Genomic DNA, 287,092 nt, shown 5'->3' on the forward strand with positions numbered 1-287,092 from the left:
ACGTTGAGAGAAAACACAGAGGGCCAGCTCACGGAACAAACGTGGAGTGTAGGTGGGCAATCTACGATGCAAATGCTGCTTGGGATCAGGGCTACAAGTAACCCAAAGCTCAGCTGCAGTAGTTGTTGGAAAGCTGATGCTTCTGCAAAGTGACGCGGTGTCCAGGGGTTCGGGTTGCACGGTCGCCACGAGGGATACGGGCCTCAGACTTGCTGTGGGCACTGATCGACTTCTAAGACCACGGAAACCCACCTCCTGTGTTGCAAAATTCTTTGGAGTCCGGTGGGAGCTTCGGAGATGCACACCGGTCAAATGCGTCTTTGGTGCCTGCCTTTCAGGGGAGTAACTCATTTACTCCAAGGCAGATTCTTCAGTCATCTAGTTCAATGTAGATTGTCGAAGTTCCAGGAGTCACGGGCGCCTTAACCCGGCGTTCGGTTCATCCCGCAGTGCCAGTTTGGCTTACCAAAAGGATGGAGGCTTCCCGGACACGACGGAACCCCATCCCGGGCCTTTGGTGGGCCTTTGGTGGGCCGGCAGGCTGTAGGACGGGGTCCAGGGCTAACGCACCCGACCATGGACCTACCCGGGGCTCACGGAGGCGAAGGAGAAGCCTCCCCGGGTCCACGGGACCCCATCCTGCCACGCAACAGGACCGAGGACGGAGCCCGTGGTGGGGAGGCCGCCCTCCCCAGGGCTCCTGGGAGCCCCTGAACCCAGCCAATCAGGAGTGGCCCGTGGGACCCTACCCGGGGCAGCCTGCCATGCGGCAGGCCCGGAGACGGACCCAGGGCTGGGGTGGCATCCTGGCCCGGTCAGCTGCCGGCTGAGGACTGCTAGGCCGAGAGGGGTCCCACAGTACCCTGTCCCTAGTAATCCGGAGGAAGGCTACCCCTCTTTCTGGGAACCCGTGCGCACCGAGAGACTCAGGATACCCAGGGCCCGGACGTGCCCAACCTCCTGGAGCCCTGGCTGGTATTAGGGAGGCGAATGAGCCCCCATCGGTACTTCCAGGGCGGCCCGGCTATCTGGTCGCCCCATTAGAAAGCATGGCATGCGACCAGATGGGTGCCCTTTCGATCCCCGGCATCGGGACCGAAAGGGCGCCCATCTGCCCGTCCCGAGCCTTCGCCGTATGGCTCCCGCCTGCCAATGCAGGGCTCGGGGGATGCGCTTCCCATGGGCTGGGAGACCCCGGCTGGGCCTCAGGCATGGGGAGGTCCGCAGGTGCTCTCGGGCCCCGGACGCCCAGGGGAGGGCTGCCCGGCACCGATGGAGCCCGTCCCGGGTACTTTGCCATGGCGCGGGCCGGTGAACTGCCAGCCCGGGAGGGGTGTCCCGGCATACCCTGCCCCTAGTAATCCGGAGGAAGGCTACCACTTTTTCTGGGAACCCGTGCGCACCACCGAGAGACTCAGGGGGCCCTAGGCCCGGATGTGCCCGACCTCCTGGAGACCTGGCTGGGATCAGGGAGGTGAATGAGCCCCCATCGGGACTTTCAGGGCGGCCCAGCCATCTGGTCGCCCCATTGGAAAGCATGGCGTGCGACCAGATGGCTGAGGTGAAAGGTGCGACCAGATGGCTGGGACCAAAAGGACTCCCATCTGCCCGCCCCGAGCTTCACGGTAGGGCTCCCGCCAGCCCACGCAGGGCTCAGGGCTCTGCATCCCGGGGGGCTTGGGGACCCTGGCTGGGCCTCAGGCACGGGGGAGGACTGCCCGGTACCCATGAAGCCCGTCCCGGGCACTTTGCCACGCTGTGGGCCGGAGGAGGGAGCCCCCAGACGGAGGAGAGGTGTTGTCCAAGCATAGCCCATCTGGTCACCGGCAAAGAACCGGCAGCCCAGAAGGGGTGTTCCGGCATAGCCTGCCCCTAGTAATCCAGAGGAAAGCTACCACCCTTTCTGGTAACCCGTGCGCACCAAGTGATGGAGGGGGCTCTAGGCGCGGAGGCGCCCGACCTCCTGGAGCCCTGGCTGGGATCGGAGAGGCAAATGAGCCCCCATTGGGACTTCCAGGGCAGCACGGCCATCTGGTCGCCCCATTGGAAAGCATTGCGTGCGACCAGATGGCCGAGGAGAAAAGTGCGACCAGATGGCTGGGACCGAAAGGACGCCCATCTGCCCACCTCGAGCCGAGCCATAGCGGTAGGGCTCCCACCTGCCCTTGCAGGGTTTCAGGGCTCTGCACCAGGAACCCTTGTCCCGGGCAGATGGACACTTGGCAGGCCGCAGGATGGGGGCTCCCACACCCCAGACCCTGACCGAAACCCAAGCCCCGGGGCCGGTCCCTGCTTCTTAACCCAGCCAGGCTGGGGAGATCGGGGAGCCTGCCCAGGCAGGAGGGACCACTGTCCCGGGCACATGGACACTCAGGACGAGCGCTCATTTTCCACACATTTTTTCCATAATTCCGCGTAGTGGCGTTATGCCAATTCCGCCCAGCCATAGTGTGAACTTCAGCTAACAAAGAGGGCAGGCAGGTGATCATGAACGCACTTAAACCAGCTAATTATAAACCATTACCAACCAAATTTAGCAGAGACTGAGAGAGATTATACCCACTTCAGGGGGGCACTGACACACACTTTGCGAGGCTAACATTGGCAACAACAACTACCACGGCAAGCGCACCAGCATCCCGCAGGCCTGCGCAGTCTTCTCAAACACTGTCTCAGTGGTGTGCTGCGCTCCACAGCGGCTGATAGCCGCAGTCCATGTGCGGGGGTTGGGACCAGGTCCGTCCGGTCATGGGGCTCAACATTAATTTTAAATGTATTACCTCGATCCCACAGATGTGCGAGCTGCACAGCTCTGCCATTGCCGCAGCCAGCCCACCCTCCCTCCCACAGAATACCAGACACCCACTAGCGCCGCCGTGGGAGGCAGAACACCTCCGCCTATTAGTGGCTGTGCTGTATCAGGAATCCTTATATTGCTACAAAATAGTTAGCAGCTCTGCTCTCACAGCCCGCCATAAGCCTACCACTCCACAAGATATAAGTTTCAATTGGGAATTAAAAAGCAGCGCCGCGGCTAAGAGACAGCCAAGGCACAGACGCAATGCCTATAATAATGCATGACTCTACATTTTAGTGCGGTGATGCGGACCACCACACTGAAATGTGTTAGTCTAACTCCTGATGCATGGTGTGACGGGGGAGGCCTGGTCGTTCCCCTGCTTAAGCCTTGCATGCCCTGGGTGCTCTTACAATGAAACACACGCAAACCGGTATTTTCTGCCAGCAAAGACCCTGTGTGATCTTACGCTCATTTATTTATCTCCTCGAGCCGAGCCCTGCCCGGGGAGTGGTGCAGATAGCAAGAAAGTGTTATAGAAACTGGGTGGCTCTCCACATCCCTTCTATTCTTTAGTGAGATCAGCCCATGCCTCTACTGCCCTGGATGTAGGAGGCATACAAAGTCTCTGAGTCTCTGGCAGGGACCGGGTTTCTCCAGAGACCATACTTCTGGCTCGGGAGTCGGTACAAGGCCCACTCTGAAGGGCTTTCTGGGCCGGGATCCTCTCTTGGAGCTTGGCCACTCTGCGAGTCATCGTTGGTGCCTCTGGACACCGTGCTCTGGGAACGACATCTGCCGCTCCAGGAAGGGGAGAGGATCTCCGCACCAGCATGTTCCTCTCCGCACTCCAACTCCGCTTCCCTTTGATCGTTCGGGGCAGGTTTGCCACCTTCTTAAACCATGACACATTCCTGGTGACCATTCAAGGGCTGCGTTGCGTGGAGATCATAGTGCCATTGGCTGCAACGATTCTACACACCTCTGGTTCGTGTGGTGTTTGGAACTTCTATCCAGGATACCTGTCCTAAACGACGATGTAGTCACCCACTTGTAGCGAGGAAGTTTGGGCTCTCTGGGTCAGGCTTGGCTGCCTGTTAGTGGCTTCCCTCCTGGCCTGTGTGGCCTCACAGTTGAACTCTGCAGGCTGCCAGATGGCACTGGTGGGGATATGGTCCCTTGTAGGCTTCTGAATCAGTAAATGAGCCATGGCACAGTTGGTGGTGCTATGCGGTGTTTGGCGGTACGTGTATAGGAACTGGTGCAGACAGCTCTCGGCTTCCTTACCTCATTCTACTCCTAGTCAGAGGTCCTGGTTGAAGGTCCGCATGAAATGCTCCACTTGTCCTTTAGCCTGGGGTCACTGCAGCATGATTTTCCTATGCCTGGTGGCGATAGCAGCAAAGGAACTCCTGGAATATGCGGCCTTAAAACGGGGACCCGTTGTCTGACTTTATCTCCTTTGGCAGGACAAGCATTGGAAAGGTCTTCTCCAGCACAGATTTCAATAGGAAATGCTGTGGACGATACCACATCCACAACTGGGAATTTTGAGTGTGAGTCCATCACTATAACGTCCTCCAGCAATAGGGGGAACTCCCAAAGTCAATGCGTATCTTTGTCCATGGTTCTAGGCTTGGTTCTTCAGTGAGGACTGGCGCAGGCAGCTGCTCCCCACCCTTGATAGCACAAGAATGGCATTGCCGCACGGTCTCATCAACTAGGTTATTCATCCCTGGGAACCACATCTTGCCTTGGAGCCAGGTCTTGGTCTTCGCCGACTATGTGGGCAAGGTTGACTGTGTGTATCCAGAGTTCTCACCATCAGCTGGCCATGGAGCAGTATTCCCTGCAGCCTTTCATTGGGCTTGTGACGGACCCTCCATAGCGGCAGCTTTGCGAGCTGGTTATCTGTGGTCAGTGACTGGGACCCGTCAAGGAAATGTTGCCATTTCCTTTGTGCTGGAGCTTTTTTGACCCTTGTAAGGTTCTAGCCTTGTTGGTGGCCTCCCTGAGTTCTTTCACCATCAGTGCCATCGGGCAGGTTCTCTGATGAACTCCACGAAGTGCTCTTCTTCCTGGCCCAGCCGCAAGCCTACCGTCTGCAAAGGATGGTGAGACAGATAATCAGCCAGGTTGTTGGCTCCGGGTCGGTAGGCAATGTCGAACCTGTACGCTTGCATGTGAACCACCCATCGCTCTATCCTGGGAGGACCTAGGAGTGTGGTCCCAGCGAATAGAGAGATGAGCGGTGTGTGGTCGGTCACCACCCTGAACTCGTGGCTATAGAGGTTGGGGTGGAAGTGTTGACAGGCCCACTTGATGGCTAGTGCCTCTCTCTCGATCTGGGTATACCTATTTTTTTGTATCTGAGACTGCCCTGCTGGCATAGGCTATGGGCAACCAGTCTTTGTGTTTTCCTGCATTAGCACAGATCCTCAGCTAGCAGGGCTGGCGTCAATGATCAGCTCCGTCTTCTTTCGAGGGTGGAAGTAGGCATTGATAGTTTTATCCATGAGGACCTCTTTGATTGCCTTGAAGGTCTTGGTGGCTTGCGGGCTCCAGTCCCACAACACTCCAGTGTGTGTGAGCTCTCAGTGGCTCGGGCATAGAGGCCAGGATAGGTATAAAACATCCACAATAGGTGGCCATCCTAGGAAAATGGAGGACTTCCGTCAGGTTCCTGGGAGTATGCGTGATTTGGATTGCTATGGCCTTTTTCAGATTTTCATGGAGGCCCTTCCAGGAGAATATGTACCCGAAGAACTCCATCCACTCCTGGTATAACAAACACTTAGCTTTGTTCAGGGTGAGGCCACTGTCAGATAAGCGGTGTAGTGTGTCATGAGGACACACATTGTGTTCTTCCAGGCTCCCCGAAAATATTGAGATGCGTACCTGAGATTAAGTACTCCCATCAAGCCTGGACAGTGTCGCCTTGATGGTGTTTTGGAAGACCTCCTCCACTGAGGAAACGCAGACACTCAGTCTCTTGTGCCACCTCAGTCCCATGTGCATGGAGTAGGTCATAATGTACCTATTCTCGGGGCCAGCTCCAGTGGGTGGTATCTGGAATTTATGTCAATCTTGGAGAACCACTTGGCCCCGAAGAGATCAGCCACGATGTTATCCATTGTGGGCGTGATGTGTCGCTCTCTCTTGACAGCCTGATTCAGGAGGCACATGTCGACACAGAGTCAGATCGCTCCTGGTTGCTTGGGCTTCGGCGCGATGACCAGATGCAACACCCACGAGGTACTGCCAGTGACCATTTTGATTACCCCGATGACCCCTAGGTCTATAGTGCCTATAGCTTTTGTTCCACTTGGGGCTCTCTGTGTCGCAAGGCAGTTGGCTTGATGGGTGTGTCGATGTGAAGTTTGAACTGCTTGTGTTTTAGCTTTCCCAATCCTTTAAATAGTTGTGGGAATTCAGCCAGGATGGAGTCCCCATGGGAGACATGGATCTAGATCGCTAAGAATACCAACTCCAGATCTTCAACAGTGTGGCAGAAAACGTAAGTGCCTTTCCAGCCCTCAGTGACATGGAACTTGACCCAGGTTGTGTGCTTCTCACCGGTCACATCCACTTCGATCACTCCCCTCAACGGCAGGGGTTCTGTTCTCGCAAACTTATAGATCTTCCATTTTATGGGGGCGAGGGGAGGGACTGGTATGAAGAGTTGAACTGCTCTGAGTCCCTCACATTTACTGACGCCCCCATGTCTTTGAAAGGCTATCACTGTCATGTTCACGACCTTGACGGTGCACATGGGGGGGTCACCGCCTGCGGTCAGCGCGCCCTGCAAGCGACACCACAAACACATCCTCCTCAACCACATTAAAGTTTGACCTGTGCGCACTGGTGCACTCCGGACCTGGTGCATTATCCAGCGACAGATATTTGAGAGCTGCTGGTGTTGCCAGTGACTTTCTGAAAGTGGAGCTCGACCTCCCACTGTGGCACCCTTGGCAAAGTGATTTGGTTTACCACATCTGGAGCAGGTCTTGCCTTTAGTGAAGCATACGCCCGGTGTCAAGTATTCTAGCACGCAGTTTCCGCAGGGCCCACTGGAGGGCGGTTGCAGTGGCGGACATGTCTGGCCTGGGCGTTTTTCTGAAAGGACACATCATGGACGAGTGTTAGGTGAGGGCCGCTTCCATTTCTTCTGCCCTTGAGTTCGATAGTTCATGGGACTGAGCCAGTATGAGAATGTCATGCAGGATATGCCTTGTCTTAGGATCAGCCGGGACACCCTTGGATGACCTAGTCCGGATCTCCTCCTGTTGATCTTGGAAGGTGCGCATGCTCGCCAGCTTCCTCAGCCTCACATAGAACACATCCACGGATTTGGTGTCAGACTGCTTGGATTGGTGCGGCTTGAAACATCTGAAATCTGGGTTAATCTGTGGATCAAAGTGTTTATTGAGGGCCCTTACAGCTGCGTCGAAATCGTCATCTTCGCCAGTGTCAGGCAGCGTTTTGAACAGTTCGTACAGCTTGGTGCCTCCATAGTGCATGAGCAGAGACCTATAGACAGTGCCATCTGTTTCTTTGGTGCCTCAGAAATAGTGGTTGAGGCGTCCAATCTATGACCGCTAATGTGGGGCGGCAGTCGCAGGGTCTGAAAGCTCGCTGAATGACAGGTGTGGTGTCACTGCCGCATGCCTGTGGTGTTGCGGGTCTTCTGTGGCATCCCTTGGAGGAGCCATCGCTCCTGCTTGCTGCTGAATGCTCATTGTGTGTGTGGCCTGTTACTAGATCCACAGGTCACAGTAGGAAGGTGAAAGAAAATTACGTGGCATTACCGCATTGGATGAGTCCGTTTCTGAAGTCCCCACGGTGCTTCTATATGTGAGGCCCCTCTTTAAGTCCTGAGAATGTATTTGTCTTTATTTCGCCTCCTTCCTAATTTTGTTATGTATATTTTCCCTTTTCTTATCTTTTAGATAGAATGGGCTGTCCGCTGTAACCGAGAGTGCTCCGATTGAGTCCATGTGCCCCAGCAGAGTGTCCAACATCTGCCCCGGTGGTTTGTGGCTGTGTGCAACCACATAATAGAGCTCTTCGATGAGGATATCCCCTGCAGGCCTCCCAATGCTTAGCGCACCTCAGCAGGGAGCAGGAGGTAGATACGCATATAGGGCCCCGCCAGGGCTGTTCTTCTGCTGATGGGGGTCTCATGGCAGCAGCCGCCAGCAGCGGACAGGCGAAAAGCACGGCAGTCGGGCGGCAGGCGGGCCGGCAGTCGGGCTCACCAACGGGCACCTACCACCGTAGATAGAGAGTTACCGAATGCACCGGGCTGGGCAGATGCAGCAGCGCGGGACACAGGACCACGATGGTGGCACTCGGGAATTCTATGTGAGGACCGGAGGCTCCGATTATGCTTCTCATTTTCTTTACTGAAAATCTCAGCAGCCAATCAGAAAAGTAAAAACACAAATATGAACTACAATACCCATAAACCTAGAGGGTATCACATGACTACCATAGAGTAGACCCCTATATATGGAGCACAAGAGAATACTACATCCTCTTTCTTTGCTGCTCTGCAGCCAGTTAAGTGCATTAGTTATTACTCTTATACCATTGCTGTTATTGAACTTTGCATTGCTTGCCTGTCTCTTTACAGTGCTTTACGCGCTTTACTACTTTGCATGCTGTAACGCGCTTGCGCTGTTCGCGCGTCTATTGGCTGTTTGCTTTTGCTCTTCCTCGTGGTTGGGGCGCTTCTGTTCTTGTCCGGCTTCCTACACTTCCGGTATTTCTCCATTTCAGTTTCCGCTTCGTTTTAGGTGGGAGCGCTTGGTGCCTCCTTCGCCGGGCGCTCTGCGCCTGTGTGTATTAGTTTGTGGAGCGGGAGACGAGGGTGAGGACGCGTGTCGTTCCGACGCGTAGTCCTCTTTTGGCTTTCACTTCCTGGTCGTTCCGCGCATGTGCGGCGGCCATTTTAAGTGTTTATCTCCCGATTTTTGCAGTTTTTCGGTTTGAGGGAGCGCGGGAGCAGCGCTATACAGCTCGAAATTTCCCACCAGTGACTGCCACCCTCTCCAGACGCTCAAGGGCATTTAATATTACCTTGGGCTGTAAACTCTTGCATAGGCTTTGCCTAGAGTGGTTTATTTAGGCAAGCCCTCCCTCCACATTTGAATATATATATTTCCACAACAGTGAAGTTGTGTTGCTGGCTTGCCAGGGGTTTTTGCCACTTCCCCTTTCTGATATCACTGTCACTACACAGAGTTTTCTTGTGGTTTTTTTTCCGCAGACAGTGCATATTTGCTCCTCCTTTATTCCTTTGGTGGGTTTATCGGTCACTTTACTGTGCCATTATGTCTGACTATTATGAAGAGGAGGATCACTTTGAGGAGGGCCCTTCAGGGTCCTTTGAGCATGAGCTAGTGGAAGCTCTTGATGTGGGAGTCCAGCACTCCGTGAATAAGGTTATGGTCAGGGCTATTGAACCCTTAAAACGGCATTTATGTACTTATGCAAGGCAACAAGGCTGGTTTTCTGAGTCTTCTTCTCGTTCCTCCTCTGGAGGCATACGTTAAAAAAACCCTAATTTTTCAGATTTTGCAAATTTGGCCTAATCCTTCCATACAGACCACTCTTATGGCACCTCTTCCAGGGATACTCCTTCTAGCTCACCTATCAGGGATGATGGCAATTCCTCCCCTGAAACGGTGTCGGAGCCGGAGGTTTCTCCTCCACCAGCTAAGAAGCTCCGCAAGGAACGTTTTGTTGATGCACCCTCCCATCCTACCTTACTTAATTTTGAACCCACCGCCATTGTCCACCCTAATTCCTCTTCTTGGCTTCCCTCTACAGAGGTTGCAGAGTATGTCCAATCACATCTGCGTCAAGCCTTTGATAAAGATGTTAGAGCGCGATTGCGTTCTGAATGTCCCAGACCAGATTTGGCGGATAAAGTTGCGGACAATCCTGAAGTGGATCCGTCCATGCTAACCTACTTAAAGAAATATACAAAGGACCCTAAAAAGGGTATAGATCGGGCATGGCAGTCCTTTCAGGACAAACTCCTGGATTTGACAGGTCCCCTAACAAAAATTTGGGATTTAGGATACAAATCAAAAGCCTCAGGCCAAATCATTAATCCGGATGATCTCATTGGATGGGCTCAACGCGCCAAATGTCAATTGGGCAACGCAAATTGCACCATGTCCTCTGAGCATCGCCGTTCCATCCTTTTAAAACTTGACCCCAAATTGGAGGAGTTGTCTACTTCAGAGTCAGGCCCCTTAGCGCAGGGCCTTCTCTTTGAACAGCCTTTTCTAAAGGAGCTCACAAAATTTGTCGCTGCTTTCAGTGGCCTTGACAAGGCGCAAGGTTCTTTGAAACGGGCCTTCCGCCCGGTTTTTGGCCGGTCCGGACGACATCGGGGCGGTCATTCAGCCGCGGTTATCAGCAAGGTGCCCAGCGAGGATATTCTTCCCATCGAGGAAAATTTCAGGACTCCAATTCCTCAGCCTCTTTTTACCCCACCCGGGGGTTCCGCAACAACAACAGAAAGGGACGCTATGGAGGCAACCAAGGAGGTCACCGTGATGCCGCACCTTCAGGTGAGCCTGATTCCTTTGTCAGAGGTTCAGTTGGGGGGCCGCATCCAGTTTTTTCTCGCCAATTGGCGAGGAAACTCGCAGGATGCTTGGATCCTGGATACAGTACTAGGTTACAAGATAGAATTCTTTCGGACCCCCTCTCAAACTCTTCCCCCTCGCCCCATGCTTTTTTCCCATCAAGACCAACTGTTCATTTCCAGCGAGATCGAGTCTCTTCTTCAGAAAAGAGCCATAATGCAGACTTCTCGTCACCCTCGCGGTTTTGTCAGCAACGTCTTCCTAGTTCAGAAGAAGGGGGATGGATCATGGCTTGTTTTAAATCTCAGGGAGTTCAATGGATGGGTTGTATATCGTCACTTCAAGATGGAGGGGATCCATCTTCTTCGCGATCTTCTGCAGGAAGGGGACTGGATGGTCCGCCTCGATCTGAAAGATGCTTATCTGTCGGTGCCCATTTACAAACCACATCGCCGTTTTCTACAGTTCCAATGGCAGGGAGGCTGGTACGAGTACCAAGTCCTTCCTTTCGGCCTCTCGTCAGCACCTTGGTGCTTCACGAAACTTCTGAGGCCTGTAGTCGAAGTTCTGCGAGCCTGGGGCGTCCGGCTCATAATTTATCTGGACGACATCCTCATAATGGGTCAGTGTCCTCGCCTTGTCTCACAGCATCTTGCTTGGACCATAGATCTGTTACAGAATCTGGGTTTCTTGATCATCCCTCAGAAGTCTGCGTTGATTCCTTCTCAGTCTCACGAGTTTCTAGGTTTTCTTGTCAACTCCTTCACTTGTCAACTCCTCTTGCCGCATCAGAAGATCAGATCCATCAAGAGAGAGTTGAGGTTGATTTTGAGCAAGCACACTTGTTAAATGGTAGCGGCAGTTTCAGTCGATAACCTTTCAAGTATTTGCCCGGCGGTAATCGCCTCTTATACCACTCGATAATTTACCAATGAAAGAGGCAGGCGCCGGAGACTGGAAGGCAGGAAACAAAGTTTTATTCCGTCGGAGCAGAACACATCAGATCAGACAGCAAGGTATCGTCACGAGGTGCTCTAACTGCATCTCTGAGACCTAGTCTCTTATACACTGGTTTATTGCTTTATTACACATAGTACATTCTTGAGATTCCCTTGATGCATGGGGGAATATCCCCTGAAGCCCCGGTTCAGATCCGATCCCACACATAGATACAGTAGAAGTTCCCACCCCACCCACAGTAGGAGATGGCTATTGCGCAGCAGGGTATTCCGCCAATTCCTGGGGGTGTGTGTGACCGGTCGGGTCTCAGGGGGTAGGGGCTTTGATCTACTGTAATCCCTTTGATGTGGGGTGTTTCCCTTACAGTAGGGGCAATAAACTGCATCCGCAGGGCTAGGTGATGGCCTGGGACCAGTTCAGACAATGGTGCGCAGAGGAAGGGGGTTATCAAAGGAGAGGCATGACCATGTATGGGATGTCGGTCGGAAGTGGTTCCGTAGCAGGGTCGCGCAGAAAGAGAGGGTTTATGGCCTGTATGAGAGAGCGGGGGTGGCCAGCGCGCGGGGGATGCTCGCAGCGCCAAGGGGACCGCGCTGGCGATTGACAATGAGTGGGGAGAGAGTGGGGTGCCTAAAATGGCGGCCGTGCATTCGTTGTGCGTGGCGCTGGGGAGAGGCAAGATGGCGCAGATAATGTTCAGTTTGCAAGCTAAATTTCCACAGTCCTCCCTTTTAACATATCTCGCCAGCTTGTCCGGCCAATATTCACCTTTGTTAGCCTTTCAGTTACAGTATCGTCAATGTCCGTCATACATTTAAAGATACAGAGTCTTTAGGGTAGGCAGGAGTAATCTGACACATTTGTACATTGTCTCATACAGTTTGATAAAGTAGGCGAGGAGGAAGTACATTCAAAGTTGCAGTATAGTCGTGTACATGGCTGGTGTTGTATGAATGTTACTATACAAAGTTACATTTTCTTAACTTCTCAGTGTACAGTCGGAAGTGATTGATGCAACATCATGAAAACTTGATAAGAAGATAGTTAATATAATAAGGTGGTTGGGAGAGGATTTTCAACTTTGACATGGGTTCTTCTTTCCAGTGTCCTTTTTTATAAAGAGCTATCACTGGTAAGCTCTCATTGTTGTTCTTCTTTCGTTGGCACTGTTGAGCACCGGCGGTGGAGCTAAGGTCCAGCTCAAATCCGATTTCTCACGTGGCAGGGTGTGACCACTCACTGTTCTCTGATCACAGTCCTGTTCCTTAACACAGTTCACCACAGGTACTTTGAGACAGGGTGCCTGCCTTTTGTTCTTCGGTAGTAGGTCAAAGTCATAGTCCAAATGAAAGAGGAAGAGAGAATGGGGTGGCGTGGGATCAGATCAAAAATGCGGACCAAGGAGAGCAGAATCTTTCAGCACTGGGCCCATCAATCGGGCCCGACGGGTTGAGACTTCAGGCACGCTGGTCAGTGAGCAGGGGCCTCGATGTAGCCCTTCGCGCTTATCGTTCTGATAATGGTGTCTCGTCTCACACCCTTTTTGCTTCGTCGCTTCCCCCTTGGTCGATGTCATAGATGCTTTATGATCCGCAGCCAGGCTGTGCGTCACGTCCGACCCCTCTCTTCCGATGGCTGCAGGTTATCTTTGAATGGGTTATAAGAAACGAAAGTCTTAGAGATTTTGGCAGGGAAGACATTTACATACTTCATTCTCTCTCCCAACCACCGAGTAGTTGCGGAAATGCTCTTATCTGTTACTATATGATTGGTGTCTATTAACTCTGATGTTAATATGCGTGTTACTAATCTATTAATTACTGCTGTGGTGCAGGGTTCTGTGGGTGTCCCTGTCCATCGTCTGGCCTTCTAGGTGTCAGTTTCTGCGCCCTATAATCGTTGCAGGAAGCCGGACATCTGTCACTTTCTGATCTATTAAAAATTCGAACCGGCTTCTCCGGTAGAGACTCATTCATCTCAATACAAGGTTTGGTAATACCCGTAAGTGCGAGGTGCTACGGTCATGCGTTCACGAGTATCCTTTTCATAAGCTAAGCATTATTTTTGCTGGGGACAGTAGGTGACCCTTTATCAGTTTAGGCGATGGATTTATTAGAAAACAGGGCCATCAGCTGTTTCGTTCGGAATACTCTGAGACGGCTAGTATAGGGCTGGAGTTATCTTTGGGAGAACAGGGTGCTTTAGACATTCTATTTCGGGCTAATTGGTCAGGGGTAATTCTGGGTGGTGGAGATGGTATCCTTTAAGAACAAAAACCACTGACATATAGTCCCCGTGTTGAGGGTCAGATTGGGAGACATCAGTCGTCTTACCTGTCCTTTCCTTCTCAGCCGATTAGGCTTAACGTTTGCAAAAAGGAGAGGTAGTAACGTGGTAAAGTATGGTTGTTTTTGTTTCTGTCAATTTGTTCGAACACCACTGTGTTCAGGCCAATTATACACTTACCGAAGAGGTATGTGTCGTTAATTTATTCAAAAAGAGAGAGAGAGCAAGGAAGAGCCCTTTTTGAGAGGGAGGGGGAGAGAGAGAGAGAGAGAGAGAGAGAGAGAGAGAGAGAGAGACGTGTGCATCAAGTAGGCTATTTGGCATACATACGACACAAAACGAGAGAGAGAGAGAGACATGGGTAAGATAATAGGCCACTTGGTGCACACACAACATGGAGTAGCATGGGTCTGTTCCATGTAAGAAAACACAAGCGGGGAAAAGACATAAATTCGGTGATCACGTGAACACAAATGCCGGGTAGGGTGTGACAGTACATGCATCAAGACGGAGACTCAGGGCTGCGTTGAGCATGGGGACCTCTCCTTTCCTGTCCTCTATTCCTATGCATGCTGCGTACCTTTAGTATTTTGTAGTTTATCTTATGGGTTGTCTGACCCTTTATTCTCCTCCCTTTGATCGGTGGACGAGCACTTCAATCATACAGTGACGCTCTCTTCAAGTGACCCAAACATGAAATGCATACACATTCATGTCGTATAATCGTAGTACGCACGCACAATCATATCATACAGTTTTTCATGTTCCCAATGGTGGTCTGTAATTTTACGCACTATCTCACAACGTTTGTCTATGTTTTCCCTGATATTGAACTCGGTGCGGTCCATGTCCACTCCACTCTTCAGTCGGAACTTCGTTGTGACCTATAGAGGGGAAAAAGAGGGGAGGGGAGGTGCAGTATTCAAAATACCCCAGCGCGCGCAGACACGAAAGGTTCTACCTACCATGTACCAGGCTAGCCGCAGGGGTGGGTAATACCACGGACCTATTATTCTTTAGTTCGAGGCAAAGATGCTCTAGTTCATTCATCTCCTAAATTCGGGTTCCCTGGTCGTACATGTATTTCTCAATTGGTCGCGTATTATGGTGCAAGATACCATACCTTGCGTGTGGCATATACCTTAAGTTATAGTTGATCACTGATTTGACAATTCTTGGAAAGGGACAGGTGTGATGGGTACAAATTCCGTTTAAACAAAAAGATTTTTAGGCAAATTGTGTCTGTATTATCTGTATGCTTTCGCTTAGGAGTAACAATCATTTATTCAAAAGAAAAACCTTCAACAACCTAGATGATTAGTCATGACACTGATGTCGTAATTCCTTTTTAAGAAGCCCTTTATTTAAAACAATGTCAGTATGGAAATACGGGCCTACAGCCGCCATAGACCGGCCACGGCGTGAGAGGCATCGAGCAACGTGAACCACACTATATCAGCATAAGACTGCCCCCCCCCCCATCATGTGTGAAAGCATTGTATATATATATATATATTTCTTTTTAGCACAAATGTCACGTGACTGGAACGCCACAAGGAGTGGTAGGCCTTTCCTTCGTCGGCGCCATTTTGGGGCGGGGTCGGGCCAGTGTACAGTCTAAGTCTTTCCATGAATTAGCTGTTGAACCAGAATTCCTTTCGGTAGTTCGAGAACTTTCGTTAGCGTCAACTTTGCGTCAGCATGGCGTCACTGCAACCTTGTAGCAATGCCATGGTTCGTTCTTAGGGCGGGGCAGCAGGCGGGTTCTTCCGCCGACGCTTTACTTTCTCACTGCACCAAGCGGAGGCAAGGTGGCTGCCGCCCGGGGGCAAAAGAGCAATGGCGGTGGTTTTGTCCTTACCGGAAGTCCGCAGGAGTCGAATGTCAAATGACTCCAACCAATTCTGCAAGGCTGAGGGGAGCGTTCTGTCAAGGGTGGGGCCCATGCCCTAGCAAACAAGCTTTTGAGTCCAGAATTGTCTCACGGTGGGCCAGGCCTGGAACCGGAGGGGTCAACCGCCGGAGTTCAAGGGCAGCAGTAGCAGCAGCTCTTCGGTACGGCTATCGGAGAGGGGCCAACAGCAGCTACAGCGGCAGTTCAGATGGTATTGCCACCGGAGTGGTTCCAGTAGCAGGGACAACAGCAGTTCGGATGGTATCACCACCGGAGTGGGCCCCTGCTTACTTGGCTGCGGGGGCCCACTCCCCGCGTCGGGTGCTAGCGGCAGTCCTGGTGAACCCTGTGCTTGGGTGGTTGCCTGGCGGCCGCGTGCAGGGGTGCCGGCTCAGCCGAACGGCGAATGAAGTGGCAGGGCGCAACTCAGCTGGCTGACGTGTGAAAGATGCGGTTGGGGTGCCCTCATCTGCTGGCGAGCCTCCACCTGGGGAGGTGGGGGAGGCCCGTCCGCGTCGCCTCCCCCCGCCAGGGCATCAGCCCTCATTAAAGAAAGAAGAAGAGAAAACGGAAAGGCCCGCACAGCGTGGCGGGCTCCGCCTTGGGGCTGCCAGAACCTCGGCGCTTCGTATAGCCTCCGGCCTATTCGCACAGTCGCTCGCCACTGATGTCAAGGGATTTTTGCATGGCTTTTATAGCCCAAAGTCAACAAAAAGGACCGCCCAAAAACAGGCCAATGTTGCAACTTCGAGGAAGGAGAGGCGAGGATGGTGTCACGTGGACGTGAATGCTTTGGGATGCAGGTCGCAGCAGACTGTCATGTAAATAGTTGTTCAAAACATGTTTTAACCTGTTCATCTTGTCGGAATGTTGGTTTACTTATAAGTTATTAAAAATGTTTGACCATACTATTTTGTTGGAGCGTTGTACGTATCAGCGATCTAGTTAGCGTATTCGGAAAATGGCGTTGTTCGATTGCACGTGATCCTAATCAAGTGTGGTGACGTTGATGGTGGGTATCAACAAACTTCCGGTTGTGTCTATTGGGGTCCCTATTTTTGTTCAGTTCCAAAAGGACCGGGCACTGGGATTTCCAGTGTCCGAACCCTCTACAGAACGCACATTGATTCCCATCTAAGTCTCTCCGTCCGTTGTAGGGTGTAGGTGTATGGTCTCTAGGGGGTAGCTTTCTAGGGGCGGTTGGTTGGTAATTCTCTTTTGGGGGTTCCCTTCCTATGGTCACCCCTTGCAACTGTGCTATCATCACCCTCTCCTTTAATTCCTTTTTCTTCTTCTCTGACGCCCTATCGTTCTCGTTCTTCTGGTTTTCGTAGTATTGGGCCATCTGGAGAATTGCTGCGGGTTTGGAGGCTGCCCAACTACTCTCGCTGGTCTGTAGTTTCTGGGAAACTTCTGGCGACAGACCCTTTACATAATTCTGGACAAAAAGGTGATGTCCGGTTGCGGTGGTCATGTCTTGGCCACTGTAATCGGAGAACACAGTCTCGAATCGGGAGAAGTATTCAGACACATCCTCCTGGGGTTTCTGGCGGCAAGCCGTCACTATCGACCAGTCTACCTTTCTTTCTGGGATTAGAGTCTTCAGCTTTTGTACAATCTTGTCTGGGAGCTCTAAGATGGCTTTCGGGGGTTTCTGTCCTGGTTCTCGCTGTTTATCTATGGTATCGAGTTGTACCCAGGTATATCCGAACGGCTCAGCGTGGTCAACTTTCCGGATTTGTTTCCACACATCAGCCGGCAGGCATAGCCCAAAGAACAAGTCGATATCTGCTAACGTCATTATCGTTGAGCCTAAGGCTGTACCCAATTCAGTGTAGAAGGCAGTCGGGTTCTTTCTCAAGTCGGGTAGAGTCTTTCTAAAGGTCAAAATATCTTGCCGGTCCCACGGCTGGTAGACCCAGTTATATACAACCCTTCCCTTCGCATCTTGGTGGTTGATGTCGTCGTGTGTTCCCTGACCTCGTGGGGGGACCCAGTAGGGGGCAGCTTCTTTAATGGGCATCATGGCATCGGCCCTTCCTCCCTGGGGCTTAGTTGCTATGGGGGTTTCTGTTTTGGTGGTCTGTCCATGTTCTTTAAGGTGTCGGTAGACCTCGAGTGTACGAGTGAAGAGGTTCACTACATCGCCCTCTCTTTCTTCCCCAATGTCTACCTTCCTATATAGGGCCGCTAAGCCTTCGGGACCTTTATCGTGGTACCTATCCTCATATGCATTCAGGGCGTGATAACAGAGCCGTACGACGAAGTGTCGTCTGCGGCTGTCGGCATACGAGTTATACACGTCTGTTATATACTCCTCACTTTCTTTTCGCTCCACCAGCGTCCCTACTATCTTGTCAATTCCTGCTCGTTCATCCTTAGTTAATCGATTCATTCTGGTGGACTCTTTCTTTCCTATCTCATGGTCGTCTAGCGTTGTAGTCGACGTTGGGTTCAGTACAAGAGGCTCAGCCGGCGCGGAGGCCGTGAGGGCCGAGGCCCCTGTACTGCCTTCGCTCGTGTTTGGGGGTTGTGGGTGTTGCACTACTGATTGGGAGGGTGCATACGGAGGGGGCATGTAAATGATCGGGGGACCTAACAGTAATTCGTCATTCGTTCGCTGCTTGGAGGACAACTCAGGGTAGAGCAAAGAAGGGGTCCTAACAGCGTACTGGCCTGAGGTTTCGGGCTCCTGTCTTAATTTAGTTTCCCTTCTCTCCTTTATGTCTTCTTCTAACTTTCTAGCGGCAAGGTGAGCTGCCTTTCGTAATTCCTTTTCTGCTTTTACTTCTTCCCTCTTTTTCCGTTGCGTTGCTTCTTTGCGCCACATGCCGATACTGTCAAGCATAGTAGGCGTCGTCTTATTGCTACGCAGAGCTATTTCTAGCGCTTCTATCTTATGGTCGTCGAAGGATCCCATCAGTGGCCACTGACTTTCGGGGTCCTTCTTGGTATATTTATGCCACAGCTTGCTATAAGCTACGGCGACTAGTCCATATTTAGTGAACATGTCCTTATTAGGGGTGCCTTCCAGTGGAGCCGGGTGGTTCACCTCTAATAAGCGGTCCGGGCAGAACCAACTACCAATCAGTGGGGAGAAGATAGGCATGACGGGTTTCAACGGGGACAAAAGTCAGCACTACCTATCTTTTCACTGCTTGCAAAGACTAGACAGAATATCTCTATTCTTCGTTATTTGTAAGCAGAGAATACCTCCAAAGAACCAATATCGAACAACTAGTGTTCGGACAATCAATCAATCAATCAATGGGGAGATAAAGATAGGCACGACGGGTTTCAACGGGGACAAAAGTCTGCGTTACCTACCCTTCACTATTTGCAAAGACTAGACAGAATATTCCTATTCTACGTTATTTGCAAACAGAGAATATCTCAAAAAGCACTATTCTTCAAAACAATCAATGTTCGGACAATCAATCAATGGGGAGATAAAGATAGGCACGACGGGTTTCAACGGGGACAAAAGTCTGCGTTACCTACCCTTCACTATCTGCAAAGGGAGAGAGAGAGTATTTCTACTCCTCCCCGTTTGTAGACAGCGAATATCTCAAAAAGAACAATCAATGAGCAATACTAGTATTTCCAAAGCTTCAAACAATCAATCAATTATTTCTCAATTTGTCATGTATCACGACCTTACCCGGACCGCGTGGACAGTTTCTCGTCTTCCGCCTCCAGCGCCCGATCGTCCTCTACTCTCCGTATTTGCCGCGGCACTCCTGATGGTTCCCAGTCAGGACCGTAGATCACTCGAGAGAGGTCTGCTCGGAACCAGTGAAGTTCGGATGATCGGCTGCCAGACGAGGGTCTATTGGGCAGGAGCTCTCCCGATCGTTGCAGTCGTTCACTCTGTCGTCGGGACCTCTCCCACTGGATCCACGTGTCGCTGATGGGCCCCACGTTGGGCGCCAATTGTTAAATGGTAGCGGCAGTTTCAGTCGATAACCTTTCAAGTATTTGCCCGGCGGTAATCGCCTCTTATACCACTCGATAATTTACCAATGAAAGAGGCAGGCGCCGGAGACTGGAAGGCAGGAAACAAAGTTTTATTCCGTCGGAGCAGAACACATCAGATCAGACAGTAAGGTATCGTCACGAGGTGCTCTAACTGCATCTCTGAGACCTAGTCTCTTATACACTGGTTTATTGCTTTATTACACATAGTACATTCTTGAGATTCCCTTGATGCATGGGGGAATATCCCCTGAAGCCCCGGTTCAGATCCGATCCCACACATAGATACAGTAGAAGTTCCCACCCCACCCACAGTAGGAGATGGCTATTGCGCAGCAGGGTATTCCGCCAATTCCTGGGGGTGTGTGTGACCGGTCGGGTCTCAGGGGGTAGGGGCTTTGATCTACTGTAATCCCTTTGATGTGGGGTGTTTCCCTTACAGTAGGGGCAATAAACTGCATCCGCAGGGCTAGGTGATGGCCTGGGACCAGTTCAGACAATGGGGCGCAGAGGAAGGGGGTTATCAAAGGAGAGGCATGACCATGTATGGGATGTCGGTCGGAAGTGGTTCCGTAGCAGGGTCGCGCAGAAAGAGAGGGTTTATGGCCTGTATGAGAGAGCGGGGGTGGCCAGCGCGCGGGGGATGCTCGCAGCGCCAAGGGGACCGCGCTGGCGATTGACAATGAGTGGGGAGAGAGTGGGGTGCCTAAAATGGCGGCCGTGCATTCGTTGTGCGTGGCGCTGGGGAGAGGCAAGATGGCGCAGATAATGTTCAGTTTGCAAGCTAAATTTCCACACACTGTGTCCTTGAGGTCTGTAGCCCGGGTCGTTGGGTTGTTAGCTTCTTCTATTCAAGCGATTTTCCGGGGTCCCCTTCATTACCGAGCACTTCAACGGCTCAAGATACGACATCTCCAGAACGGCCTCAAATATTCCGATCAGATTCATCTCACCGAGGAAGCGAGGTGGGAGATGTTGTGGTGGCTGGAACATATGGAATCGTGGAATGGTCGTGCCCTATTCGGCACAACTCCGGAGGTGGTGATCGAGTTCGATGCCAGTCGATGGGGTTGGGGAGCCCGGTGCGGTCCAGTGTCCACGGGGGGCCGTTGATCTCCGGAGGAGTTGAATCTCCACATCAACTGCTTAGAACTTCTGGCGGGTTCGTTTGAGATTCGGTGCCTATCGCTTAGTCAGACGAATTGTTGCATCCTTCTCCGCATGGACAACGTGTCGGCGGTTCATTATGTCAACAAGTTGGGCGGGACTCGGTCTCGTCTCCTAGCGGAGACTGGCAAAGACTTTTGGCACTGTTGCCTTCAGAACAAACTGTTTGTGATAGCGGAATACCTTCCGGGGTGCAGCAACCAAATAGCCAATTGGAATTCCCGACATCTTCGGGATTTCAGCAATTGGAGGCTTCACTCTCGTGTGTTCCGAATGTTGAACACGTTATGGGGCCCTTGTCAAATAGACCTGTTCACCTCCAGACTCAACAAACAGATTCCGGAGTTCTTCAGCTGGCGTCCGGATCCGGAAGCTCTGGCTACGGATGCTTTTCTGCAGGTGTGGCCTCCGGCACTCTGTTACGCGTTCCCTCCATGTGCAATGATTCCGAGGGTTCTCGCACGATCCAAACGTTATCACTCGGAATTGATTCTGATCACTCCTCTTTGGAGGGCTCAGGCGTGGTTCCCGGTTCTTCTGGAAATGCTATGTGCGGTTCCGGTTCTTCTTCCACTGCGGTGGAACCTATTGTTAGACCCTGTTCAATTTCCACATCCGTTGATAACATCGGGTCAACTCCGGCTGGTCGCCTGGCGAATTTCGGGGGTCGTTGGCAAGTCCCAGGTCTTTCAACAGACGCTACCAGATTTATCAATGAGGCTTGGTCACCCAACACACACAAACGTTATGCTGCAGCATGGAAACGATGGTGTCATTGGTGCTCTCAACGGGAGGTGGATCCCGCTACAGCAGATGTCTCCTTGGTAGTAAATTTTCTTGCGTCCTTAGCCGCTTCAGGCCTTGCTTATCGTACTGTCAACAATTTTCGGTCAGCCATATCGGCAGGTCACGGGCCATTGACGGCAAGCCTCTTGGGGATCATCCATTAATATGTAAAATACTCAGAGGTATTCGGTTGGTGAAACCACCATGTCCTAGATATTCAGAACTTTGGGATGTCTCCATTGTCTTACGTTTCTTGGACTCCTGACCTGTAAATCAGTGTTTGTCTCGTAAACAGCTTTCTGCCAAACTAGCTATGCTACTTTGTCTGGTATCATGCAAGAGGGTTTCTGATATTCGCGCCGAGCGGGTCGCAGATTCTCTCCAGAGGGTGTTACCTTTTTGATCTCTAGACGCACTAAATGTAACACCACTTCAATCACCTATCCAGCTTTTCCTGAAAATCCTAAATTGTGTGTGGTTCAATGTATTCGAGATTATGAGGTGAGTACTGCAGGTTTTTGTCATGATCTGGCGGGTCAATTGTTGATTGCACTGCAGAAGACTTTTCGTCCAGTGACTCCAGCTACACTGGCACGATGGGTGCGGTGGCTCATGAGCGAAGCTGGTATTGATGTCTCCAAATTTGGTGCTCATTCTGCTCGTGGTGCTATGGCATCCACAGCTTTTTCTATGGGAGTCAGTTTATTGGACATTATGAATGCAGCTGATTGGTCCTCTGATTCTACATTTAAAACTTTTTTATTATAAACCTATTGTAAATGTTGCATCTGTTGTGGTGGCGCAGCTTTGAGCAAGCATAATCGGAGCCTCCGGTCCTGACATAGAATTAAAAATTTGCAAACATTTGTGACAAGAATTTTCAATTCTATTAAGGACACGGAGGCGAGGATTATCCCACCCATATCAGTACTGTGTTGTCTGATTTGAAATACTTTATAATGCAATGTATATATTTATGCTGATGCTTTTTCCCTCCCACTTTTTTGCTTTATCTCTTCCTGGGAGTGTGGTATTACGGTTTTATATTTCTATTTCAGGTTCTGATCTCAAATGAAGTTTGCTGCCTTTTCACCTTTAAGGAAGGTTGTTTTGTCGTCCTCCAGGACATGCTGTTACTTTGAAGCTGACTTCAAGTTTTCTCGTTGCTGCCGTTGGCCTTTGGATTCCTTCGATTGAGTGGATTCTTCCAGTTTTCTTGGACTCCAGACTGTGACTATATTTTGACTTACCTGTTTCTCACGCAAAGAAAGAGGATGTAGTATTCTCTTGTGCTCCATATATAGGGGTCTACTCTATGGTTGTCACGTGATGCCCTCTAGGTTTATGGGTATTGTAGTTCATATTTGAGTTTTTACTTTTCTGATTGGCTGCTGAGATTTTCAGTAAAGAAAATGAGAAGCATAATCCTCGCCTCCGTGTCCTTAATAGAATTGAAAATTCTTGTCACGAATGTTTGCAAATTTTTAATCCTCTCTCAGCACTGGCGCTCAGCGGGAGGCAGCATGCGAAGCCGTGCCTCGCTCTGCAACATCTTTGGAAGCAGCATGGATCGGTACCGGCCCAGTCACCAGTGTGACGGGGAAGGCCTGGTCGTTCCCCCACTTAGAACTTGCAGGCCTTGGGTGCTCTCATAATAAAACTCACACGCTCCGTGATTCACTGCTGGGGAAGACTCTGTGCAGTCTTACGCCTGTTTATTTATCTCATGGGGCCGTATCCTCCCCCGGGAGTGTTACAGGTGCCAACAATATGTTATAGACGCCGGGGGGCTCTCTACACGTGGTACTTTGCTGGCTGGAAAGGGGAAAGCTTTAACACTGGTCAGCTGCTCGCATTTGAACTTTTCCAGAAATTGAGGCAGGTAATTGGAAAAAATAGTGTGCAAAATGAACTGAAATGGACAAAAGCTAAATGAGCCCTGTAACTGGGCCAGTCGCTATGGGACGGAATGACAGACCAAAAGGAGAGACAAATGAGTAAGATTTACCATTTAAAAGTAAGGAATTTAGAAAGGCACTGGATGCAACCAATGACAAGCGATGGGCTGGCTTGAAGCCCATGTACTGAATACATCATGCTGCTAGGCTTGACCTTAAAAAGATGGGCTCTTGGCGACCATCTTGGAATTCAAATAGTAAAAAGTCACAATTAAGTAAACGAAGGGAGCTGCCATATAATTTTGTTTCTTTCATACACAAAACGATTTCTATAGTCTACGTATATAGAGCAAATATATGTTAATCATATAATTACACCGATGATGGTTTTTTTGTGTGATTGCCACGTCTTATTTTTACTTTTTCAACTATCCCATTTGTATCTGTAATGTGTAAGTTTGTAAATCTCCTCATGTAACGTACTTGCTTCTTTGTAAAGCGCTCTGACACCTTTGGGTAAAGTCCGCGCTATATAAAATTGCATGAATAAATAAATAAATAAATAAATAATCCTAAAGTGAAAAGAATGGTATTGTTTTTCTGGATAAAAGGATCCTTGCCAATAGAACAAAAAAAACCTCTCTGTTTTGAGAAAAGCAATCTATAAGCTTTAGTTTTCTGATAAATTGATTTTGAGCAAAGCAAGCTTTACATTTTCGTTTTCTGATTTATTGATTCAGTCAGTGATGGAAAGGTTATCTATTCCCGGACATAGATGGCCGCACCCTTCACATCTAGGCTAAGGCATGCTCAGTCTCTCATTTTCTGTGTTTCTCGTCCTTTCTCGGTTCCTTGGTTACAGGTCTCGTGTCCGTCTTTAGTTTCATGCTAGTTGTTAACACATAGCTTTGCCAGCACACTGCCACGCCCTCTTCCCGCTCTCTCCTCCCGCTCCACGCTTAATCTGTGCTTGGCCAGCGCCGCGCGTCCATAGCAACCACACTTGGGGCCGTCTCTGTGCGTAGTGAGCATGCGCACCAGCTTCATCGCCCTGTTTCCTGGGCTTCAACGGTGGTCTGACGCGGAGTGCGCATGCGCGGTATTTGTCACTGTGTATTGCAAAGCTGGAGGCAGGGTGAGGACAACAGACGAGGGGCAGTATGGAGCCTGAAGAAGGGGCAACAGGGAGACCCCAAGAAGAGCGGGCAAGGAGCCTTCTAGAATCGGTGAGCATAGGGCGTTGGGCACCAGGGGCTGCTCCAGGGAACCCCAAGACTACACTGTGCACAAGTAGGATACGTGCATAGCTCCTGTGATAACATGATTGCCAGGACTTGGAGCAGGGCTTGGAGCTCACATAGAGTTTATGTTGAGTGGCATATGACCGATCTGAGCAATTCTTTCACTACCTTTTATATTAAGATATTAAGTACCCGTGCCTGCAGTTCGGTATTTATACCGGATAAAAGAGTCACTAAAATGCCAAGTTAAAGGGCGTATGAGCTGTTCAGGCTTGATCTGCTTATGTTATGCCTTTGGGATTATAGATTAGCCAGCTGTGTGTTTTTCTTCGCATTACATTCCCAAGTCATTGCGTTACATATACTACAAGGGATGGTGAACCCCCTGTGAGTGTGTCGTTACACTGGTCAGCTTGAGGTCTGTAAAGTGGCACCGGTCTCTGCAGTCATCCCTGCTGGATGTGAGTCCCCAGAGTGCACCGAGTAGTATACAGTATGTCGTCCAAAGGGAGAGCATTGAACCACAGCACCTCCACAGCCTGCGTAGTGCGTATTGCCTGCTTAGAGCATCCCCTGCCACTGGTGCTTTCAGCCTCTCAGCCTTAGCACTTGGGGGTGGGGGGAGGGGGATGCTTGCTGATCCCATGTGCTGCATTGTCAAAGTGCTTCTTGCTCTCTATTGCAAACTGCAAGATCATCACGTATACACCAGTGGACAGCAGGTGTCTGTTATGGGCTACTGGTCACGGCCTTTGACTGTGTCTTTCACTCTATTAAAAACCTATATGTTGTATTTAAATATACACCCTTAAGCAATGGATTTACATTGTCAGGTGTCTGAGGATGATCTTTACTTCACTTAACCATGGTACATGCACATAACGCTCTACAAGAAGTATTTTATCCAATGTCTGCTGAATTCACAGGTTATATGCCCTTTCTAAGTGTCAGAGCTGGAACACACTCCCCTAGAGTTCTCTATTTATCTCCCTGCAGCAAACAACACAGACACTGATTTCACCATGATGCATACCAGATAGAACACAACTTCGGTCACTGCTCTCCTCCCTCTTACACAGTATAGTACGCAATACCGGACACCACACAATTCCACAACAATAAATTAGTGAACGCCCTTGCCATTGCTTACATGCTGATCCCAGCACAGGTGCATCACTGTATTGCTTTATTGTAAGTAAAGACGTGCATTCCAGTGTCAAGGACATGCCAACTCGTGTCTTTCCCTTTAACATTAGTAGTGCTTGAATTCCAAATATGTCTAAGTATTCCAGAGGAATACCGGAACACTACTTGCCTTTCATATCTACCAGAAACTCCCATTTCTCAGACTGTGTGTAATTTTCTATTTCTATTAGTAAATGGATGTGAAAGTGCCAATTGCCTACTTCTTGTAGCACTCCGAAGTAGTCTACTACGTAGCACGAAATCAATGTAATAAACAAAAGCTGTTGAAAAAATAGTTTTTTCTCTCATGTATCAAGCTAAATCCGACCTAAAAGTGACAAACAAGTAAAAACACACACAGTTGTATTTTTAGCAAAGTTTTGATTCACCATTTTTTTTTGTTGAGTTTACATATGGCAAAAATGATGGGTTGATGTTTGTGAGAGTAGATAGAATAACTAAGAAGACATAGAGATTGTATAGGGACAAGAGAAAAAGTGGAGTGGGCTGAGAGAAAGTAGGATCCTTGAGAGAGTGTACTCAGACAAGAGACTGAGACACACAGGGAAGATGCCTACAATGAATGTTGCTGGAAACATGAAAAATGTAGTGTATGTCTGTCAAATACCCTAGAGTCTTTAGGGATGCAATGTATCAATGGTAGAGGAGCATCAGATAGACCGGCGGCATGCACTCACATTTAGTTTAGTAACCCTGGACTATCTATGGTCTTCAGTAGAACATTTTCACAACATAGATGGTTTTCAGATAATCCCGAAAACCTCAAGTGGCCATGATGCAATTCTGTATAAGATCACTTTGACTCTGGAAAAGGTATCGGGCTAAAAAGATGATCTGCCATTAAGAAGACTCGGCCCTGCTAAAAAGATTCAACTGGCGAATGGAGCAATCCCAAATAAAATAAAACAAAGTTTAGCTCCACTAGTAAAGCATCTTGGAAGTAAGAAGGAAAATGAAGTGATAGGCTGTGCCGCACGGATTGCATTATTCTAAGACAATTTAGCAGAATGCCCTAAAAGAAGATCAGAAATGGAGCAAAATAGGCAGGGGAACTTTGAGGGCCTTAAATCAAAAAGTCTAAGAATGGAATTAAATAAAGCCCTCCGCCGCCTCTGGTATAAAAACACCTATTTAAAGGGCATGAAAGAAAGAGTGAAAAAACAGAGGCAAGTTTACAGGAAACAGCTGTGGGAGGATAAACAAAACGCCGATGAACTGACCTGGGCCATACTCCACGCTGCACTCAAGACAAAGGGTTCAAGGAAATACTGGGGGCTAGTTAACAAGCTCACTCCAAGAAGGAGTGGGAACCACTGAACAGGGCTTAAACTTAGCCCTACTGGTGGGCAAATACACACGGGTAAAAGAAGGAAGATTGTTTTTAGCTTTTGTGGATCTCACCGCTGCATTTGACTCAGTTAGACACGCTAAACTGGGAGATTTTAGATAAGATAGGTGTAGATCCACATATCATCCACTTTCTGAGACGTTTTTATTGTAATGCCAGGAAGAGAGTACGATTTAGCCTCAGCGGTGGTTGTACTGCTCTAATTCCAATTCGAAGGGGGTCAGGCAAGGCTGTGTCTTGGCCCCCTTTCTTTTTAATCTTTATATAAATGATTTGGAAGTGGCATTGGTTAAGGAACAGAACGAATACCCTGGGGTAAATAGGCGCCCGATACCTGCCCTTCTCTATGCCGATGACGCGGTGCTAATGTCACGGACGCAAATAGGTCTCCAAAAGGTTTTAAATTGTTTTACAGATTTTATGAGTAATTTAGGACTCTTGGTGAATACGTCCAACGGTGGTGGTGGATAACGTGCACGTGATATGATGAGTTGCAATGTTTTAAAAAAAAGGGGTTAGCTTCAGAAAATCTATTGTTAATTAACTGATTTATGTAGCGTCTTCTTGTCAAATTTCATGTGTCTTACGTGCTATGATATTATTTTGTTTTCACCCAATTTTTATTTATGATGGGCATTAATAATGAATTAAATTTGTAAATATAAGATTTCTATTGCGATTATGTTTTTGGAATGCTTTTATGATTGTATTGTACAACAATCGAATAAAGCTGGTCTTTGACTTTGAACAAGCTCTCTCAAGCCTGTAACCCAAAGTTCTGTAACATCTCCACAAAGCTATGGTCTGGCCACATAAAGCAACTTTACAGCAAAGCAGCTGGTTGAAATGATGAATAGACCTTTGAACATGATAGCCAATTGACAGAGACAACTACGGGGCATCAAAGGGGGACACAAATCTCGGGCATATTGAATACGATGTATGGCTCAATGGGGGTGAGGGAAGTGAGTATAGTACAGATGCCCCTTAGTATCAGTATTGTGCAGTAAACAACATTATCGTGGACCTATTTTGACAGCAGTGGTCTACGGCGCATGGCTCATCGCAGGTACAAGACTTGAAAAAGTAACATGCTTCAAATATCTTGGTGTTGCGCTCGATGAAAGAGGGAGCAGAAAAGCTCAGCTAGGCTTCCTGGAACTGATGGCAAAACACCTGACATGCTGACTAGCCCATTTCAAAAGAAGCCTTGCATGCCAAAACACAAACAAATTATTAACTGAGGTGGCAACTAAGTTGATGCCCACAATACCATATGATGCACTGGTATTTAAGGATCAATTATATGAGTTGTTAGATAAACATTAATGTATCTGCCATCGCCATCTATTTGCACTCCCAGGCTGCACTAGTCAGTCCCAAATAAGACTGGAATTCAGATTACCAACACAAGATCTGGTTTTGCAGGCCAAATTTGTTTCATACTGTCAGAAATTCAAAATGGCCCAAATTGGCATAATGAAACACCTCCTCTGTGAGAAATTTCATGAGCCCGAATCTGCATAGGGCCAGTTCCTGATAACCTCCATCAGGGCCCTTTGTGCGTAAGATCTGATAAATAACACCTTCCCACAGAAAATAACAGTGAAACCATCAATTAAGTCAGCAACGATAATCTCACGGAATCAGGACCATAGGGATCTAAGATCTAAATTTCACGGCAGCTGGGCCATGAACTTTTACACTCTACCAGAATATTTGGGTCTTCCCCTACCAAACCATGCAAAGTATATACTCGTGATAATGCGCTTTGGCCTTATCCCACTAAGACGTTATTTGTATGGTCGCAGGGAAAGTGAAGGTCATGTTCAATGTTGATGGTGTGGCAAACAGAAGAGTCTTTAATGCATGCGATCTGCATATACAAAGTGCTAAAACCCCATGAGGTGCCGCTGGCCCCGGCCAATCTTTCGACCTCTAAATGTGAGGACATGTTTGGCAGCGGTCCTAACCTGCCTATAAGGAGAATCTTGCCAGCTATCTGGATGCTTTTTAAAGTTTGAGAAAGTAGCAACTGGTAATCTAAAATTACTATGATGGTTTTACACACTTTTACGCACTGAGCACCTTGACTTATTGGGCCGCTCCTTACTGGCACAGAGCTCTTTCGACTTTTGAGGGTCAAATTTAATGTCAATTGAAAGTAAGGACAATTTCCAGGATTCGGTTTGGCCATGGTTGGAATCGTCTGCCTGTGGAGTAGTAGCTGAGAAAGGCCAGGGCTGGTGGACCCTATTTTGCCCCCACAGGAATGATGGACTAGGAGGCACTTTTTAACACTAAGCATTTTAGAGTAGTGTGTGGTCCGGTGGCTTTATGACTTATGTTTTGGTATGAGCCAAAGTATATCTGTAATGTTGGACCATCAGGAGCGAGGTGAAGCACATTTCATACCAGATCATCAGGAATGGGGAGTTTGCTGCTCCAAAAGGGGACCATAACTTGATACCGTCTTCCTTTTAAATATTGTTTTAATCATGTTTTATAACTGTTATTTGTACTGAGATGTAATGATTTTAACTAATCGAGCAATAATAAACTAAAATTCAAATGCAATGATTGTGGGGCGGAGGATGACAAAGTGGGGTGGTCAGTGCAGATAAAGGGACCAATAGCATCTAAACACTTATTTCTCTTGTATCCTATATGAATAAATAATTTTATTTTAGTTGTTCATTTTAATCTCTAACAACTAGCCATCTGGAATCTTTGCCTGCCATTGTTCAGACATGGCTGGTTACCCTGCCTTTTCTTCGCTTCTTTGGGTTTATTAAGTTTGCTGTCTGTGACAGCTTCTACCAAGCCCGGCCACACTCTCAGCTTACTGATTATGTTTGCCTATAACACGAACGACCAAAGACAACTTTCAATACCTGCCAGTCCAAGGTTTTACTCCACTGCAGACATTTGACAATTGCCCAGGCCGATAAATTTAGTTGATATTATAAAAAACATGGGCATTGAATTACCTCAGTTAACCTGATGAAGAACACACATGTTAATGAGACTGTCTATATTTTTTACATTTTGATGGTACATAATTAGGATACGATCCAACCTATTATTTCTTGAAACTGGAGTTCATAGACGCGTGGCTCAGTAACTAACCGCTAAACTATTCATGGTATTCCTGCTGTGATGTGAACGATTTATATTTATTCACTCGTTTACATCCTGCTGTAGCACAGATCACTTGGCCCCCAACATTGTGCTGCAGCACGTTTTTCTTTGTGAATAAAGTCAGGATTTTAGATCAAATGAATGTCTGTGGCTTGTGGTCACACATTATTATCTCTTTATATATGATTAATTTCCTTTCCACCGTTTAGCTTTTGAAATTCTAAAATATGTTAAAATGTATCTGTCTTAAAGTTGTACATTTGCAGCATTGAGATTAGCATCTCCTACAAATCAGGATAAGGCCTTACTATTTTGTTTTAGGATCAATTGGCTACGTAGTTGATTAGTTCCGTTGGAATCTGAAACAAGAGCTTTTGGGGCTGACTGGTTCATACCATTTTACCTCTCCTGAAAACATTGTGTTGTACCAGGTTTTTGCTACAAAAAAGCAATTATAAACTAGAAATTGTGTGTCCTAAGCAGGCCTTTTGGATGCTGGGAGAATGTACGGTCAGTAGATTCATTATTATCAGAATCAATGTGCATGTTCCAGGGTGTGCCCTAGAAGTCAAATTAATTTACTTTAATGAAGAGCTAGGGATCCCATTGGCCTAGGTCATCTGATCACCAGGGTTAATTAATCGTAGGGTTTAGGGCGTTTGAGTATGGGCATTCAAGTAAAGGGTGTCTGATTAATGGTGTTGTCTGCTTGGGCTAGGGCCAGAAGTATGCACAGAAACGCACTCACAACAGGTAAGAATATATCTCTCCTCCACCTACAAACTAAGAAAAATGTCCTAGTCCTGCTGTAATCCCCACTCCCTGCTCCACTTTCATATCCTCTACAGACCTTTACAACACATCACAACATCTCTTCCAATGTTTAAACAGAAATTGTACTAATACTGACGTTCTGCCTATCCAACCTGTCAGTATGTTTCCACCTACTTCTTTATGCTCAACATCACATCCATATTGTCTGTCCTCTCACCCAGCTGCTCCGTCTAACTACTGTTCTCCCTGTGGTCTACCTCACTCTTTTCCCACACACCTTAACCACTTTTCAACAACGAATTCCTAAACATAACCTATCGCCTCCTCTGTCCATCCTCCTAATCAAATAATCACCATTCTACTCACATCCCCTGCTATCTCTTCCTACCCCCTTACGTCAGTCTTACTCCTAACACAGTATGCTATCCTCTTTCCTAGCCCCCAATCTCGCCCCACATAGGTCTTGCCTACCCTAACATAACTCCACTCACTACTCCCTATCATAACTTATAAAATACCACCTTCCACTTACAAGACAGAATTCCTGTTATTTGCCAAGAACAATGAACACAATGCAGTATAAACTTGGCTCAGTGGCATCAATATTGATGGCTTCAAACCCCAACTTTCTACGAAGCCCAAGTAATTTGCATTCTACCTGACACCAGCCTTACCTTTAGGAACTCATTGTAAAAAAGCACAAACAAAGCTTTGTACCAGCTCTCTCTTTTAAAGAAAGTTACATTATTTCTTCCAGAAAGAGACTTCAGGAGTGCTGTTTAATTCCTCATGCTCTTGCATCTGGTCAGTGATAATGCCCTACTTCATGGCCTCCCACACTGGTACCTTAGGGGCATCCTACATGGTGCAGCAAGTCTCATCGAGGACCTGGAGAAATATGATCACATTACCCCATCCTATTGGAACTCCATTGGCCCTCCTTGCCATCTCATGCCATCTTCAAAAGCAGCTGCATTATTTGCAATGCTGTAGCGACTGGCACAGGTTCATATCTTGCGGACAGGTTCTCCATCTCTGGTGGATCTGTGCACAGCCATGACACAATTTGACTTCAAATTAAGAAGAGTAAAAAAGAAAAACAAGCCAGTGTGCCTTTTCCCTCCATGCGCGCAGGATCTGGTACACATCCCCGTGTCCATCGGGGCTGCCCCAGTAGTGCTTCAGTTTACATAAGAGTGAAAGCTCTCCTATTTATAGAATGCTACATCACAATGCATTAACCATCTACAACCCAGGTTCCTCTCCTCTTACTCATTGACTCTATGCTTGTCGTTGACCATGTAACTAAAGAAGATGCCAGTAAGGGGAACAATAAGGTGCTTAAAGGAAACTTTAAATATATAAATAAGGAATCCTTTCCTTTGGCGCTTAATGAAAGACGATGGACTGAATATAATGATCCTGATTTGGCAGCCACAGAGTACTCTAATTGGCTTGGGGCAGCCATTGATTTTCTTGCTCCCATTAAAGAAATGTATATAGGCAGAAAAAGTCTACAGTGCCCTGGTACTCAGAAAAGCCTAAAATACTCAAGCAATCCTGTTGCCGCCAAGAACGTATCTGGCAGAAATATCACCCATTGGAAAGAATAAAGCATAAGACCAGGTTGGCGGAATATAAATTAGCCATTAACTTAGAGAAATCACCTTTTTACATTCAGATGACATCATCACTCAAATCCTCTAGTGATTTATTTAATTTGATTAGTTCACTTTCTACCCCGCCTTCTTCGGCACAGGACTTTTGTGGTATGGCTAATTATTTTCCCCCCAAAATTGCTGAGATTTACTTCTTTTTGGACAGTTTTAACTCTGAGCTCTTCAATTCTGACCAAATATTAATCTCTCATCCCTTAGTCCTCCCAATATCAAGAAGAGGGATGACTGTCTGTCCGCTTTTCTCCCTCTTTCATACGAACAGACTGACCAGCTTCTAGAGGGGATCAAATCAAGCTCCCCTCTGGAACCTTGCTCCCCAAAGCTAATGATGTTGGGTAGGGATATTATTATTCGGCATCTTACAGCAACTCTTAACCTGGCCATTTCCTCCGGACGCTACCCACTTAGCTGGAAAACAGCGGTCATCAAGCCCTTATTAAAAAAAAATATTCTTGACTCAGTAGAATTTGGAAACTATTGCCCCATTTCCCTGCTTCCTGTTCCTGCAACGATTCTGGAGAAACACCTTAATGCCCAGCTGAGTACATATTTGGAACAACGGCATTTGTTTGATCCTTCCCAGTATGGATTCGGAAGTTGCCATGGGTCTGAAACTGCATTAATAATTGTAGTCAACAACATTCACATCTTGGTTGCTGTCGGGCAGACCGCATTGTTGATTTTGTTGGACCTATCAGCGGCATTTGATTCCATCTTGCCAATAAGGCTGATTGACCGCCTTCAGGAATTCGAGGTGAGAGTTTCGGCCTTGAAGCTTCTGTCTTCTTTTTTTAACAGATAGGTCACAGAAAGTAAAGATGGACCAATTCTATTCAGACCCCACTTTCACTCTGTGTGGAGTCCCACAGGGCTCCTCCTTGAGCCCCACCTTATTTAATATATATGTCTCCCCACTGGCAAAGCTGGTTAGATCATTTGGGTTGGAGGCAATATCCTATGCAGATGATACACAATTAGTTGTGTTCATCACAAAGGATATAGAGGCCTCAGCTGCCAATTTTACCAACTGCATGAAGGCGTGGCATCTTGGATGATAAAAACTATCTTCAACTGAATGGGGACAAATCTGAGGTTTTGGTCTTCGGTAGCCAACATTCTATATGGACCCATTCATGTTGGCCAGAAACGCTCAGATCATGTCTGTGTTCTGTCGCCTCGGAAAAGAATCTTTGTGTCATAGTTGACAACAAGTTGTCCTTCAATCTCCAGATTAATAGGACCGTGTCATCCTGCTTCTGGGTTATAAGGACCTTAGGAAGATATTTGAGTTTCTTTCTTTCTTCCCGCATTGAAGCAAACCGCGGGGGAATTGGTTTTATCCAAGATGGATTATTTTAATGCCCTCTATTTGGATATAAATAGGGCCTCTCTCAACAAGCTGCAATTTGTTCAGAATCGGGCAGCAAGACTTGTCTTGGACGTTCAGAAATCTCACTCAATTTTGGATGCCATTCAGAAACTGCATTGGCTTCCAGCCGAGAAATAAATCCTGTTTAAGGTCCTATGTATTGTTCATAAGGCGCTTCATAACTCAGGCTTGGAGGGAATCAGACACCTCTTTCAACACTACATCCCCACCAGACAAGTGCGTTCCGCCAATAAAAATCGTCTGGTTGTTCCCAGGTTCAGGAGGGTAAGATGGGGAGGAAGAGCCTTTGATGTAGCAGCTTCTAAGCTTTGGAATACTCTCCCTGTATCGATTTCTAGTCTTGAGTCACATCTTCCTTTTCGCGAGTCCTTGAAGACCTGGCTTTTTAGGTCGAGCTAGACAGCACAGCTGTCTCTTCGAGACCTGCTGTAATCGGTCTGTGGGCATCAAGTCCATCCCCTTTTTTGCAATTGCTTTTCATTTGTCTGTGTCAGTGTCCTTTGAAAATCCTTGCTTTCTAGTGATCAGTCCTGCTTCTTTTCCCCTCCTTTCTTCTGTTCCTCCCACAGAGCAAGGGCTTAGTACTGTCTCATTCCGCTATAATTCTTTATTTGTTCCCTGGGGGACTATTTTTTTTTCATGGTTTCCAGCTCTGCTACTGTCTGTCTGTGTTCAGCTGCTTGCACTGAAATATAGCATTCTTCCTCCCACTTCCTTTTAATGCCACAGTTGTGTTACTGCTGCCTTCCCCACCGTGGCTCCCACTCCACTGCTGTTATTTTTTTAATTAGGATTTTTGCACTTTTCGGTCTCTACCGGCAGTTGTGCTTTTCCTAGTAGGATATTTGCTTGGTTTGGGCTTTCTTTTAAGGGGGATTGGGCTTGTTTTTAAGGTATGACATGCAAAGGGTTAACATTCCCCACCCTCTCTTTCCTGGCTTTTCATTGGTTTCTGTGACGGGCTATTACTTTTCTTCTAGTTCAATTGGTTGTAGCATAATTTCCTGTATTGACCCATGCTTGTTTTGTTTATGTACGCTTTAACTTAATTTAACATTGGCGCCTGTGCACCTTTTTAGCGGTTCACCGCTGCCGCTTTTCCTATGTGACCCCAGCCATGTTTGTTTGTTTAAGTACGCTGTTTCAGTTTCAAAAACTTTATTCGATCATTAGTTAATAATCATAAAAGTACATACATACATAGGTATTAAAACATGAGGATTCAGCAGATTATAAAGTAAACACATGTTTAAAAAGGACTGCTTTTCCTCAGACATATCGATTTTAAAATATATACAGCAGTAAAAAAACAGATGTCCTGTGAATTAAGGCCAAATAAAAGCCCCATGGCCGAAACAATATTGGATACATTATATTTTCTAAAAAGCGGTTTCAGATATACTTTTCGAAGATGGAGATAGAGAGGGCATAGCAATAAAAAATGCTCCGTACTTTGCTTTGTAATCCCATCGCACGGACAGGGGGCAGTAGTATAAGTCTTCATTACAGGGTACGCAACAAGCAAATGAACAATCCCCATCCGTAATCTTGTCAATACATATTGGTGGGATCGGATGGTAACCAATTTAAGGTATCCTGGGAGCCCCATTTCTTCCTTAATATATCTGTCATAAAAAACATGTGAGGAGAACTGAGCAGTAGCTACGTTACGCTTTACCATGCTAGCCCTCAGAAATTCATGTTTAATCTCACTCTTCGAGATATCTAAAACACAAGAAGGGTTGTCACACACCGTAACGTTAAAAACATCATTAAATGTTCGGGTAATATAATTAAGCCAGGGGATGCGGGAACAGTTATCCATGTAAAGACAGTCTAAAATTATCTTTCTTGTGAAACCAGTCTGTTCCTTAGACCATATAGATCTCCATACTAACAGGGGTCTTAGTCTGATCAAGTCAGATAGATGTTCTAGACCAGCCTCCTGATGGATCAGCTTTGTTGAGGAAGAGGATGGTAAACAAAGGAGTTTTTTGACAAATTTGTCTTCCTCAACCTGGAGCATGTTGTTATTACAATGGCCCCACACTCCTGAACCATATAGGGCCAGAGCAACACATTTATGGCGATATAAGTACAACATATCTGGTATCCGTCTTGAGCCTAGCTTGGATGCAAATCTAAATAAGCCAAAAGAACACTTGGCCATTTTGGCTCTTACATTAATCATTTCGGGAGTCCACATCCCCCGACTATTAAAAGTGATACCCAAATAACAAAATTTGTCCACCACTTTTATAGTTTGGTCCATAACTGTAAACGGTCTTAAGTTCTTAATTTTCTTCCCACAGGGCATTATAAAAGTTTTTGAATTATTAATTTTTAATTTTCTCCCCTTAATAAAATCAGCAAATTTATTCATAAGTTTTTGCAACCCTAAGGGGGTTTGTGAGAGCAGAACCGCGTTATCCGCGTAGAGCAATATTGGGATGGACAAACCTCCAGCAGTCGGTGCATCTGCGTTGGTGGACCGTAGTTCCGACTCAATTGCGTTAATAAAAAGGGAGAAAAGGAAAGGTGCAAGGACGCATCCCTGCCTAATTCCGGATCCTATTTTAACACTAGAAGTACACTCCCCCGATTGCCCGTATCGAATCTTAGCTGTCAGATTCCTATAAAGTTGGGCCAAGAAATAGATAATATCTTGAGGGGCACCCATGTCCAACAAGGTTGACCACAGAAGACCATGGTCAACCAAGTCAAAGGCACTGGACAGGTCGGCAAAGCAAAGAAACAACGAGCCTTGCTTGGCTCGTGTATATTTGCATATAAGGTCTAGATTAATGCACTGTTCTATAGTGCCTAACCCCTTGCGAAATCCATACTGAGAGTCTGCGAGGATCCCTTTTTCTTCTACCCATTCCTCCAAACGACTCAATAATACCCTACTCATAATTTTTAGGGAAGCAGTAAGGAGAGAGATCGGGCGATAGTTTTTTGCCTCACCCCTCTCCCCTTTTTTATACACCGGGATAATAGTTGATTCTCCCCAGGTTTGTGGGGCTGCAATCATAGCAGCAGCATTAAAAACCTTTGTTAACAATGGGCTCCAGATGGAAATCTCGGCTTTATAAAGGTCCACGGGTACCCCGTCAGGGCCCGGCGCCTTTCCCCCCTTACTGGCCCGGATGGCAGCATCCACCTCTAAGACTGTAATATTGAGAGGTATGGGGATATAAGCCAAGGTTTCCCTATCCCCCCCTACCGCTAGTCCTTCGGGGTTAAAAATACTGGTAAAATGAGACACCCATTGTTCCTCAGATACCTGGGCTGACATTACAGGAACTTCTTCATTTTGGAGGAAGGGACTATTGACAGTGGACCAGAAAAGCTTGGTATCCTTAAGATCCACTGCCTTAGTCAGGTTATTCCAGGCCTCTTCCCTTAGTTCCTGTTTCCTATCCCTCAGGTGTATTGAGTATTCCCTTCTAAGGGTTTTAACTGCTTCCTTATCTCTGGGTTTATCCTTAAGAGCAGCTTTGAGTCTTTGTAAGGATTTGGTACATTCCCTATTAAACCATCCCCCATTAGTCCTAGGGCCCTTTGGTTTTCTTCCAGTTAAAATTTCTGCAATATTTTTATTAATAATGTCGAAACTAACTAGAATATCATCATTGTCCTCTTCGGGTTCGAGACAGCCTTCTACCTCGTCTATACAAGCAGACACAATGGTACACAGTAAATGTTCCTCGTTTTGCCTACCCCATTTAATTCTAGGGCCATTGGGTCTATGTGGGACTATATCTGTCACTTCACCATGTAACACCTTTACTTTGTCCCCCTGTACGCTTTAACTTTATTTAACATTGGCACCCGTGCGCCTATTGACAGCAGTTTGCAGTTGCCCGCTTTTCCTACGTGACCTCGGCTGTTATGTTGCCTGGACGTAGGTAGTGCAGACATCCCTGAAGCCCCTGCACACATCACGGACAGAGGCAAGTTTACTTTAGCTGATCCTTTAATTGGAACCTCTCTCCGAACGTGTGTTGCTCATTTTTTGGATTCTTTGTGGTTGCTTAAATGCATTGTCTTTCAGGCCATCTACCTTATTCGTGGCAGTGCTTTTTGCTTTAACCCCTCTGACCCCTTCTGTTTCTTCACTGCTGCAATACATTCCTTAGTAAAGTTGTTTGTAAAAAAAAAAAAAAAAAAGTTGCTTTGCCAAAACAGTTTTGAATGGACTATACCATTCCGTAGTAGGGGGTTCACAGGACCTGAACGCAGACGTTCATCCTTGCAAAAAATGCCTCTTAGCCGTAATTTAGCTATTTTCCAGTGTGGGCTGCTTCTGTGTCTAAGTCAAGTTTCACACCGCGCCTCCCTTTTCTCAGTGTGGGCTGCAGCGCTGCCTGGATAACACAGACCAGCACTGATGAGCCTCCCCCATTCCGCTGCCACATGATCCTGATCCTCAGTGGGATGTAGTCCTAAAGATTCTCTAACTCATTCTTTTGAGTTTTGCTCTGTGGTGGCTGGAACCCTCTATTTCATTTTTATTTCCAGGGAAGTGAGTCAGTTTGGGCAGCCTGTCAACAAAATTGTTACAGCTATTAAAATGTGTGTACTCTAATTAAATGCTCTAATCCATCTTGTGTGTAAGCGGATGTGCCGAGTAGAGTGCACATTGACAGAAGGAGGAAAAGTCACACACTATCTCTCATCAGCCTTAGCACAGCCTCCGAGCTGTAAACCCCCAGCGTTAGTATTAAAATGGCTGTTCTTAAGCCTCAAAGAGGAGAGTTCAGAACCTCCAGCCGGAAGCCGAGGTAGACGAGACGGCACACCCCGCCACCTCAGATGTTCTCTTCATAATAGGGTGACAAATCATTTCTAAACAAGGCCAGAGAAATCTACTACTCACGCAGGACTGACAATGCCAAATGCCCAGCTAAGGGACTTTATAAAATTCTATCACAATTTCTCAGTCCTGAGAGTTGTCTAACCTCCACCCATTTCACACGACATCTGCAATAAACTAGCAACCCATTAAACAAAGTAAACACCCTGGATCCTTATCTAACAACTGAGAGAAACAATTTCTTCTGTTTCATACAGCCAGCTTCAATCACAGAAGATATGCAGCTGCCACCTATATAAGCCTTCCCCTAATTACGACCTCTGAATCTGAAGGCCTACTAAATGCTAGCAGCCCAGCCTTTTGTCCTTCAGACCCCTTCCCTTCACACATTTTCAAAAAGATCGTTCAGCCAACATCGCTATATATTCCAGTCAGATAGATTATGAATAACTCCTTAAAAATAAGAACTTTCCTAGAGATATTGAAGAAGGCATACAAATTTGAGTAGAATTACGTGGACTCTCAAGATCCCGACAGCTACAGACCAATCTCTAATGCACCTTTTCTTAGCCAGCATCCAGAAAGATCAGCCTTTCACCTGATCTCAGAATTCATAGAAGAAAATTAACTAGACTGGCAAACCGGATTCCACTCACGAAGTGCGACCAAGAATGCCCTAATCACAGTTGGCCTAAAAACATAGTTGGTAAAATGGTGTTGCTGAATTACTGCTCCTGGACCTTTCTGCTGCTTTTGACACAGTACACCATGACCAGTATTTCTTAGACTGAAAGAAGCTGGTGTAGATGGCATCACCCTCAACTGGATTTCCTCTTCTCTAATCACTAGATTCTACAAATTTCCTTTGTCTTTCTCCTCAAATTCTTACTACATAAAAACAGGGATCTATCATCTCGGTAGGTTACAACTAATTACCATAATGAAAAATAAAGCAGATTTCGCAGGGGCCATGATTACGAGTCTCTCTTTAAATTTGGACCCACGCGTTAAGTAACCCTTGTTAACTCATGGGTTGTAATTACAAGTTTGGTTTTCTAGTAATTCTTCTGAAATTCCTTATGAATTTCAGGAAAGTTAGTAATTTTCACAAAGGAAAACATTCTACAAGAGCACATCTCCAATTATCTTTGTAAATTAGGCAGTAAGCCTTACTTTGATGAAAATGCAGATTACGAGTATTGCTTCTAAAACAGGGTGGTATCTTGGGACACTAGGCTACTTGAAGTCAATTCATATCATTAATCGGTAATAATTGTAGATGGAAGTCTCACCTGGAGCCCATTCGAAGTTTTGTTAAAGGAATTCTGCATCTGCTACAGTGAGGGCATTGCTAAGTTTCTCTACGAATATTGTAGTTATTAGCGTTGGAGTTAAGAAAGCCTCCCTCAGTTGATCTGATAGACCAGTGGGCAGCGTTGACTCCAGCAGTTGATCTTTTAATGGCTGCAGTTATGTCTTATTGCATCCAACAGTCAAGAGGTGGCACATTGTTAGCCTCTATCCAGAGTAGTGTGATTGATGTTGATAAAGAGAGTAAAAAACGATTGTTTCCCTTTACCTCTGCCTGCACGGTCCCTGCACAAACCCTTAAATCCCCCTTTTTGGAGTGATATTAAAATGTGTCATTAAATAAAAAGTGCTTTACCTGTATGATGAGTACATGGTAGCAAAATAGCCTGTGTTGTACTTACCTGCGTTGGGATGTCCTGCTTAGTGAAACATGCTTGGTAAATGTTACTTACCTTAATGAACACTTTTCAAGGCTACAAGATCGAGTTATCAGTCAGACTAATGTTTATGAGGACAGGGTTGTGTTGCGAACCATACTCAGTTATGTATGGTGGGACCACCCTATTTGTGATGGAGGTGAATTGTCTTGATTGTGATATCTATTGTGAAAACAAGAAAGTTGGTGATAAATGTGTACCGGATTGCAAATGATGAATGAGTCCTGAAGAAGGCAGTGCAGGCAGAGGATGCTGCAGAAACACTATGGTACGTGCCACTGAGTGTTGATCATCATGGTCCCGTCCATGCTGGTTTAAGTAAGGATGATGCTGGCATCATAGTATTCAATATCTTGCGTGAAAACTGTGGATTTCATTGAAATTTATGTGAACGTCTGTATTGCTGAGTAATATCGACATGGATTGTTGTGATACATTTCAAAGGCATATTTTTGTTATTTTATGAGTAGAGAAACGTGAATGATTTCGCATCTAATACAAAGGTTAAGAATAATGAAATAAAGTGCGCTGAGAGTGTTATCCATGCAAGGGTTGAGTAGTGTCTATACATTGGTTCACAATAAGGAAACAATTAAGTGCGATGAGAGTACTACACGTGCAAGGGTTGAGTGATGTGTATAATTAGGTTAGGAATAATGAAACCATTACGTGTGCTGAGAGCGTTGAGTAATGTCTAAAAACAGATTGAGAATATCGAAATAATTAAGTGTGTTGAGAACGTTGTGCATGTAGTGTTGGGTAGTGCCTATAAATAGGTTAAGAATAATAAAATGATTAAGTGTACTGAGAGTGCTATGCATGCAAGGGTTAGTAGTGCCTATAAATAGGTTAAGAATAATGACATTATTAAGTGTGCTGAGCGTGCTATGCATGCACGGCTTGGTAGTGCCTATAAATAGGTTAAGAATAATGACATTATTAAGTGTACTGAGAGTGCTATGCATGCAAGGGTTGAGTAGTGTCTATACATTGGTTGAGAATAAGGAAATAATTAAGTGTGCTGAGAGTGTTACGCATGCAAGGGTTGGGTGATGTCTAGAAATAGGTTAAGAATAAAGAAATTAAGTGTGCTGAGAGTGTTTTGCGAGGGTCGAGTAATGTATGTAAATAGGTTCATGATAACAAAATAATTAAGGGCCTAATTACGAGTCTGCCAGTCCTTGGACTGCCAGACTCGTGGTGGGGCGATCTTTCAACCACCACATTACAACCATGGCGGTCGTGCCACCCTGGGACCGCCAACTCCTCCACGGAACCGCCATTCCCTGGTAGTCGCACGCCAATCAAGAGTCATCAATCTGCTTGACGGGTCCGCCACTGCCCCACCACGCATACTGTGACTTTCCTCACCACCACTGATTTCATGGAGGGCTTTCCTCCATGAAAGCAGTGGCAGTGAGGAAAGAAAGGGGGCCCTATAAGGCCCCTTTTTGACTCACTCCAAGTGGATGAACACAGGCCCTGTGTGCATGCACCCCCAGTTCCAGCATGGCATGGTTTCACAGTCCATGCCGTGCTGGAACTTACCCTGATGTTCCCATTGCGGTGCCTATTTTATAGGCATCGCCAAAGAATCACCCGCCAATGACTAAAAAAGTATTTGTATGGAGGGTGGTTCTCACACAGGTTCGGCAGTGCGGCGATGGGCCGGTCCCGCGGCTCCGCCGTCAAACTTTTAATTGGGCCCGAAGTGTGCTGAGACTGTTCTGCATGGAAAGGTTGGGTAGCGTCTGTAGTTTAAGAATAAGAAAATATTTAAGTGTGCTGAGAGTGTTATGCATGCAAGAATTGGGTAATGTCTATAATTACATTAAGAATAACAAAATAATTAAGGGCCAGATGTATGACCCTCAGTGTTTGCAACTCGTAATTTGCATTTTTTTTGTGACTCGCAAATTGCGCCTCGCATATTGCGACTCGCAAACACTTATGTACAATAGTGTCTGAGACACTTTGCAATTCCCAAATGGGTCGCAAAGGACTTGCTTTATTAATATTCATGAGGCAGGTCACATTTTGCTACCCATTAGGAATGGCCAACACTCACAGGGATGGTCTATTATGGCTTTTTCAATAAACTCATTAAAAAAAAATGCAGTTCTTTTTCCTTATAGGAAAATGGGATGCATTAAAAAAATTAAAACAAAACGTTTTCAGTTAGATTTTTTAAGAACAGGCAGTGGTCTGTGGGACCACTGCCTGCTCTCAAACACTTTTTCACTGTCAAGCACAAAGGGGAAGGGGTACCGCGGGGACCCCTTCCCGTTTGCGAGTGGCTAACCGAAATTGGTGGTAAATGAGATAGTTTTGTGACCGCATTTGTGGTCGCCAACAATCTTACATCCCCCTACAACTCGATATTGAAAGCGACGCCCTTGGCACCCCTCTTCCTAATAGCGACTCGCAAAATCTATTTTGGGAGTCGGTAACAAGTTACCAACTGGCAAAATAGGTTTGGTTCATGCTACAACCCTTTATAGCGGTTGCAAATGGGCTGACTTCCCGTTTGCGACTGCTAAAACCGGTCGTACATCTGGCCCTGCGTGTGCTCAGTGTTCTGCGAGGGCTGAGTAATGTCTTTAAATTGGTTTAGAATAACAAAATAACTAAGTATGCTCAGAGTGTTATGCATGTAAGGTTTGAGTAATGTCTATAAATAGGTTAAGAATAAAGAAATAATTAAGTGCGCTGAGAGTGCTATGCATGCGAGGGATGGGTAATGTCTATAAATAGGTTGAGAATAAGGAAATAATTAAGTGTGCTGAGAGCGTCCTGCATGGGAGGTTTGTGTAATATCTATAAAGGGATTGGTTAACCAAAGAGTAGGTAATAAATGGACACATCGTCACCCCTCTAATAAAAAGAAAAGGTTTGGTATGGCACATTGGTGCTGTTATTGGGTGATTAAATATGAGGTAACGGCTGTGCACTTACATATTGTAGATTAGATACACCACCTACCTCTGTCTGCATCAGCACTGTGGGGTTCTCATCTCATTAGAATATGTGATACCTCGAAGCCATGTAGTTTCTTGTCAGGGACTTTGATTAGCTCCGAGATCGCCCCCTCCCCCAAACACACTGTTTTCACATTCTCTCTCAAACTCACTCCAGACAGCGTAATTTGTGGTGGCCTCGTATGTGTAAAACCACCCAAAGGGCCCACTGCTCTTTTTAGGTCTCGCACCTAGCGATGCAGTGCGCAGCACTGCTCGCGCAGGCGAGAGTCCTTATGTTGGGGATTCCGAAACAGACTCTGGAATTGCACACACTCGTGCGTGTGCGATTCCTTTTGGTCCACGGTATTGGCGTTTGCGGTCGTCTTTTTCAGAAAGACAGCACTCAATAGGCCAAAGGCGGTCGCGTTGCTCCGCCCATGGCCTATTGGTGTCTGTTACCCGCACGCCGACATCTGTTTTCAATTATCGTGCCCAGACACGGGCGCGATAATTGAAAATAGATCGCTCGCTGTGGCGCGCGCGCACAACTCGTTCTGCTGTGTTAGTCGTGCAACCGAAAACATTTTAATGGTTGATCTCCGAGTATTTATAAGTTAATGTGCAACTTTGCTGGGAAGCTATTTAAGTGGCGGTATCGGTTGCTTTTCGGCGCTCTGTCAGCTCCGAGGGCCGTTTCTGAGGAGACCTGGTGGATTTCAGAATTGTGGAAGCGGACCGGCATATAACGTGGTGTCCGCGGAGACAAAAATGACAACAGCGGAAAGTGATTAGACTCGTACTTGCATACGTCACATGAAAAATATTAAACATTTTGCGCACAGCTGGGCAGAAAGGGCCAAATCACAACAGTAAGTAATTCATCAAATTCATTCTTTCAGTTGCCCAAAACTCGACATGGTTATCAAGCACAACATTTCAACTGATGAGACGAAAGAGAGTTCTCGGACTCCCTACCCCCATCTTCGGGCGGAAGTCATCGGAGTTCTGCTGCTGGCCGGACGAGACTGGTACATCAGAGTCGACTTGATTTGATGTTCCAAGTATTTCCAAAGAAGCAGGGATAGAGGATTTAAACCAAACACTCTGTTTTGTTTTAATATCTTTTGAAAGCTCCTGGTTCAAACAGGAGGGCGAAAGATATCTTCCCTTTTTAATGGTTTTATAAAACGTTATTTATTTACATATTTCAGAGAACTGAAAACATCAAGATTAATATACAAAAAGCGCAAATCTCAGTATTGAGTGTTGGCATGTGTGGTGAGCAGGGTTGAATTGGGATCACAAATGGGCAAGGGCACCTTAAAAAAACAAGCATTTGCAATGCAATAGTTCTCGCATTTGCGAGAGTTTAAGCTATTGACATTGTAAATGACAATGCCTTTTATTTATGTTTTAAAAACCAACATGTAAATAAAAGGCATTGCCATTTACAATGCCAATAGCTCAAACTCTCACAACTGCGAGACCTATTGCATTGCAAATGCTTGTTCTTATTATCTTTGCATTTTTATATCACATTTTGTTTCTATTGTTGCATTATTTATTCTTTTCTTCGTGGAAAGATTACGAATTAAAATATCCAGATCAGTTTAACTTGGTAATCAGCTTTATGTCCTTAAGTAATTTGCGCCTCTTTATGTCCTTAAGTAATTTGCGCCTCGACCCTGTCCTTGGCTTCTCACTGATCTACTCTGATACTGGCCTCCCCTATCTCCGATTCCCTCTTTGTTGTTTAGGTCGAGCCTAGCGTCAGCGCGCATTCGCTCCTCGCTCTGTGTGGCATGCTGTAGTAGAGTATGCTGTGGAAGCCTCGCCCACTCTCCTCCAATATTTTTCATTGGCTGGTTTCATTGTCCTTTATAAATGCTGACTTCTGATTCATTATGAGGCTTGTTGGTGCCTCCTTGTTACTGCCTTGTTGCCATTTGTTACCGCCCATAACGACTGGAGCTTTTACTTGGCACGTTACACGGTGGGCCTTATCTAGGGGCTCAGCACTATTTTGTTTATGGGCACTTATGGGGTCAATGACGGATGCCATTTTTTTGTAATTGTATCCTGAGCACGGCGGCAGCTTTAGGGACACCGTGCTCAGTTTATTTATTTATATTTAACTTTCAAGTTAAGCGCGGCGTCCACTTCTGCGACACCGCGCTGTTTATTATTATTATTTTTTTAACTTTTATAGTGAGCGCGGTGCCCGCTTCAGGGACACTGCACTCTGTTTGTTTTGTTTTTTAACTTTGAAACTGAGCGCGGCGCTCGCTTCAAGGACACCGCACTCAGTGTTAATGTTTTAAAAAAACGATCGCGGTGTCCTTGAAGTGGCGCCACGCTCCGTTTTAAACTTAAACAAGCATTTGCAATGCAATAGGTCTCGGATTTACGTGAGTTTGAGCTATTGGTATTGTAAATGAAAGTGCCTTTTATTTATGTTTTAAAAAACAAAAATAATAGGCATTCACATTTACAATGCCTATAGCTTAAACTTGTTTAAATGCGAGACCTATTGCATTGCAAATGCTTGTTTTAGAGGTTGGAGAAGGCATGGCAGCCTGTGTGGTACTCAGTCACTCTTCTTGGGCCTCTGTGCTTGTCTTTTGTTTCTGTGTGGGTATAATTGTCTCTCTGTGGCTGTCTCTTGTTTTCTGTGTGGGTATGAATGGGCCTCTACACCTGTATTTCGTTTTCTATGTGGGTATTATTGTCTCTCTGCTTATCTTTTGTTTTCTATGTGGGAATTATTGTTTTTCTTTATTGTGTCTTTTGTTCTCTATGAGGGAAATACTGGATCTCTGCGCTTGTCTTTTTGTTTTCTGTGTGGGTATTTCCGGGTCTCTGTGCCCTCCTTTTGTTTTCTGTGTGGGTTTCATCGGGTCTCTGCCTGTCTTTTGTTCTCTGTGTGGGTGTTACTGGGTCTCTGCGCTTGTTATTTGTTTTCTGTGTGGGTTTTATCTGGTCTCTGTGCCTGTCCTTTGTTCTGTGTGTGTGTGTCATTGGGCCTCAGTGCTTTTCTTATGTGGTTATCATTGAGTCTCTGTGCTTGCCTGCTGTGTGGGTATTATTGAATCTTTGTGGTTGTCTTCTGTTTTCTGTCTGGTTATTATTGGGTCTCGGGGCTCGGGTTTTTTGTGGTTATTGTTGAGTCTCTAGGCTTGTCTTTTGTTTTCTGTCTGGGTGTTCTCATCAGCAAGCTTGAACACTGGGTTCTTAATGTTGCCATATCATTGACTCTGATAAAGATGGCCCATTGGGGGTAGAGCCTGCTTGATGTTCACTGCCACATACGACCGCCTGACTACTGCTTTAACATATTAACATTAATTTGTCCGCACTGTATGTCGCTTTTGCAATTTGAGAAAACATGAATTTCACACTGAATGAGTTTGTAAGAGAGAGGGTATCGTGAGAAGCGAGTCATCTACGGCTCTCTTTAGACCGAGACATTTATGTCTAGTAGCCTAAGGAGGATGGGCAAATATTCAAGGCCTGAGGAATCTTCTTAAGCTAGCAAGATGGCTCAGTGAGTTAATCACTCTGTCCTGATGTCTGTGTGCGATGTACAGGTCAAGGGTTTAAATCCTAGGAGGCCCAATATATTCCTTCTTCCTTTTAAGAATGATTAATTCACAGCCATTAACTGTGATGCCATTAATACCAGATATTAGCAGACAATGTAATTAGTTATATAAATGGATATTGTTAGTAATTCTATTATAAGATCTTATTGCAGCAAGTAAAGTAGATGCATTTAGCACTTCCGAGGCAATAAACCATGAATTCTCTCTTCAGAAATTTGAGATTTCTTTGCATTTATAGACTTGTCAGTTTGAAGAGTCAGTACAAGAAATATGTTACCATTTGTCACTTGTATGGAGTGGGTGATTCTTGTGTCACATAAATCAATATTGCATATGAAATGCACTAAATAGATGCACATTTAGTTGCATGCCTTGTTCTAAAAAAATGTTTGTTTTTTCTTTTTAGTCCATAACAGCAGCGCCAGCGGTCTCCCACTTAGGTGTAGTGGAACACCGCGTGAGCCTGAGTGACAGCCCGGGTAGTTGCATCCAGGTGTCCAGTGCCGGTGGAGTCTCTCTAGGAGAAGCTGTCCCCCACAACGCCAATGAGGTACATCTTCTACTCTTCACTTAGCCCCCCACCAAATCATCCACCGGCCTATGGGAGATGTAGAATCATGTATGAGTAGCTGTCCACAACTTCAAGGCTGGACTGGCCGGACCGGGCATCAGGCGTTTCCCCAGGAGACCGGAATGGTGGGGTCCGATTTTGTTAGTGGGGGTGGTTTTAAAAGCAATGCAAAGTTCATTGTATATTCAGCAGCTTTTGGACAACAATAAAAGTTAACTCCAGTGATTAATGTGCCTGTGGGAGAGAGTTGGGAGTTTTGTCTAGTGGCAGTTTTGACTCATCTAAGGCCCAGGTGGTTAATATGTCCTCTGCAAAGAATGTGTACCATGCATATCAAAGGACAATATTTTATGTGCAGAGCTCAATAAATTTCTGCTTTTGCCACAGAAATTCTACTGTTACTGTGCAGTCCATAAATTCCATTTATAATGTAGCACAGTGAGGTATGAACTGCCATCTAAGAGCTGCATGCAAGCTGCATGGTACAGGTCAGAACGTTTTTTTTCCCCAGTCTTTCTATCCAGATATTCCTAAAAAAGATTTGTTTGTGTAGAAATAAATTCTTATTATTAATGTCAACCCTAACCACTGTGTTATGTTCTGAATCCTGTGTTTGTGCTTCTCCAGACCAAGCACTCTTAAAAACTGCCTACTAGTATGGATGACAGGTAGTCATCCATATGTAACATTTTCCATACACTGATTTACACATGTATGGTTCATTGTCTCTTGATGTGACAACGGATGAAGAACAGCTGCCTGAAACTCAACTCAGAGAAAAAAGAAGTCCTTGTACTCTGCTCCACCCCCTCCACGTGGGACGGCTCCTGGTGCCCCCCCCCCCCCCCCTCGGAAATACCCCCACCCTGACGGACCACGCGCGAAACCTCTGCATCATACGAGACTCGTCGCTCACAATGAACCGCCAGACCAATTCCGTCTCCTCGACCTGCTACAGCACCCTTCGCATACTGTGAAAGACGTTCAGATGGATCCCTTCCGAATCTAGAAAAAATGTAACGCACGCTCTCATCAGCAGCAGACTGGACTACGACAATGCCTTCTGTGCTGGAATTAACAAGAAACTCCTTTGCAAACTCCAGACCGTCCAGAACGCAGCAGCCAGACTGATCTTCAACATCTCCCGTCTCGGCCACATCACCCAACATCTCTGCGATCTAAACTGGCTTCCAGTCGAAAGAAGAATAACCTCCCATGCATACAAGGCCCTTCCCAACACCCGACCAATATACCTGAACAAACGCCTCTCCTTCAACGCACACAAAAGACACCTCCGATCAGCTGACCTCGCTCTGGCTTCCGTCCCACGCATCCACAGGACGAGAACAGGAGGAAGGTACTTCTCCTACCTCTGAGCCAAGGCCTAGAAAGACCTCCTCCTTCACCTCCGGCATGCCCCCACACTGCCCCAATTCAGGAAAGCCCTCAAGACCTGGCTCTAGAGAGCCACCTCCATGCCCCCAGCGCCTTGAGACCCTCGCGGGTGAGTAGTTGTTCTTTACCAACATTGATTGATTGATGTAAAGTGCTCTGACCCCCTACACTGGTATGAGAGGTGCTATGAAACAAAGGAATACATGTGAGAGAGGGGCTATGGAGAGATGAGTGGCACTGTTGGAGGGTGATAGTGAGGTATTCATTGAAGAGCCCCAACAATGATTGTTGAATCCTGGTGCACTCTAAGGTCATCATTTACTATACTTTTAAAGCTAATGCGATTGAACATATAATCAAAAAAGTGTTGTAGAATGCACCATTTTCTCCCAAATTTACATAGGGGAGAAGCCACGCCCTCCCAAAAACCCTTTTGTAGTGGTCAAGCTCGACCGCTATGACCTGTACGGTGGCTGGTCTCACAAAATTTGCCAGGGCTGCTTTGTGGCCCCAATCCGGCCTGCACAACTTGGTTGTTTTGTTGTGCTATAACTGGCATAAATTAGACAGAGTAAACCTCCTGCTGTCTGTAACATCACTTGTAACACCGGTGTGGAAAACTCTTGTCATTGACAATGAACCAGTTGCAATTTTACATTGTGTGCCCCTCACACCCATACCAGCATTCTTCCCATTCTCAGATCAGTTTTATAGGACGGATGAGTCGCGGGGGAGCCATGCACGTGATTTCTCATCGTATAGGACCTGGTGTCTTCGCCCAACCCTCTGCTCTGACCTAATCCCCAAAAAATACTTGTGATCTTGCACCCTCTATCCACTGTTACCAATGTCTACTCTTCGTCCTCCCATGGCATTGACCTCCCTCACCCTATCTCCACCTCAATATCGAAAAGCTCCTGGCCCTCCCTCCCTCACCACCCTCGCAGCTCTCTATCCCTGCCCCAAGCACTCTCTGCTCTCACATTGACAGTGTAGGGTCAGTGCACGCTGACAGTGTCTGTGTGAGAGTGTGAGAAGTTGGCCTGGCATTTGCTGTCCACTAGTTATAGTGGGCACCTTGCACCAGTCCAAACAACCCTTATTGATGATAGGTTTAAAGACAACCTTTATTGAAAGCTATCCTAGTGGTAGCTATGGAGAGTCTTGAAGGAGTGTAAAGCAGCTTGGTGTACCAGATTATAACCTCTTGAATTACTAAATGAAAGGAGATCACACAAGGTATATATACAATATATGTATTTATTTCTAAACATTCACTACTAATCTCTTTATGAGCTTAAGAGTCCAAGATACACAATAATACAGTTCTAAAATGACAGTAAATAGCACAATATAAAATGGCCCCAGGGGCGGGCCAAACCATATATTAAGAAAGTAGTATAAAAACCACGACTTGACTAGACAGTGTCTAGAGCACATAGAATTGCTGGATCCCCAAGGAACCACCCAAGGTAGTGACACAGGAGACCCACGGGGGACGTGTGCAGTGTGAGAACACAGCCGTGAGCCCTGTACTATTCTATGGGAAAGTCGCGGTTGGAATTTTAGAAGTTAAGGACGCTTAGGAGAGGACTTTGAGCAAACCCATTTAGACTTAGAGGTTCTAGGGCCAACACCCACGGGAGCACCGGAGTACTCGAGTTACCTCACCCAGGGAAGCCGGGTGCATAGGTGTCAAATGGTGACGAGAATCGTCGTTGATTTCAATGGTGACCTGCTGCAAAGTGCTGCTGCTGGGAAGGAGAAAAGTGTCCGGTGTGTTCCAAGCCTGGATCAAAGATCAGAAGAACCTGGAAGCAGAGGGGACAGAGTCTGGGTCACTTGCCAGGGACCAGGGGCACGATAGACGAATGCCCACTGATGTCGGGTGTTTCAGGTGCGAAGAGGTGAAGCTTGACTCTGCAGCCACGACGACCAGGAGCTGGATTTGATCTGTCCCACGAAGGATGTCGAGTGCTGCGGTGTCAGTGCTCGGATCGAACCCAACAAGCCTTGGCAACAGCAACCCACGCAGTAAGAGAAAAGATGCTTCGGTGCGGACCAGCAAGATCCTAGGGACTCCCCAAGCGATGGAGAGTCAGGGCACGTCTGGAGCAACCAGGTAAGCCCAATTAAAGTTAGAGTTGCCTTCACAGAGACCCACCAGTCGACAGACCAGGGATCGCGAAGGGACCTCAAGAGGAATCCCACAATACCAGCCCACAGGTCACTTGGTGAGTGTAGGCCAGTAAGAGTTCCTACAGAGAGCACCTAATCGAGGCAGCTTGTGTTTTTCTAACAGCCTAATCTGCAGAGAGCCACGGCTAATGGGCATTGTTGGTGACAGTGTGCCACCAGTACACCCCAGGGGTGTGGAATTTAATAAAATATCTACTTGTCCATGGGACAGGTTGCTTCATAAAACGACTTGTCGTGGCAAAAAAACAACTTATCCCTTTGGGGCCAGGTAGCGCAGCGACAAATTATGGCAGCAATCTCATTATATAAGAGGTCTGATAATAGCCTCTCCGATTATACTAGAGCTCATACCATAATAGGGTTTGAATGGTAGCAATTCCCTTATTTTACCACGTTTCCTCAGATCTACATACTTCGGCTGGAAGTAGGGGTAAGGCACTTTGAAAAAAGCTAAAAAGTGCTTTTTTAAAGAAAATCGCTAATTACCACCATGACGTTGGTGGTAATTTGCGATTCCTTAAGGCAATATTGCAATTTGCGATGCCTATCAGCTTAGCATTTAGGGAATCACAAATAGTGATTCTCTAAATGCTTGCGCTAAATAAGGAACCGTAATTTTTGCGATTCATTATTTTGCGAGTAGGTATTTGCCTACCTACATAGCACACAGCTAAATTACAATCGCACATGCTGAAATTCTGAGAATTTCAGCGGTTGCGAACGTAATTTAGCTTGAAACATATTGCCCTTATACCCCTATTTAGTCTGGCATTAACCAAGACCTTTTGTTTTTATTAATATTCTCTCTCTCCCTGTCCCTCTCCGCTGGCTTCACTGTGAGTGACCGCATTCTGCTCTTTCACAAGGAGCATATTGGCATGCAAAATAGTTTTGTTCAGTGTAAGGAACTACTGTGGCAATGTGTGGTTTTTGAGACCAAAAGTTTTAGTTTTTTTTGCTTTTGCCAATGTTTGTTACAATGATGAGGGTCCGGCAGCTTCCACAGCAATAACGTTTTACAAAAACTATGTCAAAACAAGACGTGTAGTGACAAAACAAAAAAGCTGATCACCAATGTCATACCTATTGGCTTTGCCAATGCTAGTTTATTTTCATGTTTTCTATAATTTTGTTGAAACTGGTTACACTGATTTTCCATTATGAATATTTTCGGGAAATATTTTCATGCATCAAAACATTTTACTAAATGACGCTTCAAAGAAATGGTAACTAAAATTTCACGGTAGTGTTTAGCAAAACGTTTTTTGCTTGGTTGCATTTTTTTAATAAACATTTTATTTTGAAAGCAAAGAATCATCAATCTTGGTTTCAAGCTTTTGCATATACTTGTATCTAATCAGAGAGCATCCTGGGAGCAGTATACTGAGCCTCATATTGTTAAACTTTGCAAACATGTACACATTTTTATGCTGGAAACACTGTCGGTAGAGCAGTCTGAACTTCCAACATTTCATTAGATCGCTCACCCTAATATCAAAGGCTTTGTATTAATGAACCATAAAGACAAGTTCAAACAGCATTAACTTATGGACGCAGTGTTTCTTTAACTGCAGACAACACCTTTCCCTGATCCATAATGTGGTACTGTAAACTTACAGCCAAAGGCAGAAGGCTGGGCCTACTTGCCCCAAGGACAAAATAAACATGAACACTTGGGGCCCGATTCACAGAACTGACTTAAGACAAAATCCTAAACTTACTACCATTTTGGTATTCACAGAAGGCACTTACTCATTTTGGTATTTACAGACGGCACTTACTCATTTCGGTATTCACAGAAGTTAGGAGTCCTAAATGCCTTCTGTGAATACCGAAAGTCTTAAAATTAGGATTTTTCTCAGTTTAGTAGTAGTATAGTTAGGACTCCTAACTTTAGGACTCCTAACTTTAGGACTCCTAAATGCCTTCTGTGAATACCGAAAGTCTTAAAATTAGGATTTTTCTCAGTTTAGTAGTAGTAAAGTTAGGAGTCCTAACTTTAGGACTCCTAAACTGAGAAAAATCCTAATTTTAAGACTTTCGGTATTCACAGAAGGCATTTAGGAGTCCTAAAGTTAGGACTCCTAACTTCTGTGAATACCGAAGTGAGTAAGTGTCTTCTGTGAATACCAAAATGAGTAAGTGCCTTCTGTGAATAAGAAAATGGTAGTAAGTTTAGGATTTTGTCTTAAGTTAGTCCTGTGAATCAGGCCCTTGTTGTCCTTGACCCCAAACAATATGTCCTGGGCGTCTGAGATAAAGGAATTCCACACCCCTGAAAAGAGTTGGTGACAAGGCAGATACTTGCGGCACACCACATGGGAGTTGAAAGGTATCAGACTGGCGGTTCTCCCAGTAAATGCTTTGTTCCCTATTATCTAGGAAGGATGAAAGGAGGGCCAGAGCGGTATCCTCTATCCCTACGTCTCTCAGCCGCTGTACCAGCACTGTATGGTTCACGGTATCAAAAGCCGCTGAGAGATCCAATAGGATCAGGATTGCTCTGCCCCCTCCAGCTACTATCCTCCGAATCCCCTCTGTAGCTAGCACCAGAGCTGTCTCCGTAGAATGACAAGGTCTGAACCCATGTTGAGTGGGGTCCAGCAGTACATTCTCTTCTAAGTAGTGAGTCAGCTCTTTTTTCATCGCTTTTTCCAATATTTTTGCTGCCAGGGGTAACCTAGAAATTGGCCGATCATTTTTTGGCTCTAGGGGGTCTGGGCTTGGCTTTTTTTAGGATGGGCCTTATACGGGCCATTTTCCTTACACTGGGATATTTACCCGTGCCTATAACTTGATTCAAAAGAGGGGTAAGATGTGTGCTGATAGTATTAGCTACTAGCTGGAATGTTACTGGTGGCCATGGGTCAGATGACGAGCCTGATTATTGATGTCAGGAGGTCATGAACCTCCTCCATTGTCAGGGTTGTAAAGTGTGACAGCCTCCTGGATGTTGTACACACTTTTACATTTTCGGTGATATTTACTGGGACAATGGTGGCCGTATTTAAAAGATCATTATAGAATAGCTGAACTTTGCTCTGAAAAAATGTGGCCATTTCATTACATAGGGCTTGGTCTGGTTTAAACTGGGCCGTATGCTGAGGTTTAGCTAATGTATATACTGTTCTAAAAAGTTCCTTGGAGGAGTCTTCCGCCTCACCAATTTTAGTCGTAAAGTAAACACGTTTAGCTTCAATGATAGCTTTTTAATAGTCATCCAGGCTACAATTATAGGCTAGTTATGTTTAATGCTGTAATCTGACCTCCACGTCCGTTCCTTCCTTCTACATTCCATTTTTAAGATTTTTAGATCTTGACTGTACCAAGGCGCAGTTGTTGATGCTCGTTTAACTATTTTGATTGTTTCTGGGGCAATACTATGCATCAACAGCAGTGTGTGGTGGTGCCGCATCAATTAGGCCTGCCTTAGGGCAGTGCGACCGGTGCGGCCGCACTGGTCACTGACCTGGAGGGGGTACTGACCTAAAAGGGGGAGGGGGTGCTGTGTTTAACATAACTTAAGATTTTAAAGCACCTGATGCAGAGGTCCCTGGGCGTCCAGCTTTCAGGCAGCAATAAAAATGCCAAGATAACTCTTGTGATTAATGTTCCTGCTGAAGAGAGAGAGAGATCAGAGTTTTATCTAGTGCCAGTTTTGACTCGCCATAAAGTAGCCTAGAGAGTTAATATGCCTGCTGCAAAGAACAGATCTGTATTTTATGTGGATAGCTGAGTGAATTAGTAAAGGCAGCCTTTACCAGCACTTTAGAACAAATTAAATGTATGTGACAGAGGGGTTATGGAGAGTTAAGGGGCACTTTTGCCAGGTGGTAGTGAAGGAATCCAAGCAGGAGGTCATCATGGGTCGAAAAAAAGGTTGTTGCACTGAGCGCCATCATTGCCAAAGCCGGCCCTATCGTCAATTGAAGCTTTACTGTGATTCACCTCCACATGTGAGCCACACACATAGTCCATTGTCTGTGATGGTATTTTTATTACATTTGTGCTTACTGTTTGCCTGGGTATGTACATATACCATGCCTCTTTACACAGTCCCGTTTCCCCTTCATTTTTGTGATGCAGGGTTAATGGCGACGGAGGCAAGCTCCCCTCTTACAGCAGCAGCACTAGTTCCCATTATGAGAATGTGGAATAAGTACTTATCTTGTTCACCCTGGCGCATAGTGAGTTAAATTGCACATGTCCGAAATTAGATCTTGCTTGTCAATTGAAGTGGAGGCTCGTGGTCTCTGTGCACATGTATGTGCACATTATGTATCAGAGAGCTTGGAGACAGACACCAGAGTCCCCAAGTCTCAGGGTTGCCTTGCCTTGCACAGTGACAGCCAGTGAATCCAGACTCTGGTGCCTGGAGACAGACACCAGAGCCCCCAAGTCTCAGAGTTGTCTTGCCTTGCACATCGACAGCCAGTGAATCCAGACTCTGGTGCCTGGAGACAGACACCAGAGCCCCCAAGTCTCAGAGTTGTCTTGCCTTGCACAGTGACAGACAGTGAATCCAGACTCTGGTGCCTGGAGACAGACACCAGAGCCCCCAAGTCTCACGGTTGCCTTGCCTTGCACATTGACAGCCAGTGAATCTAGACTCTGGTGCCTGGAGACAGACACCAGAGTCCCCAAGTCTCTGGGTTGTCTTGCTTTGCCTTGCACAGTGACAGCCAGTAAATCCAGACTCTGGTGCCTGGATACAGACCCCAGAGCCCCCAAGTCTCTGGGTTGTCTTGCTTTACCTTGCACAGTGACAGCCAGTGAATCCAGATGCTGATCTATACAGTGAGGAGACTAGGCTGGCTGTAGCAGCCCCTGTGCAAGCAGACCGTCATCTTGTGCACTGGTGCTGTCTGTGGTGTGCTGCACCGCCTCAGTCACTACCTCAAGTTAGCGCAGTCAGGTGGATCATCATGCTCTCTCTACATTGAAAGAATGAAGTTAAATAAAAGAAAAGAAACGCACACCTGTCCTCCACCTCAGCTCGGCCTTCACTTGCTTAATTTAAGTTCAGATTGTATGGAAGACTTGCTAAGTTGTGCGCTTTGCATTTAATTATTAAGGAAAATATTTATTAAAATAACAAAGGGCCTGAGTTAGAGTTCTACAGACGGACGTGACGGATATCCTGTCTACCTTATTACCAATGCCTTATATCCTACAACACTTGCAACTAGGTGGACAGGATATCCCTCACGTTTATGATTTAGTAGTCCGTCAGTCGTACTCTAAATCAGGATCAAAGCATTTATACCAGAAACTCAGACCCTAGTAACACGGAGGCGCTTTGGAGTTTTGGAGGCTGAATAATTGCATAGTTCCAGATGGGAGCTGCCATTTTAAGTATCGGCATCAGGGTCAGGCAAGTCAGGCAGGACGGGTCGGTGGCCTTTAGCAATGCAGCACAACGTTCATTCGTAGAGGAGGAATGACAAGTGTTTATCTACCTTTTCTCTGCGAGACCGCTTTGCGAGTCTGTTCTGTTGTGATGTCGACTCGCAGGCTTGTATTGCGGTACCTTGAAAACACTATGTAAATCATGCTGCTCGCATCCGATTCTGAGTGAGATCGGGCCGCTTTGATGCTCCGTCCGCCGCCCGCGGACCCACCAGCGCGCACTCTCTTACGATGAAAGCACCCAACCGCCAGAGATCTGCCTGCAAGTGTTGTCACTCAGCTCCTCTCCTGGCGCCGTGTAGACCCGCTGCGCAGCAGTCCGCGAGACACCAAACAGTTTTTTGAGTTCATATTCCATTTTCTACAGACAAAAAGAGCAACCAATGTTTGCCTGGCATGACTTCCCCTCCTGAAACCATCCTGTCTCCTCTCTTAACAAGGTACCCGGTTAGTCTTTCCTTATCAGTGGAGGTGGGCTGCAATTGCTTTTCTCCAGGTTTTCAAACCTTTGTTTCGAGCAGGTGATTGTGAGATTACAATATGTGTTGAATATTGTACTGTTAACAAATACATTCCCTGCTATGAATTTATTCTTAGACATTGTGTTTTATATCGGCAGGGCCAGGAGTTGTGGTACCAGCTTCCAGCGGAAGATGCTACGGCAGCATCCGCGACCAGGTTTGGAGTGACCGGGTTTGAGACTGACCAGACCGAATTCCCCACGCTGGAGGAAGGCACCCTGATGCCGTCTGAAGATAGTGGAAGTGCTGCGGTGGAAGGCCTGGCTCACTCAGGCCTTTTAGGTACAACTTCTGACCAGTTTTCAGTGAATGTTGGCCAGAATGAACTCTGAGGTTGATGCACACTGCCCAATGGCCTCACCTTTCAAGGACAGTAGGTTTCAAGTGTATTCTCTGCAGACATTACTGTCCCGTTCTGTGATGAACAAGACACAAAGTGTAGCACAGGATTCAGTTTATTACGTGTTACTCTTTCAGCCTTGCTCTCCCTCCTTTCCAGTCTCTTCGATCTCCATTATGTTATGTTACCAATTTCTTGCATTCCCTTGGGCTTCTTCAAATTGTGCCTGTGACATCATTTCATCAGGTCATCGGCACTAGGCGTTTGTTACTGGGTCATGTCTGAGTCTCCGCATTGGATAATCCTCGATGGTCATAGTTCAGGGCAGCTCTTTTCCTAGGGTGTCGGTACCTGGCAAAAAAAGAAAAGGGCAGGATTGTCAGTATTTGAAGTTTGCAATATCTGCACCTTGTGTCCAAATCTGATCATTCGAGGGCTGTCTGTTGCTATACTGAGAACAAAAATATTGTGGTGTCGAAATGGCGTAAAGTTAAGTGCATATAAGTGAGCACAGATTTCCTTTTCTTAGCTCCACATCTGTGCATCTTGAATATATGTTTATGGACAAAGTAAATGGATTTGGAATGTAATATAATAAACCTATATTTGCTTATTTTTATTTAACTTCAAGATATCCTGGTTGTCTGTATTTTGGGCACATGATATTTTGAGCTCGATATTCTGATAGTATGCGTCATTTGAGTAGGGGGCGCACTTGTAAGCTGCCTGAGTGTGGGATTCATTTTATATAAGGTTTAGCGGAGACAGTGTTTTGTAGCTTTGAGGCCAATAGAGACCTTTACAGAGTAAACACATTGAAATAGTTATACTATTCATGAACACACAACAAAACAAATAAAAGTAGAGTTTCTATCCTGACACCTGATCACGGCCCTCCCAAGGTACCCACACACGGTGACCATTAGCACATAATACTATAACCAGATCTGTTTTAAAAGGTTATTCTGTCATTGTTTGGGCAAAGATGGGGCGATTTTCAAATCATCATGTAGTCCTTGCCAAAGACTGTGCCCTTGGAGAAACAAACCTAGTTTAAAAAGCTTCCTGGCAAGTGGGACCGTTTGCAGAAATGTTTGGTAATTTAGCATCGTACATCGAGGACAGATATCATTTACAAGGGACCTCGTAAACTAAGCAAAAAGCCTTGCATTTAATGTCAGCCTCTAAATGTGATAGGTACTGTCTAGGTTCTGTGCCCCTTCCCAGTGCTGATGGAAAGCCCTACCCAGCATGTGATTCTCAGCTGATAATGAATGCTGCTGGGCCTGGCCTAAATACCAGAAGCAGTTTTCTTATTATTTGTTAATGTTCCCTAAAGGCAGTACCATCCCTGTTTAAGTGCTCCAACACCTTAATGATCAGAACCAATCCGCTCTTTCCTCTGTCAGGCACTGCTTTCCACACTACATATTTTAGATTTCAAAGCACAGCCGCAGCATTGATTTTGCATTATTTGACTTCCCCACATTGAGCGGTATCATTGGAGTGATTATGTGGCAAAGCACTGCTCTGCACGGTTGCATTGAACGGTGTGCCATGCGTCAGTTCTGGTCTGTCTGATATTTATCTTATCGCTAAAATACTGAGGTATTCTCATATTGGATTCCATCAGTCATGATTCAGATGTCCCTCGCAACTGTAGTGGATCCGGAATTGATCGCCATTGGGGTTGACTGTTTCTGATTGAGGTCCACCATACGCAGTGCAGTCTTGAAACTGGTGTGGGCCTTGATTTGGCCCCAGCCACTGAATAGCATGTTAATCACTTCATAACAGAGCACCTGGTTACCATGGCTGGTTTCCTGGCGCTTCGTGGCAGAAGCGTCCGTTCACAATGCTCTCAGAATGGCTCTTTGAGTCCTTCATCAGCAGTATCAAGCGGCAAATTTGTTTCTGTCTCTACAAAAGGCATTTAGCCGTGAAAGTCAAACATAACAGTTTTAAACCGCATTAATGGAGTCGCGCAGCTTGGTCACCATGGCAGCTGTCTTTGCAGTAAACAGAATGGAAATCCAGGCTAGAGCCATTCATGCTCAAACTGGCGATGTCTACTAGAGAGCTGTTCAAGCGATTATTGGCAGTCTTAACTGTTTCTTTTCAGTAGAGTTCATGGCTTCTTTTTCTCTTGTGCACTGATTGTTAGTTTGCATTCTATTTGGGTCAACTGCTGGGGTGTTGCCTGTTCCTGAAAATACTGAAACCCTCTAGTTTTTAGGAAAACTGGCAGAAATCAGTGTATGACCTTCATGCCATGCACTTGTAAACACAATAAATAACTTTTTCCTCAGTGATTTTCGGCACTTCTTATCGCAGCATACCCTGATGTAGGAATTACTTTTTTTTCTACATTGCTTGTGTGCAGCAGTTGAGAGACACCTGTATGAAAACATTTTGACTTGGTACCATAGATTTTCAGATGCCTTAAAGGCAATGGCCAACATAAATAAAAGCAAAATACCTTCCCTTCTCCTCACTTTCTCCTTGAAAACCTGATTTTTCAGTTTTTGGGATCTTGAAGTAAGATGCATACATTTGAGAAGGAGAAGGCTAGCACCATCTTCAAACCAGTGTTTACCGCCTGACTTCCCATCATGAGTACAGGGCAGCATTGACCTTTCTCACATGGAAGCAGCAGAAGTGCAGTAGTTGCCGCGACACGGCAAACCAATAGACAGTCTGTACCAGGTTTTACCAGGGGCAAGGTGGTGGCCTGTAGGTAGAGTTCGTTAACAAGCTTAACTGAAAAAGTCTTTAGGAAGATCGTAATGGAACAAATGTGTGTTTACTTTTTTGGTCTGGCTTGACAGTGCAGCTGCTGCCAGACAATTATGTGATTCTCACCAAGAGAGGGGCTTTTGCTCCACCCACATGTTGGAACCTAGGAGTACATGTTTTGAGTGGACAGAACGTGTGTGCTTTCACCAAAAAACGCCTGCTTTCCACACAGCTGTGATCATTTTGTTTATTTATCCAGGTGCCCAAGGTTGAACTTTCACGGGTGCACACATGCTATTAAATTGTCTTAGAAAACTAGGTAATGTATGGTGTTTTTCTCAGGCAGCAGCGCAGATGGGAGGAGGACAGTCATTAACCTACATGGACTTGTATATCTGACTCACAGTGCAACTATCACCTGCCCTTTTAACCTACAACGGTATTATTCTACAGTTCTTTGCTTCTACACAAATACATATCCATTACTACGCAATCTACTTCTAATGCTTCACATTACCATCCAATATTGTTTTACACCCAGAACTATCTGCATCGCCAATGCTTGTAACTTACTGTGTTCCATTTTAAAGGGTGTTCATGGTATGGATACAGAAATAGTTAATGCTATAAGGCTATTTTAACACGTAATCATTATCTGTTTGTCTTTCTGCTGAAGGCTCCACTTTCCCATCTGTTGCTCTAGCCGGGATTTTTGATAATTTGTTATGTTAGGGTACAATAACTTCATAACGCTGGATATTCCACTATTGACCACTTGCAGGTAGGCACTAGTGGTCCTTCAAACGGTGCTTTACAGGTGCATTCCAGAAGTGGCAGCCCATCTGTACAAATGCAAGCTACTGGAAGGCACACAAAGAGGCCTTTCTTTTTCTGAAAAAAAGTGGTTTTGGTATTGTTTTCGTTCCAGTTGATGCAGTTTAACAGTCAAACTCATCCCCCCCATCTGTATTGCATTCTCATCGCTGCCTCTCGACTACATTTAAGAGCCCTACCAATATAATCCTCATAAGTCATTGTCGTTCGTTCTCCCTTTTTCTTGTCTTCCTTCTATTTTCCCTGCTCCTTCAAGCAGTCCAGCCCACTGCTGGCTGAACACTTAATGAACCTCGTGGTCCACTTTGCATCACCCACATACTGCCTGGACCTTGCACCACCCTCAAACTGCCTAGACTTTGCACCACCCGCAACCTGCCTAGATCTTGGACCCCTCACAGACTGATTTGCAGCACTCACAGACTGCCTAAACTTTGAAGCACCCACAAACTGCCTAGATTCGCTTGTATCATATATTTAAAAGCTTGGGAGTGCCAGATATTGAACACCACCGCTGTGTCAACTGTTGACAAGCACAGCCGTTCCAAATCTTGAACGGCGTGGCTGTTAGATATTGAAAAGTGAAGCTGTTCTATGGATTGAAAAGTGTGGCTGTACCATATTTCGAAAAACAAGGCTGTATCAGATACTGAAACGTGTGGATGCATTATACACTGAAAAGCAGACTATGTTACAAATTGTAAAGAGTTGCTATACCTGGTGTCGGGAACATGACTGTACCTGACATTGGAAGCCTTGCTGTAACAAACATTGAAAAGCGTGGCCATGTTGTCAGATATTGAAAAGCGCGGTAGTACCAGATATTTAAAAGAGTTATTGTTCCAGCTCTTCCTTAGATACTGATTTGAATTTTAGTTCACTGTCGGTGTATGTATTATGTTGTGTACTTATATTCTGAATTCAGTCTCATCCAGTTCACATTTTTTAGCCTGTTGATGCTTGGTTCTCTGCTATTGTCTCCTAACAAGCGTCTTTTTGACTATTATGTTCCTAAAAATGCATTTTTTCTCCTATATTGATTTTTTTGCAGTAAGAAATATTAAAAACTATCTTGTCTTTACTTGGAGGTCATGGAATTTAAGAAATTGTAAATGAATAATAAACTATAAAAAATATATATTTGTGTAGTGTAAAGCATCTAGGAGACAAGGGATGCTGAAAACCAGTAGCAGGATAGAACAGTGCTCACTGCTGTCAGTAGGTGTAGAACATTGAAATCTTAATTGCAATGTCTAACATATTGCACATGTAATATTTCTATACTTGTATGTATGTGTATAGTATTTCTATAGTGAAAACACACCCAAAAGGCCGCAGAGCGCTGTACATGGTCATAGACCAGAATAAAGCGACTGTGTAACAGGAGAGGAAGCTGGGTGATGAATTGTTAACGCAGTGTGATGTAGTATTCTTTAGTGGGTGTGTCTTCAACTCTTTCTTAAACGGAGCAGTGTTGGAGCAGTCCTGATGGATATGGAGATGTTTTTCCTGGGTGCATAAAATGGAAAGGCCTGCTGTCTTGTTTCTTCTTTTCTATGCTTCTTAGTCTGATGATGTCTTGGCCGTGGATGAGCAGAGAACTAAAAATAGATGAAGTGCATGTCTGCAATATCAGCTGGTGTGCTTGTGGAGACGACTTTCTAAATGATGCATCTGATTTTGAAGATGGATCAGGCATGCAAGGGGTGCCAATGAAGTTCCATCAGGATTAGGGCGATGTGTTTAAATGTCTTCATGTCCTGGATGAGATGCGCTGTGGTGCATAGCATGCTTCTAAGAGGTGCCAGTGTGGAGTCTGGAGGCCATGGGATAGGTCGTTACCACTTTCCCGATGCAAGAGCACGCAGGTTTGAACAGTAGTTCTGAAGTCGCTTTTTAGAAGAAACAGTTGAACTTTCTTTAGGAGAGATAGCTGGGACGAGACCATTTTTGTGTTTTTTGGAAATTTGCTCCTTTAGGGTGAGGTTGATGTCCAGGGTGAATCCAAGTGACATGGCAGTCTGTTCTGTGAGAGTTGGAGTTCGAAGCCATCAAGGTTCATGTCATTGAGCCAGGTATGTAATCTATTAGGTTCATTCTTCTGGGCAAATAACAGGAATTTCGTCTTCGTTGAATTGAACTTCAGGTAAGCGCTGGACGTCCAGATCTGGGTGATATGCAGTCAGTGTTTAAGGCGTTGCATTTCTGAAGCACAGGAGACTTTCATGTAGAGGTGTTTATCATGTACAGTTTGATGACCTTGATACTAATATTTGAGCACTAAGTGGTTCCGTGTAGAGGTTGAAGATGTCGCGAGACAGTTTGGAACGCTGGGGGATTCCACAGGTGATGGGGATCTTTTGTGATCTGGAGGGGCTCATTTGAACACACTAGTGTCGGTTGTAAAGGTAGGAGGAGAACCAATGAAGGACATTACCGGAGATTGCCATTCGAGACTCCAGGGTGCATATGAGGATGGGATGGTCGACTGTGTTGGAGGCAGCTGAGGTCCAACAATATCAGGAAGCAGGAGTCCTCTTCATCTTTGGTCAAAAGGGCATTGTCCACAATGTGTCGAGAATGGTCCTCCTTGCTGCAGCGTGATCTGAAGCCAGACTGATAGCTGTGCTGGAGATGGGAAGCTTTGATGTGATCTTGGATTTGAACATAGACTGCTTTTTCAATGGTCTTGCCAATGAAAGATAGGTGAGTGATGCGCCGGTAGTTGGTGTGGTCATGAGGGTCTAGTGTAGGTTTCTTTAGGAAAGGAACAGTCTGGTCTGCCCTGAGAGCTTCTGAGGTGATGTCTTGAGTGAGGGAGGCATTGTCAATGGTCAGTAGGGGTGAGAGAGTGACCCCAGAGAGAGCTTTGATAAAGCACCATGGTAAGACACATCTTAAGAAGAGGCTTTGAGGGAGTTGAGTATGTCAGTGAGATCTGGAAGAGATAAGGCTTTGAATGGCTGACTATTGTGGGATTCTACGGGAGAGGTGGGTGGAATAGAGGAAGCAAGCTTGGTGTCATTGATGTTCCTTCTGATCTTCTGTATTTTTTCTCTAGAGTGAGGATTAGGGTCATCAGGCGGGGGTGATGCAGTACTTGATTGTCTTGGAAAGCATTCTTCTTCATTGATGTGATCAACTATGTGATCTAATTGACCATTGTCTGTCGTTTTTACTGAAGCTAATTCACATCTTAAACTTTCTAGAAATGCAGAATACCCACCTCTCGCCTCATCTCCCCCTTCTGGCATCTGGGTCCCTCCAAGCACACAATACTTTTGATCAGACCTTATTTCAGCGGACTGAGCTCAATTTTGCTCCTTTGAGGTAAGTGATCTTCATACCCTTTCATTCTAGATGTGTGAAATGCTTCAGCCTTGCATTGTGCACCGAAGTTCTTTTTGACAGCATTTGGAAGAAGACTATTTCTGAGGATTTGAGGATATTGGAGAGGTGTCCAGAGATCTCAGTGACTAGAACCTCCAATGGAGGGTTTCTGGGTCTCTCGAATGTTCCTAGAGACTCTTATTGCTAGAAAAAGGCACTGAAAATTACCTTCAGACCTCTCCATTTCACTGTGCGTTAACAGCTATAAAAATTACTTTAAGGACTATTTATTTTTTTGAAGGCTCGCTTGCTGTGAGGCTGGTGTGTCTGAGTCACCACCTTCTCTACCTAATGTCCAAAGAACAGGAGCCGATAAGGGGGAAAAACGCTGACAATGGGTCACCAAACCACAGCATACCTGCCTTCTCTTATATGTGAAGACAGATCCCCAGGGGCTCGATTCTGTCTTCTTAAAACTCTAATGTCACCAAAACGCTGGGAGTTTTTCCAAGTGCATATGTGAAATTTCTGCACTATTTCTGTCCTGGGCCACATGACTTTGCAGATACAATAGCAGCCAGTGGAAACCAAATAGAACCGTCTCTCTGAAATCATTCTCAATAGTACTTGGTCTGTGCAAATTCCTAGTCTCTTAATAAAGTGAGGGAATACAGTAAGCATGGATTAATCAGCCACCGTTAATTGGCAGATGCCAATTATTGCCCATCTCAAAATGAGGCCATACATTTCTTACTTTTTTCCTGGCTGGGCCCAACCTTTTGTGTTTGCTTGCTGACTGTATTCCCTATTTTCTCCTGAACATTTGACTCTTACATCTAATACATTAAAAAGATATACCATTTTTGAGCTAGGTTTCCAAACACTGAGATGGCTGCATTCCTCCCAGATTCCTTCAATTTCACGCAAACCTGTTAACAAGGAGCCCCCAATATTGAGTGAGCAAAGCGCAGTTCAGTGAATTACCATAAAATGTGACGCATACAGGCGAGTGGATATTAAGCTACGGCACTTGTAATTAGGGGCTCCTAATATAGAAAGAATAGGGCCCTCAATTTATTTGTGCCCTTTATGTGCACACGTATAGGTGGTAGGAGTTGATCGTACCCTTGCCTAGTGTTCTGCTCTTAGTCTTTCCTTAGTGGGAGCACTTTTTGTCTACTCTGTCAGGTGAAGCTTGGAGGACACTGGTTTTGAGCCTGTTTTAAGTGGTTTCATAACAGGTTGTTAGGCACAACATTTCAGTATGATACCCTTTCAATGTATTTGGCCAGAAAGTGCCCAACTTCAGTGGGTTTGCAGTTCTTAGGTTGTTCATGTCGAGACCTGGCTTCGTCCATTGGTGCTTGAAATAGGAAACCGAGATCTGCAGGAAAGGGTTTAGGTCAAAAGGGGCATTCACAATGGTCCTAGTGCACGTAGAGGCTGTGTTGTGAATAGGAGTGCAGCCTGCATCTATGCTTTGTAGTATGCTCAATTCAAATTGTTGGTCACCCAGGTTCTGTTGTGTATGATGCTTAAAGCGGGGAAGGGCATGTTGATATCCACTTCCCGGTCTAACACAATACTCAGTGCATGCGCCTTACTAGTATCGTTGGGTAAGAGGGACTGCACTGCTTATTTGCCTACTATCGGTTGATAGCCCACTCTTGGTATACTGGCACAGGTTGCATCACTTGGAGTTCTACCCCCTATACCATGGGCTTAGGGATGCCAGGAGCTACATATGAAAATGCACAAATGGTACATAAAATTAAAAAAAAGCTTTGAACTATACATGCAGAGATTTGAAAATAGATTTGGTTTCCAATGCATCAAATGAGGAAGGATTGCGCTTGATTAAAAATGCATTTGAAATTTACACATTGCTAGTATAATTCATACCCTTTCTAAAGTTAAAGTACTTGCCTTAAAAGGTGGTGGCATTTCTGTGACTTCTGCACCATAGCTAAATGCTGAATTGTTTCTCTTCCTGTTGCTTGATTAAATCAATGAGTTTCCGCTGTGTGTTGGCTTCTCTTCAACTTCTGCCTACCTTAGTTACAATGGGACCCACTCATTTGCGGTTAATCCATTTTCAGCTTCATGACTCTTTACATGTTTCACTTCTGCTTTATTCTCTATCACAGTGAGTTTCAATCTCAACAAGAAAAACTTTAAGAAACAAAGTACAGTACTGGTACCATCATGAACTAACCTTGTCTGTAATGTGGGTATTAATTTTAGTGACTACTATGTTGAATACATACGGAATGCTTTTCCTGTCAATTTAATAAAGTTTGGTAATGGGGTTCATATATGTGCACCCCACCATGTATGTATATTCGTTACCCAGTGGCGGTAATTTTGTGTTGTTAATAACTTTCTAATATCTTGTGTTATGTGTTACATTGACCCTCTACCATACGCTTCATGGGTAGCCGTGTTCATGTTGACTATGAACCATACATGAAAGGGTAACCTATCCGGCACATTGTGTTCAATCTGTATACAACTGGTCAGGGAATCCAAGTTCCTTTAGATACTCAGGCTCGGTTACATAACTGATGCCCTACTGCAGACAGTCTTTACCTGTGTCAAACCCCTGACAGTCACTGAACCTACATTGAGAAATTAAGTGGATATGAGTACAAAAGTAGATACTGTTAGCACGGTTTACTCTATGGATGGAGTTTACTCTGTACCACACTTTTTGCAGATAGTGAAACTTTCTTGAGAAATACACAACCACAGAGTATTAAAAACTATCTATTAAGAACAGTGTACACTCTATGCAAAACTTGTCCAAAGAGCGATTATTCACTTAAAATAACTAAGGTCTGAAGGTATTAAAGATATTACTACCCGGGGTGTGGCTAAGCAACATGGCCGACAGGACGTTAGCCTCTGAGCTCCCTGCCAGCCTGCCCGGAAATCCTGTGCAATCCTGTTTCATCTATCCTGTGACCAGCTCAAATATACTCCAGCAGTACGCGGGCGGCGGTGCTGTGCCTGTGGGGCCAGCTCGGGCGGTCTGGAGAGTGAAGGAACCGGCCAAAGCCATCTAGGCCATGCCGGTGCTTTACAGGCTACTGGCCGCAAGTGTGGAGTGGGTGGTGGGTGGAAGCTGTGCTTCTTGCGGTGGAGCTCGGGTGGAGCGTGACTGGCCCAGACCGCTGCTTGGATGGAGGGAGTGTTGCGAACCCCACCAGCAGGAGGATCCCGGGAGCAGTGGCGAGTGCAGGCGAGACTGCCCGCACTGTCCCTGTGTGCTGCCTAAGGCGCGGCCCTTGCCGCAGTGGCAATGCCGGGGGGAGTGGGACCCTCTGTGCGGAAGTGTACTGTGAACTGTGCACTGTGCCCTCGCCTGCAGACCTGGCCTTCATCTCCTGCGAGACTAATCTGGGGGGGACTGCAGCCCCGGTCTTTAAAGTCGAGCGAGGCTCTGGTGACGCTGGACCGTCTGCTTAGCAGGGGCGGCTGGTGACATTTGAAAATGGCGGGGCGTAAAAGTGCCCCGTAACAAAGTCGCGTCAAAACGCACTCTCAAACTAGGACCAAAACACCCCTTCCCCTCCATGGTTTTTCTTCAAAACACTTGCAATCAAAATTAGACCTTCCCAACTCTGATCCCAGCTAAGTACATATCCCGCCATTTTCAAATGTCACCAGCCACCCCTGCCTTTAGGGGCTGGTCTCCCCACGGCGAGCTTGCCTCTCTGTGTCCACAGCTCCAGAGTAGACCCCAGCAGATCGTTCCTGGCTACTGTTCCTGCGCCGAGTGCTGCGTTGCCCAGGTTATGAGCCTTTTTCACAAGGAAAGCGTCACAATGGAGCCCTTTCAACATGTCACTGTGTTGTAAATAGGTTCAGGTAGACAGCAAGACACTTCTTGGTAGTTACATGTTAGGTTTATTCAGTTACAGCAGAGCAACACACCTCGCCAGCTGACCAGACCCCAACTGACAAGTGTGGAACCTCCACGTACAACATAGAATGTACACAGGCATTCTGGGAGGCTTAGTAGGTGGAAACATAGAGACAGGTGTAGTGGCCATGTTGGGAGGAGAACTAGTTTACTACACATCTTCCTCCTTTATCTAGAAAAGACAAATGACCGCAGATGGCCATGTTGGGGAAGAGCATTTGCTTACTACACAACCTCCTCCTTTATCTAGAAATTTATTACACACCCATCATCCTCCTTTATAATAGAAATTAAAATAGAACAGACAAACGAGCGTTAAAGGGCAAAGAGCGTTGAGAGTGAAATGTGAGGTGAAACACACCACCCAAAACAACTAATAGGTATCACCACCACCTACTCCCCTTAGACAGACCAAAACAGGAAAAATCAGTCCACTTTCTCCTATCAGTCTTTGACCAGCAAAAGAAACATAAAGAGACAGTTCACTTTCTTCGACCTGTTTTGCGCTCGAATATGAAGATGAAAGGTTAACTTGAACATATAATTTTAACTAGAAGTCCCGTCTGGTCTGGATCCCTCTAACAAGTTCTTAACTATTGGATCCTTTGCTCTGATCGAGGACCTCAGCATTAGATATTATTTTTGAACTCTTAAGTTTTGAACTGTGACATCACTAACCCTGCGTAGGCGATACCATCTGTTTCCACGCCATTTGGTGGGGGCAGTAAACCCTGTGGAAAATAGTCTGTTCCTTCACAGGATTAGTAAATAGGACCATAAAACCGATTAAGTCATGAGCCTTGACAGAATAACAACTGCTACCCGACAAACTGCCACAGCAGCGTTCTCTTTTGCTGCCTGCTGTAATAGCGACCTCTCCTGAGCAGCCCCCTTGTCTTCAAGGAACCCTGCGCCTCGTGACATCATTCGAAGCGGCTGTGACATAATTAATGTTACCTTCGTAGAATTCTAGTTATGGTGCTGGCTGCTGTGAAGGGGTCAAGGCCTCCAAGTCAATGTTAGAATGCACGTTTTTCTCAGTTCTGTTTTAACATAAATTATACTCTCAATGTAACCCTCCACAGTTTATTTGCGTCTGACCCGCTCAACTCCGCTAGTAATAATGTAAATACTTTCCCTCACTCCTTATGTCAGGGAACAATATTGAAAAAAGATTCGAGCAGAAAAAAGAGTAAAAGCTGCACTTCATGTATTATTAAAAATTAAAAAACACTTACCTGACCGCCTCGCTCTTCTCCTGGTCCGCGTTGGCGCCTCTCTGCCCCTTCAAACGGTCCGGAACACCACGTCCACGTGACGTGACTGCAACCCGGCCCTCAGCCAATCCTGGCACTGCAGCAGCGCCAGGATTGGCTGACGGCACCGCCTACTCCTCGCCCGCCGCCTGCCCATTAGGAGACCGAGGGGCTCCTAATGGGCATGCGCAAGGCAGCAAAAATGCAAGTACGCATGACTGGGCACGGAGTAAAAATTAAGCTCCATGCCCACTCATGCGCACTTGTGCTGCCTTTCCCAAAGGCGTCTGACAATGATGTCAGTCAACATGACGCCGGACCGCCCACGGTCCGACGTCATGCTGACTGCCATTCACAGAGGAGGGAGCTAGGAGGGAGCTGCGGGCGCGGGCGGGGGGGCTACGCCCCCACGCCCCAATGGACGCACCGCGCCTGCTGCTTAGGCCTGGCTGAAAACTGAGCGGGGGACTGCCGTTTCTGTGAACCGCTGGTGAGTGGTAATCCAGTGCATTGAGAAAGGCGGCCCCCATCTGGAGGAGTGGATTGAATGTGAATTGCAGGAATGTTGCAGGTACTGGGCGATGATTACATGACTGTGCATGTACTGCTTGGGAAGCTCTGTTCCTCTCCCCAGTGAGGAGTCTGCGAATCACCGGAGACAGTGGCTGTGGGATGTACGTCTCCCTGTGGTGGGGCCCCCTGCTACATACTGTGACCCGCTCTGGGAGGCCTTGGACGAGGTAATACCTCATTGCTGACAGTCTTGAAGTATGGGTATGAGAACTATCTTGAGGTACCACGAGGCCATGGAACACAGTAATGGAATGCTGGCACATGTATATCCAGCTCGGGATCAGGCAAACCCTAGGCATGTAATGTAATGTAATGTAATGTAATGTAATGTAAGATCTATTTCTATAGTGCTACTACCACTCCAGGGAGTATCTTGGCGCTCACCCAACTCAGGTGTACGAGTTGGGGGGAGTAGATAAACTTCACACTAAACACTACATATTTAGACCATTGCTGTGCAGGCTGTCTCGGTCATAGAAAAGACCCAAGTTTTTAATGCTTTCCTGAATTGAATTTCGTCCGGCAAGGAACGAAGAAAAAAAGGTAGCTTATTCCAAGCTTTAGCCCCCAACACAAAGAGGGATTTACCACCTTTGGTTGTTAGCCTGAATTTAGGGATGACCAGAAGATTTTGACCCACAGACCTTAGACAGCGTGCAGGATTGTATCGTCTGAAACCCTTCCGTAGATATTTAGGGCCTTGATGGTGGAAAGCCCTAAAAGTGATAAGGAGGACCTTAAAGAGGATCCTCTTTGCTATTGGGAGCCAGTGGAGCATATTCAGTGCTGCAGAGGCTGAGGCATTGGGACACATCAAGAAAAACAACTACTTGGGGCGAGGGGTGCCCCGATTGTGCACTTAAACTGCCTGATGAACGGCAGGGTGTGCCTGCCCCCAAGAAAAGCAGTGAGCGGCCGAGGAAGAGTGACGATCTGGGGCGTGCACGCCCAGAGAAGTACTATACGACAGTGGTGTGGACGCTTGAAGGCCCAGCGTACGTACCCTCAGATTTTAGCTGGTTTGACTGGGGGTGGAAGCCTGCGATGGGGTTCGGCGCCACTGGGATAGTCTGGCTGGGACAGGCCAGAGGGGAGGCGCTGGTGAGAGGCGTGCCTGGAGGGGCCCGAGCCGGATAACATTTGATGCTGAATTGAGGGGGGTGGCTGCAGAGTCTCGCAGCGGAGAGACACTAAAGGACCGGCACAATCTTCAAAGATAAAACAGCATGATCGATGGAGCCAATATCATTACGGAGTACGCCACGCCACCCACCGCAGTGCATAGCGAGAAAAGTGAGAGTTAGTAAAGGAGGAGAAGACTACGAACATGCAGTGCTATTGGCTGCCATTCACGGGTCCGGGAAGGCCCTGGAAAATCAAATTGAGGCTGTATCTGTCGACGTGAACCTATTGAGGGCAGATCTGTGGAAAGTTACAGATAAGGTGCCCGCGACCGAGGGTGGCATTGTGGACCTGAAGGACCAGGTGGCGATGCTCCAACAGCAGGTGGCCCAGATTACCATGGCCACAAAGGCTCTAGGGAGTTGAGCTGAGGATGGGAATGCGTGGCGCAGTAACATTCAAGTGCTGGGATTACCGGAGCGTGCGGAGCAAGGATCGGCAGAACAATTCCTGGAGCAGTGAATACACACCCACTTGCGCCCTGTGGAACTCTCTGAACTATATGTTGTGGAAAGGGCACATAGGGCCCTGGTGCAGCCCCCACCCCCAGTGCACAGCCACGGGCCATAATTTCAAAAGTGTTGGATTATCGCGACAGAGACTGTATCCTGCGTGCGGCCAGGGAACGGTAGGACCTCAGCTATGAGAACAAAAAATCACTATGTACCCGGACAATACCAGACCGGTGCAAGAACAATGGTAGTCTTTTTGTTGGGTCAAGCGGAAGCTACGGGACCTACAGCTGCAATATATGCTTCTCTACTCTGCAAAATTGAAAGTTCTGACACAAGGCAAGGCCCACTTCTTTGAGACTCTGGAGGAGGTGTGGGAATGGCTGAAGATTCAGGGGGATGCTCTCCCCTGCGTGAACATTGCTGCCAAAGACAGAGATGGGGCACCCGTTCAAACAAAGGGACAGAGCAAAAATAAGTCCAACAGAATCACAGGACATTGACTTGAAGGAGGAGCAGAGGGCGAGGCTGGGGACAGTGGGCACTTTTGGTCCAGGGTCACCGACTACATCATTAACGCTGGATCCGGAAGAACTGACACAGACGCTTGGCCTAACGGCGGATGCTATCTCGGAGACTTTGATGGACGGGGCTCCGGTGCCTGATGTTGATTTAGACATAGAGCGGCAGAAATAAGTGGACTAATGGTCATATATACATTTTGATGCTTTCTTCGTTGGACTGAGGTGAGCATCTGCGGTTGACTGGGGAGGGGGCACACATGCAATGATTGTTGACATGGCTGTGAGCGTTGTGGCTGCGCTGAGGTGCGGTAAGGAGTAATGGGGGGTGAAAGCGGGGTACGATTGTGGTTGAGATCTAGGCACGGTTGAGAACATGCTGCATTCATTAGTTGGAAAGTAATAGCACGTTTTTTGATGGGCAGGCCTGGTAGGGAGGCTCGCTGCACTGAGGTTTTTCACTACCCCATGTTTAGCACCTAGGGAAGCTGAGCATGTCGTGGCACGAGCATTGGCTGGGCAATAACGACTGCGCAGTTGCACGTACAGTGTCCCTGGGCGGGAAGTTTTGTTATTGAATTTGTTAATTGCTGAGAGTCCTGAGGGTGTGCGGTGAGTGGAGATGACTAGCAGTGGTCAGTGGTCTATGCGAAGTGTGAATTTCATGATTCACCGGTATGGCAACGCAGGTTAAGTTCCTAAGCTGGAACCTCAGGAGCTTGGGCACATGCACAAAGCGTCATAGGGTGCTCTCCTTTCTAAAAAGACACAATGTCTCAATTGCCTGTCTGCAAGAAATGCATTTGGATGACACAGGGGCCGCCAGAGTGGCAAAAAAGTTGTGAGGTCATACATTTCATTCTTCCTACTCAACGTACGATTGGGGTACACTGGTGTGGTTGGCCCCAGGGACACTGTTCACCCTTACATTTATGGAGGCTGATGTAAATGGCCGAAATGTGCTACTGCGACAGCCGGGATATCACTATATTGAATACATACACTCCAAACACAGACAAACCTGTATTTTATGAGTCAATGCAAGACTTAATAGCCACACAACTTGACCAGCCACTATTGTGGTTGAGGGACTTTAACTGCGTGCTAGACCCTGACTTGGACAGACGCCCGCCTAGAAGTGGTATGAAACCACAGATGACTAAAAAGCTGCGAGCAGTAATGAGGGAGTTGGGTCTACAGGATGCTTAGTGATGGAGGTGACCCATTTGGCCCGATTCATGTCTGATCACACCCCGGTACGCTGTGTGGTTCAGTGGAACACCCCTATCCTGAGGCCTCGGAGGTGGAGGATGCCATCCGACATACTGGAATATCAGGAGGGGGGGGGAACCCTGTCCCAGGCACTAATGGAATATATGACCCTCAAGTGTAAAGGGACGTCCAGCAGAGCCATGGAGTGGGAGGCAATGAAAATGGTTTTGCGAGGTGTAGGGTTCGCTGTCAGTTTCAACGGTAATTAAGGGATGGGGAGGATGCCCCAGCAGAGGTCCAGAAAGGGGATCGAACGTACCCCTCCACTGGCGGCAGCAAGCGTGCGCAACGCATGCAAATAAGTGGGACAGGTGGGACATGTGGGACAGGTTGGACAAATAGACGCTCAGCGCCGGAGGGGATAAATCCAGACGCCTTCTGGCCTGGATTTTACGGAAGGAGTAGACTTCCCCATTGATGACCTGCTTGCGCAACTTGGTGGGGGCATGCCACTTACCAGAACAGACCTATTGGAAGTGTTCAAGTAGCACTTGCAGAAGCTGTACACGGCAGATCTGGCCGTCCAGGCTGACCGTTATGCCCCATTCTTAAGGAGATTGGCACTGATGCACCTCCCACCGGCAGGGAATAAGGACCTGAATGCGCAACCCACTATAGAGGAGATCTTTGAGGCGTTGCGGGAGCTACCCAGGGCCAAGGCACCAGGGGAAGATGGGATCCCATCTAAATTTTACCAGGCCTACTCGGTGAAGCTGGCACAGCCCCTATTACAGGTGTACGAGGAGGCATATGCTCAGGGTCTTTGCCCCCAACTATGCGGAAAGGAGAGGTATATATGCTTTTGAAACCAGGAGGTGACGGCCAGGACCCGGCGACATATCGCCCCCTTACCATGATCAACTCTGATGTTAAAATATTGTGCAAAGTGCTGGCAAATCGATAGGCTCCACACATGCCCCACCTGATCAATGAGGATCAATGTAGTTTCATACACGGCCGTAACACGGGTATGAATATAAGGCGATTAACACATATCATGCATGAGGTACAACACATGGGTGAGGATCTAGAGAAAGCTTTTGATACTGTTGACGGGGGATATCTGCAGGAAGTACTGAGGGCGACTGGATTTGGCTTGCAGCTCTGCCAATGTTTCGAATTCCTATAAACCAAGCCGAGTGCTCGGGCACGTGTAGGCTTGGCCCGTTCTGAGATGTGGTCATTGGGGCGAGGCACTCGTCACTGTTACTGTTTACACTAGACATTGAACCTGTGGCAGTTTGGGCTCAAAAGGACCTTGAGCGGTCAGGTATAGGCATGGTGGGAAATCGCATATAATGTCGCTATTTGCTGATGATGCCCTTTTCTAAATTACCTAGCCTTGAGAGGCGATACCTAAGCTGTTCCAGCTCCTGGAGGATTTCAGCGACTATTCCGGATTGCGCCTTAACAGGCATAAATTCCTGCTCTCCCCACTGGCTGGTTTGTTTGGTCTACCCTTGGATCGACTTCCAAGACTTGGATTGCGATGGGAGCCGGGACACTTCTGATACCTGGGTGTGAAGGTGGCAATTGAGGATTCGCAATTACTACACCTCAATATAAACAAGGTGATCAAAGCACTGAAGTGGTCGGTGACCTTCTGGAACATTCTGCCGCTCTCCCTCATGGGCAGACTGGCAGTGCCAAAGATGGTAGTGCTACCGCGTTGCTTGTACATGCACCAAAGCTCATCGTGCCGTATACCTGCACTAGTATTCAAGCAGTTGAATTCTATACTGGCATCCCTATACTGGGCTGGCTGTTGCAGTAAAGTGTCCTTCAACACTCAGAATGGGCTGTATGAGGAGGGGGGATTGGAAGCCCCCAGGTTGGATTACTATGCAGCTCACTCACTCACAACACGCAACCCGGTGGCTGGATGATGGGAACGACTGGGATAAAATACTACTGAGGGGGCGAGTCCAGCCAGACAGGCTCCAAACTGCATTATTGGAGGGCTCAGAAACCCCTGATGACATGCCCCAAGTAGTCAAACAGACTATGAGCGTCTGGCAGTCATTTGTTGAACAAATACTAAGATACGCACTGGTCCATCTGGAACTCTTTGTTTGGATTCTTGCCCCCATGCGGTAAATGATGGAAAATATGTAATTCCAGGCATGGAGACAGGGGGGTTGTCATGTATTAGCAGACTTGTTCTTAGACGAAACCTTCATCTCCTATGAGCAGGCCTGCGAGTGCTTTGGACTGGGTGAGGGCCATTATCTACATTATGCAGGACTTGTGGACTTGGTTAGAGTGACATGGTCCACATATCCCATTGTCCCACAGCCGACACAAACGCTGGATATAATGCTCACCTTTCGTTCTGGGCATAGGCTTATCTCTCTCATACATAATGCCACATGAGGGTCGATTCAGTGGGCACTCCACACAGGGAACGGGCGACATGGGACGTGGACATGACAGAGCCCTTAGGGAAGAAGACGTGGAAAGCAATAAGTGCAGTCAAACATACGGTATCCTGCAATTTGTGTTTCAAGTTAAGACATTTCAACTACTCACTCTGCACATACATGACACCAGTGAGGTTGCACATCATCGACCTGGACAGCTCAGATGTATGTCCTTTGTGCAGCACAGTTGGGGCGGATTTTCTGCACTTAGCATGGTGGTGTCCCGGGGTGTACCAATTCTGGACCAGGGTGGTGGAGTTGATATAAGGGGGGGTACAGGTTTTCAGATGGAGATAACACCACTGCACTGCTTATTGGGACACGTTATGAAACCCAAAAAGAACACGATGGCTTATAAACTCTTGCAACTACTCCTGGTTTTAGCAAAGCGCAGGGTTGCGATAACGTAGATAGGGAGGCAAACCCCCACAGTAGACGAGTGAACAGGGGATGTGCGTGAGTGGACGCTGGTGAAGGAAGCCCACATGAAAGCCATTTGGATGGATGACAAACTGGGAGGGGTTCTCAGGACGTGGAGTGAGTTATGCAATGTGTTCTTAACCCCATATGTAAATGCAAGTGGTCAGCATGACTCTGATGCGAGTGAGCGCACGACCGAGGAGGAGTCGGGCTGATGTACCGGATATTATAATGACAGGCTCTTTGACATATGTGTTTTTCTAGTTCATAACATTAATGTCCTAGATATATTCACCTAACTATAACGTTACTTGCTATTTATAGATATATTTCCTAGCAGTTTAAAGAGTCAGCAATACTTTCGAAATGTGACATTTGATTAGAAAATGAGTTCAAATGTGCTTTCTCCATGTATGTAATATTGTATGCTTGAGTACGTCAGTGATTGTATTCTACTGATGTAAACTGCACCTCTTTCTCTGACCTAAATGCACTGTATGTGCATTATTCGTGAGAGTGAGTAGTTTTTGCTGCAACCGAGAAAGTGGCAGGAGATGTTTTTTTATCCAGAATAATTGAGCACATGCACTAATGGTAATGATAACAAGCGTAGCCTAGGCTAATAGTAATTGTTCCCTTGATAATGCATAGAATTAGAAATACATTTCAACTTGATCTTAATTCAATCTCTTTGTGCCATTATGCAAAAGATACTCCTAATTCCACCAGAGAACCTGTTAAATAAGCAATGTATTGACCATAGTGTGGCAGTATTGAATATGAAAGTATTACTAAGGCATTTTTACGTTTTGTCTTTTCAGGTGGTCCCTTGATAATTCAGAATTTTCTGAGCTGCATTCAAAGCCACTGCAGATGCATGATGCTGTGGAGCTGGCTTCCACAGAAGTTACCACTGACATGTCCAGTGGCTGTTTTACTATCTCCCAGCATCCTCTTGCATTAAGCACAGGAGGGGCCGGAGATGCAAGTAGCAGCTTCTTTTTATCTCAGCACCCACTGCCTCCTACTCCAAGGTCTGCAAGGATAATTCTTGAGGACCGCAGCACTAGAACGGAACCCTACTCAGAGCATTTCAGCATGCATGAACATGCAAAGTCTGATGTTCCAAATTCTCAGTTGCCTGTTGCCACGCAGGAAGTGTTAGACACACATGAACCACGCCCTGAAGGCGAAGGTTACATAGATTCTATTACTCATGATGGCTCCTTTCTTGACAGTAGTGTGTCTGCACCTATGCTCCTTGAGTTTTTGGAGAAGGAAGTGGGGTTGTCTAGCAGTGGAGGATCAGCTTCGGATACTTCCTCCTACAAGATGCTTTCACATACAGAACCGGAGCAGAAACAAAAGGAGCAAGTGGAGGTCTTGGATCACATGGTTTATGAGATCGAGTCCCTGGGTCCTGAGGTGCCTGAAGTAGTGATTGATCAAAGTGCTCTTGAGTTGTTGGAGAAGGAAATTGGGTTGTCAAGTAGCAGTCGATCATCTCTTAACAGCTCACCCTGTATGGGCCTTTCATCTACAGTGCCCGAACAAAATCAAATCCAGAAAGCTGAAACCCTAGACTTTAAGGAGCAAGAGGACTTTAATCTGGTGCAGCATGAGACCACAACTGTAGGCTCTGGCTTCTATTTGTCACTAAATAAGGAAAGTAGGCATGACCTGTTCAAGAAAGAAGACGTGATGTCAAGCAGCTGCCAGTCATCTCTTGAGGAGAACTTATATCATGTGGGTCAAGAAATATCCAAACAACAGTTCCTTACCACTGAGAGTCAGATGCTTCAGGATGGGAACTTTGAGTTCGCAGAGAAGGATGCGCCTCACAAAGTATTCTTCAACACTGAATATCTAGAAGACCAGCTTCAACAAGACCACAATGACGATCACAAGACGCATCAGACCTCTGACAAAAGGGCAGCAACTGTGATACCCGAGGGAAACCAGATACACCAGGTTGGGAACTTGGATCTTGTAGAACCAGTGACCAAGTCCCTGGAAGTGAACTTTGTTCAATCACTGAGTCAAGAAAAGGCAATCTCAGAGTTTGAACGATCCAAGGGTAACTCCGTTCTTTCAGTGAGCAAGTCTTTGAAATCCTCCAGTGAAGCAGATTTATGCCCTGTCATCCTTTCCATTGATGGCATGAATATGAAGCGTAACAGTGTGAATATTGGTGACTCTGGCCGATCTGACTTTTCTGGCATCGCTGTTCATCCATTGAATAGGCTTGCTAGTGGAGATTTTTTAGATAAGTTACGTACAGATTTATGCTCTGAGATCCGACTCCAACATCAAGAGAAAGAGGCATCAGTTTCTAAGAAGAATGGAGACCGTACCAATGAAAATGCAACACCTCATTCTGGGAATGTGGATTCAGAGCCTATTGAAACTTGCAGTCCGAAGCAAAGCACAATTAGCAATGTCCAAGCAAAGCCAGGCAATGCTGAAATAACTGATTCTTCTGGCTACAGCATAGAGCGAGGACATCGAGATGCTGACATTTCTCCTTTTGACAGGCCTCTTGTGAATGACAGTGTGTTCTTCAGGGGGATTGCACAACCTATCTCCCAGTCAACTCCAGGTGCTTTTCCCAGCAAACGCATAAAGAAGGAGATCGCTGACAAAATGATGCCTTTCATGTCAAATCTTCCTTGCTCAGATGGTTTATTAAGTGAAGAACCTCATGAAACATCTAAAAGTGCCCATACCCCATCCTCTGGAAAGCAGCAGTCAGAGAAAGTTGACACTAAAACCATCTCAGAAAATAGTAAATCTATGAGTGCCTCATCACTGCCTTCTGGAAGGATCCATTCCCTCCCTACCTTGAGCTATATGGAGAAAGTAGGGGCTTGGAAAGTGAACCAGCCATTGGAGAACATGTCCTTTGATGCTTTAGTTCTACGTGGTCTAAATGGTGTGTCACCTAAGAAGAAAGCATACAACGCTGTAGCTGAATCTTTGAACCGCATATTAGCCAAGCAGAGCAGCAGTGGTAGCCCTAAGAGAAGCCTGAGTGCATCCATTGGAGGTGCATCATCGCTAACCAGTTTGAACTCCGATGAGAGAAAGCCAGTGCATGGATTACCCATTGTCCGATCCCAGTCATACAGCGCTATAAGCACAGTTAGCAAAGAGATGGTGCATAGCGAGTTTGTCCTAGACAAAAACCAACATTCAGTCAGCAAACAATCAGAACAAGACAAAAGCGAAAAGGGCGGCTATGTTGAGACTCTTAACACAGATGAGGAGAACTTGGGAGGTCGCACCGAACAAATCAAGACTTCTTTTGAAAATGAAGAAGGCACATGTCCTGGGAATGTTCATATGCAATGTCTTGAAGCAAGTGTGCCTCCTACAAGTCAGAATGTATCCGACTTCAGTCCAGGAAAAGTGGACTCAACTAGAAGTCCTGGAAAGTATGATCAAAGACACTCCCTTGAGCCAGGTCCTTCGACTAGCAAAATTACATTGGAGCAATTCAGCGATGTTTCCTTGGACTCAAATTTTCTGGACAGTTCCCAGTCAAACAGCCAGCCTGATCGCACATTTGTAGGTTCTGCTGGGGCTGGGTCAGGCCATTCCCTCACTAGCCTGGAGGTGGATAACTATGCCCCCTACTGGTCATCTACAGTTAAAACACCAGAGAAAAAAGAGCTTAACATTGAAGAAAGAATACCGGTAAACTACCATTTTTCTATTTTAGTCTGTTCTTATTGTATGTTGCTGTATGTCTCCAACCATAGCCTCCCAGTCTCTCAATCTTCACAGTGCCTCATCAATGCTCACTTCACATACTGTTGAAAAATATTGCCTTATTAGATCAGCTAGCAATTCTCTTTTCTATTGGTGGCAATCCAATCCAACCTTTCTACCAAAAACACCTCCCATTGTTTCCCCATTATTTCAGATTGATAGCTTGAAACATTTCTACCCACCGCTAGTAACACTATTATGGTAAAAATGATCTGCCCGCTCTGCCCCTGAAACATGACAGTCTTTCAGGCAGTGAGTGTATGATTGAAAGCATGGGTAAGATGATTTACTTGATGTGCAAATGCTTGTTTACTGAGACAAACTCTCTGCAAAGTCATTCTAAGACCCTCATAGATGCCTCTTGGACTTCAATTAGTCTCATTCACACAGGTCAAGCAATCATACGCCTTTATTCTGACCAACTGCTCGTTCCAGGAGCATATTATAATTATCTGTATCACAATTAAACAATACTATATATTCCCACTTTCTGGTGGGCTTTTTTACTCCTCCTTATTTCACACAAATGGTGTTTCACTAATGGTGTTTGCCTTCATTATTGATTTCAGCTGTTTTATTATAAAGGGTTGTGTGGTGCTCGCTTTCTCTCGCTATATATACACACATATATATATATATATTCACTGAAAAAACAAGATGTTTCAGGGATGTTATAGTTGGACATTTGACTCATACAAAACCAGAGAAATTCCCCCGTTATAGTTAGTTCAGCTAGCTATAAGTCGCGCCCCCGCAATGCACTTCTGATGACGTCACATATTACATCATTCATGACATGGTCAGTGATATTACCGATGAGATCTCAAATTACATCACTGATGACATCATCCAGTGACTGTGTGTTTCTATAAAGTTTAAATATGTTTTATATATATGCCAAGGTGTATTGAAGAATGAGTGGGTGTATAAGTGTCTGGATGGAGGATTTAGTAGGTGCGTGACCGTATAAGTGAGTGATTAAATGTGTCTTACTGAATGCATGGGTTAGTGACTAAACTGTGTGGATATCTGTATCAGTGTGTCTGTTGTGTAAGTTGCTGCATTGGTTGGTGAGTAGCTACATGAGTGTCTATATGGGTTATTGATTGGTTGCCTGAGTATCTGTATGGGTCCCGGGGTGTGTGTGACTTTGAGCATAGATGTGTGAGTGGGTGATTCACTGGGTATATGGGTTCAAGAGTGTGTCTGTGAAGGGCTGTATGGGTGAGTGAGTATGCGTATGGCTGTGTTGGTGAGTGAATGGATGTCTCAGTGGTATATGTGTGAGTAACTACATATGTGAAAGGCAGTATATGTTAGTGTTGGAGTATATAAATGACTATATGTGAGAGTGAGCGATAGTGAGAGTGGCTGTTTGGATGAGTGTGTGCTTGTGTCAGTGATTGTATGATTGTATAAGAGAGTATGTGTTAATATCTGTATGAATAGGTGAGGTGGTGTGTGTATAACTGTATAGGTGAGTAAATGGGAGTGTGATTGATTCTTTACGTGACTGACTAGGTGTGTAAGTAACTGTATGGGTGAGTGGTGGTGTGTGAGTGTCTGTATAGGTGTATATGATCGTGCTGTATTGAAGAGTGACAGCATGTATGAGTCACTACATGCCTACCTAAGAGCGCCACAGGGCATTTCCCTTGTTAGGACCAAATCCCTCATGTGAGAAGTTGGCCTGGTATATGCTGTTCACTAGTTAAAGTGACCACCTTGTACCATGCCAAGCAACCCTTATGGTGTGGTTGTAAGTCAACCGTTTCGGACTAGCTGCCCTAGTGGTAGCGTAGGCTAAGCAGTCTTTGAGGCTAAACTCGTTAAAGCGTGTTAAGCAGGCTGTTTTACCAAATGTAACCCCCCTTTATACCAATGAAAGGACACCACACAGATATATATTCAAAATATATATGTATTTATTTCTCAAAGTATCCCCTAGACTCTTTATGAGCACAGGAGCACAAATCGTTAAACATGACAACGTTATAATATACAGAAGTTGCACTTTATATGGATGGGCCCTGGTGGCCACTCAAACCATATACTAAAATAGTGGTAATAGTGGTATAAGTACCACGAACAGAAAAGGGAAAAGGCCTAGGGCCTCTAGAATCGCTGGGCCTACAAGGAGCTAACTTCAGTTAGTGACCAGGAGGTCCACGGGTCGCGTGTGCAGTGAGGAAAGTTAAACGCGTGCTCCCATAGGTTTTCAATGGGTGCGTAAAAGTTCAAAAGTTACTGCTAGAAGGGTCTTCTGGATGGACTACGAATTTAAGATTCAAAACACAGACACTAGAGATGTTTCTCTACACTTGGGCACCGGAGTGCCAGCTTTACCTCACCCACAGGAAGCGGGTGCATAGGTCTCGAAGTGCGTCGGGTTTCTTCTATCGATTCAATGGAGGGTTTCTTCTATCGATTCAATGGAGCCTGATGACAAAGATGCTGCAGGCGGTCGGTCCAGAAGAGATGCGGTGGATCTAAGAGTGGATCGGAGTTGTAGAAGACCTGAAAGCAGTGACCGGCGTGGCACCAGGTAGGTACCAGGCGATGTCGGGTGCAAATAGGTGGTTAGGTGTAGCTTGTCTCCGCAGCCACGTGGTCCCTGAAGGTCGACGACGTCCAGGAGTCGGTTCACGAGCTGTCCCACGCAGGCTCTCGCGAAAGAAGCAAACTAGCCTTGGCAAAGGCAGGAGTCGTGGAAAGAGAGGAAAGCTGATTGTTCTGACCAGCAAGGTCAGAGGGGCTGCTCTTTTGGAGAGCAGCTAGGGCCAGTCTGGAGCAACCAGACCAGCGTCGTTGATTTCAAAATAGGTCGCCAAAATGGCCACTAGCCAACGGGCCAGGGACCGGGCAGGCGCGTCGAGATGCAAAGTGCAGAGGGCCCCCACGCAGATCGTGGAGATGCTGGAGGGCTCACCTTTGGTGCAGATGCTGCTCGGTGGTTGGGCTTCTCAGGACCCAAAGCACAACTTGGAGGGAGCCTCTATCGTTGCGCTTGCAGCTTGTCGTCGGTCTTCCAAGATGGCTGGCTCCACGTGTCTCGGTGCCTCCACGGGTTCCTTCTTAGCAGGGACTGTGGATCGGGCGGTGAGAGGTCTGGAGGTCCAGGTCTTGTCGGGCTCTGGGCTCGGGCTCCGGCGGGAGGCGGCGGCAAAGCAGACGTTGAATAGCTGGTTGGTGCTTGCGTTCGCAAGATGGTCACTCCCTGACCATAGGAGAGATTTCCTTCAGTCCTCTGTGCAGCAGAGCGTCGAAGTTCCCGTCTTCTTCTTTGTAGTAAGTTGATTCCAGGATGTCTGAAGTCTTAGGACACAGCTCCTACCTTTAAGCGGATTCTAGGGGCCGGACTACCTGCTAGGTCCCTCCCTAAGGGTGGGACCAGGAAGGGGGGTGGTTACACCCCCAATCCTTTGTCCAGCTCGCCCCAGGTCCGGGGCTGGTGTGCCCCAGGACCGGTTTGAACTGGCATATGCACCGAGGCTCCTTGTGAGCCTCAGGCATGTCTGATTCCTTTCAAGCCCTACCTGACCAATACACAAAATCCTGTCTGGGGTGGTGCTCGCACCTCCCCTGGCAGCAAACCCTTTGTCCACGTCTCCCAAGCTGGAAGGACTCCCAGCAGCAGGAGGGCAGACTTGTGTCTGTGGTGGCAGCATCCATTTTGTGGAGCTGAGGCTATGTCTGATTTTACCCGGGTTTCAGGTACTGTACATGTCGTGTCCCTCTAGAAGGGTGGAATGCTAACCCCGTCGCCAGAATTGGCGAGGGGTTAGTATTCCAATTCGTATGACACCTTACTCGACATGTTTTGATAAAGCCAAACCAAAGATAGCATTTAACCGCGAGGTTCATAATGCACTTAAGAGTATATGGTATGACGATATCTGGAAACGGTAGAAGGAAGTTGTTCCGACCACTGCAGACAGGCACCATCTCACATGGAACCAAGCACTCTGCCTTCAGGATTGTTAAGGCCTGCCATAGGAGTGACTTATAGGTTACCAGGTGTCCCATTTAAGGTTAGGTATAGGCATACTACACCTAAGTAAGAGGTGGTTACACCAACTTACCCCAGCTGAGTGATCAGCCAGTTGTGTCAAATTTGTTAGGCCAGACCTGGGGTGGCATAATAAATGCTTCAGCCCCTGGTAGGCCTTAGATACACCAATGCCCTGGGTACCTAGTGTACACTGGTACAGGGGCTGACAGGGTGATCCAATTCCAATTGGTTATGCACCTAGGGTGCATAGTGTCAATTTAGTTAGAGAGAACAGCAGGCTGGGGGTCTGATTAGCAGGCCCTAAGCCTCAATATGCCAAAAACCAGTGAAGCAAAAAGCAAAAATTTGGGGTGACCATAGGATAGCAGACCCTACTCTCCTACACCTCACTCACCGCGAAGGTGACATGCCTCATCATGGGGATTCTCCACTCCAAGGAAACCTAGTTCCTTGGAGGGCTACAACCCTCTCAACTAGAGAGAGGAGCTCAGGGATATTTTGAGTATCTAATAGGATATCCTAAATCCTCATGTGAAAAACAAATGTATGAGTGAAGGTACAGCGCAGAAAATATAAGTGCAACAGCGTGAAGTAAAACTGGATAAGGGTTGTACAAACAGGGATTTATTCACATACACCCTTTGCCAGGATTTCTTTTTTTTAAAACAGAGCACCGGGGAGGTGGCGGTCCCCGGGGCTTGGAGGGGGCCGCAAGGCCCCCCCCACACTTTTTCACAATGCCCCGGGAGGTGGGTGTAACCGGGGCTGCGGGCCCCCGCCACATAATTAGGCAGGAGCCTGCGCTTTTAAAAAAAAATATTTTCTTGGCCGGATTCGCAACCCCAGCTCAAATTCGGATGATTTTTAAAAAAAACAAATCTTTTTTGGGACCCCCTGAGGAAGCCTAGGGGGTCAGGGTGTTTGTAGCCTGCTTCCTTTTCATGTTTTATATCTTTCTTTCACCCTTATTCTTGTGACTCGGTTACCGAGTCACAAGATGGCTGCCAACACTTCCTGGTTTGGAGTGTTGGCAGCCAATCAGAGTGAAGCTCATGCCCGGAAGGGTTCGCGAACCATCCTTGTTGCTCAGTTATCAATATTTTTGTTTTTTAAATTTCTCAGTAACTGCTGAATGGATTTACACCATTTTTTTAAAAAAAGGGCGCACTCTAAATCATGACCTACCTTTTTACCAAATTTGTTGTAATTCCGTTCAGCAGGTCGGGCTGTAGCCTGTAATAAAGTTTCCTGTGGAAAATAACATGGAGAAAACGCGCTTTGGGACGCCCATTTTTTCTTGGCTCCCGCTTGACGAATCACCCCGAAACTTTCAACACACAAACTGAGCGGTCAGGCCCTATTTTTTGGAACATTTCACGAAGATTCGTCAAACGGCGCCAAAGATATTGGTAAATCAAAAAATGCTTTTCCGATGGAAACTAGGTCCTAACTATAACTACATAACTTATATATATATCACGAAAAACTCCTCCAAGGAAAGAGCAGAGGCCACAGCAGGGGTAAGCAGGGAGGCCACAAAACGGCAAATGCATTTCGGCATCATATATGCCTTCTTCAGCGCCAGGAGTCTTATGGGCAATTTGCAGGTAACATCGTGTATTTGAATGTTAGCCCCTAGATGATTGGTTAAATCCGCCCCACCCCCAGGAGCAATGTCCTTTCTCACCATTTGTAGTGCACTGGGTGCATGTGCACTACAGATCCCAGGATGCAACATGAATCCAGGTAGGTAAGGCGGAATAATGACTTGCTGTTAATGCGGAAATTAACGTCACAATGTTATCTGACCAAATCCCCTGCATGTTGTATGAACGGCAATGTCCCCCTAGGTCCCCAGACCGCATCAACCTCCAGGAACAGGTTTCCACTCGGCAGGGGCAGGACCGGAGATCCAATCGCGCCCAGCGCAGAGTTAAATAACTCTGTCACCGCCCCATCTCCTCCTGGACCCGGGGGTGTGCCTTGGCATCCAGTACCCTGGAAACAAACAAAGTCCGCCACAGCAGATGCCAACGAAGCCAAGGCCAGCTTTAGGATGCGGGTGCCTCTGAAGCGCGCCTCTGGCATGCGCGCTAAACATCACGAAAAACTCCTCCAAGGAAAGAGCAGAGGCCACAGCAGGGGTAAGCAGGGAGGCCACTTTATTCAGTCACAAAACGGCAAATGCATTTCGGCATCATATATGCCTTCTTCAGCGCCAGGAGTCTTATGGGCAATTTGCAGGTAACATCGTGTATTTGAATGTTAGCCCCTAGATCATGGGTACTCACAAACTTTCTCTCGGGGGCCAAATTTACAGTGTGGTTTCTGGCCGAGGGCCGCACTGGTGGGGGTGGGGTCAGTGGGGGCGGGGCTATAGGGGGGGAAAAAATCACTGCCGTTTCAAAACATTACTAGACAATGCTGTATTTCCAAAGCAGATATAAATACATGGAGCACATGTTTATAATGTTTTTTTATTAGCAGACAATAGCAATCTTAAGTGGGATTGCATGGCAATTTGCAGTAACCGGGTATTCAGCACATGGCCAGTGCAGCACAGGCTTCAGAGTCCCAAAAATAGAGATGTTAAAGACAAACACTACGAACTTATTTTACATTTCATGTCACCGATTAGTTTTCTGTAATCGGGTACCAAGTTGGAACCGGCAAGCCTTAAAAGCTGCTCCAGATGTATGTCTGTAAGTTTATTTCTGAGTTTGCTCTTCAACAGTCCCATTGTGGAAAATGAACATTCGTAAGCATATGTTGACCCAAACATACAAATTACCTTCTGGGCCACTATAAAAAGAAGAGGAAACTTGTCAGGGGGCACAATTTTCCAGAAAATGGAGCATAATAAGCCATTTCACATCCGTTAGTTCTGGGAACGATTGGCCTCTACTGTTCACAAAGAGTTCAATTTCAGGAAGCAATGCGATGAACCGCTCCAGAACCTTCCCTTTGCTTAGCCAACGCACGTCAGTGTGCATCAAGACGTTGGTATATTCCGCTTCAGATTCCTGCAGCATTGCTTTAAAAAGTCTATGGTTGAGAGCTTTGGCACGGATAAAATTAACAATTTTCACTGCACCTTTTAGGACATTATTCAGTTCTCCATGCTTTAATTTTCCACACACTACTTTCTGGTGAATAATGCAGTGGTAATCTATCACAGTCTGTCCTATGAACTTCTTTTTAAGCATAGATACGAAGCCTCTGTCATGGCCTACCATGGCAGGAGCCCCATCCGTTGCTATGCTGACAAGAGTATTCAGTGGTATGTCATTTGTTTTAAAGTAGTTGCACATGCTGTCCAGTATATCTTCTCCTCTTGTGTGCCCTTTCAGTGGTAAAAGGCACAGGAGCTCTTCTTTGGGGTGAAGCGATTGGTCCACATACCTCACCCAAACTAATAACTGGGCCACATCGCCTATGTCTGTGGACTCATCCATGGCAATGCTGAAGAACGGCGACTCTCTCACTGCATTGATCACCTGCTCCTGGATGTTTTGTCCCATTGCCTCTATTCTGCGTGCACACGTGGAATCTGATAGCTGCAATGCACCGATTTCCTTTAAAATGCTGGCCTTATTAGTGTAATTGTCACATAAAATTTCGGCTGCTGAAAGGAAACATTGCTTCACAAGCTCTGCATCTGAGAATGGTTTTTTATGTTTGGCAAGCAAGTAGCATATTTTGAAAGATGCTTCTGTTACAGCCTCAGATTCCTTCATCTGGCAAAGGAAGATCTTCTGCTGGGAAAAAAGAGCTTGCTTCAACGATGCCAGTTTTGCAGATCGCAGTTTTGAGTTCAGTGGGAAGTTCGCAGTGTATCCACAGTGCCGCGTTTTGTAATGCCGTTCCAGGTTATACCTCTTAAGAACATTTACTTTCTCTTTGCAAAGCAAACAGGTGGCTTTTTCTTTTGGACATTCTACAAACAAGTACTCTTCTTCCCATGCTTCCTGGAAGGTCCTGCGTTCGCTCTGTATCGATCTGGGTTGTTTGCAAGGCTTGGAAACTGGACTGTAGGCCATTGCGGAGATCTCCAGCTAGTTTGTTACTATGCAACAAGTAACAAGGACCAGGAATCTGAATTTCCACCGGATGACCAATGGACCGACACCGTCCCATGACCGATGGACCGACACGCCATGCCACACGACCGCTGGACAGACACCACGTCACGACCGATGGACCAACACCACTTTTCGTACTAGATCTGTGAGCAACAGCAAAGTAATGTTTTGTTTAAACATTGGTTTATGCATGAAATGTGTCACTCAATAGGGATTTGAAATAAATGGCATGCACACACATGTTTATACAAGCACAAGTTCACCCATAGGTATCTTGGCGCTGAATAACAGATGTTTATTGCTACCCAACTCATTTTATGGACCTCAGATGGATGAAAGGCACGACCCGCCAGGATTTGAACCTGTGACCATGAGGTACAACACAGGCCCCTGCTTCGAACGCATTAGTCCACTGCGCCACCAGACCCGGCCTGCACACAGTACAAGGACACAGAGTAGAAACACATATGGAAGGAGCTAATCTGGACAGCGCTATTTGGTGTGGAGCAGCTGTCAAACTAAAGGAATCTGAAAGGCTCAGATACAATGGTCAAGCCTGTAGAGGGGGGCTGGGGAGGGGCCAGGTTTCAGGTGGAGGGTTAGTAGAGCGGGCGGAGCATCAAAAGGCGGGAATAACCAGAAGATTGGGCCAGTGAGCAAAGTCAGGTGTGGCCAGAAAGAGCAAAACATCCCAATTTTTTGTATTTGTTTGGCACTTCATTGCCCAGTTACAGCTTATTACGTTATATAATTCAACCAATGCAGTTTCTTAAATATCTCCAGCTAGCTGAAAGTAAAAACAAGGATGCAAGTCAAAGCTGCCACGACTTGAAGCCATCAAACATTCAAGGGCACGCACAAAGCTACCGTAAAACAGGATCAACCAAAGTGCACCCATCATCAATCAAGGATAATTCACGCCACAAAGAAAAGAGAGAAGTCCTATTAGTTTAAAAAAAAAAAAACTGCGGGGAGAAGAAAAGCACCTTTTCACAAACAACTAAAATGTGACACAGCCCCTACCAGAAGTAAGAGGAAAACAAAAACTTCAGAACCTTTGGATAGAAGCGCTAACCAGCCAAAGCAAGCATTAGCAAAGCCAAAAGGTCTAGCCTTGGCAAGATAACACAGCAGCAGCTCACTACTATTACTGCAAGTAATGTCTGTGACACCACTCCCATTCCTCATATGTGAGTTCCTGTTTTGATCTAACATTATTACAATGGCATGTGAGACAGGCGGGGAGAAAGAGAGAGGATACTCACAGCCGGCATGCCTACCACCGTCCCACCCAGACTCAATGCTTTTCTATTGTATTGAATTCCCGGTATAGCCAGTCCTGCCCTGAGTGACACAAGTGCACCATATAAGCAGCAATAAATTTTTTATTGAAACTATCTAATTTAAGGCAATGACACAATTGACACAGCAGGATTATGGCTTTCAGTTATTGAACTCTCAGAAGGTTCATAACAGGGAAAAAAAAGGTAAAAGACTGCTCACAGACAGTAAATTAAATATAAGAACTGCGCACTTTAATGGTCGGGTTAATGGTCAACTGCTATTTCAGGTCAACAAGTCTAAAAATATTTGATTTATAACTGAATAATGACCAAATCAGCAATGCCTTTATTACAGTATTCAGCTTGCAGAGTCACTGATGCTGACACACACAAGCAGGTAGAAAGTACATTCCCGTCAGCTGTCTTAGATCAAAATAATTTTTTTTAAAAACAGAATATTTGGTCATGCCCTAGACGTAACGTTATTTCACTGCAGTCATTGAAATAGCAGACCTGAGAGGAGATGACATGTCCTTTAAATTCACGTGAGCTCTGCCGATATAATATCCCACCATCTGACGCCACTTGAAATTTTACCCCAATAATATCATAAGAAGTGACGTGCCACATCTTTTGTGAACATTAGATGAGATTTTATCAAGTTCAAAATGTCACCAAGCCGTGGAAGCCACTGTCTTGCTGTGAACAGGCGGAAGGCACCGAGTCCATTAAGGGGGACTTTAAGCATACCTAGAGGCCCCGCAGAGATCACACAGAGGGCAGGGGGTAGGGGGGGGGCGCAGCTTCAGAGGAGGACAGCGCGGCTCATGACGAGTGATTTTTTTTTTTCACAATAGGAACAGTACTGATACATGAGGAGAAAATTACTAATGGGCATGTTACAAAAGCAAACGTTACGTTACATGAGGCAACAGTGACAATTGTGCATGCATCAAAAGCAAATAAAATACGATGATTACAAAGGGAAAAGGTGACATGTTAATTATAATAGTGGTGATAAATTAAACATAATTGGCAACAATGTCTGTGACCCAATGTACCACCGTTACACTTACCTGTAGTTAAAGTGACGCTGAAGGTTTTCCGCCTGCAGTGAAGATTCCCCAGGGCTGCGAGGACGTCGACGTCGTCACCACGGACACAGGAAGCTTCATAAAAGGTCCTTTAAAAGTCAGCTGTACAAGCGCTAGTTACAGCTGACTTTTAAAGGGCCTGTGCTTCGTGCCGGTTGTGACGTCACAGAGGCTCTGGCCAATCGGAGGCAAGCGTAAGCAGAGAAGATGGTCGCAGGAGCAAACGTTGTGAACACGTATTGAATACGTATTCTCTAGGTATGCTCCTGCGGCCATCTTCCCTGTTTAAACTTATCAGAAAGGACTCGTACGGCAACAAGGTCCGCGGGCCGCCAATGAAGGCCGGGTGGGCCGCCAGCGGCCCGCGGGCCGTACTATGAGTACCCGTGCCCTAGATGATTGGTTAAATCCGCCCCGCCCCCAGGAGCAATGTCCTTTCTCACCATTTGTAGTGCACTGGGTGCATGTGCACTACAGATCCCAGGATGCAACATGAATCCAGGTAGGTAAGGCGGAATAATGACTTGCTGTTAATGCGGAAATTAACGTCACGATGTTATCTGACCAAATCCCCTGCATGTTGTATGAACGGCAATGTCCCCCTGGGTCCCCAGACTGCATCAACCTCCAGGAAGGGGTTTCCACTCGGCGGGGGCAGGACCGGAGATCCAATCACGCCCAGCGCAGAGTTAAATAACTCTGTCACCGCCCCATCTCCTCCTGGACCCGGGGGTGTGCCTTGGCATCCAGTACCCTGGAAACAAACAAAGTCCGCCACAGCAGATGCCAGCGAAGCCAAGGCCAGCTTTAGGATGCGGGTGCCTCTGAAGCGCGCCTCTGGCATGTATGTATATATATATATACACACAACTATATATACTTGTATGTGTGTGTATATAATTATATATACATATATATATACTTTTATATATTTGTGTGTGTGTATAAAACATGTAAAGATAAAGAAATTGGCTTGCCTTATAAGCAAATACAGCTGTCGGCTATGCGCTGGTAATCCCATTGAACATACCCTCATTCTCAGCAATTCAGAACTTCTGGATCACAAGGATGAATCCATAAAAATGGTGCTTCAGGCGGGCTCTGTAGGTCCTCCACTTAAAGAGTAGACTTGCACATGTGATTTTAAGGTGAGCAAAGGATATTGTTTAATAAAAAAGGACTTGGGAATTAAGACTTTGAACCTTTGCTTCTCTTTGCACACAACACCCATTTCACTTGCCTGCTCTCCGACCCAGGATCACAAACTTCCTCCCTCCCCACCCTTCTCTCATTCAACATTGTGTGTCCATGTGTTGCCTGATGTACAAGCTTTTAGATACAGTTAACATTTCCCTTTGATTTATTGCACTTGCAGTCATACTCTACCATATTGATTTGTCAGTCGCAGTTTCAAACCCCATTCCTCTTTTTCATTCTTCTTGCCAGTGTTCATTTTTTTAGTGAAATCACTATACCTCAAAACATCTGTATCTTCGGCTCAAAGTCAGCCCATTCGGCAGCTGCCAACTCCAGCCCACCTCACACTCCTCATTAGAAATCTAATCTGTTGTAAGAGTCTACTACAACATCTCCTCTGTGCCTTGAGAGGCTCAGCAATTTCCTGTACTTTGCTAGATGCACTCTCAACTCTTGCTTTAGCTGCATCTGCTTCTCCAGGCACCTGGCAGCATTGCTTACTATGAACAAAGCTGTCCCTTTCCTATATTGTATCTATTTGGTCAGTTCTGTTCATGGCCCTGCCTACTGCTGCAACCTACTTCTATTTCCCATCTCACTCAAGTTCCTTTCCTAAACTCATGCCCACAAACCCAATTCCACCTCACCCCCCCCCCTTAAGTATTCTCCACCTTCTGAAGAGCACCGTTTGCTTGTGGTGATGACACAAAGAGATTAATCACTTCACGTTACCACCACAGGCGAACATTGCTTCCCTCTCCCCCAGACTCCAGACTGGAACCTCCTTCTGTACTTCTTCCAGATCCTAAATCTTCATATGCAGCCACATACCCTCAAGCTCAGTGCCATCATCCTGGCCCTACTGTTCCCTTTTAAGTCAAGCAGTGACCATTGTTACCTCAAAATATTGCACACCACCCTTATTAACTTCCTCACATACACATAGTGAGACCACCATGCTTCAGCTTCCCTCCGCCCCTATAAATTATAGCCAAAAACCTTTTTTTTATCACATTTGTTGTGCACATATAGCGGTAAATTTGTTTACTGTTTGAATATTGCAGTGTACACTGTTTTGTATGCAAATCTAAAACTACCTCAAAGGCTCATAGGCATAATGATTGGCACACACTTGGGACCTGGTTTAGATCTCAGCGGACGGTTACTCTGTCTCAACGGTGACTGATAAGCCATCAGCCGAAATATAAATCCCATTATATCCTATAGGATTGAGATTTATATCAGACCCTTGTTCATATTTATGAAAAAACAGAAATGAAAACCCCTTTGAGCTAATTCCTGACCTGGTTGAGGACATGCAATGTTTGCATCACTGACATGGAAGGTTCTGAATCATTATTCTAACGTTTATTCTGCTTCAGAATGTTCATACTTGGTAAATGTAATGGATCTCTGAGGTAATAAATGTATTTATGTATGGATGGATGCTCTATTTGCATAGCATGAACCTAGCTAACATGAAGCAGAGCACTGTAATATTTTAGTTAAACGTGGTAATGTTTATTGTCTTTTATCTTGTCTGTTCTGCAAGGCGTACCTTCGCAATCTAGGAATAGACCAGTCACCCTCCACCATTCTCAACCCATTTGTTCCCAGAGGACCAATTCGAGAGCCAGAATTTTCACCTTCCGAACTCAGAACGTTTAAGGAGTCTGCTGACTCAACAACAAAAAGCATGCTACCTTCAGAAGGTATGGTTGGAGCATCTTATGTTCAACTGGGAATTGAAATGTGTAAGATCTTCATTCTACAAAGATGTGGCACTTGATTTTATCATATGCACTATCTGTAATGTCACTCACTATAGTTCTCCTAATTCTGAAACTTTGCTTCTGTATGTTACATTTATTGTCATTTTAAATGCATAATAGTTAGGATTATTTATTAGTCAAGCAGTAAATGTGTTGAAACTTGCACATCCCATGTGGCAGTTCAACATACCATTCTTTTGGAAGTGTGTGATGCGCTATTGCGTCCCATTGTGCGCTGTAGTTACCATTTTGAACCGAAGGAAGCCATTATCACTGCCACCTGATGGTTGTATAAATGAGAAGGACATTTAACGACATTTAGCGACAGAGGTTTAGGGAGCTTTATTGTTTCATTTGCAAATGTCCACGTTCTGCTTTTGTGATTTGAATTTCCTGAGAGTATCATAGTTATTGAAACTTGGCTAATGTCTTCTGAAGGCTTCTGGGTGGTGGGCTCTAAATAGATGTCCCCCATGACACTGAAAGTGGACAACAAACAGCTCTTTATAGAAACTTGACCACCATGATTGCTTATTTTTGGTGAAGTGTTCTAATGACCAGCAGATATCTACTTAACTTTGACCTGGTAAAGATGGTCATTGGCATTATGGATACAGTTGGCAACACCTGATACTTGGTGATAGGAGAGGTAGAATTACACATTCCAACTAAAATCTGTGAGTTGGACACTGGAGAGAGTAGCGGTGGAAACCAAGTCATCTTCTTCATTCCGTTTTTTTTAAAATAGGTCTGTTCCATGAAAACTCATGTTGGTTTGGCCTCACTTAATCCTTCTATTTAATCCATTTTCCTAGTCTGATGTTTCCTATTTCCCTAATCTCAAATTTTGCTTCATCTGTGGCTCTGTATATGTCTGGCCTTTGAGTCGACCTGGCCTCATACGTGCAATAAGATCAGATTCAGAGTCGTAATCGAACTCCAGCTGACAAGTGTCCAAAGAGGGTATGCAGTGGGTGCAGTTGCCATAGATTCTGCTTTAATGTCCCCATTCCCTGAAAAGTCAACAAATCCACCTGCAGCAAAAGAGCATTTTCTTAGTAACTTCACATAGAATAGCATTGCATGATTGTTAAGAAGGTAGTAAGCTCCTTGGGGTAACTTTGCTAAAACTGGATAGATACATCATAGTTAAACCTTCAAAATGACTCTATAAATAGCAGCTGTCCGGCCCATAGTCACCATGTTATGCGCAAGAGCCTGTTCATTTCCTGAGCTTAAACAATGATCATTTAGCCGATATTATGTCTCCTCTCGTTTCAGTTGTGTCCGGGTAATGGATTCCAAAATATTGTCTCATATTTTGTGAACATTGTTGCACCTCCTCATCGCTTCTTGTCTCTAGTGTTTAGTTTTAGACTTGTAATCATGTGGAATCACTGTGCTCCATGTGTCAATGTCTGACTGCAAGGTATTTGCAGATCACTTCATTTATCCTCACGACAGAAGCACAGCATGTGTGGGCAAGAGCTGAGTTGCTTTCCTAACTTTGTCTGCATCAGGCAGGTGGCCGTGATCCTAATACCCAAATGGAAATACTGCATCACCCCCTTACAGGCAAATATCGGTCATTGTCTGCTGAGACTTTAGTCCTCAGAAGGCTTGAACAAAGATGAGGAGATGCTTGGAGGGAAAGGTGAGCTGCAGCAGATGGTGTTTTCCCATATTTTGGAAAGAGATTTCCTCTTGCATAGAGTTTTTGGGCTGTAATCTAGAGTGGATAGTATCAGCCATAGCTATGTGCATTTTCTTCCATAGCATGTATTTTTGGTACTTTTTCCTAATCCCACTCTTTTTTCTCCGCAACAAATAGACTGTTCTGACCAAAGCACTTGGTGTTTATAGGAGAGGGGTCGGGATATGGGTCAGACCAATCTCTACTGCTAAATATTCATCTTGTAAAATGATTGTTTTGGGCGGAGAGGGGAGAGTGTGTGTGTGTGTGTGTTTTTGTGTGTCTGTGTTTTGCCTGTCACATGATGCAGGTACCTCATACCTAGCTTTGCAACACTGGCCAGTAATTGACCCTGTGCCTCATTGGAACAGTCCAGCCCGAACTGCCATAATTTGAGGTAACAGTGGCTAAATTGTTTGATAGCAGAGTGTGTTGCAGAACAAAAGAGTGGGCGTTGTTTGTAACACACGGTGATGATTGAAGGGTAATTTAGGAAGGAAAGAGTGGACCAGATGTGAAACAAATAAAGGTTATAGATTGTTTGATAGCAGAAGGGGTGATAGATGGAAAGAGTGGGGTGTTTGTTTTATAGCAGTGGTGGATGTAGGTGGGATGGGTGGATCGTTTGATATGGTGAAGATAGAAGGGTAATGGTGGAAGGAAATTTTAAACCAGTTGTGAAACATGGTGATATATTGTTTGACAGCAGAGGGGATGATGGATTGAAAGAGTTGGATGTTTTTTAGTAATTCATGATGATGATGGAAGGTAAGTGGAGCACAAGGTGAAAAATGCAGGAAATTAGAGGGGACAATGTTTGCTAGAGCAAACTAATTACAGAAGGAAATATCAAGTAGAACGCTTGCCATTACATGTAAATAATAGGAGAAAAAGGGTTGACTGCTTGATAGAGCTGTGAGTAAAAGTCTGGTAACAATCTTCTCTTTGTTTTTTTTTAGGTAGCTCTGTAAATGCAGCTGATAATTCCCCATCTAGCCTCTATTCTGGCTTTTCCACCATAAGCACGTCAATCCCAGTAGGGTCAGATTGTGGACCTGATACTCCACCCCCCACTGAGCTCCCGCTGCAGTTTACATTAAGAAGTGCTAATGAAAGACCCATAAGTCAGTACAGCATAACTTCTGCCCAAGGAACCAGCCAAGCACAACTTCCAGTTTCTCTTCCTTGTGAACTCTCACCTCGGTTACCTTTAACATTGACTGAGGAAACTCCTGCAAAAAAGAATAGCTCCAACTCCATCCAAACCGAAGACCCACAAGACTACCAAACCATAGGCCCTGTGAGTGGCGGTGATGCAGAAGAACCAGTTAATAACAATCAACAGTTTCTATCCCCGCTGCCCAGCCAGCTGGATGAGGAGAGCCTTTATCTTGTTGATAAACTGGAATATGGAACTGCTACCCGCATCTCTGACAGTCTGACCTCAAGCCCTCTCCTGGAAGATTCGCTTGATGTGCACAAATGTTCTCTGCCATTGACCTCAAACTTCAGTGCCTCACCGGATCAGTACAAGGAACAGGTAAATGATTCCTTTGTCGGGTCAAAGACACTGAGAGAGATCCGCCAGTTGCTGGCAGAGGCAGACAACATTCACCTGGGGGAGTCAAATCCTACTTCTCCCCTGACTTCTTTAGGTGGCAGTCATGAGGGCTCTTTCTCATTGTGGAGAAACTTGCATGGCTCCCAAGATTCAGAAGCTGTCAGGTGGAGCACAGAAAGCAATAGTCCAGTGCTTCGGAGAAGACTTTCATGGGATGCCTCTTTGACTAGCAATTTGACAGACAATCATTCTATGGTGAAATCAGCTTCTTTAACAGATGGTATTGTACAGTGGGATAGCCTTGATATTAATGATCAGCCTAGAAAACTCAGCTTAGAGCCATGGGAAAGTGTTGAAAATATGCGGGCAGCGTATACTGTAAAGAGGGCTGAGCCAGAGGGTTGCAACCATGCACTAAGTGGCAGAAATGCACATCTGGCAGTTTTGCATTCAAGTGATGACGTCCGCACCCAATCCAGCATTGAAAAGATTTCAGTAGACCCATCAGCTCGAACCAGAGACCTCTTGAGCAGTGTCTCCGATGCGGTCAGTGGTCTGGAACAGGCTCTGGCCATGACTGATGGAGGGAGGGTCAAAGAGAGACCTGCAGTTCGAGAGAGCGATGACAGCAGCAGTGTGGACTCGCTTGCCGCACGTGTCACAAGCCTTCTCAAAGGGGAAGCCCCTGCTGCACGTGCAACACAGATGATCCAGAGATCAAAGGAAGAGGAAAAAAGGCAATGTGGTAAGAGTATTGGGTGTTCATTGGTTGATAGATTTGTTTGAAATAACTCTTTGTCTCATTATTTGCAATGGTCCTTGCTACTATCACTATTTCAATATGTTTCCAGCAGTAGAGTATGCCTTTCTACGATTTAGTACTTTCCTGGTGGTTCTAAAACAACTGCCTCTTGTTCCAGATATCTATTGTAATTAGTTCTGTAAGATTTCTGTCTCATTTCCTATCTTTATAATCAAGCAAAATACCTTTACTCTTATGCCACTGCTCTTTCATCTCCTTACTCTGTGGGTAATCTAACACTTAGTATAAAAAAAGACTCTACTGTTCCCGGAAGTCAGTTGCAGCTGAATTGGTTACAGCAAGGAAGTGAGAGATGTCCCAATGTGTGGCACCATTCTAACTGCCATTGAAAATGCATCCTTCCCGCTATCATAGAAGGAATTTGCCACAACAAACATAAACCAATAGGGATTCTTTTATAAGGATACATATTCCTAAATAGCTGTTTTTTTTATTGAATTTGAGCCCTTCTGCAGCAACCTGTGCTGTGTGTGTGTGTGTGTGTTTGTGTGTATATATATATATGTATATATGTATATATATATGTATATATGTATCTCTCATCCCGTGAGTGTGTTTAGTAAACTTTTCTAAGACTTAAAGATATAGACTAAGCTAGAACATAAGTTAAATTACTATTCATTCTGTACTAGTAATTAGTCATACTGTTTCTAACATATCTCATCTGAGTGGCTGTGTGGCTTTATTAGTGTGTGAGTAGATATCTGAGTGGCTGTATGGGTGTGTGATTGGCTCTATGGGTGTGTTAGCGTGTATGTGAGTAGCTGTATGGGTGAATGAGTGGCTGTGTGAGTGGCTATATTGGAGTGTGAATGTGTGTGTGAGTGGCTGTAAGCATGGGTGAGTGGGTGTGTGAGTGGTTGTATAGATATGTGAATGGATATGTAAGTGGTTCTGTGGGCGCATGGGTGTGTGAGTGGCTGTATGGTTGAGTGAGTGGGTGTGTAAGTGTCTGTATGTCTGTGTGACTAGATGTGAGAGTGGCTGTATTGGTGAGTGAGTGGGTGCATGAGTGACTGTATGGGTGAGTTAGTGAGTGTGTGAGTAGCTATATGATGAGTGATTGGTTGTGTGAGTACTAGTATGGGTCAATGAATGGGTATTTGAGGGGGTTGTGTGGGAGTGGGTGTATGAGAGGTTCTATGGGGTGTGAGTGGGTGTGTGAAGGGTTCTATGGATGATGTAATCAGTGATGTCATTTGAGATGTCATCAGTGATGTCACTGACCATGTCATGAGTGATGTAATATCTGAGGTCATAAGCAGTGCATTGTGGGGGGCGTAAGTTATAGTTAGCTCAGATAATTATAACTGTTGAATTTCTGTGGTTTTGTACGAGTGAACTCTGAACCTAACTATAATGTCCCTGTAAACTTTGTTTTTCTTCAGTGAATTTCTAAGTTAAACATTTTTTTATTTCCTAACTATAACGTAAATTTATACGTTTTTTTAAAACCTATTTTCTAACTATAACGTTCTTGTAACCTTTTGAGAGTGTGAGCGAGTGCATGAGTGTCTCAGTGGGTATGTGAGTGGGTGTGTAAGTGTCTGAGAGGGCCTGGTAGTAGCTGCATGAGTGTCTGAGTGGGTCTGTGAGTAGGTTTGTGAGTCTTTGAGCGGGTCTGTGAGTGGGTGCGTGAGTGTCTGAGTGGGTATGTGAGCCGGTATGTGAATCTCTGAGTAGGTGTATGAGTGCCTGAGTGGGTCTGTGAGTGGGCATAAGAGTTTCTGAGTGCATCTGTGAGTGGGTGCATGAGTGCCTGAGTGGGTATATGAGTGCTTGTGAGTGTCTGAGTGGGTCTGTGAGTGGGTGTATCAGTGTCTGAGTGAGTCTGACAGTGGGTGAGTGGGTGGATGTCTAAGTGTCAGTGTGGGTGGGTCAGTAGCTATGTCAGTGACTGTTCCGCAACACAACCACACCTGTCCGTTTTTTCATAAAGAGTCCACAGTTTTGCACAAAATATCTACTCAAGTGGAGTACTTTCTACTCATTAATTGCTAAGTGCTGCGTCCTTGGGTAAATGCCCAGTATGCATTCTGCATTACAGCTGTGTAATGGAGCATGAGGGAATGCCACCAGTGACCGTGTGCGCGTTTTGGCAATGTGATTTTTTCTCATGCATCTTTATAAAGAAATTCGGGATAACATGAATCTTCCTATAGAGAAGACGACAAGAGTACAAAGAGGCAAATCTCCACCAAACAAGGGTCCTTCCTCCTAACTATACGAAGTAAGTGCTTCCTTGTTTGGTGGCGATGTCCTCACACTCCTCTGTATCGAACTCCTCACCAAAATCGGCGGGAAATGTGCTTGGGGGTGAGGGGGGGTTCGCTTGGGAAGTTGTCCATCATTCTGGCAAAAGGGAGGAAGACCTTTGCATACTAATAAGGTGGGCGGGTCAAAACGGGTGAAGCTTCTGGGCAATTTGCATATTTCCATACTTGTAGCCATTCAAAGTAAGAACCATGGACTCTGCTCTCACCAGGACAGGACAAGAAAGAACCCACTCGTCACAGTCACATACAGATTTCGTTCCAATAGATCAACAATGCATTCACCTACTTGAAGCATTTCAGATCGTTTTTCAATATGAAATTACAGAGAAAACCCACTTGCTTGCCTACGCCAAGCCCAGGAGTTAGGATTGTATGTCCTTTCCAGAAGTGGAGCTTCAGTGAGGGCACCTGCCATGTTTATGTATTCAAGTGCTTACTGTTGAGGTTTACCTTTTGTGAAATAAGCAGCAGGGCCAGAACGGCCCATGGAACACCATCCTTAATGGGGAAGGGGCTGCGCAGCTCACCTTCCTGGGCCAATTTCAATCCCGGGGTCCCCATCCCCCAGGGCCCGGCTTTAATTGAATGGGGCTGGGGGATCACACAGCCCCTTCTCCCGTGTCGATTGTGGCCCCGGGGACCCCATCCCCGGGTGCCTGGCCATGTGTCCCTAGGTGCCCTAGTCCCACCCAGGGCACCTAGTGTGTAGGATGGGAATCGCGGGGGAGCCTCAAGGCTCTTGCGGTCCTAGACGGCTCTCTGCCTCCTGCGGGAGCCAGCATTGCTCTTGCACACATGGAGCTGCTGGAAATGCAGCTCTCTGATTGCAGAGCAATAGTTTAATCTCTTTCCCTGCCTGCATGTCTGCAGTTAGGGAAAGAGATGAAACCTCTGCTTCCAGCTAGAGAGAGCACTTTGACAGCTCCCGCATGTTGGAAGTGGACTGTTTGCTTTTGCTTAGCGGGAGCTGTCAGCTTCCGCCAAGCAAAAGCTTGACATAGCGGGACATAGCAGGATCTGGCCCTGGGGATAGCAGTCCCCAGGGCCATTAATAGCTCCAGACGGGAGGGCCCTTCTTTGCAATGCATGGGCTGGCCCTGGGCAGTTGGTGGTCCCGGGGCCATATATGGGCTGAGAGGACGGCTGCGTTCCCCCTCCAAAATATATTTTAAATGCTGACCCCAGGGTCCCCAGTGCCTGAGATGTCCGTATGGCCCCCGCTAATTATTGGTGTTAAGCACCGGGGAGGTGGTGGTCCACGGGCTCTAAAGAGCCAATGGAGCAGGGTCCGCGCGCCCCCCCCCCCTCCTTTTTAATAATAAAGCCCGAGGATCTCTGCGGCTCCCTCCAATATTTAAAAGAAATCCTTGGGGAGGTGGTGGTCCCCGGGGAACAAAAAGCCTTGGGGGATGGAGCCCAGTATGCCCCCCTCAATGTCCACATTCCCCCAGGACCTGGCCCACCTGGGGGCGTCTTATTTTTATTTTTTTTATTCACAGTGATATTCACAAATATGGCAAATTTTGCAGTGAATTAAAAAAAAAAAGAAAAGTTTTTTGCCCTGCCGGGGTCCCTCTGAGACCCCAAGACCAAGGATTGGGGGTCCGAGTATTCCTCCTCTGCCCTCTTTTGTTTTTTTGGGACTCGGCTGAAGCTGAGTGCCAAGAGTGGCTGCCAGCACTTCAACCAGGAAGTGTTTATGGCAGCAATCAGAGTTCTGCAGATCTCTGCACAAACTCGTAATTATTCGCGAATTATTCGAGGATGTAGATATGCACATTTGGATTTCCTTTAATATTTTGCAAACTACTGTACGGATTCACACCAAATAACAAAAAGTGCAATCTGTGGACCAAAAGCAAGCTTTCCTTCAAATTTGGTCTAATTCTGTCCAGCGGTTTGGGCTGCAGGCGTGTCTAAAGAGTCTATGAGAATTAACATGGGAATCACATTATTATTACCCCTCTACCCCCTTTTCTCTGCCCCTGCTTGATGGATCGTACTGAAACTTGCAATGCACAACTAGATTCCATGGTGTACTCTTTTGGGGAAATTGCATGAAGATTTGTCAAACGAAGCCAAAGATATAGGCGAGTCAAAACACGGAAACATGGTCCTAACTATAACTATCCACTGGCGACCGCCAGTAGGTAAGATATATATCTATATATATATCATTATATATATATATATATATAGATATATATTTACTCTCTCTAGTGCCTGTGGCTCCAACTTCTGTCTTGGCAAGAAAGCATGTAATGTCCGGGAGAGTCAGAAAAAGGGGATTTTCAAAATACTTTACCCTGCGGACACGACTTATAAGTAAGTATAGAGGGAAGGAGGGGCTAGCTCTTGAAGTCTACAAACTGTGTTACTGGTCATGAAGTATCCAAGAAGTTGCAAATCTACTCAAATCGTAAGGGCACTAAGGCAGAGAACTAATAAGAAACTATTCTAAATATATAGATTGATGAATTGTCTCCAAAATAATTCCTTATTGCGCTTTTAAGTCTGAAGAAGAGCACTTTCCCTCTGCTGGACTTTTTGAGCAGATCATTTTGTTGCTATGGATCAAGATGCTGTTGAGCAAATAGCAACTAAGGGAGTGTAGTCTGGATTATGGAATATGGAGTATGGAAAATTGTTGTACCTTAATATTTAATATTTCTAACTCGCATCTATATATCTTGACGCTATATATACAAATAAGCAGAGAACTCTGGGTTAGTTCCCAAGTTTAGGTGAAGAGCAGTTCCTGTATAGAGTACCCTAAAAAAACAGCAATACTCTGCATCTGATCACCTCAAATGTCTGTTTTTCTAGCAAAGGTTTGATGGATAGGATTAGCACAGTGCCCTCCATGCCGAGCTAGAAAGAAACAAGGTATTTTGCCATTTTTACTGGAAAGTCTTTAAGCATAGGTTTAGCACAGTGCCATCCACGCCGAGCTATCAAATTACAAAAACCTTTTACCACCACAGGCACAGTTTTACAGCTTTGGACTGGAACAATACCAACCAAACCAAACAGATTCAGAGTGTTGCTGGTGTTGTGGGGTGCTCTATACAGGGGCTGCTTCTCGGCTAAACTTGGGAACCACCCAAAATTCTCTGCTTTTTTTTTATAGATAGATAGATATATCTCCATTTCAGTTCACCAGCAGCCGCTGATACTCATGGACGGGTGCCCAGTCTCGTGAGGGTGAAACTCACTTCAATATAGATACTGCCTTTCAGGAAACGACCGACACTTGTGGGGTGCAAAACAGACTTCTTTATTCCAAGAACAAACCCAACAAACACGTTTCAGCTGTGCGCCTTCCTTAGTGTTACCATGTTCAGTGAAAAGCATGTCATTATAAAACATGAATTCATTGGATAATTGTTACCAGGACTCAGTGACGGACTGTTAGTGTATGTCTTTTTGGATTCATGATTTCAGTACCAGCCATTTTAACACTATTACATTTAATAGCATTAATGCACATTTGAATTTCCCAAAAATAAAATTCTAAAATCATAAAACACTTAAATCCTTGTTCAGTGAAAAGCACGCCAATATAGAACGTGAATTTATGGAATAATTGTTACAGGTAATCAGTGACAGACCACTCCTGTATGTCAATTCAGATTCATGATTTCAGTGGTGGCAATCTTAACACCGTTAATTTTCATAGCATTAAAGTACATTTGCGTATCCCAGATAAAGCACAAATCATTCTGTAATTATAACATGCTTTAATCCACAATAATTCATCTAGTGTTAAATATGGTCTTGTATCCAGTGGATCTTATTCTTCATTTCCATGATTGTTTTTTGGCGGCTCTCTTATACTGTTCTTGCTCACAATGGTATTTCATTATAATACAGATTAATGACCCAATAGAAGGCAATTCGCCAAAACGCGCTGGTCCATTCTTACCGATAAAATGCAGACTGTGTAAATAATTTAATAAACAGAATTGAAAAACTGACCAGGAAAGGCGTTTCCGTTTGTTAATCATGTGCCGCTGGATCTGGTGTTCATGAGGAGAACACCCAAGGGAGACATATATATATATACAGGGTGAGATGCACTGTTAGGATAGGCACTTGCACTTTATTTTTTAGTAACAGGGGGTAACCTAGGCCCACTGGGGCAGGATTGATCATTGAGTTGCATGATATTGCTTATATTATGCAGTAATTACTAGCAATTGCATACACATTATGTGTTTGTTTGTAGGGACAAAAGCTTAATCAACTAATTTTTCTGACGTAATTTTATCAATGCTATGTGGCATCTATTATTTACTTGTCCATGTCAGTGACATTTTTAGCGCTTTTAGCATTTATAGAATTTCTATTTTTATTTTAACAATGCTATGCCCTTTTTTAGGTCTTGCCTGACCCAGCGCATGCGCTAGTCTTTTTCTGGCATGATTTCTCTATTTTAACGTTGAAAAACAGTATCTGTAAAAAAGAATCACAAATAAATGTATATTAATAACTTTCAAATTTATACTATTCCATTACTGTACAAACACATTTCATATAAAAACTGACTAAGAAACAATAGCCCTGAACCACAAGTGTGACGATGGTTAAAACACTACATGCATTGTGCATACTACTTTGAAGCAGTTCATGCCCTAAAGCCTACCTCACTAAAAGACTACATGCTAACTGACTGAATGATTACAGTACTATAAGGAGACACACTAGGTGAGTAACAGGGTGTTTGCTAGAAGTGTATGAATACTAACTGGGGAATTGAAGGTGTGAAAGACAACTGTGAAGGTGATTAGAGGACTGCATGCATACTGGATAGGCATTTGAAGCAGTCCATGTGCTAAGGCCTGGCTCACTGCATGAGTACTTGGGTACTGACTGAATGATTAGAGTACAGCAAAGAGAGTGCCTGGGTGAATTTATAAGTGGTAAGCTTTTGGCGCAGGGAATGGATTAGTACTTGGTACTGAATGGGTCACTAGAGAAGTGCAAAGGGAGTGACTGGATGTTTGCTGGACTTTATGGATACTGACTAGGGAATTGAAGGTGTGAAAGACAAGTGTCTAGGTGGTTAGAAGACTGCATGCATAGTGGATAGGGGTTTGAAGCAGTCCATGTGCTAAGGCCTGGCTCAGTACATGAATACTTAGGCACTGACTGAATGATTAGAGTACTGCAAGGAGAGTGTCTTGGTGAATTTATAAGTGTTTGGGTTTTGGCACAGTGAATGGATTAGTACATGGTGCTGAATGGGTCACTAGAGGAGTGCAAAGGGAGTGACAGGGTGTTTCCTGGAAGTGTATGGATACTGACTAGGGAATTGAAGGTGTGAAAAACAACTCTGTAGGTGGTTAGAGAACTGCATGCGTAGTGAATAGGCGTTTAAAGCAGTCTATGTGATAAGGCCTGGCTCACTGCATGAGTACTTGGGTACTGACTGAATGATTAGAGTACAGCAAGGAGAGTGCCTGGGTGAATTTAAGTGGTTGGCTTTTGGCACAGTGAATGGATTAGTACTTGGTACTGAATGGGTCACTAGAGGAGTGCAAAGGGAGTGACAGGGTGTTTCCTGGAAGTGTATGGATACTGACTAGGGATTTGAAGGTGTGAAAGACAAGTGTATAGTATGTTAGAAGACTGCATGCATACTGCATAGACATTTGAAGCAGTCTATGTGGTAATGTATAGTTCACAATATAAGTACTTAGAAACTGACTAAATCATCAGACTACTGCTAGGACAGTGCCTGGGTAAAACTTTTAAATTTTCAGTTCTGGCACAGTGAAGAGAATAGTACATGGTACTGCACCTTACTGTCAAACCCTGACCCATTTTATCAATGCATAAGCAAAGACTGGCTTCTAATGCTACTTAAACTTGACAACATGACCGGTTTTAAAAGAGTTATCTGTCAGAAAATACACAATGTTACCAAACACTTCTCTCACAGTGGTTCCCAAATGCACACACACTCACTGTGATTCTAGGCAAGCACCACTATCCCTAGGAGTTTACCAAAACTCATTCACTACAGTGGAAGTGGTAAGGGAACTGCACACAATCTACATATTTCAGGACTGCACTTTAGTGTCAATGCCTGACTCATTTAATCAAAGCATAAGCCATAACTGGCTTCTAATGCTACTAAAACTTGACAACATGACCGGTTTTAAAAGAGTTATCTGTCAGCAAATACACGATGTTACCAAATGCTTCGCTCACAGTGGTTCCCAAATGCACACAGACTCACAGTGTGATTCTAAACAAGCAGCACTATCCCTAGCAGCTTACCAAAACTCATTCATTACTGTGTAAGGGGTAAGGAGACTACACACAATCTACATATTAAAGTACAGCACATTAGTGTCAAAGCATGACTCATTTTATCAATGCATAACCAAAGACTGGCTTCTAATGCTACTAAAACTTGACAACATGACAGGTTTTAAAACAGTTATCTGTCAGCAAATACACAATGTTACCAAATGCTTCTCTCACAGTGGTTCCCAAATGCACACAGACTCACTGTGTGATTTTAGACCAGCAGCACTATCCCTTGCACTATACCAAAACACATTTCTTCATCTAGATGGAGTACTACATTTTAGTGTAGAAACATAACTCATTTCACAAATTCATAAACAATGACTGGTTTCTAATTCTACCAAAATATAAAAACAGCACAGTTATCTGTCTACAAACACATGAAAAACACAAATGCTTATCACAGAATGGTTTCTACATGCACACACACTGTCAATAAGATTGTAGAGAAAAAAAGTACTCCCTACACTTTGGCAGGAGAAATACATTAGTCTGATTAAAATCTAAATAGTCTACATACATCCCTTCACAATTAAATAACTCACCTTTCAAGTTGTTTTGTAGATTAAGATGTATATCTGAAAGAAACACGTTAGTTAGATTCCTCACCTTAGAATATCCCCAGGCGTCAGGCTGGATCCGGAAAGATTTTTGTAACAATACCCCTTGCGCGTCACTAGGCGTCGTCTGCGGCTCCGCGTCCTTCGTTGGCATCGTGCGCCGGAATGACGTTGTCGGAGTACTTAGGCGCCGCCCTCGCGCGCTGATGTCAGTTCTTCTTTTTTCCGCGCCAGACAGCGCCGATCCGGGAAGAGCTTACCCCTTAGTCAATTTTTTACTAAACTTTTTTGACTCTTTTTGGTCTTCTGTCGACTCGACTCTGGTGCCGGTAGGATGCCTGGGTTTAAAGCCTGTGACTCCTGTCATCGACTGATGTCGGTGACGGACCACCATCGCCGGTGCCTTTACTGCCTGGGGGCCGACCACGACGCGGAGTCGTGCCCCGATTGTCAGGTCTTGACCTCGAAGGCAAGGCGGGAGCGGTCCCGTAAGCTTCTCGAGCTTTGGCACTCGGCTCCGCGCCGCTCACGGTCCCGGTCCAGGAGGAGGTCCAAGGACCGGTCGCGGAGCCGCAGTCACCATCATCGCTCGTCGGGCTCGAAGTCTTTGGGTAAGTCGAAGCGATCTAAGAAGTCCAAGAGGCGACACCGCTCTTCAGACTCCCCTCGCCGGTCGCGCGACTCGGCCGAGGGTCAGGGTGGTCCCACCCCCGCGGCTCCAGAGCCGCAGGAGCCGCGTCCGTCTCCATACCTGCCGGTCCCTGGGACTGACGCGACTCCGGCGGAGGTCAGTGCCTTCCTCTCGGCCATGAGGGGCCTGGCTCCGCCGTCGACGCCTGCCGGCGCCCCTTCGGGACCCGCGGGCTCGACTGGGCGACCTCGCATGCCGGCGGCTCCGGCCCCGGCGCCATCGATGACTTCGGTCCCGACGCCGCAGGTCCCCGAGGGATCCAGGCCTGGATCTCTGCCGGCGCCGGTCGACCTCACGACGCCTCCTCAGCCGGCGCCAACACCGGTTCAGCCTCCGGCGCCGTCTCCGGACGACGCCGTTCCCCGGTTTAGCCCCTGTCCGGGCCCGGTGCGGCGCCGCTTGACGCCGCACCCGACGCCGATGGATGAGCGTTTCATCTACCGCCCGGCTCCGATCATTCCTCCTGTTTATCAGGAATCCGATGACGGGGCGACTGGGAGGGGTCTGAGGACCCTATGGCCATACAGGGCCAACTTTCACAGGACTGGGCAGACGAACTGGGGGATGCCAGTTGTCTGAACACTTCCCCGGACGCTGGTTTCATCTCTCCTCCGACTGGGGCCTCGAAGGTGCTTCAACCGTCAGCAAGCTCCACAGAGCCTCTGCTGCAGTTCAATGAGGCCCTCATAGACGTTCTGCAGGGCACTTGGTCCAAGCCCTCCACAGTTCCTCCTGTGGATCGGAACGTGGCCCGGCGCCACTACCCTGCTCCGGGCGACCCCAGTTTCCTGTCCCAACACCCCACCCCCGAGAGTCTGGTTATCCAGGCCTCCACTTCCCAATCCTCCTTCCCGTCCGCCCCTCCGGATCGGGAATCCAAGAGGCTGGAACAGTTCGGAAAGAAGCTGTTCTCTTCCCTGAGTGTGGGCCTGCGGTCTTTGAACACCGCTTCCCTCTTGGACCGTTTCTCCCACTCTCTGTGGGATACGGTGGAGGACGTACTGCCCCTGTGTCCGGAGGAGGCCCGGACTCGTCTCTCCCGGGCGTTTGCTGACGGGCGAGATGCAGCACAACATGCCATACGCTGTGGACTAGACACCACGGACTCGCTGGGTAGGGCGATTTCCACCATGGTGGCGCTCCGACGCCACGCCTGGCTGCGGTCCACGTCTTTTTCGGGGGATGTCCAGAGTACCCTCATGGATATGCCCTTTGATGGCACTCGCCTTTTTGGTGAGAAGGCGGATAGTGCGCTGGCTCGTTTTCAGGACTCCCGGGCAACGGCCAAGTCCTTGGGTCTCTCTGCCACACGGCCGCAAACTTCCGCCTTTCGCCGCTGGCCAAGGAAGGGGCGCCTCTTCACGTCCGCCTAGCCACCGGCCGCAGAACCAACCTGCACGCGGTCTCAGACGTGGATTCCGCCGTGGCGGTACTGGAGGACAACGTGCCGGTCAATCCACATCCACCCCGGCAGCATCCTCCTCAAAGCCCTCCTAGTCCGAGCTTTCAGGCCCATTCCACGCCAGTGGGCGGCAGAGTTCGCCATCACCTGCTCCACTGGCGATCCATCACTTCGGACAGGTGGGTGCTGCAAATCGTCCGAAGGGGCTACTCCGACCCCTCCAGCCATGCCACCGCAGTGCCACCGTATATCGGAGGATCACTTGAATCTTCTGCAGGAGGAAGTTACGGCCCTCTTGGCCAAAGAGGCCGTCGAGCGCGTTCCTGGTCCAGATGTAGGCCGTGGTTGCTATTCCCACTACTTTCTGGTTCCCAAGAAGGGCAAAGGGGGCCTACGCCCTATCTTGGACCTCAGGAGCGTCAACGCCTTCCTCCGGAAGGAACGGTTCAAGATGCTAACTTTAGCTCAGGTTCTGGCTGCCCTCGACCCTGGAGACTGGATGGTAGCGTTGGACTTGCAGGACGCCTATTTTCACATCCCCGTCGTGCCGGCCCACTGGCGTTACCTGCGGTTCACGGTGGGTCAGGAGCACTTTCAGTTCACCGTGCTCCCCTTCGGCCTCACCAGTGCCCCTCGGGTGTTCACGAAAGTGATGGCGGTGGTCGCAGCTCATCTGCACACATTGGGGGTTCCAGTCTTCCCCTATCTCGACGACTGGCTGTTGAAGGCGGGCTCGCCCCAGCAAGTCATCTCCCACCTCCAGACTACGGCCGACCTCCTGCATTTGCTGGGGTTCTCCATCAACGTGCAGAAGTAACACCTGAGACCCTCCCTGAAGCTCCTCTTCATCGGAGCGGTTCTCGATTTGGCGCATTTCCGGACTTATCCTCTGGAACAACGGGTCCGGGATATTCAGGCTCTGATTCCCATCTGTCGGCCTCTATCCTGGGTTTCGGTCAGGTTGGTGCTGCGGTTCTGGGGCTGATGGCCTCCTGCATCCTGTTGGTGCATTATGCTAGGTGGCGAATGCGGGCTCTGCAGTGAGACCTGAAGTTTCAGTGGGCCCAGCATCGAGGCAACCTGTTCGACCATGTCTTGATCTCGGAGGGCACTGTGAAACAGTTGCAGTGGTGGCTCACGGACCGCGATTGGGTCAGGGGCAGATGCCTCTCCCTACCCCAACCGCAGCACGTAGTAGTGACGGACGCGTCCCTCTTGGGATGGGGGGCCATATGGGAGAGGCGGAGATCAGAGGCCTCTGGTCTCCGGCGGAGTCTCAACTCCATATCAACTTGTTGGAGCTGAGAGCGATCCGGCTTGCACTGTAAGCCTTCCTTCCCTCTGTCCGGGGAAGTGTCGTGCAGGTGTTCACGGACAACACCACCGCCATGTGGTATTGCAACAAACAGGGCAGGGTGGGGTCGTGGACCCTTTGTCAGGAGGCTCTGCGCCTCTGGACATGGCTGGAACACCAGGGCATCATCCTGGTGGTTCAACATCTGGCGGGCTCTCTGAACGCCAGAGCAGACGAACTCAGCCGCCGGTGCATGATGGATCACGAATGGCGTCTGAACTCGGACGTGGCGCCAGGTCTCTTTCTGCAGTGGGGAGAGCCTTGGTTAGATCTATTCGCCACTGTAGAGAACGCGCAATGTCAGCAGTTCTGCGCGTCGGAATTTCCAAGGCGGCACTCGCTCGGAGACGCTTTTCGTCGCTAGTGGAGTTGCGGTCTGTTGTACGCCTTTCCGCCTATACCACTTCTGCCCAGAGGGCTGAAGAAGATCAGGCGCGACCGGGCCCAAGTCATCTTAGTGGCTCCGGATTGGGCATGAAGGTACTGGTATCCCGAGGTACTCAGTATGTCAATCGATCCTCCGATATGACTGCCTCTTCAGGAGGACCTTCTGTCGCAGCAGCAGGGGACGGTCCTCCACCCGAACCTGTCCAGTCTCCACCTCCATGCGTGGAGATTGAGCGGCAACAGTTGATGCCATTTGACTTGCCTCCTGAAGTCTGTGATGTGATTCTGGCAGCCAGGCGTCCCTCCACCAAATCGGTATACGCCTGCAGGTGGAACAAATTTGTGGCATGGTGCACAGCAAAGGCTGTGGATCCCCTTTCCGCCCCTCTTCCTGAGGTTCTACTCTTTCTTCTTTCTTTGGACCAGCAGGGCCCTGCTCTGGGCACCTTGAAAGGTTATCTTTCTGCAATCTCTGCTTTCTTACGGCTTCCTGATCAGCCTTCTCTTTTCAAGTCCCCTGTTGTTTTGCGTTTTCTTAAAGGCATTACTCACATGTTTCCTCCTGTCCCCTTCGTAATTCCCCAGTGGGATTTGAATCTTGTCTTGACCTTTCTGATGTGCGCTCCCTTTGAGCCCCTTCACAATTGTCCACTTCGTCTTCTGACTCTTAAGACTGCTTTCCTGGTAGCTATCACCTCGGCTAGACGGGTGAGTGAGTTCCAGGCTCTGTCATCTAATCCTCCCTTTCTTTCTGTTCATCCGGACAAGGTTGTCATCCGGACTCGTCCTTCTTTTCTTCCGAAAGTGGTGACCCCCTTTCACATCGGGCAATCGGTCACTTTGCCCACCTTCTTTCCGCCTCCGCATCCTTCGAAAGAGGAAGAGAGGCTCCACCGTCTGGACCCCAAACGTGCGCTGTCCTTTTATTTGTACCGCACCAGACAGTTACGGGTGGACGACCAACTTTTTGTTGGATACGTAGGTGCTAAGAAGGGGAGAGCCGCACACAAGCGGACCATCTCACGGTGGGTCGTCTTGTGTATAAAGGTTTGTTACTCCTTGGCGAAAAAGGACCCTCCTGTTGGGTTGAGAGCCCATTCCACCCGGGCCATGGCGGCGACTACTGCCCTGGGTCGGGCAGTTCCCTTGCAGGACATCTGTCAGGCGGCGACGTGGGCCTCACTGCACACGTTCGCCAAGCATTATTGCCTGGACAGCCAAGTCCGGAGAGATGGCTTCTTTGGCCGTTCTGTTCTCCAGGACTTTCTGGTGTGATCTTGGTTCGCAGACCCTCCACCGGGGTTGGTATTGCTGGGGTATCTATTCTAAGGTGAGGAATCTAACTAACGTGTTTCTTTCAGATGAACAAGTTACTTACCTTCGGTAACGATGTATCTGTAAGAAACATTAGTTAGTTAGATTCCTCACCGACCCACCCATCCTCCCTGCTCTGCGAACCGGCATCTAGGGTTAAGATCAACCTGTTCAGGGCCCTAGACTTTTTGGCACCAGTGTCGGTCCCTTGCATGGCTCTGCGTTCCTGGCGCGGAAAGCTATGTACAAGAACCGACGTCCGCGCGCGTGGGCGGCGTCTAAGTACTCCGACGACGTCATTCCGGCGCACGACGCCTACGACTGACGCGGAGCCGCAGACGACGCCTAGCGACGCGCAAGGGGTATTGCTACAAAAATCTTTCCGGATCCAGCCTGACGCCTGGGGATATTCTAAGGTGAGGAATCTAACTAACTAATGTTTCTTACAGATACATCGTTACCGAAGGTAAGTAACTTGTTCATCAGTCACACACCAGATATCAGTCACACACCAGATTTTCTTATACAGAATCTCTGCACTGTGCACCTGTCAGCAGAACCAAAGAAGGGCAAAGTTTCCCTCTCATTTTCCACACATATACATGTAAACATCAAATCACATTCCTTCCCACATAAATTCAAAAGCAAACACACATTTCTATTGGTTAAACATTTCAACCCTTTCCAAACTACATGAATTTGAACCCTTCCCCAATCTGCCTTCTGCCCGTTACCATAGAAACAGGTCATGGAACACTGTACTGAGCACACAGGTCACAAGTTCAGCACACAATGTTGCTAATCAAGACAGCAAGTGTGCTTGACTTTTCAACATATCAGCTTATCATATATAATGTTCCTTACAATCAGTTTTTGTTAACCAATAAGAATCATGCGTTTAAAAAACAGAAATATACACCCTACCTTTCAGTGTAGAAGGTTGTCAAACAACCAATGATTTCTTGTCTTTTTTCAAAATTGCATCTTAGCCACCATTTTAGAAACATCTTACTTTCCAAACTGCCATTTCATTTACAGAGACCATCTGAGTGCATCCAGACCTCCTTTCAAGATGCTTAGAGTGTGGATTGTGGGACACAGCTATATTTTCTGGAGCCAAAGGTATGCAGAAAACAAAGGCATTCACAAAGACCTAGGTTTGCCAAATGTAGACATTAAATGGATTGGACAGAGAGGGTTAAAGTGGCACCAATTGATGCCATTGGTGAAATCCTTCATGCAAATCCAACACCCTGACCTCATAGTAGTGCACTGTGGTGACAATGACCTAGGCACTTTGACTGGGGTAGGTCTGGAAATGCTTATGAAGGACACCTTTGCAGAACTGATTTCACTTTTCCCCAAAACTGCCTTTGTGTATTCTAACATATGCCAAAAGCAGAAATGGAACTGGTCCGATCATTTTTGTCCACAGATTGAGGAAACATGTGAATAAATCTGTTTCTGCTTTTCTCCGAGACTAGAGAATGGGGTCCATTTACAATAACAATCTGCGCTTTCATATGCAAGAAATGTATAGGAGAGATGGAGTACACTTTACTGATGAAGGAAACAGAGTCTTCCTCAACAACTTTAGACTCTGTATAGGTACTTACTTATAAGTACCAAAAACTCTCAATGAACACAACAGCTCTTTTTAGAGCCACTCAAAAACAAAACACTTAAGCTTGATCTTTATCTCCCAACAATTTCAATTCTTTTTCCTTGGATCCGCGCACCCTGCGCGCATTTCAACGTTTTTTTGTTTGTTTTTTTTTAAAGGGGGCCCCAGGGGGTCCTTCTGGGACCCCCTAAGCACCTCTAGAGGGTCAGAGTATTTCCACTCTGCCCCCTTTATATGTTTTACACACTTATTCCCCGTGCTTCTCCAGCCTCGCTTCTACCGAGGCAGAAAAGGGCCGCCAACCATTCCTGGTTTCGAATGTAGAGAGACACTCGACAGCCAATTAGCATTCAGCGCACGATCGGGAGGGCGCACGCTCGGTTCGGGGAGGGTGCGCTTACGGTGCGGGTAGGGTCCGTGGATCCTCCCCGGCCATAGATATATATGTACATTTAACTCTAATTTTTTCAGGAACTACTGAACGGATTCACACCATTTACGCAAAAGGCACGAGTCTGAACTGAGGACTACCTCTTTGCCAAATTTGGTGCAATTCCGCTCAGCGGTTCGGGCTGTAGCTGTGACAACAGATCCTATGGGAAATTGCATGGGGAAAACGCGTTTTGGGACCCCCCTTTTTTCTCGGCCCCGCTTGAACAATCACCACAAAACTTTCAGGGTAGGAGCGGAGCTGGCCAAAAGTTTGGAAAATTTCGCGAAGATTCGTCAACCGGCGCCAGACTTATTGGGAATAGAATGTTGCGGATTTCCTATGGAAAATAGGTCCTAACTATAACTATCTACTGGCGACCGCCAGTAGATAATATATATACATGTATATATTTATATATATACGAAGAAACGGACCCAGATCCACTCAGTGCAAGGTAATTTATTTTAGACCATAAGTGTACCACGCACCGTCATAATGTGTTTCGGCCCCAACACGGAGGCCTTGATCACATGACGCATGTTGTAGAAACCATGAAATTTAAAGTGCAAGTACTCACATCACGTGACCATCGGGCCAATAGACATAGAAAAAATTGCCATGTGATAACAAACCGAACTCGGTGACTACAAGGACTTGAAATATTGATACAATAGTTACCAACCTCGGCGACAGATGTGCAAACCACAATTGTGCAAATACAAAATGTGCAAATTTCATAGATGTTAACAGTCCCTGTGGACAAACTCATACTCAATTGGAGTAATCCACTATGATAGTAAATGTTTTTTACATAGTGCTGTTTAGCCAATGCATAAACTATAAAATATATACAATATATGTTACTCAATGTGATAGCAGCAATAATAAACAAGTGTGCAAACTGGGCAAAGTGCAATTTTCCGCAAGTGCAAATGTAGGCATGTCATAATGTTCCCCATAATGAGGTAACAACTATATAACGTATAACATGTTAAAGTGCAATCACATCTTTTACCAAACAAATCTGCTGTAATACTGTTCCTAATGGAGCAGCAAACACCACACTTATTGTTCCCAGGGACCCCAATGCTAACACAAGATTTGCCAAGAGTGTCATCAAAATGTTTGGCCTAAAATATCATCGCAATCAAAGGAATTGTAACTGTAAGAACCATTCACTGAGCAATGACAGTTTCCCTAAGCCTCCCCACAACTCAGAACTGAATTACTTTACTGGAAGGGAATTGATATCAGCCATAACGATTGTAAAATTCATTCAATTTTCCAACTAAAAGCAAAGATTTCCAAGTCTCTAGGAGAGCATTAATAAATATCTATTGTTCCATAAATATTTAAACCATAATCTAAAAACTGCAATGATATGATCCCTGAAGCCCTATTAACCAAACATCTAATCTGCCCTAAAAGGTCACGAACCAGTGATGTATATATAGAAAAAAGAGGAGTAGGGTGACTTTGGGTTGAAGAAGAATAAAACGTTAATAATATATGCTAAAAATATGTACAAGAGCGGCAGAAATGGACAACCCACGCATAAGCCATATGTAAATGCGTGGCATGACCCACTCCTAGAGATGTCGTGCCATTGCAATAAACTACCTACCGGGGTACTAAGTGGAATTATAGACAGGTAAAGAGATCCTCACTTGAGTTTAGGCCATTCGGGGTTTTGGTATCTAACTCAAGGATGTACCTGGTCTCCAACTGCCTAAGCAGGGACTCACGGTCACCCCCCCCCCCCGGCGTAGCCGTGGGACTGCATCCACTACAAAATAGCTCAAAGAGTCTAAACAACTACCGTGGGTCTCTTTGAAATGCCTGGCAACTGGGTAAGTTGCGTCATTGTTGCTGGAGAATGCATTTGTGGACCTGCAATTTGGTACTACCAACATATTGCAGGCCACACGCACACTCCAGCACATACACGGAATATTCAGTTTTACACGTCAATTTTTTCGATATCTTTCCAGGAACATCACTGAAAGGAATTTTATATTTGGTCTTGTTCCTGCCCAATTTACAAGCTTTGCAATTGGCACACTTGATGAAACCTTTAGAGCTTTGTATCCAAGAATTGCTTGTGTTGATTTCTGGGTTACTCTTCACCAGCATGTCATTCATGGAGCGAGCCCTACGAAATGTGATGGCCAGGGATTTAGGCAACATGTCACCCAATACTGAATCATTACGGACCACCGGCCAGTTTCTATTGAAGATCATGCGTAATTTGTTATGTTGCCGGCTATAGGTGGTAATTAGCCAGGGTGGCTCTAAGTTGGAACTAGAAGAGTCAGGTGATACGATGGAAACAGATCTGTGTTCTAATGCTGCAGAGCGAGAGATGGAATTTGCTTTCCTAATCGCTATGTCTAGCATTTTGGCAGTGTATCCTCTAGCTAAAAAGCGTTGCCTACTCTCCAACTGGGCCTCCACATAGTCAGTGTCCATACTGCAGATCCATCTGATGCGCAGCATTTCCCCATAGGGGATACTGCGTATCAGATGGCCAGGGTGGTGACTGGTGGCATGCAGAACTGTATTGCCTGCCGTGACCTTACGATGTAGTCTGGTCTCCAAGTGATTGTCTCTGATAAATACTTCTACATCTAAGAAGTTCACAGATATTTTGCTCACATGTGCTGTGAATTCAAGATTGAGGTTATTCACATATATTTCTTCAATAAACACATTAGCTGCTGATTCAGACCCCTTCCAAATAACAAAAAGATCATCTATATAACGATGCCAGGCTACTATATGATTGTCCATAGTGTGACCGAAGCGGACCCTGAGGACCTGCTCCTCCCACAGTCCCATATGTAAACAGGCATAACTAGGGGGGGAGAAGCAAGCCCCCATAGCCACGCCTCTCATTTGGTGGAACACCTGGCTTTGGAAAAGAAAATAGTTATTATTCAAACATGTCTGAATCATATCAGTCAGCATTTTGTTGTGTTTCAACATGTGAACCGGTTTAGTTCGCAAATAATGTTCTACTGCCCTGATTCCATCCAAATGATGGATGCTGGTATATAGGGCGGTGACATCAAGCGTTATCAGTAGATAATCATCCTGCCAGGTTACAGTTTCTATTTTCCTCAAAAAATCCCCCGTATCCTGTAAATAAGAGGGTAAGTTCTTGACATGTTCCTGGAGTAAAAAATCAATATACCGTGAAGTTTTTTCCATCATGCTGTTTCTTGCGGAGATAATAGGTCTCCTCGGAGGTTTGACTGAGTCTTTGTGCACTTTAGGAATCAGATAAAAAACACGGATATGGATATATATGTATGTGTGTATATATATATATATATATATATATATGTGTATAGTATATATTTATATATATTTATATATATATACATATATATATCATTCAACAATTTAGTCCGTGATGGGGGGAACACAATATAGCTGGTGCCCGTGGCGAGAAAAGGACTATTTCTCGCTGTCAATATTTCAGCAAAAGATAAGCACACGGCACACACCTCATTGAATTTCAGCACTTTATTAGGACAGAGAGCTCTCCTACGCGTTTCGAACTTCATGTTCTTGCTCACGGTAGTTTACAGAGTCCCTTGTTTGTTTCACTTTATATACTCAGTATCCACTATTACCCATTATGAGGCATTGTGGTACTGGTAGTTCTAAATCACAATGTAACTTTATTGCTCACATTCTTTGGACCATCCCAGTTGTTGTTAACATTATTTTTTCAAGGCAGCATTATACAATTTCATGAATTGTTTTTACCACTCAGTCTTATGTAAATGTCATTTGATACAGCCTACTTCCGTTTTTTTATTTATTAAAACAGAGGAGGTTTGATTGTTAGATGCTTAATGATACTGGTATTGGTAATTATTCATCTGACCACAATTTCGTATTGGTGCCTCTGATGAATAATAATCATCATTCCTTCTGGGTTTATGATCAAGGCCCAGTGCCCAAGTTCACAATGCTATTGTTTAATATCCCAGTTATCCAGTATGTTTCACATTATTGCCATGTAGACATGGCAGTACGACTGTTATGTTCAACATTTGATGGACTGAGTGTCCCACTAAAAGACTGCTAAGTACATCTTATAGTCAATTGCTCTACCTTGCCTCGAAATCAATCGATAAATAAATTGTTGTAACAATGTTGGGACTAAAGGTGCCTAATACTAAAAAATCGAATTACATTTTCAAAGACAACATTTTCATGGAGATTATAATTTGCAGTTTGAATTTCATGAATTGTTTTTATCTCATTGAGTATAAACCAATTGTCAGTGTCCACAGATAATGTTCATTTTGTTTTTCATAGGTGAACATACATTTCATCATCTCCATTAAGACCCATGGGAGTCTTTGTTTTTAGCCTGATAATTAATTTCGATTCAGGGCGTCTCAACTTGAGTGTTCTATTTCCACCCCTATCATGTGGCTGGATAATCGCCAATCCAGAGTATTTCATATCGAGCCAAGTTTTACCTCTATGAGTGCCCATGTGTTTTGCCACAGCATATGGCATGTCTTTGTTGACAGTGGCTCGTATGTGTTCCAGTATTCTCTTTTTGAGTGGGCAAATTGTGCTGCCAATGTATCTTTTTCCACAATGGCACTCAATCAGATATACAACGTAGGTGGTGTTACACGTTATGGTCTCTTTAATCTCGAATTTGCACTCCTTAGGATCTGTGATTGATTTCAACTTCTGTCCTATCTTACAGGCCTTACAAACCATGCACTTCACAAACTCCTTTTGTCTTGATTGTAACCATAGTCTTGTCACAAAGTGGCTGTTTACAAGTGTATCGGATAGCTGTGGTGCTTTCCTATATGAGATCAATGTGTTGTCCCCCACTAGATGTCCAATGTCCGGGTCTTTTTTAAGGACACTCCAATAGGACACTCCAATACTTGGTTACAATTTGTTTGATTTTGAAACTCTCTCTGCTGTAGGTCAAAATTAGTCAAGGTATGTTTCCCGACTCATCGACTGTAGGTTTGTTATTACATTTTCTGTTTTCTATCAGGCTCTCTGCCCGGGTTTTTAGGCGTTTTGTTCACCCTGATAGATGTCTCTGTGTTTGTACCCTCTTTGAAGGAATCTTTTCTTGGTTTCCTTGAATTTAATTTCCATTTCATTTGGTTCCGAACAATTTCTTTTCACCCTTATCACCGCCACCAATAGTATTCTACATGGTTCTAGTTTTCATCCTCAATCCCTTAAAAAGAGCATCCCATATGGAAAATTTATCAGAATGAAACTTTGACAAAGACCGTGAGGTTGAAACGTGTCAGTCAATAAATTGTTTTCTCTTATATTCAATCCTGAGTGCGGCTTTACCTTTTTGTTGTGAGACAGAAGGATTTTGCACGTGTGTAGATAGATAGATAGATAGATAGATAGATAGATGTCAAGGTACATATATGCAGAGTTAGGTGTAGAAATTCTCTTAATCTGTACATGCCAATATTTTTGTCCTTGATATTATAGCTACAATATTAAGATAGTATTTTAAAAGCATGCGGCTCCATAGGCACTTGAATGTGTCAACAAAAGGCTTTGACATTTTAAAGGAAAGTTGACTGGACAAAGTCAGTGTAAATTAATCCAGTCAGAGGAAGACACTGGATGCAACACTACCCATGAGCCGTTCAGCTGAGAGTGTCTTGGTGCCACATTTGACCATGAAAGTGGGTTCCCCCTTACACACTTAAAATACATCAGTGAATGTGTATATAGATGAGTCATTAGTGTTAATCTCGGTTTCTTTGTTACTATTGTAATTGGTGGCCTCCCAATAGCATTAGAACTCAGGAAGGGAATCTGCTGTTCATGTACCATATGCTTACCTTGTCGCAGGGAAGTTCATGTCAAAGGGTGGCGCATGAAGAATGTTCTATGTTTTCCTGTAGGTCAAATATCTTTTAAACATGCATTCTTAAACCAATGGTGTAAACTATTATGTTAGACACAACTAAAGGCATGGACCAGCCAGGATACAATTGGTGCTGTAACATAGTGCAGCTTTGAGTTAGGACATCAATGACTTCTGTTTCTGATTGATGCTGTAAAGCTCATAGATTTTAATGAACCTCTGTGATGCCCATTGTGTATACAGATATCTTTGTATTACAGCTGTTGTGAAGCTGAAGTTGGCTGGTCAGACGTTGGACTCTGAAGCAGATCTCAATGAAGAGGACAGGAGGAGAATAGAAGAAATCAAGACAGAACTGCTAGAGAGTGCCAAAAAAGCCGGCTCTGCCAAGGTAAGGTGGGGGAATCAAAACGAACAGCGGCAAAGCACAAACTGTACAAAGATACTGTCCCTCTGCAGTGAAAGTTATACTTCATTGAGCTAGCTAGGTCAGATTCCGGTGGCACTAAAGTAAAATTGTGAACTGAGGCTCTGACTCTCCTTTCGCGCTCAGTGTGCTGTTCGTTCTGTAACAGCACATTTTTTATCTCATCGCTTCGGTTTCTAATATTTCTCGCTAGCATTCACTTGATGATGATGACTTACACCCTCCCCACCACAGATCCTGCCCACTTGTCGTGTCCGAGTATGCAACATTTGTGTAGTAAATACATTTCTTGGAATTATAAAAAAACAAATACACAAAAGACTTATAACAGGGTTGTTATATGGGATTAAAATAAACCACACATCCATGTAGATGTTTTCAGAGTGCTAAGGGAATTACTTTGACTCCTGTCTAGCCAGTCGTAGACTAGGAGTGCCTGTATTCATTTCTATGGGGAGCTGACCAGCCACCAATCAGTTACACACTGCAGCTTACATTACCTACATCTGTACACCTTCTTAAAAGTTGTATGTCCGAACCAGAGAACGACATTCATTATTACTTTATTACCTGCAATTTGTTCTCAGATGTGGTAGTGATTGGTCCTCAGGTATTGCTACAAATATGCTCATTCACCTCTCAGGATGCATTTCAAGTTATTCTCACTGCCCATATGTAGCTGTTTATACAGGAAAGCTCTGTTGTCAAAGCCCAACAAGCCATGTAAGAACAAGTTTGTACTTACGCCTTCATTCTCTGAGGCTGAGCATGGCAACAGGTCCAAGCTCGAGCAGGACAGCTGTCCATACTATCTTGGTTGCTATGTTCTTGCGTCTGGTAACTTGTACCCTATGCTGTGCACGTGCTCTGACTAATGAAGTTTGCAACACCTCAGGCACATTCATAGCAAATGATTGCACCTGAGCTGATTGGTCCCATTCATTGAAGTTGTGATTCACAGCCTAGTTGGGATTTTGCATTTGCCTTCAAGACTCCATTATTTGTGAGTTTATATAAAACAAGGTAGTCTGCGTGTCCCTCTAATATGATTTGGAAGAATTTCCTTAGTCTCTTCGTCTTGGTAAGCAGAACTTACTTCTTACGACATATTACCACTCCCATATCTCTCTCTGTTACCGAGTACCTGATCTATGTGCACAAAGAGCAGATTATCATAGAACGCCTGACTCCTGCTCCCCTTCACTTTACCATGATCACTGACCTATGAACCAATCAACATTTCCTTGTCACGAATAGGCCATCCTGCACTTTATCCTATTCTATTCTGGTTTGTTGTTCTTGTAAATCGCATTGCTACCCGGCAGCCTCCCAGCACTTGAACCAATACCTCATTAGATAGAACCACAACGGGGATGAGGAAACCGGTTCCTAAACAGCCAGGTTTTCAAGGTCTTGCGGAAGGAGAGTTCACGGTCCAATTGACGTAACTCTATCAGTAAGGTGTTCAAGAGTTTGGGGGCCATGTAGGCCATTGAGCGAACTCCCCATCGGGATCTAAGAATCTTGGGGACATGCAGCCGGTGTGTAGAGGATGATCTGAGAAGCCTACAAGGAGTATATGGGGAGGCTAGAGATCTTCATCAAATGCTCCAGCTCTCTCACTTCCCCCATTCAAGGCCATACTCAAAACATACCTTCTGTAGCTGCAACAACTGGACTAATTTGGATAGCAGCCCACTCCCATCTTATCAGTGGTTGAATCTGCATCATCCCTTTCCCCACCCCTTGTAAAGACCCATGTATATTAGATTTTACTGTGCCGCATCACCATTACACACACCCTTCTGCCTGGCTCATTTCCTTTGCAGTTTATGCCTTGCTCTGTAAATCCTGTGTAGTTGAAATGCATTTGTTCTCAGTTAAATGCATCTATAAATTCTCAAGTATTGCAAAGCAGTGAGGTCTGGTGCACATTTTGTTTTTAGCCATGAACAAGTCCTACTGTTTCCTTTAAAAAAACATATGGCATTGAGATTGGCACAATTGGAGTTCTTTCCAGTGGTATTGGGCCGTTAGTGCATCCAATCACAGAGAAAAAACTGACATGATTATATGATATGATGCAAAGGGAGGAACAGGATCAAAATAGGCCTTTACTTAAGTCTGAGACGGATGTCACAGTCTCATGCCTCTCTAGACTGCACAAGACCAGAGTGGCTCCTGGCATCTTTGGCTAACACTCCTTATTGAAGGTTGAAGTGTCATCTTGGTACATACGTGCCTTCTCTATATCCCAGTTTGGTCCTGATGGCTCCCTTTCGGCAGATGTCTGTGTTTTCAGCCATACCTTGAGCAGAAATAAAGAGAAAGGCACAGGGGCAGAATGCCTGTGTTCCAGAAGATGGGAGAACTACATATGGACAGACTTAGGAGAACATAGGAGAGTAAGTGTGAAGTAAGACGTGCGGTTGAATATGAAGCATTCGAAGGAGGACAAAAAAGAGCTGCATTTACAAGATTGAGAGGGTAGACAAGAACAGATTTGGCAGACAAGGATAATTCGGCAGGAGGACAACTCTTAGACAAGTTGGACAGTACAAAGTTGTGTGCAAGAGACAGCTGGAACATGAAGAAAAGAAGAGATGAAAAAAAGAGCCCAAACGCACTACTCTTTGTGCAAGTTTCATTGCTCAGTACACACTGCTCACCACCATACATTTCGCACGGCTCAGTGTGCATCGTGCACTGTTGACTTCATTACTCTTTACATAGTGTTCATTCCATACCGCATGTTACTCAGTGTGCTCTAGTCACTGTTCAATGGAATCTGTGCACTTTCCACTGATCAGTGTGCAACATGCATGATTCACTGATTATATACACACTGTGCCCTGCTCATTGCACGGAGTGTGCTCAGTGAGCACCATGCATGGCTCACTGCTCAGTGCACGCCTCTTACTCGATATTGTGTACCTGCTTGACTTGCACCATGCACTGCATCAGTTGTTCTGTGCATACAATACACGAGGTGTAAATCAAGTACATAATATACTTCATATTGAACGTGGCTGTGCTTGTTTTTTAAATGTCTTTTTTTTTTATCTCCCTGTGAGTTTTAATCTGAGTTAAGACCAAGTTTCATTGTCATCAATTATAGTGATGTATTTAGAATCATGGTCATGTGGCATCACTTCCTGGGATTCAGGGGCATATGTCTTAAGATGCCACCTCCTGTGATGTCATCGAGGTAAATGGGTGTGTGATGGTACTTCCTCTACCCCTGGCATGTTGGTGAATTGATCCCTATGAGCTTCCGTCTGGAGCCCTGGATGGTAGGTGAAAGGTTGGCAGATGAGGAGCCTGGCCTCAGAGCGTCTAGTCTAAACATCTGCTCTGATTTTAAGTTCTGGTCCAAATGTGAGTGGCTGTTCTTCATTCGTCCAGGGAGTTAACCCATTTGTAGCAATACTAAAAAGAAATTGTTAGACCATGAACAGAGCGCTCTCTCCAAAACATTAGTATGTTTAATTGGATATACATGGGGGGGGAGGGGGCTCCTCATTTTCCACAGGAAAGAGAGGTTGGTACATCGAAATGTAGCAAGCGAAAGGAAATAGGAATTCTCCCTCTTCTGCCTCTGTTGGCATCTCTATTTCCTCTTGTTATTCCCGTCCTTCAGACTCGAGGAAAGAAACATTTTTTATTATTGTCTCAAATTATTGTAGAACAGAGGGTCACTTTTATAAACTTCAGCCGTAATAGCAGGGATGACTTTGTTTTGCAGACAAATTTATTAAAAAGAAAAGTGAGACTGCAGGCTAAGGTTTAAAGAAAGAATTAGCAATTATTCCGTTTCAATTGCGCGGTTGCTTGGAATATGAATAATTCCTTCCCCCAATCTAGTCTTTAGTCTGCCTGATTCAGCTGACACAGCCTTGTGTTTGCCAATGACAGTTACACTGGACAACACGTCTAGGATTGCCCTAATTCCAGTTCAGGAAGTGATTGTTTTTAATACTCCCAGCACTGCATGCAAGCATTAAAAATGTGCTCACAAAATCTCAGACCAAAAAGGGCCCATAGTGTGTTTCTTTGCTGTGTTGTCTTTTTAAGATAAAACTTCTACGGTAAGCTGGTCGCATAGCACCTAGAATGAAAGTTGAAAACCAAGATGAAAAAATATATATCGTGAAAGTCAGAATAGTTTAAGTAATTGTCATTTACTTTGAAAACCTAATGTTTTAATTTTTGCACATCTCAGATGATGTGTTCTTCACAACTCTTATAGTCTCTCTATCATTAAAACTAATACTAACCCATACATGCACCCTGACCTACTACCTAACCATAACTACAGTGAAAGCCATAGTCCCAATATTAGCCCTAATGCTTATAGGGCTTTTATCTCCCTGTAATCGTGCCCCTTCCTTCAATCTATCCCTACCCTAAACCCTCACCCCAAAGCTCACCCTGATCATACCCTTAAAATACCCATAACCTTTTCATAAACTGAAACTAATCAGAGAAACACATTAAATTGTTGAACTACTTTTAAATTCTATTTTTTCTCGTTTTTCTATTTTTTTACACATTCTCGCTTTCAAACTTTATTTTTCAAATTTTGAACTTCATGCAAACCTTTGACGTAATGTCAGATAGGTGTGACCCTCATGGTCCTGATGTCTGACAATAAATAGCAAAAGAAGAAGTTTTTAACTCAGCTTATTGGCTATTTCTGTGTTGGAAATTCTAGCTCCAGTACCGTTTGTTACAACTGATCTTTTGTGTCGGAATTCTTTATTAAGAAATTAAAGGTAGAAAAAATTCATAAAAGTACAATACATCATAATAGACCCAAAATAGTCTAGTGATATTACATATACGATGCAATATAAAGAAGAAAAAGTTACACATAAGAGAAGAGGGCAGGGGGGAAGAAGAGGGATGAAATAAAAGAAAAGAAGCTAGCAGTGGAAAAGAAGGATAATGAACATAGTATGCTAAAAAAAAAATACTAACTCTGATAGATTATAACCAAGGAGAAAGTTAGGCAGAAAAAATTATGAAATGAGCGAATATATTTATAGTCACTAAATTATTATATGTATAAAATATGGAATATGATGTATATTGGGATGATGGAAGGTCATGAAGGATAGTAAATAAATAAATAGATAAATAAGAAGATAATTAGGGAAATAGTTGAGCAAATAGGTGAAATGGGGAGAGAAGAAAAAAAGAAAAAGAAGAAATTAATAATATCTCCTTACCCGCAAAGAGAAGGCAAGGATGGAGGGAATAAAGAAGGGAAAAGACAGAAAGGGAAAAGAAAGATATGGGGTAGGTAAAAGTAAAAGGAGAGATAAACGTGAACTAAGAAATGAAAGGGAAAGAGAGAAGGTAAGGCGATAAGAGGTGAACATTCAAGAGTCTTGTAGAAAAGAAGTCCACACTTGTTAAAATATTTTTTCTTGATCCTGTAGTTTATATATTATATGCTCATGTGATGCCGTCTGAATAATTGCGACCATCCAATCCCCTTGGAGGGAGGGTTAGGAGATTGCCACAGTCGACGCTGAGGATGTGTGATGCCAGGTGAACTCCCAAGATCATGCAGTAAAATAATAGAAGAGGTAAGGGGGAGTTGAAGAAGAATAGTTTCATTTAGTGTATCTCCTACTTGTGTCCAGAAATGTTGTATAGAGGGACATTCGCAAAGTATACGGACACAATTAACTCCAGAACATCTCCAACACTTGAAGTGTGGTAATAATCCTGCTCGTTGCAATTTCAATGGTGTCCAGTACTTGTCATGTACATTTTTAAAAAGACAGAATTTCAGGTGCGCTTCACGAGTAGCCTTGTCCAGGGCTTCCAGTATTGCCAGACAGGCATCTTCGTCCATAGTAATATGTAGGCTATCCTGCCATTTCTCGCGAAGAGCTTTAAGAAGTGGTTGTGAGTATAGTCTATATACTATGCAATATAATCCTGACATTACTCCCTTATGTTACACCCAAGTATGAAGATAATCTAATATCGGGGAAGATTCTAACGTCCAGGGTAAAGGACCAAAACATCTTCTCAGGCAATGCTGTAGTTGTAAATGCTGTGAAGCTTGATGCCAAGGAAGGTCAAATTCTTCATGAAGAAGATCAAAGGATTTCAATTCACCATTTATTATAATCTGGTCTAATGTCTGGATTCCTCTGGAACTCCAATCAGTCCAATAGAGCGCTCAGCCATTGATTCAAATGCTTGAATTCCCCCATATTGGGGCTTTAGAGTGCAAACAATGGGCAACCCCTAAAAGACGATGTGCTCTTTGCCATGCTTGATATGTAGCATGAAGCACATGATGTGAAGGGGAAGTTCGAAGTTTACGAGTACGGTATAAGAAATTAAGACCATTGTCACAGTCTAGTATTTAGTGTTCAGTGGTGACCCAATTGTGAGAGATGTAAGGCTAAAGAGAAATGTTCCAACAATGGTATACCTAAACCACCATGTGAACGACGAGCCATTAACTTTGCAGCAGTTGGACGAGAACGCATAGTTCCCCAGACAAAGGCCCGTATACGGGAACCTATGTGACGAAGTGTGGTCAAAGGTACTACAATTGGAAGCATTGCTGGGACATAGGTAAACAGAGGTAAAGTAACCATTCTTACCGCCTGTATTCTTCCTCACATGGAGAAGCCCAAACGCGACCATTTGGCAAAATCAGTTTCCATTTGCGCTATATGAGGTGAGAGGTTATCTGAAATCATCCCCTCTAGTCCACAATTAATCAGAAATCTTAGATATTTTAATTGGGACGATTTCCAGCAAAAGGGATATCCATCAATTGAAGCCTCGGTGGTACCAGAAAAGAGTGGAAGGGCTTCACTTTTGTCCCAATTCACCTTATAACCAGAAAGGGCTGAGAATTAATTAATGATCTCAAGTAAAGTTGGTAAAGAAGGGGAGAGATCTTTAAGAGTAATGAGGATATCATCAGAGTATAAATATAGTTTTGATATTCCTTCAGCTATAGGTATACCCCAAATTTGCGTTGAATGGCGAATGAGTGAGGCAAGGGGTTCCATCGCTAATAAGAATAAAAAGGGGAATTAGGGCCATCCTTGGCGGGTACCTCTTCGGATTGGAAAGGGGTCAGAAAGAAAAGCTCCACTGTTGACTTGGGCTATGGGATTGTCAAGTAGTAAGCGGACCTTGGAAATAAACTGATGTCCTAGACCAAATCGTTTCATAGTGGCAAAAAGGTAGACCCAGTCAATACGGTTTAAACGCTTTCTCTGCCTCCAAGGAAAGAGCGATCAAATCTTCCGTCATTTCCTTTGCAGACCATAAAGTATGTACTAATATTCGGAGATGATTTCTAGAGGAACGTCCTGAGACAAAGCCAACCTGAGAATGGTGTATTAGGGAGGAGATAACTTTGCGGAGTCGTGACGATACAATACTTGCCAAGATTTTAACATCGCTGTTTATTAAGGAGATGGGGGGTTGGCTACTACAAGGATGCAGATCCCTGCCCGGTTTAGGGATAACCGCAATTAATGCCTTATTAGAAATATGACCAAGAGAGGATGTTTGAACAGCCTCATGATAAACAGAATGAAGAGTGTCAATTGTTTCTACCACAGACCATTTTTAATATTCCGCAGGGAATCCGTCTTCACCTGGAGATTTGTTGTAAGGCAATTTGGAGATGGCTGTAGCTACTTCTTCCATAGTGATATCACCACTAAGTAAATGTCTGCCCTCATCTGTAAGACATGGAAGGTCAATATTCGCAATATATGTGACTATTTGATCTTCAGTTGCTGGATTTTCAGAAGTGTAAAGTACTTTACAAAAGGATGCAAAGGTATTTACTATTTTTTGCGGTTTAGTGAGAATTTCACCAGATTCTGTTCGTATTGCAGATTTAGCCATGTAAGCTTCACGTTGTTTCAATTGAGCTGCGAGTAATTGGTCTGCTTTTTCCCCTTGTTCATAATGTCTACCTTTTAGACTTTGAAGAGCATATTTTGCTTTGGAAGTATATAGATTATTAAGTGCCATTTTAGCTAACTCTAGGCTTTTGCGATTGGTTACAGTAGGAGAAAAAGTATATAAACGAGTAAGGGATATAATTTGAGCCTGAAGGTCAATACGATGCAGGGATGCTGGCTTATTGGCCGTAGCTGCATCTCTCATTAGTTGTCCGCGAATGGTTGCTTTAGCATCCGCCCAAACGGTTTTACAAGAAGTAACTGATGATTTGTTATTAGTTAGATATTCAGAGAGATAAGAACGTAATTGTGTTTTACCCTGAGGTGAACGGTATCTTTGGATGTTCGTACTCCATGGCTTTTGACCTGGAGAGGTTAAACCTACTTCCAGAGCAAGAAGAACTGAAGAATGATCAGAGACAGCAGCTTCTAAAATATGAGATTCAGTAGTGATTGAAACTACTGAATGGGAATTAAGAAAATTGTCTATCCTAGATTGTGTGCCATGAGCAGAGAAAAGAAAGGTGTATTCCTGATCTGAGGGATGACAGATGCGCCAGTGATCTGTTAGACCATGATCAGCTGTTTTATCATTCAAGAAAGCTCTGTCACCAGCATTACATCTGTCTAAGGGTCCTGTGCTATCTCGAATCGTGTCACGAGTCGTGTTCCAGTCGCCCCCAATGATGTAACTAGATGCTCCAATCTCCACGAGTAAACGGTTCAGGTTGAGAAAATAGGAGCGTTTAGCACCTGTTGGGGCATATACGGAGCCAAAACAAAAGATCTTTTCTCCAATTTTTAACTCAGCAAATACATATCTGCCCTCTAGATCAATCCAGGTTTTGACAATTGTGATAGGTAAAGATTTGTGTAAAAGGATGGCCACACCACATTTCTGTGGCTGGTTCCTCTCAGAAGGGGGTTGTGTTGTCAATTCGCAATGAATAACTTTTCCCACCCAATCTCGCTGTAACTTAACTGAGTCCAGAGCATCTAGATGAGTCTCTTGTAAAAATGCGATATCAGTTCTTTTCTTTTTTAGATAAGAGTACTTTTTTGCGTTTTATGAAGTGCGTGAGGCCATTAACATTCCATGAGATTATGCGTAATGGATGAGAGAAAGAGGATGTGTTCACTGCCATATGTGCGATGGAAGTGTAAAGAGGTTAATTTAGAAGAAAAGTTGATGTAAGTGATAAAAGGTGTAAAGTTATGAGGGTGGTGAAAGTTAAGAAGGAAATAAAGTGTAGAAAGGCTGGACAAGTACTGGGGAGGTGTCATGAGAAAGAAGAAAAATAGAGAATAAGAAAAGAGACTATGTATGGGGAAGGAATGAAGGAGAGGAGATAATAGATTCTGGGCAAGGAGAAAATTAAACTATAAGAAATGTTCTAGAAAACTCAAGGAAGCTAAAGGGTTGTGAAAGAGTGAGTTAAATGTTATACAGAAAAATAAGCAATAATAAGAAAAAGAGAATAAAAATATAAGGGAAAGAGTGGTATATGTACTGTGTAGGGATAACACAGCATCACTGGGATGGGATCGCTTACTGCGGGTCTAGGCTTTCGGGCTATTCGCACCAGAGGAGCCCCATCCGGCGACAAAGTCAATGATAGAAGACATGTTCATAGAATCCAACAAACTTTTCATATGATAGTAGTAGAGGTTCAATCTTAAATATTAACATAAGTAAATATTATCATAGTTAAATATTATTTTGTCTAAATAATGTCACCATATAGTTAAATAATATCATAAATAAATCTATGACTTTTAAATAATAAATATTGTCATAGTTAAATGATATCATAAATATCGATTAAATAAAGAAAGAGGGTGAGGAAGAGTGTGAAAAGGGATTGATAGAAGATGAGCGTGATAATACTTAAAATTCATATCAAATTCATCACAAATTCATAACAAGTAAACTATCACTCATGTATATAGTTTGTTATCCTGATTGTCTATCAGATAAAGTTTAATAATATATAACGAAAAACATAAGTAAATAGGCTTTGGAAGGAACTATGAAGATAAAAAAAGTGTAAACATATTATAATGTTGAAGTAACGATATTAGATATTTTCCTAGGTAAATATTATCATATTAAAATTTATCATAGCGAAATACCAGCACAGGGTAGTTAGATATCATCGTAGTAAAATGTTATCAAAATGAATTACTATCATAAATAATAATTAAATAAAGGAGGAAAAGAAGGAAATATGTGAGAAGGAATTAGGAAAGATGGAGCATAGTAATACTTATAATATATAATAAATTTATAACAAATTCAACATAAATAAGCTGAAATTCATGTGTATTGTCAATTATTTAAGTTCTTTGAAATGCAAGGTTTGACAATACATAACGAAAAGAAGAAGAAAACAAGCTTTGGAAGAAATTTTAAGGACAGAGAAGTGTTAATATAAATATATATATAGGAGAATATTGTCAAAAGGGATAATATGAACGAAGAGAATTAAAAAATAATTTATATATAAGAGAATGAGGAAGAATTCAGATACTCATCTAATCGCCAGATCCGAAGGTAGCAATTTTTCATTAAATCATCGATTTAGAATGGTCAACTATTAATCAAGAATTCACGGCACATCCTCCTCAAATGAAGGAAGGAGGAGACATTTGAACATAAATAGGCATTGTCTCTTTTTTGTGCGGAGAGTGATATAGTCTGAGGAACTGAAGAACATATATTCGATCTATTTCTCCATCAACATCTTCTTTTCCGATGGACATCAAGACAACGGATTTTAACACAGTTCAGGTCGCATTTTCCTCTGATGAAGGAGGTTTTAGAGGAGAGCCTGATTTGTCCCTGTCTCTTTCCTGTGTGAGGGCAGCGACTGCCTGAAAGGCCTGAGCTCGGTCTCCTAAAGGATGAACACAGCGGTCTAAATCTCGGCCCCGCCACTGGGATCGGCCTTGATTATGTCGAAATCCACTCGCAGATGTCGTAGGATTTGTTGATGAGAGTGGAGTTCCAAGTTCTTGTGAAGACATAATATATTCCATGCTCTGAGGAGAAAGATTTTCTAGGAAAGTACGAAGGAATAAAGAACTCCTTTGAGATCCCGTCTTTGGTAATCTTCAAACCCGCGGGCTCAAAGAGGCCGTATTTGATATCAAGCTGCCGTAGGCAGGGTCAAAGAGAGAGAAAAGGCCTTGCGACGATCATTAGTTTCTTTAGAAAAGTCAGCAGGCAATCTGATCTCATGACCTTCGAATGTATATGCGCCATGAGTACAAGCAGCTACGATCAGTAGGCGAGCCTGTTCATGTCGTAGGAAGCATACTATAAGTGGACGTGGTCTCATATTTTTCAATGTATTGGGTGGACTAATATGATGAGCCCTCTGCATTTTCAATGGTGGATCAAAGGTAAGACCTGTGAGCTTTGGAAGGGTTTCTCTGAAAAAGAATTTGGCGTCTGGTCCTTCATTCTTCTCTGGAAAACCAAAAAGACGCACATTGTCTCGGCGGCTTCTATCTTTCAAATCTACTACTTTACTTCTTAGGAACAAAAGGTCTTGATCTCGGTCTGGTATAGAGTCAGGGCAGCTTTCTACTACAACCACCCATGCAGTGAGGCCATCCATCTGGGTTTGGAATCCAGCTATATCCGAGCATATGGATTTAGTCTCTGTCGTGAGGGTAGATATAGAGGTCTCCATACCCTCTAGTCATCGACCCACAGCAGAAATTTCCTGTAGAATCCGCTCCATGGTGGAGTCCGATGATGTCATTATAGAATTAGATGGTTTCTGAGTCAATGAAGTGACACTATTCATATCTGTGTTGGAGCGGCCTTGGTTTAGAGCTTCTGAGAAAGAAGTTGTTTAGCGGGTTTTCCAGATGCTTTACCAGACGGCATTCCCAGTTCTTCCGTGTCAGTCCTCTGGTATATAAATGCCTCACTGAGCTGATGACTGTGATCTATTAGTTTTAGTCAGTAAACGTGAGTATAGGTATATGTGTAACAGGCAAAGGAAAAAGTATGATATAGGGGTATCAGTTCAGTCTTATAATGTGGCTGTACTTGGTAACAGACCAACTTGGTGGAGAGAAGCTGGAAGTTATTTTTAAGGGGCAGAATTTACTCTTTAGATGTAGAATGTATAGTGGAGTATTTTCTTCCACAATAGATCAATTATCTCAGATTTTGCCCCAGGAATACAGATTGTGAGGTTCAGGTGTGTCTCTATTTCAGTTTTTTTAACCATGCATCTGTGTCTCTAATGAGACTATCTTCTTCAGTATAGATGGTTTCTGTTCTGAGGCAATCCGTCTATGGGGGTAATAATCGCAAATAACCAACCAATATGGAGCTAATTAGTAGTGTTAAACTATTATTATATTAGTCTAGTCATCGCTGTCTGACAATCATGGAAACCATTTTGGGAGCAGTGATAACTGCGTTGAAAGAAGTCTTAACCAGGTGTGATGAGGCAGGCGTATTCAACTTTTCCCCTATAGCACTGTGTGAGTATAAAATCACAGCACAGGTTCTGTCATCAGGAGGAAATAGGGGCGCCAAGAATGATAGACGCTGCTCACTGGCTCCGGTACTTTATGGGAAATTGGGAGGGTGAGCATCCGTATAAGGCAGTGCACAATTCTTTCAAGATGGGGGAGGGCAAACCGCTTATTAGTGTTGACATCAGTCTGTCACAGCTTCAATATGGTGGTGCGGGACCGGTCTGTCAAGCTGAGGTCGATTCACAGACCAGGTCCTCACACGGTGTAACACTAACCTTGTCGCGTTGAAGTCAACGGTCAGACAGGGAGCCCTGGCCAGTCCGATATGCCTTCCCATTCCAGCAATAGGCCAGTCTGATCCTTTTGAAGAAGAAACCGGTGTCAGGAGGCGGCACACCACAAAGTAAACAGCTGTGGGACTGTCAGGAAGCTCGAATACACTGGACACGTTCCTCGAATACTCTTCTCAGCTGCTGGCACGCGTCGCAGGCCGCAGGTGTCCACCCATCAGGCCTCACTCAGCTTCTCCGCAGAAAACACATCTTTTGTGGGTGCTATCCAGCAACATGGTCGCCTCAAAACAATCCTCAGCCGCTCCAGTGTCTGAAACCAGGGTTTAGGTGTATGTTAGATTCCTGAAAAGTGCTCTCGCTGCTGTCCGAGGCTACCCACAGCGCAGAGCTCCGGAATCAAGCAGCCATCTTGTTGCGTGGCCAGACCAGACCCCCCCTTTGTTTCAACTGAGGTAGCACAGTGCACAAAAGATGCAGTATAGACCCAGGGAGCAAGCCTTCTTTCCTTGAAACACTTTCTATAGTTTAACTGAGATGTACCGTGAACAGTTCACGACCTTGCTTCACAGGCTCATTCTTTAAACAATGCTTTTTGTAACTTTGACTCCTCTTCCTCCACTGTAGTCCTGTACCATGATAATGGTGAAGTAGTCTGTGTTCCTTCAGTTTTCTCCCCACACAGTGCCTTCGCATCATGTAAATGCACAATCATTAGTCACAGAGACCATACTTAAAACAACTACGCAAACTGAAATGATTACACTGTAGGTTGGGGTGCATAAACCTGTGTTTTTACTTGCTATGCAAGCTATTTATGATGCTGTTTCCACAGCCATCTTTCTAGAAACATGATCTACTCGAGGTGGGTATGATCCTAGCCCTTTTATGATAAATCTATGCTCTACTAAGTTTACCCATATTTTCTCTTGAGAGCCACTGAGGATACGCTTTGATTGTCAGATGTGCCACTTAGGTGTTAGGGGTTCCCCTCTCACCTAGAAATGCTTTGTGCTAACACTATCCTAATGAATTTGGACGTGGGTAAGAGATTTGTGTTTGTTGTTTGCTTGCAGCTCTGCCTCTGCCTGGTATCCTGATCTGATACTGATCGATGAAGGGATGTAAGAAAGAGTGTTGCCTCTGCCCCTCTGCATTCCCTTTCCCTGCATGGTGTGTGCTTTGTAATTGATGCACATCTGTCTGCTATTCCATAGGATTTGGGATTGCGGATTAGGGCGCATGCTGTATTTTTTATTCAAGGGATCTGTTCAAAGTATTTTGGGGTGATTTTAACAGCATGTTTCTTATAGACTGTGTACTTGTTGCCACAACAATGTAAATTTTCTAGACCTTTGTTAATGTGTTTTTCCCTTTCAAGCGTTTCAGATTCTGTGCCCCAGGTAAGGTGGAGGAAAGTTCTGGCTCAGTGTTTCTTTGTTGCAAGAGGTTTACTTCTATAATGACAATGGAGTGGTGTTTTTTAGATTTTATTCCCTATTCGGACCCTACAAGTTTTGGAATATTCCCAAAGAAGGACTACAGTTACAATATACTCGAATGGTTCAGATGATGTATGTAGAACCAAAGCTGATGCTACCAGTGCTTATAAACCGAGGGACACACCCAGTGCCCGAGTGGTGCAAAATTTGACATAGCAGCGTTGTGTCTTTAAGGTGTGGAAATTCTCCCATGTATCCCTATGGGAAATAGCCATACTTCATTCACTGAGCGTCTACATTGTTTTATTTATGAAGAGCCCGAAGTACGCGTGTTAAGAGAACATGCACATAGGTTAAGTACTTTGCATTCAATAGTTATATTGAACATGCATTAACAGTACCTCCACTTGACGCAGTGGGAATCATTTCCTGTAGGGGGATGGAAGAAATGAAGTCTCTCGCCATAGATTCTTTCATGCGGGAGATTCTTTTTATCACTCTCCAATCCCATCCTTATGAATCCTTCACACAGTGGCAAAGATACATCTGGGAATCCTCCAGGTAATATCTTCTAGCAGGAACACCTCTGGGATGCAGCAGTACTTGTCCCCAGCAGTTCTTCTTTGCCATAAAACCAGGAACACTGCTGACTACATAAAATATTTCCATTTGGATTAATCATATGAAGATATATTATGTAAAAATCCTTTTGGTCCATCATCTATCTGGACCTCTCAGACCTGCATTGCACGCCCCTGAGATGTAACATTCTGTTGAGAAGCCTCCAAAATTCATGGTCTGGATGTTGCAAATCACAAGGGTTTTGGATGCGTCCAGGGTAAGCTCTCCAAGACTTTAGGCTAAAATAAGAAATTTAGAACAACAAACTTGTACTCTGGTTAGCACAATTACTTCGATTATAAACAAGTTATTTTTACCAGTCCCTCATTTTGTGAGTCAGGTGGTAGAAAACCCGACCCGACCGGCGAGAGGAAGGCAGGAGTGCTTTGGAAATCGATTAGAGCAAACCTTCTTGGTATGAAGGTCCAGAGCGAAACTATTTGTATGGCTGATAAAGGGTAGACTGCTGCACACCACCCGCGTCTTATTTAATGGGGACCTGTAACTCGTTAATGATCAAACACCAGCAAGTACCACAGCTTCTCTATGAGGGCTGTATTCCAAAAATTTTCGGCTAAAGAAGGGAACAAGTGTTTACATACAAAACCTTCCTGGTGCAGGTGACAGCTTTTTTCTGCTGTTTTGCCCTCCAAGTGAGCCCTATTCCTCATTACACACCATGGAGGCTATTCACATTTTGTAGTAAGTAGTGTTGCAGTTCTACTGCTCAAGTACTATTAAATGATATGTACTGACCAACAGGTGCGACGCGCACCTCTGCTGCTTCTGTCTTTTCAATGTGGCGATGTCTTCCAGGGTGGCAGAGATCTCCACACACGTAAGTCAGTGCTTCTGTAGTAAATGCAGGAGGGACACTGAGTGGCTGAAAAATTTGAAATACTACTAAATAAAGGTGATTAGGGAAATTGAAGGAGAACATGCTGATACAAACACCCACCCATAAAAGAGTAAGCCTACTGCAATTTACAACTACACTACTACGGTCCTAAAGTTGTCAAAACAGTAGTAAATGTGTTCCAGTAAGTCAAGCACCACACAAAGCCACTCTCTGGTGCGGCAACAAAGTCCCATAGAAAACAATGTAGGCAGGGAGCACCTCTTAGGAAATGAACATATTAAATAAATGTGACATTTAAAAATATATATAGTGTGTGTAAATGTTAAGTGATATATATTTATTAAAAAATGATTTTATCATTTCAAAGTTTACTGAGAAACTTTAAAAAAAAATCAACTTTTAATAAAATTCTCACAATTTATATTAATTCAACTACACAATGTATTACATATTAAATACAAATGTATACATTATTGGTTGTAAGTTAAAATAATAATTCTAAATTAATTATTTAATACACATTTAATTTAATGAGCTAATGTGCTGTCGCATTTTATATTAGTTCTAGGTCAATAATAAATATTTGAAATGAATGTGCATTTATATTATATATTACATATTTTAATTATTTTTTATAGAATAATCAACTTTAATCATTTTCCCTATACTTTCCCATAAGTAGATTTCCGGGGCGATGATGGAGGTCTCCGCCTGCATGTGAAACGTTAGTAATAGTAATTTTACTGTCCTAAATCCTGTCACAGGAAGCTCAACCCCCTGATTAGAGGTGACGGAGACTTGAAAGACCACATCTACATGTAAATCTACTCTTGAAATGGTGAATAGCAAAAAGTGTAGAATTACACCGAAGTTTACAAGAAATTATTCACATGAGTAAAAATACACATTGTATATTTCACTTGATGAATCGGGCTCACTCACAGGTTCCCCTAAGGCTCAGGAAATTCTTTCCCTCATGTTACTATCTTCAGATCCCTTCTAATAGAACAATGACCACTCATTGCCAGTGTCTTCCTTTTCATGAGTCGCCTTTTCCTGAGTAGCACAGCGCTAATGCTGTGTGCTAGATTGGTTTACCATAAGGATGGCTGTAAACAGGGAGTGGCAGACGGGACTCAGCAGGAATGTGAATATGTAAGTCTGTATTCAAAGCTGTGTAGAGAGCTGTGTCGTCCTCTCGCCTAGCTTTAGTCTACCTGCAGCATTTTGAAATACCAGGGTTGTTAGCTAAGTGACTTTCATTTACAGATCCACGAGAGACATCTACCAGTCACTTACGCCTTGTCTGGTAACTGCTGTAGACGTTTGTGTTTTCCTGACACATACAGTCTACTGAAGCCATGAATGGTTTGCTACTGTGCATGCAGCAGTGCACAGACAGCCCTCTCCATGACTGAACTGCAGCATTCCACAAACCTGGAACTGGCACTGCTTGTTGGCATTGATACAGCTTATCAGAAGGAAAGCGGCTGTTCTCTCAAGCATGATCAAGCCCTGTGGAGATTATATTTTTGTTTTGTGTATATAATCCCCAGTCACATAATTTGTGGCATCTGTATAAGCTCATACTCTTCCAACCATGCACAAAAATAGTAGCCTCTGGCCTCCAAGAAGTGCTTCAGGCTTATCGGAGGTATCGGTCACTTTACAAATTATACAATAGAATATATACCCTTTTTCAAATTAAGATCTAATTCTGATTTGGGTGCAAACAGAAGTTTCGGCCTGACTCTTACAAGTTACGTAGGGAGACAGCACTGCGAGATCGCGTCCCCATGCAGTTTTCATCAGAAGAAAGCTGTGTAATCTGTGTCAGGAAAACATCCCAGAGTGTTTGGATTTCAGCAAGTTTGTGACAGCAGAGGGCCCCAGCTTTTAAATTGATGGTCTACTGGACACCTCAGCACTTTACCTCAGATCTTAAATAGCGGTCAGTCTTTCAACCAGTCCAAACTTGCTAAAGAGGCAGTACAAGGTGGGGGGGGGTCATTCACATGACTGTTTAGTGCTTGCACGTAAACTTACTATCCACCCATATGACGCCGGGATTGTTTAAAGCTAGATATGGTCATAGAATATCTACTCCGTCAATCCAAAATGGCATTGGGGAGACAGCCACAATACCATTTTGAGACCCTTTGCTGCTTGTAAAAGCTAGATTCTTGAAGACTTATATCCATTGAAAAATGTCCCAATCGAGTCCCCAAACCCCAAAATCCTTGATGCCTCGAGAAATTAATTTTCTACATTGGACCATGTCACTGATTAACCACATGGTGGAGATCAGGATTCAGGTTACGTTTTTGTCTTGTTTAAATCTTGTTGTCTAATCGGGCTCTGCTTTTTTCAATGCCTTGCACCTCTTACAAGGCTGCTATTCGATGTGGTGTCCGGAAGCGCACATTCCCCCTTACTTACTGACCTCTGTGCATCCGTGCATGAATCACAACTTTCTAAAACTTTATGCTGGTAGGACGGGGCTACTGCTGGGCAGCAGCGGCGTTTATTCAAAAAGCCATGGTGCTAGGAGTCAAAAGGTTCCTCTCTAAAAATGCTGTCATTTGTTTGTGCTTAAGGAAGATCCTCCCTTTTCTGCTGACTGACTACTATTCCACTGTAGTGTCTGCCCTGACATCATCTTGGCTGGACTAATGTTATCAGTTTGTATTTGGGTATTGCCTGCTATCTGCTTAACAAACCGTAGCGGATCCAGAACCTAGCCAAGCAGACTACCTATGAGATGTGTAAATATTATCACATCTCAGAGGCTTGGCGATCCCTTTACTGATTAGCAGTCGAATTTAAGGGTCTGAACGTTGTTAATATTTTATGGTCTTGAAGATTCTGTATTAAAGACCTCTGTTTTGCCCCCCCACCCCTGCACATTCCCTAAGATCGTCACATCTCCTTTGTTGCATGTGCCTTGTCTGAAGAAAGTGCGCTTTGGTGGCCTCTCCTTCCACCCGAACTCTGGATGCCTTTATTTGAGGATCAGACTTTTGGATGGTTATCTAGCGTTCAGACCAGCATTGAAAGCTTTCTTATTTTGTTTATTATTTTGTATGCCTGTGGTCTTCTGTTGTTTCTTTTTTTTTCTTTATTGGCACCAAAAATTTAGTGATGTTAATGCGCTTTATAAAATTAAATCGAGGAAAATCTGTGGAATTGGTGCACAAACACTGATTTTATTGAGTATTAACCATGCAAAACTCAAAATAATAAGTAATTCAGCATCCCATAATTACCGAACACTGGAGCATCATTAATTACAGGTGTGGAATTACCAGTGCCGAGCAGGTCTTTTATCCCATAGCCTTTCTCATAATTATATGTTCGAGGCATATGAGCTGCAGATCACACACTATGCATAAATCGCCATCTGGTGTTGGGCCCGGATGGTTGCACTTGTTTTTGTATTGGAAAAGTCTTTGGAAGTCACGAGATAGGTGACTCCTCCTTTGGACCATAGTGCGCATGAACATCGGCTCCATCGTCAGATTGTTTTTTTCCACCATCGGGCTCGGATGTGTTTATCGCACTCCAGTTCGGTGCCGTTACCGATCCAACTTTCGACACGCGATCCTTCACCGTTTATCCGGTATTGTTTTCGATCGCAGTCCCTAGTCGTCGCACATCTCTTCAAGCGAAGTCCTCGATTCCGGTCGTCGACGAAGGCCTTCGGTCCTACCTAGGCCATTACATCTGGCTCATGGAAAGGACTCCTTTTAAGAAGTGTCCTCAATGTGGATCGAAGTTTCCACACACAGATCTACATGAGGTGTGTAACCTCTGCCTTTCACCGGAGCACGAGGCCAGAGACTGTCCAGCTTGTCCCTCCTTCTGCTCCAAGCAAACCATTAGGGATCGTCGAGCTCGAAGAAAAATGTCTCGCTCGTGAACATCCATTCCCGATGACATCTTCCAGGAGGGCGTCGATGTACCAGAACAGTAGCGGGTTGAAGAAGGCCTCGTCAGCACCTCCAAAGTCGATGACTCCGACGTCGAAGACCACTGGCTCCACATCAGCGCACTCGGCACCCAAACCTACTTGTACCGACCCATCGACTCCGAAAAAGTAATCGGAACTGACTAACAAGCCACTTCCAAAGAGTACGGATGCTCAACCTTCGGAGCCGAAAAACCTTGGAACCGAGAAAACAACCGGTTCCGCAGGCTCCTTCAGAGACTAAAAATCTCCTGCTTTCCAACCAAAAGCACATAAATCCACTCCAGATTCAGCGCCACGCAAGCCTTTGGGACCGAAAAAATCATCGCCGAAAGACCAACCTCAATCAGAAGAGCTTTTTACACCGGATCGAATCCAAAAAAACTCTTCTAAAAGACCCAAGAACAGGTCAAATGACTCTCAGCTACAAAAAGAGACCAATGTACATGCCTCTACCGGCTCCATCTCCACCAAAGAAGAGAGACATTGCAACATCTCCTCTCAGGATCCCTTCTCCACCTCCTCCTTTACCTCCCCCTCCACACCACTCCCCTACACCATCTCCTCAACCACTGGATGATGATGACACCTCTGATGACGCGGGACAGGGTGCAGATGATGAACCACTAGGGGATCCTAGTCCGCCTCACACACCAGACCCATGGAATGATTACAATACACCAGATGTCCCTAATGTGCCACAAGATGACATCTATCCCTGTAGACCTTCCCCTCCAGAGGACACCATAGGTTTCACCCAGCTAGTTAATAGAAGGAAGCAAAATCATTATTGATGACCAAACTCCTCCCCTAAAGTCTGCACAACACCATGCCAGCTTATATCCTCTAACTTGGCTATAATGATCTTGACGATCTCTGTTATATTATGCTGTTACTTTGTATTCGTTGGTCTTATTTTTATGTATGCTATGTTACTAATTGCGTTACTTGTACCCTTATCACCATGTAAAGCGCTCTGTTACCCTACTCTGGGTCTGGTTCGCGCTATATAAAACTCTAAAAATAAATAAAATAAAATAAATAGAGCTGCACAATACGACGGGGTACAGTAACACACAGTCCCTGTGGAGGAGGATTTCTTAATGGACACATTCGATACATCCCAAAGGTCCACTTCTGTGCTCCCTATGTTAAAAGGAGTAGTCAAACATGCACCTGAGGTGTTCAAAGATCCTGTTAGTGCTAGGGTTATTAACCCCAGGATAGAGAAAAAATACAAAGCTTCCCCAGCAGACCCTGTTTACAACAAGGGACAAATACCATTGGATTCCTTAGTGGTCTCCAACGCCAGAAAGAGGGCTAACTCACAAACGTCAGGAGAGGCTCTGCCTCCCGACAAGGAATCAAAGCTCTTGGACGCTTCTGGTAAATGTACAGCGTCACAAGCAGCCAACATTTGGCGAATCGCCAACACACAAGCTTTGTTGGCCAGATACGATAGGGCGCACTATGATGAGCTAGAGACCCTAGTACAACACCTTCCTGACAAATACAAGACCAGGGCCAACGACCTCATATTGGAGGTTAAACTCATAACAAACACCTCCATTCGTTGCGCTCTAGACGTGGCAGACACCGCCTCCCGAGCCATTAACACAAGTGTCCTTCTACGTAGACATGCATGGCTATGCATTTCTGGTTTTAAACCAGAAGTACAAACTACAATACTTAACCAACCATTTGATCGGGAACACCTATTTGGCCCTGCCGTTGATTCATCTCTAGAAAAGATGAAAAAAGACACCAACACGGCTAAATCAATGGGAGCCTTGCAATCGCAAGCTCCTAGACGTACTTTTCGTCGCTCTTCTTACAAGGGCACCTCCAGAGGCTATTCCTCTGACAACCCCTCCACGTCCTATAAAAATCCCACCCAGACCTCATTCACCAGAGGTTATCAAAGAGGACGTTACAGAGGCAATAATGACAAGGGCAGAGGCAAAACCAACAATACTCGCTCCACCCCTTCCCAATGACTTCCCTCCACTCCCTCCGGACCATTCCACTCCGGTCGGGGGAAGATTGCTACAATTCCTACCTGTCTGGAACAACATCACTACAGACAAGTGGGTCACACAAATCGTTCAATCAGGGTATTATCTAGAACTCACCTCTACCCCCCAAACATACCACCCAGACAGCGCCCAATGTCACCAGAACATTTATCACTGCTAAAGCAAGAAGTACTCTCCCTCCTACAAAAACATGCAATAGAACCAGTTCCCCTGCATCAGCAAACCACAGGGGTTTACTCCCTGTACTTCTTCCTTCCGAAAAGGACGGTTCTCTGAGACCCATCTTGGATCTCAGACCCCTAAACCTGTAAATACAATCAGACCATTTTCACATGGTCACACTTCAACAGATCCTACCTCTTCTCACACAAGGCGATTTCCTTGCCACTCTAGATCTCAAGAAAGCCTACTTCCATATTCCCATTCAAACCTCTCACAGGAAATATCTCCGGTTTGTAGTGGATGTTCAGCATTATCAATTCAAGGTATTCCCATTCGGAGTCACCACAGCACCCAGAGTCTTCACCATATGTCTAGTGGTGGTTGCGGCTCACCTAAGAAGACAGCAAATTCACATCTTCCCATACCTAGACGACTGGCTCATACAACCCAAGTCATACAACCAGTGTGTACATCACACTTACGCCACAATCCAACTACTCCACGACTTAGGGTTTTCCATAAACCGCGCGAAGTCTAACCTACAACAGTTCCACATACAGCAGTACCTCGGTGCCACAATAAACACCTCAAAAGCACTTGCATATCCCAGTCCACCCTGGATAGCAAGCATACAGAACCTCATAACAAAATTTCAGCCACAACACTCTCTTCCAGCTCGAGTGTTCATGCAGTTGATAGGAATGATGGCCTCTTGTATCTTTATAGTACCTCACGCAAGGCTCCAGATGCGTCCCCTACAGGAATGTTTACCACATCAGTGGAATCAGGCTCAAGGTCAGCTGACAGATCTGGTGTTGGTGGACGGCCGCACGCATCGCTCTCTGCAGTGGTGGAACACCCAAAAACTTTCCAAGGAGCGACCGTTCATCGAGCCGGTTCCACAGATTGTGCTAACAGCGGACGTATCGCTCTCCAGCTGGAGAGCTCATCTATTGCATCACACCATGCAGGGCAGGTGGACGCCTCAACAAAAATTACTCCACGTCAATCACCTGGAGTTAGTAGCCATATTTCTGGCGTTAAAGTCATTCCAGAAACACATATCAGGCAAAGCTGTCCTAGTCCGTACCGACAACATCACAGCCATGTACTACATAAAACAAGCATTGGCATAGCCAATAGGTCTCGCCTTTGGGACCTTACCAGTATCTTTATCTGTTCCAGTATTCTCTTATTTAGATACAGCACACATGGGCATCTTTTCTGTTTCTCACAAAAACTCAATCATTTCCCTGCTGGCGAAAAAACAATCTGACGATGGAGCCGATGCCCATGGACACTATGGTCCAAAGGAGGAGTCACCTATCTCGTGACTTCCAAAGACTTTTCCAATACAAAAACAAGTGCAAACATCCGTGCCCAACACCAGATGGTGATCTATGCATAGTGTGTGGATCTGCAGCTCTACATGCCAAGAACAGATGCATACTGGTAAGTAGCATTTTCCTTATTTAGCCTGCATACTCTCAAGGCATAATGGAGGAGAAGGAGTTATTTAATTGGTGAAATCTCTGTAGTATTTTGATCTTCAGTCTTGGAAGGATTTGCTTCTTTCCAGCAGCTCCTTTTGTACTCATCTATATTACAGGCAGAACTTGCTCGCCGCTTACATTTATTCAATGCTACCCTTTAAAGATTGTCGAGTATGTGTCATAAGAGAAATTTCAAACAACGAGGACGTTAATTTCTTCCAGTATTTACATCAATACATTTTAATTCCTACAAAGGCTTCATTCACTGCATCACTTCCTGTTGCATGTGTTCTTGCTAGAAGGCTGCAAGCCCCCTGAACAGTTAAGAACAGTTAATAACAGTTTAGGCGTTTGCTGCTGCAAGATTCAAACACAGGATGTTTCTGTTACAATGGGTTTAGAAATAATCCTTGCAATGTTTCAGGTAATGTCTCTTGGGCATGTCTGTGATTGGTGCTTCTTTAGTCTTCATAGCTGAATAGAGGGTAACGTTATGCAAGGAGGAAAGTGCTCTCAGCAAGGAATGTTGACTCGTGTTTAGCGCTTGCTCTCTCTTCTTATTTGCTTAGCTCCTATGTTCATGAGACAAGCGGTTCACATATGGCAAATAGATGTTTAGATGTTCTCACTGACTCAATTTGTAAATATAGCGGGGTCTTGGAGTTCATTTGGAAAGCCTTACTGAAGATGGAAATGTAATGCTATATGTCTCTATTAGTGTAGTTGGCCTCCTGATAAAGGGTTTATTGTGGCTAGAGCATTTCCATCATTCCTAGTCCTGAGGCTCATCTGTTTACCATCACCCACCCTTGGCTCAGCATTGGACATACCATGGTCCTGCACCCTGAAAATGTTATTAATGGGGCTCACAATAACCTATAATGAATATTCAGTGGGATGGAGGCAAAGCAGTGCAGAGGAAAGCCGCTCTATAGATTGTGATCCCTGTCCTAGAGTATGGCCAGGACTTTATTGTGCTATAAGAAACCTTTAGAATAGAGATCAACCATCCTTGTCTCTCAATGAACCTTCCAACTAGAACAAACATGGAGGCAGATCTAACTTTGTCTGAGAAGCTGTCATTATAGCTCACTGAATCCAGGACTAGAGGGTACAACCAAGTTACATCCGCTTCATGAACAGCGTAAAAAACGAAATTGTTCCACCTTACGTTTCAATAGAATCCACATCTCTGGGGGAGGTGCTTGAAGAATATCTGAGCAGGACCCTCTGTGAAGGATTGGACTAATGCCTCTGCTCCCTCTCCGCAGTTCTTCATTTCACCTGGCACAACTAAAAGCTGTAAAGCATCCCAAAGGAGGGAAATAGAGCTCTATGAAAGCAATAAACAGCTAAATACATGCATTCTTTTTACAAGTAGGTTAATTCCTGCTTGAATCTCAGAATTCTTAGAATAGTTGTCAATGTCCCCGAACCCCCAGCCCCCTCACCCTCCTTACATCTTTATTCTTCTGAGCCAGTCTAACCCTTAACAACCTTTCAATTCTACCTCCCTTAGAGCAGAGAGAAGAGAGCTAGAGTGTCATCTGTAATCCAGACCTTGTTTGGAAACAGGAAGTCCTGAATAGACCTAGAGTTCAAAGTAAAGACAAAGCCTAACTTCCTCCCTTCAGCCCTGTGCTGTACCGCGTTCCTATTTAGCTCTGCCTTTCAATGGCAATCCCCCGCGCACCGTGTGGCTTCGTCCGTGTTGGAATTCCTTTCCTTGGAGTGCATCTATTCTGAGTGCCCTATTGTAAATGGAAAAGCTTCCTGTGCAGCATTCGCCTTTGCAGCTCAGAGATGCCTTTATCCTGCTGGCACAAAGCTAGTCTGCAAAGGCAGAATGGTTGTCCTTGGTCTTTACAAACAACTAAATAGCTTTTCTTAAGCAAGGCGATTAAGCAGATAGTAAACAATGAAGGCATCTTCCATTGTACAGCATTGCACTGCTAAATATATGTGCCTTGTCGTGTAATTGGTAAGAACTCAATTGTATAGAACTGAAGAACTGTCTCTTGGGAAACTCATAGCATGGACTACAAGGCAAGTGTTTGATCAAGGACTTTTGTAACTTAAACTGCGCATATAGCTACGACCACTTTTGAAACTATTTATGTATGGCTCTGATTCAGGTTTCCTTTTCTGTTCTCATGCCATCAGATCCTACCCAGTTGGTTTCATGAAACTATACCCTTGTGAATTTCATCGCTGCATTATGAGGAGCTGTTCCTCTGCCTCGTGGCCAGCATGACAAATTCTGCTCCATTGGCAGAACACCTCCCTGACAAGATGCTCAAAATAGCCATTGGACATGTCTTGGTACAATTGTTTCAGGTGTTCCGTGACTGGCTGGTGATTCGGCCATTTAAACAACATACCTATATTGTGGAGTTGAGGTCTTGAGAGCGGTCATGGCTGTCTGAGCTTTGGTGTGTGATTGTTGGCTTGTAGGCGGAGTTAGACAATCGTGCTACTCTTTTCAGTTCTGTCAGGGCTAATCATCATGAGTGAATTACCTCCCAAAACCCGACAATCATGGATCACCAAAGATTCTGGCCATGATTGTCTCATAGCATTCTACTGCTCTATCCCTCTAAAGCATGGTCGCCAATAACACTGCTTTTGATACTGATAGCCTTCTGTCCATGGCATCTTTCTTCTTTTGGAACGGTACCTGTATTTGGCGCAGGGGTGTCAATTACCTTACCGGACACATGGCCTCCTACTTGGCATATTAAGACCTGCTGGAACCATTCACCATGTTGATTAAGGTACTCACTGCTAATGTCACCCCAGATTTCACTCTGGTGCTGCCCGTCTTATGCCACTTACCTTTGAAATCTCACTTTTTCTCTGGTTATCCCATTCTGAGATACAGTTAAATATCTCCGGTTGATGGGATTGAGGATAACTGACTAAACCAGAATTGAGCGCTGCATGCAGTAATGCTTGTTGTGGTCATCCTAGAAACACTTGTAACAAATTCACACCAACCACAGCCTGCCCTCTGAAAGGGATCCAACCTAACCCACAAGGCCTACAATTACAAACAAATGCACATGCATGCAAAGCACCCTCTAAGTAGTTGTCATACTACAGATGTGCCAAGGTGTTCTTCATCTGTCCTTCTCTCCTTCCTCCCCCAAATGGGGCACTTTATCCAGCACTTAGGGCCTTAATGACTTTTGTGGTTTTGGAGCGGGGCTGCTATGCTGCCGCCCGGCTCCGAGACTGCCAAAGCCATAAAATAAAATAAAAAACGCTAGAGTACTGGCAGTTCTTTGGTGCTCCCACAGTGGTGCCTTTCACCTCAATGGGAGTGTCAAAAGCAGTTTCTGCAGGGCATGGACTGTGAAGTCCATGCCCTGCAGGAACTAAGGATGCATGCAGACAGACACACCTTTGTTTCCTCACCGCCACACTTTTCATGGCGGTCGAACTGCCATGAAAAGTGTGGTGGTGAGGAAACTTGTAATATGCCAGGCAGGGCCCAAGCGGCCCGCCAAGCATGTTGCGGCCTCAAGAATGCAGCAACACCGCTGGGGATTTCTGATCCCTGGCGGTTGTGGCGGTACCAATGCGCTCCAACTGCCCTATTTGTAATAGGGTGGTCGGACAGCTGGCGCTTCGGAGCTCGCACTGCCACTGTGGCAATGTAGTCATAATAAGGAGTTAGTCTGAATGTGGCTGATGAATAGCTGTATTATCCTCCCGAAATCTTTTTAACTTTTGTGTTGCAACAGCTTGCATTGAGTTAAAAAGTACCCACTGGACCCATTAACTTGTAAACATTAAATATTGAACTCCCCACCTCAACAAGCTTCATCACCCATATTTCAACACCAGACCACTAATATTACCGAACTACCTACATGATGATCATTTAATTCTTCACCTGATTCAGTGTTTATTCTACCACTCAGTATCCCTATTTACATTTAAAAAAGAGAGGTTCTTAGATGCTCATTGTGAACTCATTCATGTAATACAAATTCAGTCTCAGATTTACTTTGACTACACAATGCCTTTTAGATCCTCAAAGTGGCTCTAAGTCACACAGAAGACACAGCTTATCACCTAAAAATACAATCACCTGCCAGGCCAATCGTTTAGATTAACTTCTTTTAATCTTGCATCTGAAGGTTTAGTGAGCATCCACGCGATTTAACTTGATGGAGGGAGCATTCCACAGCTGAGGTGCTGTAATTGAGAAGGTCCTGCTGGCCAGCACAATTCTTTTCACATTGGCTGGTGGTGAGCTGAAGGAAAGCAGAACAGGGCATTTCTACTTCATTTTATTGCCTTTGCCAGTTGGGCATGAAAGAGCGTCTGGCATTGCTAAAAGCCTGATGAACTTTCCACAGTGATTTGGACTCTGTCCAGTTGTTCATAATTGGTGGCGTGTGCAGGACACAATTGGTCTGAAACACATGGCTGAGGCGACCTAGCCTTAAGAGATCTTGAACCTCTACATTGTACAGCTGTTGAAGGTTTTGTAAAAGGAGTAGTGGAATGCTTGGGTATGTACTATTCAGTCCAGTGAAGTTCACTGGAGACAACCCCAGAATCATTAGTAACTGAATTGTTTGAGGAGGTCTCAGGAATTCAGATGCACAGGGCATGCTTTGTATTTATTTAAGTTTCTTTAACTAATGTGCAGATGCTCAGGGAAAAGAGTCTCACTACACAAAAACCCTAAGTTAAAAAATGAAAGGGAATTGCTTCAAAGGGATTCAGAGGAATGGGCAGTGTGCAAAATGACTACAGGAAGTAATGTGTGTGTTTTTAGTCCAAAGTAAGCATAGTTTTCCTTAATGTTGGTGTTCTGTATCCTATACATGATGCACTAATTTTCAGCCAAATTAAATATTTTACGAATTATGATATTATTCAGGTTTGACTGCCGAATGTTACTACTCAGACTAGTAATCATTTGAAAAATCATTACAATTAATAATTCAACGCAAATAAAAAAATATTTTCTTCTTTACATTAATCTTTCAGCATTCACGGATGATGAGTTGGGATTCAGACAACCTTAACACTCCGCAGCAGGTGCAGAATATAAGTCGTATCAGAGACCTGGAATTAATAGAGTCAAGGGATGCCATCCAAAAACATGCTTTCTGGGAAGAGGAGACAAAGAAGCATAGACCGATTCGAGGTGCCAGCCATGGAACTTCAAGCAACTGTGTTGATGAATCGCAGCAAAGAGCCTCCCAGGTCAAAGCGCCAATGACCTTTACCTTAACAGATACCGTCCAGGCTCCAATGTCCACAGATGGAAGCTTTGTTAAAGCCATCAACAGTGACAGTCTAACGCCCCAATTTAAAGTTGTGAACCTTTCTTTGAAAACTACAGCTAACTCTGCTGATGATCCTCTGGACTCAAGATTGCTGTCTGGGGAAGCCACAAAGCCAATTACTTCCATTACATTTTCATCTCGAAAGCGCACTCCATCGCCTTCCCTCTCCCCTGTTAATAACTCTAGCTTTCCCGAAGTCCCAACCAGGATCGTCCCACTGGAGGTGCTGCCCATTAACAGCAAAGAAAAGATGATTAACACCCAGCATTCTGGTGCACCTAAAGAGAGTCACTCAGCAAGCCAAAACCGTAATCCTGCAAATAATGTACAAAAACAAACAGCAGACGAAGACTGGATGCGAAAGGACTCCACTGTGATTGGTAAAAATGAGCTCCATCAAAATGGAGACATTTTCTTGCCACAGTGGAATAGGCTGTCTCCACTTGAGCAAAGTCACAGCTCTGATTCTCAAAGCGGCGGTTTAGGAAAGGGTCTGCCCTTAGGAGAAGAATCACATGATATGATTAGTGCTCAGACTTTAGCTAGTGGTAGTGCTGCTACTCAAAATCCTGGGATTCCACAGAAAACAACGTTTGTGGACTATCCAAATCGCCCAAAGCCTGGAGACAGCAGCCCTAGCAACCTGAATGCAAATACAGGAAGTGCAATAGACATTATTCTTCCCACGTTAAACCTTTTCCCCAAAGATCAGAATTTGCTGGTAAATGAAGAAAAAATAGAAGTCTTGTCTGTAAATCAGCCGTTAGACCAGTTGAACAACAGAAGGGAGCGCAGTCCTTCACCATCCCATCCATCACAAACCAAGGAGGCAACAGCATCTTCTCCAAGCATAAAAGCTCTTTCTTGTGTACGTGTTACAATTGCTCCAAAACATTTACACTCCCAGCTGAACGATGTTTCCTCTGTTGTTGATTCAAACACACCTTGTATAGTTCAGGACAGATTGGAAGCAAAACCCACTGGCAGGTTAGGTGTAGATGAGCAAGAGAACAATGGTACAAAAGTAGTAAGCAGCCAGTTGGCTGAAAAAGTAAGCTACTTAGATGAGCCAAAGACAGGTGCTTCTCAGAATTCATACTTTCTGCATTCTTCTATTCCTGATGGGGACACAATATCACAAAATGGGAACCGAGCAGTACTAAAGCCAAAACTGATGCTCAATAATGTTGTGGATTCCAGTATCCTGAGCACGCAATATACTCACCAGCCTACCAGTTCTTCAGCAACCAAGAAGTCTTTGTCTGACGCCATGACTCAAATAACAACAGAAAGTCCTGAAAAGACCACATTTTCAGCAGAGATTTACATCCAGGATGAAGACAGCAAACAGCCTTCTAATTGGTCTGCAGATAAGAAAGCCATTGGAAGTACAACCTTTGCATCCTCTTTGAACAAGACATCGCACTCCTCTCGGTCAGCAGGTGGGAATCTTGCATTTTATTGCCATTCTCTTTATTTTCATCTGAGTAATGTTATATATTTAATTTGATGAGTGGCTTTATAGAGCACTGGTGTTTTTTCTTGAGGGACTCTTAATTCCACCTGGGATGTTATTTTCATAAGGTCTCTTTGGTTTTGGTGCCCTTGGTGGGAAGGGTATGCCCATATGTGCCCCATGCTCACTGTGCCATCAGATTTAGGCTAGCCTGGCTGATGAGGGGTGATACCCCGAAACCGGTCCCAGGATGATTGTTTACGGTTCAGGGAGGACCTGACCTGGCAGTTGAGGCTGGAGTGTTCCCATGGAGAGAAGGATAAAGACTTATGTGCATATGGCAGGGTCTGAACTGGAATGGCATTGGGAGCAAAAAAATAATCAATTTACCCCAGATCTATGACTGGGGGTGAATGCTTGATTTGTTCAGCATTCCGTCCATCACCTGTTCTTTTTGCGTTATTCTCAGAGGCAGCAGGTGAATACATTCTAGTCCTGATATTGATCAGTATCTAAAATACAGAACAGACTGTGAAGGTGCAGTGTGGCTAGTAATGAGATGCTGATATTGAATGTCAGAGGACAATGGAGTCCAGTTTGAGTGTGTGCGGGGCCTCTATAGAGCCTTTCTCAATCTCTGCAGGTTGCATTCAGCCTGTTGTGGCAAAGATCTGTTGTGCAAACAACAGATAGGTGATTTAGGCATAGCGTTGTATTGGTTGTGTTTTTTTGCATCTCCCTGGGCTTGTTGGGAGTCTGTTAGAAAGAAAATAAATGGGTACACTGAGCGTGACAAAACTGGTCTGAGAATGATATTGTGGGCCCAGTGACTACTCAAAGCTAGGTTATCTACCCTTAGGAGAGCTATGATAAGGGGGTTATTGGAATATCCTTTCAGACCTGGACAAGACCTCATTTAACTCCATAGTTTTTAATCCACATCTCCTTGCTTTTCTACACCAGATATCAAATCTAGATGCTTAGCCATTTTTATTCAAAAAAGGTTTCCTACCAGAGTTAGTTTTTTTTCTAACCTTTTAGCTTGAGCATTGCAAATTGAGTTGCCTGTCAGCTTGATTGGAACCTGTACACAGATGCAGAGACTGGTCCAGAGAACAGCCCTAATAAATTTGATTACAATTCACTCCAGTGGCAGCTGGGGACACTTTTGCACACACCACAGTATACAATATGTCAAGTTTAGTGGTATTTGAATGTTCACATGTGTCCGGTGCTCTAGGAGGAAGTAAAGCCTCCTGCTTTTCCTCTGACTGCCGGAAAAGGCCAAACATGAAAAATAATCTCAGAGCACTCAATGAATCACGGTTGAGTTTGTGGTATTAACAGTTTTGTTCTTTATTTTCCACATATGTTTACCAACTTTGTCTTCACCAGCACATGTCTGTTTCGTCTATGTTGACAGTGTTGCAGCAGACTTCTTCAGGGCTACAATTCAGTTTATGAAATATCAGGAGTTGGAGTAGAGCGAATCACTAGGATTTGAATGTGGGTTGACATAAGTTGTTTTTGTAGACGATTTTAACACTCATTTGTACACGTAACTGCAATTAGTCACGCTAAACTCTCGAGCACAAAGTATCTTGTGGTCTAAGACCCAGGTGATGGTATCTTTGTATCAAGGTCTCCTCCCTAAAGCAGTGTTGCAACACTGTCAGCACAGACACACGTGTTGACAAGGTCTAAGAGATTTGATGCTTGGTGAAGACTGGCAGATAGCAGTCAGAGACACTGTATCATAATCTTCAAGAACGTATTGTTCCATCTTAAGCTATTTATATGCTTCTGTTCTCAAATTGCTGAAGGAAATTTCACAATATGTGGAACTAAATTACCTGGCCAAGGGCACGAGTTTGTTTGCAGACTTTTATTAAGACAACTTCCTTACTTTGCTAGTCAGTTTACATTGGAATGGGAAACATAACTTGCCCTAACTTGTTTGAGAAGCAGCACTTCCATTTTGTATTGCTCTTCATGATAACATTAGTAACTATACCAGTAGAGAACGTCCCGGTTGCTGCACCGTACAGTGATGAAATGTGATGGATGTTCAGTTGTACACATGTAGACATTCTCTGTACCACTGTGAGGAAGTGGAACTTGATGATGAAATAGAGCACCACAGCAACTGAGAAATAAATACACTCTGCATTCCGCGGTAGGAGTAGGTCTCTGGCATGTTGCAGGACTAGCCTCCTCTGATCTGCTGTAAATGGTAAGTCTTTCGTAGCCTTCGTAGTCCTGCCCTGTGCTTTCTGAAGAGACTAATGTGGTAGACTCTGGCATGCACAAGGAGACATTCAGTAATCATAATTTAGTGTTTGGAGTTAGTTAGGTCTAAAACTAAATGCTTTGAATTGGCATAATCTGGAACACTAGTGCTGCGCACCCTTTGACTATCGTCTTGCCCGATGCCCTTTTATCATGTGTCTTCGTGATCGTAATTTCTTCAGTGGCTGTTCTGGTACGGCTTGGTGCTTATGTTTGGATGTGGGATGTTTATCTCAGAGGAATGTCATAGTTTTCTCACAAGTGATGCCAATCCTCAGTGGTATAGCTAATGCATATTTAATGCTCCAATTGCCCTCATGTCTATTCACTGTCTTCCCAAAGTGCTCCTCCCAGAACCCACAAAAAGAAAGTGGGCAACCCAATTGACCCATGGAGGCTTGGGAAATGTAGTAAGGGGCAAAAGCAGGAAACACTCTGTAACGACGTCCGTGGTTCAAATGAAAGCTTTATTCAGGATATAAAGCTACAAAGCAAGGGAGCCCACGGCAGAGATGCTAGCGCAGAAAGAAGCTGACAGTAACTGCCGTGGAGGGACAGAACACAGGATAGCAGAATGACAGAATGCAACAAGCATTCCATAAGTGGAATACAGATAGTTAAAGGAGCCATGTACATAATACATGACATACTACAGGAAAATTAAGTATTAACTGAACTGAACTGAACTGAACTGAAGTATTAACAGGTAAAGGTGCCTGCAAGGGGTTTACTTAAGCACACTCAGGCTAACAATTCATACAATGATATATCAAGGTTCCAACCGGTAACCTGCAGTTAAACAATCTCTATTTTAATTCTCAATTTCTTCCTGCAAGATCTACAAAAGATACTGATGCAACGGGTATGGATTCTGCATTAATCAAATGTATGTAATATAAGTATAAAAGGGTACAAAACGATTGAAACAAATACAAAAATAACAAAGCTGTACAAGGAGTAGGGTTTTGAAGTGTGCGGTAGGTGGTGGCGCCTGAACCGGATGTACGAAGTATTTGACTTCACTAGTTGTGCGACGGTGCTACAGGTGGGGGATGTCCCTAAACCCCTGGAAACTGACCCAAGGTCAACAAAGCAAAAACGGGCCTGTGCATACGTCAATGATGTATATGGAGCAATTTCTCTTTGTCAAGGTTCAACCGGTTCGAAATACAATGTTATACAATAGATTATACATGTAGAAGAACACTCTGCAGTATTGTTTGTTCTTCTTTCATTGCGTGAGATTGCCCAGCCAACACGTGTTTCATCCTGAGAATACCCCAAGACTTCTCCAGGGCTGAAAGGCTGTTGAAAAGGCGTTGCCAGTCCCTCCGCCGGTTGTACTTCCGTCACGGCTGGTATGGGTGAAGGTGATTTCTAAGCCAAAAATCTGGTCCGGACTTATGTACTACAATGGTGGAGCCGTCTGCACTCTGGGGGTGTGTCAGAAGGTATGCCTGTTGAGTAGGAGGCTTCCAGAGCTTGTGACCGGCGGTTTCCAGTCGTCTGTTGTCAGAGGGTGCAGCGCACTCGCTGCTCCAACTCCGTGCTCCTGTGGGCTACGGGAGCCGTAGGGGCTCCCGTAGCCCACAGCTCTGCTGGTCACAAGCTCTGGAAGCCTCCTACTCAACAGGTGGACACGCTGGCACACCCCCAGAGTGCAGCCATAAACATGGCTCCACCATTGTTGTACATAAGTCCGGACCAAATTTTTGGCTTAGAAATCACCTTCACGCATACCAGCCGTATCTATTGTATAACATTGTATTTCGAACCTGTTGAATCTTGACACAGAGAAATTGCTCCATATACATCATTGACGTGTGCACAGGCCCATTTTTACAAAAATGACAGAGGTTTACAAAGAAATTCTGTGCTATTAGTACCTCCAAGTCATTATTGAAAACATCTATTCCAAACAAAAATTACATAAACAGAACAGTGAATCTGATCAAAGAAGAAAACACTTTCAAAAGGAAAACTAAACAATCAGGAAATAGATGAGGTTGTCGACGTTTTGGTCTTATTGGTGTAACACGCTATTTCCACCATTTTCGTTCTATGCAACATTCCCATAACATTGTTCACAGCAATTCACACAAATCCTCATCACTGTGTAATCCTTGTCATGCAAATTCTCAATCCCACTTTGACCTCCCCACCCCTGCTTTAGAGTGATGCACTATAGTGCTGACCTGATTTTCTATAAGCCAACTTGACATTCACATCTTCCATAAACTTTCTAGGACCAACACCCGTTCTACAGGATATTGGGCGGCTGGCACTGCTCCGCCAATGCCACTTACCCTACGTGCATCAACCAATCTATTTTTCATGCCTCTCTGCTTCCTTCAGTCCACTTAAGTCTCTATACCGAATGTAGGAAGCTTGCTCTTTATATAGTGGGCCAAATAAGGCATAATGTGTAAAGAGTCCAAGCAAACCCCAACAGGTTAAGAGGCATAAATAACACCCTGAATGCTCTCTTTTGTGGTAGAGAGGGCAAGCAGTTAGGCATATCAGAGGGTAGTGCTAAGCTATTATTGTGCACACAAAGGCAGTAAGTGAGCCGCACACTTAATAAAGAAATATGACATCAGTTTATAAAAAGAACACGTAATTTTATATGAATTTAGATACCAAGATCATAGGAATTGGGAAAGTTATTTTCGAGCTATGAATTTTTACAGTTTTCAAAAGTTGACAGTGCAATTTTTGGGAGCGATAATGTTATCCTATGGGGAAAAACATGTACGGCATTCGAGTACTTAACAGCAACCTACGAGTCTGTTTTTCTGGACTTAAGGTGAGTATGGGCAAGGTACAAGCCACACCAACAGGTCACCTCAGAAGGCTCTAGGGCGTCTGGGTGCAGAGGTGTGTTACAGTGTCAGGTGTCCCATTCACTTTAATGGAGAACTGTCCAGTTGGAAAAAGACTGCAAGATGGGACTTGTGGGCCAGTCTGGAAGAACCCACAGGGTTGCTCGACCCTTGAGGTGCTCGGGCATGCAGGGACACTGTTGGTCCACTTCTCCTCATGCTGTGGGGCTCAGGTGCAGTGTTGTCTTTTGGCGTCCGGGTCGGTGCTGGTGTCACTCGCAGTTGGAGGGGGCCTGCAGAAAGAGGCTTAAGGTGACGACTGGAACACCAGTCTGGCCAGACCCAATGGGGTTGTGGACATCACTCTATCCCAGAATTCCTAATTCTACCACATACAAGATGGTGGACTTTCTAACTTCATGTTCACTTCAAGCTGTTTACCCTAGAGGTGTGTCCAGCCTGTCAGTGCAACACGCCTCCTGCATAGCTTTGAAGTCTCCTGCCTTGTTATGCAGATCACCAGTTATCCTGCTGGGCAGAGGTGTAGACACCCCCTGCTATAGCAGACACTGTTTCTGTCCTCTAAGAGCGGAGCTGTGGTGGCAGTCTGGACTGGACCAGTCAGCCAGCACGCTAGAGGACTAGTTGGGTTCTGGAGGTACCGCTAAGGTACCCTCTGGGTGAATGTATTATTAAATCCATCACTGGAATCAGTGTGGGTTCATTAATATGAGGTGTTTGATACAAAACGCCATAGGTTTCAGTGAAGCCATTATGTAGCTGGATAACTCATTTTGACCTGTGCCCAGTACATACGTTAAGAGGAGTTCCCTGTACACTTGCAACATCTAGTAATAGAACTAGACACCACAGGGGCATATCTGCTCATGCAGATATATCCTCACGTAAAATAGGATGCACCTTGCCTTACGGCTCAAAGGCCTGGGTAGGGTTGTCTCACATATATTAGATGCAGTGGCTTTGGCTTGACACACAGGAGTGTGTACTGTCATGTTTTCACTCATGGTCTGCACCATGTCACACAGCCTGCAATGGTAGTCTGCGTGGAATTTAAATGTGTTTCCCTCAAGGTGGCATATTGTTGTAATTTTATTTCTCTTCTTCTTCTTTCTTTCTCTGACACTTCTTCCCTGTTCAGCCTGGTTGAGTGTAGAATGTTTGATGTCATGAATGCATGGGTTGCTTGGAGATCTGGTGTGTGTCAATTGAAGTTTGCAGGCTGAGCAGCAGGGAGGCTGATGAACAGGTATCATGTGTATACAAGGTGTCTTGTAGCCTCCACAAATTGTTTGTTGACTCCATACAGTGATATGGCAACGTGAAAATGTCCTTATCAGACCATTAACCTCGATGAGCAGGGGACAATTGCTGTTGGGCGCTGGAAAAACCAATGAATGTACCTTTATCCGCAAACGTATAGCAGCCTCCACAAAACTCAAAAGCAGAGTCCTGTCGTCTGAGATCGCAGTAAGCGATGACGCTAGAGCCGACCTTATAGTGTGACTTAAAAAGTCAAACAAAACGCGGTTGGCAACGGTACTGAGCCCAAAAAAAAAACATGGTTGGCAACTGCGCTGAGTATGTAGGACCTTGCAATTCCAAAATGGCGGCACACACCACGACGGAGAGCCGGGTGGCTCTCGGCACGTTCGTGCAGGAAGGTAGCGGTGGGCAGTCTTGACGAGCACAAAGGCAATAACGTGAAGGAGTGCAGCATCATAAAAGATGTAAGAGGTGACGCGCGTGAACAGCAACAGGTAAGGTTGCTCGCGCAAGTGTGTACATTTGAATAGAGCACGCGCACAGCTAACGGCTCACACCACCGACCAGGCTCAAAGTTTAAAATAAACATGGACCAAAAACGCCTCACCAATGGCACTGGTACAGCTCCATGCTCACCCTTCTCATTAGATACACGACTCCAGTCCACCAACCAGAAGGTAGCTGCCAATCCTGTAGTAAGCGCACACGCACAGATCCACAAAGTGCTCGCAGGACAGAAAAGTCATACCACTTCTGCAGTGCCAGTTAAAGTGAACGGGCAGCCTCTGTAGTCACTGTTGATGAAGCAATTTGAACACTGCCAGTCTCTGTTGATTAGACCTTTCTTGTAGCGTGATTTTTCCCCTTCTTTCTTTGCACCGATACTTTCTCTTCTGTTCAGCCTGAATGACTGTGGAATGTATAATGATGTCATGGAATGTTGGTGTGTGGTCTGGGTTAGAGTGTCAGTTGAAGATGAAAGGCTGAGCAGCAGGAAGGCTGCTCCTGGTGGGGCTACTACTGATTACCAGTAAAGAAAGAAGGGGAAGAATCACGCTACAACACATGATATACTGCCGCCCTTGGGGACCCTCTGTAACACCTATGCTCTAGGTACCTGGGGTACCATTTACTAGGGACATATTGGGGTTGTTAAAATCCAGAGCCAACTGCAGGGCTCTTAGACTTCACCTTGTTAGCAGGCCTCAGTGCAGAATTCAAAATCGGCATATAGTAACTGAGGATACCAACCTGCCATGCACAATGGTATGTCTGGCACAGGTATCTCACAGGGCAGTGCCTGGGATTCTATTCACCTCAATGGGATGTCTTCCCCTCTGGAAGCATCAACTCACCTTCCAAATTTACCAGTAAAAAGCTACAAGGATGTCCTCATCTGTGGGGCAATCATCAAAGGCTACACTGACACGCCCAGTGTATTCCTTTTTCTTGGGACAATCTAAGTCTGCGCTGTAGTGCCCAACCTGCTGACAATCAAAGTAGGCCCACAGTCCAAGAGGTGGAGTGGGATGTACTATCCATCTTTTTAGGGGCCTGAGTCTCTAAAGGATCTTCTTTGGAGGACTTACCACTTCCTTCTTTTCTCTTGTGTGGGCCAGAACCTGCCTTTTTGGAATCTCCCCCTGTTGCTTTTTGGGAATTCTAGTCCTACCCCATTCACCAGCTTTCTTAGCCAGAGCACTGGGACTAGAAAGTGATGTGTCTACTAGATGCTGATGTCACTTTTCTGATGTACAGTTTGCTAATATGTGCTCTTTTATGATCAATTTTTAGAGCCCTTCATAGTCCTGGACCTTGTTAACTTTTAGCCAGCAACCTAGTGTTTTTTTTTTTTTTTTTTTTATAAAAACCTTTATTGACATTTCAACCAAAGACAAGTATGGGCCTACAACCCCCGGGGCCGGCCGCTAAGCAGTTAGATTAACAGAAAGCAAATTTTAATCACAGGCAGCACCTCGGGGAGCAGAATCTCCATGCTAGTATACACTTGGCCACTTAGCAGCCCAAGTAGGAAACCAGGATATAAAAGGTTTTCATTTTATAATAGAGAATGGAAGGATCAGGTGGCAAACAATTTCCCAGCAGCGAAAAATGGCAGGCAGAATAGTAAACGTCAACAATAAACAGCAATCTATCAAGTCAATGGCGCTGAAACAGGAGGTTCAGGATGTGGAAGAATATCACGAGCCATTTGCGCCTGCGGTCCCCTGCCCTAAGACCCAGAAAACACCACGGAAATTGAGGCACAAATGAAAAAGCAGTGATTGACAGCGAAGGAAACCTACCGTACTGACCCCAGAAAAGAAAGACAAAGAAAGATAAGAGAAGAAAAAGGAGGCCATAGAAACAAAGTAAAAAACTAAAAAATCTCCTCCCCCAGCCCCCCACCCTGCACCTCTGCATATGACTACGGCCCCCCCCCCCCCCCCCAGCAGTGTGCCTGTCGCCCCAGAACCAGACCCGAAATATAGAAGAAACAGAGAAAAAGGAGAAAGAAAAGAAACCCCACCTAACGGGGGAGTGGAGAGAGTATTAATAAACTGGAGGAGGGCCTTCAAACATGCCCCCGGCTTCTCCCTCCCGCACAATGTGTTCCTCCCCAAAGCAAACAGTAATCAACAAAAAATCGACCATGTCAAAGAAAAATGGGGAGCGTTATGCACCTATTACACTATTAGTTATGCCGTGAGAGCACGCAACCCCTGTGCCCGCCCGCCTATTAGATGACAACCTCTGAAGGACCAGTCTTATCCTTGGCCTCTCTTTGCGAATCCACCAATGCATACCCATCGACCCAGTGCCATGTCCAATGTTACGAGGAAGAGGAGCGTCCAAAAAGGACCAGGAAGCGACACACACATGTAGGGTGGACGTCTCTGAATACCAACACAGTCATCATTATGGAGGATCATCTTTCCCAGTACTGCCCCAGGACATGCACTGCACACAAGGTCCAGGATGGAGGAAACAGCCAGAGCAGGCGACCATTGCTTGATTATTGCCTGGGTCGCCGGAGGCTGTGCGTGGGACAAAGCCACCACCTTCTGCTCAAATCTAAAACCTCCGGAACAGACCCGACCTACAGCCAGCCGACCACACGTTGGCACATTGTCCGGAGTTTCCAGCTTTCCCCTATTCACAGGGGCGGCCACGACACTGTCCTCCTGTGTGAAGTAAAACAAGCCCCTGGGTACCTGGGGACAGGCAGATCGCAACTGTTCCGACGCTGACGCAATACCATCAAGCTTTCTCCCCAGTACCCAGGCGCCGTGAACCAGGGTGGAACGAAGGGCACCGAGAGCTTCGAGAAGGTCACCGTACCCCAGCACAGCTCCTCGCGCCCGCTGCGCTACGCTCCTCTTAGCCACACACTCCCAATCTTGCTGAGACCCAGTGTACAGGATGATAGAATCCATCCTATCAAGATGGCCGCAGGGTAGTTCCACCCCAGATTGGGACCGGGATTCAGGCACAAGCGCATCAAGTTCCATGTCCCTGCAAACAGGGTTCCGGGGGCAGGCAAAATACGTATCCGGTGTGTGGTCACAGGTAACAGTCATCCTCACCCTGGACGAGCGCCCGCGAAAATCCGGGAGCAGCCCGCGAAAATCGGGACGAGTTACAGGCAGCGTCCGAGCAGCTCACTGGCGAGGGCTCAGGCAATTACCGAAGAATCTTGGAATTGCCACCTCGGGCATGCACTCGTTCCGCTACGCCCAGTGGTAGGAATGACCACGGCGAAATTCAGGCCAATATCCGCACCGCTCCGGTATTCCGACTCCACCCAGTCACCAATGGCCGCTGTTGTTGAACTGCCGCCCGGCCATGTTGTCCACCCGAGATCCCGGTTCCAGGGTTGCACAGGCCGCAAACTTCAGGTGAACATTTCTCCGGCGGTACCGCCGCCAGAAACTTCAGAATCACGCGATCGGTTGCCGCTCTCAACCACCAACACGGGCATACAGCGCAGGCTAAGGATCTCATGCAGGATATCTGTGCGGGATGCGGAGGTTCACGGAGCCGGGAGCCTACGCTGCCGTCCCGATCGCCATCTTGGCTCCTCCCCCAACCTAGTGTTTTGAAAGTCAACAATCTACCCAGGTCTCACTTGAAGTTTTGTGAGTCTCGCCGAACCTAATCCTGTACTCCTCCATTGTGAGTCCAAAGCCCTTAATCAGGGTCTCCTTCATGAGATCATAGGACCCAGCATCTGTATCACTGAGTGTCAGGAGTCTGTCCATGCACTTGCATGAGAACTGCTTCCAGAGTAGAGAGCCCCAGTGTTTCTGGGGTAACTTTCTCTTTCTACAAGCCCTCTCAAAGGCTGTGAACTTCTTGGTTATGGTCACCCTCAACATATTTTGGAGCAACCCCTTTGGGAATTTTAGATCGAAAAGTTTCCATTATCTCCCTATTAAGGTTTTGCTGCCACCAGAGATGGGTGCTACGCCCATTTCAATTCTTTCTTTTTCTATAATTAGTCTTCTGACCAGTGTCTGAAGTTCAGGATCCCCCTCTTCAACTTCCTCTGGAGTACTCCCAGTGGATGTAGTGTCAGTAGCTGAATTGAAGACTTCCTCACCACTCTTACCGGCATCTCCCTCTAGTGTTTCATTTGTATTTTCTTCCTGGACCATGGTCCTATAGTGCTCATCAAGCAGGTGCAGCAGTTGAGCTTTTGTAGGTTTAGGCCCCATGGCAAGGTTCCATGCTGAACAGAAGCCCTTAAGTTGGGTCAACGTAAGTTTCTTGTAGGGAGCCAGGTTGAGTGCCTGAGTACTACCCTCTGCCTCAGACATTGTGTTTTAGAACAGTCGGGACCTTTTTAGTAAGTTAGAAAAAATCTACCAGAATACACTTTTTACAGGCCTAACTGTCTAGGATAGTTTTTTTTCCAAATACCATTGATTGAGGAACTCAACCAAGGCCCTAATAGACCAAACCAGAGATTTGTAAAGATAAAAAAAATTGAAAAAATATTTTTGGCAACCAAAGTCAATTCTGGATTCTTTAGTGGAATCACAATACTGACTGAGTGGCACACAAAATGCAAAGTCTTATATCCCACTGCTGTCCCACCAATGTGGGATGCAGGCTCATAATATAGTAGACCAAATGAGGTACAGTATGTAAAGAGTCCAAGCAAACCCCAACTGGTTTACAGAGGCACAAATGACCTGGGGTGTCATTTACTAGGGTCTTATAGGGGTGTTAAAATCCTTAGCCAACAGCAGGACAGTTAGACTTCGCCTTGTTTTAGGGAAGGAGTACTGGCACTGAGGTCTGGTTAGCCGGCCTCAGTGCACTCTCCGTGTCGAAAATCAGCATCTAGTTGCTGCAAAGAGGGCAGAAATTGGGTAGGCAACTGCAACAAAAGCCCAGTTTCCAACACCGAATGACTGAATCGCTCTTCTACCTCAGTTTATCATCACATACATAGAACCTTCGGCTGTCCAGTTATGAATGTTTTCCAAACCCAGTGGTTTGATGCAATTTTGCATTCAGAATGGAAATATGCTGCCACCTTGACATGATCGTAGTTAACTCAATACATGCATTTCTTGAAAAACAACACCATACACCACCCGTCCTCTCTTGTCTTCCCCCACCAGTGTAACGTTTGCTTGCTCCAACTGCTCCCAACATATTCACAAGTAGTTTGTGGGCTGATCTTATACAGAATTAGATCCCCTTTGTATACATCCTCTTATAGATCATATTCAATGCACACGCCTTTTAATCATGTTGTAGGAGTGTGTAATTTACTTCCGCTGGATGTAAAGCACTTGATTCATGTGCAGTCATGTGTTATGATGGTGCTCCCAAACTCTGTAGTTAATGCTAAATGTTCTATCTGTTCTGGAACTTGAGAGCAAATGGAAAGGTTTCTTTCTGTTTCATTAGGAATCCACCGACATATTCCTCATGTGACAAAAGATCAAATTTTTGTATAAGGTTCACATGAATAATAGATTTTTTTCTTCAGTTTGGGAAAGTTCCCAGCTTCGGCTTTGATTAAGTTTGCTTTAGCTTGTACAAAGTTTTTCTGTGCACAGTGGCACTATTAAGGAAGAACACCAAGGGTCCTAATATGAGGTCCCCAGTTTCTTTAAAGGTGCTGCAGAGGAGTAGCACTAAAAGAGGTAAGCCCTAATGCTAGAGGTCCGCGTCTTGGATAAAATCTAGATTCTCTTGTCACGACACCCCAAGAATTGCTGTTTATCGTGCAATTCCTGATCGGCTGGCAAATTCCAGGAACTTGTAATCAGCCCCTGATTGTTTTCTGCAGAGTATGTTGCACAGAAAAGTTTTGTTTGTGATAAATGAAGACACCGGCGAACATAAATTATCACAAAGTCAGAAATTACAAAGTGAAAAACAAAGCAAACTATGGGACATTAAGAAGACTGTTTTGAAGTTTGCACATAAAAACACACCATGTGCCATCCCTAATCAATAGTACTCACATAAACCTAATGAAAATACCTACAATTGTTCCTTCATTTCAGGGGCAGGTGCCTTAGACCCTTTTCAGTCTTACTCTTTCTCTAGTCATTCCATTTATGAGATATTCATCTGCATCTGTTAATGCAATCTCACTGCTCCACCTTTAGAATGATCCCACTTTCTGCCAATTTCCTTAGTGCCCTTCATAAAGCCTCCATGTCATACCTTTCTTCCTTTAGTTTCCAGAATGTTCTCCTGAAGGTATGCTACCTCTTCCTTGTTTCTTTGAAATGGAGACAATGCCAGTGCAGACGGCTGATGGATGTGCTCCTTCCTGAGTATTTACTCATTGTCTAGACTTCTAAAGCAGGGGCAACGAAGGTACACAGATTACAATTACAAACGTGTGAATGTGCACACATTTCTTAGGAACAACACCAGCTCATTATTGTTTGGCAAGGAGGGCCTATCTGCCCAGATGTTGTCATTCATACCTGCACTTCCGTCATGTGTCCAGCTCACTAAGGATGCCACAGTGTCGGCTGACAGAAAGAAGTCTGTGTATCTTTACCAACTACGAGTCATTGGGGTATACAGTAGGTAAGTATTTTGCCTGCTTGTAAGCATTTTGGACGACGACATCCGCTTCCCCCGCACCTTGTACATACTGTGCCCAGAGAAGATTGTAACTTCTTAAATTGTTGTTATTTACCATAGTTCTCTAAAGAATCCATAGATAATTATGTCCATAGTCATAAAGTGAGCGACTGCTTCCCAGACACTTGGAAAAACATCATTCCTCGTGTAATGTTGCCTTATGTTACTCAATGTACACTTTAAGTAGCAAATGTAACACTTTTTTATTGAGAGTCTGTACATACGTACTTGTATAAATATCTTTTTTTTTGCAAAAAACAATGCCCGAGTTAACAGTTGTCGATGCAGAGTTTTTAATGCAAGCTATGGCTATGTAAAGTGTTACACCGGGAAATGGTCTGAGCAGATAGCGAAGTTTGACTGACATTGCTACCCAGAATGCTCACACTATACCTGCTGACTTCTAGTATATGTCCAATGTCCATAAGACCTTTGTTCATTTCCTTTTTCTACACTGCTGCAGATCAACAATTGCTGTTGCCATATCGACCTCCGGGAAGCGCAGAAATGTACTATGTCCTCCATCCGGAGAGTATTTCCAGATTATCTCCTGTCCGATCAGATACTACCGTTGAGAGCACACACTCTGGTAAATAAATAAATATCATTCAGAAATGCAATATGTTTCCGTTGAATGTGCATGTTTGGTGTGATTCTGCACTGAAATCAACCCAGTTTGAGTGGCTGCATTTGCAGTTGTTTACTGTAAGTAGGAGGATGAAATGGGACAGGCTCAGAAGGCTTCTTCCCCAGCAATGATGCTCATTAAACGGGATTAGTTAAACATCAACCACTTCCCTTGGATACATTTTATCTTTAACCTCATTCTAGATTTCTATTATCAGTAGAAACACCACGGAGGAGTATTTCCCCTACTGGTTTCATGCAAATTAAATGCTGAAACGTTTTTAGGTAGGTCATGAAGTCACACATTGCCTTACACTTTAGTTGGATCATGTGTTGTAGGATATTGATAAATGATGTTTAAAATAAATGCAGTATACTATATGTTACGATATTGTAGATCATACATTGCAGAACACTGCTGTATAGGTTTGTCATAATACACTATAAGATATAGCAGTAGTCACTTGTATGTTTTTAAACAAAGCCTTTCAGCTTAAGTTTTTTATCGATATGACATGTCGTGTTCACCCTGAAAATAATACATTGTTTTTTACTACTTAGAAAACTTGTCCTGAAGAAGGTGAAAAAGACATAACTCACCGAAACGCTGCATTGACTTTTTAAGTTTTCTTGTGATATTTGTTATTAACAATGTATTATGAATATAAGATGTTTTTATCCCAAATGTGACCTATATTGTTATAATTGTAATAAATAATTCTTTTTGATTCTATAATATTCGTTTCTTTGAAATCAGGTCTTTTGTGACTAACTGCATTTGTTTACAGTACAATCATTACTACAATACAATGTTACGTGACCAACACATGATCCATATATATATATAGAACTTGAATAGGGACTCACTTTGTTTTCACTGCTTCCCCTGCACTGACATCAGCTATCTGCTCAGGGCCCAATTACCTGCCATAAAGTGTGACTTAAATGTTTGTTTCCTGAAATCTAAATTTGTTGTTCATTGCAATCTAAACTTCTACTGATCCAGACCAGTGTGTATTCTTAAAATGTTTGTAATTGGTTTTAGGCTTGCTCCAAAACAGTCATCCAAAGTGCTCTTAATGAGGCAACTTTTTGTCCAGTTCTAGACCACAGATCAGCTAAAAGTGGCTAAGTTATCCAGTTGTATACTACAGATTATTTAAGTCTGGCTACATATTTTACATGTTGCCAGAGGTTGCCTGAAAATGTTCATTAAGTTTTCCCAATTCTCTCTCAGATGTTTAGAAACAATCTCCAAACTGTTCTTATACTTGTCCAAAACGTTCCTTAGTTTAATAGCAAAATGCTCCCAGTCCTAACCATTAATGCACTAATCTTACATTAGTGCTAGCAGTTGCTCTAAAATTGCCTCAGTAAGCTTGGATGTCTGGCAAAGAAATGAGAGGATATTTGTTCATTGTTTTTTGCTTGACATATATTTTGCAAAAAACATAGATGTGAGATTGTCATAATTTTATGTCCCATTTTATGGAAGGTTTCTTGATTGATAACAGTAACAAAGACCTGCAGCCTACACCCAACATAGAATGACTGTAATATACCCTGCAAGAGTTTTTCAGGAGTTGCCTGCTGGAAAGTGCTGAATTGCCGCACTCAAGGACACTTGTCCCTAAAAACGTATGAGCTGGGCTATCGGTAACAACCAAGCCTCAGCGTTTAAGTAAGATGTATTTGACAACTTCATTCAAAATGAAGTAATTTATTCACATTCACATACCTAAAAAGGACTTGCATGACATATTCATTTATCTATAATTAGCAACAGTGGATATAGGGCTGGCCAACCTCTGTATGAGGACCAGATCTGTATTATTTTCGTATTACTGTTGCTTCCGACTAGTTACATTTGCATACAGTAAGCATCGATGGCATGACATAATACGGATGCAGCCCTCTCAGACCTATTTTGAACACCCCTTGAATTGTAGTCCATGGGTGATGAGAGGGGGATACTTCCACACAAAGGAGAGAGCCAGTGTTCAAGCAGGAGAGATGGTTCTTGTACAGTGGGGGGTGAATGGTGGAGCTGCAGCAGCTGCGGGACGTTCACTCACCGAGTGCCCTTGTAGGCTGCAATAAGGCAAATCTACATAGATTGTTCGGTCTTACAATTGTTACCAGTTTTTTGTGTTGACTGTGGAAAAGCGCTCCTATTAAAGACACTATGACCACCATGTTGTATCCTTCATCTGCAGGCTCAAATGATGCCATCCCACCCAAGTTCCCAGCCGAAGTACTTGGTTCAGAGGATGAAAGAGCTTCAATTACTGTTCCCATCAAACACGCAGAGGGAATTTACAGCAGACGCGCATCACCAAAGGTGGCCTGGCAAGAAAATATCGCGAATCGGACAGCTGTTACAGGTGAATGTCTCGCTTTGCAAGAAGCACAAACAAATTTACTAAGCGGTCTCTGTTCCAAATAGCATTTCGTTATTGTACTTCAGATGGATTGTAATATGTAAACGCCGGGCCTGCTGCTCTCCCGTATACTCCCCTGGTCTGCAATGTGGAAGATCCATATACTTGCTGATTGTGGTTCCGTCAGTTACTGCCTATGCAACAGATACAATTTATGACTGCAACCCACTCACAAATTAGTCATCGCTGTTTTAAGAAAGCAAATCCCAAGAAATAACTATTTGAAACAGATGCCGTTAAGCACCTTTGGTTTTGTGGCTCATAATTGTGATTTGGTTCCAGTTGCACATTCCGAGTCACCAAACTAAAATGTTAGTGCATCTGATACATGAGCTTTTATATCTTACACTACAAGAGAGTAGTAGGTTATGGCTTTATTTCCGGGTTCACATGGTTAGACTACGTTGTTGCGCAAATAGGTATTAACAGTTTCATGTGGGTGATGATTTTTCGCAAAACCACTATGCTATCAATATCCAGCTTTCCCAGCTTTTATATTGTGGCTAATAAAGGGGGAAGGGGTAGCCTGTTTCTGGGCCTTTTTATATTTGTATTTACAATCGAGACTGTAAGGAACAGAAAGTAAGAATGATTTTTTTCATGACTGCAATTGGGTCTACTGTGGAAGCAGATAGAGTTGAAATCTTCTAATTAAATTGACCACTGGATCAATTTTTCTTTTGCTGACCTGAAGTTTCCTATGTATTTCACCAGTCTTGTGAGTCCAGTCTGAGGTCTAGGTAAATTAACAGATCATTAATGTCTATTATTTTTCATAAATGCTGCTTCCCCATTGGTGAAATATTTCTCTTTTTGTGCTCATAACAGTACCGGAAGCACACTGGGAATTGTCAGAGTTGAACCATCTTGCTACTAAGTCTGCACAGTCTCATTCTGTATACATCCACCCTAAACATCATGTTGAAACCAGCACCAAGACTACATATGCCTCCACGAGTCATCAGGCGATACGAGGCAACAATAAACTAAGGAATGATTTATCATTAGAAAGGCATCGTCTTAAGTTTGCCAAGCCCCAGGAAGAGGGTGAAGAGGATTTCTTTCCACTGAAGGCTGAATTAGATGACAGTAGGGATGAAGACCGAGACATCAATTTAGCATTGCGTAATCAAGCTCTGAATGATGCTAAGCAGAAGTCTTCAAGGGCGAAAAGTCCTAGTTCTCCACGAAAACATCCGCCCACTCCTATTGGTGATGAATGGCATGAACGTGAACTGTCTCTGAAGCAAAGCACCCGGTCCAGTGGAAGTCTTGATGACCTCTGGTACCGGTTCCTTGAGCGGCAGAAGAGGCATCGGCTGGTAGACTCTGGTAACAGCAGCCATGAGGAAATCTCCCTAGTAGATCGCTTGGATCGACTAGCCCGGCTTCTCCAGAATCCTACTGCTTATTCACTGATGTATGCTAAAGATGAGCCCAAAAGAGACAACCCCAAGAAAAGAGAGGAGAAGCAAGGGAGGCAAAAAGGGAATAAAGATAGACAAGAGTTTGCTTGGACTTCATCAGACCTCCAGGACCATGTAAGAAAAGTTCACCGCAAAGACAAAAGAGCAGTGCACTCAGATTCCAAAGACGACTGGACAGACCTCTCCACGGACCGCATCAAGGGACTCCTACGAAAAAAACAGTACACTTTGGCAAAAAGTGACAGTTCTTCTAAAGAAGACCAAACCAGCGTGACTGACTCAATAGTTGCAACTGAATCTGAAATGGCTTCTCAAACAGATAGCGACACAGCCACTCGGACAGGAACAGGCAGCACGGTCTCTACAATTGATACACTACGGCTCATCAGGGCTTTTGGTCCTGAGAGGGTGTGTCCATCCTCCAAACTCTCGCAGCTTTACAGCACCATCAATCATCAGAAAATCCGCTCTGAGGTGGGTCGCAGAGGAAACAGAAAAGCCCTGGTCAAGGAGAGGGACCAGATTTGCTTTACAGAGCTGAAGAAGAGCAGAACAGATGCCCAGGTACATTAAATCAAGAGTCTATTCAGCTTTTACTGTATATGTTTGCTATTGGCTATGTTGCTGACATATATTTGAGAAGGGGTTGATCTGTTTTATTGCCAAGACTTTGGTTTGAGGGCCCACTGTTGTTCTCTGGCATCTACAGTGTTGCCTCAACGAGCAATATGTGTGCGGTTCTGCATATTTCAGTGCAGTGAGTCTATGGTATCCTACTTCCACTGGTAGTATGGAATAGCTTACTGGTTGGGGAAGAATGCAAACTAGTCGACTGTTAGGTTTGCATTCCTTCAAATAAGCTGCAATGGTGTCAGTTTAATTCCTCTGGTAACAGTACATGTCGGCAGGCAGACATTTAAGAGTCACTTAAAGAGAACTATGGAAGAAATGAATGAGTCTTGAAAACCAACATCTGTTAATGCTTGCAGTCACTTGGAAATTCAAGTCTTAGAGCAACAGTTATTGCTGGACATTATTGCTAATATTGAAACCTAATACTATGATAAAGATGAACTGTGATGGAGATGATGCTGTGATGGAGATGATGCTGTGATGGAGATGATGCTGTGATGGAGATGATGCTGTGATGGAGATGATGCTGTGATAGAGATGATGCTGTGATGGAGATGATGCTGTGATGGAGATGATGCTGTGATGGAGATGATGCTGTGATGGAGATGATGCTGTGATGGAGATGATGCTGTGATGGAGATGATGCTGTGACGGAGATGATGCTGTGACGGAGACGATGCTGTGACGGAGACGATGCTGCGACGGAGACGATGCTGTGACGGAGACGATGCTGTGACGGAGACGATGCTGTGACGGAGACGATGCTGTGACGGAGACGATGCTGTGACGGAGACGATGCTGTGACGGAGACGATGCTGTGACGGAGACGATGCTGTGACGGAGACGATGCTGTGACGGAGACGATGCTGTGACGGAGACGATGCTGTGACGGAGACGATGCTGTGACGGAGACGATGCTGTGACGGAAACGATGCTGTGACAGAGACGATGCTGTGACAGAGCTGTTGATGTGACAGATGTTGATGTGAGAGATGATGCTGCGGTAGAGATGATGCTGCGGTAGAGATGATGCTGCGACAGAGATGACGATGATGCTGCTGCGACAGAGATGACGACGATGATGCTGCTGCGACAGAGATGACGACGATGATGCTGCTGCGACAGAGATGATGATGATGATGCTGCTGCGACAGAGATGACGATGATGATGCTGCTGCGACAGAGATGACGATGATGCTGTGACAGAGATGATGATGATGCTGTGACAGAGATGATGATGATGATGATGCTGCTGCGACAGAGATGATGCTGCGACAGAGATGATGATGATGCTGCGACAGAGATGATGATGATGCTGCGACAGAGATGATGATGATGCTGCGACAGAGATGATGATGATGCTGCGATGACAGAGATTATGCTGTGATAGAGATGATGATGCTGTGACAGGGATGATGCTGTGACAGGGATGATGCTTTGGTAGAGATGCTGCTGTGATAGAGATGTTTGAACATTTTACATTCTGAGACATATGGATGACTAGAAAGAAGATGGAGGTGAAAGTATGTCAGTACTTGCATTTAAGGGAATACATTGAAAGGCCACGCTGCTCATAGTTACATTGGAGATAACAGTAATGCCATCTGTTCTGATGACATTGATAGGCGAAGGCAGTAGCTGGGGATAGATTTAGTTAAAGGTGTCAATACTTCATTTGGCCAAATGTTAAGTTGGCAGTTCTAGTGTGTCTGGCCTGAGAAACCTGGCTATCCAGTACCTTCCGCCTGTATCCCTCCTCAGGATACTCTGTCCTCTGTGAATATATGAACCACAAGGAAGAAGTAAAACACTGCAGGGAGTGTCTGTCACTTCTCATTCCCAAACAAAACTACTCTGAGGATGATCTTTACGAAAAGAGCATGGTCCCCTACTAAAATGAACAACCTTACAGAGAAAAGCCAAAGGGAGAAATGGCAGAAGCAGAATAGACAAAGGCATACTGGGTGTGGAGATAGAGGAAGCTACGGCAGTATATAGATAGATCAAGCCAAACCGATAAGCAGCAAATAGAGCTCGAAGGGCAAACACACAAACGGAGAAGAAACATCTCTACTCTGTGAATGATGGTGGTAAAACCCTTCACCCCCAAAGGCTTATGATTCTACATATGTATTGACCAGAACAGAGGGAAGGCCAAGGTTACTATAATTCAGATTAAAATACAGCTTGCAAAAATCTATAATCTTATTATATTGATTAAAAAACAAATGCTCAGTGCTGAATATATTTTTTCTGTGTGTTTTTCTGTCACTGATCTTGTTTGCATGCGCACCCTTGGTATTAGTTATGTGAGCATCTGTTTTTTGGGGGTTTTTTGCTCTGGTAGTTCAGTTACACTCAGTCGTCCATTTCCTTAGTGCAAGGGTGCTCCTAAAGTTGATCCATGGAAGCTGAATCCATGCCACCTAGTCAGGATGTCCACAGACGTTATATTGCCATATCATTAATCTAAATGGAAGTCTTTGACATAGATCTGGGCACTGTGGGCTAATGTTGAACACCTGTGCCATAGTATTAAAGACTGGGGCACTCGCTACTTTTTCCAAAAGCTGAAAATCTAATGATTGAACTACTCTTCTATAGGTGTACAGCCTTGTTCATGGAACCCAGCTGCAGAGTACACATCCACAGTTTTCTCATTGCGTGCTTTCATCTCACTGTGCTTTGAAATGGCAGTGGTACCTAATATCATCTCTTCCTTTCTCACAGATGTCTGATGCAGAAGTTTCTTCAGACACGGTTTCTACGGTCAGCAGTTCCTGGGGTCCCAGCCCAGCTCTCACTACCAAAAAGCATGTCAGGCACAAGGGTGTTCAAGCAGGTGAGAAGCTTTACCAGGAATTAGTTCATGCCCTCAGGATGGCATTTTCTATTCATTATGGGATTGGACTGGATGGGTGACAGAACTCAAATTGTATATATTGGTTATGTTACCACTATTTTGAGCTGATCCATATTGGGTATGTTTTTTGCTATCTGGTATCACCGTCCACACCACCCAAAAAAAATCCATGAATTTCCAAACTTTCAGCATAGCCATGACATTAATTTTACATTCTTCCGAAGGAAGCATTTTCTTTGGCGATATGTCTTAAATTAAATAAAAGGGCCTCTACTGTGTCAGATGCCTGGGCAGTTCAGCTCCCATATCTGCTCAGATTGCTTACCTTTTCTCCGTATGTCTGAATGCATCCCTGTGGTGCTTCCATTTGTGTTGAGCCAAAAGTTGTCTAGAAATAGTAGAGACCCTACTTAACAAGTCTGGCCTGTATCTCCCTGAGTACATCCATTTGGCCATATGTGAAACTAGGACAAAGCACACTTACTCTAATTTGGGAAAACCTCTCTGGCCCCTGTTTCTCAACATAAGCACTTCCCTTTTCTCTTCACCTTACCATCGTCAGCTGCACCTCGCTTAACTTTTTTGCTTAAACATATGGGCCTCAGTCACAAGGTCGGTAGATTCATGTACATGGATACCATAGTTTCTGGAAGGTATTTCTGCACATAAATCCAGCTATAATCAGTATTTGACCTGTTGTATCACCATTCGGGGTAAATATGCTTCTATTTGCCACCAGCTCTGAGCTGGTGATGAGTAAAAGCATGGAGGCAGGTGCATTAGGACAGAGCAGAGTCTCTGGGTTGACAGAAGGAAGATTTCCGTGCTCCCCTTGCTATGGAAGGGAATTGGGCAGGGGTTGGGACCAGGCTGCAAGGCTGAGCCTCATGTGATGCTACTGGATGGGTTTTTCAACCTGTAAAATCTGGTTTGGTGTTCACGCAGAATTCAGGGGAGGGAATCCCAGGACTATAAGTGGACAGAGTGATAACCCTCCTTAATACAAGAAAAAAGTGCGTCTTTAACACTTTTCTTCACTTCTTCACATTTCCTTGTCAAGTTTCTTTCCTTTAAGTCTTTCTTCTTAGAAAAATCTTTGTAACTGTCACTGAGTGTGTAGGATACTGCTGTTTCTGATGGATATTGATAACTGCAAATTCCTCACCATAGAATATTCCCCAGGGGCCAGACTGGATCTGGGGATTTTTCTTTTCATGGTGTGCTCCCTCTTGCTACTGGGTGCATTATGTGGCTTTGTGCTGACTCCCTGCTACATAAGTGATGTAATAGAGCCACATATAGGCGCCACCCACGCATACTGATGCCAGGTCCTTTTTTCTGTGCCTTTTGACCCAGATCAAGAGCTTTGCTACCGACTTTTTCAGTTTTCCGACTCTAATCCTTTTTTTTCCAATGCTAGGGAACAATATTCCCAACAAAAGCATCAGGATTCAAGCATTGTCACAAGTGCAAGAAGCTAATGTCGGTCACAGACCCACACAATGTATGTCTTTGGTGCCTGGGTTCAGGACACGACTCATGATAAGGGCGTCCTCAGGCACCTGAAAGCGATTAAAAACTGGGAGGCAAAGTTGGATGCCGCCGAACACAAGAAGTTGCGGCCTTTGTGTAGATTTCACTGCAAGGTGCAGTCCCATTCATGATGCTGCATCCACAACTGCTTCTCTGATCACTTGAAGTCCCCTGGTAAGTCTAAGTCCAAGCCTAAAAGCAAGCATGAAAAAGTGAAGCAGGACTTGAGCAAATCGCCCCTTCCCACTCTGACTCCCAAGAAAAGACGCCAGGTTGAGGTGTTAGTTGTACTCCGTCAAGATCACAGGCCAGGGTACCAGTTCCTCAGTTGATCCTGAATGCCCATAGTTTCCCAGGCTGTCATCAACCCGACAGCACATCGAGGTCTTCAGTGAGGCCATGCGCTTCTGGCTCTTTCTGGTGCATGTATGGGCACCACAAAACCGCTGTGGCCTCCAGTCTGTTTTCCATCAGGGGGACCCTCTGTAGTGCCATTTTCCCCTTCCAGCAGACACTTCCACTCTGGCCCCTAGATCCACGTTGATGTCTGCTGCTCCAACGCTGGTACCAGTGCCGCTGGCACCAGTAGATTAACCGGTGCCAATGCCCATGTCAGATCTAGATATCTGCTTGATGTCACACTTTGAGCTTATAGAAGTGCAACCTGTTGTCTTGCATCCTGTCTCTAACCCTGTGCCTCTACCACGCTGCAGCTACCAGCACAGACATCTGAGCACTTGCGCTAGTTAAATTATGCTCTAACAGATACTCTTGTGGCTAGCAAAACCATGTTCTTGCTCGCCTGTGAACGGGCAAGTGAGCAGACATCGTATACCAGCATCTGGTGACACAGATTTTTTAACCAAGCACCCTAAGGAGCACATGGAAGCTCTTCAGTGAAACCCGAAAGCCTGTGGGACCCAGTATCCGCCTTGCCTTCACTATACAGGACGCAGAGGAATCTGTTCAAGATCCAAAGTGGTGGCTGAGTGATCCAAAATGGCTACTCTCCTTTCCCCACCCAGAAATAACAGGGGTGACGGACGCTTTGCTGCTGGGTTGTTGGTGGGGGTCTGTTAAAATGAAGGATTGCACGTAGACAGGTCTTGTAGATAAAGGTTATGGATTTATTCATCCGGTTACTTCTTCAGTTACAGCTTACAGGATGATGGTAAGATCCATATTATGCCCCACAAGGAGCAGCCTCATTGCTGCTCAGCCCATCCACTCCAACTGATCCTCCTTCAAGCACAAACACTCTGAACATTCCAATGACCTCACCATTGACTGAGCAGCAAGGCAGAGAACCACCATAGGGAGGATGCATTAACCATCAAGTAGATTATAACACATCTCCCTCCTTATAAGGATTATAGAAAAACAAATGTATGCAAGATGATAAGACACACATACGACATGTCCAATAAATTTATCAGAAATTACATGCCCATCAAATCTAGGAAAATTAGGAAAAACAAAGGTAGTAATTGTGTTCCATTCTTTAAAACAGTGGGTCCCGGGATGCTTGTTTCCGGTCCAGGGAGGACCTGGCCTGGCAGTTCGGTCTGGACTGTTCCCATGGGGCACAGGGTCATGACTGATTTGCATATGACTGGGTTCAAACTGGGGTGGCGTAGTGGGACAAAAAACGATGGATTTAACCCAGATCTTTTGATTGGGGGAGAATGTTTGTCAGCATTCCGTCCATCAGCAAGGACAAAAAGCTGACAGCTGAGAGTTACAAGATTTATGGCACTCAGACAGAGCAAATACTGAGCTTTGTAAACTTTCAGTGACCAAGCCCTGCAATAAAGCCATTTCTTGACTCTGAATTCCTGTGATCAAGTCTTTTTAAAATGGAAAAAAGTAGCTAGCCAGACCACACATCCTCAAACGCACACTCCACTTTGTGTCACTAGTCATCCTTTAAGCAATCTTGTATGAATATTTTCTTTTTTTGTCATTTTTTAAAATTCCTTAACACACATTATTTGTATCCAGTGTTGACTACAGAAGGGATTCACCTTTAAAATGCAGACTTTGTATGTCCGTTAAGTCTATCACATCCATGTATTTGTTTTACGGTTAAGGAACGGGCCGGCGTGATCATGTGATGTATCTTTTTTAAGTGTTGGGTTGAGTACTACATTGTGTATATATAATGAATTGAATTCTGATTTTAATTGTCTTACTGCTCATCTTCTAACATGAAATATTTTGTGAATGTTGATAGGTTACTTGTATATGATGTATGGTTATTACTTGTATGTGTATGTAATCTGGCGTTGTGAATCAAACCATCAGTTTAGCAGTCTTTAGTGTCAAGCACGATGCCCTGTAGTCCACCATCTTTTTGACTGTGTCACTTCTTCACTTATTATCCCTTCAGTCATTCTGAGTTCTCACTTGCCACAAGAACAAATGTGAGCACAAGCGTTCTTCAAAGTCATATTGCTCTACTGTGGCATCTGACTCAAAGATGACCCATTTTGCCTCAATACAATCATGTTGCTTTAGAGAAAAACATTCCTCCATGGCTGTGATGTTCCCAGAAAAGATGTTCAAGCAGCCCAACACACACATGGAGGTTCTGGTGAATCTCTGGCCTAATTACTGAATGCACTGCACAGTTTAAAGCACAGTCACTGCTTGGTTAGCAGTAAATTGCCTTGTGAGCACCTTTCTTTTACATTTGACTTCTCCTCCCCGGCCCTCACTCCCGTATGCACCTTTCCTGGTGATCCTCACATCTTTAAAGAGGTCTCACAGCTGCCTGATTGTTCAATATAAATAAACACACGTCACGTAATCAGTTTGGACAGCTTCTTCAGAGGTTTGCCTGTTGGATCCACATAATCATCCTCTCCTACTGTTCTAGATTTTTTACTGAAAATGTAGGGGCTGCAAACAAGACTTGTATACGCATCTTTGTGCGGCCCCTCCCAACAAGTCACAGTTCATTGCCAGGTACAGGCAGGTTGCTGATCCGAGGTTAACAAATTAAAGGTTGAAGCATGGCAGAGACACATAGAAATTGTGGTTCTACTACACTGGGAAAAAGTCACTCCTGCATCTTTGGCCTCGCCATATCTGTCTTTGATATGTTTTCTGTTTCTTTCTGTTTTTAAAGAGTTACTCTCAAATACTGTGGATCAAGAAGACAATTTAAACAGTTTAGAAGAATACCTTCTCCATCCCTGCTTTACATTTCTAGATCTAAATAACATGGCTCTTGAACGTGGCTTGTTCAGTTTAGCTGTGTTGAAGGCAGCGGGGAAAGAATGGAGGTCCAAACCTTAGTCCATACTGCCCTTAGCTAATGCAGATTTTCAAGAAAATATACGTTTATAGGGATGATTTCCATTATTGTAAGTACATTTATTTTGTGTGGGTTTCATGAAAATATGACCTAGTTCCGTCCCTCATGGTCGAGGGTTAGACACCCCTCTTTTTCAGAAACAGTAAACCATTGGTGTGGCATTCAGTGGGCTTAGTTGCCTTGTTTTATAACCATGAGAGGGCAGATAAGGTCTTGACGGATGGTATACTGTGCCTTCCTTCGATGTGTTATGTTGTTTTGCTTCCTTTCAGGGGACCTTGAGATTGTGATGAATGGCACAAAGAAGCATACCCGAGACGTTGGCATGACATTCCCCTCCCCCAGGCTCCATCAAGAAATCCCCATGCGGGACATGCTACATGCCAATGGAGTTCTCAGCCAATCCATGGAGAGCAGGCTGCCCACACCAGAAGACAGCAGGGAACAGAAAAAATGGCCAAATGGTATTCTGGCAGAAAAAATACAGAGAAGAAGGAGACCACAACCAACAGGTTAGCTCTCATTGCTATCACGGATCACAAATCAAAGGTGCTGAATAATATCTCCAGCTACTCACTGTTGTATCTTGAATTGAAAAGCATTTTATGTTTTACACATTGGCAGCTGTGCTTAATTTGTACAGGTGGTGGGCACCGGTACTTATTTTGGCAACTGGGACCTATTTTTAATTATCAGAGTTTGATTCAGAACATAAGAGACCTAGATAGGAAAGGGGGCAACAAGTAAGAAGAGGGTGAAAGAAAAAGTGTCAGAGCAACAAATAGGAATACAAAATACCCAGCAAGAGTGAGCTAAAATGAGATGGAATTGTAGGCTGGTAGAAGAAAGAGGCGTGAGGTGGAATCATAACTAGGACAGCTTTGGTCTTCAGCCACAACCTTATTTGACAGTGCCATCGGCAGGTTCTTAAGAAACATTTCAATCCCTGCACTTGTTACTTTTATTTTAATTTTTTTAACACATTAAGCACTGATTGACAGCATTGTGTTTTTCTGATTTATGCCTGTGTCACTAAACACAACCTATTTCATCTATGTGCCTGCACCTAAGCCCTAATTTTGTCTGTTACCAAATAATGGGAGACTCCCATCTTTTGTTTTTAGAGAGTGCTGTTGTGCTGTTTAGCTGGTGCAATGCGATTGCTCACTGATGCGTATGTGTGTCCACTCCCCTTCCACCGGGAGCGGAGTGTTCAACACAGTTTGGTGATTTCAGCACACAATAGTAAGTTATTAGAAGCTTCGCACACCCCCTTCCTTCTTAACACCTTAGGCAGAAATTAATTTGTGGACCTTCTTTAAGGGAACATGTTAAATGGGGCCGGCCCATTTTTGCATGAGGTCTGGTGTGATAAGAAAGCAACAAGTATTTTCACAGTAATTGGAATACTTCTGTAAGTGACTTCCATGTAATTCATCTTCTCTACTTGGCCATTAACTTGGAGAAGGTACCATCTCTGTAAATCTCCAGTGTGCATACTTTAAAAACAGTGAGCTTGAAAAGTGTTGTTACTGCATTTTCCTCACTTACTGTTGCCTTGCCTCCTCGGCATCCGTGTTCAGCCACTTACACAATGTATTTGGTGTTTGGTTTCCTATATTTGGATGGGCATTTGGGTGTGGCAGCATTGGTGGTCTCTGTGGGAAGGGCGTTTTAGCCTGTGGTTTTATGGACCTAATTGGCGTTATAGGAATTGCCAAAAATGTGGGTTCACATTTGACTCTGTACCCACCGATCTCAACACTACTACTTACTTCACTTGAAATAGCATTGTACAATCAAATCTTGTCTTATAGAAATGAGTTATGTCTGTGCTGTAACAGAGACACAATAAAGAGCATGTCTTTGTTTTGAAATTATCAGTTAAAGTACACTCCAAGTAAACCATTGGTTGCATGTTTTAACCATTGTTGTTTTGGTTTTCCTTACTTCATAAAACTCACTTAATAAAATTGTTATTTATACTTGTATAACCTTTTCCAAAGGAGTCACCTGGTTTGTTCCTGCAGACAATTTAAAATCTGGCTCGAGGAAAGAGAACCAACCCAGTTTACAAGCAGGACATAGCCCTGTTTGGTATGAACCACTGACTCAGACAAGGCTTTGGAGAGAGCCACTTCGAGAAAAGAGTCTACAGGATCAGCAGATCATCAGCCGAACGAACACAGGGGCTCGTACAGCAGTAACCGAAAACAAGTCAATAACCGCATTTCTGGACATAACGTTGCAGGTAAATGCAGAATGTGACTCAGAGAAGTATAGTAGGGCAGCTTGAATGTTGTCATTCCAGTGCCTCCCAATGCAGAAGATTTTGTTTGATGGCATGTGAGGCTGTAGATACACGTGCTCTGCATACACCTGCCATCCAGTGTTGGGTCCAGAGTTGTGCAAGTTGTTTTTCTTCAAAGAAGTCTTTTGAATCACCAGACCGAGTGATTCCTCCTCTCATTGATATTACGCATCGACTCGTTTGTTAGATTTTTTTCTCTCCATCATCGGGTTCGGACATGTGCGCCTCTGCTCTGTGTTGTGACTCCTTTCGGTAGGATTGTTCGGTTTCTTTACTGTCACTGATGGTATTGTTTACGATCGTGCTTTTCCACTTCTGAGCTACACTTGAAATTTGTCGGATCCGATTTCGACCGACCACCCTTGGGGGCACTGTCTGTCTTGGGCCTATCTTGCCGTGTGTCGCCACCTCAATCGAAGATGCGTTTCTAAAGGAACATGCACCATTTCGATTTTGCGCACCTTGCCATGCAAAGTACCCACACACGGCTCAACATCTCGTGTGCAACCTGTGTCTTTTGCCCAACCATAAGCAAGCCGACTGTGACGCGTGTAAGTTGTTTCGCTCCAATAAAACACTTCGCGATCAAAGGGCCTGGGGGTTGGAAATGACTTGAAGGAGCGGGTTAGCACACCTGACCTTTTTGGCTACTAACACTCACAGGAAGAGCCAACCACCTAAGAAGAGGAAGCTTTCTCTATTGATGAAAACTCTGGCTCTGACGTAGAGATGGATATGGAGATGCACAAGTTCCCATCTGGCCAGTGTGTGAGTACTGTGACCCCAGCCCCTCCTCCTCCAATCAAGTCAACCACAAAATATTCCCTGCTCCCATTATCATAGGTCACCAGACAACCACTGCCTTTGGGTCATGGTTGGATCCAAAAAACTGTATCAGGCACCCCGTTCTTGGGCACAGCACTGAAAATGTATTGCAAGGTTAAGCCTTCGGTATCGACCTCTTCGGACCGAGGACATGCTTGAGGATCAACCCGATCTTCGGTACCGGCCCGGCAACTGACCTCATCTACCTAGGTGACGAGCAAGCAACACAGTTCTAAGTCGAAACCCATAAGTATTTAAATCTTCGCCAAAAAACACCAGACCTTCATCGACTTCCATCCCTCCTGTCAAGCCCACTCTTGAAAAAATGGATATTCTTAAGAAAAAGATTCAAATTCAGGAAGGAACTGGTCGGATTCTTGCCTCTCCGCAATGAAAGAGGAGGCATTAGACATTCCTCTTCCTTCCAAAAAGAAGACAAAGGATAAGCCACCAGTCCTACTCACCTGTCTCCTCCTCCACCACCATCACCACCCCTTCCATCCCCACCTCCTTCTCCACCACTGTCTCCAACACATGACCCACTTGATGCTTCACCTCAAGGGTCACCACTTCTGACTATGGGGGTTTATGAGGGCCATTAGGGGATACTGACCCTTGGGATATGTATGACATTGATCCCACTACTCCCAACGATCCAGATTTATATCCAGCTGATGCCTCCCCACCTGAAGGTGCCACTTCCTTTCATCAGGTTGTTGCTAGCACTATGCAGCTTTTCATAGTGTTGAGCTGCTTGAAGAACCCCTAGAGCAGGATTTTCTATTTGACATCCTTTCTTCCACTCACAAGGACACCCAATATTTGCCCATGCTTCCGGCATGATGAGACATGCCGAGGACATTTTCAAAGAGCCATTTCATGCTTGGGTCATCACCTGAAGGGTGGACAAAAAATATAAAGCTGCTCCCTCTTATCAACCCCTTTATGTGGGGTCAGGTTCCACCGGACTCCATTGTTTCCACTACTGCTCGTAAAAGCGCAAACAGTCAGGCTGCTGGGGACACTCCACCACCTAAGAAGGAAAGCAGGCACATAGATGCAGCTGGCAAAAGGGTTGCAGCACAAGCAGCCAATCATTGGTGTATTGCCAATTCACAAGCTCTTCTAGCCCATCATGATAGACCCCACTGGGATTAAATGGAAGAACTCTTGCAGTACATCCCTGAGAAATTCTACAAAAGAGGCCAACAAATTGTCAAAGAAGGGCAGATAATCACCAACAATTCAATTCACTATGCTGTAGACGCAGCAGATACAGCGGCTAGAGGTATTAATACCAGCACTCTTCTTAGAAGACATGCTTCGCTTAGATGTTCTGAAATCAAGTCAGAGGTACAGCAGGCAGTCTTTAAATATGCCTTCTGATAAAAGACCACCTGTTTGGACCAAAGGTAGATACGACTCTTGGGAAAATAAGGACACCAACACAGCTAAGGCCGTGGGGGCTCCTTTCATCGCACAGGCTACAGAGGTGCATATAAATCCACCTCCGCAGACACACCCACTTCCCTACATAAACAAACCCAGTCCACCTACAGTTAGGGTTATTTCAGAGGTTCCTTTAGAGGAGGACACAACAAGGGAAGGGGGAAGGGGCAGGAGTGCCTCTGCACGTGGAGCAACACCCACTGCAAAGCAGTGACTACCCAATCTTCCCTCCCGACCACACATTACACCTGTCTGGGGCAGGCTTCAGGTCTTCTACCCAGTCTGGGATTCCATCACTAAAGACAAGTGGGTACTAGCCATCATCCAACATGGCTATTGTATGGAGCTCATTACCACACCACCCAACATTCCACCTCGTTCTCACAGGGTATAACAGGATCATCTACCACTTCTCAAACAAGAGGTCAAAGCTCTTCTTCTCAAGGGGGCCATAAAACCTGCCCCTCTTCAACAACAAGGTTCAGGGATATTCTCTATTCTTTCTGATCCCCAAAAAGCATGGATCGCTAAGACCGCTAAACCACTACATCCTATCAGAACACTAACATATGGTCACTCTACATAATGTTATTCCACTTCTCCAACAGGGCACTAGACCTAAAGGACGCCTACTTTCACTTACCAATACACCCTCTTCACCGCAAATAACTCAGTTTTGTTATAGCAGGCAAGCACTACCAATTCAAAGTACTTCAGTTTGGGGTGACTAGCGCACCTCGGGTGTACACCAGATGCTTGCCAGTGGTCGCAGCACATCTGTGAAGACAAAAAAATCAGTGTATTTTCATACATGGTCAATTGGCTCTTCAAGGCCAGCTCTCACAAACAATGCCAACAGCACGGTCAGTTGACAGTGGATCTGTTTCACAAGCTGGGGTTTACTGTCTCGCCTTCAACCTCTACAAGTTCAGCCTTACTTGGGAGCAATCCGAAGCACACAGTTAGGATCCTCCTACTCCAATTCCACTTGAATTCAGAACTTTCAGGTAACTCCACACCAGTTTCAACCAAACAAAACAGTCACAGTAAGGACTGTCATGTGTCTGCTAGGGATGATGGCTTTTTGCGTTGCCATAGTTCCCCACACAAGGTTACACAGGCACCCTTTACAGCAGTGTCAAGCTCACCAGTGGTCTCAATCACAGGGTCACCTCAATGATCTAGTGTTGATAGACCGCCTAAATCACTGTTTTCTACAATAGTGGAACACCAAAAATCTGTTGAAGGGGTGGCCTTTTCTGGACTCTGTTCCTCACATCACTCCTACCACAGACGCATCAAACACGGTTAGGGGTGCTCATCTACAGAACTTGACAGAACAAGGTCGTTGGGATGCCAAACACCAATCTCTATGCATCAACTACCTGGAGCTTCAGGTAGTAGATCTAGCACTGAAACTTTCCTTCTTCGCCTGTCACACAAGGTTGTTCTCTTTCGGATAAGCCATGTATAATCTACAAAAACGGGGGGACATTGAATTTACAACTATCACACCTGTCTCACACCATATGGAACTGGGCTCGGGCTCTTCACCACAGCATTCACCTGTTGGCGCAATATATCCTGGGGGCAGACAACGATTGTGCAGACCTGCTCAGCAGGATGCAGCAACAGACCCACGAGTGGGAACTCCACCCTCAAGTCCTCCTTCCCTACTTTCAAAGGTGGGTGTTTCCTCAGATCTGCTTTTTCTCCACAGCAGAAAACGCAAAATGTCCAAATTTCACCTCCAGGTACCCACACCCACTATCCAAGGGCAACGCACTATGGATGAGTTGGTCAGGGATATTTGCCTATGCTTTTTCACCTCTCCCTCTCATTCCATATCTACATAGATAGATAGAACTAAAACTTTCAGGAAAACAAAGCAACTCTTTGTAGCCTTTTCTCCACCAAATAAAGGCAACCCAATATACAAATCAGGCATAGCCAGATAGAAAATCAAATGTATTAAAACTTGCCACATTAAGGCCAAAAGACCTTTACCTGTTACTGCCAGAGCATATTCCAGTTGTAAAGAAGGAGGCCACTATGGTCTTTCTAGGAAATATTCCCATATCTGAGGCAGCTACATTGTCTACACCACACACATTTACCAAACCCTACTGTGTGTATGTTTTAGCACCCCAAAAAGGCCATGTAGGTCAGGCAGAGCTATGTACTCTTTTTCAAACTACTACAGCTCCCTAGGCTAGCCACCGCTGCATAGGAGGAACTGCTTTACAATCTATACAGAGCATGTGTATCTACAGCCACACATACCATCAAACTGATTTTTACCCTGGAAGCATCTGTTCGTGGCATGTATTGCTCTAGATCATGGGTACTCACAATTTTTCTCTCGGGGGCCAAATTTACAGTGTGGTTTGTGGCCGAGGGCCGCACCAGAGGGGGAGGGGAGGGGCTAAAGCAAAAATAAATTGTGACCAGAAGGTTGAACACCGGTCCCTGCAGCAGACGCCTTCTTCCACTGAGCCACCAGACCCAGCAAACAGAGATCTCTCTCTCTCTCTCTCCCTCTCCCTCTCCCTCTCCCTCTCCCTCTCCCTCTCCCTCCCCCTTCCTCCCTCTCTCCCCCTCCCTCCCTCTCCCCCTCTCCCCCTCCCTCCCTGTCTCTCTCCCCCTGTCCCTCTCCCACGTCGCCCTCCCTCCGTCACCCTCCCTCCGTCTCCCTCCTCCTTCTGTCTCCCTCCTCCCTGTCTCCCTCCTCCCCCTCTGTCGCCCTCCCTCTGTCGCCCTCCTCCCTATGTCTCCCTCTATGTCTCCCTCTCTGTCTCCCTCCCTCTGTCTCCCTCCCCCTGTCTCCCTCCCTCTGTCTCCCTGTCTCCCTCCGTCCCTCTGTCTCCCTCCCTCCCTCCCTCTGTCTCCCTCCGTTGCCCTCCCTCCCTCTGTCTCCCTCCATGTCCCTCCCTCTCTCTGTCTCCCTCCATCTCCCTCCCTCCCTGTCTCCCTCCGTCTCCCTCCCTCCCTGTCTCCCTCTGTCTCCCTCCCTCTTCCTCCTTCCCTCTCCCTCCGTCTCCCTCCCTTCCTCTGTCTCCCTCCCTCCCTCTGTCTCCCTCCCTCCGTCTCCCTCCCTCCGTCTCCCTCCCTGTCTCTCTCTCTCCCTACCTCTCTCTGTCTCCCTACCTCTCTCTCCCTGTCTCCCTCCCTCTCCCACTGTCTCTCTCCCTCCGTCTCTCTCCCTCTGTCTCTCTCCCTCCCTCTCCCTCTGTCTCCCTCCCTCTGTCTCCCTCCCTCTGTCTCCCTCCCTCTGTCTCCCTCCCTCTGTCTCCCTCCCTCTGTATCCCTCTGTCTCTCTCCCTCTGTCTCCCTCCCTCCGTCTCTCTCCGTCTCCCTCCCTCCGTCTCTCTCCGTCTCCCTCCCTCCCTCCGTCTCCCTCCCTCTGTCTCCCTCCCCCTCCCTCCGTCTCCCTCCGTCTCTCTCCCTCCGACTCTCTCTCTCTGTCTCTCTCCCTCTGTCTCTCTCCCTCTGTCTCTCCCTCTCTGTCTCCCTCTCCCTCCCTCTGTCTCCCTCCCTCTGTCACCCTCCGTCTCCCTGCCTCTCATTCTGTCTCTCTCCCTCTGTCTCTCTCCGTCTCCCTCCCTCCGTCTCCCTCCCTCCCTCTGTCTCCCTCCGTCTCCCTCTCCCTCCCTCCGTCTCCCTCCCTCCATCTCCCTCCTTCTCTCTGTCTCCCTCCCTCCGTCTCCCTCCCTCCATCTCCCTCCTTCTCTCTGTCTCCCTCCCTCTATCTCTCCCTGTCTCTCTCCCTCCGTCTATCTCCCTCTGTCTCCCTCCCTCTCCCTCTGTCTCCCTCACCCTCCCTCTGTCACCCTCTGTCTCCCTCCCTCTGTCTCCCTCCCTCTGTCTCCCTCCCTCTGTCTACCTCCCTCCGTCTCCCTCTCTGCCTCCCTCTCTGCATCTCTCGGTCTCCCTTCCTCTCCCTCCGTCTCCCTCCCTCTGTCTCCCCCAGACTGCGCCTCTCTGTCACCCTCTGTCTCCCTCCCTCTCCCTCTGTCTCCCTCTCCTTCCCTCCATCACCCTCTGTCATCTCACCCCGTTTGTGTGTCAGCCCTCAGCCCGGACTGAGACAGCTTCCCAGAGCGCACACAGCCGCACTGAGACAGCTTCCCAGCACTCACACACAGCCCGCACCCGAGTACTTCACAGGTCTTTAAAAGACCATTTACATGTTAATAAAGCTTTGTTGTATTTCACCTCTTAGGCCCCTGCATCTCCACTTTGACAATCACTGGAATCCCCCGGCCCCCCACAGAGCAGAGTCTCAGAGTCCGGGCTACTAACACGATTTATTTTTATTTTTAAAACACATGTAGGATATCTGCAAGGTCCGCGGGCCGCCAAGAAAGGCTTGCTGGGCCGCTGGCGGCCCGCGGGCCGTACTATGAGTAACCCTGCTCTAGATTCACATGCTCACTCCCTGCTCCCCAGACACCTGTGGCCATTGTAGTTACATTACATACTTATGTGATACACCTACATTTAGCATGGGCATCGCTTTTCTAGCACATTCCTTACACTTCTTTCTCACCCATCTGCGGGAAAACAATTTAACAAAGGAGGCCATGCTTATGTGAAATATCACAGAGAGAAGGAGTCTCATGACACAAAACACTTCTTCGAAAAAAAAATAACTTTCACAACTCCAGGCCCATCACTAGATGGCAGGAGTATGCAGAGCATGTGAATCTACAGCACTCTTACAGGTTCTTACAGGGTTAGTAACATTATCCTTTTCCATTTTCCTCTCAATGGAGCAAGAGTGAGTGGGCAATGCTGTGGGTTATTTCTCTGTTGCTGAGTTGCTCTGTCACATTTTCCAGTGGTATAAGGACGTGGTACTAGAAGAAGTGGTGTATTATATAATGGAGTTATCCATTCTTTTAATGTGTATCATTGTTTTCTTGATAGCACATACAAGTAGTGACCAGTGAATGTAGCTGTTGGACATGGCCCTTCTTAGGGGATTTCCTTAAAACATTTAGCTTTTTCTCCTCTTGGTTTTTGCTGATTCTCTTATCGTGGCCTTAGGACTCTGGGCGCTTTCCCACTGTAATGCATTGTGAAAGCATGTGCAAACACCCTACCCATGCTCGAAGGTGGTGCGTACTCGATTGGTTTAGGTGTTGTAAATGTGAGTGTCCTGTAAATAGGTACACCACATACCCAGGGCAGGTATGGCACTGGCTAATGGTGGGGCGCAGCACTGATTGTGCCACCCACCAGAATAGCTTTTCAAAGGTGTATCAACCCTGCCATTGCATGACTGTGGGTGCACTGTTGAACCTATGCTCAGGTTAGCATTCCTAACTAATTGGCCAACCCTGAGTAGGCCTTCCACTACCACTAGAGCATCCCAGGGTAAGCCCTGAGCGGTGGAGCAAGTGGTAGGTGAAAGGCAGGGCAGGTACACATGGGTGTTTCCTGCCCTGATAGTGAAGATCCCCCATGAGGTTGGCTCTTCCCATGGGACAACTCCTTGGTTTTGCTGGTTCTCTTTTAGTGGCCTTAGGGCTGGGCACGTTCCCACTGTAAATGCAGTGTGAAAGTGCATGCCCTTCCTACACACGTTAGGAAGTGGTTCTTACCGGATGATTTTAAACATGCCTCGAGCTTGCCATTGCAGGCCTGTCGGTGTGCACTTCCACCTATGTGGTTTTAAAACGTGTCAAGCCTGCCGTTGTATAACTATTTATGCACAATTTCACCTTTGCTCAGGTTGGCCTTTCTAAACCACTGGCCAATCTTGGGGGGACCTTGCAGTACCACTAGGGCACCCCTGGGGTAAATCTTAAGGGATGAAGCAAGAGGTAGATGAAAAGCAGGGTAGGTACACAGTGTGTGTTCCTTGCTCAGGTAGTGAAGAATACCCATGTGTGGTTTCACTACTTATGAAGTTTGCTCTTCCCATAGGTTACCATGGGGGGGATGGCTGAAATTACTTCGAGCTGCAATAGTGGCTTGCAGTGATGCAGCCTCATAGGGTTTCATATCATTGGCTTCGCAATGACAAACTCTCCTCTGTGGTAAAGGTGGATTTGTCCTTAATAGCTTAGAAATGGCACTTCTAGAGAGTGGGCATTTCTCTGCTCTAAAACTAAAGAAAAGTCCACACTGGAGGATGGGGGAGCTTATCTGTGCATTCCCTAGAGACAGCTATAAACATTGGGCATGCAACTAGAACGATAGACCTCTGCCATTTGAGGGCCTGGCTGAATAGATTGGAGGAAGGGGGTTTGCCTCTGGGAGCCAGAACATGGTCCCACTAAATATTACGATCTGCATTTCACGGCCCCAAGACAGACAGGACAGAAATTTAGGGGCGATATCTCTGGTTCAAAGGGATACCCTCTGAACCACCCCCAACTTCAAGGCAAACTACAGTATAATTACTGGTGCCATACTTAAGCAGGATAGAGATAATTTTGTGGGGACGTGGGACCGGAGATCCTGGAACTGCATGGTGCACCCTGCCAGAGGAATCTGTTGTGCACAAGGAGGATTACTGCCATTGGAAAGGACCGTGCACCCTTCCTAAATAGCGGCTGGCCTGCGGTGACTACTTGCTGCTGTGTGGCACCCTGAAGTGTGCTCTCCAAGGGTTAGTTGGCTTGCCCCTGTTTTCTTGTAGAGGTCTCAGGAAAAATCTAAGGTCCCCTTCGAGGAACCCACACCGTCTACTTGTGACCCCGGGAGAGCGGTGCCCTCTTAAGTGTCCACATCTTCTGCTGAATCCCAACTGGTAGCTCAGCATGAGCGTGGAACTAAGTATTGTGCCTGGAGACTGTATTACCTTGTGCAGAGCCCCAAAAGTACTGCTCACGTCTAAGGAGTGTGGCACCTGCATCGTGGGGCCTCATCGTGCATAAGTGTCTTGTTGGTGGTCAGCGGATTCACCATTTGTGGACCCCACGTGGTCTGCTTCGTTTCATCGTGCCACATTTCTCTCATGCAACATGCCAACTGCATGCTCATTGCGTGCAGTATCCGATTCACAGGTAGGGATTCTCGGAAGTGAAGGTTTCCCTGTCGTAGTGCCTCGTTCTACCTCGTGCAGCCCTGCTGAACTTGCACCTTTGTGTGTGTGACCCGTATCAGCGCACACCAGATGTTATGCTTCCTTTCCAGGGAGCTGCGGAGGAGCGGATTTGTGTTCCGTTGTGTCCGTATTGCCTGGGTGCTACTTTGATGGATGGGTGTCTGACGGGATGCCTCCTTCTTCCGAGAGGCTCCCTTGCTTCATCCCCCATTCATCCATTGTTCCTTTTGTGCCTGCAGTGTGGCAGAGCGACTGCCCCCTCCTCACCCGGCCCGATGACTTTGTGTTGCCAGGTAGTATTGCCCTGATCGGGCCTTGGGTGGTGAGAGTAATTGACTAAGCTAAGGAACAATTCCATGAACGATCAGAAGTGGTTTGAGAGACTGTGTGACCCCCCCTGTGCTTCAAGAAGCTTGGCTGGTGCTGAAAGACACAGTGTGTAATCCTTTGACCGACTACCGTCCTCACCCTGGTTCTGCTCCGCATACTGTGGGTGAACTTCCCGAGTAGTTGCCAAACCCCCATTTGTCTACTGCTGCCTAACTAGACCTGCTATCTATTACCACTTTCTTCCCTGGGATCCTGACTTAAGTGTGACTCCAGCCGCAATCGGCCTATTATCAAGGAGAAGGTTTTCTTTCTCTCCAGCCTGTGGGTGTAGGGTAGTCAGGGTTAGCTGAATGGCGGAGGAGGGCTTGGGCCACGGGTCTGCATTTGCATTATCAGCTGACCTGCCAGAATATCAGTTGCACTGCATTTCAGTGATGCGTGCATGTGTGTGCGAGTGTGGTCCATACAGACCTGCCTGCTATCTGTGGCACCGCTTATCTCTGCTGAATGATTGTGTGGGAGTCACTGCCTGCTATTAATTACCGTACACTGCGGTGTTTACACGTTGATTCCTTACCAAAAGCTTATTACGTTTGACATTGGTTTTTTTACCCGTGCGGCCTTGGCCCACGTTGCTGCTTAAAAGTATTGTAATTATATGTGTGTGTACACATTTCTGATATCATTGTGATCTGGGGTGCATCCTATAACTGTGTGGTACTGAGTTATAATATTAGCAAAGGTGGGCATCATTCTGACACTGTTTTGCACCGTATAAGGGTGCTGGTGGTGTTGAGTGGATGGTAAAATAGGATCTTGCATATTTTTGATGTCATTTTAACATGCTTGGGTCTAGTTCTGCTAGTGATATTTCCAATTGGGATTTATGCCCAAAAATACATCATGTTCATGTTGTGTTAGGCAATGTGTGTGTTGAATACAAACTTTATTTACATAGACCACGTGTGAAGTCTCTGTGGCGCTCAGTGTATTTATTGTGTGAAAGTGCTGTGCCATTGATTTACACATTGCCTCTGTGATAAGCCTGACTGCTCAGTGCCAAACTACCCATGGGTGAGTATAGGTTATCCCCTGATGGGATTGGTAGGTTCTGCTTGGCTAGGGCCTCGCCTCAGCCAACCAGAATATGCCAGTTCCAACAGAAGCCCATTGAGACATCGCCTAAGACTTTCATCCAGAGGGAGATATCACTTTGCTGAGGGCAGCCTGAGTGGATCTGGACAAGGAAATAAAGTTGCAGTGATGTTCCTGATACAGGGCTCGCCCCATACTGAACCTAAGTCTCATTCTATGGTTGCTAGCTCTGCGGAAAACCTTTCAGTTAGAAAAAAATTAAAGCATGAAGGAGGGTTAAGAACTGATGCACACATTAGACATCATATTGCAAATGGCAGCACAGATCAGACATTGATAGATGTCCCCCCCTCCCTGAGTGATACTACTACAGAAGTATCTCGGGCTGTCTGAGCTAGGCCCACAGTCAGGTATAGTGAAGTTACACCATCAGCTACAATTTAGTACAAACTTTGGACCAAATGTTCAAATGGTTTTAACATTCTCAAACCCTCCAATTTGGAAAATCATAGGCTCTGCAAATGCTAAAACCCTTTTACTTATGTACTTAACGCATTAGCGATTCGGAAAAGTTTTTGATTCATAAGATTCAAAAAAGGTTTTGAATCACTGTTAGAAATGGGGTCTCTAGTTGGAAATGGTTTGCACCTTTCTCCAAGTAGGGACCCTTCTTCCTAGCAAGGATAAGGGGGATACACTTCTGCAATAACCCCTGCTCACCTCGTTGGTAGCTTGGCATGAGCAGTCAGGCTTATCTCAGAGGCAGTGTGTACTGCTTTTGCACATATTCAACAGTAATACAGTGAAAAAACTACAAAAGGACAACACACCAGTTTAGAAAAAATCCCATACTTTATATATTCAAAACAAGACCTAAAAGATAAGAATCCAACATACTGTGCTTAAAAATATGCATTGTGCTAGAATAACCTTAAAAATGCAGTTCCTTGGAGTCTGTAGCTCCGTCCGGTGTTGCCACGATACTGAAAACAACTGAATTCAACAGTTCTGTCTGACTGCGTCGGTCGGGGTGTCGGCAGACTCGTAAACAGTACCTTTTTGTAGCGGCCGATCACGGTGCGAATCGGTTGTGGCTACCGTCTCGGTTGCGATGTGAAGTGGTGCAGCGTGTGGTGCCCTCGAGGTGCGGTGAAGGCAGCGGCTTAGTGACGGTCGTCCTGCGGCGCCGGTGAGACCAAGGCTGCGATGCGAAGTGAGGCGGTGCTGGTAGGTCACGGTGCAAGCGACAGAGCCGGTTGTTGGGAGCTGGTGTCGGTCAGAACAGACTATGGTGTGGGACGAGGTGGTGCATTGATAGACTTACGAGAGATGCCCCCAAACCATGATACGATCACAGGTGTTGAAGTTAGCATTCAGCAACGGCATCAGTGAGACCAGGGTGACGAAGTGAAGCAGGTCACAGTGCAAGCAGCAGCTTGGTGGCGGCAGCGGTCGTCATCGTCGTGAGACCAGGGTTGCAGTGCGTGTACGGCGGTGCTTTCTGCTGTGCCTTTAGGTTACAGAGCCAGCGACGGAGTCGGTGATGGAGTCGGTTGCTTTCCCTTTTCTGTGGCAACTGAAACCACAGTTTCAGAGGCAGTTCCCAGAGGTCGGTGAAGTCTTTGCGGTCCCTTAGACTTCAGAACAGGAGGCAAGCTCTACTTCAAGCCCTCTGGGATATTCCGCAACAAGTTTAAGAAAGTTCAGTCCAGTCCTTTCACTGCCAAAGGCAGAAGCAGCAACTGAAGGCCAACCAAACAAAGCAACAACACCGCAAAGAGGCAGTACTCCTCCTGGCAGCTCTTCCAGCTCTTCTTCCTGGCAGGTTTCCTTGATTCCAGGGAGTTCTAAAATTCTGGCATCTGGGTCCCAATATGTATACTCAGTTTCTCTTTCTTCTTTTAGGCAGGGAGTGTCTGTGCCCAGCCCAAACGAGTTCTGTCCTCTCTTGCCAGGCACGAGGTGGAGACATCATTCTCCAAGGCAGACCAGGCCCATTCAGATGCAAGGAAATCTTCTCCCACTACTCTAAATGCAGCCCAGGTCTATTCAGCCCAGCCCTGACTCATCCAGGAAAGGCAGGACACACCTCGACCCTCCCCAGTTGCTGTCTGAGAAGAACGCACATCCCCAGCCCTTGTCACTCCAAAGCCAGACAGTCAATCCACAAACCCAGCAGAGGCACACAGGATGGCTAAGCAAGGAAATACATACTTTCTAAAAGTGGTATTTTAAAACACAGAACACAAAAATCATCTTTACTAAAAGATGCACTTTTATATTCTGAGTTCAGGCATGCTAAACCCCATTTCCCCATCTTGTCCCAATGGGAAGATATGCTTATAAGTAAACTCCAATTCTATCCAATGGGACAGATAGCCTTTCCACAGTGAAAAACGAAATACACTGTGATTCACTACCAGGACATGCCACATACACCAGTACATGTCCTTCCTTCTATATATATGGCACCCTGCCCACAGGGGTATATTGAGCCTACCTTTGGGGGACTTACAAGTAAGAAAAGGGAAGATTAGGGCCTGGCAAGTGGGTGCACTTGCTAGGTCGACATGGCAGTTACAAACTGCACGCAGACACTGCAGTGGCAGGTCTGAGAAACCTCTACAGGGCTGCTTGTGTGGATGTCACAATCAGTGCTGCAGGCCCACTAGCAGCATTTGATTTACAGGCCCTGGCACTCTCCGTGCACTTTAACAGGGACTTACTAGTAAATCAAATATGCAATCATTAACCCACCAATCCATAATACCATTTTAAACAGGAGCACTTGCATTTTAACACTGAACAGCAGTTCGAAAGTGCGCAGACACTAAACCAGCAAAAAACATGTTTTGCGACTGACGTCTGGTTGTAAAACATTGATATGTTAACATCCCCCAGGTTGGGGTAGTAACCCACCCACAAAATGGAGGGGTCCCTTGGAAACCCTTCCCATTTGAGATTGTACAAAAAACGTTTGTTTAGGAAGAGCCAATGGTCCAATGGGCCATTGCCTTTTCTTAAACAAACAAAAAAGATTTCTTTCTTTTTAAATGCAGTCCTATTTTCTTAAAGGAAACCTGGCTGGCTTTTTAAAAAACATTTGATTTATTAAAAAGCAATCACAGACATGGTGGTGTGCCAACCCCAGGGGGCTGCCATCCATGTGATGGCTGTGAATCTAAGTGAGTCGCAATTTGCGACCTACCTCATTAATGTTCATGAGGTAGGTCAAATTGTGACCTACTACTCTTCAGTATTTTGTGAACCGACCTATAAGTACATAGGTTGCTTTGCAACATGGTGCACTGGTCACAAATTGCAGCCAGTATTTCACAATCAGTGCTTTGTACATCTGGCCGTTTGTGCATTAACTTTTAGCCGGAACCATCAAACTCTTGAGCATAGTACAGCACACAGAAGTGGTGCCGCTGTTGATCTGTCTGGACCAGGGAAGATTTCTACCCCTCTAACCCCAAACAACATAAGCATTAGCTTGACAGAATTTTTAGCTGTCACTCGCGCTTCACCAGATACAATTGGCGTTGCAAGTCCTGATGTTCCGAAGCACTTGAATCCCCAGATTGAGAGTTTCTGTTGTCCTTGCTTGAAGAATCGAGATGTGGACAACTCTGATCTGATGGATCAAAATACTGTATGCATCCCCCAGCCTGTAATGAAAACCAGGTTATTTGCTCTGAAGGGTGACAAATACATCAATGCTCAAGGCAAAGGCACAGTTTGTTGTCCTTGGTATTTTCAGTAGATATGTAATTCTTTGCAAAAAATGTGAATACACAGCAGGTAAAAAATAATGATGGGGGACATTACATACATGAAGGCCACAGAATGTGGCACTCCATGTGTTTGATCTGCTGCTATATTTAAGTGATCAAGAGTGTCTACAACAAATTATGGTCATCCCTATGCTAATTCCTGGCAGGCATAACTGAGGTAAATTTGGTTGGAAAATGTCCTTTCCGAATAGGCCCCAATAGATAACGTTATAGTTGTTCACCTTACTGTCGCGCTTCCGTCTATCACTGCTGATTATATCACTTTCTTGCATGTTGGTATGTAAAAGTACGTTCGTATGTAAAAGTGAGTTTACAATCAATGCTATGGTGATGTTTCATTGTAGGAGGCTCTGCAGATGCATCGGCCTGGATTCATCTCCAGTTCTCGAGAGCGGATAAAGCGATTGGAACTGATCAGGAAAGAGCGAAAGCTGCAAAGCATGTTTCAGAAAGAGCGGGACCAGCTATTTAATCCCCTGGAGGAAAGGAGAGAGTGGCAGAGTACCGCACATCCAGGTTTAGAGAAATGTTTTTCCCTAACTATATGCTTAAGACATTTTAACCGTTTAATTCCTTGACCTTCCGTTGATACTTCTTGAATTGGGATTTTCAGACAATATTTGTCAACGCACGTTTCAGTGGAATTCAGATATTTGCAACCACCTTCTTTAAGACCTATACCTATTAATATTTCCTTTGTATCCCAATCCAACATTTTGGGTAATCCAATGGCTTTAGGTATTATAGTAGTTAGAAGGTGGACTATATTCGTGGACGTCCAGGAAATTGATTTCCTCAAGTGTGAACAATTGGATAATGAAGGAGTAATTTGGAAAAGAACTTGAATGTGTTTGTATTCCATTTCATATGAGACCTATATAAATCTATTTCTCTACTTGTTGGATTGGGTTACAAAGGAAGTATTAAAAGTTATAGGTCCCGAATAAGGTGGTTGAAAATATTGGAATTCCACAGAAACGTAAGTTGACCAATATTGTCTGAAAAGCCCAGGTCAAGATGTATCAATGGAAGACTAAAGAAGAATTGTCTCCCTGGTTGTCTGATGAAAATTATTGTTCTGGGAGTTAAGGGTTTGTGTATATGAAGTGTCTATGAGTGTGCCGTATGTGAGAAACTGGCAAGTGGAGTGGTCATATGATTAATTGTTAATTGTTGTACTTTTATAGGTTTGTATTTATTGTAGTATTGTTTGCGGAGTATATGTATTATATTATATTGTAATTGCATTTATATAGTGCTTACTCCCCGTGACGAGGCGCCAAAGCGCTTTTTCGGCGAGTAGCACGCTACTCCTGAACCCATAAAGGATTACTGTTAAATTAGTATATTGAAATTTGAAAGTAATTTGAGTGGTGAATATGTTAGTCAGTTATTTGGATTCAAAAGGATAGCTGAGGGATAGAACAGGGGAAAAGGTTTGCATTTTTACCCCTGATGGGGTTTTGAAGCATTTTTTGGCGAGTAGCACACTACTGTGCAACCCATAAAGGATTAGTGGTGAATTAGTGTAGTGAAATATAAAAGTAATACAAGTTGTGAATATTAGTCAGTTATTTTGGATTGAGAAGGATAGCGGAGGGACAGAAGAGAGACAAAAGGTTTGCATTTATATAGTGCTTGCTACCTCTGATGGAGTTTTGAAGCCTTTTTTTTGGCAAGTAGCACGCTACTCCAGAACCCATAAAGGATTAGTGATGAATTAGTATAGTGAAATATGAAAGTAATTTGAGTGGTGGACATGTTAGTCAGTTATTTGGATTGAGGATAGCGGAGGGATAGAAGAGGGAAAAGTATTACATTTCTATTAAAAATGTTTGTAAAAAATTAAATATATAAAAATAAGAAAAGTTGTCAGAAATGTAAAAACAAGTGTAAGTGAAAAAAAATTAAAATAAATTATTATAAAATAAAATTGTAAATAAGTTTTCGGGCTCAGCCTACGTTGGATTATTTCCATTGATGAGTATAGATAGGTTAAGCGGGAAGTGTTATTATTGATTACCAGACGCTGGTGAGCCTCAGCATTTATTTGCCTTCCGGGTAGTCTTCCTCTGCGGGAGAACCTGCTGTCCCAACAACCAAACAGGTACTTCATCTGAACCTCCATGCATTGAGATTGTTTGGAATCGGCGGATTGGTTTTGAAGAACACACAGAGGTGATCAATATGATATTGGCTGTTTCCCGTACATCCAGAATGTTGATTTATTCTAGATGCCGGGCAAAGTTTGTGGCCTGCTGTGAGGATCGTCTGGTTTATCCTTCCAGGCTAAACTTTCTGATATATTGGTTGACCTTGCAGTGGGTACAGTGACAAGATATTTGTCGGCGCTCTCAAACGTTTTACATTTGCCTCATCAGCTGTCCCTGTTTAAGTCACCAGCTGTGATGGGTTTTTTTTCAGGTCCTACTTATGTTTCCCAGTCAGGGTCCCAGTATTCTTCGTATCTGCCTTCCCTTTTTTTCGTTCTTCTCAGGGACTGTCAATCCAGATCCCAATACAGGTTCCCCAATGATAAGAAAAGAAGGGGCAGTATCCAAACACATTCAGAATTGGGAGCTTTATTTACCTTTGGATAGCTCGGGGTTCTGCTCCTCCTGCTGCAGCCGGACCCTAGTTAGGCCATATACTCCCCACTCCTACAATTTTCGTCTGTTGTCTCTTTGTTAGGCATACTATATGGCTGTCTTATGGTGCCTCACCCCCTAGTTGGAGAGGGCTTTCTTTTCTGTTAACATTGCTCATGGCTGACTTCCTAATGAGTCAGCCAACATTTCATTGTCAAAGGTGCAGTTATACTCGGGGCACCATTGCGAAAGTGAAAACAAGGAACTCTGCATTCAAGCAGCCACCAGGCGGGAGAGTCTAACACTTCATTACAGTGTCCGAAATGCACCATACATTTTTGTTTATTGTAAGCCACTTTATTTTACTGAAGACTGTATGCTTTCTCAAATAATGACTATACATATTTCAATGGCAACATGCTACATATTATCACAAGAAAGGTCAATTTCAGATTTTTTCTGATATCAATCTATTTCATTTTGTTAGATGAACTGATCTTACAAAAACGAAGAACAATTTCAAAGAAAGAGATGGTTGAGAGATCCAAACGGTAAGATTCCATATTTTTTGCAATCTATAGTTTGATTTCAGCATATTAATGATGATTGTTTTTTTAGCATAATTGGCTATCCAGAAGATCATTATGAAAATATGTTTAATGTAGCCATTGGCAGCTGTTTTTGCATCCTTTGCTGTGACCTGCTTATACAAGGGTGCAGGGGTAATCTCCTAAACCCACCTTCGCCACTGGTCATTCAGCCCTGATGGTGACCCATGCATGCCTAACAGGGAAGGAGTATTACTGTACCAAGGATATTCACCAATGCTTCCATTTGTTTGTGCCATGCTCGTTTGGCATGCAAGGGATGCAGGATAGGGTAGTTGCATGAGTGGGGTGTGGGAGAGCACAGCCTAGGGTGGTTATGGGGCATGCAATCCTTGTTTTGTTCCCACCATTGGCAACCTACCTGCTCACATAAAGTTTCTTACCTACACAGTCTTTTATTGAGCTCTCAAAAGGCAAACCCTCTCTGGCCTAGCCTTTGGCATTGAACTGCAGTGGAGATTTGTGCTATAAATGGTAAAAAATGCTTTGGGGGCTGAACTGGGTACAAGTTGAGAGGAGATGATTTTGTGATGTCATAGATATAGTACAATACATCTGTTTCTCCAGAATTGAATCTTTCATAGATTCACATGCTTGAATCATTCCCTATTGTTAGGCTGAATACCCTTGGTAATCAGTTTTTGCATAACAATGTACCATTGCACTCAATGAAATTGAGGGGGAAAACATATGCTAGATACAACCAGTCCACCTCATTGTGTGATACAAACTTCAGCCAATCAGGCACCTGAACAAACAGCCCTTCCCTTGAAAAAAAATCTTCCAACTACGAGATTTTCTAGGTTGTGACAGTGTAGGTAAAATAAGGAAGAGCCTCATCAAAGGGTAGGAAGGAGAGCTAATCTATGAAAGATGCAAATGCTGCAGAGCCAAAGTTAAAAGCAAGTAACCCATTTTCTTCTCCAGCATTGAATCTTTCATAGATTCATATGCGTGAATCAAAATTAACAAAACATTACTAAAAACAGTGGAAGTCGACAATGAGGCTCACCATAAGAGCATAGGTTCTGCTCATCCCGATATTGCTTCCTTCCTGCATTGATGTAATGTTTTGAGAAAGTGTGCGTCATTCTCCATGCCGCTGCTATACAGATTTCCTTGAGTGAGACTCCTGCAAAGACGTTGCAGTGGCTGCCAAACTCCTCATAGAGTGGGATTCAACAGTTGTAGAAAGTGGTCCGATCATAGACATGTAGGCCAGAGTTGTAAATGAAACAATCCAACTTTGTTATTAGTCTCATATTGGTCTCCCATATTCAAAGGGACATAAGTTATGAAAAGTTGGTCCAAACAACAAAAGTTATTTGTCTTATACAGGTAAATTTAAAGTCTAGAGAATGAAGAGCTCTCTCCTCCACCATGGCAGGGTTTGCTAAAAACACTGGTAAAGAGCGCTTTTGATTCAAACGAAATGCAGTAGGCACCTTAGGAATGAGTCTTGGATTTTCTTATCAAGAAAGAACCTTTATTTCTTAGACTCTTCTAGCTATTGTTACGGTTAACAATTAAGTTGTCTTTCAAGAAAGATGCCATTTCATACACTTATGAATTGTTTCTAAGAATTGACTCATTAGAGCTGCCAAAACAGTGATGAGCTGCAATCATTGAGAAATTCTTTCCTTTAGAGAGAAGAATCTGAAAAATCCAATCTCTAGTCCTCTCGAAGATTGACTACGGAAACGCTTTACTCTCCGGAACACCCAAAGTTCACCTTGCTCCCCTCAAATCTGTCCTCCACTTAGCGGCCATGCTGACAACTGACTGTAAGCGTTTCGAACACATCTCACCTGCCCTCAAGGACCTCAAATGGCTTCCCATCGAAGGCAGATCCTCCTATAAAATTGCCTGCATTACGCACAAAGCCCTTCATCAAAAAACACCGCTCTACCTCTCCAACAAACTCAATAAAGCAGGTTGCGCCCGGACGTTGAGAAGCACTAACTCTCTTCTTCTCGTGCCCCCGCTGTTAAAAAAAAAAAAAAAAGCCTCTCAATCCCTCTCCTTCTCTGGTAAGGCCCCCAGCATTTGGAATGCCCTCCCCAAAGATCTACGATGTAACCCTTCTTATGTCAGTTTAAAAAAAGAACTTAAAATACACCTGCTCAACAAATATTGGGGTACTTAATCCCTCTCTTACCGTACTTGCTTTACTCCCCCTCCTCCTTAAAGCGCTACCGTTTTCCCCCTCTCTCTCCCACACTGCCCCTTCCTGACGCCTCTCCACCCTGCTTCCCTCCTTTCCCATCCTAACATTTCCCCTCCCACTCTCTCACATCTCAATCCCCTCCTGCTTTATTCTGACCACTGAACCTTCCCTTGTGTACTGTTATACTGTTACTGTCTATATTACTCAATTGACTCTTTTAGTCCACCATGTATGAATGCTTCATTTATATCAACTGTTCTGTATTCCCTAAATATTATTATGCAAATGTCAAGTGCTCTGATACCCCCGGGTGGAGCTAGCGCTATATAAAACTTCTTAAACAAAAATAAATAAATCCTCAAAGTTTTGGGCGTCAACAAGATCTTCTGCCTCAACAGGATTTTTGTAATGGGCAGGATTTTCGGTCTTTCGCTTTCGAGGTACCTTCAGGGTCAGCTTCTAGTGTGAGTGAGTTAGTCTTTGCCTTCCCTGCACCCGTCCAAGTCATTTGGCCTGGTACGGAAGTTCCGGCACTCTAGGTCTCGCTTCGCAGTGGAGCCTGTTCCAACATCCGATCTGCTCTGCCCAGACTTTCCCTGAGCTGGAGTGACCCCCACCGAACTCAGAGTTTTATGAGGCTATGCACCATATTTGGGCAGTCTGACCCTTCTGGAATGTCTTTGGGCTCCACGGGTGCAGGAGTAGCCCCTACTGGTTCTCCACCGGCAGGTCCGCCCTTGGCTCCAGTAGGGCCCCTTGGGGACCAGTTCTGAATCCGGAGCGGTGCCACCCGCAAGACTGCGAACTTCCTCAGTGCCCCCTTCTGTGCATCGCTTCCAGTGCCGCCTGCGCCCAACGTAGGTGCAGGCCCCATAGCCATACCTAACTCTGACACGTAGCCAGATGTGCATCATCCGATGACGAATGTGGCGCCGACTGGTGTCATGCCTTCCGAACTGGAGCCAGTGCCTTCTTCCTTTAACAGACCTGGAGAGGGTGATGATTGGGAGGGGTCAGAGGTCCTCTCAATGACACAGAGGACAATTGGTCCGTGGAATGTGCCGGATATCAGTGGTTGGGCGCCTCACTAGACACTGGCCTGGTCCCTCCCTCTACCATGGCTATGGAAGAGGGTGACTCATTTGCAGTGGTGATGAGGAGGGCAGATGAAGTCTTGGACCTTCAGTTGCCCACAGTGGAAGTCAAGGCAAACGTTTCGACAGAGGTAGCCGGAAGTCCCCCCCCCCCCCCCCCTCCCCTCCTCAATCTTTACTCCCAAACAATGAAAGCCTTATAGATGCCATCTTGGGGTACGGTCCAAGCCCTACACAGGGGCTCCTGTGCACAGGACAATTGCCTACTGCCATTGTGCCACTCCTGGGGACTTCAGTTTCCTCACCCAGTATTCTGTCCTGGAGAACTTTGTGGTCCAAGCCTCCACTTCCAGGAGCAGTCCCTGTGCGTTCCCTACCACTCCACGGGATAGGGAATCCAAAAGGCTGGATAACTTTAGTAAGAGGATTTTCTTTTCCACCAGCCTATCGCTGAGGTCTGTGAATACCGTATGTCTTTTGGGCCAATACACCCACACAGTATGGGATTCCGTTGCGCAAGTGCTGCTTTTGGTCCCGGAAGAGGCCTGAGGCATACCCTTCCAAGCTATTGCTGAAAGGCGAGATGCAGCACAGTTGACCCAACACATGTAGACTTGACACGACCGACTCGCTAGGTACAGCGATTTCATTTTCAGTGGCATTGAGATGTCACGCCTGACTGAGAATCACTGGCTTCTCATGTGGATGTCCAAGCTTCGCTCATGGGCATGCTCTGTGAGGGTCCTCTCCTCTATGGTGAGAAGGTGGACTCTGCGCTGGAGTGCTTTAAGGATTGCAGATTCTATCCATGGCCTCTCACCAACCCCAGCCCACATTTTGCCCTGTCCATGGCTACGGTAGGGGTTACCAACTGTGTACCTTCCTGCCTAGTCACCAAGACCAACAGGCATCCCTACCTTTTTGCATATGCAGTTCCAACAGACTATGAGGGACCACCAGCAAGAGGTCGGGTCAGTCCATCACCCCTCAGCAGCTGCAGTCTCCAAATCCCAGGCAGTCGCCTCCCACCTCCCGACTAACGCAAACCATCTGCATTTGTTTCGGTTCACTACATGCCTACGTCACACCTGACTCCTTCCCAAATGCACCCTCTCATCAGGGCTGTTCTGGACATGGTGCACTTATGGGCCTATCCTTCTGAACGGCGAGTCCAGGATATTCCGGCTATGATGTTGATGTTTCTACTGAAGTCTGTGTTGTTATTCTGGCAGTCAGCCATCTCTCCACCATAATCATCTTTCTGCACCCTTATCTGAGGTTCTGTTGTTTGTTCTTTTTCTGGCCCAGCAGTGCTCTGGGCGCAGTTAAATGTTATTTGTCTGCCATTTCGGCGTACTTGCGGTTGCGTGACTGACCTTCTCTGTTTAAGTCACCTGTTGTGACTATATTTAGCAAGGGTCTCCAACACGTTGCCTCCCAGGCGACTCATCTTGCCTCAATGGGATCTCAATCAGGTTCTGACCTTTCTTATGTGCGCTCTTTTCGAGCTGCTGGTAAGCGGTTTCACCTGCTTACCATCAAGGCGACTTTTCTAGTGGCCATAACATCTGTATTCCTCCTTTTACCCAGACAAGCTAGTCGAAGACCCATGCTTCCTTCTGAAAGTCTTGACACCTTTTCATGTAGGTCAAAATATCACCGTGCCTACATTCTTTCCTCCACCTCACCCTTCTAAGTTAGAGGAGAGACTCCACCGCCTACACTTAAAAAGAATGTTGTCTGTGTACCTAGATTGTGTAAAAGAGTTCCAGATGGACAATCAACTCTTTGTAGGGTATGGCAGGGCCAAGAAAGCAAAGGCTGTGCAGTAAAGGACCATTTCACGATGGATAGTTCTCTGCATAAAGATCTGCTACGCCTTGGAAAAGAAGCACCTGCTGAGGGCTTGCTTGCTCATTCTACCAGATCCAAAGTTGCGACTGCTGATTTAGTTCACAGAGTCCCTTTTCTGGACATCTGTCAGGCAGCAATGTGGGTGTCCTGCACATGTTCACCAAATATTACTGTCTGTGTGCTCAGGTCCGTCGTGATGGGCAATTTGCCCGCTCGGTCCTGCAGGACTTTCAGGTTTAATCTATTTCGCAGACCCACCTCCGGGTAGGTATTGCTTTGGTATTCTTTCTAAGGTAAGGAACTTGTGGCTAGAAGTCTCTATCAGATGAACAAGTTTGTTACCTTCGGTAATGCTTTATCTGGTAAAGACTCTATCTAGCCACAGATTCCTTACTGTGACCCCTTCCATCCTCCCTTCTCTGCAAACTAATTTCATAGAATCCTCCTTGTAAAGGCCTTGGCAATACACACCAGTGTGTCAGCATTTTTTGTGGCTCTGCACTTATGGTGTGTAAGTCGCAAACAGAAACTGACGTCAGCACGCACGTCACTTCTGGCATGGACGACACCGATGTGGAACCAAATGGTCATAACTTACCGGTGTGCAGGGGTATGCCTCAAACATTTCCAGTTCCAATATGACACCTGGCAAATATTCTAAGGTAAGGAATCTGCAACTAGATAGAGTTTCCACCAGGTAAGGCTTTAACAAAGGTAAGCAGCTTCTTTTTTAACACAATCCGATATATATTCTGCCTTTCTCCTGCAGAACTGACTTTGTTTTCTATAAACCTACACTGCTCAAAACTTGGGACATCAAACAGTACATCAGCAATCTCACCCACTCCCGAGGCAACATCTTAAACCACGTTATGGTAGCCTCAACCTCACTCCAAACAAAAGCTGCCATACCCAACCTCACTCCAAAGCAAAGCTGCCATACCCATCGACTGTCCACTGGGCCATTCTTTTCTATGATTCTCCACATCTATTCATCATGGCAAGACTCAGAGAACTAGATCCACTCCTCGATCAGTAGCTTCTCCTTGATCCAACTTCACAAGAAACTAACTTCTTAACCTCTCCATCTCTCACCTACCTTCACGCAAGGCCAGTACTGCCTTACAAAACCATGTGGAAATCAGTACACCATTCCTGCTGTTACTATATCCCACTGCTTCCATTGCTGTATTAGAAGCTTTTAAAGTTGTGTCTGAACTTTCCAATCTTAGTTCCCTCTCTGCCAACACCGGGTCTTTGCAAAGAACTTTGTAAATTCGTTGTTGACTAAATTGAGGGGTTTATTACTCAAGTTTCCTTTGGTTACACTGCCCTTTATTTACAAAATGCGAAGTAAAACATCTATCCTCCTATTCACATATTTGTCTGAATCAATTTGCACTCAAGAAGGCATTTGTGAGTTCTAGGCCTAGTTGACCTCTCTATTCACTTTCAGAAGGGGTTGTCAGCTGCTGTAATATAAGCTATGATAAGGCCTATACTGAAAAAGGCAAATGCTGCAGTCTATGCTAAGTATTTTCCTACTTCTTTGCTTCCTCTCGCTTCAAAGATCATTGAAGCAGAAGTAAATAGTCTGCTTTCATCTTTCGTAGTGACTAACTTCCCGGTATATTTTTGGCAAGCAGGCTTTTGCTCCAGTCATAGCACCGAGTCAGTGCTACATGTTGGACAAGAACTTTTCTTGATGCTGGTGTCTACAGCAGTTCTTATTCTCTTGGACCTCTTAGCTGACTTTGACAACGTCTCTCATTCAGAGTTGCTGTGAAGAGTCTTTAAACTCAGCGTCCTATGTTGGCTTGAGTCATTCCTGCAAAACAGAGAATAAACCGTGGCTCTCTCCTGTCAACAGTCTTCGATCCGTTCTATTCCTTGGGGTATGCTGATCCAGCGGGTTACCAACCTCAGGTACTCAAACACCATATACTCACCTGGGCCCATAAACACACATTCACATAGGCTAGTAAATACCGCTGGCCGTCAATTTTTGTAAATGCTTTTATGAGATTACTTACCTGTCAAATTTTAACTAATCTTTCACTGATCAAAAAGTTCTTTCCTCTGGTCAATGGACCGATTAGTTGGAACTAGTTGCTGGTGAAATGACATAGAATTATATTTCTTACTATTTGAAATAACCACAGACTCTGGAAAAGTTTAAATGTTTTATCTAGTTAAATTCATGTGAGCCAAATCAAAAATACAGTACGAACTTCGTTTCTCCAAGGAGGAAATGTCAATAATTTCAATAATCAGTCACCTATATTAGAACGAAGTTTCACAATGACAGTACTTAGGAAAGAGAGGATAGAGAGAGCAGTACAATGACATACTACTCAGAAGTATATTTACCTAGAATGGTGTGAAAACCAGCCCCTTGGCCAAAGAGCTGGAAGGGTCCCCTGGGACCGCTCAGGTGACAAAGATTTCAGGACACTTTTCAGGACAGGATTCAGGACAAGATAAATGACCTCTTCTGGATTCGACGCCTGCGTCGCACCCCTCTCTGACACTATCTTCCTACTCGATTCTTCTGCGTTCTTCTTCTAATTATTTGCCTTATTTCCCTCCTCGATTCTTCCGCGATGTTCTTCTAATTAATGGACTTAATTCTAAGTCTGCAAATCGATTCTTCTTCATTCGTTCAGCTTTCGGACAGCATCCCGATCTCTCAGCATCATTGTCTGTTCTAACTAACTAATCTACCTCAATTATACCTTTCAATTCTCATGTACCACCCATTAATGTTTCAGCTTTGTGAAACTCCTAATTCTGATTAGACAGGCAAGCGGGGGTGATCATCACACCATGCTAAGATTAATAATTTTCTTTGGTTCTTTGTTTAATGTTCCCACCCCTTAATTCTTATTCCCAAACTTTATTTCCCACCCGTATTCACATCTTTATCAAACAAAAGTATACATATGACCTTCATTTCTATTCAACATTCTGGATGTCCAGTAGGTTCCCAGGACATGTAACAAAGATGGCCTTGGACGGGATTCAAAAAGGACATCATGGCTTCTCGGCTTGTTATTACTGCGCCTACGTGAAAGTCACGTGTGGTACGGGCTTCAGTCTCTCTCGGAGGCCCAGTTACGAACTAGTAGAGAGGTAAAAAAGAAACATATTAATTTCAAAATAAAATGATTTCACTGTATACCACCTATCTGTACTCTAATCCCATTTACTTTTAAAAGCTCTCCCCGCATTAGCACTTAGTAAATAGCTTGTTTTAGTTTCAGCGAAGCAGATGCTTAGCATGTGAGCTTTCAAGCGGCCATTTTAGATGCATTTGCACAGGTGCAGAAATTTCCCTCCAAGCGAAAGAACGTCATTCTGCGTAGATGCAGTTGACGCATGCGCAGCACAGTTTCCCACGTTAGCAGCCATTTTAATTTTCACTCGGGTTACTTGTTAGTAAAGCACGGAAGCAAGCTTCATCTTTACTAAAATGTAATAGGGTGCATATTAATTTACACAATACTCTATTAATACAGTGTTACGAGTTATATGAGAGGATTACATCCGAGCAAGTCTCTTTTATACGAATCCTTGCTCCATCAATGCCTCAAAGGCCATCACTAAGTCCTAAAATGTTTCATATCTATATGCAAGCCCTGGCTAATTTCATCAGGAGTTTTGGATCTGATTTTTTTGTTTACTTAACAGATGAAACCCAAATTATTCTGCAGGTGCAAACTGAGCCCATTATTGATCCACTCCCAAAACTTAGCATTTGTCTTTGTGAAATTTTCATGTGGAAACTCATCCAAACTTGAACTCGGAGTAATCAAAGGTTCTCTTCTTTGGGTAGCCCAGTGTCAATCTTGTTATAAACTGTTCGCAACAGTAATTAGGTGTAGCTCCTGGGCGAGTCATTCATGCAAGAAACTTTGGTGTGCTTTTCAACATTACATTACCCATCAAAACTCATCTATCCAGGATGTCAGGGTCCTGCTGTTCTATTCTTACCTTAGTGAGAAAAATCCTTCACCTTTCGCATACCTCCCAGCAGAAACATGCAACTAAGTTCCAGTTACCACAATGTATGCATTTTACCTTGGTCTACCCAACTATATGATATACTTGATGCAGGTCATGTAGAATTAGGCTGCACATTTAGTTCTAGGGCTGCCTAGACAGGCTCATATCTCTGTTTCTCTTCTTGATCTTTATTGGCACCCTGTAAAGAAACATTTATCTTTAAGATCTTATATATTTGTCTCAAAAACCGGGCCAACAAGGGTCTGCAATTGTTTAAGTTGTGTGTTTTAAAAACTGTATATCTGCCGTATCTGAGATCAAAGGATGCTATTCGCCAATATGTTTAGATTTTATCAATACAGAACACAACAATGTTCTTTCTCTTATCTGGCTCCCATGATCTGGAAAAATCAGAGGTCAAAGTGCATTAAAAACGTATGGGAACTGTGATGCAGTGCGTAATGGGGGGCGAGGTCAGTGAGTGTGGGGGCGGGGTCAAAGGTATGGCTAAAAAAAACTAAATATTCTGCAAGTTGTTTGGACATTCCACCTACAATTAAGTACATATAAAATAGCACACAGTTTAAATGAATAAAAAATGTAAACGTTTGTTGATCAGTGAGAACTGCACTATGCAACATTATGAAGCCTCTATTAGTTAATGCACTGCAGAGGTCTGTGTGTGTAACCAGAGAGCCGCAGAACTCTGTCTTGGCTGGTGCAGTGGAGAATAGTGACTTGTGTATTTTTAGTGCTGCGTTATCATAGCCTGTGACACATAGCACTGTGATTATGTAAGTCACTTTTTTTTATACTTGCATTACACACAGTATAAGATAGACTGCTAAAAAATGCACAAAATGGTTTAAGATAAAATCATGCTTATAAAACATTTTTTTATTATTATCGCTGTCCCTTAAAAGCACACACTTCATTGCTCAGCTGGTAACTTCCTTGCACTACTACTGAGAAAGAATACATCTTTGCCATCACAAAGCTTCAAGTGATTTTATCAATTAAAGCCAGTACTGGTTTCTAAGCACTCTTTACATTTGCAGATTAACCAGTTGAGCACATTTGCATTTTTTCAGGCAAGCAGGCACCCTGGCAAGAAGGCTTGTTTATTGGTTAGCTGTCTGCCCGCCCTCAGGTTCACAGTATAGGATACTCCCCTGCCTGACATTTCTGTTAAACATTTCAACTATCTAAATCAGCCGTTCTGGTAGGGTTGTCTTTTCACAATAAAGTATGGGAACTGTTTTTCATAAATTAAAGTATGGCCAAGTCGTGCTCTTCCAATCCTGCCCACTTCGACCTCTGGGAACAAGCTTTACCTATGAATCAGCAAAATCTCGTATTATTTGCATTTCTGTAAAGGGCTAAAAACCTATCTCATTTCCAAGCAGTAGCTACCTGTTTCATCTTCATGGTCATTTTCTAGCTTTCTTGTTGAAGATGTATTGCCTGTTGTATTGCAAGAGCACCTCATCTAAGCTCATCATGTGACCTGTAAGTAGCATATTCCATTTATTTCAATTCAGAATATTATCCTAAAAGACTAAGGGGGTCATTACGATGACCGCCACGCATCCGACTGGCTCCTTGAGCTCGCCGGTGCATCGTAGGCCTTCCTGTCCCAAAAATGGTAGCGGTGCCTACCAGGCACCGCCCTAGGCATTAGGATGGTCCCGCCCTGCCAGCCTTTCCATGGTGGTTCCGCCATAGCAGGCCCCCCTTCAACCCGGGCCCTATATTGTGGGTATCGGGGAGCACCTCTGGTGTCCCCCAACAGATCCCTGTACCAAGGAACAGGCACCGCATGGTGCCTGTCACGTAGTACAGGGATATTTAAAACCTCCCTTTTTAACATTGCGGCGGTTGCTGCAGCCAGCAGCACCCGCCGCAACGTTAAGGGTGGGTGATGAGACCACCACGGTGGCAGAGGCATCCTAATTCCTTTTGTGGGACCGTTGCCTTGTTCACGGGCTGTCCCAAATAGGAGATGATGGCCATCGTAATCAGGCCCCAAGGGTCTAATTTAGTGTTTGGCGGATGGGATTCTCCATCTCAAATGTGACGGATATCCTGTCCATATATGTATCATCAGCGCATTATAAAACAGCGGACGGGATATCAATCAAGGAATATCCCATCCGCCTAATCCCAAATCAGACCTTAAATCATTTGCCCCTTGGTACTCTATAAAACTTGCTGCAGATAAAAGCACAATATGAAGACAAGAAAAGAAATGAAGACAAATGAAGGAATTCTCTAAATTAAAAACCAACTCAAATCCCTCTGCACAGCCGCAAATCAGTCATCAACTCATCCAATGCAATCTTCTACAAAACTACTGTAACAAACCAAAACAAAGCTGTCTTCATGGCTGTTAAACAATGCACCAACCCCGGCTCAGACAGTACAGTCGTGCAATCTATCAACAAATGTAATGCACCAACAACATTTTCTCTGTTAAGATAAGAAACAAAAAAAATTAAATTACTCTTTGCCTGTTATCCTAAATCTTTAAACCTCTATGGGAATCTTTCAACCACTTCTTGTTTACTGATCCAATAGACTTTCAACGCTCTCAGGCCTCTTCCTACCAGATCCTCCAAATGGGATTTGCAAGATCCCAGTAACTCTCCTTCCCGTGTGGCGGTCCACAAGTATCCACCCTCCACCAATCATCTTCAACCTGAACATTGAACCCTTGGGGACTTGAGTCACTACCAACAAAATCTTGTCAGAGATGACATTCAGCGACTCAGAACCTACCTCAAACTCATTCAGAGCTGGTAGTAGTACACAAGCCTAAAACATAACGTGACTAAGACAGAATTTGTCTTCCTCTGTTACTATACAAAGCTACCTTTGATTGAAAACATGGCCAGCAGATAGGCACTTAGGCTGCTTCTTTCCCATTTTACACCTAACAATAAAGCTATTGGATTCACTCTCGATCCAGACCTCTAATTCAAAGTATTCATCAGCTCTCCTCCCTGAAAAAGTAAAAATCTCCCTACCCTCTTACCATTCAGAACAACAGTGCAAGCACCAGACCTCTCCAACCAAGATGACGGCAACTTCATGCTCACTTCTACCTGACTCCACTCTGGCATCCCCCATCAAAGACCTGAGGAAATTTGATCACATCATACTCCTAGTAGAGGAAGTTCATTGGCTATCCCTTCATGCCCGCTGTACTTTTAAGACCAGCTACATCATCTATAAGGCCCTAAAAAATAACACTGCTGCAAAGGTGCTCCAAGCACTAGTCACCCCAAGTTTGATAGTGCAACACTAGTAGCCATGACATCGCCAGAGAAACAAGGAAATGCTGGAAGGGAAAAAAAACAATAGGCTGGCCTTCTCAGTCTACACAGCCAGGATCAGCCATATGATTCTCATCAACACCTCAATAGTCACCACTCTTGTTCAATTGAGAAAGTATTTGAAGATATATCTCTTTCTCCTCTCCCATCAGATCGCCCCACTATGTCTCTCTCAGTGCTGTCCTTTTTCAAAAGAATTTTAAAGAGTTATGGTGTCCCCAAGAGGTGATGTTCATAGCCCTGGCAAATCTGACGCCATGCGGAGTCCGGAAAGAGAGGTGCGCTCCTCCTACAACACGTACAGAAAACTTTCACACAGTTCAGTTTTATAGTGTCAGTTGCTTCTTCTGGTGGGGAAGCCAGTTTTGCATTTTTTGCTGCATAGATTTTTAAGTGTATCTGTGTGCCATGCACAAAAATGTCAGTCACTATTGAATCTAATTGACAGTCCAGTTTACATTATCTTGGAGGCTAGGATTGGAGCTTGGATCTTTGAGGCAAAGAATACAAGAATACATCGGGGTTTTACAATGATTTGCCACCCAATATGCAAATAACCTCCACTGCAATACTTCTTATTTACGTTTCCTTAATACATAGTCATTTTGAAAATCTTAAAAACCTGCTTTTTACTATTGAGTGGGTCAAACATTCCATCCATGGATAAGATTGAACAGTCTTGGAAATAGAAGTACCTGTGCTAGTCGTATGCTGTGTGCTCTTGATGGGTGAGAGCGTGGGGGCATGCTCTGCCTGTCTCCTTTCTGGTGGAGGAGTAGGGACGGCTTGCATCCTGAATCTTGAAGAGCTCAAGCACTATGGATTCATTGACCGTCCTCCATTTTGTCTCTTGTTTAGAAGTGAGGCTTCAGCTGCTCTGTCCTTTAGCCATAAAGTCCACGTAGGATCAGGAAGAAAGAGTGTAGGAAGAGAGGGACCCTTTGAAAAGGTCTGTCACTCAAGAGTCCTGGATATGGTGGCTCAAGGATTACCACACTCTTACTCAGTAGTACTCGTTGTGGCCATTGAGGTGCTCAGTCGTTCTTTAGGGAGGGATGATGTTGTAAAGACCCTGATACCTTGAGTTGGACAGTGAGAGCTACCTTTGTATCCAGCACTGCCTAAGAGCATCTACAGTGTTCTATAAAGTACAATACAGTTCTGTAAAGCCCTACCACGTTCTATAAAGCTATAGTTGCCTTTTATGTATGACTATATTTTTGCAGTAAGAACTTTGAGGTCTCCCTCTAATATGTTAGTAACTGCTCTAGTACTGGCTCATTGGCAGACTCTTCGTGTTTGCTGTTAAATCTGGAACACTAAGACATACCTGCTGAAGTGGAGGGTGTGAGCAGCTGTCTTTCAGCAGAACTGTGTCCACACACAGAGCCTAGATGAACAGTAAAGAAAGTAGAAGATCATTATTGATGAATGAAATATGTTGAAGCCGTAACATTGAAAATGTATCCTTTAAAATTAAAAAGCTAATGTTTGGAATAAAATTGAATTGCAGAGTAACTGAAACCTAGCTCTTTTATGGGAAATACTTTACAATACCTTAGTTCTTGAAGGAATTTCAAATCGTGGTAAAATCTCAAATGCTTCCCAAAAGGTGGTCAAACTCTTTATAACTCATCACAACACCACACACAGTGTTGTCTCAAAATTGCTTGCTTCTCTTTATGAAATTGGTACTTGCATTCAAAATGACAAAACAATTAACACATCATGTACCACTCAAACCACAATCAACTGGAAAAGAAACAAAACATGCAATTCTGTGTTACCTGTAGGTAGTTACATTTCATTCCTAAAAGTCTTCCTTTCCTAGGATTTGAAGATGTTACTAATTTGAGGGATATTAAATACTTGTACAAAGCTTTATTTTATCTACCTCAGACCTTACCACTCAACCAATGGAGCACTTTAGAAAACTGGGCTTTTGTGGCAGTAGTCCCCCACCTTTTGCCTGCTATGTGATGCAACTTTGACTAAAGTGTACTAGGTTTCTGCTAACCAGGTTCCCAGTGCCAGTATTCTTGCCCCAAAACAATGCAACTGGTCAATTGATCCCCCATTGGCCAGGCTTTTAGCACCTCTATAAGTCCTAGGGTATAGGTACTAAAGAGGTCCCTAACAGCTGCAGCACCGTATGCCATTCTAAGGAACCAAACAACAAACTCACTTGGACTGCCACTGCAGGCTGCGTGCAAGGTGCTTCTAAAAAGTGAAAACACAACATGGCATGCACCCTGTGTGCCATGTTCCCTAAACACTGCTTTTGATACACTCCTCCAGCAAGCCTTACAGCCCTAAGGCAGGGTGCATTATATTACATGTGAGAATATATCTGCATGAGCAGAAATTCCCCTGTGCTGGCAAGTTCAATTACTGACAGTACAGGTGAACAGGTAAGCCATCTTAAGGTATTTACTAGGCACTGGTAAAAATAGGTTTCCAAGCGACATAATGGCTTCCCTGGCACCCATGGTGTTTAGTATCAAACAGCTCGTATTAATAAACCCACACTGATTCCAGTGATGGATTTATTAATACTGGCACCCAGAGGGTACTTTAGAGGTACCCCCTGTAACATACCAGCCCCCTAGTATGCTGGCTGACTGGTTGATTCCAGCCTGCTAACACAGATGAGTTTCTGACCCCCCTAGGAGGTGAGAGCCCTACAGGCAGCGGACAGAAACACTGCCTTGGGTGAACATCCTGAAGTGAACATAAAGTTAGGAATGCCACCATCTTGGGTGTGATGTAATTAGGAATTCTTGGTCAGGGTAATGCCCACTTCCCAAAGGAAGTGGTCATCTAGCCCATTGGCTACTACCCCTCACTCCCCTTAGATGCCCCGAATTTGAGTATTTAGGGGACCCCCTGATACCAGGACTTCAAATTTTGATGGACACAAAAGTAGTAGTGGAAAAGAAGAAGACTGCTGGCCCAAAAACCGAGGAGCGCAACTGACTTGCCAGCCTGCCTTCTGCACCCGACCCTCGAGGAGCAACCAACTTGTCCTGCTGCTGTGGAGACTCCAAGAAACTCAGAGGGCTGCCGGTGCTTCACCAATTGCCAAAGAAACTTTACTGGAGTAGAGGAGCTACTCCCCTGCAGCTGCCAAAGAAGCAAGATCAGGTTCACCGACCTACTGCTTACCGTGACTGCTGATGCAGCAGCTGCCCAGAAAGCTGTGTTCCTACAGGTCAGATCTGCCCTCCCTCCAAGTGTGGGGATGCCAAGAGCGACTGGAGCCGCACAACACCAATACCTGGGGTACTGGACCCCTTGCTGCAACCAAGTCTTGTTGTGTTCAGTCCGGACAGCAACGCAGAGAAAGACTGACCTGCAAATTGAGAAAATTCAGGGACATTGGGACCCACACCAAGAGTGGCCCAGCTGTCTTGTTTGTCCCTTTTCTCCAAAATCCAAGCCAAAGAGTGAGTCCCTGACAACTGCCACCCAACACCTCAGAACACCTCTGCACCTGCACCCCACAGCCGGAATCTGGAGGAGGTGATGGTCCCCATGAGGTCCTGAGACCCACAAGAGCCCAGCCCGTCCTTGAGTCTGGCCAGACTGGACTTAGTCATCTCCTGTAGCCTCTTTCTACAGGCCCTCTCCAACCACGAGTGACTCCAGCATCGAACCCAACGCCAAAATATACCACTGGACCCGAGCCCCACTGTCCGTGGAGAAGCGCACCAATTGTGTCCCTACATTCCCGAGCATCTCAAGGGTCAAGCCCCCACCCTGCCTCCCCCACTATGCGGGCACCCCCAGACAAGCCCTCCAGTCCCAGCTAGCAGCCTCTTTCTGACCTGACCGATTCCAATAGAAGTGAATGGGACACCCGACACCGCAACACACCTCTGCACATGGATGCCCCTATAGCCTCCTGAGGTGACCTATATGTGTGGCCTTGGACCTTGCCCCATACTCATCTTAAGTCCAGGAGAACAGTCCAGTAAGTCGCTGTTAAGTGCCCGAATACAGCAGACGATTTGCACTGTCAACTTTTGAAAACTGTAAAAATGAATAACTCGAAAAGTACTTATCTGATTCTGATGATCTTCGTATCTAAATTCATATAAAACTATGTGTTATTTTTATAAATTGGTGTTGGATTTCATTATTGTCTGTGTGTTTCACGTACTTACTTGGTGTGTGCAATAAATGCTTCGCACTGCCCTCTGATATGCCCAGCTTCTCGCCCACACACCACAAAAGAGAGCATTTGGGGTGTCAGTTGTGCCTCTGTAAGCCAGTTGGGTTTTGCCTTGACTCTTTATACAGAATATCTCTTTTTGGTCCACTATATAAATAGCCAACTTCCTACAAGCACTTTACAATTATAGGGAAATAAAATGAAGACATTGATTTTAATTTTTTCATCTAATGCAAGGCACATGTGCATTTTGAACCTGAGGAGACTGTGGTGCATCTGTGAACTCATTTTTAATTCATTGCTTTCCTCCTTGCAGATCAGGCCCTTGTGCGCATTCTAGCACTCTAGGGACAGACCACAATAACATTCTGCAAGGCAACAGGGGTTACTTCATTATGGTAGTATGCAGTGAAGGAGACAAGTGCTGTATGCTAAGCACACATTTAGACTGTTACAGGCTGACCTCGTTGAGCTTTAGTAGATCACTTCAGAGCTTGTTTCTGAATAATAGACATTAATTAGTAATACCATGTTTGATTGAGAGGGTGGGCTCAGATATAGAATGCATGCTTTTACAGCAGATGCATCTGGTTTAGGGAAAAAAGAGACGTTCTTGTACTGAGTAGTACTTCGCAGGATATGATGGCAATGTAATGCTTTGTAACAAGGGCATTGCAATGTAAATTCTCTCACAGGAAACTCGTGGAGGGAGTTTAAGAAGGTGATAATTCGAACACAACAGCTGATGCTGCTCTTGAGCAGAGCTGATTTATATAGTGTGGCTACGAATGGCTGTACAGAGATGTTAGATCTACTGTTAGTCTTGATCATATTTGTAGGAGAAAAGTTTACTTTCACCCATAACCAGCTTGTCCATGGAGAGGTTGCCTAAAGGTTAGGGTATGTCGGTTTGAAGCGAACAGAGCAATGCATTCTTGTTATGGTGTCATCCACAAGACCTTCAGACAGACAACCTGTAATATTTATCCAAACATCTCAATCCTTCCTCTTACGCACACAAAATCACTTTAGAAGACTGCCACATTATAAAACAGAGTTTGATTTAGATAGTGTTTATATGCACTGTAATTCTACTTTAGTGTCAATGGTCAGAATGAATATTTGTAAAATCTGTTAAATTATAAAAACGTGCATAAATAGAAAAATATTTTCCAAAACCTTACTCCTCCACCTAAAGTTCTGGGCATGGAAAACCCCAGGAGCTTTGCATGTTCTCATTTTAGAATGACCACCAGAGATCAGTGCTTTATTTTGGAATACTGGGCTCATTGATCCACAGAGAAGCAGGAGTAATTGTTCTGCTCTGACTTTGCTTTTTGGAAGACGCTTTGGCATTGGGTGGTCATGGTGTGATGTTGAGCCTTACATCAAAAACATTGTTCAACATTGTTCAACCTTTAAATTGAATCTATTGCGTTGCGTGGCATTTGCTTCCTTGCCATAACTTCATCATCACATTTACTTTGTGAGTAGGTTTACTGAGTTATACCATCATTCTCCCGAAGCATCAAGAACACAACTTTTAAAATAATTATAATCCAGCATTATAGTTATAAAAATATCACTAAAATATTTTAGATCATTTCAAATGATGTACTTTTGTTTACTTTATGATTAGAATTATTGTAATTAATGTATATCAAATTAATTATGGGTAATGTTAAGAATTAATTTAATTTAACATAATTTAATCTATATTTGCTAACTTTATCACGAGGTTAGGGTTTACATGAGCATGGATGTATTCTATATTTAATCTGTACATTAATTTGGCATTTTCTAGTTCAAAACTTGTATAACAGTGGTGTGTGAAAACAAGAAATTGGAAAGGTTTGTGAATATGTTCCACTTAGAGGGTGGTATGTACCTCCCCAAGAGCATCCATTTGTTCCTCTTTATAGAACACCCATCTCCTTACTTCTAACCCTAAATTTATAAATATAGAAAATCTGCCTTACAAGCTTTTGCCTCTCTTGGTGTGTTTTGTGGAATACATTTCTATTTTATTAGAAATTAGATTGATACTTCACCTTGTTATGTTTAGAAAATCATTATAGACCACCTCTTAAAGAATTTTTCTGTAATTCTATTTTCTCCCTTTATTAAATCTATATGTTTTTCACTTTGCATGGTTTATTATTCAGGCACCGAATAATACTTGCATTTTTTGTTAACAAACTTTATTTGGAGAGAGGATGATGTCAAATTTCAACATACAAATATCCAGTGGTGGCACAAAACACATTTCTATCCATATAATCATTCAACTTTACAATTTTATCCCACATATTCTGCCCACACTCTTCCATGATTAAGTTTTAAAAATATCTTTAGCTTGAGTCTATTATTGAGTTCCAGCTTCATAACCACCAAGAGCTGAGCTTGTTTCATGTACTCAATTAGTAAATTGTGATTAGTCAGGCCTTACTAGCACAGCATTTGCAGAATAGTATGTTCATCTGCCACATAATAGTTTACAACGCCTACAAAAGATTACGGTAGTAATGTATATGAGGGTGCACATCAAGACAATTAGTAAAATCAGATTGGGTGTACAGTAATATTTGTCAGAAAACAGGAATAGATTGAATAGCAAGATAAATTAATGGTGCCACTCGGGATAAAAAAGCACCCTACTACCTAGGTGCTAGAATACACGGGTCATGCAAGGCAATCCCCGTGATGAACAAAGTTTACACAGAGATATCCCGGCACTCCAAAGTCACAGTTGTTATTCGTATTGGTTATTAGCCACAGAAGCAGAGAACAAAATATTGGCAATGAGAAACTGGCTACAGAACAGATTAGGTCCTCACAATAATGTGTGACAAAGAATAATTTAATTCGGAATTTTACAAAAAAAGGAAAGTCGCAATCATAAACACAGATCAGAATTCCCTAATACATTTGGTTCTAGTTGTTAGTTCATGGAAAGGAGACTTATAGTCTCCAAATCTTGATCCAAATGGATGACAGCCGACACGTGTTTCGTCACGTATAGTGACTTCCTCAGGGCTGCAGAAAGAATATCAAGATCTTAATTGACTGAACAAGATACATGTTGCGATTTATACATTTAATCTTTTAATTCTTTCGAATCTTTAAAAGAATTATTGTGATAAAGAATAAAAATTCACAAGATAAAGAATGGGAAAAAGAGAGAAACAGAGTGAGGTAAAACAAGAAGAAATGCTAACAAAGAGCAGAAGGGGAAAGTGATATCTGTTAATCCAAACGAAGAAGAGGGTAGTGAAAAAAAAAAAATAATAATATTATTTGTCCCATCACCATACCAAGTGTACAAGGGGTAGGTCATTGAACGAGAATTACTAATACAAAGTCCGAGTGTCCCAAATAAGGTATAAGTACTAACCTTTACTTGTAAGTCTAGAAACGATTTGAGTATCAGTCATGCAATTATGCTTGTGCCAGACGGTGTTTCGATTGTTTATTTTTCAAAAACGCGCTCATAGGTTCGAAAAGATTCTATAGAAAGATCTGAGAGAGAGCAAAATTAGGAATAGGCAATGGACAGAAACAAACTATTATTATTATAATGTATGTTGAGCCAAAAGGTTTTGAAAATTTTGTAAAATGGGTAAGTACCCGTAATCTTTGCCCTTGTAGTTGTTTGAAAATGCTGTTTATATCACGAGGAATGGTCCTGATATCTGTACAACTTGTATTGAAGAATAACAAGTCTCCACCAATTATTTCTAATAATAATAAAAAACAACGTAAAATAATTTTGGTATAAAATGAAGGAAAAGCTATGTTAGTCTAAGGCTTTAGAGTATTGAATACTATACCTATTATTTAGGAAAGGTAGACCATATTACAATTTGCTATAACACAGGGTACTCGGCTATGCTATCTCTAGTGATTAGTCATTGTGACGGTCTTCGTGTGGTCTTCTAAATAGTAGTTCCTAAATAGTAAAAATGAATAGTGGGAAAGTGAGATTTCCAAGCGATATATCCGTTTAGGTTGAAACAAAATATTAAAATCGTTCTTACTTAATGTGTTTATTGGTTCCGCCATGCTAAGTGAAGTCAAAGGACCGGCTATGGTAAGCCCTGAAAGAGATATTTCAGAAGGAAACATGATTTTAAAATTCGAGAAGGTAATTTGTTATAAGAACATATATCAGGCCAAACGTAACATAGTTACAAGATAGTGCGAACATCAATTAAACAGAGATGAACATAACGATGGGAAGCAATTGCCATAAACTAAAAAATATCAGCAAAATTATTTAAATATACGCGGTATAGAGTATTAAGCAATGATGTTGTAAAAATGGAAGTTGCAAAAAATTGATTAAGCTTAAAGGGTGATTCACAACTATATTCGTGTGTGAGTTTTGAAGAGACAAAAAGCGCTATGCCTCATGGGGCATAACATTCCATGCGAAAGTTAGTCTTGGGATAGGCTAGTTCCCCCAACTCGGTCGTTAGAAAAGTCTTTTTTGATTAAGACGGTTTGAAAAGTTATAGGAAGCAAGTAACAAATGCCACCATAGGTAAAAACGTTGCGACGTGGTCACCCCACTAAAAGGATGATCATTGGAAATACAATACGAGAGAAAGACTTACCGCGTAATATAGTTGGTGGTAACCGAAAATTGACTCCCGTGTCTTCTTCGCAATGGTAGACAGAAGATCGGCGAGTGGTGGTTTCTTTTATATACAAAACAAAAGATGGCGCGAAAAACCCAGAAATGTTTTGCAACAAGTGGGCAATAGTCAGTTACTCTGTGATTGGACAATTTCAGTTATAATGTTGACGATTGGCTACACCGAGAGAAAAAAGAGAGCAGCCATCTTAGAAAGGTAAAGGTGCCCTCGTATTCCAGGTGGGAATGCGTAGTTGCTATACTGAATCACATCATATAAAAAGTCCCGCGAAATCTAATTTGCAAAAAAATTTTTTAAAATAAAGTATTCTAACACTCGTGTAGCCGAAAAAAGTTTCTTTTTAGGAGTGTTGTAAAGTATGATCAGTCCGAACATAGGTACAATAGTAAAGTCACCTTTTCCGCATGGACCAATTGTACTAAGAGTATTAGTTTATCCCTACAACTGAAAAGTGTGGCGTCCATCTTAGAAGAGAAAAGAGGCTTTCTTTACCAGAATAAAAACAAGCCTTTCGATGTTCAAGTTTTCACAAAGGTTATTGTCTGGTTTTTCATTTATAAGATTTGTTAAAGGTAATTATCTGTTAGATTGAAGAAAAAATCGTATTTCAATAATATACGAAATTGTGTCAATCCGCCACCAATATTTGTAAGATGTGTATAATAGAAACAAAGTAAGCACATGAAAGAGCATGAGAAGAAACTGGAAAAATAAGTAGGAGAGAAAGACAAAAAGGAATAAGGCAGCTTGCCTAATGCAAATATTGCTCAAGGATAAACATAGTGCACAAAACAAATTTTGAGACACATAGGCTCCTTAAAAACATTTCATTCATTTGACAGAATGAGCATGGTACATGGTATGTAACCTCAGAGTAGTTGTTAATCGTAGTTACAAAAAAAGGAGATAAGCATATTGGCGTCACAGTCAAGGTGGTTTTAGATACGGAGGGAACTGGGGGGAACACATTCTTGAAACATATTAATTGACAAAAGTACACATTTCTTAATGTCAGATGATGGTGGTAGGTTGGGGTATGTTGTCAATAGAAATGTCTCTCAATTGAATCGTTAGGCAAGGAAAACGTGTAGCTCTTTATCAAAATTGATGCCCATTTCCACCGCTCGTAATTTGATGATCCATTGAGTCTCTGTCCTTCTCAAGTTGAGAGTCCTATCACCACCCCTTAAACCAGTCATAGTGTGGGAAATTCCATGAAACCTAATTTTTGCCATCTCTGCTAACGTATGGTTGTGATTGAAATGTACCGCAAGTGGGTAACTACATAAATTATTACGTATTGCCCTGAAGTGTTCCTGGTTTCTGATCCTAAGTGGGCGGATTGTACTGCCCACGTAGATTAGCCCACAACAGCAAATGATACAGTATACCACAAAATTAGTATTACAGTTTATAAATTGTTTTATACCATATCTTATTGTGGTATTGTATTGGAAATCAGTTATTTTGTTGGCTGCAAACTGGCACATGTTACAATTAGCACATCTATAGAAGCCAGTAGGTTTAGAGGGTAGCCAAGTGATTTCTTTCTTTTTGGGTGGCAGGTAGCTAGGACAGAGAAGTTCTCTGAGGGTGGTACCTCTTCGATGAGAAATCATAGGATTACTGGCCACATGCTTTTCTATTGTTTTATCTAGTTTTAAAATGTGCCAGTGTTTCCGAAGAATGTTGTAAATTTGGTGACTGTGTGTGTTATAATCTGTCACCATAGCAATTTTACGTTCCCCATTTTTGTTTTTTGCTTTCCGTCCTGCTGATAGTAATTTCGATCTTGGTATGCTTTGTATTTTATTTTGAGCACAATCTAGGGTGGTCCTAGGATATCCCCTGTTTTCAAATCTGTTTTGTAAGTTATCCCGTTCTGTCAGGAATACTGAATTCTCACTACAGTTTCTCTTTAATCTAGTCATTTCTCCCATAGGGATAGAATTAATTTGACACTTGGGGTGTGCACTACTGGCGTGTAGTACCGCATTGCAGGCTGTTGGTTTCCTAAATATTCTTGAAATAATTTTGTTCTCCTTCACATACAGAACTACATCTAGAAATTCTATTTCTCGTTTACTGATCTTATGTGTAAATTTGAGGTTATAGGTATTGTCATTGAGATGTATTAATAAGTCTGAGAGTAGTTCATCACTGCCCGACCAAAGAATGAAGATGTCGTCTATGTAACAACCCCAATAGACTAAGTGTTCTGTGAGACGTGTGTCAGGCAGTTTCCATAGATAGTTCTGCTCAAAATGGCCCATGTATAGGTTGGCATACGAAGGCGAAAATTTTGAGCCCATGGCTACCCCAATCGTCTGTTTATACCAGGTATCTTGATGTAAGAAAACATTGTTTTCTAAGATAAGACGTGTTAAGTCTAAGAGCATTTGGGTATGTTAAAAAAAGGTAGCATCCCTATATGAGAGACAATCTGCTAGGGCTAGTAGGCCTTTTTCCAGAGGGATACAGGTGTACAAGGAACACACATCCATTGTTACAAATGAGAGATCATTGGTCCACTCCACATCCTCTAATTTGCTCAATAAGTCCCCAGTATCCCTTATATAAGAGGGAAGATTATGTACAAGGGGTTGCAGGAAGACATCTACGTATTCCGAGATGTGTTCCGTAGGGGAGCCTATCCCAGATATTATGGGTCGACCCTGAGGGAAGGTGCTTGGTTTGTGTATCTTTGGTAAGATGTAAATACAGGGTGACCTCGGCGTGGGATTGTAGAGATATCTATATTCCATTTCCGAAATTAAGCCCAATTCCCGCCAACCTGTCAGTTTTGTGCAAATGAGTGATGTGATTTCTTTGAGGGGATTTCCCAATACTTTTGTATAGGACTGCTCTCCAGTTAATTGTCTTTCAATTTCTTGTATATAATCAATATCGCGCATGATGACTATATTGCCCCCCTTATCTGCCTCCTTGAAGATGACATCTGGAATTGCTATCAGGTTTTTTAAAGCCTTATTTTCCTCCTTGCTAAGATTATAGGTAATGTGTCCATGGTTACGATTGTATCTATCTTCAAGTTTATAAAGATCAGATGTTACCGCTTTATAGAAGGTGTCTACCACATTATCCGCATGTAGGTTGGGCGTAAATATGGACTTTTGTTTAAGACCACTATCCAGAGAGTAGTCAGGCGTAATATCTAGATCTGAGAGAACATCAGTCATAGTAGGGGGTGTGTTAGAGAGGTCATCAAGAGATAACAATAGATGTATGTCTTGTATTTCTTTGATTGTTTTGTTACAATGTATTGAAACTGGTTTTGTAGAATACACAGGTACAGGCTGATTTGCAAAAAATGTTTTTAATTTTAATTTCCGAACAAATTTAAACACATCAACATGAACACTGGTAAAGTCAGGTAATTTGGTCGGGCAAAAACTCAGACCCTTACTGAGTACTTTGGTATCAATATCAGATACGTGAAAATCAGACAAGTTGATGATTGAAACATTATCTGTATTAACAGCGTTAGATGTACATTCTGTCATAGTAGAGGACTGACTCAGTTCTTCAGATTCCGTGCTACAGATCGAGTTGTGGCTCCTTCCCTTGGTTTTGTGCACCCCCCCCCCCCCCTCCTGGTTTTTTTGTGTTTTGAGGGCCATAATTTGTACGATTCCCTTTGCGGTAACGCGCCATTTCCTCTAAAAAAGAGGATGAATTTGTTTTGGGTAGTGTACCAATCGTGGTGGGTTCTGTTTCGTCTTCATTAGTGGTCTCACTGTGTATACTAGATACATCTGACCCACTAGTTGAAGGTACTATGTTTGCTGGCTTGGTAGGTTTGGTGACAGTAGGCTGTCTAGGTTGTATGTCGTCAAACTTTTTAGCGAACGTAAAAACTCTACCATTTTTATAGTCGTTCTCGTCCCTTTTTAGTTTTCTCAATTTCTTCTCTGTGATGTAAAGTTGATGTGTATTCAGCACATCTTTCAAAATTTTATAGTTTTTTGCAGTTGCTTCCTCTAAGTTTAAGCCTTTAATTTCTGTCTCTAATTTGTCTATTTCCTGTAATAGCAGCTCTCTTTTTCTATCAGCATGTCGTATCAGAATGTCCATCATTCTATGTGAGGATGAGAGATTCAATTCTTCCCATTCTTTCAAAAGGTCTGCATCTAAATCTTCAAAGGTGGGGAATATAATGATTCGTAGTCCACGTGGGACTTGTTTGATATCCAAATAACGTTTTAGGATAATGGAATCCCACCACCTGGACACTTCCTGTTTGCGTGCCCGTTCTAATTTAATAAATTTCTGTTTGAGACCTTCCTTTTCCCCATTTTTACTGGGATTAGGCACCCTCTGTGCCGAGCCAGTGAAGAGTTCTTGGAGCAGAGCATTTCTTTCTTCCTCAAATGTTTCCATCACCAAGACAGGCGATGTAAATATCTATTATAGAAAGGAGGATAGTGATATATTGTTATTTTGTTATTAGGACTAATCCGACAATTATCCAAATCTGAAGAACTGAGTGCCACTCTCTACATAAAATGTCACCAACAAAAGATTACGGTAGTAATGTATATGAGGGTGCACATCAAGACAATTAGTAAAATCAGATTGGGTGTACAGTAATAATTGTCAGAAAACAGGAATAGATTGAATAGCAAGATAAATGAATGGTGCCACTCGGGATAAAAAAGCACCCTACTACCTAGGTGCTAGAATACACGGGTCATGCAAGGCAATCCCCGTGATGAACAAAGTTTACACAGAGATATCCCGGCACTCCAAAGTCACAGTTGTTATTCGTATTGGTTATTAGCCACAGAAGCAGAGAACAAAATATTGGCAATGAGAAACTGGCTACAGAACAGATTAGGTCCTCACAATAATGTATGACAAAGAATAATTTAATTCAGAATTTTACAAAAAAAGGAAAGTCGCAATCATAAACACAGATCAGAATTCCCTAATACATTTGGTTCTAGTTGTTAGTTCATGGAAAGGAGACTTATAGTCTCCAAATCTTGATCCAAATGGATGACAGCCGACACGTGTTTCGTCACGTATAGTGACTTCCTCAGGGCTGCAGAAAGAATATCAAGATCTTAATTGACTGAACAAGATACATGTTGCGATTTATACATTTAATCTTTTAATTCTTTCGAATCTTTAAAAGAATTATTGTGATAAAGAATAAAAATTCACAAGATAAAGAATGGGAAAAAGATAGAAACAGAGTGAGGTAAAACAAGAAGAAATGCTAACAAAGAGCAGAAGGGGAAAGTGATATCTGTTAATCCAAATGAAGAAGAGATACCACAATAAGATATGGTATAAAACAATTTATAAACTGTAATACTAATTTTGTGGTATACTGTATCATTTGCTGTTGTGGGCTAATCTACGTGGGCAGTACAATCCGCCCACTTAGGATCAGAATCCAGGAACACTTCAGGGCAATACGTAATAATTTATGTAGTTACCCACTTGCGGTACATTTCAATCACAACCATACGTTAGCAGAGATGGCAAAAATTAGGTTTCATGGAATTTCCCACACTATGACTGGTTTAAGGGGTGGTGATAGGACTCTCAACTTGAGAAGGACAGAGACTCAATGGATCATCAAATTACGAGCGGTGGAAATGGGCATCAATTTTAATAAAGAGCTACACATTTTCCTTGCTTAACGATTCAATTGAGAGACATTTCTATTGACAACATACCCCAACCTACCACCATCATCTGACATTAAGAAATGTGTACTTTTGTCAATTAATATGTTTCAAGAATGTGTTCCCCCCAGTTCCCTCCGTAGCTAAAACCACCTTGACTGTGACGCCAATATGCTTATCTCCTTTTTTTGTAACTACGATTAACAACTACTCTGAGGTTACATACCATGTACCATGCTCATTCTGTCAAATGAATGAAATGTTTTTAAGGAGCCTATGTGTCTCAAAATTTGTTTTGTGCACTCTGTTTATCCTTGAGCAATATTTGCATTAGACAAGCTGCCTTATTCCTTTTTGTCTTTCTCTCCTACTTATTTTTCCAGTTTCTTCTTATGCTCTTTCATGTGCTTACTTTGTTTCTATTATACACATCTTACAAATATTGGTGGCGGATTGACACAATTTCGTATATTATTGAAATACGATTTTTTCTTCAATCTAACAGATAATTACCTTTAACTAATCTTATAAATGTAAAAACCAGACAATAACCTTTGTGAAAACTTGAACATCGAAAGGCTTGTTTTTATTCTGGTAAAGAAAGCCTCTTTTCTCTTCTAAGATGGCCGCAACACTTTTCAGTTGTAGGGATAAACTAATACTCTTAGTACAATTGGTCCATGCGGAAAAGGTGACTTTACTATTGTACCTATGTTCGGACTGATCATACTTTACAACACTCCTAAAAAGAAACTTTTTTCGGCTACTCGAGTGTTAGAATACTTTATTTAAAAAAAAATGTTTGCAAATTAGATTTCGCGGGACTTTTTATATGATGTGATTCAGTATAGCAACTACGCATTCCCACCTGGAATACGAGGGCACCTTTACCTTTCTAAGATGGCTGCTCTCTTTTTTCTCTCGGTGTAGCCAATCGTAAACATTATAACTGAAATTGTCCAATCATAGAGTAACTGACTATTGCCCACTTGTTGCAAAACATTTCTGGGTTTTTCGCGCCATTTTTTGTTTTGTATATAAAAGAAACCACCACTCGCCGATCTTCTGTCTACCATTGTGAAGAAGACACGGGAGTCAATTTTCGGTTACCACCAACTATATTACGCGGTAAGTCTTTCTCTCGTATTGTATTTCCAATGATCATCCTTTTAGTGGGGTGACCACGTCGCAACGTTTTTACCTATGGTGGCATTTGTTACTTGCTTCCTATAACTTTTCAAACCGTCTTAATCAAAAATGACTTTTCTAACGACCGAGTTGGGGGAACTAGCCTATCCCAAGACTAACTTTCGCATGGAATGTTATGCCCCATGAGGCCATAGCGCTTTTTGTCTCTTCAAAACTCACACACGAATATAGTTGTAAATCACCCTTTTTTAAGCTTAATCAATTTTTTGCAACTTCCATTTTTACAACATTATTGCTTAATACTCTATACCGCGTATATTTAAATAATTTTGTTGATATTTTTTTGTTTATGGCAATTGCTTCCCATCGTTATGTTCATCTCTGTTTAATTGATGTTCGCACTATCTTGTAACTATGTTACGTTTGGCCTGATATATATTCTTATAACAAATTACCTTCTCGAATTTCAAAATCACGTTTCCTTCTGAAATATCTCTTTCAGGGCTTACCATAGCCGGTCCTTTGACTTCACTTAGCATGGCGGAGCCAATAAACACATTAAGTAAGAAGGCTTTTAATATTTTGTTTCAACCTAAACGGATATATCGCTTGGAAATCTCACTTTCCCACTATTCATTTTTACTATTAAGGAACTACTATTTAGAAGACCACACAAAGACCGTCACAACGACTAATCACTAGAGATAGCATAGCCGAGTACCCTGTGTTATAGCAAATCGTAATATGGTCTACCTTTCCTAAATAATAGGTATAGTATTCAATACTCTAAAGCCTTAGACTAACATAGCTTTTCCTTCATGTTATACCAAAATTTTTTTACGTTGTTTTTTATTATTATTAGAAATAATTGGTGGAGACTTGTTATTCTTCAATACAAGTTGTACAGATATCAGGACCATTCCTCGTGATATAAACAGCATTTCCAAACAACTACAAGGGCAACGATTACGGGTACTTACCCATTTTACAAAATTTTCAAAACCTTTTGGCTCAACATACATTATAATAATAATAGTTTGTTTCTGTCCATTGCCTATTCCCAATTTTGCTCTCTCTCAGATCTTTCTATTGAATCTTTTCGAACCTATGAGTGCGGTTTTGAAAAATAAACAATCGAAACACCGTCTGGCACAAGCATAATTGCATGACTGATACTCAAATCGTTTCTAGACTTACAAGTAAAGGTTAGTACTTATACCTTATTTGGGACACTCGGACTTTGTATTAGTAATTCTCGGTTAATGACCTACCCCTTGTACACTTGGTATGGTGATGGGACAAATAATATATATATATATTTTTTTTTTTTCTTTTCACTACCCTCTTCTTCGTTTGGATTAACAGATATCACTTTCCCCCTCTGCTCTTTGTTAGCATTTCTTCTTGTTTTACCTCACTCTGTTTCTCTCTTTTTCCCATTCTTTATCTTGTGAATTTTTATTCTTTATCATTTTAAAGATTCGAAAGAATTAAAAGATTAAATGTATAAATCGCAACATGTATCTTGTTCAGTCAATTAAGATCTTGATATTCTTTCTGCAGCCCTGAGGAAGTCACTATACGTGACGAAACACGTGTCGGCTGTCATCCATTTGGATCAAGATTTGGAGACTATAAGTCTCCTTTCCATGAACTAACAACTAGAACCAAATGTATTAGGGAATTCTGATCTGTGTTTATGATTGCGACTTTCCTTTTTTTGTAAAATTCCGAATTAAATTATTCTTTGTCATACATTATTGTGAGGACCTAATCTGTTCTGTAGCCAGTTTCTCATTGCCAATATTTTGTTCTCTGCTTCTGTGGCTAATAACCAATACGAATAACAACTGTGACTTTGGAGTGCCGGGATATCTCTGTGTTAAGTTTACAACACCTGCCAGTGCCCAGCACAACTTGCTAAACAAACTTTAAATTTGGCTAGTTAATTCAAGCTAGGTAAGACTCATTATTCATTTATTACAATTTTCCTGTAGTAGAAATTGAGAAAGTATGGATCACTAAGCTGATTATAATAAACACCAGAAATATTATTATTTTAATTGTTTTGTTTTGTATTTCTAAGAATATATGAGCAGCTGCCTGAAATCAGGAAGAGGAAAGAGGATGAGAAAAGGAAATCAGAGTATACAACATATCGACTGAAAGCTCAACTATTTAAGACGGTGAGTGAGATCTAGATTGTTTTCATTTTCCAATAAGAGGTCAACTATACATTATATTATCTCCATGTAGTTCTGGAATGTTTGTGTGGGCTTAAAATAAAAAGTAAGTTTACTGTCCTAGTTAGCCCAAGGTGTTGATGTATTGGCCTGATACTTTCAGTACATCCGTATTGTCACCATTCAAAGAAAGGCTGTTCTAGTTCTTCATTCTCTTTTCATCTATAGGCAGGGTGTTTCTATAGCCCACTATAAAAAGAGACACTAATTAGGCACAGGCAGATCTGTTCTCTAACTACAACATGTGCTGCACAACCTGTGAAATGAATTAACATCTGTATATATGTTTATCCTATATTTTTGCAGTTCAAAAAAGAACTTAAGCTGTTCACAATTGTTTGAAAACTAAAAAAAGCACTATCTAGTTTTGTTCCTCCAGTCAATCCAGATACCATAATGGCAGAACATCCGCTTACTTTCATCTACACCCCTGTGGGGTTTTTTTTGCAGTCACCAATTAATTTTTTTTGAAAACTCCTTAGGTCTATTGATAGCTGCCAGTCCTGCTAACCCACTTCTCTTGATATCCTCCTTTCACCTTTGCTTGTGGCCTGGCTGATGCAGTCTACCCAAATCACTCTTTTATCCTACCCAATGTTGCATTTAACACTGTTGATCACCCTACTGTTCTTGGATTTCTTTTAGTGTATCTGGTGCTGCGTTATTTGATAGGTGGCTTAACGTATCTTAGAAAAACAAAGTGGTAATAAATAGTGTGCAATCAATAATGTCGTAATTTCTTTGGCTGAATGCATGTACAAGTAACTACGATAACTTTAAAAAATCCTGAAATAACGTTGTGGTAATAGTTTTGTTTAAACTGTACAAACAGTCAAAATAAAATGCTCCTTTATTGTAGTTAACATGCTGCTGCAAAATAGCCTATAAAGAGAAACACAAGTTTTAAAGTGTTTCTATGGTGGTATTTATGTTCAAACGTATTTTAAAATTTAACTCGGCCAATCGCCCAGACATTCAGAATATACAACAAACTTAAGTCACCTGCATGATTAAATATTTCTCCACATATTACAGGGGTATTTGTCCAAGGCATAAAGCAACATCTAAAAAAAGACAACAACCTATAAATGTACAGCATATTTACGATTATTGATTTGATACTTTTAAAATATTGATCATAGACAACACTGTAGTAGCAGCAAAAAATAATCCAATAAAATATGTATTCCTGCACATTTTCTTCTCAAAACACATGAACATATGGCTTCACTCCACTCTATGAAAGTATCAAACTCCAATATAAACCTACCAAAACGAAACCTGATAATCCACTTTAAAAGCCTATTTCTAATCTGGGGGTCTTTTAATCATCATTATAACGTGTGCCCTCTACTATAAAGTATCTTGAATATTAATTTAATCTATAAACCCAAACATATTAGTCACAATTTTAGATAGCCGATGTAAGGACTGCTTAGAAAGAGGAAAAATGGATTGTTGGAAATAGTGATAGCATTAATATTTAAATATGGAAAGGGCTAAAACACATTATATGACCAGACAAAATACAAAATAACTGATAACATTTAGAGTTAGCAAAACAGGAGACCCGTTTTACACCCCTCGTTCACCGCAAGTTTCCCATTTTATTTTACTAACTTCACCTTCTTAGCCTAACACTGACTCTATAAAAGTAAACATATTTTTTAAAGGTATTGTTTTATATAATGAAGCAGATTCTTGGTTCAATGCACCTAGCATAGATGACCGAGAAGTTCAAAGAAATTATGAATATATTTGAAGGTCTGCTGTTTAATATATGTACTGCTATTCAGAGCATAGAGGTCTGGCACACATAAGCATCCTTCCACATCAAAGGTATTACCTTTATTAATATGATATTAGTGTGCTAAATAATGAAGGTAGAATAATTCTAAACATTTGCCTTATTTTTTCCTATTTCAAGAATATAAAATATTTCAGATTTACATTTTCCTTCTAGAATGTTCTGCAATACTACTTCTTTTCCAAATGCCTCCATTATTGAAAAGGGAATAAATTATTATTTTTTCTATTCACTGTTTTTGTCTCTTGCAGAAAGTCACAAACCACGTTTTGGGGAGAAAAATCCCATGGAACTGATTTGAGATTAAGGCACCAACCTTTCCAGAGATGTGCTTGCATGGTTCAAATTGAAGTTGGTTGTGATTGAGCAAATCAAAAGCTTTATTTGGGATGTTTTCATAAAAAGCCTAAGTTTGACTCTATGATGTAAATCTTATAAAATGACTTCTAAATATTTTTTAATGATTAAATGTATCTGTGACTTTTTATGTAACCTATTTAAAAAATAACTAATTTTGTTAAGAAGTGCTGTGAATAGGTTTGTAAAGAATAAAATATTTTTTTACAAATATAATCTTTTGTTTATTCGTTAGGCTGACTGATTTCCAAAAATAGGTTTAAATGCCTGAAATATAGATGTGGCTATCAATGACATCAAAGCCATTAAGAAAGAACTTTTACAATGCGCAGACTTGGTCCAGGTGGACATGATCCATGCTGGATATTAAGGATGTCTATATTAGATAAGTTTATATACAATAAGGGGGGCGCTAGGTGGCGCCGTGAAAGATGGCCGCACGTATGTGAGGCTCCTGCCGCCCGGCGCTCAGATTCGCTAATTATCCTGCCCACGGCGATCGTAGCACCATGCTAGTGCTGGTCAGCGTGCCCTGAATCTCTCCGCGTTCCTGGTGGCTGATTTTCGCGGCTCGGAGAGCTCTACTTGCCGAGGAGGAGCTGCGGCCGCGGAACGGCTGTGTTGGTGGGACCGCGGAGGGAGAGAGACCCGGCTGGCGACCTGCGGGAGACCGCGGCTGCCCACGAGGCGCACAGGCCTCTGGACCGGAAGGCGTGCCGCGAGTGATCCTAGACCGGTGAGTGCTGGTGCATACCCCCGGGGGGGAGGGGGGGGGTCCTCGGCGCGAGAAGGCGTGAAGCAGCGGCACCAGCACTTCGACCTGTGACCAGAAATAGAGGCTGGGTGAGAACTGACTTAGCTGCCGGACCGAGGAGGACCTACGGGTGAAGGTTGAGGGACGCTTGGGGGCCGTCTGCCAGGTTGGAGGGAGGCTCTCCAGTGGACACTGACCCGGTGAGGCTCTCCCGAGAATTTCTTCACGTTGCTGCAGGCCGGGCGCGAAGGTTGCGTGGAGCCCCCTCGGATGCGCAGAATAGGGGGGGGGGGGCACCACAACTCGTATTGGAGGCCCATCTTCCCCCGGGCATTCTCGTCTCCTCTGCCCCTAACTTGGTGTGCTGTGTGGCATAATTGGTCGCGCTGTGTACGAGAGGCCACGCATCGCGCGGACGGGTGCACGCGACGGAGAGCTGCCCGAGGAGGACTGGGGGTAGCTGGCTACACGACCATAGTGTGGCGGGAGTGTGGAGAGCTGCTGGTCCGTTAACAACCGCCACATACTGCACGATACATTGCACCTGCATGCGCAAGGAGTGGGAAGATTCTGGATGCGATCCCCCTGCGCCTCATTTGGCTTCGACGAAGTAGGGACGGGCACCGGTGCAGTGAGCCCGCGAACAGGATTGAGTGGAGGAGCTGACTTGCAGATTGGGCAGACCGGCGAGGTGGGAAGGAGCGGTCGTGTCCGCTGTTGTTGACCCCTGAGGGATTGCTATCGCGACGCTCTGAGTGGCCCCCCTTGATTGAGACAGGCGATGGGGAAGACTGATGCCAGGCAGTCCCGCCTCACCTTCGAGGCGAAGAAGTCGGGCCGTGCCCCGCCGGAAGAGAGAGTGGAGGTAGCTGAACCGGACCCAGCTGCTGAGCCTGCTGGGAGTGCGGGGGAGCTGACATCGCTTCTCCGGGAAGTCCGGCAGGGCTTTGCCACGATGGGGGAAAAAATGGATGGCATGTCTACGCGGATGGATGCCATTGTGCATAAACTGGATAATCATGAGGACCGCATCCGGGAGGCGGAACGCCGCATCTCGGATACAGAGGACACTACCACTCGGGTCTCGACACAGGTTGCGCAAATGGACAAGCTTCTGAAGCTGATTGCAGCCAAGAATGGAGACTTGGAAGCGAGGAGTCGACGCAATAACATCCGCGTTCTTGGGGTACCGGAGACCACAAACACTGGCCGGCTAGAGGACTATATGGAGAGACTGCTGATTGCCACCATCGGAAAGGAGCAGCTCTCTTCCCAGTTCATTGTGGAGCGGGCTCATCGGTCCCTGGGCCCCCGCACCCCGCCGGGGAGCGCGCCTCGCCCCATAATCGCCAGGCTCCTTAATTATAGAGATCGTGACACGATACTTCGGGTGGCAGGAGCAACCAGCAGCTTCACTATGAAGGGCTCACCTTCTCTATATATCCGGACTTTACGGCCGCGGTACAGGAGGACAGGCGTAAATTCATGGTGGTCAAAAATAAGCTACGTCAGGCACAGATGGACTATGCCTTGCTGTACCCGGCGCGCCTCCTGGTCACCCACCAGGGCAAGCAGAGTTTCTTCACCAACCCACAGCAAGTAGAAGACTTCCTTAAGCATCTTAAGCGCTCGGGGGGCGGCCCCGGATCGCCGTCCACCTCGAGCAGGCCTGCCTCCCAAGACTGATATGTCTCACCGCCAGTTGTGACCTAAATGGGAGACAGTAAGCAGAGTTGATGGGAGGATGTGGCGGGTTGATGGTGGGCTTTACAGTGGTTGTCTTGAATATCCTGTTGCTGCGTAGGGTTTTGACCGAAGCACGCCAGTGGGCATACCACTCAGAACTGCGCTGGGCACTCTCCCCTGAACCCGCGCGGGCCTAGCCTACCTGGTCGTTTGCGGGCTTTGGGGGAGGGGCTGACCCGGATCGCCGCCTAGAGTTTTCCCCCAGCGGGTAACACCCTTTGGTCTACTTGAACATGGGTAAACCTAATGTTTCTGAAGTTGTTGTTTTTTTGTGGGGAGGGGGAGGGAGTTGGGATTCTGGCAAGTTGGGGCTGCTTCAGTGGGAGGGGGGTGGGGCATTCACGGGGTTTCAATATGCAGGCAATAATTATGGAGTGACAGTTGAGGTGTGCAGAGATTCATTGTGCAGGTCTTGTAAGCTTTTGTGGTGTCAATGGCACGGGAGGGCGATAATGTGATTAACATACTGACGTGGAATGTGCGGGGCTTGGGAGACCCGAGGAAGCGCAGGAAGATTTTGGCATACTTAGATAGGCAGCGGATCCACGTGGCGCTCTTGCAGGAGACCCATCTAGACCCTGCAGCGGTTAGCGCTTTTGCAAACAGGTGGGCGGGTCATCGTCTGTTCTCCTCCTACTCCTCTTATGCTCGTGGCGCGGCAATCCTTTTTAAGAAACAGCTGCACTATGAGCTGGCGGGTGTGATCTCAGACCCGCAGGGCCGATATGTGATTACCTGGGGTCGGCTGGGGGGGGATTCTATAACGATAGCCAACTGCTATGGCCCGAATACTGATTGTCCAGAATTTTTCAATGATGTCTGGGGTAAGATAAAGACAATTGGGTCTACACACATAATATGGGGGGGGGGATTTCAATGTGGCCCTCAGGCCGGATCAGGATCGATCTCACCCCATGCCACATCACTACACTAGATCCAGGGAGGCATTGTCCGGCATACTTGAGGAGGAGGGGCTGATTGATGGCTGGCGGTATTTGCACCCAATGGGAAGGGAGGGCTCGCATTTCACATCACACATGGGCAGTTGGGCGAGAATTGATTATTGTCTGGTGACCCGAGGGTTGGCTTCAGGTATCCAAGAAACGTCACACTTGGCCAGAACGTACTCGGACCACTGTCCGGTGAAGTTGTCGCTTGCTATGCCAGGGTATACTGCTCCTAGGCCACGCTGGAGACTACAGCCCATGGCACTGCTAGATGCCGTATTTCAGGCGGAGCTCGAGGAGGAAATTCGCGACTTCTTTGCGAGAAATAAGGGATCGGTCAGCAGTGTAGAGGTGATCTGGGAGGCCTTTAAAGCGACGATACGGGGATATTGTCTCTCTAAAAGCTGCGGAGTGCTTAAAGATATACAGCGCACTCTGCGCCGCCTGGAGCAAGAATTGAAGGAGTTGGAAAGTCAGATGGGCCAAGGGCAGACAGGGGCAGTGCATAGTGTGTTTCGGGAAACATTAACCAAATACGAGGTTGAAGCGCAGCGCGAGCTGAAGTTCCGGGGGAAATACTGGGTGGCCCGCAGATATGGTGAGGGAGAGCGTCCCGGGAGGGCTCTCGCGGAAGTGACACGCCCTCCTCGTTTTAGCTCTCACATATTGGAGATACGTAGCTCTGATCACGCGGTTCGCCGAGACTCACTTGCCATACTTGATACCTTTGTTGACCACTATCGCGCGCTCTACACATCCCACCGGTCGGGTGTACTTGAGATGGATGATTTTTTGGGAGATATAGCATTGGGATGGCTTGGGGACACACAGCGGGAATTTTTATGTCATCCGTTTGAGCTCGATGAGATACGCGAGGCGATTATGCAGTTGCAAAATGGGAAGGCGCCGGGCTCCGATGGGCTCCCAGCGGAGTTTTATAAAAGCTACATCGATATTATGGCGCCGGTACTTAGGGAGGTGTACGCGGAATCCCTGGAGGTGGGTGTGCTACCGCCGTCGATGAGGGAGGCGACGGTCACCTCGTTACTCAAACCTGGGAAGGCCCCTGACTCCTGCGACTCTTATAGGCCGCTTTCGCTAATTAATTGTGACACCAAGATTCTGGCCAAGGTGTTGGCGAACCGTCTTGCGCTATTGATGGATAAACTTGTCCTGCCGGACCAGGCGGGGTTTGTACCCGGGAGGTCGACCTCCTATAACCTTCGGACACTGTTTTCTCTGGTGCAGATGGTGGATCAAGAGTTCCCCCTTGCTGCAGTATTTCTGGATGCTACAAAGGCATTTGATTCAGTGGAGTGGGACTACTTATTTGGTGTCCTTCGACGGATGGGTTTCCCTCAGCTGTATCTCTCATGGCTCCAATTATTGAATTATTGTATGCTCAGCCGACGGCCCGAATACTTATAAATGGACATGTGTCCTCCCGGATATCGGTTTCAAGGGGTACCCGGCAGGGATGGCCGCTGTCGCCCCTGCTGTTTGCACTCGCTGTGGAACCGCTAGCTGCCAGACTCCGACAGGTGCACAACGACAAGGCATTCCGCTGCAGCCTGAGGCAGATATTGATATCGCTATATGCGGATGATATAACGCTGTATATCAGGGACCCGCAAAGCAATATTAACCCCATATTGCGGGAGTTTATCCGGTTTGGACGGCTCTCAGGAGTGGGTATTAACTGGGGAAAGTCCATGGTGTTTCCGCTTACCTCGGCGGTGACTCCCTTCCCTCTAGACTTCCCGTTAGAGTGGTGCCAGGAGGACTTCAGGTACCTTGGGATTCGAGTGGCCCGTGAGAGGGATGAGATTATTAGGGCAAACTATGGCACGGCGGTGGACCGACTTCAAACCAATGTCACGCGGTGGATTGCGTTGCCCTTGTCGATGGCGGGCCGTGTGTCTCTCATTAAAATGAAGATACTCCCGCAGTTTCTATATCTTTTCCTCAACATACCCTATTACCCGGGACGGGTGTTCTTCGCCATGCTGCGCTCGGAGCTCAGTCGCGTCTGAAGTGGTCTACCCTCACCAAGCCGTATGCTCAAGGGGGGTTCGATGTTCCGGACCTTGAATTGTATTATTTATGTGCTCAGGCACATTATGCCTATTATTGGATGCGCCCACCACGTTACATGCCGCAGGTGGCGGTGGAGGCCTGGTTGGCTGACCCCATACCCCTCACTGGTCTCATACATGGTTATAAGGACACACCAGTTGTAGCGCCCACCACAATCACCAGCACGGTGGAGGCGTGGCGTCGCTTGGTGGCACTTATGGGTGCCTCGCTCCTGTACTCCCCCAGGCTACCGCTCACATACCATCCGGGCCTGACATTGCTTCAGGAGAAGGGATTTCAGGATCTTTGCGTCAGGGCGGGGGTCGCTACGTGGGGAGACCTCTTCCGAGGGGGAACCTTTCGCACCGCTGAACAATTCTTACAGGACACGGCTAGCACACCACTCGATGCATTTCTATACGTGCGATTGCGACAGGGCATGGGGTCACTGCTCCCTTCCTTCCCCTGCGAGCCAGAGTGTTTTGCACCGTTGCACCGGATTTTGGGCTCGACGGATGGGGGGCACTTGGTGTCCGGACTATATGCCTCCATGCGTGAGGACGATGCGGGAGGGGACAGTGCGTCCCGGAGCCGATGGGAGGGGGAGTTGGGGAACGAGCTCACTGATGAGCAATGGAGATACTGCTGTCGCCAGACGGCACAGATATCAGCTAGTAGCCGGTTTCGGGTCATACACTTTTAAGTTCTTGCATCAGATATACTACACCCTGGCCAAGAAGCTACGCTTTGGGCTAGCTGACAATGATCGCTGTGGGAGATGTGGACAGGTGGGAGCGGGGTTTTTACACCTAGCTTGGGACTGCGCTGCGGTGCGTGACTATTGGGAACAGGTGTTCACGGCGCTTGGGAAAATGATTGGGGCTCAACTGGAAGGAGGCCCGCTACTTGCGCTCTTGGGGCACACGGCTCACATACCTCCGACTCATAAAAAATATGTGGCCATTGCAATGCTCCTAGCGAAACGGAAGGTGGCCTGTAGATGGGGTCGGGGCCGGGCCCCGAAATTCAAGGACTGGCTGGCGGACATGATATTTTGTCAAGAACAGAGCACCGCCTATGCTGAACTCTTGCCGCGGGCTTCAAGGCCCAGGGATATATGGGGACCGCTGGTGGGATACCTCCTAACGCACGATCCCGCAGGGGGCGCCCCTGCGTCGAATGCGGCTGGAAATGCAAGTGGGGAGTGATTGGTGCTACTGTCTACTCCCGATGGGTGGCCGCACTCTCCTGCCAGGCAGAGATTGCTTGTGCTCCTTAGAGGTTCAGGAGTGGACGGGGCGGGGTTTATCTGCACTGTACGCATGGGAGCTATGTCTTGATGGGAATAACTATTCATTTGTCTGTCTCCTTCTTAACTTCGCTTCTGCCCGGGTTATGGATTGGATTCTGCCAATGCACAGGTGACGCTAATTGTATGATAGTCTTTTTGACTGTGTACCTCCTATAGTCATTGATTCTATGAACCTGCTGGTACTGTAACTTTGGTTGTTAAATAACTGTTTAAAACTACAAATAAAGTTTAAAAAAAAAAAAGTGTTTATATACAATAAATCTTCACAAAACTCATTATGGAATCAGTGGACATCCTGAAAATGTGGCTTTGATCCAGCAGTCCTGTGCAGTAGAGAGCGCACTTAGTCAATACAGAATTAATATGGTGAGTGTCACAATTGAAATACTCTTTGATTACTCATGATATTCAAGACAATTATAATTTTGCTTCTTGTTCGATTTCCTTTGGCTTGGTTTTCTGAAAACTTGCCTACAAGGGCTGGATCCATGCCATATTTTCACAGTATGCTCTGATTGTAAATTATTTTCATGTAGAATCATACCTTGTCATTATTTGATGTGCATGAATCTACATCTGCATTGTGTAAATGAAGGTGTTTTAATCAGGCTGTTGTCACTTAGAATAAAGGTATTTTTGAAACTGAGCATTTTTTTGGAATTAAGGTTTTGGAAGCCTTTAATTCCATAAAAGAATTATTTAAGACCATCAATACCATGTTTTCCTAGAGCATTTGAGTAGCAAACCCACCCTTCAGTAGATCTTTGTAATACGCTGTTGCTCGAATGTGAATTTATCTTGGAAAAAATAAATGGCTGAGTGTTCCTAACTTAGATCTTCATTACGATTGTGGGCGGGCCGCCACTGACAGGCCATCTGTGGCCGTGCACCCGCCATCCAGGGCATCACTCCAACTGCTACATTACAATGCAGCCGGTTGGACCGCAGAGGTCAGGGGTAGGACCGCCACCTGTGACAGGATCAAAGGTCCCGTCAGGGCGGCGGTCAGATTCCTAACCCTACAATGGAGGCGGTGTCTGCGCAGGCACTGCCGTAGGGATTAGGATATCCCTTTCCAACTGCCTGTTAATGGCGGTCTCACCGCCATGAACAGGCAGACTGAAACAGACTTTGGGCGCCCCAAGCAGGGCCACCGTCTCCATGGGCCACTGCTAAGTGGCTTCGTGGGCACATTTAGTGCCCCCCAACACACCCATGCACTGTATACCATGCACCACATAGTGCCTGGCACACGGTGCATGGATGTGCGTAAAGTGCCTTTTTCTACAATACCTTGTGCTGTGGCCGCAGCACAAGTTGCAGTAGAAGAAATCATTTTACAACCACCCAAACAGTGGTCCTATCCTAATTGGGCAGGTGGGACCGCAGGCACATTGTTGCTCCAACGAATCATCCACCGATCCTTTGAGACCGCCTCTTTTCCCGATGACTGGAAACACACCGAAATCAACCCTCTCCTGAAAAAACCTTCAGCGGACCCCACTGACCTCAGACAGATCTCCCTGCTCCCTTATCCGGCCAAAGTCACTGAAAAAGCCGTCAATAGCCAACTTGCCGCATTCATTGAAGAAAACAACATCCTTGACTACTCCCAATCAGGCTTCAGGAAGAACCACAACACCGAAAACCCTCTCCTTGCAGCAACGGACGAAATCTGCTCCCTACTCGACAGGGGAGAGACGGTGGCCCTCATTCTCCTGGACCTCTCCGCGGCCTTCGACACTGTCTCTCACCGCACTGTAGCCCGCAGACTCTACGAAGCAGGTATTCGGAAAAAGGCCCTCGACTGGATTGTCTCTTTCCTCTCCGGCAGAACCCAATGAGTCAGACTCCCTCCTTTTTACTCAGAACCGACTCCAACCACCTCCATCAGCCCGACCCTAATCAACATCTACATGGCCCTGCTCGCATCCATCGTCAGAACACACAGACGTAACATCACATCTTACGTAGATGACATCCAACTCATCCTTTCCCTCTCCAACCAACCCAACATCGCCAGACGCAACTTTCAAGTCGGTATGGAAGCCGTCACCAGATGGATGAAGAACAGCTACCTGCAACTCAACACGGACAAAACCGAAGTGCTCATCATGGGCCCACACCCCGACGCCTGGAACGACACCTGGTGGCCCCCCGCCCTTAGGGCCCTCCCAAGAACCACGTACGCAACCTCGGAGTCCTCCTGGACTCAGAACTTAAAATAGACCGTCAGGTCAAAGCCATCACCTCCTCCTGCTACCACATCCTCTGCCTACTACGAAAGACCTTCAACTGGATCCCCCAAAAACACAGGAAAACCGTCACACATGCCCTCACCAGCAGCAGACTGGACTACGGCAACTCACTGTACGCCAGTATCAACAAGAACCTCACCCGCAAACTCCAGAACGTCCAGAATGCCGCCGCCAGACTAGTCCTCAACCTACCACGCCACTACCACATCAGCCAACACCTACGGACCCTACACTGGCTCTCCATCGAGAAGAGAATCACCTTCAAGCTTCTCACCCACGTGCACACAAGGCCCTCTGTGAGAAGTTGGACTGGTATATGCTGTCCACTAGTTATAGTGGGCACTCTGTACCAGGCCAAACAACCCCTTATTGGTTATAGGTTAAAGACAAGCTTTGTTGAAAGCTATCCTAGTGGTAGCTATGGCGAGCAGCCTTCAGGCTAAGTCTTTAACGAATGTAAAGCAGCTTGTTTTACCAGTCTATAATCTCTTGAGTGCCTAAATGAAAGACAACCACACCAGGTATATATATAAAATATATGCATTTATTTCTAAACACACCCCCCTAGACTCTTTATGAGACTAGAGGTCAAAACACATAAGTTACACTTCAAATATGGCAGTAATAAGTACAAATACATGTCAGGCCCTAGGGGCGAGTCAAACCATATACTAAAATAGTGGTATAAGAACCACGACTTAACTAGACACAAGGCCTAGAGCCTGTAGAATCACTGGGACCCCAAGGAGCCATCCAAGATAGTGATACAGGGGACCCACGGGGGCCGTGTGCAGTGTGAGAACACAGCCGCGAGCTCCCGTTAGCTTCTATGGGGAAAGTCGCGGTTAGGTTTTTAAAGATCTGGGACACTTAGAAATGAGTCGGGACCAAACACTTTTGGACTTAGGAAGTTCTAGGGCCAACACCCACGGGAGCACCGGAGTACTCGTGTTACCTCACCCAGGGAAGCCTGTTGCATAGGTGTCAAATTGTGTCGGGTCGCGTTGTCTATTTCAATGGGAGCTGGCAAAGAAGTGCTGCTGCTGGGAAGATGCGAAGTGTCCGAAGAGATCCGGGCCTGGATCAAAGTCGAGAAGAACCTGAAAGCAGAGGGGACAGAGTCTGGGTCACTTGCCAGGGACCAGGAAGGCGATAGGCAGATGCCCACCGATGTCGGGTGATTTCAGGTGAGGAGGTGAAGCTAGACTCTTCAGCCACGAGGACCAGGAGGCGTCGAGGATGACCAGGAGCTGGATTCAAGCTGTCCCGCGAAGGATGTCTAGTGCTGCAGCGTCGGTGCCCGGATTGGACACAACAAGCCTTGGCAACAGCAACCCACGCAGAAAGAGGAAAGATGCTTCGGTGCAGACCAGCAAGGTCTGAGGGACTCACCACTTGGTTGGGAGTCAGGGCACGTCTGGAGCAACCAAGGAACTCCAAGGAAAATCAAAGTTACCCCCTCAGGTACCCACCAGTCGACGGACCAGGGATCGCGAATGGACCTGGAGAGGAAACACAAAATGGCGGCCCATGGGTCACTCGGGGTGACTAGGCCAACAATCTTCGGTGGATCTTCTGCTCGAGGTGGGGGCTACAAGTAACCCCAAGCACAACTTCAAGAGACGTCGAAAAGTCAATACACTTGCAAAAGTGCATGGTGACCAGGAGTTCTGGTTCCATGCTACTCACGAGGGCTGCGGGTCTCAGCTTTGCTGGGGACTCGGGTCGGCCTCTGAGATGACTGGAAATCCTCTTCCTGGGCTGCAAATACTTCGGCGTCCGGTGGGAGCTTCGGAAATCCAGACCGGCAAATTGATTCGTTGGTGCCTGCCAAGCAGGGGAGTCACTCCTTGACCCCAAGGGAGATTTCTTCAGTCCTCTAGTCTTTAGTAGAGCGTCGAACTTCCAGGATTCAGCTTCAGAGTTTCATCCAGGGATATCTAAAGTTCTGGTTACAGAGGCTCCTTACTTATACCTAAGGAAGGGGGTGGACTAACTCTGGGGATCCACCTATGGGAGGGTTTGGAAAGAAGGGTAGCTACACCCATTTCCTTTGTCCAGTTTCGCGCCAGATCAGGGGATGGAAGCCCCTGAACTGATTTGAGCTGGACTATGCACAGGGACACCAAATGTGCCCCCAGTGCAGGACTTCAAAGCACTCTGAGAGTGCTCCCACCCAGCCCCAATACACATCATCCTGTCTGGAGATGGTTACACCTCCCTGTGACAGGAAACCTTTTGTTCAGGTCTCCCCTGACGGAGTTTCGGTCAGCAGCAGGAGGCCAGACCCGTGTCTGTGGCTGCAGCATCCATTTTGTGATGCCAGGGCTCTATTAGATTTCTACCGGGTATGCCAGTACTGCCATGTCTCTCCCTCTAGAAGGGTGGGATCATATCCTCACATCAAGAACTGATGTGGGGGTATGATTCCAAGGTGTTTGACACCAAACGCGACATGTTTCGGTGCAGCCAGTCCAAAGTTAGTATTAACTGTGTTAGATATAATGCCCTTAAGAGTATATGGTCAGGCTGCACCACTGACAACCCCGGAGAAGAGATTCCGAAGGCTGCGGAGGGGCTCAGCTCATGCCTGGGCACTCTCTCACATATAACCAAGCACCCTGCCTTCAGGATTGATAAGGCCTGCCATAGGGGTGACTGATAGGTTACCATGTGCAGTGATAGGTGAGGTATAGTGAACCTATACCTCAGTAAGGGGTGCATGCACCACCTTACCCAGGCTGCAGTAGCAGCCCTTTGGTGTTATTTTGGAGGGCTTTCCAGGGGTAGCACAATACATGCTTCAGCACGTGGTAGGCTCTGGAGTACCTATTTCCTGGGTACATAGTATACCATATACTAGGGACTCACAAACTTACCCCAGAATCCAATCTGGAGTGTACCTAAAGTACATGCAATCAATTTAGAGAGGAAGCAGCTAGGCTGGGGCCCTGAATAGCAGGGTCCCATCCAGACTAAAGTCGAAAAACAGTGAAACACCAGCAAAAAGTGGGGGTAAACATGTGAAGCAGATCCTACTCTCCTACACCCTCCACAACACCGGACCCGCCAACCTAAACCACTGCCTCACGTTCCACGTCCCCCAACGTTCTGTCCGCTCGGCCAAGCTCTCCCTCGCGACGGTATCTTGGACCAAGAAAACCAGAGCAGGAGGTCGCTCCTTCTTCCTCCTCGCTGCCAAGGCATGGAACTCCCTTCCTCTCCACCTCTGACAGACCACATCACTCCCTAAGTTCCTAAAGGACCTCAAGACCTGGCTCTTCGATGGAACTCAGTGACCCTCAAGATTGCTGCAGGCTCCCTCTCCACCCTCTCCTCCCCCCCCCCCCCACTCCCAGCACCTTGAGAAGCGTTCAGGGTGAGTAGTCTGCACTTTACAAGCCCATTGTTGATCGATTGAAACGATAGCGGACGTTGGTACGAACGATCGCCATCGTGATAAGGGCTTTAGTGTGTCATCTGACTTTGTTTTTTTTGGGAACGTGCCCCCCTACGGCCATAACGTGTTTTATCTGGGCCAATCTCCTAAGACCATTGTGGTGTTGCTGCCTATCTGTAGGATCGATTTGGGTTTTCCTGTTTGCACGTTTGTCTGAGGGTTATGTGTCACCTCACCTGTGATCAGTACATTAGTTGCTTCAGGCCTAGGTTGCAGGGCCTGCCTGACTATGTACTTCTGACTCTGGGTTGAGGGGGAGGTCATATCCGGTGAATTCAGCAATGGTAATGCGACTTCATTACTACACGTACTTAAATCATGACGTGCATTGATATGATATTTTCCAGTATGATCAACGCTAGGAAAAAGCTATAAACATTTGTTATGGAGAAAATTCAATCTATATGAGGGGATATTCAAACAATTGAAGTCTAACTACTGCCAAAATGCATTGCCCTCTCCTCAATCACTAGAACTTTTAGCTAGACTGACAAGTTCCAGACATAGATAATAACAGTCGTTTTTTTTACCAGATCCTAAACTGAGAATCTTGCACTTCTTGGAGACTTTAGCTAAGCAGGACATTGTTTTCCTTATAAACAATACACCCTACCAGCCTTGTGTGTGTGCCCCATAACTGGTTTGTTATTAGTTGAGAAAGCGTTATTATTAGCAGAGCCAGTTCCTAAATTGATTAATCCCTCCTGAATTTGGCGGAAAGGTAGATGTGGTTATGCAAATCACGCTTTGGTGTAAATCAGTTCAGTAGTTGTTGAGAAATTTTAGGAAATCCAAATGTGTATATCTACGATCACGGCTAATTTGCGAATAATAACGAGCTTGTGCAGAGGACTCCAGAGCTCTGATTGGCTGCCAACTCTTCAACCAAGAACTGCTGACCGCCATCTTGAGACTCTGTTTCAGATGAGTCCCCAAAACAAAAATGTGCAAAAAGAAAAGGGGGCAGAGTAAGAATACCCTGCCCCCTGAGACCAAGTCCCCAGAAGGATCCCTACAGGACAAAAAGGCATTTTTTTTTGCAGCAGCAAATTTGCAGACTTTGCGGGGGGAAAAAGTGCGGGCTCCTGCACTTGTTTTGACAAGGGCCCCAGGATGGTCCAGGTCCCGGGGGCATTTTGTGAAAAAAAGGAGGAGGGGCGCAGAGCCCCCCTCCTGATGCTCTTTGAGCCCCCTGGTACCACCGCTGCCCCAGGGCTTTATTTTAATTTATGGAGGGAGGCCGCACGTACCCACCTCCTGGGCTGTTATAAGTCCCAGGGACCACCACCTCCCTCTGGCTATTTCAAGAATATGTGGGGGAGGCCGCACGGACCCCCCGTGCCCCTTGGATAACTACCTTCCCGGGTCCAAAATAACATTTTAAGAGGGCCCCTCTCCCGGCCCATATACAGCCCTGGGTACCACGACCTCCCTGGGGCTGGCCCTTGCAGATCAAAGGAAGTGGGCTAAGCACCCTCCACTCCTTAAGCCATATACAGTGGCCCTGAGGCCCGCCTCCCTAAGGCCGGCTTCTGCTATAACTCGGGGTGCCCACCCCGGGACATAGCTGTTTGCTTTCAGCTCCCGCCAAGCAAAAGCAAACACTTTGTTTCCAGCTAGCAGGAGCAGTCAAAGAGCTCCCGGTTGCTGTAAGTGGAGGTTTCATCTCTTTCCCTGCCTTCAGACATATTTACTGTGCAAAGCCGCCACTAACACACCCACTCACTTACCCATACACCTAGTCAAACAGCCACTCACTTATCCATGCATCCACTTACACACCCAGTCACTCACCCATAGAGCCATTCACACAGACACTCAGTCACCAATATAGCCAATCACACACACACACACACTCATTCACCCATAGAGCCTTTCACACAGCCACCAGTCACCAATACAGTCACACACATACACCCACTCATATAGCCACTCAGTCACTCACTCACCCATACAGCTAATCACACTTACTTATTCACCCATACAGCCACTCACAGACCCACTTACACAGCCACTCATACACCCACTCCCACACTGATACAGTCACAGTACTACTCAGATGACACATTAGAAACAGTATCACTCATTACTAGTACAAAAAGAATGGAAATGTAACTTATGCAGTAGTTAACTATATATCTTTAACTCTGAATCGTTTATGAAACATTTACACTCACTGGATGATGTCATCAGTCATGTCATTTGAGATGTCATCAATTAAGTCATTATTGACGTCATGAGTGATGTAATATGTGAGGTCGTAAGCAGTGGATTGCGTGAGTGTAAGTTATAGTTTCCCCAGGTAACTATAACTGCTGAACAAATATATATATATATAAATATATATATATATTGTTTTCTCAAGAGGTCTTGGGAAAAGAACCAGTCACTCGGACATGTTGCAAAGGTAGTGAATGTTTATTTTAGTGGTAGGCTTAAGATAACGCGTTTCGCCTTGCCATAGTCTTGGTCCCATGACCACAACAGTTTTTAGGCGTTTAAATACTATGTCAGTGCAACGATACACAAATGAAAATAGAAAAGATGTTTGTTCGTGCTTCAGACGTTTGTCATAAATATACAAATTAAATGTATTATAACAAAGCAGTATGTGCACAAGGTGTGAAATAGTCAATTAGATACCAAATTCATTTTATCCAAAAAAATATATATCTGAAAGAAACACGTTAGTTAGATTCCTCACCTTAGAATATCCCCAGGCGTCAGGCTGGATCCAGAAAGATTTTTCGTCAGCAATACCCTTGCGCTTCGCTAGGCGTCGTCTGCGGCTCCGCGTCCGTCGTCGTGATCACCGGGATGACGTCGTCGGAGTACCTAGACGCGCTGACGTCAGTTCTTCTTTTTTCCGCGCCAGTAAGCGCCGATCCGGGAAGAGCATACCCTTTTAGTCATTTTTTGACTAAACTTTTTTGAACTCTTTTGGTTCTATTCTTGTCGACATCGACTCTGGTGCCGGTAGGGATGCCTGGTTTTAAGGCCTGTGACTCCTGTCACCGAATGATGTCGGTCACGGACCACCACCGCCGGTGCCTCTATTGCCTTTGGAACCGACCACGACGCCGAGGCGTGCCTCGACTGCCGGGCCTTGACTTCGAAAGCTACTCGAGTACCGGCAGTCAGCTCTGCACCGCTCAAGGTCCCGGTCGAGGGACCGGTCACGGAGCCGCAGCCCCCACCGCTCGTCGGGGTCGATGTCTTTGAAATCCGGTAAGTCGAACCACAGCAAGAAGTCGAAGAAGCGACATAGCTCTTCTGACTCCCCTCGCCGGTCACGCGACTCGGCTGAGGGTTCGGGTGGCACCACCCATGCGGCTCCGATGGAGCTGCAAGGGTCCCGTCCGTCCCCATACCCTCCGGTCCCTGGGACTGACGCGACTCCGGCGTAGGTCAGTGCCTTCCTCATGGCCACGAGGAACCTGGCTCCGCCGTCGACGCCTGCCGGCGCACCTTCGGGCCCCGCAGGCTCGACTGGGAGGCCTAGCGAGCCGGCAGCTCCGGCGCCGTCGTCGACTCCGGTCCCGACACCGCAGGCCTGGACCCCAGTCGGGCCAGTCGACCTCACGACCCCTCCGCCGGCGCCGACTCCTCCGGTGCCACCCCCGGTGCCGTCCCCGGACGACGCCGTTCCGCAGTTTAGTCCGGGCCCGGCGTCGGAGCGGCTCCGTCCGTCGCCACACCCGACGCCGATGGGTGACAATTTCATCTTCCGCCCGGCTCCGATTATTCCACCTGTATACCAGGAATCGGATGACTGTGATGACTGGGAGGGGTCTGAGGACCCTCTGGCTCGGCAGGGCCAGTTATCTCAGGACTGGGCAGACGAGCTGGGGGATGCCAGTGTTCTTGACACATCCCCTGACACTGGCTTTATCTCCCCTCCGACCGTGGCTTCGGAGGAAGGTGCTGCATTTTCTGTGGTGCTGCGCAAGGCGGCCGAAGCCCTCGGGCTAGAACTGCCTGCTGTGGCTGTGAGGACGAACCTCCTCACAGAAGTGCTTCAACCGTCAGCAAGCTCCTTGGAGCCTCTGCTGCAGTTCAATGAAGCACTCATTGACGTTCTGAAGGGCACCTGGTCCAAGCCCTCCACAGTTCCTCCTGTGGACCAGAATGAGGCCCGGCGCCACTGCCCTGCACCGGGCGACCCCAGTTTTCTGTCCCAACACCCCACGCCAGAGAGCCTGGTTATCCAGGCCTCTACCTCCCAGACCTCCTTCCCGACCGCTCCCCCGGATCGGGAATCCAAAAGGCTAGAACAGTTTGGGAAGAAGCTGTTCTCCTCTCTTAGTTTGGGGTTGCGGTCTATCAACACCGTGTGTCTTTTGGACCGTTACTCCCACTCCCTGTGGGATACGGTGGAGGACGTGCTGCCCCAGTGTCCGGAGGAGGCCCAGACACGGCTCGCCCAGGCTCTTGCCGAGGGGCGGGATGCGGCACGGCATGCAATCCGATGTGGACTGGACACAACAGACTCGCTGGGCAGGGCAATGTCGACCACGGTGGCGCTTCGTCGCCACGCCTGACTGCGGTCCACGAGTTTTTCCGGGGATGTCCAGAGCACGCTCATGGACATGCCCTTCGATGGCAGTCGCCTTTTTGGCGACAAAGCGGATAGTGCGCTGGAGCGCTTTAAGGACTCCAGGGCTACGGCCAAGTCCTTGGGCCTTTCGGCCCCGCGCCCGCAAACTTCCGCTTTTCGCCCCTTTCGTGGCCAAGGAAGGGGCACCCCCTCACGTCCGACTAGCCACAGGCCGCAGACCCAACCTCCGCGCGGTCACAGACGTGGATTCCGCCGAGGCGGTACAGGGGGACAACGTGCCGGTCCGTCCACATCTACCCCAGCAGCATCTGCCTCAAAGCCCTCCTAGTACGAGCTTTCAGGCCCATTCTACTCCAGTGGGAGGCAGAGTTCGCCATCACCTGCTCCACTAGCGCACCATCACATCGGACAGGTGGGTGATGCAAATCGTCCGAAGGGGCTACTCCCTCCCCTTCGAGACAACCCCTCCAGCCATGCCACTGCAGTGCCAACGAATTTCGGGGGGATCACTTGCAACTTCTGCAGGAGGAAGTTACGGCCCTCTTGGCCAAGGGGGCCATCGAGCGCGTTCCTGGTCCAGAAGTAGGTCGTGGTTGTTATTTCCACTACTTTCTGGTTCCCAAGAAGGGCAAAGGAGGCCTACGCCCTATCTTGGATCTCAGGAGCGTCAACACCTTCCTCCAGAAGGAGAAGTTCAAGATGCCCACTGTAGCTCAGGTTCTGGCTGCCCTAGACCCTGGAGACTGGATGGTAGCGTTGGACTTGCAGGACACTTATTTCCACATCCCCGTCCTGCCGGCCCACCAGCGTTACCTGCGATTCACGGTGGGCCAGGAGCACTTTCAGTTTACCATGCTCCCCTTCGGCCTCACCAGTGCCCCTCGGGTGTTCACGAAAGCGATGGCAGTGGTCGCAGCTCATCTGCGCAGATTGGGGGTTCCAGTCTTCCCCTATCTCGACGACTGGTTGTTGAAGGCGGGCTCGCCCCAGGCAGTCTTCTCCCACCTCCAGACTACGGCAGACCTCTTGCATTTGCTGGAGTTCTCCATCAACGTGCCGAAGTCGCATCTGAGTCCCTCCCAGCGGCTCCTCTTCATCGGAGCGGTTCTGGACTCGGCGTAGTTCCGGGCCTATCCTCCGGAACAGCGGGTCCGGGATATTCAGGCTCTGATTCCCATCTTTCTGCCTCTATCCCGGGTTTCGGTCAGGTTGGTGCTGCGGCTTCTGGGTCTGATGGCCTCCTGCATCCTGTTAGTGCATCACGCCAGGTGGCGGATGCGGACTCTGCAGTGGGACCTGAAGTTTCAGTGGGCCCAGCATCGGGCAACCTGTCCGACCACGTCCTGATCTCGGAGGGCACTGCGAGACAGTTGCAGTGGTGGCTCAAGGATCGCGATTAGGTCAGTGGCAGATCCCTCTCTCTACCCCAACCGGAGCACGTAGTGATGACGGATGCGTCTCTCCTAGGATGGGGGGGCCACATGGGAGAGGCGGAGATCAGAGGCCTCTGGTCTCCGGCGGAGTCCCGTCTCCATATCAACTTTCTGGAGCTGAGGGCGATCCGGCTTGCACTGAAGGCATTCCTTCCCTCTGTCCGGGGAAGTGTAGTGCAGGTGTTCACGGACAACACCACCGCCATGTGGTATTGCAACAAACAGGGCGGGTGGGGTCGTGGACCCTTTGTCAGGAGGCTCTGCGCCTCTGGACATTGCTGGAACATCAGGGCATCACCCTGGGGGTTCAACATCTGGTGGGCTCTCTGAACACCAGAGCAGACGAACTCAGCCGCCGGTGCATTATGGATCAGGAATGGCGTCTGAACTCGGACGTGGCGCAAGGCCTCTTTCGGCAGTGGGGAGAGCCTTGGTTATATCTATTCGCCACCGAAGAGAACGCGCAATGTCAGCAGTTCTGCACGTTGGAGTTTCCAAGGCGGCACTCGCTCGGGGACGCCTTTCATCGCGAGTGGAGTTGCGGTCTGTTGTACGCCTTTCCGCCTATACCACTTCTGCCCAGAGTGCTGAAGAAGATCAGGCGCGACCGGGCCCACGTCATCTTGGTGGCTCCGGATTGGGCACGAAGATACTGGTATCCCGAGCTACTCAGTCTGTCGATCGATCCCCCGATACGACTACCTCTTCAGGAGGACCTTCTGTCGCGGCAGCAGGGGACGGTCCTCCACCTGAACCTGTCCAGCCTCCACCTCCATGCGTGGAGATTGAGCGGCGGCAGTTGATGCCATTTGACTTGCCTCCTGAAGTCTGTAATGCTATTCGGGCAGCCAGGCGTCCCTCCACAAAATCGGTATACGCCTGCAGGTGGAACAAATTTGTGGCATGGTGCACAATAAAGGCTGTGGATCCCCTTTCCGCCCCTCTTTCTGAGGTTCTCCTCTTTCTTCTTTCCATGACCCAGCAGGGCTCTGCTCTGGGCACCCTTAAAGGTTATCTTTCTGCTATTTCTGCTTTCTTACGGCTTCCTGATCAGCCTACTCTTTTCAAATCCCCTGTTGTTTCTCGCTTCTTTAAGGGCATTACTCACATGTTTCCTCCTGTCCCTTTCGTAATGCCTCAGTGGGATTTGAATCTGGTCTTGACGTTTCTGATATGCGCTCCCTTTGAGCCACTTCATAATTGTCCCCTTCGTCTCTTGACGCATAAGACTGCTTTCCTGGTAGCCATTACCTATGCTAGAAGGGTGAGTGAGCTCCAGGCTCTCTCTTCTAAGCATCCTTTCCTTTCTGTCCATCTGGACAAAGTTCTTCCTTTCTTCCTAAGGTGGTGACTGCCTTGCACATCGGGCAGTCTGTTACGCTGACCACTTTCTTTCCGCCTCCGCATCCCTCGAAAGAGGAAGAGAGGCTCCACCGTCGGCACCCAAATTGGGTGCTGTCCTTCTATCTGGACTGCACCAAGCAGTTCTGGGTGGACGACCAACTCTTTGTCGGCAACGTGGGCGCTAAGAAGGGACGGGCGGTACACAAGCGAACAATCTCTCGGTGGGTCGTTTTGTGTATCAAGGCCTGTTACTCCTTAGCTAAAAAGGAACCTCCTGTAGGGCTGAGGGCCCATTCCACTCTGGCCACAGCGGCGACCACTGCCCTGGGCCGGGGAGTCCCCTTGCAGGACATTTGTCAGGCAGCAACGTGGGCCTCGCTATTCACGCTTGCCAAACATTATTGCCTGGACAGCCAAGTCCGGAGCGACGGCTTCTTTGACCGTTCTGTTTTCCAGGACTTTCTGGTGTGATCTTGGTTCGCAGACCCACCACTGGGGTTGGTATTGCTGGGGTATCTATTCTAAGGTGAGGAATCTAACTAACGTGTTTCTTTCTGATGAACAAGTTACTTACCTACGGTAACGATATATCTGTAAGAAACATTAGTTAGTTAGATTCCTCACCGATCCACCCATCCTCCCCGTTCTGCGAACCGATATCTAGGGTTGAGGTCATCCCTTTCAGGGCCCTAGACTTTTTTGGCACCAGTGTCGGTCTCTTGCATGGCTCTGCATTCCTGGCGCAGAAAGCTATCTACAAGAACTGACGTCAGCGCGCGAGGGCGGCCTCTAAGTACTCCGACGAGGTCATCCCGGCGATCACGACGCCGACGACGGACGCGGAGCCGCTGACAACGCCTAGCGACGCGCAAGGGTATTGCTGATGAAAAATCTTTCCGGATCCAGCCTGACGCCTGGGGATATTCTAAGGTGAGGAATCTAACTAACTAATGTTTCTTACAGATATATCGTTACCGAAGGTAAGTAACTTGTTCATTAGACATCAGTTCGAAACAAAATAATATACTGAAATCCTCTATAGTTCCTGCAAGAAGGAAAACTCCATTTCCCATAATGCCTTGTAATGGTAAGTGCAAAAAAGTCTACACTATACATTACATCCAGGTTCCTGGTTTTACCAAATGATTAAGTGGACTCCGAAGTGGTAGCAGTATTAATCAAAATGCCAAAACACGCGGCGAAAGATGACCGTCTGTTTTGGTTATTGCAGTGATTTGAAAAGGGTCAAGTACCCAGGATAGATATAGATATATATATGGTATATATATATATCTCCATTATAAGATTACACTTCTTCTCTGAAATGATCATCCGGCACTCCGGGGTGAATTTTGACACTCGGTCTATTTTATTAAGGCGAAGTTTAACATCTACGCGTTTCAGCAGCCTCACGCTGCCTTGTTCACGATGCCTGAGCGCCATTTTTTTGTCAATAAAATACACAAAAAGTGGTGAACAACATTGACAAGGGACTCAACACATTACATTCAATTGCAATTTGGCAGCAATTTTTTAACATGTTCATTTTTTATCATTAAACATGTTTTTCTCTTCCTCTATTGCTTTTTGAAATCATCATTCACAGAATTCAAATAAAATAACGAAGTGCATCTATAAAATTCAGAGCGATCAAACAAAATAGATTTTTATAGTTTGCAGGAATTCCGTTCCTTGCATTTTTTTTCTATCAACCAATTATGATCGATCGCATTCAAAATCTAATCAAAGTGCACATCATTTAAAGTGCAAGTGCAAGGAATTTCATTGAAGCTCAGTTTCAACATTTTACTCTGGCAAGTGCCTTCTCACATTGGGTGCAAAACATGGCAATTCAAAGTGCTAGTGCAAATTAAGCAATTTCCCTACTTTGGAGTCATACCGATAATTTGGGACTTCCAATCAATTAAAAAAAAAGTGCAAATGTCTAATAAATATAACATATCATGGTCTTCTATTTATAAAAAAAAGCAATTATGTATGCACTTAATAAAAGAGGGAACCTAAAAATTATAAGAACAGTATTCTTGGCGATTGATGTCATCACACAATCTAGAATTTAAACTGCTAGTGCTTATGTAAACTAGGCAATCCTATAATATGCCTTTTTCCTCCTTCAGCCTTCCATACTTCAGTACATAGTACAAAGATTATTGAAAAGTGCAAGTGCATATTCGCCAATATTTTAACCTAAATGAGAGCAATTCATTGTGTTGTATATTCCTCGATAAGTGTAAACATTCACTACAATTCGAAAAAAAGCAAGAATAAAAACATGAAATTAATGGTCTTACATATGTGCAGATTCTCATTTTACACTTCTCTTCATATATCTCAAGACAGGCAAGTATAAAGATCCTCATCTACGTTCAATCCTTGTGGTTCCTTGCAGTTGAACTCTAATATAAAAATACGTTTCTAATTTTCTCAGTTCTTTTTCCCTGTCCCCCCCTCTCTTTTTCCTGGGGACTTCAGCTGTACAGGTATACTGCAGGCTCACAGGGTTGCTTTGGTGATGGGTCTCAAAATGTCTTGCAATTGGGTAAGTTCTGTCTTGGTTCACAATTGCTCTCCTATGCTGCAGGATATATATATTTTTAGATGTAGATATATATATATCTATCTATCTCTCAAGGCCCCGTGTTCACAGCTGAAACACGTCCGGGACATGCACTTGCACAAAAGAACAATAAAACAGAATGATTTGAATCGCACCATGATGGGTCCATGCCTTTGACGAATCCTCGTGAAATTTACAAAATTAATTTGCCAATTACTTCAGCTGCTGTGCTTTTTCTCCATGTTAATATCCTTAGTAAACTTTACACACGGATACAACCCGAACTGCTGAACTGAATTGCATCAAATTTAGCAGAAAGTTGCCTCTTGGTCCAGAAAGCTCAGTTTTTGTTAAATGGTGTAAATCAGTAAAGTAGTTGCTGAGAAATTTAAAGATTTTGAGGATATACAACTGAGGCCGCTGTGGATACGCAACCCCTCCCGGCTGCCAACACTTCAAACCAGGAAGTGTTAGCAACCATCTTGCGACTCGGTTGAACTGAGTCGCAAGAAAAAACATTAAATAAAAAGAAAAGGGGCAGGGTAGAAACACCCTGACCCCCTAGGCCTCTTGGGGGCTGGTGGGGTCCCAGCATTTAAAAAAAAAAAAAAAATCTGCGGGAGTCAGGCTGGATCCCACTGAAATTTTTAATAAGAACAAAGCGCAGCCTCGTATGATTCGTCACATATAGGCCCCTGGGAGGGCCATGTCCTGGGGGCATTGTGCAAATATAGGAGGGAGGTGCATGCCCCCCCCCCCGGGCTTATTACTGCCCCGGGGATCACCACCTCCCCGGGGCAAAAGTTAACATTGGAGGGGGGAATGTACAGCACCCCCGCCATACCTCCCAAGCTGGCTCCGGCAATGTCCCGGGGTGCCCACCCCTGGGACATTGCAGTTTGCTACAAAGCCATAGCAAACACTCTGCTTTCACCAAGCGAGAGCAGAAAATAGTCTTACCTGTTGAAAGTAGAGCATGTGTCTGTTTCCCTGCTCGCTGACTAGTGAGCAGGAAAACAGACACATTGCTGTGGGATCCAGGGAGCTGCATGTCAGCAGCTCCCTGGAACTCCAAGCAATGCCAGCTCCCGCAGAAGGTGGGGAGCTGGCAGGGACTGTAGTGACTCTCCCTGCGGTCCCAAACAAAGTGGCCAGGCCCTGGGGTTGAGCGTGTGCTGCTGTCAGTGACTGTATAGGTGAGTGAGTACGCATTAGCATCTGTATGAGTAAGGGAATGAGTGTGTCACTGTATGGATGAGTAAGTGGCTGTGTGATTGACTGTATGGGTGAGTAGCTCTATTCCTCTGTTTTTGTCTGGATGAAATCTGAGACTAACTATAATATCTCTGTAACCTTTGCTATTTTTAAGTGAATTTTTAAGGTTTTTTTTAATTCCTTTTCCTAACTATACCGTCCCTATAAGCTTTGCTTTTTTCAGTGAATTTCTAAGGTTTTTTGAAATGCTAATTCCCAACTGTAATGTCCCTGTAACCTTTGGGTTTTTCAGGGAATACAACATCCCATGTAACCCTCAGTGGGCGTTGTATTCCAAATGTACAAATGTCCCTCGTCCTCCAGCGGGCACAGTTCTGTCCAAAAACAGCCTTTCACACCACTCGAGATTCCGATAACGGTCTTTGAAAGAACAAAGGCACACGGACCCACTTTTCCTTTTTTTTTGTATTGGTGCAGCTCAAACGGTCAGATCACCATAATTAATGAAGCAAGAGGTTTGTTTGTTTTTATATACATTCAATATCCTCCAATGGGACTCAACAAGTGAGATCTAAAAAGTCCTACAGCTGACAACTTCCCACGGGAAACTGGCATTGAAGAAGGCAATAAGCCGAAACGCGTCTGCCAGGTGGTTTTAAGAACGGCGCTCTGAGAAGAATGTATTCAATGTTAAGGCGGTAAATAAACTTAAAGGCTGTGTACCCAAGCTGTGTCAGAGCCCGTTCTTATTTTGGAGCAGGTGTTGGGGGGGCAGGGGGGGGGGGGTTATACATATATATATGAGATTGATAAAGGCTTCTAGGAAGCCGAAATGCGTCTCTCTCTTACCTCGGAGTTGAGGGTGACTTGAGACAATAAATGTTGCCGTATCCTGAGCAGCCTCGAGTCCGTGCCTTCTTCTGTAGTTTTGCTGTGAAAGCTCGAGTGCATGTTCATATATATATATATATATATATATATATATATATAACATACCCGCTCCAACAATTATGGGGGACTTGCAGGGTCGCTTGAGTTATACATTTATTAATGCAGACGTGTTTCAGCGATGAACCTTCCTCAGTGCTTAAAATGCATATACAAAGCGCACAGCGCTGGATCCATTAAAATAGTAAGCACATCCTCCTCATTGAGGAATTCAAAGTGATGGCAAACAGGAAGGGACTGTGAACATGTTCCTTCTATATCAGTCGCCATGTTAGAGAGGCAATGTCTTGGTACTAGTACTTATACTTATATTACGACTTTGATGGAACAATAAAAAATTTCACTTCAATAGGTAAGCCCAAGTCATTGTCCGGACTATCACAGCTTGCCACATTGTAAAGCAGTCCCTTTCACACCAACCCCATATGGGCTGCCACAACGTTGCTGTGCGCTGCACACCCCTCGCCTGGTCGCTGGGTAATATGCCAATGTCAGTCCGCAGGCAACAGTCAGATTACTGCTTGCTATGAGTTTGAATAACTCATGACGTCGTTTAAAGATTGCTGTTAAAGAAAAAAAAAAGGAGTCGGGAGAGAGGTTTCACTCCCTCTAGCTCCTGAGGCCAAGTCAACCCGAGCCCTTCTATTTAAAACCATGAAAAGCGTTGCAATACAAATAAACCTCAAGAGTTAAATATCCGTAAAACCTAATGCTGTTCTTTTCTCACAGTACTGCAAATACACAGCGTTGTGTCTTCACTCGCTTGGGTTAAAAAAATACGGGGGCAGATTTACAAGCCCTTTGCATCACTTTTGTGACATAGCAGCAGCGTAAAAAATGCAGCCAATTTACAACGTGACGCATCTAGGTTGATGGGTCACGTTGAAAGCCCTGCGTCACATTATACCTGCTTCAGGTATAATGTATGCAGAGTGGGCGTTCCCACGCAGAAAAGCCTCGTAAGTGATGCGGTGAAATCTACAAGATTTCACTGCGTCACTTCTAGGACACCACTGCGTCAAAACCTTATGCCTGCTTGAAGCAGGCGTGAGGGGTGACGCAGTGTAGTGGGAATAGGCCTCAAAATGCATTGCTGGTGTTGCATCGTGCTTGCGATACACTTTCGATTACTATATGTATTTTGCATTATCAATCATCATACGTGTATTTATTTTCTGTCTAGGAGCTATTTGTAAACGCACTGATTGAATTCTTTACTTTATATGATTTATATAAAAAAAAAAATAATAAAAATATCATAATTTTCATCATCAACTCCCTTGTGCTTTCTATGAGTGTGTGTTCCTCTCTTTATGGTGGCAAATATGGCTATTTAATCAGAGAGATCTCCCTGATCCATTGATATATGTTAAGGTAGAGCTTATTTTCTTGAGTTGTTGATCACCTTAGGGAAACACCTTCACTCAGCCCCGCAGCCCATGGTCAGTCACCTCAGTGCCGCTAGTTTCAGCTCTTAGTGTGGAGACTGCGCACCGATCCCTGTCTTTTGGAAACCATAACCACCGAGGTGTCATAAGTCTGTTAGGACCGTTACTACGGAGGTAAATGAATATTCTGTTTATATTTTCAGCCTTTTTTTCTTGCCACTTCAAGCAGCAACCTCAACTATACCCAGCCTAGTGCTATGGAATACGTAAAACCACGTTTCCTAATGTATAATGCCTAAGAGCTTCAGAACTAAAGTTTGGAGGTTGACACACTGTGGTGAATACCTCACGGACAGACAGACGACTCCCCCCTTTTTCATGTGGACATTGTGCGTAAGGGCGCCAGCCCTCCTCCAGGTCAGACTCCTGCAGAGCAGCAGTAAACGTAGACCTCTTGGGGCAGATTTACAAGCCCCTTGCGCCACTTTTGCGTCACTTTTCCCATGTTAAAAGTGAGGCAAAAGTGGCGCACGGGGCTTGTAAATCAGCCCCCTTATTTCGGTTGCAAAACATTCATACGTACGGATGGGATTCGGTATTAGGAAGGGACGCCCTAAACGCGCCACTTCCTAATACTGAATTGCCAAACCCACTTTGCGATTCAGTAACAGGTTACCGAATCGCAATTTGGGTTTGATGCATGTGAAAAGCTGTTTTTGCGTTCGCAAATGGGCCTATTCTGTGAATCGGCACGTTTGCAAACTCAAAAAGGCTTCATACATGTAGCCCTATATGTGGTACTCAACGGCGTAGCTTCGAGTGGGGGGGGGGTTTGGGGCAGGGAACAAAAGAGAAAGCATGAGAAAACAAGAAAGGAGGAGAAGGGAGAAAAGGAACTGGAGAGGGCGTAAGATTGGAGAGTTGAGAACCAAGATAAGAAAAAATAGAGCTAGAGAGAAGGAAGAAGGGATAAGATAAAGGAGGAGGAAGGAAGGGAACAGTGATGTGGAAATGTACATTTCAAAAGGAAAGAACTAACAGCAAGCATGTAATATAATTTACTTAAAATACGATACACAAAATGCAGAAGGTCCTATAACTTGATAAACCAACATCAAAATCATTGTTATTGGGTCATTGTAGGACCATAAAAGCACAGGATAAAACATTTACATCTTCATAAAATATAAATAACACTCTAAATGAATCAAAGAACCAACCTCAAACATGAACAGAGGTTCACTGAATTAGGTGCCAGAAATCCGTTTCACCTTGTGTCCTATGGCCAATGTCATACAGAGGGTGAGGGAGTGGGGTTCTTTGGATCAGCTTGGAAGACTTCACATCTCTTAAAAAGCATCACACAATTGACAGGTTACAGGAAGGGCTATTGATGGCCCCTGCTCTCCTTTGATCTGACCACCTATTGCACTGAAAGATTCTGTTGAATAAAAGGTGTCGCCCCTAAAATAGTCCTTGCCAATGTTTTGAATGGAGTGACAACTAATCCATCTGCCACCCAAAATATTGGCTTACATAGGCATTTTAAAAGTAAAGACACAAAAACAACAAAATACCCAACTGAGGGCAATCTTGTGTGTTCCCAATAGCAGTGCTTTAAATGGGCGGGTACTGTCCGGTACCGAGTACCAACACTTTTTTATTTGAGAGGGAGAGTACCAGCACTTCTCAAGAGTGAGACAATACTTTTAATTGGAGAGCACCGGCAGAAACAAGCAGGTACTTTGGTACAAAATATCTGAACTTCTACTTTTCCATTTCAAGCTCTGCCCAATAAGCTCTTGGGTAATCAATCAATCAATCAAACAGGTGGCTTGTAAAGCGCGACTACTCACCTGTATGTGTCTCAAGGAGCTGAGGGGGGTGGGGTGGGGCTGGTCTCTGATGTCCAGTTGAAAGAACACAGGACAGTTAAATGAAGTTCTGACTCCAGTGAAGGACCCGGCTGCACTCTATGCTGGTGACAGTGGATGACTAGTGAGACATTGCTCCGTCGATTGAGGTTGCCATGTGGGCTGGGACATTCACAGTACGTGCTGAGACCACCTTTGACCACTGGTAACTGGTCCATTTAGGTCCATGGGGGAATGCACCTCTGAATTTCGATATCTACATACATCCAGATCTGTGACACATAATTGCATCTCTCCTCGGATTCAGCGGGCCAAGGAACCTGACCCTACATCTGTAGTTGAAGCCTGGGCATCCTCGGGTTTACAGATGGGCGAGCCAACAAATGAACAGGGAGAGCCGAGCCAAGGGTAGGGCTGGCTCTAAGAGGCTGTGCCTGAGCCGAGCCCTTGAAATGTCTTCTGTCAGCCTCCCCCTCCGAGATAGAGTCGAACCTGTCTCACTGACCCCACCCGCTCCGTGTCAAGTAAGGGGCTGCTACCTCCTTTCATTGGCTAATCTATAACAAGCCAATGAGTGGAGTTAGCAGCCCCAATCCTCCAGGAATCACCAAGGCTTCCCTCTCACCACCCACAGTCACCTCTGCGGCCCGGTGCTATTTTTCAAATGTTGGGTACATGCGTGTGTGTGTCTGTATGAATGTTTGTGTATTTGTACATACCTGCGGTGAATGGGTGCGTGCGTATGTATGTGCTGGGTGTGAGTATGCGTGTGCCCGCTCAACATCTGCTGCACATTACGGGCCGCCACTGTCCCTTCCCATGAATCAGGTCACTCTTCCGGCAGGCACAGCTCGCTCCGCCGAAGGCACGTGCTGCTCGTTCTCCTAATAGGGCAGGCAGAAAGGCTTATCCCTAGGATACCCCTGGCTTGGGCCTAGTCAGGCGGGGCCCTAACCTGCACCTATGGGGCTCCCAACAGGTGTTGGTGAGACGCAGGTTAGGGCAGGGCCAAGAAGGGGCTTTCATAGATTGCAGAGGAGCAGACCAGAACTCTCCCAGCCGGCTCCGTGAGTTCCTTCCTCCACCGATCCCATGTCAGCCACCACACTTAGTGCCAATATCGGCCACACTCACCATCCCTCCCGCAGCAACATACAGGTAGCATAAATAAGCAGACAAGACAACTTTTTGGTGGAGAAAATTGCTGCAGGTTTATTAGCATACCAAATATGTCAACATGGTGGGTTATCTTACAGGCGATCCAAAGGCTAGCCGCCCCCTCGCGGCCTACCACCTGATGGGTCAACTTGCATCGTGGTCTTAGCCAATCGGTGCTTAGCGGTTGTGGTGAGGGGATAGCCCCTCCCACTTTCGGTGAAACATTGGTCCACCATATAACTCACGCCCCCCCCCCCCCCCCACGAGGGGCGGAGCGCTCAAGCGACCCCCGGTTGTACAGGTTTCCAACCGCCCGTAGGACAGATGCGGCGCCGTCGCACCCCAGGGTCCACCGCACAGACTTCCTGGGGATATTCGGCCTCAGCACCCTTTGTGCTCCTGTAGGAGAGTAGGGTCTGCTATCCTATGGTCACCCCAAATTTTTGCTTTTTGCTTCACTGGTTTTCGACATATTGAGGCTGTGGGCCTGCTGATCAGACCCCCAGCCTGCTGTTCTCTCTACTAAATTGACATTATGCACTTTAGGTGCATAACCAATTGGAGCTGGATTACCCTGTGAGCCCCTGTACCAGTGTACACTAGGTACCCAGGGCATTGGTGTATCTAAGGCCTACCAGGGGCTGAAGCATGTATTGTGCCACCCCTGGCCTGGCTTAACAATTTGACACAACTGGCTGATCACTCAGCTGGGGTAAGTTGGTGTATCCACCTCTTACTTAGGTGTAGTATGCCTATACCTAACCTTAAATGGGACACATGTTAACCTATAAGTCACTCCTATGGCAGGCCTTAACAATCCTGAAGGCAGAGTGCTTGGTTACATGTGAGATGGTGTTCTGGCATGAGCTGAGACTGTCTGCAGTAGTCGGAACAACTTCCTTCTACCGTTTCCAGATATCGCCATACCATATACTCTTAAGTGCATTATGAACCTCGCGGTTAAATGCTATCTTTGGTTTGGCTTTATCAAAACATGTCGAGTAAGGTGTCATACGAATTGGAATACTAACCCCTCGCCAATTCTGGCGACGGGGTTAGCATTCCACCCTTCTAGAGGGACACGACATGTACGGAACCTGAAACCCGGGTAAAATCAGACATAGCCTCAGCTCCACAAAATGGACGCTGCCACCACAGACACAAGTCTGCCCTCCTGCTGCTGGGAGTCCTTCCAGCTTGGGAGATGTGGACAAAGGGTTTCCTGCCAGAGGAGGTGCGAGCACCACCCCAGACAGGATTTTGTGTATTGGTCAGGTAGGGCTTGAAAAGAAACAGACATGCCTGAGGCTCACAAGGAGCCTCTGTGCATATGCCAGTTCAATCCGGTCCTGGGGCACACCAGCCCCAGACCTGGGGCGAGCTGGACAAAGGATTGGGGGTGTAACCACCCCCCTTCCTGGTCCCACCCTTAGGGAGGGACCTAGCAGGTAGTCCGGCCCCTAGAATCCGCTTAAAGGTAGGAGCTGTGTCCAAAGACTTCAGACATACTGGAATCAACTTAGCTACAAGAAGAAGACGGAAACTTCGACGTTCTGCTGCACAGAAGACTGAAGGAAATCTCGCCTATGGTCAGGGAGTGACCATCTTGCTAACGCAAGCACCAACCAGCGAATCGACGTCTGCTTTGCCGCCGCCTCCCGCCAGAGCCCGAGCCCAGAGACCGACAAGAACTGGACCACCAGACCTCTCACAGCCCAATCCACAGTCCCTGCAAAGAGGGAACCCGTGGAGGCACCGAGACACGTGGAGCCAGCTATCTTGGAAGACACTCGACAAGCTGCAAGCGCGACAACAGAGGCTCCCTCCGAGTTCTGCTTTGGGTCCTGAGAAGCCCAACATCCGAGTAGCATCTGCACCAAAGGTGAACCCTCCAGCATCTCCACGATCTGCGTGGGGCCCCTCTGCACTTTGCAACTCGACGCGCCTGCCCGGTCCCTGGCCCGTTGGCTAGTGGCCATTTTGGCGAACCTTTCTAAAAACTACGACGCTGGTCTGGTTGCTCCAGACTGGCCCCTGTTCCCCTCCAAAGGAGCAGCCCCTCTGACCTTGCTGGTCAGAGCTAACAGCTTTCTTCGATTCCTGCGACTCCTGCTTTTGCCAAGGCTTGTTTGCTTTTTCCGAGTCGCCGACACCGCCGACAGCGAGAGCCTGCGTGGGACAGCTCGTCAACCGACTTCTGGACGTCGTCGACCTTCAGGGACCACGTGGCTGCAGAGACAAGCTACACCTCTTCGCCTGTTTGCACCCGACATCGCCTGGTACCTACCTGGTGCCACGCCGGTCACTGGCTAGTGACTGTGACCACTGTCCCCTCTGCTTTCAGGTCTTCTACACTTCCGATCCACCCTTGGATTCACCGCATCTCTTCTGGACCGACCGCCTGCAGCATCTTTGTCGTCAGGCTCCATTGAACAGATAGACGAAACCCAACGCACTTCGAGCCCTATGCACCCGCTTCCTGTGGGTGAGGTAAAGCTGGCACTCCGGTGCACAAGTGTAGAGTAACATCTCTAATGTCTAGGTTTGAAGTCTTGATTTCGTAGTCGAACCAGAAGACCCTTCTAGCAGTAACGTTTGAACTTTTACGCACCCATTGAAAACCCATGTGTGCCCGCGTGTAACTTTCCTCACTGCACACGCGCCCCGTGGACCTCCTGGTCACTAACTGAAGTTAGCTCCTTGTAGGCCCAACGATTCTAGAGGCCCTAGGCCTTCTACCTTTCCTGTTCGTGGTACTTATACCACTATTTTAGTATATGGTTTGAGCGGCCACCAGGGCTGTAAGCGGGTTGAAGGAGGACGCTAGACCTTGGGCAGCGGTATAGTATGTGTTTTATTGTCATATGCAGGTTTGGTACGTAAGGGTTAAACAAGTCCGGTTTCCTGGCGGGATGGTCGTCTGGTCTCCGAGGTCCGAGTCTTGCTCGTGGGTGGGGCGGGGTTTACAGCTGGCTCGAGGAGCTCCGGTGCCGGTGCCAAAAGGAAAAGAGAAGACTATCGTTAGTCTCAGGCCTCGTTCGGGCACAATCGTGAAGGAGGGGAAGTGAGGGAATACACACACCAGTGCAACAGTGACCCAGTCCACGTCTCGTGTGGGGGGGTGTTTTGTGAGGAGGGGGAATTTACACACTATGTACACGGCGGCGAGTGGTGGCGTCTAGGGCCGCCCTCCCTTCTCCCGCCTCCCGACCCAGCCCGAGAAACGATCCCGTACCTGGGATAGCCACACTCTCCCTTGAGCGTGGCTCGGCGGAGCGTAGTTGCGGAGACCTCCTTGCTCCGGCTTTCCTTCCTCTGAATCGTTTCTGCTCCTTGCTGGTTCCTCCGTTCTCCCGTCGTCTGGCCGTCGCTCTCTTCCACCTTGGCTCTCGCTCTCTCGACTTCCTCCGGTGTCGTCACACACCCGGCTTCTTGTCTCCAGGATATTTATTGGCCGCGGGCTGCCTAGATCAGCACAGAGGGCGGTAGCAACTGGGAGGGTTTCCCAGTTAAAGCAACAGGCGTCCTCCTGGGAAGGGCCGGTGGTGGATGCAGCCCACGGATCGTCCTGGGGAGTACAAATCACAGGTTTTGTAATGTCGCGGTGTGCCCACCATACTCCCTCAACGCGGGGTTGTTCCCCGTGTTCCCCGTGACACTCCTCCACCACTGGATTCTCCCGCTCGGGGAGAAGACATGTCCGAGACAGGTAGTCAGCACTGCCGTTCTCCGACCCCTTACGGTGTTTCAATGAGAAGGAAAAGGGCTGGAGGGCAAGGAACCACCTGAGGACCCTAGGGTTGTTAGAGATGTTATGGCTCATCCACTGTAGGGGTGCATGGTCAGTATACAATGTAAAGTGTCGCCCCTCCAGGTAGTACCGTAACTTGTCGACTGCCCATCGAATTGCGAGGCACTCCCGTTCTATCGTGGGGTATTTGGTTTCCCGAGGAAAGAGCTTCCTACTAATGAATAGAATGGGGTGCTCTATGTTATCATCAAGCACTTGGGACAGCACCGCCCCCAACCCGTGATTGGAGGCATCCGTATGTAATATAAATGGCTTGGAGAAGTCCGGGGAGGACAACACGGGGCTAGATGTTATGATGGTTTTTAGGTCCTGAAAGGCGTTCGTCATTTCCTCGGTAGGTTCTTTGAAGATTCGGGGACTCACGTTTTTCTGAAGGGTGTTCGTCAGTGGGGAGGCCAGATCGGAGAAGTTCGGTAGAAATCGTCTATAATACCCGATTAGGCCCAAGAATGCTCTCATGTCTCGTTTTGTAGAAGGGAAGGGTGTATCGGTAATGGCTTTTATCTTCTCCGTCTGGGGAGCAATGAGACCGTGCCCCAAGACGTAACCCAAATAGTTCACTTTCTGGAAGGCAACCCTCGATTTCTTTGCATTCACGTGGAGACCTGCGTTATGCAGAGCCAGAAGAAGAGTATGCAGGTGTTGGAGGTGCGTGGGCCAATCTGGGCTGAAGATGACGATATCGTCCAAATAGGCTGACGAAAAATCTTGGTGTTCCTTCAACACCTCGTTCATCAGGCGTTGAAAGGTGGCCGGGGCACCATGTAGTCCGAAGGGCAGGACCGTAAACTCGAAGAGGCCGTCCGGTGTTGAGAACGCCGTCTTTTTCTGGTCTTCTTTCCTCAACGGCACCTGCCAGTAGCCCTTTGTCAGATCCAGCGTGGTGATATATTGGGCTTCTCCCAGCTTCTCTATCAGTTCGTCGATGCGAGGCATAGGGTAGGCATCAAAAGAGGAGATGTCGTTGAGAGCACGAAAGTCCATACAAAACCGTATGCTTCCATCGGGTTTAGGCACCATCACTATTGGTGAGGACCAGTCGCTTCTGGATGGGCGTATCACTCCTAGCCTTAACATATCCTGTACCTCTTGCCGTATCGCTTCTCTTCTGGCTGCTGGTATGCGATACGGTATTTGTTTGATGATTCTCCCTGGAGGGGTATCTATTCGATGTTCTGCCAAGTGCGTTCTCCCCGGGGCATTGGAAAACAGTGAGGCGTGAGTATGTAACGTCTTCAGCAGTTCCTCCGTCTTTTCTGGGCCTATGTCAGGGTTGATCACCAGGTGCTGCAACGTGTTAGGTTCCTTCGGCGGAGTGGGTACCGTGAGGTTCGTGTTCTTGGGTGGGGGTCCGATCCATTTTTTTAATAAGTTGATGTGAAACACTTGTGTTCGTTTTGGGGTGATCTGTAGCCTATAAGTAGTCTTTCCAATGGTTGCTATTACTCGGTATGGTCCCTTCCATTCCTTCAGGAACTTTTGTGAAGATGTAGGCAGCATCACCAAGGCCCAGTCGTTTATTGCAAGGGTTCTCCATCTTTTCCCTCGATTGTAGTACCTAGCCTGTTGTTCTTGTCGTTTCTCCAGATTTGAGTAGGCTAGGTCGCGGAGTTTCCCTAGCTTAGAGTGTAATTCCCGGGTGTACTCCAACATCTCTCGTGTGCTTTCCATGTCTTCTTTCTCCCATGCTTCCTTCGTCATCTCCATGAGGCTCCTTTTTCCTTGCGGAAGCGGACCCGATAGGCTTCCGCGTCAAGGCCCAGGTGATCCAGAATGAGGGCTTTAATAGAGCCATACGGGGCATCACCGGTGGCATTGGCTACCTGATATGCGGCTTGAGCCTCTCCTGTCAGCAGGGGTGCCAGGAAGAACGGCCACTTTTCCACCGACCAGCTACAGGCTCTAGCGACCCTTTCGAAGTTCGTAAAAAACGCATCCGGATCATCTCCCTGGACATATTTTTGCAAGGAGATTCCGGCAGGGGTGTTGTGGCGTCCGTCACTCCCGGTGCCCACCACGGGGTTGGTTACGGCTCTCTGTAACCCTTCCAACTGGGACACTATCGTGTTCTTGAAGACCTCCCGGTCTGCACTCGCAGAAGTCATCTGGCGTTCTACCGCCCATTCCAGCTTCTCCTGTCCCTTGATCATATGCTGTATCAGCGCATCCATCTTGACGTACAGATGGGTCCTCTATGCCCGCGTTCTCCACCACTGTAAGCGGGTTGAAGGAGGACGCTAGACCTTGGGCAGCGGTATAGTATGTGTTTTATTGTCATATGCAGGTTTGGTACGTAAGGGTTAAACAAGTCCGGTTTCCTGGCGGGATGGTCGTCTGGTCTCCGAGGTCCGAGTCTTGCTCGTGGGTGGGGCGGGGTTTACAGCTGGCTCGAGGAGCTCCGGTGCCGGTGCCAAAAGGAAAAGAGAAGACTATCGTTAGTCTCAGGCCTCGTTCGGGCACAATCGTGAAGGAGGGGAAGTGAGGGAATACACACACCAGTGCAACAGTGACCCAGTCCACGTCTCGTGTGGGGGGGTGTTTTGTGAGGAGGGGGAATTTACACACTATGTACACGGCGGCGAGTGGTGGCGTCTAGGGCCGCCCTCCCTTCTCCCGCCTCCCGACCCAGCCCGAGAAACGATCCCGTACCTGGGATAGCCACACTCTCCCTTGAGCGTGGCTCGGCGGAGCGTAGTTGCGGAGACCTCCTTGCTCCGGCTTTCCTTCCTCTGAATCGTTTCTGCTCCTTGCTGGTTCCTCCGTTCTCCCGTCGTCTGGCCGTCGCTCTCTTCCACCTTGGCTCTCGCTCTCTCGACTTCCTCCGGTGTCGTCACACACCCGGCTTCTTGTCTCCAGGATATTTATTGGCCGCGGGCTGCCTAGATCAGCACAGAGGGCGGTAGCAACTGGGAGGGTTTCCCAGTTAAAGCAACAGGCGTCCTCCTGGGAAGGGCCGGTGGTGGATGCAGCCCACGGATCGTCCTGGGGAGTACAAATCACAGGTTTTGTAATGTCGCGGTGTGCCCACCATACTCCCTCAACGCGGGGTTGTTCCCCGTGTTCCCCGTGACAAGGGCCTATCCATATAAAGTGCAACTTCTGTATATTGTAATACTTTCTTGTTTGACGATTTGTGCTCCTGTGCTCATAAAGAGTCTAGGGGATACTTTGAGTAATAAATACATATATATTTTGAATATATCTGTGTGGTGTCCTTTCATTGGTATAAAGGGGGGTTACATATGGTAAAACAGCTTGCTTCACATGCCAGAACGAGTTTAGCCTGAAAGACTGCTTAGCCTACGCTACCACTAGGGCAGCTGGTCCGAAAAGGTTGACTTACAACCACACCATAAGGGTTGCTTGGCAGGGTACAGGGTGGTCACTTTAATTAGTGCAAAAACCAAAGGAAATGATGGACGGAGTGTTGAACATTGCAAGCACTCACCCCCAGTCAACTGATCTGGGTTTAATCCATCACCGTTCTTTAGCGCACTCTGCCACCCCAGGTCAGACATGGCCATATGCAAATCAGTCTGACCCTGTGCCTCATGGGAACAGTCCAGCCCGAACTGCCAAGCCATGTCTTCCCTGGACCGGAAACAAGCTTCCTAGGACCGGTTTCTGGCATTTCAGCAGTCTTCAGCCAGGCTTGCTTGAATCCAGTGGCAAAGTGAGCAAGGGACTCACGTCTGAGCATACCCTGCCAACTTATGGCGAACAAAGCAAAAACCAAAGGAAATGATGGACGGAGTGTTGAACATTGCAAGCACTCACCCCCAGTCAACTGATCTGGGTTTAATCCATCACCGTTCTTTAGCCCACTCTGCCACCCCAGGTCAGACATGGCCATATGCAAATCAGTCTGACCCTGTGCCTCATGGGAACAGTCCAGCCCGAACTGCCAAGCCATGTCTTCCCTGGACCGGAAACAAGCTTCCTAGGAGCGGTTTCTGGCATTTCAGCAGTCTTCAGCCAGGCTTGCTTGAATCCAGTGGCAAAGTGAGCAAGGGACTCACGTCTGAGCATACCCTGCCAACTTATGGCGAACAAAGCAAAAACCAAAGGAAATGATGGACGGAGTGTTGAACATTGCAAGCACTCACCCCCAGTCAACTTATCTGGGTTTAATCCATCACCGTTCTTTAGCCCACTCTGCCACCCCAGGTCAGACATGGCCATATGCAAATCAGTCTGACCCTGTGCCTCATGGGAACAGTCCAGCCCGAACTGCCAAGCCATGTCTTCCCTGGACCGGAAACAAGCTTCCTAGGACCGGTTTCTGGCATTTCAGCAGTCTTCAGCCAGGCTTGCTTGAATCCAGTGGCAAAGTGAGCAAGGGACTCACGTCTGAGCATACCCTGCCAACTTATGGCGAACAAAGCAAAAACCAAAGGAAATGATGGACGGAGTGTTGAACATTGCAAGCACTCACCCCCAGTCAACTGATCTGGGTTTAATCCATCACCGTTCTTTAGCCCACTCTGCCACCCCAGGTCAGACATGGCCATATGCAAATCAGTCTGACCCTGTGCCTCATGGGAACAACCCAGCCCGAACTGCCAAGCCATGTCTTCCCTGGACCGGAAACAAGCTTCCTAGGACCGGTTTCTTGCATTTCAGCAGTCTTCAGCCAGGCTTGCTTGAATCCAGTGGCAAAGTGAGCAAGGGACTCACGTCTGAGCATACCCTGCCAACTTATGGCGAACAAAGCAAAAACCAAAGGAAATGATGGACGGAGTGTTGAACATTGCAAGCACTCACCCCCAGTCAACTGATCTGGGTTTAATCCATCACCGTTCTTTAGCCCACTCTGCCACCCCAGGTCAGACATGGCCATATGCAAATCAGTCTGACCCTGTGCCTCATGGGAACAGTCCAGCCCGAACTGCCAAGCCATGTCTTCCCTGGACCGGAAACAAGCTTCCTAGGACCGGTTTCTGGCATTTCAGCAGTCTTCAGCCAGGCTTGCTTGAATCCAGTGGCAAAGTGAGCAAGGGACTCACGTCTGAGCATACCCTGCCAACTTATGGCGAACAAAGCAAAAACCAAAGGAAATGATGGACGGAGTGTTGAACATTGCAAGCACTCACCCCCAGTCAACTGATCTGGGTTTAATCCATCACCGTTCTTTAGCCCACTCTGCCACCCCAGGTCAGACATGGCCATATGCAAATCAATCTGACCCTGTGCCTCATGGGAACAGTCCAGCCTGAACTGCCAAGCCATGTCTTCCCTGGACCGGAAACAAGCTTCCTAGGACCGGTTTCTGGCATTTCAGCAGTCTTCAGCCAGGCTTGCTTGAATCCAGTGGCAAAGTGAGAAAGGGACTCACGTCTGAGCATACCCTGCCAACTTATGGCGAACAAAGCAAAAACCAAAGGAAATGATGGACGGAGTGTTGGAACATTGCAAGCACTCACCCCCAGTCAACTGATCTGGGTTTAATCCATCACCGTTCTTTAGCCCACTCTGCCACCCCAGGTCAGACATGGCCATATGCAAATCAGTCTGACCCTGTGCCTCATGGGAACAGTCCAGCCCGAACTGCCAAGCCATGTCTTCCCTGGACCGGAAACAAGCTTCATAGGACCGGTTTCTGGCATTTCAGCAGTCTTCAGCCAGGCTTGCTTGAATCCAGTGGCAAAGTGAGCAAGGGACTCACGTCTGAGCATACCCTGCCAACTTATGGCGAACAAAGCAAAAACCAAAGGAAATGATGGACGGAGTGTTGAACATTGCAAGCACTCACCCCCAGTCAACTGATCTGGGTTTAATCCATCACCGTTCTTTAGCCCACTCTGCCACCCCAGGTCAGACATGGCCATATGCAAATCAGTCTGACCCTGTGCCTCATGGGAACAGTCCAGCCCGAACTGCCAAGCCATGTCTTCCCTGGACCGGAAACAAGCTTCCTAGGACCGGTTTCTGGCATTTCAGAAGTCTTCAGCCAGGCTTGCTTGAATCCAGTGGCAAAGTGAGCAAGGGACTCACGTCTGAGCATACCCTGCCAACTTATGGCGAACAAAGCAAAAACCAAAGGAAATGATGGACGGAGTGTTGAACATTGCAAGCACTCACCCCCAGTCAACTGATCTGGGTTTAATCCATCACCGTTCTTTAGCCCACTCTGCCACCCCAGGTCAGACATGGCCATATGCAAATCAGTCTGACCCTGTGCCTCATGGGAACAGTCCAGCCCGAACTGCCAAGCCATGTCTTCCCTGGACCGGAAACAAGCTTCCTAGGACCGGTTTCTGGCATTTCAGAAGTCTTCAGCCAGGCTTGCTTGAATCCAGTGGCAAAGTGAGCAAGGGACTCACGTCTGAGCATACCCTGCCAACTTATGGCGAACAAAGCAAAAACCAAAGGAAATGATGGACGGAGTGTTGAACATTGCAAGCACTCACCCCCAGTCAACTGATCTGGGTTTAATCCATCACCGTTCTTTAGCCCACTCTGCCACCCCAGGTCAGACATGGCCATATGCAAATCAGTCTGACCCTGTGCCTCATGGGAACAGTCCAGCCCGAACTGCCAAGCCATGTCTTCCCTGGACCGGAAACAAGCTTCCTAGGACCGGTTTCTGGCATTTCAGCAGTCTTCAGCCAGGCTTGCTTGAATCCAGTGGCAAAGTGAGCAAGGGACCCCTCAGTTGACTGGGGGTGAGTGCTTGCAATGTTCAACACTCCGTCCATCATTTCCTTTGGTTTTTGCTTTGTTCGCCATAAGTTGGCAGGGTATGCTCAGACGTGAGTCCCTTGCTCACTTTGCCACTGGATTCAAGCAAGCCTGGCTGAAGACGGCTGAAATGCCAGAAACCGGTCCTAGGAAGCTTGTTTCCGGTCCAGGAAAGACATGGCTTGGCAGTTCGGGCTGGACTGTTCCCATGAGGCACAGGGTCAGACTGATTTGCATATGGCCATGTCTGAACTGGGGTGGCAGAGTGGGCTAAAGAACGGTGATGGATTAAACCCAGATCAGTTGACTGGGGGGTGAGTGCTTGCAATGTTCAACACTCCGTCCATCATTTCCTTTGGTTTTTGCTTTGTTCGCCATAAGTTGGCAGGGTATGCTCAGACGTGAGTCCCTTGCTCACTTTGCCACTGGATTCAAGCAAGCCTGGCTGAAGACGGCTGAAATGCCAGAAACCGGTCCTAGGAAGCTTGTTTCCGGTCCAGGAAAGACATGGCTTGGCAGTTCGGGCTGGACTGTTCCCATGAGGCACAGGGTCAGACTGATTTGCATATGGCCATGTCTGAACTGGGGTGGCAGAGTGGGCTAAAGAACGGTGATGGATTAAACCCAGATCAGTTGACTGGGGGTGAGTGCTTGCAATGTTCAACACTCCGTCCATCATTTCCTTTGGTTTTTGCTTTGTTCGCCATAAGTTGGCAGGGTATGCTCAGACGTGAGTCCCTTGCTCACTTTGCCACTGGATTCAAGCAAGCCTGGCTGAAGACGGCTGAAATGCCAGAAACCGGTCCTAGGAAGCTTGTTTCCGGTCCAGGAAAGACATGGCTTGGCAGTTCGGGCTGGACTGTTCCCATGAGGCACAGGGTCAGACTGATTTGCATATGGCCATGTCTGAACTGGGGTGGCAGAGTGGGCTAAAGAACGGTGATGGATTAAACCCAGATCAGTTGACTGGGGGTGAGTGCTTGCAATGTTCAACACTCCGTCCATCATTTCCTTTGGTTTTTGCTTTGTTCGCCATAAGTTGGCAGGGTATGCTCAGACGGGAGTCCCTTGCTCACTTTGCCACTGGAGTCAAGCAAGCCTGGCTGAAGACGGCTGAAATGCCAGAAACCGGTCCTAGGAAGCTTGTTTCCGGTCCAGGAAAGACATGGCTTGGCAGTTCGGGCTGGACTGTTCCCATGAGGCACAGGGTCAGACTGATTTGCATATGGCCATGTCTGAAATGGGGTGGCAGAGTGGGCTAAAGAACGGTGATGGATTAAACCCAGATCAGTTGACTGGGGGTGAGTGCTTGCAATGTTCAACACTCCGCCCATCATTTCCTTTGGTTTTCACTTTAATTAGTGAACATCATATACCAGGCCAACTTCTCACATTGGTGAGCAGCGGTTGGGATTTGAGCTTGCTGTTGTTTTACCTCTGTAATCTCTTTGTTACCAATTGAAAGATCATACAGGTACCTGTAGGTACATATAAAATAAGATAAGTTATATACTTAAGTTCTACTGAACTTAGTTGTTGTAGAGCAAAGGGAGTAGCACACCCTGACTACAACTACTAGATAGGTTTAGTAGGAAAACCCAAGTGTAGGTAGTTGCAACACATCCACCCACACTTAAGAGCAATGGCTGGGGCAGAGGGGTCCAACGTACCCATCTCTGTCGAGAGTGACCCCCAGAGGGCACCATCCATCTTTGCTACCCTAAACCAAAACGAGCTCAGGCAGTTGGCTAATTCTAGGGGCCTTAAACAGCCCAAGAAACCTACCTCTGCTGAGCTCAGAGAACTCTTACAAGCTGATGAAGATCAGAGAGCTCTCAAGAAAGCCTCCCAGTTAGGCCCCTCAGGGACTGGAACAGGAGGCCCCCCTTCTGAAGATGCTACTGAAGTACCCCTTTCCAATAGTCACCCCTTAGATGAGAATCAGACTACAGAGGATGAGAGTGATAAGGGTACTGATACTGATGGTAGTGAGGATGAAGGGAGAACTAGCCCAGTGCCAAGTATTATACTTGGCCCAGCTAACTTAAGGCTATTTGGGAAAGACAATGGGGTCACCCCATTGGATCTCCCCAGTGGACTTAACCAGGGGTTTGGGAGACAGAGGAATCACTCAGGTGACTCTCATGCCTCTCATACCTCTAGAGGCTCTCAGGGTCATTCCAGAAGAAGGATGACCAGCCCTCAGAGGAGGGAGCATGAGGCCAGAATGCAGGAAGCTCAGCTGAGGATCAGGAAACAGGAGCTAGAAATAGCCCTGATGCAAGAGAAACTGAATAAGGCTAGGCAACCTAGAGAGAGTGGGTCTATACCCACTGGTGGCAGCATTGTCCCGAGGGACAAAGATAGGGTCTTTGATAATAGGAACCTGTCCAAGGTTGTGCCCTCCTACAAAAGTGGGGATGATATCCACAAGTGGATGACTGCTCTTGAGAGAGCCTGCAAAGTGCAGCAGGTTCCTGAAGACCAGTGGGCAACAATCTTATGGCTCTCCTTTGAAGGTAGAGGCAGAGATAGACTCCTCACTGTTAGAGAGGAGGATGTCAGAAACTACAGAGCCCTGAAGAGTGTCCTGGTTGATGGGTTAGGCTTAACCACTGAACAGTACAGGTTAATGTTCAGAGATACCCAGAAGGCACAGACTCAGGACTGGTCTGAATATGTTGAATGTGCCACTAAGGCTTTGGAGGGTTGGTTGCTGGGAAGTAAGGTTTCAGATTATACAGGATTGTACAATTTGATGATGAGAGAACAGATTTTAAATAACTGTCAAAACCAGCAACTGCATCAACACTTGGTTGACTCGGATCTGACCTCTCCCCAAGAATTGGGAAAGAAGGCAGACAAATGGGTCAGAACCAGGGTTAAGCAAAAGAACCAGAACCAGGGCCAAGGGGGTGATCAGAAGAAAACAGACCAAAAGGGTGGTGATCAGAAATCCAAAGACCAGAAGTCTTCAACAGGGCCCCCAACTAGTACTAACGAGGGTGGGTCCCAACAACCTAAAGGGAAGAAGAAAGAAGGTCCAAGGAAACCCTGGTGCAAATCTTGCAAGAATACAACTCACTGGACTAGTGATTGTAAGAAGGGTGGAGCCCCCAACACTGTTGCCCCTAAGGCACCTGCTCCCAGTAGTACTGTTAGCAGTGTTGGTCCCCAGACAAAGGGCGTAGTGGGAATCACTATGGGAACTGAAGGAGATTCTGACCTAGACAGAACCCTTACACAGGCAGTCTTGATCTGTGATGGGGACATGGATTTGTCCCTGACTGTGAGCCCCAGTAACCTGGGCAAGTACAGACATACTCCCTTAATCAATGCAAAAGTGGCTCAAGCCTACAGGGACACATGTGCCAGTGTCACTATGGTGACACCAGGCTTTGTGGAGCCTGGACAGTACATACCAGGTGAGAATTACCTGGTGACCAATGCCACTACTTTACATAGTGTGGCTGTTGTTAACTTCTCATGGGGAGGGGTAACTGGCCTCAAAAGGGTTGTGGTTAGTGCAGACCTCCCAGTAGAATGTTTGTTGGGCAATGACCTAGAGAGTTCTCTATGGTCAGAAGTGGAGTACAGGACACATGCAGAGATGTTAGGTATATCACCACATGTCCTTGCTGTGACCAGGTCACAGGCCAAAAAGTGCCTTACTGAACCTCAGGTCTTGGATCTTGGAACAATGGACCAAGCACCTACCAAGAAGAAGAACAGGAGGGTTAAGGCTGTGCCTTCCCCCCTGCCTACAAGTGATGATCAGGCTTCCCAGGAAGATGATCTCGAGACCCCTGAAGGAACTGTCCCTGAAGAGCTTGAACCTGATCAGGTTGAGTTTCTGGGGACAGGGGGACCTTCAAGGGCTGACTTGAGGCAGGCTCAGTTATCCTGTCCCTCTCTTGAACCCCTCAGACAGCTGGCTGCTGCTGAGGCTGCTGGGAATGCTCAAGGTACCCATAAAGTGTATTGGGATGATGGGCTCCTTTATTCAGAGGCTAGAGACCCAAAACCTGGTGCCACCAGGTTAGTTATACCTCTGCAATTTAGGGGCTTCCTTCTTACCTCGGCCCATGATATTCCTCTAGCAGGACACTTAGGCCAGAACAAGACTTGGGACAGGCTTGTCCCTCACTTTCACTGGCCTCACATGAATGAAGATACCAAGGAGTTTTGTCGCTCCTGTGTAACCTGCCAAGCCAGTGGCAAATCAGGTGGCACAACAAAGGCCCCCCTAATACCACTACCTGTGGTGGGGGTCCCCTTTGAAAGAGTGGGGATTGATATAGTGGGTCCCATGGATCCCCCCACTGCATCTGGGCACAGATTTATACTGGTGGTAGTGGATCATGCCACCAGGTATCCAGAGGCAATTCCCCTTAGGACCACAACAGCTCCTGTTGTGGCCAGGGCCTTACTGGGAGTTTTCTCCAGAGTGGGGTTTTTCTAAGGAGGTAGTATCTGACAGGGGTACCAACTTCATGTCAGGATACTTGACAGCTATGTGGAAGGAATGTGGTGTCAACTACAAGTTCACCACCCCTTATCACCCACAATGCAATGGGCTTGTTGAGAGATTCAACAAGACCCTAAAGGGTATGATCAAAGGATTACCTGAAAAGCTCAGGCGAAGATGGGACATCCTTCTACCCTGCCTTCTGTTTGCTTACAGAGAGGTCCCACAAAAAGGAGTTGGCTACAGCCCCCTTGAATTGTTGTTTGGGCACCCTGTAAGACGCCCCCTATGTCTGGTGAGGGAAGGATGGGAGTTACCTCTCAAAAAGCCTAAGCAAGACATAGTGGACTATGTACTTGGTCTCCGCTCCAGGATGGCTGAGTACATGAAGAAGGCATCCAAAAACCTTGAGGCAAGCCAGGCCTTACAGAAAGCTTGGCATGACCAAAAGGCTGTCTTGGTTGAGTTTCAGCCAGGACAGAAGGTATGGGTATTGGAGCCAGTGGCCCCAGCAGCACTCCAAGACAAATGGTCTGGACCTCATACAATCCTGGAAAAGAAGGGAGAGGTTACCTACTTGGTGGACCTAGGCCCTCCCAGGAGTCCCCACAGGGTACTCCATGTTAACAGGTTAAAAGCATATGTTGACAGGGCAGACATGGGCTTGCTCATGGCTACAGACGAGGGACAGGAGGAAGAGAGTGACCCTCTCCCAGACCTGTTGTCTCAGAACCCTGAAGATGGTTCAGTTGAAGGAGTGACCCTTGGAGGCAACCTCACTGAGCATCAGCAGATTGAATGTAGACAGGTTCTACAATCATTTCAGCATATGTTCTCACTGATACCTAGTCAAACTGACTGGTGTACCCATGTGGTGGACACTGGTGACAGTCTTCCTGTAAAGAACAAACTTTACAGGCAACCTGACCATGTCAGGGACTGTATAAAGGCTGAGGTACACAAAATGCTGGAACTGGGTGTCATTGAGCCCTCAGAGAGCCCCTGGGCTAGCCCAGTGGTTCTGGTCCCCAAACCTCACACCAAAGATGGCAAGAGAGAGATGAAGTTCTGTGTGGATTACAGTGGACTCAATGCTGTCACTAGGACAGACGCACATCCTATTCCAAGGGCAGATGAGCTCATAGATAAACTGGCTTCTGCTAAGTTTTTGAGCACATTTGATTTGACAGCTGGCTATTGGCAAATCAGGTTAGCTGAGGAGTCTAAGGCCAAAACAGCATTTTCAACCCCAGGAGGACACTACCAATGTTTGGTGATGCCCTTTGGTCTGAAGAATGCACCTGCCACCTTCCAAAGGTTGGTGAATCAAGTCCTTACTGGGTTGGATGACTTTTGTGCAGCTTATCTTGATGACATTGCTGTCTTTAGCTCCACCTGGGAGGATCACCTGATCCACCTGAAGAAGGTACTTGAGGCTCTGCAAAAGGCAGGCCTCACTATCAAGGCTACTAAGTGCCAGATAGGGCAGAGTAAGGTTGTGTACTTGGGCCACCTTGTAGGTGGAGGCCAAGTTCAACCACTGGAGAGTAAGATACAATCCATCAAGGACTGGTCTCCTCCCACCACCCAGACTCAAGTCTGAGCTTTCTTGGGCTTGACTGGGTACTACAGGAAGTTCGTTAAGAACTATGGGTCCATTGTGACTCCTCTTAATGATCTGACATCCAAAAAGATGCCCAAAAAGGTTCAGTGGACAGTAAGCTGTCAAAAGGCATTTGACGACCTGAAGAAGGCCATGTGCTCTGCACCTATCCTGAAAAGTCCTGACTACTCCAAAGAGTTTATTGTCCAAACAGATGCTTCTGAGTTGGATGTGGGAGCTGTGCTGTCACAACTTAATGTAGATGGTCAAGACCAACCCATTGCTTTTATTAGCAGAAGGTTGACCCCCAGAGAGAAGAATTGGTCAGCTATTGAGAGGGAGGCCTTTGCTGTGGTGTGGGCCCTGAAGAAGCTGAGGCCATACTTGTTTGGCACTCACTTCAAGATTCAGACCGACCATAAGCCCCTCTTGTGGCTAAATCAGATGAAGGGTGAAAACCCCAAACTGCTTAGGTGGTCCATTTCCCTACAGGGGATGGACTTTACAGTGGAGCACCGGCCAGGTACAGACCATGGGAATGCAGATGGTCTCTCCAGGTACTTCCACTTAGGACATGAAGACGAGACTGGTCAAGGCTAGTTTAATGTCCCTGCGTTTGGGGGGGGGGGGTTGTGTAGGAGAGTAGGGTCTGCTATCCTATGGTCACCCCAAATTTTTGCTTTTTGCTTCACTGGTTTTCGACATATTGAGGCTGTGGGCCTGCTGATCAGACACTAGAAGTGTGAGACGGTAACATATATACGATCCTTTGGGAGTCAAAGTGCCTGGAATGGTATGAGACTGAAGTAGCTCAGATTGAGCAGAATATCATACATATACACAGTCAGTCTGACAGCCTGGCACCGTAAGTACTGGAGATGGGCGCCTGCAAACTACAAGGCTTGCGTGATGTACACACCTTGCGCTGAAGGGGGAACCGGCTTGTGCCGGTTTCGCCTCATACTGAGCACGCCACTCGCTGACCCATGGTGCCATCATCAAGATGCACCCCAAAGGCCCCCCAAATAGCAGCTGCACCTAGAGAGAGCACTGCCCTCCCCTACCCGGGGACGGGAGGCCTGAATCTGCCCTTCTCTAGCACAGGACACCAACCAGGCGAAAAGCCCTAATATGCCTTTGGTGTAGTAGTATACTGAAAATGCATAAATTCTGGACCGGTGGCACATGTGCTTGCGGAGAACACAGTCCCGTATCAAATTGGCACCAACCAAGTACAAGTTTCTTATTATTCTTTTCAACCTGTGAGAGCGAAACTAACACCAATGGTCGCACTTCCGACCCACAGCATTCAGATTCCCGAGCCCAGTATGCCTCCCTGCAAAGCTTCACCATGCGCCGCTAGGGCCATGTGTTCCACCCTTACGACATCACTAAAAGGTTTCTTTTAGTTGGCAGACTCACCTATTATTTTCATTACTATTAGTGAGCTGCTGCTAAGTTACCCTATTGCAAACACGTCACCATCCCCGAATATTGTATAGAAACACATTTAGAAATTGGAAGAGTTTGCCCGTGCACTGTAGTACTTTTCCCAAAGTGGGCAAGAAAGAGCTGGACTGTCTCAAATTCAGAGCTGATCCAAACAGGGCCCCCAAATGAGTTTCTACCAAGGGCAACTGCTAATACTAGCGCATGTGCTGGTGTGCACAAGTGTGCACTCCTGACCTAGTTTGGAAATTATATGAATTGTGCCCACTGTGGCACCACCGCACCCTTTTGCTGAGTGACAACCTACGCAGTTCACTCTGCAACTGACCCTGTTGCTTAATACCGCCCCTTGATGCCCTTGCCTGCCAACATAATGCCCCCGCAGCATGTTGGAGAGGAGAGTCCCACGTACCAGTTTGCGATTCCATCATACCTTTACTGAGGCTCCAGTTCATGTAAAGTGTGTGTCACTGTCCTGGCAAGGCATACCCAGTAACCCGTCCCAATCTGTAAATGTGGTAACTGGGCATTAGCATCATCCGCTGTATTTAATTTTTGTAGTGTTGTGGACCTCAGTATTAGTGAACATCCTACCAGTGAACTGAGACCTAATTGCATCTGTATCCTACATGAGGTCTAGAGCGACATTGCAGTCTGCTAAATCAACTCCCATGAGAGCACTCCCACGTGTGAAGAACACAAGGAAGCGAGTTGAAATGCAAAAGTGCCTGTGATCACCCAGTTGGGTCAAGTGGGAAGCCTGGACTGACCTCCATTTTGAAGTCTGTGCATGCACCGCCCCAGACGGCCAAACCCCATCACGTCCTCCACGAGACCAGCGTGCTCACCCACCGATACCATGCCCACAGGGCACCTTCTGTCCCCCCTTGTAGTTTAGCCGATATACCTCTCACAGTACAATACACAGATTGCACAATGCACCCTGCCCCTACTGAAAATAATTGGAAATAAATGAGACATGTGACCGCTGCCCAAGATGGCGCTGATTGTTTAATGAGGGGGGTGGGCTCGAAAAAACGGAGTCATCGCACTTAGCCACGGGTACTGTCAATAGCACTTGACGAGTGCCCTGGCACTTCTGTTAAATAAAAAGAATGCCTTGCATTACTGGATTATTTATTATTTATTAATTATTTAACTTAAGATGTCCCAGTCCTGCTGGTCCTATTACCAGGAGACGTGCCTTGCTTTGCAGGCCGAGACACCTCACGTGTGCTTGCACACCGTGACCACACATGAGTGATGCACCCGGTGTCCCCTCTTGTGTAGTTGCAACCATAAAAACCTGGTATAAACCTGCCCCTGGTGACACCCCCTGAGTACCTGCACCCGGGTCCCCCTGTGCTTGAGGGAGCTATTATGTGCCTAGGTGATGCGCCTCCAGACTGGTATTTTGCTCTTTCTGTCATTGCATGCGGATATATGATCCCGCAAGAACATCATACCCGACACGTCAGGGTTGTTGGCTTTGTGATAGTTGGTAGTTGCATAAGATAAATAAGCAGCAACTGAGCTTGTAAATAATATTGCAAACTTTCACTTGAGCTCGCTGACAGACAAAATTTCTTATGATGCAGCAAGTACATCATACCTGCCATGAAGATTGTTTTTACCCGTTTACATTGTAAGCTGCAATGCTGCATTTGCCTTTGGCTACTGGGGGGAAGCACCGACTTCCCGGTTAAAATTGTTGGCTGCTATTGCTGCTGAACATTCGTATGATCGCTACTTACTGCTCGCGTCATTTGGAACTGCTGTTAACTGTGTCAGTCATTCAACTGTGGATGGCACTGGCAGGGAAAGGGATCAAACATTGAAGATAGCTGCCGAAGAAAAGGATTGCAAAAAGTGACATTTCCATAATATCTGTGTAACCAGTGTTAATACACCAATTTGAGTGACACTTTTTCGTGAGCATAATGAAGTAAAAGAGATGAAAGCATGTAGCGATCAGACGATGATGAGAACCGGTGCATGAAAGGACAGTCCTTTAACTTGCACATAAACTCTAACTTTCGAAACTGCAACTGACTGGAAATGAAGGTTTTCACAACCGACACTAAAGCTAATGTAGCTGCTCCCTAAATTGAGCCAGATTGAAGCAACACCATCAACTCGGACTTGCGCAAGCACTCCCTTCGCATAAGCACTGCTTGTCTCTTTTCCAATTGAAAGCCCAAATTGTGATGTCAGCCGATCGGTCTCTGCGCAAATATTGGCAATCTCATACAGTTAAAACACCGGGAGATTGTTTGATTTGCCCCGCATCACAGGCTGTAAGCTAATGCCCAGACTCGAACTTAGCTCCCCGGTTACAAGGCCTCCCCGAGGGACAAGAAACGCCCCAAACAATCCCGAACGGGGCTTTGTGCACCCACACCCTGTTGTCCTACGCTTACCTCGCTAATCTGCCATTTACACCCATACTGCAGGTCACGTGGGGCATGCTGCCGTGCAGCAAGCACCAATCCCATGGCATAGAGAGGGGGAAAGGCTGAAAATCCAAAGTGTGTCGCGGGAACGCTCGTGGGCGGAGCCGTTACCCAGGGTGGACTGAAAATTCCTCTCCATGGTACCAGGAGGGCTCGCGCTCGCCCCGGTGTGCACATTGCCTGCCTTGCATCGGTGGGCCGACAACTGCACCACCGCCCTCCGCATGCGATCCCCCAGCTGCCCCCACGCTGGCATCTTAGGGTGGGGTGGCGGTGTGCACACGGAGCCCCCCCTTAACGTCCAGGACAACTCCGCCTGGTCCCAGCAGGCGGGCGTGGGGCGAACTCTCAGCGCGACTCGACTCGAAGGTATAGAAGCGCTTACATAGCACCGTATTTACATTACACATTCAGGCACGGGGGGATTAAGATATTAGCCCGGAATCACAGGATGAGGACGCGACCTCTAGGCTCGAACCCTGGTATCCAGTACCAAAGTCGGCAGACTATCCGTTGGGCTGACGAGGCTCATACACCCGCCAAACAATGCTCGACTACTGCCCCTTCGGTACCAGGAAGCCTCCAGTTAGACTCATGTTTAGGAAGGGGGTGTAATGGAGATCAGAGATGAGCTGCGTGTGCTTAAATTAATAATAAACTCCTCTGAGACAAACATGTTAAAACTCAATGCCCCACCCCTTACAACGTGCTACAGGGAGCAGAAGATAAGAGAGCAAATCAGTACCTCCATGTACCTCAATAAAACTCCAGTAACTTCCAGGAGTGGGCCCGGTCAGAGCAACAGGGCATGTACTCGGAGCACACTGAAGTTTCCGATGACACTGCATGCAGGGGGGGTGGCAGGCAAAGGACACTTCTGGCCTTCTCTTGGGGTACTGGGGCAGTCAAAGGCTTCTAGACACTAACATATGTGTAATTGAATATTTTATTTATATGGTGCCTACTACCCCTAACACGACGTTGAAGCGCATAGCGGCATGCAGGACACCAACTACCCCTTCGGCCGCCGAAGCTCCCGCCCACTGAGATCACTCGCACTTCACACCATGCGGTGAGCAACACTGCCTTGGCTCCCACCGCTCATAAAACCACGAGCCCCTGGGGGCCTATCCCGCAAGAGGGGGGGGGCTGCGCGGCCCTCCGTGAGACAGACCCAGACTAGCCATGGGCAGAGGCCTCGGCAACGCTGCTGGCTAGGGGCCCTGCCTCGCCTCCTTGCCACACCGGAGGGGGCGAGCCTCACTCCCCCACCCGTGACGCCGAGAGCTGCCCCGACCCCACCTCCCACGGGCCGCCGCCGGGCCGTGAACCCCAAGGTGCTACACGGGACTTGGGAGACCGGGCGGGGGAGAGTGGGGGGGGTTGATTTGCACTCACCGCACTGGCAATGCAGCAGCTCAGGGGACACGACCGAGTCGGCGTCAGGGCAAGGGGACAAAGAGGCCGCCAGGGGGGCGGGGGAGGACAATATACCTTTCCCCGACCCCCCACCGGCCGGAAGTGACGCGTGGGACCCTAGCAGGGGTCTCTGGCCAAAAGACTAGGCTGCCCAGTGTGCCATCTTGTGGCACTAAAGGGGCCGCCCTCTTATGAGGGTCCCCTGCGGGGACTGTGTCGGTCAGCCCGCAGTTCCCACCTCTTCTGCCTTCCCAATTCCTAGACTGAGTGCGGACCTTGTTTACTTCAGTGAGGCTACACTCCTTGGCTACACTGCCAACCATTGGTGCTGTGGGGGGGGTTGGGGTGCTGTACTAATCCAATGAACCGCAATGCGTCGGCTGGCTAACATCAACCCCAGTGAAGCAAATCCATGCCCCATCGTCCTCCCCGTTTTGGGCAGTGGCGGTAGGCCAAGGAGGTGATGGAGCGGGAAAAATATTTTCTTTTTATATACCCAATCCATTTATATATGTTTATATTAAAACGATTAATGAATAATTATAACAACTAATAGTTGATGTGTAAGTACTAAACCAACCTTAGTAACAGAAAGAATACACAGGGGAATGCATTTGCATTGCTAAAATAATAAGTGAACTAAGTTTGTATGCATATTAAAACGATAAATGTTGCTTGAGTAATGTTATTGTGATTTGCGCTTAAATAAACCAGCATTAATGGCTTTGAATGTTGCATATGGCTAGATGAATGCATACACATAAGGGTATTAGCAAGGGAATAACACTGTTTTAATCATTTCTATGTATTAATTACGATTTTGTGTTTCTTTGCTTAAAGTTGACTATTCTGGCCTACCAAAAGATGGCCGCCGACTGAAACCTAACTAGAGTACATTACTTCATCATTTGAACAATGGAGAAAGGCGTCTGCGCTGACTTCATTCGTGTCTCTTGTGTGACCTGTCAGACCATGCCCATAAAGACTACCCTTGGCGAGGTGCCAATGCCCCTGAACGTGAAGCAAATGTTGCTATTGGAAATATGAACTGTCGAACCCAACCTGTTTCCAACGAACTGATACATTTAGGACTACGGATTAGTCTTTCCCATACATTTGCTTTGAGACTTCTTCCACATGGGAAAATCTGAAAATGTTTCCTAATGTATTGAGATGTATTTGAATTCAGCCAGTCGTTGGCCTGGGAAATGAGAAAATGTAACTTTAATATGTAAATTTTAGTATAAATATTAGTAGACTAGAGAGGGAATAGGCTATCGCTAGACACCACTTCATCCAGAAGCTATTTGACGGAGAATCGATGATCAGAGATCTTTATGCTGACGGAGAGGACGGAGACTTTATAACTCTGATGAATTTACTGAGGACCAGTTCTGACTTAGAAAACGACAATTAGCCAGAATAGGTAAATATGACAAAAGATGATATTGCATTATTAGGATTTAACGTGCATATAAATTAGATAAAGAAAATCATTATTTGAATTACTGTGTCGGGTGATTATTTCCATTGAAATGTTTAATGATTAAATTGAGAGTAAAGGTATCATTGAACTAAATAACAACTAAATGATTTGATCCACCTCTTGATGGAGGAATTGTTAGGGTGATTCAGGAGAAGTGGTTTCCTCTATCAAAGAGAACAGTTGTGGTTAGGATTTGATATCCCTTTGTAGGTACGGATAGTTTGAGAGAATGAATGTTGGTGTTATGGGCCCCACCAGCGTATGATGTGTGTATGTGCGTGTGACTGAGAAATCATTCTGTCCGTGGAAGCAAGGGGAAACTTAGTAATCCGAACTGCACCAGTATTTCTGGTAGCTAGAGATGGTTTTTATTGTTTTGGTTTAATGATTTTGGCATGTATATAGCTTATTGATTATTGATTGGTATTGATATATGTACTAACACTATATGTTAAAGTCGTATTGAGTTTTATGTGGTCTGTACGGCTTCTGGGAGGTAGGAAGTCGGGAATTGATAACAGTTCCGTAGTAGAGCAGAGGTAAGTGCTGCTCTCGGGAAAGACGGAATTGTGGCTGCCCGTAGGTACACGGAAAAACGTGTGACAGTTGAAGTTGCACGGCGCATTGTCTGGGTTCGATTCGGTAGCATCGCCGATTGTTACCATTAGTGATATTTTCTGTGTGAGAAAGGTGTGAATGATAGCAAAGGGTTACCTGGGAAATTTTGGTCTTAGGTACCAGGAAACCAATTGGCATACTGATAACGCTTATCACTGAAAAGGTAGCAGGTGTTCTCTGAGCTTGTTAGAAGGACAAAGTAGAGGTAAGCACTGCTTTGTTAACGTATGTCAAAATTCTGTAGTAGGACAGACTGTTCGCTGTTCTCGGAAAAGGCAGGATTCTGTGTGAATGAACTATATTTTCTTGTGTGAAAGTGCATGAATGAAATAGCATTCGGGTTAATTGCGAAACTCTGGATTTATTTCTCAGGAGCATTGCGTTTCCAACTATGTGTCTTAATTCTGGAGAAAACAGTTAATTGATGCTTGGTAGAAGGGTGAAGTAGAGGGATGTGCTACTTTGCCAACGGACGTAACGATTCTGTAGTAGGGCAGAGGAAACAGGATTCTCGTGGGAAAGGTCTTTTGCTATTCTGTGGTTAGCGAAGCAGACAATGGAGATGTTTGTATGTTGTAACTAACAAGTATTGTAAAATTTAAACAAAGTCTACCGAGTAGTTTCGTAAAGGAGGGGTAGACTGAAGACAGGAGTCAGGAGCAGGTGCTGCTGCAGCGACTGCTGACGTCAGGAAGACCGCGCTGGGATTGGACGGCTAGTTAGAGGGGTAAAACGCTCTAGATTGGTGCGTCAGTGTAAACCCGCGCAGGGATTGGAGATTGTGACAGTGACGTAGACGCTCCAGGATTGGCGCGTTAGTGTGAGTCGCGCAGGGATTGGAGATTGTGACAGTGACAAAGACGCGCCAGGATTGGTGCGTAAGTAAGGGTCGCGTTGCTATTGGACTAAAGATCGTACAGTCGAAGACAAGACTAAAGGGTTGACGTGAGAAAGGAAGATGTATTATCATTCACCTGAGAAAAAGAAGAAATCCTTGTTTAGTAAAATAAAAGGATGGTTTGTGAAAGACAAAGAAATTGTGACTAGGGAAGAACAGTTACTTCCTCCGACGAAAACACCCGCATCCTTCATGGTTGCGAAATATGGGTACCATACTTGCATCTGGTTAGACAATTGGGCGAAGTATACAAAGGAAGACGGGGTTTTAGCGTTTCCAGAAAATGGTTCCTTTAATTTGGCAATATTAAGGAATTTACGGGAGAGGATGATGAGCTTAGATCCGCGACCTAGGCCTACGCAGTTCGAGGCTTTGACTGAGTGGGAAGACGAGATGCATGAGCGAGAAAAACAGAGAAATGGCAGTAGATACAGATATATGTTCGGACAGCCAAACGATTGGGAAACTCATTGTGATCGAATGAGAAGGTGGCGAGACGCAAGTATGACTGAAGGATTGTTTCCAGTAAGAACTGCAGGGAAAAGTGAGGGAAGGAAATGCATAGAGAAGAAACATAATGTAGAAACCAGAAGGTACGGAGCAAATGAAATAGAAGATGATGTCCTAGATGATATGTTTTACAAAAGTCCACCTCCATATAGGCAGGAATCAGAAACGCCAACCGCAGGTACACCAGTGAGGGAAACTCTGCGAATCATTAAGACAGAAGTTACGACTCCAGAGGTAAAGAGAAGGAATTCTCTTAGGGAACGAGAGATGGAAAATAAGGTAGAGAGTGATGATTCAAGGGAACTAGCAAAAACCACGTTAGAACTGACAGAGAAAATAAGAGAATTGACGAAAAATCTAGAAGCAGTTACAGTCCCTGTGACCATAGGTCCCGTTATGCCTATTTTTGATAAGCAGAAAGAAAGTGAGCATGGTCTAACAGTTCCGTATGTGAACAATAGACAGACAGAACAGCCCCTGATGAGAGCAAAAGAGAATCCTTGGAGACACTCCATGAGTGAAGGTGAACGACATGTGTCAAATAACCCATTTTATAATCCTGATACTGTAGAAAGAAGCAGAATGGTAGGGGGACCAATATTAGAACCACAGAGACTGACGGAACCAGGGAATGTAGAAAAATCAGTGGGTATAACTACAGACGAATTGAGCGAATAGCTGAAGGGCTTGCAAGGCAAAGAGAAAGAATCTCAAACCATTGATGTGGCAAAATTACGGATGGTGTTAGAAGAATTAATAGTAGGGACCATCCCCACAGAAAAGCTGAAAATTTACCAAGATGAGGAATTGTTGTTTTTATGTAAAAGCATCACTTGGAGAGCAAAGAATTTACATGACAATCTAGCAGAAATAGCAAGTGAAATGGGAATTGACATGGACAAGGTAAAAGCTTTACAGAAGCCTTACCGAGTGGATTTCACGGAAAAGGATATTGAGAATCTGAACACTGCAGGACGAATAGGGCAGATTAGGGACATAATCACAGTGTTGAAGAAATGGGGAGATGTGGACAAATGGAAAAGCAGGTGGAATAGGAAGCGGAATGATACCTCAGACAGAACTTTTCCAGCATTTCCTGTGAGAGAAAAGGAAAAGGTAGTGACAGAATTTCCCATGAGAGAGATTCCAGGAGGGGGATATGTGCATGTCCCATGGACAAGACAGGACATTTTGTCATTTACAAATGACTTCCCTCGATTACGAGAAAAGCCGGTCGAGTGGTACAGACAGGTAGATAGATTTGTTAAATTGTCAAAAGTGCTGTGGATTGATCTGAATAGCCTATTTGATATAATAGTGCCAGCAGACTTATGGGCAGAATGCAAAATAGTCTAAGATTGGCCAACTAAAGAATACCCGAGAGATCCCAAAACAGGAGCACCAGACCCTGAGGTAATGAAGAAATATGAACAAGTTATGGTGTTTTTGAAAAACAAAGTGCCTCCCAAAGAGACAAACTGGGTTAAAATAGATCGAACACATCAAGAAGCAACAGAATCAGTTAACGCTTACTATGAAAGGCTAATATTAGCTTTCAAACAGTTCAGTGGAGATGACAATCTGGGAGAAAAGGACCTAAGTCATTTTGTGTACAGATTTGTGTATGGTTTGCGTCCCGAAATTGGGGAAATGATCAAGCAGCATACCGTAGACTGGCAGAGCAAGAAGATAGATGAGATCCTAAGGCATGCTAAATACTTTAGTGATGAGATTGAGGCAAAGCAGCGAAAACTAAAAGAAAAGGCAATGTGGGCTCAAGTGAAAGTCGCAGAGAGACAGGAAGCTCAGCTGGTTGAACAAGCTAATAACCTACGCACTAAACCGAGATTTGGCCCAGGAAAAGGAAAGAGTAATATAGAAGAAGCTAAAAAGAAGTTTCCATGCCACAATTGCGGAAGGTTAGGGCACTGGAAATCCGAGTGTAAATATCCACCAAGTACTAATAATGAAAATCCATCATTGAATCCACAGGTGCAGTGTGAGGTGAGTGGCCCACCGCCGCAACAGCAGAAGGCTGTTAATCCACAGAATCAGGTGCCAAAACCGCCATTACTGCAAAGAAGGAACACCCAAAGATATAGCGAAGAAGCGGGATTCTACAATGAAGAACAGGTAAACAAACCGCAACGCGCGAGCGCTGGGTCCCAATATTGGCTGCGAAATGACGAGAGTGAGTCAGAGGAGACTTATTGACGGTGCCGAAGAGAGGAAGAAGGGTGCGTACTTGGCGCAACTCTAGAAATAGATCAGACAGGACCATTTGTGGATGGGAAAGTTAATGATGAAAACATTACTTTTCTAGTAGATACTGGAGCTACGCGATCTACTGTCAGATCAGCAGATGTGAAAAATCTTCCTCTTTCGGATGAAACAATCCAAGTAGTTGGTGTGTCAAACACCCAGATTAGGACCTACCTTACCGAACCGGTGAAGGTTAAAATAGGGAAATTCACAGACATGCACCGATTCGTGGTGTGCGATACTAGTCCTGTGAATCTGTTAGGAAGGGATCTTCTGTGCAAAATGAATTGCACCATATTCTGTACTCCAGATGGAATAGCATTTGAGACACCAGATGAGGATGTACTGTATAAGATGACAATAGCTAATCAAGAAAATGGAATTACAGGAACCTATGCAGTATTTAACCCAGATGAATTACCCAAAGAATTGAAGCAGTCAGTGAAGGCAGGAGTTTGTGATTTTACTGGAGAAGATGTAGGCCTGATGAGAAATATAGATCCAGTAAAGATTACACTAAAGGAAGGAGTAGTTTATCCAAACATTCCCCAATATAGACTGACACCTGAAATAATTGAAGGAGTGACACCTTTAATTGAGAAAATGATTCAACAAGGAGTGTTGAGGGAAATAATGAGCAGTCCATGTAACTCGCCTATAATGGGACTGAAGAAGCCCAATGGGAAGTTCAGGATTGTGCAAGATTTGAGAAAGATTAACAAAATAGTTGTGTCATGTTGTCCCATTGTTCCAAATCCATCAGTG

The 287,092-nt window shown here is 45.6% G+C and overlaps 1 protein-coding gene across 3 annotated transcripts; it reads left to right on the top strand.

Annotated features, from left to right (window-relative positions):
- The first annotated feature begins 24,464 nt into the window (after positions 1-24,464).
- ALMS1 (ALMS1 centrosome and basal body associated protein) lies at positions 24,465-229,829 on the top strand. 3 transcript variants are annotated; one of them, XM_085642774.1, is made up of 19 exons: positions 24,465-24,593; positions 47,682-47,825; positions 57,469-57,652; positions 64,490-64,610; positions 77,453-80,327; positions 93,623-93,782; positions 96,495-97,841; positions 120,432-120,562; positions 148,940-150,683; positions 164,681-164,806; positions 167,061-167,228; positions 168,114-169,276; positions 172,076-172,187; positions 177,333-177,572; positions 179,067-179,311; positions 194,269-194,440; positions 197,000-197,063; positions 227,300-227,399; positions 229,515-229,829. In XM_085642774.1, the coding sequence occupies exons 1-19, from the start codon at positions 24,528-24,530 to the stop codon at positions 229,557-229,559; spliced, it is 9,207 nt and encodes a 3,068-aa protein (XP_085498900.1). In that variant the 5' UTR covers positions 24,465-24,527; the 3' UTR covers positions 229,560-229,829. The 3 variants fall into 3 exon arrangements, with proteins under 3 accessions (XP_085498900.1, XP_085498901.1, XP_085498902.1); XM_085642775.1 differs by having other exon boundaries at positions 179,091-179,311; XM_085642776.1 differs by lacking the exons at positions 24,465-24,593; positions 57,469-57,652 and having other exon boundaries at positions 47,724-47,825.
- The last annotated feature ends 57,263 nt before the right edge of the window (positions 229,830-287,092 follow it).

Source organism: Triturus cristatus, chromosome 2_2 (assembly GCF_964204655.1).
Source record: "Triturus cristatus chromosome 2_2, aTriCri1.1, whole genome shotgun sequence".
NCBI lineage: Eukaryota > Metazoa > Chordata > Amphibia > Caudata > Salamandridae > Triturus > Triturus cristatus.

Coding starts and splice junctions, on each gene's coding strand:
- ALMS1 (XM_085642774.1), top strand. CDS start 24,528: ATGGAGCCTGAAGAAGGGGCAACAGGGAGACCCCAAGAAGAGCGGGCA. Junction 164,807..167,060: donor CGTTGAGAGCACACACTCTG/GTAAATAAATAA, acceptor CTTCATCTGCAG/GCTCAAATGATGCCATCCCA. Junction 172,188..177,332: donor GCACAAGGGTGTTCAAGCAG/GTGAGAAGCTTT, acceptor GCTTCCTTTCAG/GGGACCTTGAGATTGTGATG.